The sequence below is a fragment of the Acanthochromis polyacanthus genome, chromosome 17, assembly GCF_021347895.1.
Source record: "Acanthochromis polyacanthus isolate Apoly-LR-REF ecotype Palm Island chromosome 17, KAUST_Apoly_ChrSc, whole genome shotgun sequence".
Lineage (NCBI taxonomy): Eukaryota > Metazoa > Chordata > Actinopteri > Pomacentridae > Acanthochromis > Acanthochromis polyacanthus.
Genome location: NC_067129.1, coordinates 26,896,276 through 27,181,919, shown reverse-complemented (window position 1 = coordinate 27,181,919; position 285,644 = coordinate 26,896,276). Strand labels below are relative to the sequence as shown.

The following is a 285,644-nucleotide window of genomic DNA, read 5'->3' as shown; positions in this document are numbered from 1 at the left end:
TAATATTGTAGTACAAAGCTTTAAATGGTCTAGGACCAAAATACATCAGAGACCTCCTGACTCAGTATGAACCACCCAGACCACTCAGGTCATCTGGATCAGGTCTTCTAGTAGTTCCTAGAGTATAAACCAAACACGGAGAAGCTGCATTCAGCTTCTATGCCCCATATATATGGAACAAACTCCCAGAAAACTGTAGATCAGCTGAAACTCTCAGCACATTTAAATCCATTCTGAAGACGTACCTGTTCTCAGCTGCTTTTGATTAATTTATTTTAAGTTATTTTAACTCTTATTTTATGACAGTTATTTTAAACAGCCCTTGTTTTCTGACTTCTGTTTTTGATCTTTTTACTGTTCTGACCTTTTTTTAATGAGTTCATAAATGTTTTCTTTCGTTTTTCTTTTAATAATCACCATCCTCTGTTCTTAATGTCTTTGTAAAGCACTTTGAATCGCCTCGTTGTTGAAATGTGCTATATAAATAAATTTGCCTTGCCTTGTATCTAATACTTGGGAGGCCGATAGATGACTGCGCACAGCACTGGGTCCGACCGGCCAACCTCAAATAACAACACCTCAAAGCTGGAGAAAGACGAAGGAACGGCACGCTGCCTGCATTTAAACTTATTATTAAGAACAGTGGCCGTTTTTCCTCCACAGCCCGACATCCACGGGGAGTTAAAGAAAGAGCAGCTGTCTGGGATCAGATCAACGAGGGCACTGCACTCACCATCGCTGATCCAGGTCTCTGTCACACAGAGGAAGTCCAGGCTCTGGAGGTTCAATACGCGCCAGTGAAGCCGAGAAGAGCAGGGGCGGCACGGCAGGAATCTCTCATCCAGGCAGGTGACAGGTTCCAGGAAGCACTGGGGCACGCTGAAGGAAAGCAACATCCCTCATCTTGTCCAGAAAGCGAACGACGCTGAGGACGTGATCGCCAGGTAGGCCTTGAACCTCACCTGCTGTTTACTATGGCAGTGACGCTTCCGTGGAGGAGGTAGGTTTGGTGTCCGGAGCAGGTAAGCCAGATTCCCCGTAAAGGCGGGGGCAAAGCTTTGTGGCCACCATTATTAAAATCAATCACAAATCTGACTTTATGTTGCAGTTCCAACAAGGTTTGTTGATCATACGTCAGCAGAGACTGAACCCGTCCAGTGCCAAGGACCAGAAACACAACAAATACCAACCAAACGGAGAGCAACAGGCAAGCGGCCAAAAACACCGGCGCCATCTTGAATGACACATCCTGTCCTAATCCTAAGAGCTTCAGTAGGAAAATTCATCAGACAGGATGTTTTTGTTTCTTTGGGGCTTTTTTTGGTTCTTGAAGACATTTTGAACATCTACTGAACTCTTGAACAGATACGACTACTCTCTGCCCTCGGTGATGTGTTATCGTAATAAATAAGGAGCGTACCTCGTCCCGCTGGATCTCAGCGGTGTGATCTTCCACCACCTGGTGCAGGACCACCGTCTGCTCCTGGTGGAACCTCCGAGTTCTGAGGTTCTGCTCCTCCTGCAGGTCCAGGTAGGACTGGGTCAGGTTCTGGCGGGAGGCCTGGTTCTCCTCATCGATCTGCTGCTGGATCCTCCTCTCTCGCTCCAGCTGGGCCTGACGCCTCCTCTCCTCCTCCTCTCTCCTCCTTCTCTCCTCATCCTCTCTCCTCCTCCTCCTCTCCTCCTCCTCTTTCCTCCTTCTCTCCTCCTCCTCTCTCCTCCTCCTCCTCTCCTCATCCTCTCTCCTCCTTCTCTCCTCCTCCTCTCTCCTCTTCCTCTCCTCCTCCTGTCGTTTCTTTCTCTCCTCCTCCTCCTTTTGCCGTCGCTCCTTCTCTCTCTGCTCCTCTTCCAGTCGAGCTGCAGGAGAGTGATGACAAATCTTACATCTTTCAGTTTTTCCTAACTGTGGTTCATTTTAATCTAAAGTCCTGCAGCTCTGAGGAACCAGAACATCATGAAGAAGGAGAGAGAACTCAGAGACGTCTTCTGTCAGTCGGACTCTGTTATAATCTGTTGAAGATTCAAAAGACTCTCTGTCTGTTTAATCTGTTCATCTGAGAAGAAAATGATCAAAATGTGACATAAAATACTGTCAGAAGACTGTGAGTCTTTTCAGAACTTGTAAACTATTGGTACCTGGGTCATATTGTTGTTTCTGTAGAGCTGCAGGACTTTGGATGAAAAATGAACCACAGTGAACAACAACAAAGAAACAACAACCATTAGGAGGAAAAAAAGGAATTAAGAGGAGCTAATCAGAGCAAACAGGAGCTTATAGGAGCTAATGTGAGCTAATGTTAGCTAATAGAAGCTGATAGATTGGAACAGGAACCAACAGGAGGGAACAGAAGATAAACAGAGCTAATGTGAGCTAACAGCAGATAATATGAGCTAACAAGAGTCCGTATGAAGTTACAAGAGCTAACAGGAGCTTATAGGAGCTAATGTTAGCTAATAGAAGCTAATAGATTGGAACAGGAACCAACAGGAGGGAACAGAAGGTAAACAGAGCTAATGTGAGCTAACAGAACCTCACAGGAGGATCTCACTAGAATAATTTGAAGCTATTTGGAAATACCGGTACCTAACTGAAGCTAACAGGTGTTAGCAGGAGCTAACTATGGTCACCTGTAGCTAACTAGAGCTAACTAGTCACACAAAGTCAGATTCACTGCAAAGAAGTATGTGAGACTACTGTCTGACTGATTAATCACTGATTTACTGATTAATCACTGATAAACTTATCATCACTGATTTACTGATTAATCACTGATTGATTCTGTGATTCTGGACGGATCCTCACCAAAGTTGGGGCAGCTGTCGACGACGTTGCCAGATTTGTTGTTGACCAGCTCAAACCTCTGGCGGTTGTTGCTCTCTCTCAGGCTGAATGAAAAGCCGTACCAGTTCGCTTCATATCTGAGGTCCCAGTTGCTGTGGTTTCCATACTTCAGCACCACTCTGTCATTCTTTACCTTTGTGGCTGTACATTCACGGGAGCTGTGGCCTGGCAGCCTGTTGTCGCTCTGCAGGACAGAACACAGAATAAAAACAGGATATTGTGCAGTGAAACTGTGAAACTGTGAAATTGTGACTTCCAGAACTGGGAACTCACGTCATCACACTCCAAGTTGCGGTAGTACCAGGTGTAGGGCGTCTTGTTGTGGATGGTGTGGTTGTTCCCCATGGCTCCAGATAAACAGGAAACAGCAGCTGTCAGGAGAAATCATTCATTCACTGATGAAGATGGAAAACTGTCATATTTAGAGTTTCTGTGATTCACACTAGACAGTCATAACTTTAGACATACTGTCTCATTTAATGGATTTTCTTTGCAAAAATGAAATAAAAAATACTGTAACTGAAAAAAGTATTGCTATGTTGACTAATTTAACTACAGAAATAAAAGTAATTCTAATTATATTAAGTAATGTAACTAGAGTAACTAAAGTAATTATCAGAATCAGAATCAGTTTTATTGCTAAGTAGGTTTAACACTTACAAGGAATTTTCTCTGGTGCTCTTGGTGCAAGTACAGATAAAATAAAATAAAATAGTAAGTAAAGAGATGTAAGAAATACGGATAAAATAGACAAGATATGTACAGTTACTACGCAGTAGTAATTAAAATAGTCAACAGAGCTGATTAGCAGTGGCACAGGCAGTGTTTATCAGCGATGCAGCAGAGGGGAAGAAGCTGTTCTTGTGGCGAGAGGTTTTAGTCCTGATGGACCACAGCCGCCTGCCTGAGGGGAGGGGTTCAAAAAGTTTGTGTCCAGGGTGAGAGGGGTCGGCCAAGATCTTGGCTGCACGCCTTAAAGTCCTAGAGGTGTACAGAACCTGGAGGGATGGCAGGTTACATCTGATCACCTTCTCAGCAGAGCAGATGATGCGCTGCAGTCTGCTCTTGTCCCGAGCGGTGGCTGCAGGGTACCAGACGGTGATGGAGGAGGAGAGGATGGACTCTATGATGGCCGTGTAGAAGTGCACCATCATAGTCTTTGGCAGGTTGAACTTATTCAGCTGCCTCAGGAAGTACATCCTCTGCTGTGCCTTCTTGGTTATGGAGGTGATGTTCAACTCCCACTTCAGGTCCTGGGAGATGATGGATCCCAAAAAGCAGAAAGACGCCACGGTGAGCTTGATGGGAGCGGGGGGGGGGGCTGTGTTCCTCCTGAAGTCCACCACCATCTCCACTGTCTTCTGGGCGTTGAGCTCCAGGTTGTTCCTGCTGCACCAGGTCACCAGGTTGTCTACCTCCAGTCTGTAAACAGACTCATCCCCATCACAGATGAGTCCGATGAGGGTGGTGTCATCTGCAAACTTCAGGAGTTTGACGGGCTGGTGCCTGGAGGTGCAGCTGTTGGTGTACAGGGAGAACAGCAGTGGGGAAAGAACACAGCCTTGGGGGGAGCCAGTACTGATGGTTCTGGTCATGGAGACTTGCTTCCCCAGCTTCACATGCTGCTTCCTGTCAGACAGAAAGTCTGTGATCCATCTGCAGGTGGAGGCAGGAACACTCAGCTGGAGGAGCTTGTCCTGGAGCAGGGCAGGGATGACCGTGTTAAAAGCAGAACTGAAATCTACAAACAGGATCCTGGCGTAGGTTCCTGCTGAGTCCAGGTGCTGCAGAATGAAGTGGAGAGCCAGGTTGATGGCATCATCTACAGACCTGTTGGCTCTGTAGGCGAACTGCAAGGGGTCCAGAAGAGGGTCTGTGATGGCTTTTAGGTGAGGAAGCACAAGGCGCTCAAAAGACTTCATCACGACAGAGGTCAGAGCGACAGGTCTGTGATCATTAAGTCCAGTGGGTCTTGGCTTCTTCGGGACAGGGATGATGGTGGAGGTCTTGAAACAGACTGGAACGTGGCATGTCTCCAGTGATTCATTAAAGATGTCAGTGAAGACTGGAGACAGTTGATCAGCAGTGTTTCAGGGTGGAGGGGGAGACAGAGTCAGGTCCTGCTGCTTTGGGTTCTGCTTCTTGAATAGCCTGTTACCGTCTCTCTCCTGTATAATGAGCTGAGTCTCTGGGCTGGCGGGGTTTGGAGTGTTGGATTGTGGGGGCTCTGAGCCCCTGCTGGGGTGTGGGGTATGGGGCCGGTGTGAAGAGGTGGGGGGATGGGGTCGTCAGCTGACCATTGCCTTTCAAAGCGACAGTAGAACTCGTTCAACTGGTTTGCTTGGCACAGGTCGTTGGTGGAGTGGGGGGACAATGGTTTGTAATTGGTTATTTTTTCCAAGCCTTTCCAGACAGAGGCGAAGTCGTGAACAGAGAACTGTTGTTGGAGTGTCTCTGCATACTGCCGTTTAGCAGCTCTCACTGCTTTGTCAAACTCACGCTTAGCTGCCCTGAAGCTGTCTCTGTCCCCACTTCTAAACGCCCTTTCCTTCTCCAGCCTGAGTGATCTGAGCTTTGCACTATATTAACTGATTTAACTACAGTTAGTAAATTAATTATGAGTACATTAACTAATGAAACTAGAGTTACTAAACTTAGAATTACATTAATTATTTAAATAAAGTTACTAAGTAATCACACATAAATGAATTAATGTAACTACAGTTGTTAAAGTAATTATAACCAAATTAATTAATGTAACTCCAGTTACTGAATTAATGTGACGGGCTCCATGTGCATGTCTAATTGAGGAACTAATGACGCCTGTTCTCTCCAAGGTGCTGGGATTGGCCAGGTAAAATCACAGATGTGGAGCACCTGGGCTCCACTGCAACCATATAAACTGGCTTCAAGTGACCTGTCTTGGCTCTCTCTGTTCCTGATTCCAGTCGCCTGAGCCTCATCCACCATTTTTTGGTTTCTTTTGTTAGTGCACCTGATGAAGGAAAACTGCAACACAGCAGTGGATGTAAAAATTAAAGTACGTCACAGCAAGAAGGATCAGCTGTAGACAGGCAGCACGATGTGAGAAGAACTGAGTGTAAACAGAGGAGGTGACTTGCATGACCTACTTACAAAACTGGTCAAAACTGGTCTTGGCTGGCTGTAACAGTGTGTCAGGCGAGGTCATGTAAGGACAGGAGGGGTACCTTGGGTAAACAGGTATTTGCTGAGGTGTAAAGAGAATGAAGAAACTGGTCTGGTGAGATGTCCCGTGGTAATAAAGGCTCTGATTGGTTGGGCAGTGAGACAGCAGGAGAGATTTGGCACACCTCCTGATGTATCTGCTCAACTATTGATTTTTTTAGGTACTTTCCAGGAGATCAGACACTCTGAAGAAACGAATAACTGACATAACAGTGTTGGAGCCATTATTTATGTTCATTTTGTTTCTTTATTTTTGCTATGGACTGGCCATATATTAAGTTTTGTGTTGATCTGTAGGAGGAGCTAGGGTCCTGGGGTTTTAAAAGCTCCAGGTAATCAGGCCAGGTGTGTCGGATGGAGAGCAAACAGTTTCTGACCATGCCAGCGTGGCACTGTGATAGATAATTGGTTTGTTTGTTCATTTTACAAAATTAAAGGAAATAGTTTACTTAATGGACAATGGCTAAAGGAATAAACGGATTGATATATCCAAAGAAGAACTGTGTAGAGGACATGTTTGTTGGATTTGTTTGCCTGGAGCACGCATCCAGAAGTAACATCCCCTCCGCTCCACAGCGACCTTTAAACTGGGTTAAAGGCTGCTACATTTAAAGTCAAAAACTCGCTTATAATTTATTTGCAAAGATCGTCGTTCGCCGGCAGCAACAGGCCAAATTGGATTATTTGGAGACTTGAACAATGTGGAGCAATCACGACAGCTTTTATTAACACGGATCACCGTCTGAACCTCAATATGAACCGCCACTGGGTTTCTAAGGAGCAGCTGGACCGGAGGTATGTGTAGCGCTACCCACACGTGTATGGCCATGTAAACTTTGCGCGCACATATAATGAAAGAAAATCCAATGCATTGGTACAACTTGTATTCAGAAAAACTGTGGGTGGTCTAAATGTGAATTTAGAAATATTGATAAGGTGTTTGTGATTGTGTTTGGTTCGCTATGGATTCTGATTCAGTGGTACAAAAGGAACGTAATAATGTTGATGAGTCCGCTGCAGCAGACACATGTTTTGGCCGTTTTTGCTTTTCAGTACTTTAAATTGGGATACAAGTATTAGTGGTCATTCCAATGGTAGTATTATGTACAGTCACCTCCAAAAGTATTGGAACAGCAAGTTCAATTCCTTTGTTTTTGTTGTATACTGAAGACATTTGGGTTTCAGATAAAAAGATGAATATGACACAAAAGTTCAGAATTCCAGCTTTTATTTCATGGTATTTACATCCAGATGTGTTAAACAACCCAGGACAGAGCACCTTTTCTTTGAACCCACCCACTTTTCAAGTGAGCAAAAGTATTGGTGGCATAACCCTTACTTGCAGTAACTGCATGGAGCCTGCCACCCATTGACTTCACCAGGCTGTTGCATTCTTCATTAGAAAGGCTGTTCCAGGCCTTTACTTCAGCCTCTTTCAGTTCTTGTTTGTTTCTCTGGGTTTCTCCCTTCAGTCTCCTCTTCAGGAGGTAAGTGCATGTTCTATTGGGTTAAGGTAAGGTGACTGACTTGGCCAGTCCAAGACCTTCCACTTTCCCCCCCTGATGAAGTCCTTGTTGTGTTGGCAGTGTGCTTTGGGTCATTGTCTTGTTGCATGATGAAGCTTCTCCCCATTAGTTTGGATGCATTTTTCTGTAAATTGCCAGACAAAATGGTTTTGTAGACATCAGAATTCATTCTGCTGCTCCCATCATGAGTTACATCATCAATAAAGACCAGTGAGCCTGTTCCAGAAGCAGCCATGCAAGCCCAAGCCATGACACTACCTCCACCATGTGTCACACATGAGCCTGTATGTTTTGGATCATAAGCAGATCCTTTCTTTCTCCATACTTTGGCCTTTCCATCACTTTGGTAGAGGTTAATCTTGGTCTCATCAGTCCATAAAACTTTGTTCCAAAACTTTTGTGGCTGATCTCTGTACTTCTTTGCAAAATCCAATCTGGCCTTCCGATTCTTTTTGCTGATAAGTGGTTTTCATCTTGTGGTATGGCCTCTATATTCTTCTCTCCAAGTCTTCTTCTAACAGTAGATAGTGACACTTGCAGTAGCTCTGATGGATTTTCCCTCTTCTCTCAGCTTCAGAATGGTTTGCTTTTCTCCCATAGACAGCTCTCTGGTCTTCATGTTTGTTAACAGAAAAGGCAGTTTTCACAGGTGAAACCCAAAGCAAAAAACAAGAACTATTTAATGTCTCTGCAATCGATCTAAAAAGCAACACCTGGGAAACTAGAAACATCCATCAGTCACATGTTCCAATACTTTTGCTCACTTGAAAAGTGGGTGGGTTCAAAGAAAAGGTGCTCTGTCCTGGGTTGTTTAGCGCATCTTGATGTAAAAACCATGAAATAAAAGTTGGAATTCTGAACTTTTGTGTCGTATTCATCTTTTTATCTGAAACCCAAATGTCTTCAGTATACAACAAAAACAAAGGAATTGAACTTGCTGTTCCAATACTTTTGGAGGTGACTGTATATTTTGTTCTTTTTGAAATGTTAGTTGTTAAAGGTGACTACCTTCAAAAAGTGTAATGCCCTTTTAGTGTCACAAGGTCTTGTTTAGAGCCATACCTGTAGATATCATGACATGTTGACACCCATTTACAATGCATACATGTAATTATAACATACACATACAAATTACATGTAATAACTTGAATTCAGGGAGCTCTGTAGTAGTTTATGGTTGATTAATTTAAAAATACAACAATAATGTTGAATTTTACAGTATCAGTGCAGTGGGATTAAACATGTTAAATTTAATTGTACAATGTCATGTTACAAGAAAAAGAACCTATACCTAAGTTATAACTTATGTATACTTAAGTTATACCATTACACTTTTTGAAGGTAGTCACCTTTAACAAAGAACCAAACATACATAATACTACCATTGGAATGACTACTAATACTTATATCCCAATTTAAAGTACTGAAAAGCAAAAAACCATTCTGACATTACCCATGCCATTTTGAGTAAGAATATCTCAGTAACTACAAATATAACCCTGCTGCTTTTTTGTACAGTGATAGAAGACAGATGGAACTGTCTTGTTGAAAAATTTGGGGTCTCTGGTACCTGTCCCACACTGAGATTTTTGCCACCAAAAATAGCAATTAACTCATTGGCTGCCAGCCGTTTTCAGAGCAAAGAGCCCCCGACTGCCAGAGTTTTTAAGAATTTTGACAGATTTTTCAAGATCTACAGAATATCAAGTTTTTAGACTACATAAACATTGAAACTATTGAAAGAAAGTGTAGATTCTCTTCTTTCATCAGGAAAAACAATTTGTTTCTAGGATTTTCGGTTCTAAAGTTATCGGCAGCAGAACATAGGGTAGTTTCAGCAAAAACAGCTGTTTTTGACCAAAAAACAGAGATAACGAGCTTTTTCTGCAGAGAGGCACATCAATCACTTTGATGCCAATATTTTTTGGTTTAGTGACATCCCACACAACTGAACAGTTGTTTACTTATATGAAACAACAAAAACAACTCGGAAAAAGCATTTTGAGGTCAACTTTTTAACCTTTTGTTAGCTAAATCATTTATTTACAAACAAACAACACAAGTCAACATTTTGGTTCAGAACAATACATCTTACAAAAATATAAACAAAATATTTTTAGGTGTGTGTGTGTGTGTGTGTGTGTGTGTGTTTGTTTGTGTGTGTGTGTGTGTGTGTGTGTGTGTGTGTGTGTCTGTCTGTGTGTGTCTGTGTGTCTCTGTGTATGTGTGCTCGCTCTAAACTCATCTGACTCGGCTTCGTCAGATGAGCTCAAGAGAGCGGTGGTGGCGAAACAGAAACCGAAAACTAGCGCAGCTTTGATCACCAGCGGCTGTTGGTAACGGCACTTTTTGCTGTCGCCCCACCATGGTCACGGTCTTTGTCATTCTTTTGGCCCACCGCAACACTCTCACATTCCAAAACTCCACGATTTTCACCGACAAGCTCCGCCAGACTGTCCTGCAGCCCCCCCAGTCAAAAAACATGATTGACGTCTATAGACGTCATTGGCAGCGAATGAGTTAAAAATCTCGTCCAACTTTGGGAGCTCATATTTTCCAAACTGAGGTACCTAGAAAGCTCCAGTTTGCTAAGTTATCGCACAAGTTTGTGTAGAATGGAACCCAGGGGTGTCAGAACACTTCTGTGCAGTATTTCTAGTACTTTTAAGGTCCCAAACCCCACTCATGAGTAGGTATGTCTTAATTTTGTAGCATTTTTATCAAGCCCCCACGGCCTGCAGAGTGTAGGGAAACACCTGGGGATGTTTGTGGGGCACTAGCTACATGCAGAGGCCTTGTTTACCAACTCACAGCTCTCTGGTATGTCTACAGGCTGAGAAATAACCACTTAAAGATGCACGAAACGCTGGTGAGGCATTTTATAGCCCAAATTCTGAAAATTTCAGACCCCCACAACTCAGAAACTATTTGAGCTACAGGCCTACAATTTTGCATAGAAAGTACTTTTGTGACTGTCTAATGGCATACAAATTTAGGACTAATTTGAAGATGGTGCAGCAACACCCCCAATGAATATCTGGTCTTTTCACCTGGAATGACTCTGTTAAAGGTTTTACCCCCTGCAGAAAAGGAGAGACATGACACATGGTTTAAAGCAAAATTGCGAAGTATAAATGAATTTATGGAAAATGTGAACCAATGGATTGACAATTCAGACATTCTCAAACCTGCTGAAACTAAAAATAATGAAGATTACGATGAGAATGAAGTGAAACCTAGTGACAGCATTTCCAATATTGAAACAAACACTTCTGGAACAAGATCAAGCAGAAGAAGTATCACCAGCTCAAAACTCAGCAGATCTTCCACTTCATCAGCACACATCCAGGCTCCAAGCTCGCTACAGCTTTAAAGGATAAACATTCGCTGGAGGAGCAAAGAAAGGCTGGAGCTGGATACAGAGATGGCAGCTTCTAATGCTAAACTAGCAGTGTTATCAGCTGCTAGTCACCACGATCATTCAAATGCAATGGAATCCTATTTTAAAAAGGGAAAGGTGTTAAAGGACGCTTCCACCAGTTACAACCATCATGAAAAAGGAGCAAGATTAAAGGAAACATCTACAGTTCTAAATTCTCAGACGAAAGAGTTTCAACCTACCTTTGTGGACTCATGGCAGTAACAACAATTCATGCAACAACATAAACAACATGCATACAAAGATGCACCACAAATCAATCAGGACACGTTACAAACTAAAACAGCAAGATTTGGAAAAGGAGTGAGCACACCTCACGTGGAATTAACAAATCCTAATGTCATTCAGGCTGAAGCACCTCTTCAAATAAATGATGAAACATCAGCGCTCAGCAATTTACTGCAAAGGCAAAATGAAATCTCATCGTTGCTCATACAACAGCAAACTGCTCCTTTACTTCCTCCAAGAGAAATTCCATTCTTTGACGGTGATCCTCTGCAGTACAAAACATTTGTCAGAGCATTTGAACATTGTGTCGAGAGAAACGCCAACAACAATGGAGACCGTTTGTCTTTTCTGGAGGATGTTAAATCTCTTCAAGCATATGCATTATTTCTGCATGAATGTTGTAATGCTATGGAGGACGTTCAATACATGAGAGAACTGGATATGCCAGCAAACATGAGAGCAGTGATTTTAAACCTTCCATACAAATTAAGAGAAAAATGGAGAGCTGCAGCATGTGAGATACTGGAAGGATCGAGTCGCAGGGCACAGTTTATTGACATTGTAACCTTTGTAAAACATCAAGTCAAAATTGTGTCCGACCCAATCTTTGGAGACATTCAAAACTCACAACCTGGTACAGTGAGTAAAAATGTGAACAGGATGAAATTACAGCCAAAATCAAGATTTAAAGGAAACAGTTTTGCAACCGCTGCTGCCACCATTGAAGCACCTGCATTTGAGGAATCCAGAAAGTCTGACCAAGTTCAGCAGCAAGGTGTCTCACCAAAACAAAATAGTGTTTGTGTATGTTGTGGTCAAGGACAGCCACTTCAGCAGTGTCCAAGATTGTCCAAAAAAACGTACAGGGACAAAATAAACTTTCTAAAGGAGAAAGGAGTCTGCTTTGGCTGCCTATGCACTGGGCATAGGAGCAAGGACTGGGGTAAGCGCCTGACCTGTAAGATATGCAGCCAAAACCATCCCAGTGTTCTTCATATCAGCCAAAAGGACAAAGCAAACAGCACAGACCCTCAACAATCCAAGGAACCATCACTGAGCAGTGCACTTGTTTCTCTGCAAACACATGACCATACAGGGGCCGGAAATGATGAAGGCATTCTTTCTATTTTGCCAGTTCGGATAAAGGCTAGCAAAGGAGACAAGATCATCCAAACCTATGCCTTTCTTGATCCAGGCAGTACAGCTACATTTTGGAAGGAAAGCTCAAATCAGTCTGTGCACTATGGGCTCAAGAACATCCATTTCCAGTTACAGGTGTAGTCAACATCCAGCTTCAAGAGGCCCCAGACATTCCACAGGAACATCATCTCACAGGAAAAACAAAACTCTCTTCCTCTCTTTCGCTTTGTTCGACCCTGACGATCTTAAACTACGCTAAGCGAATCTTCCTTTTTCTTTAGGCGCGCCCTGTTTGTTCTTTTTCCACTTTCCAAACTTCGCAGCTATAGAGGCTGGCACTCTATTAGCCACAACTTCTTATTCAATTTTTCTTTTTGTTCAGAATAGATATTTTTGTTCATCTCCAACAACCAGATCTACAATTTTGTTTTATTTACGATTTAATTTTGATAGGAACCAATTCGATTCTGTTCCGTCGCTTTTATCATTCCCCGCTGAAGAGTTCCAGTCTGTTCGGCCCTCACCTATACCTGACCGGCAGAAATAGAACGTGAGCCTTCAGCCTCCAAATAATTATTTTTGACAAAATCAACCCAGAAGGACGCCGGCTGTTTCAGCCCTCGCCACCGCCAGCTGACCACCAGACGAACCGGGTCAAGCCAGACCCCTAGGACACGCGAGGTTCGAAGTAGACAGGACGACGAAGCGTTGCCATAGCAGCCAAACAGCGCAGCTCCCGAGCCGACTCTCGAACTCAACGAGGGCCGTTGCACAGCAACCCGTCCCAGTCTCTGAGCTTCGTGTGATCCCTCTTCTCCAACGCAAAGTAAGACCAGCTGACGTGTGATCTAAACTAATGGTTGATGTCAAAAATAATAGCTTGATTTAATATTAATCACTCCGTTTGATCACTCACCGTCGTTCATATTCTAAATTGTTAAACTCCTCGATATTTGTTTTTCACGGTCTGATTACTCAGTGCCATAATCTCAGATTAGAAATGCAAACATAAATAATCTACACACACACACACACACACACACACCCGCACCTACACCACACACATACACCCACAGCATTTATCTATTCCATATTTGTCACTGTATTAATTCCTGTGTTTATCATTATATTGGTTAATAAATATCTTTCATTTAGACCAAAATTACAGTCTCTTTTACGTTCATGTGTGTTGACTGGGGTCAATGTTTTTCGAGGATTCTCGACATTCAGATATTAGACTGACTAACTTATCAAATTTATCAATCCATTAATAATATTTTTATTAAGATTGATTAATAATTTCCCGGTAGATTCAACTCCGGGTGGTGCCCCAATTACGGTAATAGAATATCAACGAGTGCAGACTTATTAAATTAACGTTTAATAAGGCAATATTGCTACACAGGCTAACAGGTTTGGAGATCTCAGGTCTCACTGGAAACCAGTTCTATGACTTACCTGAGGTCTACACCCAGAAGAGGATGCCTGTAAGTACAAATAATATCATAAAAGAAGAGGAACTGGCTAAGTGGCCATATTTGGATGGTGTGGATGTTCCTCGTATCCAAGCTGATGTGGAGTTATTGATAAGCACCAATGCCTCCAAAATGCTTGAACCCTGGGAAGTGATTAATAGCCATAGAAACAGACCATGAAAACCCTATTGGGGTGGGTTATAAATGGCCCCCTGCAATGCTGCCATGATGAGCGATGTGAGAGTGGCCACCCCGCTGCTACAGTCAACAGGATCTCCATAGAAAGGCTGGAGGAATGACTGAATAATCAGTACAATCATGATTTTAATGAAAACACATCAGGAGACAAAAAGGAGATGTCAAGTTCATGGAAATCATGAAAGATTCAGTGAAGCTTCAAGACGGACATTATACCTTGAGGCTTCCCTTTAAGGAAGAAGTCTCTCTGCCAAATAATTACTGTATTTGTTTGTTTATTTATTAGGATCCCCATTAGCTATACCTTTTGGTTAGCTATTCTTCCTGGGGTCCTTAAAAATTCTTGTATTTACAAAAGATCATTACAATTAACATTTATAAACATCATGACAGTTTAAAATTACATCAATATCATACAATCATACAATCATGTATTGCCAAGCAGCACATTTTTGGGTTGAAGAGGAGGTTTGAGAGAAATGAAAAGTTCCATCAGGAATACACCACCTTTCTCAGTGACATGATCAAAGAAGGATATGCTGAACGTGTGCCTGAGCATGAGTTGGTGCCATCTGATGGTAAGGTGTGGTACATCCGCACCACGGAGTCTACCATCCCAAGAAGGGAAATCTTTCTGTTGTATTTGACTGTGGAGCTGAGTTCAGAGGAAAATCTCTGAACAGTCAGCTTCTACAGGGCCCTTACCTCACCAGTTCTCTGCTAGGAGTCCTCACACGGTTCAGACAAGAACCTGTGGCTGTGATGGCTGACGTTCAGTCCATGTTCCATCAAGTCAGGGTAGCTCAAGATGATAGCAATGACCTGCGTTTCTTGTGGCGGCCTGAATGGGATTTAAAGCAAGAACTTGTAGAATATAGGATGACTGTACATCTGTTTGTGTTTTCACCCAGCTGTGCTTGCTATGCTCTACGAAAAACTGCAGAAGATAACCAGACCAGTTTCTCAGCAGAAGTCGCTGGCAGTCAATCAGAACTTTTACACGGACAACTGTCTAAAGTTTGCCATCAGAGGAAGACGCTATTGAGATGGTCCGAGATTTGACAGCCGTTTGTCAGAAGGGAGGCTTCCATCTGACAAAATGGATTAGCAACAGTCGTGGTGTACGACTATCCATTCCAGAAAAAAACAAAGATCCAAGATTTTGCATGAGTTGGATTTGGATAGAGACCAATTACCTGTGGAGAGAGCCCTTGGCCTCAGTGGTGTGTTGAAGTTCAAGTTCAAGATGGCATTCAAGGAAAAATCCCATACTAGGCGTGGGATTATATCGGTGGTCGGAAAGAAGAAAAAAAGGAAACGAAAAGGGGTATTTGGGTATTTGATTTCTTGATTTATTTTAAATTATTTATTGTCTCCATTATGTAAATATGTACTGAATTGTGTATGCCCTCCTGCCATTAACAATTAGGGGCCGGTGTGTTGGAGCCATTATTTATGTTCATTATGTTTCTTTATTTTTACTATGGACTGGCCATATTTTAAGTTTTGTGTTGATCTGTAGGAGGAGCTTGGGTCCTGGGTTTTAAAAGCTCCAGGTAATCAGGTCAGGTGTGTCGGATGGAGAGCAAACAGTTTCTGACCATGCCAGCGTGGCACTGTGATAGATAATTGGTTTGTTTGTTCTTTTTACAAAATTAAAGGAAATAGTTTACTTAATGGACAATGGCTAAAGAAATAAACGGATTGATATATCCAAAGAACTGTGTGGAGGACATGTTTGTTGGATTTGTTTGCCCAGAGCACGCATCCAGAAGTAACATCCCCTCCGCTCCACAGCGACCTTTAAACTGGGTTAAAGGCTGCTACAAATGATGTCAGACAAGTGTGTTTGTTCACAACAAAAAGAAGGACGGACCTGGGGCGTGGAAACCCCAGAGCCACAGAGAATAAAAGACAGGGCATCAGAGGGCAGAGACAGATTTACCCCGGGGTATCTCTCAGAGTGATTTGACCTGTGCTGCACAGAATAAACACTTTATTTTTGAATCTGAAGATTGCTCCAAGACTCTTCACTGTTTTTCTTTGGTGAGACTGCTGCAACTGTTATTTTTGACTAGAGATATTTTTTAGTAAATGAGGACCTAGAATAAAGACAGAAGACTTAAATTGTGAAGAAATTGTTTATACACTACAATTGGAAAAATACTCAACACACCCTTCAACACCTTGCACCACATCATTCCCACACAGCCACATACACACTACTGATTTTACAGACAAGACACGCCATGTTTGCAGTTATTCTTTGGTTTACCTGACTTTAATTTGTAATAAATGACTTGATTATTGTGGAAAGCAGACTCCTCCTGTTCTTTAGTCATGGCCATTGAGCCGGGTTATGACATTAATTATAACTATAACTAATGTAACTAATCCAAGTACAGTTACTGTAACTGTACTTAACAAACTGTAAATAATAGAATAAAATGAAAAACAGAATAAAGTGACTCACTGTGTCCAGCTGTCTCTTTGGTCCTCCTTCCTCCTTAAACTCTCAGCATCTCCTCTGGACTTCCTCCTCTTCTGATAAAGTTTCTGCCCACAGCCAATCAGAGAGCAGCACCGTGATGTCACAGCAGCTGTCAGTAGCTGCAGGAAGGAGGTTCAGGTTCATTCAGACCCATGTGGTTTAAAGGAAAGCAGCCGCTGCAGCGCATGCTTTACGAGAAGCTGCTGCAAGGATTAATGCGACTGCAGACAGGAGAAAACAAAGAACAACTAAAGACTGTGGTTGATGAAACCAACGGAAATCAGTCATTGTGAAACAGAAAACTCAGAGTTTCCTATCTCAGAGAAGATCAACTCAGAGTTTGTTAAACCTGTTTCGTGTTCTATTGTGTCATTGTCCTTTTGGATGTGGCAATGTGTTAATAAACATCCAATGTGTTTATCTATTTGTGTTTATTTTAAATGGTTGCCTTTGCTCTCTGTCTTCTACGAATGTGTGACTGAGCTCGTGTCTTTAGTCTGAAAATCTGGCCCTGGTGAATTTTTAATTGAATTGCCCTGCTCTACAGCAACTTCAAGCCTCCATCCAGCACTCCTTGTTACCACTTCTGCTCCTCCATTGTGCTGCTGCTCGACTCTCCGTTCTGGTCCCAGGTGTCCCGGTAGTCCCTCATGTCCCAGGAGTCCCTCATGTCCCAGGAGTCCCTCATGTCCCGGTAGTCCCTCATGTCCCGGTAGTCCCTCATGTCCCGGCAGTCCATCATGTCCCAGCAGTCCATCATGTCCCAGCAGTCCATCATGTCCAGGACAGGACATGAGTCCCTCATGTCCTGGTAGTCCCGGTCCACTCGGTGGTGCAGCTCACCCCGTCCTCCTCACATCTCCAAAGCTAAAAAGGGAGGAGGTCGGCACGGCCTCAGTAACACAATCACACACCCACACTCACCGGTGTGGGCCCAGGCTCAATAACTTTCCTTCACTTATCTGTTTGTGGGCGTTGTCATGGTTGACCCGTTACTCCCAATCCTGGAGGACTCCCAACGTCACATCCCGCTGTCTGTGCTGCCTGTTCGGTCCTGTCTGACCCGTTCCTTGTGCTTCCCCCTTCTCTCCCGTCCTGTTGTCCTCTCATATCCTCTGTGCTGCTCTGCCAGCTGTCAGTCATTGCTTTCATGCAGATAGAATGTAAAAAACACTAAAACCACACAAAAATGAGAATACACAACACTTCACACTTTAGAACCACAAATTATAAAAATCAAGGCATGATTGATTAACTGGCACTGTGACATAACCAGAGCACAAAGTGGATTATACCTTCCAAACAGAGGGAATCACAGACACCAAAAACGTGGTGAGGGAATTCCCCTCAACCATCAGGAACATGAACCTGCAGCTACCAGATTGGTGGCTGAAAACAGCTCAACCCCTAAAACGGATTTATCTGTGGGTCCATTCCATACAGCACCAAAGAAGGACTTCTACTGATGGCTTTACCTGCAACGCCTTGTAACACATGCTTTTGACTACAATCCCTCAGTTCATGGATTATTACTCCATCAAGGAACGTTGGAGTTATGTGACAATCGCTGTACGTTTGTCTGTGAACCTGTCTGTCAGCAACATCACTCAAAAACAGACCAACGGATTTGAATGAAATTTTCAGGGAAGGTCAGAAATGGCACAAGCACAAACTGATTAGATTTTGGCAGTGATGCAGCTTATAGTTCCAGGTCCTGACAACATTCCTGGTCATGTATTGAGAAACTGTGCTGGGGAACTCATGGATGTTTTCACTGACATTTTCAACGTCTCCCAGAGGCAGGCTGTTGTCCCCACGTGCTTCAAAACAGCCACCATCATCCCGGTACTGGAGAAGTCATCCCCCTCCTCCTTCAACGACTACCACCTGGTTGCACTCACCCCCATCCTGATGAAGTGCTTTGAACAGCTAGTCATGCACCACATCAAACCTGGACCCCTACCAGTTTGCATATCGGACCAACCACTCAACTAATGATGCAATCTCCACTGCACTGCACTCAGTCCTCACACACCTGAAAAACAAGGACTCTGATGTTAGAATGCTGTTCATAGACTTTAGTTCAGCATTCAGCACCATCATCCCCCAGCAGCTCATCCACAAACTGGACCAGCTTGGGCTCAGCACCTCACTGTGCAACTGGCTGCTGGACTTCCTGACAGGGAGACCAGAGGCAGTACAGGTCGGCAGCAAAACATCGAGCACCATCATCCTGAACACGGGGTGCCCCAGGGATGTGTGCTGAGCCCCCTGCTCTTCACCATGCTGACCCATTACTGCACACCAACACACAGCTCCGATCTTTTCATAAAGTATGTGGTGGGTCTCATCAGCAACAGGGATGAGACATTACAGGAGTGAGGTGAGCAACCTGGCCAGGTGGTGCAGCTCCAACAACCTCTCTGAATGTGGAGAAGAGAAAGGAGACCGTTGTTGATTTCAGAAGAGGACACACCCAGCATGCTCCTCAACATCAACGGGGCGGCTGTGGAGAGGGTGAGCAGCACCAAGTTCCTGGGTGTGTACGTCTCAGAAAATCTCTCCTGGACCAGAAACACATCATCACTGGTCAGGAAGGCCCAACAACGTCTCTACTTCCTGTGTAAGCTGAGAAGAGCCAGTGCCCCGGCCTCCATCATGTCCACCTTCTACAGAGGAGAGCATCCTGTCCAGCAGCATCACAGCGTGGTACGCCTCCTGCACCTCCTCCTGCACCTCCTCTTGCTGCAGGACCCTCCAGCGCGTCATGAAAGCAGCAGAAAGGATTGTCGGTGTCTCTCTCCCCTCCCTCCAGGACATCTACAGCACCCGCCTCACTCACAAAGCACTCAGCACTGGTGACCCCACACAGCCGTCCCACAACCTCTTCAGCCTGCTGCCATCAGGGAGGAGACTGAAGAGTCTGAGGACCATCCGACTGAACAACAGCTTCATCCACCAGGCTGTCAGGAAGCTCAGCTCTCTACCACCCCCTTCCCCCACATCCACAAACTGTGGTCAATAACCTCTGATCTGCACACTAACAGCACATGGACTGTTGACACTAAGTCACTTTAATGTTTTAAATGCCAATTTGCACTCTTGTCTTCCACAGACTAAATTTGTGTCTTATGTAGGTTAGGATTGTTGTTGTCTTTTTCTCTTATGTTTGATTGTATAGCTTTTAGTTCTCACGTTTTAGGGTTAGAGTGAAATGCAATTTCAGTTCTCTGTATGTGTACACATGCAGTAGAACCGACAATAAAGCAGACTTTGACTTTGACCAGTCTGGATCCACAGCTTTGTGAAGGATTTCCCATTGCCAGGTCTATAAATGGTAGTTTAAGTTTACTGAAACATGTCACTGATCTAGGATGAAGAGGATGAAACTGTCTGCTGCCTTTACAGAGGGGGATCCAGAAAGGCATACAGAGCTTTAGTGTTTTTTAGTGTTTTATTAAAGTCACAATGGATTGTATAGAAAACTACATAAAGGGATCAACAACTTTCAACAAATCCTCCAAACTAGGTGGAAAACCATCACAGAGGATTCATGTGAGCTACTGGTTCTGTTCTGATTCATTTCCAAACCTTAAAGTGGGATTCTGAAAAAACTCTGCTCATATTTAACCCTCTGGACCCTGAAACTCCCCAAATGACTCCACTGATCAGAGCCAGAAACAGTGAAAACACAAAGATTCATCAGATGTTCAGCTAAAGTTGAGATCAAAACTAGATTCCAGATGTCTCCTTTAAAAACAGTGTCTGCACCAGATCCTGTAGCACGGCTCACAAACAGTAAACAGCAGGAAGATGTCGGAAGATGCATTCTGCACGGTGAAACGTCGTTCTGGAGTTTAGTTTGTAGAGGCTGTAGAAATGTAAACAGGTTTCATCAGTTCTAGTGGAGCTCCCATTTGTTCCCCACTGATGCTCACTCCTGAGGACACCTGGAAAAAAACTAAATCCTTCCTTTTTGTCGTCTCTTTAGAATTCCTTTCATTGTACTTGCATTTACTGAAGTCCTTTCTGAGTTCTCTCTACTTCTGGTCATTGTTTTGTTGTTTCCTTAGAGTTGCAGGATTTTACATTACAGAGAAACTTCAGTTCAATTTTATTTCTATAGCATCAATTAAAATTCAGACTGTGTCAAGATGTTTTACAGAACCCACATCAAATCAAATCAAATCAAATCAAACTTTATTTATATAGCACCTTTCATCCATTTAAAATGCAACACAAAGCGCTTCACAAAATAAAAGAATAAAACAACAGAGAGGATAAAAAACATAGTATAACCAACAATATATATATATATATATATATACATATATATATATATATATACACACACACAACATACAATGTATATACACATGCGCTCACACACACACAGTCACACACACATACACACAACACGGTGCTGAGACACGGCAGGGCACTGAGGAACCATGTGGGGAAACACCTATGGGAGCCCTCCACACCTAGACGCGCCACAACCCACAGAGAGCGCCGCCACAGAGACCACCCAGACGCCGATGGGCAGGGGCAGACCCCACACTGAATGCAGAGCCGCCCCAGCCCCCCAGGCCCAGGAGGCCTCCAGGGCAACGCCCCCCGCAGGCAGACCGGGCATACATCCCAGTGTGGAGGCCTCCCATGAGGAAACACTGAAGCTAAGAACTAAAAGACTAACAAGAAAAAAAAGCAGGTATAATGCATAAAAATTAAAAGCTTTAAGAAAGTTAAAAATGTAGAGATAAAATAGACAAATAAATAAATAATAAATAGTAAATAAAAATAATAATAATAAGGTTTTAAGATCTAATACTGATCAAATGCAGAAGTGCAGAAGAGCTATAAGAATATAAGGAGTAAAAATAACATAATAGAAGAATTAAAAGTTTAAAAGAAATCAGTTAAAAGCCAAACCAAAAAGATGAGTCTTGAGCCTCCTTTTAAAAACATATGAACCCCCAGAGCAGCCCCAAGGCGACAGTGGCAGAAAAACTCCCTCTAACAGGAAGAAACGTTGAGCAGAACTCAGCTCTTTGTGTGGGAGGATCTATCTGCTGCTGGGTAAACATGTTCAAAGAAACCGACTAGGACCGTTTCTGTAGAGGCAGGAAGTGAAACAGTGCATCAGACATCAGTCCAAACCACCAGAACAAAGCATGGTTTATTGGGGAAAAGCAGACAAATGCGTTAATGATTGAAGCTGAGGACAAGGAGAATTAACAGAGCTTTGTTGTTTTCCAGCAGAGGCTCTGAGGTTCCCCTGCTGTGTTTCACTGGAGCCAGTTGTTCCTACCAACTGGAAACCTGCAGGAGAAGCGATGAAATCTGTGTCAGTGTCGTCTCCAAGACTTACAGTCTTCATGGTAACAGTGGTAAAATAACACCCCAAAACTCCTTTAAAATGATTTAAAAATCTTTAAAAACACTCAAGTTGGACACATTTTTACATTTTACATGTTTACTTTGGTGTTTTTCTTCTTCCAGCTTTTGTGCTTTCTTACTAAATGTTTCATCTAAAAATGAAACTAACCTGAGATCTCTTCATGTTGAATCAAACGCTTGCAAAGCATTTTCACGTTGCTCCTCTTCTCTGCAGAGACCTGCAGATTGAAGGGCTGCATGAGGGGGATTCAGGCCTTCCTTATGGGAGCTTCTGGCTGTTTTTACGTCTCCACCTGAAACGCTGACCGGTGCCGCTATCAGCATCATGAACTGGAATTTTAACAACAGGTGGCAGCAGCAGCAGCACAATCAGATTACAAAGATGACTGTGTTTTATTCAGGTCTGATTTGTAAATGTTCTGTCTGTGAACTTCTGCAGCAGGGTTTAACATGTTGTTTCTGAGGGTTGACAATAAAACCATGTGTGCAGCAATTTTCCACCCCAAGAAAAAGAAATGTATTTACTTAAATGATTTTAAAACGTGCTGCTTTTACCTCTTGTGGACTTGAGCAAAGTCCCGCCTACAGAAATGTCTGATTGGCTACATGCCCCAAGTAATACCCAATCAAAGACCCTGATGCTCATTCAATGGAGACAGCTCTGGAAAATGAGGGAAAATAGACCCTTTAATGACCCACGTCACGAATGACGTCACAGCTTTAGCTGGAGGCAAAAGAGGAAGCCCGCGGCCGGACAGAAAGGCGAAAGACTGAGGGACTAGGCTCTATCAACTTTTATAAAATGTCGTCCTGCTGTGTTTTTGGATGCCAGAATAGGAGGAATGACATTGGCGAACGCAAATTAAAGTTTTATAGGATTCCACCGAACAAAGACAGTTGTGGTTAAATGCACTGAGGAGAAAAGACTGGACAGAGACGATCAGCTTCAGTCAATTCCAGCCATTTTCAGTACAAAAAATCGCTAATATTCTATTTGTAAATAAAAAATATGACGAGAAATACAGGGAATATTGGACGGGCATCGCGAGGTGCATTTCCTTTAAAACGACCGATTCGTGGATTTTATACTGACTTCAGGACATGTTTTGGACAAAATAGTTTCCTGGCTTGTGTCATCTGGATGTAAAAGGTTGGATTATGGCCGTTTTTTGTGGAATATTTTTTTCTGTGTGTAATAATGAACCCGGAAATGTGAGTCGCGCTGTGTGCGTTGAAGCCGTGTATAGAGAACGGATGGATGAATATTCGTTTTTGTCGGACAAATGTGTTTTTCTCACCCGCTGTGGTAATCGCATCTGAAAGTGGTTTATACCGGCGGATTCATGAGAATCTAAGCTTTCCATCGGCGTATAATGTTTATATAATCGCGTTTGCAGCCTTCGGACATTCTTTAAATTCCTATGCTAATTAGTAGGTGTACCGCCGGTGGAACACTGAAGTTTAACGGGTTAAAAATGCTCGAGTTTGCGCTGCAAACTCCCAGCGCAAACTAAATACTCCCAGTCCTGCTTGACTTCTCGCTCAGCTTTTGCCTCCAGCATAAGCCCCGCCCACAAAAAAACGTCACAATGTTTGTAAACAAATAAAGCGTCTATGGGAGACGCCAGCGTGTCGTCATTTGCTATGGTCACGTGGTACAAGACTGCTACTGGTTGGCAAGAACCGGCAGTAACATAACGGCTTGCTACGAGAACGGTGTCGGGTTTGAAACAAATACGTAAAGTTATCGCTTTTCATGAATGAAATTGCACATGTATTTACCACAGTGGTAATAGCGTGTGTACTTGTTGGTTGTACGAAGCGTTTTGAGAAGGGATCAGGCTTGAAATTTCACCGAATACCGATGTCAGGAGAGAGAAGATGGCGGTGGCTTCAGCCATCAACAGGAAAGCAGCAGAGATCGTGTTTGTGGCTCCCACTTTTCTTCAGGTAAACTATTCAACAGTTTAGCATGTTTAGTATGTCTAACTTTGAGCTTATTTACCAAAAGATATTGATTTAGTGTCGCATCCTTCGTGTGAAGCGATCTCTCCACTTTCGGTTTGGTTCAGTGTTGTCATGTGTTACCGATCGCTTTTTAGGCGATGAAAGTGCACTAAAGTCGAATGAAGCATATTCAATAACATCTCCTTAAGCCAGCAGCCTCATATTTGTAACCACATTTGTTTCTGTATGCGTCTCGCGATCGTTTTTTAGAATTGTCCTATTTTCGATCACCAATGCTGTGGGTCTGTTACTGTTACATAGAAGCCATACTGCAGACAAAAAATACAGCAACTTCTTGACGTTTCTTTGACATCTTGTTGAAGATTAACAGAAGATATATTATTTTTAATTCATAATTATATATTTTTGGGTGGGTGAACTGCCCAGCGGTGTCAGTCCAGTAAAAATAAATGTCGGTGAAGGAAATGTCCGGCCACAATGAAGGATCGTCAACCCACCCAGTCTTCAAATTGTAGGGATCTGTCAAGGTTTTACCGTTTCCCTGATATCTCAGCTTACTCACGTATATTTGTCGGGCCTCAGGTGATAAGGATTGAGCATAATCGGACAATTTCACGAAAGGATAGTTCGCATTGCTGTCATCAGCCATTGTTCCTCACGTTCCTCTTGCCAACCAGCGCCGTAATCACGTGACTTCGTGACGTCACTCTTTGTAAACACTGGCGTCTCCCATACAGCTGCAGGTGTTGTTGTGGATGTTATAAACGATCAAGCAAACGTCCAAAACACCTCCTTCTTGCTTTCCCTCTAAATGTCACAAACAGGTTTTACTTGGTGGTGAATCCAACCAGATCTGTTGGAAGGACCGACTGATATGCAGCTGGAAGAGCCGTTCTGATAAGCAGAGAAAAAGGAAAAGGAGAATAAATGCAGTTTACCACTCATTGTTTAATCTCTCCCTCTGCACAGAAAACCCTGTTTTCAACATGAGAGGGTGTCTGAAGCAGAGAAGAAAAGTCTGCCTGAGAGGTTTCATGTGACCCACTGAGAAAGAATAAAACAAATCTGAAGCATTTTTCTTTTTGTCGTTGCATTTTTCTGAGTGAAATAAAACCGTGAATAAAATCAGGAATCCAGACCGGATCAGGATGGAGGCCTTCATATCGTGTCTGTTAAGTGGTTTGGGTTTATTTCTAGGTGTTCATCCTCAACAGTTTATCACAGGACGAGGCTTTTAATGAAGCTGTTCTGGTATTTCTAAAGGTGGTTTGTACAGGAACAACAATGGTGGAGACTCATATGACCCTGATCATTGGATCCAGACTGACTGGATCATCTGCAGACGTACAGAAGGTCTGGTTGGTTGTTTGTGTTTATAACAGATGTAGTGGAAGTTTGTTCAAAGGGGGAAAACGACGTAGGAGATCGAACAGTTAGCAAACAGTGGCTTACTTGATTTGCATCCGTTGCATGCGGTCTTGACACACTTCTCCTTCTCTTGTCCGGCTGCACTGACACACACAGGACTCCCCGTTGCCTTACCGCCCTCTTGTGGTGGTTATGAGTAACAACGCTAAACCTTAAACCCAGTTTGGTTTTTAACAAAGCATCCTTGTTTTTCCTTCCATGCACATTTTCTTTAAACACCACATCTCCTCCTCTGTAGCTTGAAACTAACAAACAATTGTCTTATTGCTTCCTTCAGAACAAATTATTTCTCAAAAAGAGACAAAACTTGCCATCTCTAAATTCCCAATTGTGGAATACTCCCACACAAGTTTTCCTTGTACAATTTGTGTGTCTTTAACCGTTGTGTAGAAATCATACACAGTCCAGAACAGGATTAATTCTCTTTGTGAGGTCCCATTATCAGTCACATTTCGCTTGGGGCTCTGAGCGTTTGGAGCTTGCAGGATTTTCCAGAGCTCTGTCAGGTTCCTCTGATGAAGTGTCTGTTCATCCACATCAGCTGCTGCGCCAGTGCTCTGTGGTTTGTCCTCTGGATGATCATAACCATCCTCAGCGTCTGTCACAGTCCGTTCAGTCGTCACCTTCTTTCTTTTTGCATCCAGCATTTGGTTCACATGTCTATTTACACATATCCCTCCATCCAGCCACTTCTCTCCTCCCCTGTAGTTCTTTAAAAGCACTGCTTGGCCTACAGAGAAAGACCTGAGTTCCTTGTTTGTATGTGACTGTCCCGGTAAATCCCTTGGAGGAAAGCCTGTGACACCTCTGCTTTAACTAGGGATAACCTGCCTCTTCAAAAACAACTCTGCTGGACTTTTCTTGGTTGTAGAGTGTGGCATGTTTCTGTAACTTATCAGGAAATTAGCAATACAATGCTGCCATGACAAGCCACCCACTGCTCTGTTCTTTGCTAAAGACTTTTTAAAGTTTAGAACCAGACGGTCAGCCAAGCCATGAGGCTGGGCGATACGCTGGAGTTGTAATGTGGTTAACTCCATTCAGCCAAAGAAATGTCTCAGATTCAGCTGAAGTAAACTGAGGTCCATGTCTGTGACTACGTCTTTTGGCAAACCATATGAGGTAAATAAGTTTCTGTACACCTCAGTAGTTTTACTGTCTGTTGTGTTCAGCATATGTACTATCTCAGGCCAGTGAGCATATGCAGCCATAACAAGTACAAACATTTGCTTATTAACCTCTGCAAAATCCAGATGTATCCTTTCCCATGGACCTGTAGCCCATTTCCATGTGTGAACCGGCGCTGTAGCTGGCATGCTACGTTGCTGCTTACACATGTCACACATAGGGTGACCATATTCTGTTTCTCTGAAAAGAGGACACACTTCCAGCTCGTGCTAGGATAAAAACTGTGATTAAGTCTTACATGTGAGATTAATGAATGGCAGTGAGCAAAAACAGCATCACAAATAAAACACTTAAACATTTAAGTAACTTAGTTTAGGACTTTTGCCCACAACTTACGAACTCTGGGAGACTCATTTGTTGTTGCCACATCAATGTTGTACACTGTTGTTTGTTAAAAGGTGAAAAGCTGGCCCAGGTACTCGTATGACAGGTTGAATACGTAGTGCGATTTAAACAGTTCATCAAACGCACCCAGTGAGCTGGTGGCTTGGCAGGGGATGAGCTGTTTGTCCACAACAATGTAGAAAGTGTCGATCCTGTTCCTGGTTCGACCAACAGCAAAGATGTATGGTTGTCTACCATCTCTTTTCTGAAGGTGTTCATCAAGGCTGCAGCATGACTAAAAACAGAAAGGAAAAAAAATAGAACATCAACATCTTACACTATCAAGTTTAACAGGTCACTAGGGTCTGTACCATTAAAGTTAAGTTGTGTGTGTGTGTGTGTGGTTTAGTCCTTTTGTTTGACTATGCATTTCAAATTGAGTCAATGCATATAATATTATGGATAACTGGATAATAAAAATACCTTGTGGAAGTGCAACATTTTGTCCACTACATCACTGGGACTTCTCTTCGTCCTCTTCCGTCCAGCTGTGGGTGGCAGCAGATGGAGAAGGAGCAGCAGAGAAGCCATGTCACTGTCCCAGGCTATCAGGAGGAAACAGAGGAGAGACGAGCCATTACTGTCACTGTGATGTCCAAAGTAACCAGCACTTCCTGTTATGGATGAAAATAAATTCTGTCTATGAGCTTACTGGTGTCATCACTCTCGGTCAGTTTCTCAGCAGCTTTTAGAAGTCGGCACAGCTCAGTTGACTGAGTCAGGTGTTTGGCCTCATTGATAACCTTGGGCCTGAAAGTTGTGTCCCACTTCTCCAGCATCTTGGAAGTTGTTTCAGCTCCAAACAGCAGACTGAAGTCTTGATTAAGCTGTTGATCATGCAAGCATATAAATACACATTTCAAAAAGGTTAGAGTATTGTACTTTCATCCAAGAAACAAAAAAGTTAACTGTAAATAAATGAACTGGGCGACTCAGCAGCCCTTTGACGTCTAAAAACCGTGGAAATGTTTTAAAGACATCTGTCGTTCTGTGTGGGTCATGCACTAAGTCTTGGCGATATTCAAAGGTCGTCTTCATCTTCTGAAACACACCTGCTTCATCACGAGAGTGAATGAGAAATGATATGGCTTCTCTGCAGGCATCTCCATCAAGCTGCTCGGGCAAAGTGGTTGACAATCTTCTGCGCTTTGGGCCTTGTGCTTGAGCCACTGTAGCTGTCTTGGCTGGTCTTTTTCCTGTATTCCTGGACATGGTCTTCAGGCGCCATGCTAAATATCCAGTGCCTTTCATCATAGAAGTGATCCTGTCAAGACATTTATAAAACATTAAAGTCTTATTCAATTTTACAAAAATGTGGTAAAAGAATTACTGAAAAGCATAATGACTTTAAAGTAGGTCTGCCATTTTCATGTGTAGTATCCTATTGACAACATTTATTCTGATTCCAAGACCAAACAACTATGAACTTTGTAGTATACTCACAGTTCAACTATTTTGTTAGATTTGGGTGGTGTCAGTTAGAAATACGGACTGTAAAATGTCAACACTACTTTGAAAGTATCTGTGATTAATCACTCATTTAAACTAAAATCCCCAAACCATTTTTAGTCAAACTGCTGTATTTTCTGGAAGTAATTCTGGTTTAACTTACATAGCCCTTTGGAGAAAAAGGATCCTTTAGTGAAGGAAAGAGTGTTATAATTCCCAGGGCATACTTCTCCTTATGTTTACGGGAAGGCATCCTCCTTTAGAAACAACATTCCACATCAGTTTATACCCCAACTGACCGTCAAACTCCAAAACATGTTACTGCTCATATGAACAGGTAAAGATCATATTCTTAAAACACAAAACCATACAGCTGAAGAGTGCTCCACTGGCTTTAATTCAATGCAATGTATTTTTACAATTCATTCTATTTCTTAATACATTGTTTACAATCTAACAATGCACTTAAAACTCACCCATGACTTTCAGAGCCAAAATGTTCACAAGCCGTCTCCGGGTGCGGTGAGTGAGTGACTTTTCTGTGTTGTACTCTGCAATGACATCCTCAGCCCCAGGTTTGTGTGGCCGGATGGTTTCTCCCTCCTAGCCACTGTGTGGCACTGTGCTATTTCAATCATCGCTGTGACAGCGGGGTGGTATCCGGCGCCGCTGCATATATATACACAGGTGGGTGGTTTCACCTCAGTCTCATGCTTTCTCTTGAGCTCTCCCCGTGGTGGTAACTGCAGCCAAGCGGGCTGGATCTGGCGTGATCAATCGGGACGCACATATCATTGGTACAGGTAATGGGCTTTTCCCCCTTCCCTTTTATGTGATGTGCAGCGCATTTAGTGACAGCCTGCTTTACTTTGTTTAGTGACGCTGGGAGACGGGTCGCTCCGTTCAGCGTGCCGTGGGTGCTTCTGTGACGACAGGGTAAGCTATGCGGTCCACATTATGTGATCTGATGTGTCAACTGGTCCCTGATTTTGTGTGGTTGCTGCAGTTTATTTGCTGCTGCTGTCGTTGGATCTCCTCCTCCTGCATTGCTTCTACGCTGCGCCACAGCTAACCGGGTATGTATCGCTCAATGAGGAAGTGATCAATGAAGTCCAGGTGATGTTATTTAATGTCAATTCTGCTTAATTGTCTACCTTTACTAGGTTGCAGCTAGACGTGTGGTTCATTGGACGTCATCGTTCCCTGGACTGGCTGCTGTTTCGGCTGCCTCGGCTGTTTCGGCTGCCTCGGCTGTCTCGGCTGTCTCGGCTGTTTCGGTTCTTTCTTTCTTTTCGCCGGCTCTTGGTTGCGGCTCTTGTTCTCGGTCTGTTTGCCGGCTCTGTGATTGGTGCCGACAACTTGCTGTGTTTGACTGTGTTGGTGTGTATTTTCCATTAGGTTTACCGCCAACGTGTGTAGAGTTACTGCATTGTACTTTTTCTGTAAAAAACCTCAGGCTATGAGGATTATCATGCCTCATATGTCACCTGTGTTTTAAAAGTTATTGTGTGGGGTGAGTGTGCGTGTGTGTTTTTACTGTGTATATTGGTCTGGTCACCAGCACTGCTAAATCAGGAGTACTAATTATTTGTTTCTTTTGTGCATGTTTGGTGAGCCTCGGCGGCAGTTTAATCCCTGGTGGTGGTTCACGGATCCCTTTTCGTTGGTGTGTTGTCACAGGTGTGATTATTTGGACCCCCTTTTTCTTCTTTTTGGTTATTTGTTTGCCTGCCGCCATGGTAAGCCAGCCTGCTCCCTTTATTGTTTAAGTTTAGTACTCCTGATTCTCTCTTTTAAACTGGTGGCTTGCTTTTTATATTTAATGCCATAATTAATAAAGAAATTGTTGTATTTTTGGAAACACGTCTCAGCCCAAGTGATTATGAACCTGTGTGCCTTCAGTGTTTAAATGGTCCTTGGTTGATCATGTTGAATTGAATGTCCCGGGGGTGAAATTCCCCTGGGTGGCGTTGTCGCAATATTTATGTGAATCCTAGCCATTTCTCTCCATTCCCCTTCCCTTAGAGCGCCCCCTCGCCACGCCACATTCTGGCGTTGTCAGCAGGATTTCACATTTAAAGGGCAGAGACGTGTTCCTCATTATGTTTTTTTTTTTTTCTTGTGGTGTTAATTTTAAGTGTACATGCAGTGGTAGAGCCGAGACAGCAGTCTTAATCCTAGGGATTTCCTTTTGTTTGTTACCTGTGAGAGGCCTTGGTACAGCTTCTTCTTCGTGGGTATGGAGGAGGAGGAGGCTCAGGGACCTAATGTCACAGCTTAAAGCGGAAAACGAACGGCTCCGGCAGCAGTGGGCTGCAGATGTCAGTGGAGCGGCTTCTTCATCTTCCGCTGCTTCAGCTAGGCAGGCTTCTGCTGCAGCTGAAGCCGCTGCTGTTACAGAGCGGCTGGTTGTTATTCCTCGGGACCGTAAATGTTCCATGTTTAATGGTAGGTCTGGTATAGAAATAACAGAGTGGATAGAGGAGATAGAAGCCTGTATGCGTACCCGCCGTCTTTCTATTGCAGATCAGGCGTTGTTTATTTTTGACCATTTAGAGGGAGAAGCAAAAGAGATTAGATTTTGGCCTAGTCGAGAGCGAGGTGATCCACCCACTGTGTTTGCCATCTTAAAGGACCTATATGGTTGTGCTCAGTCCCATGTCATTCTACAGCAGGCTTTCTTTTCTCGCCGTCAACTTGACGGTGAAACCCTGCAGGAGTTCTCCTTGGCCCTTTTGGCTTTAATGGAGCGGGTGAAGCAGTGTGTGCCGGATGGGATGCCCAATGCCGATCAGCTTCTTCGTGATCAGTTTACGGAGCATGTTCTTGACAGTGCTCTCCGTCGAGAGCTTAAACAGTTTGTGCGTGGTAAGCCTGATGCCACCCTGTTGGAGCTGCGCAGCGAGGCTATTAGGTGGGAGAGAGAGGGTCTCCCTGGGGGTGCTAGGGGGCGAAGTGTTTCTCTTCCTGCGGTTCATGGCTTCCAGTATGGGGTGCAGGGCCATCTTAACCCAGTCCAATCAGTTGCCCTGTCGAACCCTGATTGGGATGAGTTAATGGAGCTTATGAAGCAGCAACAGGAGCAGCTCAACCAGCTTACCCAAACAGTAGCATCCTTGCATGCTCCTTACTTACCAAATCGCACTTCTGGTAGTCGTCCTGTCATCTGTAGAAGGTGTCAGCAGCCAGGCCATTTTGCTTGAGATTGCAAAGCTGAGCGGTTTCCCTCTCATGGTCGTGTCAATGAGGGTGCTGGCTTGGGCTTAAACTCAGCCAAGCGCTCTAATCCCCGCTACCAGTCGGGAAACTAAAGCCCACTGAGCTGTTGAGCCACAGCTCAGTTGGGGGGTCAACAGGCTCACTGGACGGTGCAGAGGTGGGATTGATTGCTCCCTGTTCAAATATTGATGTTTCCATTGGGGGAGTTCCTGTTTCATGCTTGGTTGACACTGGTTCTATGGTGTCTACTATTACTGAAAGTTTTTTCCTTGCACAATTTGCGCTTTCGGGCCATGATCGCCTGCAGTCTTGCCACTGGTTACAGCTACGAGCTGCTAATGGATTAGCGATTCCATATCTCGGTTATTTGGAGCTGGATGTTCTTTGTGGCAAGGTGATTCCCCGTTGTGGAATCCTTGTTGTTAAAGATCCTCCTGGTGCCGTGTCTCCAGTTCCCGGGATCCTAGGGATGAATGTGATTCGTCGCTGCTACCGTGAACTTTATGGGACATTTGGTCCTTCTCTTTTTGAGTCTCCACCTGTATCACAGGCACCCGGTCCAGTGGTCATGGCTTTGGAGGAGTGTCATCAGTCAGCCACTCTGGCTCCACAGAGCACTGTTAGCACTGTGAGGGTTCGAGGTAAACATGCTGTACGTATACGTGGTGGGGTGATGCAGCTAGTACCTGTCATGAACGGTTCTCAGGCCAGGTTGCCCTGCTTGAGCCCCCTGAGGCAGGTTTGCCTGCTGGCTTATTAATCTCTCCCTGCCTAGTACGGGTTGTTCGGGGGACAGCTTATGTCCCGGTTGTCAATGTTGGGACCACAGAGATTCTTCTTTATCCAAGGACTAGTATTGGTGTTTTGAGTGTTGCTGAGGTTGTCAGTCTTCCTGCAGGTGTGACGGAGGTGAGGTCCACGGCCGCTGTTTCCTCACAGGCAGTTGCTACTCCGGTACCAGATAGGTTTGACTCCCTGGACCTGTCTGCTTTGGGTGAGCAGGAACAGGCAGAAGTGAGGTCATTGTTGCAGAAGTATCAGGCTGTCTTTTCAGTTCATGATGGAGATTTGGGTTGCACTAATCTTATCTCACATGGCATTCCATTGACTGATGATATTCCAGTCCGGCAGCGCCATCGTCGCATCCCTCCGTCAGATTATGAGGCAGTAAAGGAACATATTAACCAGCTTCTGGAGTCTCAGGTCATTAGGGAGAGCAGTAGCCCTTATGCTTCTCCAATTGTTTTGGTTAGGAAGAAGGATGGCAGTCTGCGCTTGTGTGTAGATTATCGCCTTCTTAACAGTAAGACTCGGAAGGATGCTTTCCCTCTGCCACGCATTGAGGAGAGTTTGGATGCGCTTTCAGGGGCCCGTTGGTTTTCGACCATTGATCTGGCCAGTGGTTATAATCAGGTCCCTGTTGCTGAGCAGGACAAGGCTAAAACAGCTTTCTGTACTCCCTTTGGCTTATTTGAATTCAACCGTATGCCATTTGGGTTGTGTAATGCCCCCAGCACATTCCAGCGACTGATGCAAAGGATGTTTGGCAATCAGCAGGGCCAGTCCTTGCTGCTTTATCTTGATGACATCATTGTCTTTTCATCCTCGGTTCAGCAACATCTGCAGCAGCTGGAAGTGGTTCTTGGGCGGCTCCATAGGGAAGGACTGAAAGCAAAACTTGAGAAGTGCAGGTTCTTTCAACAGGAGGTTGGATACCTGGGGCATGTTATTTCCAGTGAAGGTGTTTCCACTGACCCTGTGAAAATTGAAGCGGTTGCTAAGTGGCAGCGTCCCCGTAATGTTGCAGAGCTGCGCTCCTTTTTAGGTTTTGCCAGCTATTATTGTCGGTTTGTTGAGGGATTTGCAAAGTTGGCAGGCCCTCTTCATCAGTTAACGGTAACAGTAGGAGCCTCAAAGTCCAAGAAAGGATCAGGCCAGGCTCTGGGTGCTTCATGGACACCCCAGTGTGAGAAGAGTTTTGAGGCATTGAAGTCCAGGTTGGTCTCAGCCCCTGTGCTGGCCTATGCAGACTTCTCACAGCCGTTCATTCTGGAGATTGATGCGAGCCACAGTGGCCTGGGTGCGGTCCTATCACAGGAGACTGACACTGGTGTCAGACCTATTGCTTATGCCAGTAGAGGCCTTAGGCCTACTGAGCGTAACATGTCAAACTACAGCTCCATGAAGCTTGAGTTCCTTGCCTTAAAATGGGCTATGACGGAGAAATTTCGAGAGTATCTTCTTGGACATAAGTGCACTGTCTACACTGACAATAACCCGCTGAGTTATATTCAGTCTGCCAAACTGGGAGCTACAGAGCACCGCTGGGCTGCACAACTTGCTGCTTTCGATTTTGATACTAAATATCGTTCTGGTCGCAGCAATAAAAACGCTGATGCACTGTCAAGGCAGTGTGTGTCTGGCTCCAATATTGTTGCACAATCTTTGCCAGGCACCTCTGTTCCAGCAAGCCTGCAGGAAGCATCACATTCTGATCCAACAGTGGCAGCTACTCAGGCTGTGGTTTCCGTGTTTCCATCCCATTCTGTTACAGATATCAGTGGTTTGCAGGAGGCTGATCCTCTCCTGCGTGAGGTTCTGGTGTTTTGGCGGCGGCGGGCCCTGCCTACTCGGGATGAGAGGCAGCGGCTGTCTACACCAGGTTTGGCACTATTGCGTCAATGGGACCGTCTCGTGGAGAAGGACGGGGTCCTGTTCCGCCAAGTATTTCGTTCAGATGGCGGAGAAGAGTTTCTCCAGCTAATCTTGCCTGCAGCCCTCAAGCAGGAGCTTTTACATCAGCTTCACCAGGAACATGGCCACCAGGGCATTGAGAGGACCACTGAACTGGTCAGGCGGCGTTGTTACTGGCCTGGAATGTCCTCTGACATTAAGAAGTGGGTCCAAGAGTGTGAGCGTTGCCAAGTGGCTAAGGACTCTGCACCGGTGCCACATAGTTTTATGGGCCATTTGCTTGCTTCTCAGCCAAATGAGATCTTGGCTGTCGACTTTACACTGCTTGAGCCTTCCAGAGGTGGTTTTGAGAATGTGTTGGTCATGACTGTGTTTAGTAAGTTTGCTGTAGCTGTCCCTACACGGGATCAGCGGGCCTCTACAGTGGCCCAGGTCTTGATCCATGAGTGGTTTTATAAGTTTGGTGTTCCAAGTCGTCTTCACTCTGACCAGGGAAAGAGTTTTGAGAATTCTTTGATCCAGCAGCTTTGCTGCTTGTATGATGTAGCAAAATCTCGTACTACCCCTTACCATCCTGCGGGAAACGGTCAATGCGAGCGGTTTAATCGCACGCTTCATAACCTGTTGCGCACCCTACCAGCTTCAAGGAAGCGAGATTGGGCCTCCTGTTTGCCACAGGTGCTATTTTGTTATAACACCACACCACATCAGGCAACTGGGGAGTCTCCGTTTTATTTAATGTTTGGACAGGAACCTCGGCTTCCTGTGGACTTTCTCTTAGGTCGGGTCCAGGATCCAATACAAGGGGGAGTACAGGACTGGATGGTGGAGCATCAAGCCCGTCTTAAAGTTGCTGTGGAAGGTGCTCGTGAGAGGTTGTTGGCGGCTGCCAGCCGCCGGAAGGAGCGGCATGATCAGCGGGTCCGTGATGTCCCGTTGGTGGTGGGTCAGTTGGTCTATCTGCGGGACCATGGTGTTAGGGGCCGTCACAAGATCCATGACCTTTGGAGCTCTGTGGTGTACCAGGTTGTAAAGGCTCCTCCTCAGGACGGTGTGGTATACTCCGTTTCTCCAACAGATGATTTGTCCAAGGTGCGGAATGTGCACCGTAATATGTTGAAGGCTGTAGTTAGGCCAGAGGAATTAGTTCCTCTACAGGGTGTGTCTTCTCCCCCTCATCTGGCGGTGCTTGATAGTGACTCTTTTGAGGATAGCGAGGTGGACTTGTGTGTTGTCATCCCTGAAATAGATGCTCGACCTGTGGAGGCACCAGGCTTTCCTCATTCTGCAGACTCTCCTCTTAGAACCCCTCAACCAGAGATGAGGTCTGGTCAGGTATCATCCCCGGCACAGGGAGATCCTGTGTTATGCTCTTTTCACTCCCCTACAGACCAGCCTAGTACTAGTCGGCAGGCATTACGCCGGACTATTCGTTCCATCGCCGGTCATCACTCTAATGTTCATCTCCCTCAGCCTGCTATTCGTCAGGACGGAGCAGTTCCTGGGCATCAAGGGCCTATGGCTAATGTCCAACTGGCTGTTTTTAGGCCTTGGTGTTGATGGGTCAACTGTTCATCGTTGGGTCAACGATGCAAAAGCAGGGGGTAGATGTGGCCGGATGGTTTCTCCCTCCTAGCCACTGTGTGGCACTGTGCTATTTCAATCATCGCTGTGACAGCGGGGTGGTATCCGGCGCCGCTGCATATATATACACAGGTGGGTGGTTTCACCTCAGTCTCATGCTTTCTCTTGAGCTCTCCCCGTGGTGGTAACTGCAGCCAAGCGGGCTGGATCTGGCGTGATCAATCGGGACGCACATATCATTGGTACAGGTAATGGGCTTTTCCCCCTTCCCTTTTATGTGATGTGCAGCGCATTTAGTGACAGCCTGCTTTACTTTGTTTAGTGACGCTGGGAGACGGGTCGCTCCGTTCAGCGTGCCGTGGGTGCTTCTGTGACGACAGGGTCAGCTATGCGGTCCACATTATGTGATCTGATGTGTCAACTGGTCCCTGATTTTGTGTGGTTGCTGCAGTTTATTTGCTGCTGCTGTCGTTGGATCTCCTCCTCCTGCATTGCTTCTACGCTGCGCCACAGCTAACCGGGTATGTATCGCTCAATGAGGAAGTGATCAATGAAGTCCAGGTGATGTTATTTAATGTCAATTCTGCTTAATTGTCTACCTTTACTAGGTTGCAGCTAGACGTGTGGTTCATTGGACGTCATCGTTCCCTGGACTGGCGGCTGTCTCGGTTCTTTCTTTCTTTTCGCCGGCTCTTGGTTGCGGCTCTTGTTCTCGGTCTGTTTGCCGGCTCTGTGATTGGTGCCGACAACTTGCTGTGTTTGACTGTGTTGGTGTGTATTTTCCATTAGGTTTACCGCCAACGTGTGCAGAGTTACTGCATTGTACTTTTTCTGTAAAAAACCTCAGGCTATGAGGATTATCACGCCTCATATGTCACCTGTGTTTTAAGTTATTGTGTGGAGTGAGTGTGCGTGTGTGTTTTTACTGTGTATATTGGTCTGGTCACCAGCACTGCTAAATCAGGAGTACTAATTATCTGTTTCTTTTGTGCAGGTTTGGTGAGCCTCGGTGGCAGTTTAATCCCTGGTGGTGGTTCACGGATCCCTTTTCGTTGGTGTGTTGTCACAGGTGTGATTATTTGGACCCCCTTTTTCTTCCTTTTGGTTATTTGTTTGCCTGCCGCCATGGTAAGCCAGCCTGCTCCCTTTATTGTTTAAGTTTAGTACTCATGATTCTCTCTTTTAAACTGGTGGCTTGCTTTTTATATTTAATGCCATAATTAATAAAGAAATTGTTGTATTTTTGGAAACACGTCTCAGCCCAAGTGATTATGAACCTGTGTGCCTTCAGTGTTTAAATGGTCCTTGGTTGATCATGTTGAATTGAATGTCCCAGGGGTGAAATTCCCCTGGGTGGCGTTGTCGCAATATTTATGTGAATCCTAGCCATTTCTCCCCATTCTCCATTCCCCTTCCCTTAGAGCTCCCCCTCGCCACGCCACATTCGCAAAACAAGGCATTTTCTACCATCTATTGGGGAAATCATTAACAATATACCATCAAGATTAGGTAGGGTGACCATTTTCTGTTTCTCTGAAAAGAGGACACACTTCCAGCTCACGCGCGAATCTCCAGCGCTGGCGCTTCAGAGACGCGGCGCTGGCGCTCCACAGCGTGTGCAGTGGAAACTCTCTGATAGAAGAGAATGGGTTCTAAGTGCTGCAGTACGATTCAAGAGCGCGGTGCGGCGGTTTCACGTTATGTGGAATTTAGGGGATCAAAAACCCGGACATTTGAAGGACTTTATAAACGCCGGCCGGACAGCCTCTCAAAAGAGGACATGTGGGGGCAAAAGAGGACGTATGGTCACACAGATTCACCTCACTTTCTATGTCCTCATCAAGTGTCGGCCACCAAAAGCTTCTGGAGTCAGCCTTCATTTTCACTGTACCCCAGTGACTGTCATGTAAGTCAGATAAGAGCTTTGCTGGTATGACCACCCTGTAAACCAGAGAACAGTCCTTCCAATGTGAGCTCAATCTTTGGTTTCATGTACGGCTGGAGCACTTCCTCTGCTACACACTTTGGCCATCCTGACAAAATGTTCTGTTTCACTTTTGCCAGCACAGGGTCTCTTTGTTTTTTGTGCTATAACTTTTGCTGTGACAGGCAAACTGTCTAAATAGGATAGCCTGAACACTGGATTGGGTTTTAGAAAACTGTCAGTTGTTACCGGTAGTCTGGACAATGCATCTGAGTTTCCATGCTGTCCAGAGGGTTTGTACTGGATCTCACAGCTACATGCTGCTAAGATCAGCGACCATCTTTGCATGCTAGCTGCTGCTACGGTAGGAACACCTGTTTTAGGACCTAAGATCTTCAGTGGTGGTTTGTGGTCAGTTACTAGCATAAACTTACAACCAAACAAACATTCATGAAACTTCATCACCCCAAAAACCAAGCCTAATGCCTCCTTTTCTATCTGAGAGTAGCTTTTTTTTTGTCTTTTGTTAGCATCGTAGAGGCAAAGCTTTTGGTTTCTCAGTACCATCAGGCATCCTGTGTGACATCACTGCTCCTCCCCCCACTGGTGAAGCATCACATGCTAATAGGAGTGGTAGCTCTGGGTTGTAGTGTACAAGAACTGTTAGAGATAAGCTGCTTTTTAGCTTCCTCAGATGCTTTCTGCCATGATACAGACCACTCCCACTTAGGCGCTATCAGAGTAGAACGATGAGGTATAAACTTTCCATAGTAACTCAACAATGAGAGAAATGACTGAAGCTGAGTTGTGTTAGTAGGAACTGCTGCTGTAGCAACAGCCTCACATTTTTCTTGCATGGGATGTATTCCCTCAACAACGATGACCCAAATATGACACAATGTGCTGGAAAAAGTCACATTTTGCTTTGTTGACCTGTAGGTTATGAGTTTCCAGTCTTTTAAGCACCTGCTCCAGGTTTTTCATGGCGTTTGTGTCCTGCCCGGTGATCAGAATGTCATCTAAGTAACAAATCACACCATCAAGGCCCTGAAGAGCTTCATCCATTAGTTTCTGAATTATTGCAGGACACCATAGAGGAGTCTGTTCACTTGATAAAGCCCTTTGTGTGTATTAATGGTCGAGTATTGCTTAGAGCTCCCGTCTAACTCTACTTGTTGATAGGCTTGGGACAAATCAAGCTCAGTGAATTTCTCATCTCCTGCAAGTTTTGTGAATAGATCCTGTGGTTTTGGAGTGGGGTACTGATCTACTTCCAGAAATGGGTTGATAGACACTTTGTAATCCTCACATATCCTTACAGTCTGGTCCATCTAGAATGTTTACTGTAGGAGCTGAACATTCACTGTGGTTAACAGGCGTAATGGCTCCTTCTTCCATCTTGTTCAGCTGGGCTTCTACAGCCTCCTGAAGTGCATAAGGCACAGAACGAGGTTTACAAAACTTTGGAACGGCACCTGATGCTACATGGAGTTTAGCTTTAAACCCTTTCACCTTTCCCAGTCTGGGCTGAAACGCTTCTGGATATCCGTCACACAACTCCTCAACACTCTCAGGTACTACTCTGTTTACAGAGGACCACTCCAGCTTTAGTCTCCTGATCCAGTCTCTTCCAGTAATGCTGGACCATTACCTCGTACTACCAGCAAGTTAAGAGTGTGACTGATCCCATGGTTTTCACGTTTACAGAGATGCTCCCTTTCACACCCAGTGAGTGCTTGCTGTAGGTTTTAACACACAATTTGTAGGCACTAGTTTTATCTTCCTAAACCTGCGTTTGTACAGTTTCTCTGAAATCACAGACACAGCTGCCCCTGTGTCCACCTCCATTTGTAGACGTTTATCTTCCACCCTTACATACACATAGTAAGGTTTTTCAATCAGTACATCACTTTCAGAACCAGTGTCCTCACCTCCAGTCTCTGCTGAACACAGTTCAGCATCTTTAATGTTCCCTGTCCGATACTCTGGGGCAAAGCTCGGTGCTGAGTGAGCCTTTGCTGTCCCTGTCTTGGGTTGCTTGGTCTGGAGAGGCTGGACTTGTGACTTTGGCTGCAGTGAATGGACGTTCTCCTGCAGAGCAGCAGGTGTTTGGTGACTCTGGTCAGTGGGAGCCCTCGGTGCTGAAGCTGTTGCATCCAGATGTTCGGTCCACTTGGTCTGCTTGTCATTCCTTCCTGGCGGTCAGGAACAGCATGTCTTGGTGATGTGTCCTTTCTTTTTACATTCCACATCCTTGAAACGGCATTCATCTGGCTTATGTCCACTTCCTGAACATCTGGAACAGGGGTTTGCACTTATCTCTTTCTTTAGCGCGGATGTGATTAAATGTGATTCAAACAGTGAGGTTAAGGTTCTGTGTTGTCAGTAGTCCTGAAGATCTGCTGAGTCTCTGAAGTTAAACTGGAGAAAACAGTAAATCTGCTCTCTAATGAATAATGTTGTTTAATTCACATGTTGTAGTACGTATTCCTGTAGTGTAGACTGGAAAAATAACCTCCCAGAATATGTCTAAAGTAATGATGAACGCTACAGTTATTACATTTAAATTACAGCACAGATAAGATGGATATAAAATCCTCTCCTCTAGAGCTAAACTGACTGCAGGTCTTTCTGTCTTTCAGTGCTTTAAAACTGTATAAAACAGGAAATCTCTCCAGGGTCACTTTAAATGAAGCTCTGCTGTTGATGCTGATGCTGTGACGTCTGTCTTCATCTCAGGTGTCTCATGTTCACTGTGATGACCTTCTGAGTGAAGCTAACAGAAGGAAAACCTCGTCTGGATGTGAAGAAGGAGACTGGATGGACGGCATCCTCAGTGTGCGTTTGTTATCACATTACCTGGTTTAAAATCAGTCAGAGAATGAGCTGCATGTCTGTGACTTTAGTGAGACCTGAAGGTATGAAAATCACAACCATCACACATGCAAGTAACTTTTAATGTTTCTTTAAATGAGCATTTATGTGAGCAAAGTTCTCCCTTTCATTTCCCAAATTTTTACATGATCAAATGTGACACTTAAATACAGATACCAGCTTTACTGCTTTGTCATTTGTGGAATCATCCTGAGAGTGGTGAATATGTGCTGCATTCCATGTTTTAAATGTGAACGGGCGCTCTGAAAACGTGCATGGATAACGGCTGGTACGGCCAAGGATGCTTCAGGCTGCAGTGGTTCAGTAACACCAGAGTTCCTGCAGCTGCCACTCAGCACACTTTACACATAGACTGGTAAGAGAGAGAATCAGCAGAGACAATGAAAAACTAATGAATCTGGAAGTTACTAAATGAGATGTAATCACCTGAAGTGGACAAACTCCCCACAGAGCCTCAAAGGAGAATCTTGAACTGTATTTAATGGCAGTCCTGCTGAGAACTGGAAGACAGAAAACCACATCATGTTCCATAAAACTCTGTATTCAGCAAACTCCTATCTGTATATACACAAGAATTATACTGGCCTAATGTGTTTCTGCATCTCATTTGACACCATCTAAAGCCTTTTGGTTCCGTTTTTATTCCCTAAATGCCTGGCTTCACCAACATACGACGGTATAGAAAACTAGTACTACAAGCCCTGAAACAGCCGATTCCTCTGCTGATTAAAAAGGTAAAGAAAGAGCTGCTGTGTTAAACGCTCTTTATCCATTTCCTGCAAGAAATTCAGTGTTTCAATAATAACTAAATAAATGTTCATTAAAAATAAATCAGACAGATCCAGAGTCTCCTCAGTCACTGTGGTTATCACGTGTACTGCAAAGAACACGGACACGTTCATAAGCTGTAAACGGATGGATTCAGAACAAGACCAGCTGAAATACTGAGCTCTGTTCATGTCAGTCACACGGTTCCTACCAACCTCTGGTTCAGCAGAGCTCAGACGTTCATGACCTGCACAGAGTGTGTCTCCTCAGTAAATCACTCCGTGTTGTGACGCTGGCTAACACGGTTTGAACGGGTCATGTGACAACGGGGCAGGATGCAGTCGGCTACGTCTATCACCTGACAAAGGATAGCAGAGGAAGAAACAGACGAGCAAAGTACAGTGTTCAGAAGTGCAGCAATGCATGTTGTATCTCCTCCTCATCCTCATCCTCATCTCCATGTCACTTGTGTTTCCATCCAGGATCTCCTTGATGACATTTTCAGTCTAATTTCTTTTTCTCTCTTCTTCCTCTAGTTGTTCTGACGTATAAAAATGGGTCTATATAGTGTAACTGTTATGATTTCAGAGGAATGTTATGATAAAAATACTCAGAATGCATTTGAAGAAGGCATTTATTCATTTATGAAGTTAAATAAGTCATCAAAATAGTGTATGTTTGTATTTTCATAGCTATAATGTAGATTACGTTACAATTTGGGAGAAAAGTACGTTATAATCCTGCTGTATCATAAATAATACAGACATTTTAACATGTTTTAACTGAAATATAAACAATGGATTACTGAGTAAATATGTGTTCTTTCAATGCAGAAAATACTTATTTTAAAAATGAATAAAACAATTTAGATATTCTTACCGTTACTTTAGAAAATTAGAAATTGTTTTCTGAAAAAAAACGACGATTTCATGAGAGCAGCCATTTTGAAAAGGGTCAAAGTTCAACTTCAGCTGCCAGCAGTGCGATGATAATCCACCAGGGGGCAGAATACATGTGTAAGATTACATACAACAGGTTTTTAAGGAAACTACTGATCATGTTGATGAGATAGAGGACTCAGAAACTCGTGGATCATATATGAAACAAGCAGCTTTACACAATTAATGTGGATTCTGAGTTGATGTCATGATGAGAAATGATGAAAAGCATCACATTTCTGTGATTTATCTCAGTATTTTATACATTATAATATGGTATATATTTTTGTAAATATTCATACTTTATGTGCTAAAAATATTCAAGTAAATCACAGATGATCGAGCAGAAACTGTCTAAAAACTGTGATTTAAGATGAAATGATTCTACAAATCTACAATTCTACAGTTTCATTTAGCAGACGCTTTTGTCCAAAGCGACGTACAACACAAGCAAGAATTCAGACATAAGGAAAAACCTGTAGTAAGTTCAAAAAGAAGTGCCAACACCCCCCCCCCCCCCCCCCCTCTTTTTTTCCAACTTTGTCAGCTCTAAATAAGTGCTGGGTTTTGGACCACCTGACTTATTCTACCCCTAAGGTGGAGTCAGATTAAGTGCCTAGGTGTTCTCTGAACAATTGAGTCTTCAATCGTCTGTTAAAAGTAGAAAGGGACTCAGCAGAACACACAGAGTTTGGTCGATTGTTCCACCATTTGGGAACAACAGAGGAGAAGAGTCTGGTTAGAGATATGGAGCCGTGCTGGACTGGAAGCACCAGGCGTCTCTCACATGCAGAGCGAAGTGGGCGTGAAGGGGAGTAGACCTGGATCAGGGAATCCAGGTAGGCTGGGGCCGTTCTTGTAAATGTTTTGTAAGCCAGGAGGAGAGTTTTGAATTTGATTCTGGCTGCAACTGGAAGCCAGTGAAGGGAGATGAACAGGGGAGTGACATGAGCTCTTTTGGGCTGGTTGAAGACCAGACGTGCTTCATCATTAAATCTGTATAAAAATGAGACTCAGTCACTCGATGCTGTAAACTGATATCCTTTAACTTTTTTCATTAGCTGCTGAATCACAAAGAAACTTCTGCTCACCATCAAATGACTCAAACACTGCAGACACTAAATGGATGAACAGCTGTTTGTCCTGACTTTACAGTTAAAGTGAAGGAGCAGCTTTCATCTGTTAACACAATTTACCAAGTTTACCAGAGAAAGCTGCTGTTCTTACCTTTATGAGGAGCTTCACACGGAGACGACCTGTATCTCAACCTTCATTAAGAGGAACTGAAGCAGGAAACAGTCAGACAGGTCTAACAGGGGTAAAAATCAGGCTATTTTCCCCAAACCTTTGTCTTCCCCACACTTCTTAAGACCCTGAACTCACCAGGTCATGTGACACACCCACATGACCATGGGAGCCAATCTTGTGCCATCAGAGCATTCTGAAGCTCCCCTTGCTCCTCTCATCCTCAGCAAGGATGAGAAGCAGCTGCAGAACCAGACCATATGCTCGTTAGGGTTAGGGTTAGGGTCCTCTCTTCTTTTCTGTGTGCTCTCTTGCTATCTGAACAGGCCAGGTGCTCCTCCTTTGCCTCACCCTGCCATGCGGTCCAACCACTGATGGCGAGCTTGAACAAGGCCAGGAGCCTACGGAAGCCCGAAGCGACTCGACTCAATTCCACCATTAACGGTCTGGTAGGAGGCTTCTGCAGCCTTCCTCAAACTCTCTCACCTCCTCAATCAGCCACATTCCCCCACTCACTCTACTCTTCCTGGACATTCAGCGCTCAGCCTCCAACTACACTCTTCTCAATAACTATTCCGCTCGTATGGGACAGGTGTACCGGACCTTGGTTTTTATTTAAAACCTGGAACTGGAATGAACTGTTTCTTATTGTGCACATATGATTTTGCCGGTTTAAAAGTTTGTATGCTCTGTAAATATTGTTTTCCTTTGTCAAATCACTTTAATAATTAATGTAATATAATCTCACACAACTAATTTTCTTGTTAGTTTTTATTTACTGCACTGCTCTCCAGTAGCCGATCTAGAATCTTCTGACTGATTCCACCAGCCAGTACATTGGTAATAACACAGCACTATAACGTAACAAGCAAAAACATGCCACACAGGCTTTGGGGAAAGTTTTAGATCTTTCATTTCTCCTGTTTTCATATCATCTTATCACTTTAGTAGAATGATCTGAAATGGGGAAACTGAGATCTTCTCTGGTCTGAGCCAAGAACACAAACTCAACAGTTCTGTAGATATGAGTTCAGCATTTTGTTTGTACTGAGATCACACATCCACAATCTAAACCTTCTCACAGCTGACTCAGACTGTCACAGACGCCTACAAGGAGGAGAACACCAAAGGATTATGGGTAAATTATACAATGCCATCGTATCAGTGAAAGAAGATTTGACTGATTCAGTCAGAAAATGCTGGGAGGAGGACATGAGGGTGGAAGTTCCTGAGGAGGCTTGGCTGAAGGTCTGGAAGTCTCAGAGCTCCTCTACTAACTGTCTGAGCTGGAGGACTTGTGGTGGAGCTCACTGATGGACTTTTTAGGACACCAAAGCAGAAATGACTCAGTTAGCTGGAGGAAGTGTGGATGGATGCCAGTAGACCACTCTAAGGATTGTGGACATGTCCACATGTTAGACCTTTGTGGGAAACCCTGAGTGGTCTGCTGTCCAGGATTCTGACCATCAACATGTTCCTGCAGTGAATAGAATACAAATTTATGTGAATAAGTTAAATATTAAGGCCAGGACCTGACAACATCACATCTTCTAAAAATGTGCTGACTGGTTTAAACATTAACAGTCAGACCCTGAGATGTTGCATAAAATATCACCTGATTAATTCAGATACTGAAGTTAAAACAAACAATATTAAGTCTGCGTAGATTCTCAGTCAAACAGGTCATGGGAACCCAAAAAGCTTCAGTTTCTTCTCGGTTCTCGTCGATGTTTCACCTTCGTCTCAGAGGACTCTTCAGTTCTCACATTACCTGGATTTGTTGGGACCAGCCGACCAATCAGAGCAGACTGGGCTTTTAGGTGGGAGGGAACTAAAACAACGTTTCACACATTTAAAAAAGCTGCAGTCAATTCCAGCCATTTTCAGTACAAAAAATCGCTAATATTCTATTTGTAAATAAAAAATATGACGAGAAATACAGGGAATATTGGACGGGCATCGCGAGGTGCATTTCCTTTAAAACGACCGATTCGTGGATTTTATACCGACTTCAAGACATGTTTTGGACAAAATAGTTTACTGGCTTGTGTTGTCTGGATGTAAAAGGTTGGATTATGGCCGTTTTTTGTGGAATCTTTTCATCTGTGTGTAATAATGAACCCGGAAATGTGAGTCGCGCTGTGTACGTTGAAGCCGTGTATAGAGAACGGATGGATGAATATTCGTTTTTGTCGGACAAATGTGTTTTTCTCACCCGCTGTGGTAATCGCATCTGAAAGTGGTTTATACCGGCGGATTCATGAGAATCTAAGCTTTCCATCGGTGTATAGTGTTTGTATAATCGTGTTTGCAGCCTTCGGACATTCTTTAAATTCCTATGCAAATTAGTAGGTGTACCGCCGGCGGAACACTTAAGTTTAACGGGTTAGAAACTACAGCATGTAAAGTTACTGTAGTAGAGACAAAAACAGCAGTGTGAAGCTGAACATAAGCAGAATATGGACTCTTTAGTCAGAAGAACAGAATGCAGTCTCTGTTACAAGGAACTGCTGGGGAACATTTTATTAACATTTCATTTCCTAAAGACCATTCAAAGTAAAGATGATGTGTGTTTTACCATCAGCTTTTTATCAGCAGTGTTTGCTAAAATGTCAGCTTTAGAATTCTACAATCTACAACATATTCAGTGTGGAAACAGTAAACGGCTGTAAACTGTCTGCAGTGACTATACAGCTGCTGCTTCCTTTGTTATGGAACAACTAGCTGCAGATTTCTGGATATTTACTTCATCCTAAAGAGGTAAAACCATAGAGAAGACAACAGTAGGACTAAAAGTCCTCCAGTCTGAAGAAGTCCTAACACAGCATATTTCTGTTCTAAAACAGTCACTGCACCACCAGTGTCACTGTAAAAACAGATGTTAGAGAAGAAAATAAAGATTTGAGCAGAGTCTCTGTGAGGATGAGGTGTAGAAGCTGCACTCATGTCTTTGTGTTCTTTCTCTGGCTTTCATTCCAGTGATCCGTCTCCATCTAGTGGCAGAAACAAAAACTCTTCTTAGATTGAACCACTTCATCTTCATCTTAGCTAAATCCAGAGACAGACTTCCTGCAGACACACCTGGAACCTGTTCAACATGTCAGAAGCAGTCCAGGTTTATTTGGATCACAGAGAATAAATCAGTTTCAGAGTCAAAGTCTTTAAACAGCAGAGCTAGTCATTTAAAGGTGATGTGAGTGTCCACAGGTCAGCTCTGACAGGGATAATCATCTGTTCAGTTCAATTCAATTTTATTTATATAGCGCCAGTTACAGGTCAAAGTGTCTCAAGACGCTTTCCAGAACCCATAAGAACCCCAGAGCAGAAATAAGGAGACAGTGGCAGAAAAACTAACTTAACAGGGAAAAACTTTGAGCAGAACCCGGTTCTTTCATCTCAGCAGTGTGGGAAATGGTGTGTTTTATAATTTGCTAAGTGTGCATATTAAAGAGTCGTATTGGTTCTGAGGAACAGGAAGGTGAAGAGCATCATTACCACGGTGTGACTGTAATGAAACAAAGAAGATAAGTCCAGCTTTATTTTACTTATTACTCGTGATTGAAACCAAGGATGATCAAGACATAAAGTGATTGATAATCAAAGTACAGACAGTTTTTCATAATAAAGGTACAGATAGTTTTTGACGTAAGCTGTAATCAGTAAAGAACATGAGCGAGTTGTATGTGCAGTCTCTAATCTTGCTTTGCAGAAGCGAAGTCATTCCTACGTGAGCGATAATGACAAAACATCTGCTGTGACAGAGGAGAGCGGAACAACGCAGCATCGGAGGGGCGGCCAGCCTTGATAGATAGCTATACACACTGTTAGAGTATAAGAAGACTGGGTCAGGAACAGTTAGTCTGATTCCATCTGAACTGACTGAACACTTGTTGTTGGTTAGAGACAGAGGATTCAGGCCCAGAGCTCTGTATCACATTCAGTTTTGCAGTTTGTAATAAATACTTTTAAGAAGAAGTCTCCTGACTACTCCATCAAAAGAACTGGGCGGAAACAGCCTTACACATATTCTGTTGGCTTGGTTAATGGTAGAATCGGCTGATTTACAACAACATCTCACCTCCTTTACTGTTTTACGTCAGGTTCAGGTTTCTGAAAAGGAATGGATCAACCTCACGAAGGGCAGCTTTCAGAACTGAAACAGCATCAGGTCCCTTTCTATGAACCCGGTTGATGAGCTGCCGTGCTTTTTCTGCTCCGATCTGTGCTCTGATGACGTCCTTCTCTTCTCCACTGATAACTCTCCTGCTGCTCTCAATCAAACTAACAGGGACACGCCCCTTCTGCTGCTGTCAGTCAAACTAACAGGGACACGCCCCTCCTGCTGCTGTCAGTCAAACTAACAGGGACACGCCCCTTCTGCTGCTGTCAGTCAAACTAACAGGGACACGCCCCTCCTGCTGCTGTCAGTCAAACTAACAGGGACACGCCCCTCCTGCTGCTGTCAGTCAAACTAACAGGGACACGCCCCTCCTGCTGCTGTCAGTCAAACTAACAGGGACACGCCCCTTCTGCTGCTGTCAATCAAACTAACAGGGACACGCCCCTTCTGCTGCTGTCAGTCAAACTAACAGGGACACGCCCCTTCTGCTGCTGTCAATCAAACTAACAGGGACACGCCCCTCCTGCTGCTGTCAGTCAAACTAACAGGGACACGCCCCTCCTGCTGCTGTCAATCAAACTGACAGGAGCTTTATACCAAAAGGAAGGGAATGAAGGTGATATCAGCTGACCTTCAACAAAGTATCCCTGCAGTAGAAGAAGTCATTTGTGCTGCTGAAGGAGGGTGAAATCTTTACCTTTCAGATGAACATTACGTTTCCAGAGTTCTTTCTCCTCTTGGTCTTGGACCTTCAAAGTCAATAAATCTGGATTTGTCATCAGGAAAACTTCAAAAGTTGGGTGGAAATTGGGTCCAAAATGTGAATGAAACTTCACACGCTGAAAACCAACACACACAGATCACTATGACAGCAGAAATAAATGTTTGTCCAGTCCTCAATGACTGTGAATCAGTTTTTAATATCATTTTCTTTATAACCATGCCAGATTTCACTTACTGCCGGCTGCATTTCCAGGCCCTCCTGTTCACAGCGGACACTGTAACTGCGACCAAAGCTGAGAAAACAGTCAGCTGAGATCCTGATGTATTCTGCATTTTTCTCGTTGGGCAGCAACCTTCAACAGAAGAACACATTTATCATAGTGTGAATGATCAAATAGTCTGCTCTATTTATTCATAGATGTTATTAAAACCTTAGATGTTGTCCAAAGTTCTTACAATAAGAATTACAGAATATGTCCCTGGGATCCTACCAGAGAGAGTGGAAAGAAGAAAGAGGGTGGAAGTAGTAGTAGGTCATTGGTAACCAGTTAGGAGACACCAGGACACCAGAACAGAGGAAAGATAGCAACTGGTAGCCAGTAAAGATAGAGAAGGTTGAAGGGGCTGACAGTTCAGTTGGGTTCTGATTACAACCACAGCATGAGACACACATCTGATCACTTCACCTCTTTTACAGGGACGTTCTCCAGCAGCAGAAACACATCAAGTGTCCGAGGACCTCTGATTGGAGGCCGGAGGAACAGCACTATTTGGCCCTTTACTCAGCGTGAGAGTCGCCTTTTATCAGGATCCCAGATGAGGCCAAATCCAGAGAAGTGAGCGACCTCCACGACCACATGAGTGTCAGTGATCTGCAGCGGCTTCAAGATGCTGATTCCATCATCAGTGAAGTGGGCAACAGACAACAGGCCGTCAATACTCAGCGCTGTAGGAGCACAGAAATGTTCAACTTCAGACTGCTTCATCTCTGTCTAATTATTTTCACTTCAGATGAATCTGCTGATATTAATTTCAGAACATGCCAAGGATCTCTAATCCACCTCCATCCTGTCATTCTTCTGTCTGATGGGTGCATTTGGTACTATAGATAAACTCCATGACAATCTTGTTTTACTGTGTTTTGCTAAATGCAGCAAATTTAACAACGTACCAGAATAACACAGATCATAAGTTAGTGATTCACTGCCTAACAGCTAGAGAGCACACTGCTTACCATCCTTTGTTTCACAGTGTGGGAAGTGAAGCTGACGGACAGCATCCTCAGAACACTGGATGTTGAACAGCGGTCCTGCAGCTTCTTTACCAGTCAGTTCAAGGCGACTCTCATCCCATTGAACGATCCTGTACATCAGCTCCACCTCCTGAGTCATAACAAACACCACTCCAGTCTCAGCACACTGGAACACACCTGGGCCAGTACACCTGAACCTGCAGGACAAAAAAGGCTGAAAACCTGCAGCAAGCTTGTGGAACCTGAAATGAAAACGCTTTATTACCACTGTTCTGGTTCTACATCAGACTTCACTTAATGTTGACAGATGAGAGAAAAAAGAACAAATACTTTTTGATACTGTGTGACACTTCTCCAGGCACCTTAACCAACATCAAACCACCATCTGACACAGGGGGGTCGTCTTCTGATTCATGTCACTCAGTGTTAAAGGCTATAAAAGCCAGTCCATAGGCTCATTCTTTCACTTCCATCCACCCTACAATATTTTTATTTGTTTGCATGTTTAACAACTCCACAGCTCACAATGCACATCCATCCATCCATCCATCCATCCATCCATCCATCATTCATCCATCATCCATCCATCCATCCATCCATCCATCATCCATTCATCCATCATCCATCCATCCATCCATCATCCATCCATCATTCATCCATCATCCATCCATCCATCCATCCATCATCCATTCATCCATCCATCCATCCATCCATCATTCATCCATCATCCATCCATCCATCCATCATCCATCATCCATCCATCCATCCATCCATCATTCATCCATCATCCATCCATCCATCCATCCATCATCCATTCATCATCCATCATCCATTCATCCATCATCCATCCATCCATCCATCCATCATCCATTCATCCATCATCCAGCCATCATCCATCCTTCATCCATCCATCAATCCATCCATCATCCATTCATCATCCATCCATCCATCATCCATCCATCCATCCATCCATCCATCCATCCATCCATCCATCATTCATCCATCCATCCATCATCATCCATCCATCCATCCATCATCCATCTATCATCCATCCATCCATCCATCCATCATTCATCCATCATCCATCCATCCATCCATCCATCATCCATTCATCATCCATCATCCATTCATCCATTCATCCATCATCCATCCATCCATCCATCATCCATTCATCCATCATCCAGCCATCATCCATCCTTCATCCATCCATCAATCCATCCATCATCCATTCATCATCCATCCATCCATCATCCATCCATCCATCATCCATCCATCCATCCATCCATCATTCATCCATCCATCCATCATCATCCATCCATCCATCCATCATCCATCTATCTATCATCCATCCATCCATCCATCCATTTTCTTCCATTTTTCCGGTGTCAGGTCACGCAGGCAGCAGATGAAGCAGGTCGTTCCAGACGTTCTTCCCCCCAGCAACACTTTCCAGCTCTTCCTGGGGGATCCCAAGGTGTTCCCAGGCCAGATGAGATACATAATCCCTCCAGAAGGTTCTTGACCTACCCCGGGGTCCCCTCCCAGGTGGACATGTTCAGAAAACCTCCAATGGAAGTCTCCCTGGAGGATCTGAATCAGATGTCCAAACCACCTCCACTGGTTCCTTCAGAGATGAAGGATCAGCAGTTCTACTCTGAGCTCTCTCCAGATGTCTGATCTTCTCCTCCTATCTCTAAGGCTCAGCCCAGACACCCTACAGAGGAAGCTCATTTCAGACGCTTGTATCCATGATCTCATTCTTTGGGTCACTACCCAGAGCTCATGACCATAGGTGAGGGTTGGAACGTAGATGGATGGTAAACTGAGATCTTCTTCTTGAGGCTCTGCTCCCTCTTCACCACGACGGTTCGATAAAATGCCAGCATTACTGCTGACATCATACCAATCCACCTGTCCATCGCTCACTTTATTCTCTCATCACTCAAGTACAAGATTCCAAGGTATTTGAACTCCTTCGTTTGGGGAAGCAACTCCCCCAACCCAGAGGGAACAATCCACCAGTTTCTATCAGAGAACTATGGTCTCAGACTTGGAGGTTCTGATCCATATCCCCACTGCTTCACACTCAGCTGCAAACAGCTCCAGTGCTGCTGAAGGTCTGAGGAACCAACAGAACCACATCCTCTGCAAAAAGCAGAGATGCGATCCTGAAGTCTCCAACCTGGACACCCTCCTCACCCTAGCTGATCCTTGAGATCCATGAAGACCACAACAGGATCAGAGACAAGAGGCAGCCCTGGTGGAGTCCAACACCCCCTGGAAATGAGTCTGACTTTGGTTGTACAGGGATCAAATGGCTAGGATCAGCAAGTCTGGTGCCCCATACTCCCGCAACACCCCCAACAGAGCCCCACAGAGGACAGAGTCGTAGACCTTCTCCAGATCCACAAAACACATGTGGACTGACAGGTCGAACTCCCATGACTCCGTCAGCAGCTCTGTAAGAGTAAAGAGCTGATCCACTGTTCCACGACCAGGACGGAATGGGCATTGCTCCTCCTAGATCCGAGGTTCAACTTTCCTGGGGAGCTGAGAAGTGTGATACCCTGGTAATTAAAACACAGTCTCTGGTCCTCCTTGTTGAAGATGGGAACCACCACCCCGGTCTGCCACTCCACAGGCACTGTACCCAATACCCACGTGACACTGAAGAGGTGTGTCAGCCAGGACAGTCCAACCATGTCCAGAGCCTTCAGCATCTCAGGGTGAATCTTGTCCACACCTGGTGCCACCGAGAAGCTTCTTAACTACCTTGGTAACCTCTACCATGGATACGGACAAAGATTCTCCCGAGTCTTCAGGCTCTGCCTCCTCCGCAGAGGATTTGTTTACCAGATTCTGGAGTTCCTCAAAGTGCTCTTTCCACCACCCGACACCGTCTCCAGTATGGATAAGCAGGCTCTGATTTCCCTAACCTGGGTGAGATCCTCCAATTATAAGCACTTTATCTTCCCTGGGGTTCCCTTTCATGTACATTTGCCGTAAACTGCTTTGGTAGAATACACTGATCTTTCTCTGTGCATGAATATATCTGAATCATAATCTGAGGTGGTGGCTTTTTTTTTTTTGCTGTCATCAGGGTTTTCTGAATCACTCTTAGTCTTGTCTCTCCCCCAGGACCAATTTGCCTTGGGAGACCCTACCAGGGGCTATTGCCCCAGACAGCATAGCTCCCAAGACCACAGCGACACCTAAACCCCTCTACCACGATAAGGTGGCGATTCAATGAGGGGTATCCACATTTATCAGGTGGCTCATTACTGCTAAAACTACAGCAGCTTCTTCAAACAGAGCTTAGGCTGTAACCAGTAATATGGTTTTCAGTGTATTTCAGAAGAAAATTTTGCTAAGAGTGACAGACTGAAAGGAGCTGAAACAGTGTAAAGTGATTTCAATAAGTTTATTACCTGTATGAGATTTGTTCAGACTCTGTTTGCATTTCAGGTGTGAAGACTGATGGAATCTGGAATTCAGAAACAAACAACATGAGGTGTTTTATGACAAGTAACCAAGGTGTGTAAAGCCAACACATATTCCTGTCTGTCCACACTTTACCAAGGTGATGAATTAAATATACAGTATATGACTACAAGAAGACAAAAGTGAGAGTGAAACAGTGTTTCAAAAACATGGAGTGTAAACTGAAGTTTGATGCAGCTTAATATCAACTTATCTGCCTGGTGCTGCAGTGGAACCACATTCTAACATCAATGAAACGTAAATCTACTGAAGAATGAGTCCTTTGCACTGTTTTTCTTTTTGCTTTTCGTACAACATTTATATCCTGTTTCACTTGCTTTGTAGTTAAAGGACTTGCAATAATCAATGTGTGTCTGTAATCTGGAAGCTCTCAAACTGGAAATGGCTGATCAGACCAGAGCCACTGCTACACGACTATCTGAGCTGTTATCTGTGACCTGCTGTACGCTGAGCCCTGAAAACTGTCTGAAATATCAGTGTAAAGTCATTTTTCTCTCACCTTCATCAGCTCTGGGTCATCCTCAGAAACGTCTGGCTTTGTGTCGGCTGTGTTTGGCTCCAGTTTAACGTCAGAGACACCTGATGGAAGAACACCAACAGCATCAGAAACCTGACTGGACACATGGAAGTATCTGCTGAGGAGTTGTCTTAAACCATCATATTTATTAGGTTGTACATTAGGATACATTAGGTTCAAAGGTAAACAGTGTGGTTGCAGGTCTCCCTCTGTTATTTCAGACCAAACTCTGTCCTTAGTGAAGCCACACAGTGTGTCTGTAGGCCTGCTATCTGACTGGGTAGGTAGGGGTCTGTGGTAAGTTTGTGTCTGGGGTCCATGCTCATGATCATCCATGCTTCAGGTCTGTCTTTTCCCAGCATCCTCCACCTGTCCACCAGATGACCTCACACCCTCCCACTGAGCCCCATATCCATCCACTTTTCTTCACGTTCCCATTACATCTTCACCTGCCGACACAATGAGCCGCTAATGATCTCATCAGAGCAACAGATGTTCATGCTCTTATTCCAGTCACATATAGTTGGAAACAAAAGTTTTCGGACACTTGTAAAGACCTCGGACTGGAGTTTCCAATTATTCCTTTAATTCTTTTTTAAATGATGGAATGATTGAATCACATGAATCTTTGTCACAAAAAACAACATATTTTTGGTTCTTGCACAGGTTTATTAAAAGTTTTCTGTAAATACGACAAAATCTGCTGAATCAAAAATATGCATACAGCACCTTGAATTATCAGTGCTGATGATGTAGAAAGTTGTGTTACTTAAACTAGTCAGAAAGTCACTTGGAGCCATTTCAAAGCAGCTTCAGATCCAGAATCATCTGTTTGTCAGAATAAAGTTCATGGTCCAGGTGTGTTACTGCCACCATCAGGAAGAAAACACAAACTACCACCTGCTGCTGAGAGACCATTGGTCAGGATGGTCAAGACTCAACCAGGAACCATCAGAAAGCAGGTCTGGATGAAGGAGAAGCTGCTGGAACACAGCTGTCAGTGTCCACAGGGTTCTAGAGGATCCACGAAGAAGGAAGTTCTTCCTCTAGAAGCAGAACCTTAAAGCTCCACTCATCACATGGACAAAGAAAAGGTTCTGGAGGAAAGTTCTGAGGTCAGATGGAACAAAACTGAGCAGAAATAAGTTTGGAGGAGTGAAGGTGAGACCTTTAATCACAACAACACTATCATGCTCTGTGGAACTGGAGCTCTACACAAAGTAAATGGAATAATGAAGGAGGAGGATCACCTCCATGTTCTTCAGGAGAACCTAAAACCATCAGCAGAACGTTGATGTTGGACACAGGTGGATGTTTCAACCAGACAATGAGTCCAAACACACATCAGACGTGGTAAAGAAATGGTTCCATCAGGATAGAATGGAGGTTGTAGAATGAAGGTTCTAGACTGGTCTCACCAAAGTCCTGACTTAGACCCATCAAGAACCTGTGGACTGATGAAGAAACAAGTCTGAGTCAGAAAGACAAGTTTAGTTGATCTGGACCAATTCTGTGCAGAGGAATCAAAGATAAACCAGAATATTGAGGACGAAAACCAAAAGCACCTAAATTGATGTGAAAATGGACAATAATCGCAATATTAGCATTTCTTTATGTATATTTTGGACACAGCAGACACTGTCATATTTCCAGCGAACAATAAATCTATTTTTTTTAAAAAGAAGCTAAATACAGGACTGTTTTCTTTTTGGCAAAAACACGTGTTTCAATGATTTCATCACAGAAAATTCAGAGTTCTAGGAGTCACTGGAAACTCCAGACTATCATGACATACATGGTCTTTACAGATGTATCTAAACTTTTGTTCCAACTGGAGCTGATCACAGTTTAATCGACTGTGGTATTTTAGCTTCAGTGCTTCCATTTTTGAAAATCATGTAGTCCTGCTAAATCGTGATAAAATATGGCGTTGATCATCACAACAGAGGAGACAACACATCAGATCACTTGTTTTCTGTCTGTTTATTAAACTTTTTTACTTCACACTTAACAGTTCTGAGTACATCTTTATTACAGTTTTTCTCAGTCACTTTGGTACATTTCTCAGATCATGAAATTCAGGAAATTACTTGTTCAATCTTCACATCATTGTGTCATTTATACACATCAAAAAGCAGTTTCTCATTTCTTTGAACTAGTTGTAAATGCTTTGGTTCATCCATGAAATGATTCTGTCCAATTATCAGCTGTTTCCTCCATTATCAGCTGCTTCTGTCCTGCTGATCTAAACGTATTCTAATGGGTCTCTGTTCACCCCCACTACATTTAGGCATTAGTTCATCGCATAAGTCTTTACCGGTAAAAATGCTGAACAAGTTCTGATAATATGTTAGGATATTTCTATACATTTCCTTCAGGCTTTTATTTCCTAAATCTGTCCTGAATTGGTAAATTACTTCCAGGTGAATCTTGACTTTCTCTAACGAAGGGAAATGTGTGAAGCGTTACGGTTTTCTGAAAACACTCAAAGACACAAGAGAAGATATTCCTGATGTGGATGAGAGTTTATGTCCACCAGACGGAACGTCAGCAGGTGTAGGAAGACTGAACTGTAATTCCTACAGCTGCATGTACAGTTTCCCCTGAGGAGACTGTCCTATGTTCACATTTATACTTTAGTTTTTTCTTTGTGCTATGCAGCTGTTTTCCTTTCTGTATCACAATGATGTGGTCTGTCAACAGATTACAGCACAAACGGTAAAAGCCTAAATGTGAATCTTGTCCAGTTTCTTGCAATCAATCTACCACAAACATTAAGGTGGAACTTACAATTTAGAATAACTGTCATCAGAACTTTATCCATAGTTTACATTAGAACATCCCTCCAGAGTACACTGTTAGAATGACACCATGACTAAACATTTTAAATGCCTGATCCACACAACGACACAAGGACTGGTCATTCTGATCCCACTTGTAATGGAAAACCAATCTACATCGGATACCAAAATTAATATCCGGATATCAGGCCCGGACTGGCAATCGGGAGAGGCAGGACTTTTCCCGGTGGCCTGCCTCCTTATTGGCCTGCCTGGACAGGCCAGCCACGGACTGGCAGGCCAATGAACAAAAGTTGATCGGCTTTTTGGCAGACAGGCCAGAGACAGCAGCTAGAAGCCTTACAGAGTACACGCCCACCCTCCTGTCACTCACACAAAGCAAGTGCTCTGAGCTCTCAATCAGAAGGATAGGGATTGGTCAAAGTGACATTTTTTTAGAAGAAACGTGCCATGATTGGTTAGTTGCTTTATGACCCGCCCCTTCATAGCGAGAACGAACTGCAGAGCGGTGATATGAGAGTGAGGCCAGAGAGTGGAAGGAGAGAAGATTATGGAGCACCCTGAGAAAGCTGGCGGCAAAAAACGAGAAAAGACGAAGAGAAAAGGTGGACATGAGAGGGAGATGGAGAAGAAAAAAAGGTTGCTGGAGGAGGAAGGGACAAAGTGTTATAAAATAACACACGTTTCATCAACCCCCGCCCAGGTCCAGCAGTGTACAGTTGAAAATAAATGATGCTGCTACTTCAAGTAAGTTTACAAACTGTCGGTTCTTCTCACAAATGCATCATCAGACTTCAAAGGCCAAAATATAATAAAAAATGTCTGGCCCAAATAAGCTCCACAGGTGTCAGGTGGGTTGCAGGAAGTCTGAAAACGTTTGAGACCCCCTCTTCAGGTAGGATAGTCAGTTGACTTACAATTTTCAGTTATAAAATGAGCATTGGTGTTTGCATATACTATTAGCTATGACCAGCTGACATCTAAATGATTTGCTGACAAAATAATATATAAATAATAGGAAAAGGAAAACATTGGAAAAATTGGTGAGACTGTCTGTTTAGTAGTGTTGTAATTGCTATAACATAACTGTAAAAGGCATATTTTTGGAAGGAAAAAATTTTTTTGGTGCACAACCCTTGCGGTGGCGGAAGTGGCCTGACTGATTGGAAATCTCCCGGCCTGAATTTCTTTCCCAATCTGGCCCTGCCGGATAGTGCCGTAGCGGATGAATATTCGGATATTCAGGATATTCGGGTCCAGCCCTACATCATACAAAAAATATTTCCAATTTTAGTTACAATTCTCTGTATTTGTTTGTCCCAAGATAATGTATGATCAACAATAACTCCCAACAGTTTAACTTCTCTCACTTGTTTGATGGATTCATCATTAATGGTTAAATCAAGCTTTGGATTAGAGCACAATGCATGTTTTGTTCCAGTAACCATACTGTTGGTCTTCGACACATTCAAAACAAGTTTATTGCTATTAATCCACTCAAAGACTGACTTCATTCCCTCTCCTAAATTTGTATTTAAGTCCCTGATTGTTGGTTCTGCTAAATAAATTGTGGTATCATCGGCATACAGAACCACATGAGCTTTATTTAGTATTAAGAGAAAATCATTTGTGAAAATAGAATATAAAAGAGGCCCAAGGCAGCTTCCTTGAGGCACTCCATGTTTCACAGATTTAAGGTCTGACTCACTTCCATTAAAGCAAAACATTTGCTGTCTCTTGGCCAAGTAACTTTTGATTGTTAATAGAGCTGAAGAAGAAAATCCAAAGCATTTTAAATTTTCCAATAGTAACTTATGATCAAGAATGTCAAAAGCTGCCGGAAAGTCTAAAAAAAATGTCTCCAATCAGCTTCTTTTGTTCAAGATTATTATACCAATCGTCAACCATTTGAGTTAGGACCGTTGCTGTGGAGTATTTTTCTCTATAAGCATGCTGGAAGTCAGTAAATAAGTTATTTGAAAAGTATAACTGAATTTGAAATTTTTAGATATTGTATACTTAAAAACATTAGAAATACTATTTAAAGTAAAGAATAAAAGTCTCCCTATATGTATTCAACAATTTCTTAAATTAAGAGAAAAAATATATAATTTAAGAGCGCTGAGTGTCTTTGAAAGGGGTAAGGTGAGAACTAATGTTAAATACAGATGTGTTTAAGTTTTACTTCTCCCCACTCCCTTTCGAGCTTTTTTGTTTTTCTTTTTTGTGTGGGTTTTCTTGTGTGGGGTTTCTTTTTTCATTTTTTCTTTTTGTATTGACATGTTTGATATGTTTATGAGGTTCAAACTAATTGTATCAACACATCTTGAAATAGTAGAAAAACTGCCAAAGTACTGTTCACAACATGTATAAACTTTACCTTGTAAAATCTCGAAATAAACTCAAACTCAAACTCTCATATCTGGGTGTTAAATTATGGAACGGACTGAGTGAGGATTTGAAGCTGTGTAATTCTCTGTTGAGTTTTTAAAAAGCACTGAAAGGTAAAATAAAAGAGTACAATGTAAATGATTGATATGTGAAATAACTAAGAAGGCTAAAGTAAATTCTTGTTGTTTTTTTCCCTTTGTGTCTTCTATTTCATGTATTACTGTAACGCTCGGTGATTCTGGGGATTGTATAGGATAGGCAAAATAAGCTTCGGTTACAGAACGTGAAAAAATTATTATTGTATATACTTTTTTTCTGGAGGTTTTGGGTTTTTTGTTTGTTTCTTTTCTTTTCTTTTGCATCTTTTTTTGTGAGGAGTAGGGGATGAGGAAAGAGTAAGAGACGAAAAGGCGGGAAAGGAAAAAATTTTGGTCACTGTAATTTTTGTAACCGAAATAAACCATTCATTCATTCATTCATTCATTCATTCGTTCATTCGTTCATTCGTTCACAATCCTCTCCATTACTTTATTCAGTATTGATAATAAATTTATTGGTCGACTGTTAGATTCAGAAAACTGTGACTTGTTGTTTTTTGGTATTGATACAATTTTTGCAACTTTCCACGGCTGTGGCCGCTTATTTATGGTAAAACATAAATGAACTATGTGAGTGATCACTGGAGCAACAACAGCAACAATAGGTTTAAGCAGCCTTCCATCAAGAAAATCAACCCCTGGTGGCTTATTCTTACCAGTCATTAACATCAGCTCTACTCTAGATACAGTAACATTCTTAAAATTAAAAACACATTCTTTTCTCTCCATAACCTGATTTGTGAAACTCAGAGCTAGATCAGTGTTATTGTTCTGTACAGTACTCTTCAGCTTATCAATTTTGTTAGTAAAGTAATTATTTAAATGATTTGCAATATCTTTAGATGTAGTAAGAAAGCCACCTTCAGTTTCTAAGTAAGATGGTGTGGATTTAATTTTGCCTTTTACCAAATGATTTAAAATACTCCATAATCTTTTACTATCGTGTTTAGTTTCATGAATAGTGTTGTCATAGTACAGTTTTCTCTTTCTCCTATTTAGTTTGTAACAAAATTTCTTAATTTACAGCAGACTTGCCAATCTGATTGAATTCCTGATGATAAAGCAATCTGTTTTGCTTGCTCTCTTTCCATAATATGTCCTTTCAGTTCTTTGTCCAGCCATGCGGCATTAATAGTTCTAACTGTAAACTTTCTCACAGGTGCATGATGATCTATAACATTTGTTTAAGTTTCATCAAAAGCCCAGAGAGCGATCTCTGGATCATCAAACAACAAAACATCAGACAACTTAATATTTGAGATGTCTCTTACATACTTCTCTTGATCAACATTTTTAAAAGATCTCTTCTTAATTATTTTAGATGCTCCCTTAGGTACTTTTGTTTTTCTAACAGTTGTAATTAGATTATGGTCACTGCATCCTACAGGTACAGATAAAGCTTTGGAGCAGACTCCTGGTACGTTCAGATACAGATGATCAGTACATGTTTCTCACCCTTGTTATTTAAGCTAATTCTAGTTAGCCGATCTATTACTTGAGATAATCCTGAAACTGCACATATATCTGCTAATTTCCTTCTCATTGGACAAGACAAAGATTTCCAATCAACATTCATATCGGCCATGAACTATGGTTAGAGTACTACAAACCACCTTTCATGAAAAATTGGACAGCTCCCAATCAGAAGCTGCCATGTAGGCAGCTTCTGATTGGGAGCTGTCAAGGTGCTGTCAAGGCGGGGCCACCTGTCAAGGTGGCCCCGCCCCTTTTACCGGAAGTCCCGCCTCACTGCGCCCCCTTTTACCGGGTGTTTTTCCTGGAAGACCCTCCCTAACTGACCCCAAAGTCACGTCTAAAGTCTCTCCCTAACAGGCGTGAACTAACTGTGACGTCACCCGTTGGTTTCAACGCCGAGAAAATGAAGCCCAGATTTTGCTACTTCCTGGTCACCATTTTGGATTTTTTGGAACCAGTGACGTAAAAAGTGTCATCAAACTGACTGGACCGGAGAGCAACTATGGGCTTTTCTCTAGCTTTTCTCCTCTCTCCCCTTTCTGCATCCTCTGAACAAAATGCTACTGTCCACTATTTCTCCCTGTGACCACAAGAATCCTCTTCCTGAATAATAATAGAAAATGAAAAACAGAATAAAGTGACTCACTGTGTCCAGCTGTCTCTTTGGTCCTTCTTCCTCCTTAAACTCTCAGCGTCTCCTCTGGACTTCCTCCTCTTCTGATAAAGTTTCTGCCCACAGCCAATCAGAGAGCAGCACCGTGATGTCACAGCAGCTGTCAGTAGCTGCAGGAAGGAGGTTCAAGGTAAACAGTTCATTCAGACCCACATGCTTTAGAAGAAGCTGCTGCTGTTCAGACCAGCAGGAGTTCAGGATGTCTTCTGGTGGAAGTCTCTGATGAGGTCTCCTAGCTGGTTGCCATGGTGATGTCTGTCACTGGGAAAAGACTGGACAGCTTTTTCCTGATTGGACCAGATCTTGGTGATATCGTCAGTGAGGCTGTGATGTTGTCTTTTGACTTATCTTAACGTTTTTTTTAACCCTCCTGTTGTCCTCATTTACAGGCACCAAAAAATCCCCAAATTCAGCAAAAAAATTTCCCTAAATTCTGAAAAATTACTAAACCTTCAAGAAGAAAATTTAAACAATTCCTTAAAAGTTTTATTATTTAAAAAAATCCCCCAAAATTGGCAAGAATATATTTTCAAAAAATGAGTAAAAATCTTCCAAAAAAATCCTAAAAATATCTGAAGTGATTCCATATATATCAGTCAAACTTCTAATATTTTCTTAAGAACATTCACATCTGGATTTTGGTTGATTTTTTATGTGAATGTTCTTCAGAAACGTTTTTTTTTTTTTTACATTTCTTTTTTCCACCAAAAGATTTCCCAAAAATGTTGAAAATGTGGACATCAGAAGTTTTTTCTCCACATTTTCAAACTTTAAAACGTGTCAGTTTGACCTGCAGGATGACACGAGGGTTAAAATAAAAATAAAAAACAAATATATGACATGAAAAACTCTTACAGAAATGACAGTAAAATTTAAAAAAAAACTACGTTGTCTAAAATGTGGGGTCCACAATGCAGACACCAACTATTTCCATAAATACATGGAGGGTCAGAGTGTCAGAAGAACACCAGGTCCTGAACTGGCCTTACTATCCTTACTCCTCTATTTTAGTCTGAGAGAAGAGTCTCCTCTGAAGTGTGTCACCGTCTGGTCACAGAGACATGTTATTCTGCTGTAGTGCCTGTTTAGTGGTACTCTGATGTACGGAACCAAAGCCTCGAGCTCAATACCTGCAGACACTGAGAGCTCCGCCTCCTCTCTGGACAGGTGAGTTCACCTTTAGACTGACCACACACACACACACACACACACACACACACACACACACACACACACACACACGTTTGTACTTCTATCTTAGTGAGGACATCCATAGGCGTAATGCATTTCCTAGAGCCTTACCCTAACCTTAACTATCACAACTGATTGCCTAAACTTAATCCTTACCCTAACCCTAACCAAACCTCAATTCATACCTGTTCTCTAAAAACAAGTCTTCACCCTCAAACATGGCAGTTTCAAAGTGAGGACCGGCCAAAATGTCCTCACTTTGTAAAAATGTCCTCACTTTGATAGTTAAATGCAGAAACTGGTACTCACCATGTAGCAAGTACAAGAACACACACATATGTTTGTTTTTCTATACCGGTGGGGACATACCATTGACTCCCATTCATATCTAACTCCTAACCCTAACCTTAACCATCACCAAATCAATGCCTAACCCTAAACAAACGTTTTTGCACTTTTACATTTTTTATTAACAACAATATGGCCAAGAAAACGGTGTTGCCACCCGTGGGGACCTCATTTTAGGTCCCCACCGTAAGACAAGTCCCCACCTTTATAGCAAATAGTCAGGTCAAAGTCCCCACCGGTATAGCAGAAACAAGTACACACACACACACACACACACTTGAAAACAGGAGCATGTAGCTGCAGTCTGAGCTCTGAGCAGCAGGGGGCAGCAGCTGACTGAAGTTACACACTCCTGTTTTCAATCGTGTGTGTGTGTGTGCGTGTGTGTGTCCTTTACCTCCCATCATGCAGCTGGCCCCAGAGGATTGTGGGTAACAGCAGCGTCTTGTCCCAAGATTTATTGTAAAAGATAAAAATCAAAATACCACAGTATCTATAAATACTACAGTATTTATAAAATACTACAGTATCTATAAATACTACAGTATCTATAAATACTACAGTGTGTGTGGTTGTCGTCTATCAGGCTGGAAAAAACCATCACAGGTAAAAAAGAATGTCACTATTTTTCCCTGTATCATAAAAGTGTGTGTGAGGTGAAAGTGATGTAGTAAAAAACGCTGTAGTTCAGTCTGTAAAACTGTAAAACGTTCATGTTGTATTTAGCAAAGAACAGTCCCAGAACAGTAAAACGTGGTGGAAACAGTATTAATGTGTTCTTTGAAACGTTGTAGGAAAGTTTTCTTTGAAAGAAAATAGTCATGGACTTTGTGTTGTTTTTGTGTCTTTGTGTTGTGTTGTCCGTGTTGTGTGTATTTGTGTTGTGTGTATTAGTGTTGTGTGTGTCTTTTTGTTGTTGTGTGTCTTTGAGTATCATTGTGTTATGTGTCCTTGTGCTGTTGTGTCTTTGTGTTCTGTGGGTAGTCTTTGTGTGTCTTTGTATTGTTGTGTGTCTGTGTGTGTTTTGCGGTGCCTGGTTGTGTCACGGGGCCGTCAGCCAATCAGAGCAGAGGAAGCACTTTGTTCATGTTGAAGCTTTAATGAGTCACAAGATTTAAATAAAACGACCAGAACATAGAAAAATAAGAAAAGAACCGAAGGCAACTAGAACCCACTAGAACTTCTGTCTGCTCCTGCAGGTCACTCCTCAGCCGGAGGACTCGCATCCTCCAACACCTCCTTCTCCTCCTCACATTCCTCCTCACGTTCCTCCTCACGTTCCTCCTCACGTTCTTCCAGTCCTCCTGCTGTGGAGGAGGAGCCGTTGTCTCCGTCGTAGATGATGTCCTCAGGGTTTGGAGCTGGAGGACAGAAGTCCTCCTCTGGGAGAATCTTCTGGAAGATGGACTCGGCCTGAAGACAGCGATGGAAGAAGACCATAAGAAACAACTCACTGAGGAACACAAACCTTCTGACACACGTATGACTGAAGCAGGAACACGCATGTAAACATGTACATGCAGGAGGCGACTCAAAGGACCATCATGATGGAGAGGAGCCACCACAGCTGAAGATGATCAGAAGATCTGCTGCTTAGCTGAAGGTCCTTCTTACCTGGAGGAGCTCAGCACTGTGTTGTAGGTTCCTACTAGATGTTCCTCAGAACCACATATCAGGAACGTAGAACACAGAGCTGACATCACCGCCAGGTGATCAAAAGGTGAAGCTCCACACCTGACCTCATGGTAGCTCTACCCTACTGGTGGACCTACTGGTGGACCTGCTACTGGTGGACCTACTGGTGGACCTGCTACTGGTGGACCTACTGGTGGACCTGCTACTGGTGGACCTGTTACTGGTGGACCTGTTACCGGTGGACCTGTTACTGGTGGACCTGTTACCGGTGAACCTGTTACTGGTGGACCTGTTACCGGTGGACCTACCGGTGGACCCGTTACTGGTGGACCTACTGGTGGACCTGTTACTGGTGGACCTGTTACCGGTGAACCTGTTACTGGTGGACCTGTTACCAGTGAACCTGTTACTGGTGGACCTGTTACCGGTGAACCTGTTACTGGTGGACCTGTTACCGGTGGACCTACCGGTGGACCCGTTACTGGTGGACCTACTGGTGGACCTGTTACTGGTGGACCTGTTACCGGTGAACCTGTTACTGGTGGACCTACCGGTGGACCTGCTACTGGTGGACCTACCGGTGGACCTGCTACTGGTAGACCTACCGGTGGACCTGCTAATGGTGGACCTGCTAATGGTGGACCTGCTACCGGTGGACCTGCTACTGGTGGACCTGCTACCAATGGACCTGCTACCGGTGGACCTGTTACCGGTGGACCTGCTACTGGTGGACCTACCGGTGGACCTGCTACCGATGGACCTGTTACCAGCCTGGATGTGGACTGACCGATTATTGACAAATGAACAGCTCTACTTCAGGTCTGATGAAGCTCCTCCTGCTGACATCACAGGAAGTCAGCTCCTCCACAGAGGCTAATGCTATGCTAACAATAGCAGCTACACTAACAGGGACTCACCTGTCTGATGGCGTGATCGTGACCCAGAGCGGCGTCCGGACCAGAACAAAGGAACACGTTAGACGGGAGGTCATGACCGTCAGGCTCCGCCCCCCAGCCGTCAGCCATGTTGAAGTAGAGACACCAAAGGACGGACGGACGGCTTCCTGTAGACAGACGGCAGAAACACAGAACCTGAAGGAACCTGAAAGAACCGAAAGGAACCTGAGAGCACTCTTTGTGATTGTTTTGTGTCTCTTTGTGGTTGTTTTGTGTCTCTCTGTGGTCGTTTTGTCTCTCTTTGTGGTTGTTTAGTGTCTCTCTGTGGCTGTTTTGTCTCTCTGTGGTGGTTTTGTGTCTCTCTGTGGTCGTTTTGTGTCTCTTTGTGGTCGTTTTGTGTCTCTTTGTGGTCGTTTTGTGTCTCTCTGTGGTCGTTTTGTGTCTCTCTGTGGTCGTTTTGTGTCTCTGTGGTTGTTTTGTGTCTCTTTGTGGTTGTTTTGTGTCTCTGTGGTTGTTTTGTGTCTCTGTGGTTGTTTTGTGTCTCTGTGGTGGTTTTGTGTCTCTGTGGTGGTTTTGTGTCTCTTTGTGGTTGTTTTGTGTCTCTGTGGTTGTTTTGTGTCTCTGTGGTGGTTTTGTGTCTCTGTGGTGGTTTTGTGTCTTGTGGTGGTTTTGTGTCTCTGTGGTTGTTTTGTGTCTCTTTGTGGTCGTTTTGTGTCTCTTTGTGGTCGTTTTGTGTCTCTGTGGTCGTTTTGTGTCTCTTTGTGGTCGTTTTGTGTCTCTGTGGTTGTTTTGTGTCTCTGTGGTTGTTTTGTGTCTCTGTGGTTGTTTTGTGTCTCTTTGTGGTTGTTTTGTGTCTCTTTGTGGTTGTTTTGTGTCTCTGTGGTTGTTTTGTGTCTCTGTGGTGGTTTTGTGTCTCTTTGTGGTGGTTTTGTGTCTCTTTGTGGTTGTTTTGTGTCTCTGTGGTTGTTTTGTGTCTCTGTGGTCGTTTTGAGTCTCTGTGGTGGTTTTGTGTCTCTTTGTGGTTGTTTTGTGTCTCTTTGTGGTTGTTTTGTGTCTCTGTGGTTGTTTTGTGTCTCTTTGTGGTTGTTTTGTGTCTCTGTGGTTGTTTTGTGTCTCTCTGTGGTTGTTTTGTGTCTCTCTGTGGTTGTTTTGTGTCTCTGTAGTTGTTTTGTGTCTCTTTGTGGTTGTTTTGTGTCTCTGTGGTGGTTTTGTCTCTCTGTGGTTGTTTTGTGTCTCTCTGTGGTTGTTTTGTGTCTCTGTGGTTGTTTTGTGTCTCTCTGTGGTTGTTTTGTGTCTCTCTGTGGTTGTTTTGTGTCTCTGTAGTTGTTTTGTGTCTCTTTGTGGTTGTTTTGTGTCTCTGTGGTTGTTTTGTGTCTCTGTGGTTGTTTTGTGTCTCTCTGTGGTTGTTTTGTGTCTCTCTGTGGTTGTTTTGTGTCTCTGTGGTTGTTTTGTGTCTCTGTGGTTGTTTTGTGTCTCTTTGTGGTTGTTTTGTGTCTCTGTGGTGGTTTTGTGTCTCTCTGTGGTTGTTTTGTGTCTCTCTGTGGTTGTTTTGTGTCTCTGTGGTTGTTTTGTGTCTCTGTGGTTGTTTTGTGTCTCTTTGTGGTTGTTTTGTGTCTCTGTGGTTGTTTTGTGTCTCTTTGTGGTTGTTTTGTGTCTCTGTGGTTGTTTTGTGTCTCTGTGGTTGTTTTGTGTCTCTTTGTGGTGGTTTTGTGTCTCTTTGTGGTTGTTTTGTGTCTCTGTGGTTGTTTTGTGTCTCTGTGGTGGTTTTGTGTCTTGTGGTGGTTTTGTGTCTCTGTGGTGGTTTTGTGTCTCTGTGGTTGTTTTGTGTCTCTTTGTGGTCGTTTTGTGTCTCTGTGGTCGTTTTGTGTCTCTGTGGTCGTTTTGTGTCTCTTTGTGGTCGTTTTGTGTCTCTTTGTGGTTGTTTTGTGTCTCTTTGTGGTTGTTTTGTGTCTCTGTGGTTGTTTTGTGTCTCTTTGTGGTTGTTTTGTGTCTCTGTGGTTGTTTTGTGTCTCTTTGTGGTTGTTTTGTGTCTCTTTGTGGTTGTTTTGTGTCTCTGTGGTGGTTTTGTCTCTCTGTGGTTGTTTTGTGTCTCTCTGTGGTTGTTTTGTGTCTCTCTGTGGTTGTTTTGTGTCTCTCTGTGGTTGTTTTGTGTCTCTCTGTGGTTGTTTTGTGTCTCTGTGGTTGTTTTGTGTCTCTGTGGTGGTTTTGTCTCTCTGTGGTGGTTTTGTCTCTCTGTGGTTGTTTTGTGTCTCTGTGGTTGTTTTGTGTCTCTGTGGTTGTTTTGTGTCTCTCTGTGGTTGTTTTGTGTCTCTCTGTGGTTGTTTTGTGTCTCTCTGTAGTTGTTTTGTGTCTCTCTGTGGTTGTTTTGTGTCTCTGTAGTTGTTTTGTGTCTCTTTGTGGTTGTTTTGTGTCTCTTTGTGGTTGTTTTGTGTCTCTCTGTGGTTGTTTTGTGTCTCTGTGGTTGTTTTGTGTCTCTGTGGTTGTTTTGTGTCTCTCTGTGGTTGTTTTGTGTCTCTGTGGTTGTTTTGTGTCTCTGTGGTTGTTTTGTGTCTCTGTGGTTGTTTTGTGTCTCTGTGGTGGTTTTGTGTGTCTCTGTGGTTGTTTTGTGTCTCTGTGGTTGTTTTGTGTCTCTGTGGTTGTTTTGTGTCTCTGTGGTTGTTTTGTGTCTCTTTGTGGTTGTTTTGTGTCTCTGTGGTTGTTTTGTGTCTCTGTGGTGGTTTTGTGTCTCTTTGTGGTTGTTTTGTCTCTCTGTGGTTGTTTTGTGTCTCTGTGGTTGTTTTGTGTCTCTGTGGTGGTTTTGTGTCTCTGTGGTGGTTTTGTGTCTCTGTGGTCGTTTTGTGTCTCTTTGTGGTCGTTTTGTGTCTCTGTGGTCGTTTTGTGTCTCTGTGGTCGTTTTGTGTCTCTTTGTGGTTGTTTTGTGTCTCTGTGGTCGTTTTGAGTCTCTGTGGTGGTTTTGTGTCTCTGTGGTTGTTTTGTCTCTCTGTGGTTGTTTTGTGTCTCTCTGTGGTTGTTTTGTGTCTCTGTGGTTGTTTTGTGTCTCTGTGGTTGTTTTGTGTCTCTGTGGTGGTTTTGTGTCTCTTTGTGGTTGTTTTGTGTCTCTTTGTGGTTGTTTTGTGTCTCTGTGGTCGTTTTGAGTCTCTGTGGTGGTTTTGTGTCTCTTTGTGGTTGTTTTGTGTCTCTTTGTGGTTGTTTTGTGTCTCTGTGGTTGTTTTGTGTCTCTGTGGTTGTTTTGTGTCTCTTTGTGGTTGTTTTGTGTCTCTGTGGTTGTTTTGTGTCTCTTTGTGGTTGTTTTGTGTCTCTCTGTGGTTGTTTTGTGTCTCTGTAGTTGTTTTGTGTCTCTTTGTGGTTGTTTTGTGTCTCTGTGGTGGTTTTGTCTCTCTGTGGTTGTTTTGTGTCTCTGTGGTTGTTTTGTGTCTCTGTGGTTGTTTTGTGTCTCTGTGGTTGTTTTGTGTCTCTTTGTGGTTGTTTTGTGTCTCTGTGGTTGTTTTGTGTCTCTCTGTGGTTGTTTTGTGTCTCTCTGTAGTTGTTGTGTGTCTCTGTAGTTGTTTTGTGTCTCTTTGTGGTTGTTTTGTGTCTCTCTGTGGTTGTTTTGTGTCTCTGTGGTTGTTTTGTGTCTCTGTGGTTGTTTTGTGTCTCTCTGTGGTTGTTTTGTGTCTCTGTGGTTGTTTTGTGTCTCTTTGTGGTTGTTTTGTGTCTCTGTGGTGGTTTTGTGTCTCTCTGTGGTTGTTTTGTGTCTCTCTGTGGTTGTTTTGTGTCTCTGTGGTTGTTTTGTGTCTCTTTGTGGTTGTTTTGTGTCTCTTTGTGGTTGTTTTGTGTCTCTGTGGTGGTTTTGTGTCTCTCTGTGGTTGTTTTGTGTCTCTGTGGTTGTTTTGTGTCTCTGTGGTTGTTTTGTGTCTCTTTGTGGTTGTTTTGTGTCTCTGTGGTTGTTTTGTGTCTCTCTGTGGTTGTTTTGTGTCTCTTTGTGGTTGTTTTGTGTCTCTGTGGTCGTTTTGTGTCTCTCTGTGGTCGTTTTGTCTCTCTGTGGTCGTTTTGTCTCTCTGTGGTCGTTTTGTGTCTCTCTGTGGTCGTTTTGTCTCTCTGTGGTTGTTTTGTGTCTCTCTGTGGTTGTTTTGTGTCTCTTTGTGGTTGTTTTGTGTCTCTTTGTGGTTGTTTTGTGTCTCTGTGGTGGTTTTGTGTCTCTTTGTGGTTGTTTTGTGTCTCTCTGTGGTTGTTTTGTGTCTCTGTGGTTGTTTTGTGTCTCTGTGGTTGTTTTGTGTCTCTTTGTGGTTGTTTTGTGTCTCTGTGGTTGTTTTGTGTCTCTTTGTGGTTGTTTTGTGTCTCTGTGGTTGTTTTGTGTCTCTCTGTGGTTGTTTTGTGTCTCTGTGGTTGTTTTGTGTCTCTTTGTGGTTGTTTTGTGTCTCTTTGTGGTTGTTTTGTCTCTCTGTGGTTGTTTTGTGTCTCTCTGTGGTTGTTTTGTGTCTCTGTAGTTGTTTTGTGTCTCTTTGTGGTTGTTTTGTGTCTCTGTGGTTGTTTTGTGTCTCTCTGTGGTTGTTTTGTGTCTCTGTAGTTGTTTTGTGTCTCTTTGTGGTTGTTTTGTGTCTCTTTGTGGTTGTTTTGTGTGTCTTTGTGGTTGTTTTGTGTCTCTTTGTGGTTGTTTTGTGTCTCTTTGTGGTGGTTTTGTGTCTCTGTGGTTGTTTTGTGTCTCTGTGGTTGTTTTGTGTCTCTGTAGTTGTTTTGTGTCTCTTTGTGGTTGTTTTGTGTCTCTGTGGTTGTTTTGTGTCTCTCTGTGGTTGTTTTGTGTCTCTGTAGTTGTTTTGTGTCTCTTTGTGGTGGTTTTGTGTCTCTGTGGTTGTTTTGTGTCTCTTTGTGGTGGTTTTGTGTCTCTGTGGTTGTTTTGTGTCTCTCTGTGGTGGTTTTGTGTTGGTTTGTTTCACTGAACATAAACTGAGGACAATCAGATCATATAAACCCAGTTTTCTACAGACGGTCTGTTTCCACTGATTCTTTTTAATCTGTTATTAAAACACGTCTCATAGTTGAATGTTTTCTATCAGCTGCTCCAGCAGAACTTTTCACATTAAGCCTGTTCTACTGCAGTTTTATTTCCAACATTAACATTAATGAGAAGTTTTATTTCTTTTGCTCTTCTCTGAATAAAACTTATTCCAGTTTCACACAGACTGAAGGTTTTCATGTGATCTTTGTTCAGAGACTGAACTGTTGTCAGACTTCAGGTTTCTGGTTTTATTTCTGCTGCAGGTTTCCAGGGAGTTTCTATAAAATCCTCCAGAAAGTTCCCAAACCAACAGCAGATGTAAATGATGTGAGCACGGATCAGAAGCTCCGCCCCCTTCATCACCTGTGATGGATCTGTGCACCTGAACCATCCATCCTCAGTGTGTTCTGCTGTAATTACAACCACCGAAGAAGAAGATGAACGAGGAGACGAGCAGCAGGAGGTCAGAGAGGAGACACGGGTCTGGTTCTGGTTCTGGTGTGTATGTGTGTGTGTGTGTGTGTGTGTGTGTGTGTGTGTGCTACCTCGGTCTGGTGACTCTGGCGTGTGGAACATCCTGGTTACCACAGGTGACAGGTCCTCGTAGGCGGAGCCAACTGACTGACAGGTGAGATGGACCAGATCTGAAAACAAACAGATGGAAGTTAGTGAAGGTTTAAAATTCCATTAAGAAGACACATATTATCCATCCATCCATCCATCCATCCATCCATCCACTGCTTTATCCTCACTAGGGTCATGGGGGGTGCTGGAGTCAATCCCAGCTGACTCGGGTGAAGGCAGGGGACACCCTGGACAGGTCACCAGTCTGTCACAGGGCTACATATACAGACACACAATCACACTCACATTCACACCTACGGACAATTTAGAGTAACCAATTAACCTCAGCATGTTTTTGGACTGTGGGAGGAAGCCGGAGTACCCGGAGAAAACCCACGCATGCACAGGGAGAACATGCAAACTCCATGCAGAAAGATCCCAGGGATTGGAACCGGGGATCTTCTTGCTGCAAGGTGAAAGTGCTAACCACTACTCCACTGTGCAGCCCAAACACATATTATATTATGTTAAATTATATTACAATATTCTGTATTATACTATTTTATATTAACTATCTTATACTATATTACATTATATTAATTCTTTTTTTTAACTGTATTAATTATATTACACAATCATCTCCTTTTCAGTGGTGTGTGTCTGTGTGTCTATGTGTGTGTGTGTGTGTCTGTGTGTGTGTGTCTGTAGATGGATGGTGTTTGGGTTTGAAGCGTTCAGGTCGACTGCCTCAGTAACCAATCACAGCGCAGCATCAGGACCAAACAGTAGAAGAAGAAGATGATCTGACAGGCAGAACACACAGTGTGTGTGTGTGTGTGTGTGTGTGTCATTAATCAGTGTTTCAGTTGTGACTTCATCGGTTTCTCTTCAAGGACTTTCAGGGTTTTCAACAGCAGCTTTAGAAACTTCACCGTTAATCTCAAAATCATGTGAACACGACGAGGTTCCTGGAAATTACTAGATCTAGTTTCCATAAACGTCACACATTAAACATTTTCAGGTTTTACTTTCTATAAACTTTATAAACATGAACATCGGTAACAGAAGCAGACTGACGTGTTCCGGGGATGCAGGTCATCGTGGACGGACTCAGCTCCACCATCCGGACCGCTGGACAGCCCGCTGCTATTGGAGGGACCGTTACCACGGAGACCTGCAGAGACAGTCAGACTGCTGCTGAAGCTCAACAGGTTTAAACAGGTGTGTCCACATGTGAGACTGTTTCCATGGCAACAACTAAAGGTGTCAACAGGAACAGGGTTCTGTGTTAGAACCAGTGTTATTTCCTTTGAACATGCTCCTCTTAGACAGAATTATTAGGAAACACTCCATAAATATCCGTCGTTATGCAGACGACACCCAGTTCTACTTACCTATGGAACCAGATGGAACCAATCAGTTGGTGGAACTCCAACATGTCTGAAGGACATAAAGACCTGGATGACCTGGAACCTTCTACATTTAAATCATGACAAACTGAGGTTCTTGTATTTGAAACACTCCATCTAACCAGATAGTTCCTCTAGATGGCGCTGCCTACAGTTCTACTGCAGAGAACCCTGGAGTTCTCTCTGACCAGGATCTGTCCTTCAACATATAAACCAGTCTGTAGGACAGCTTTCTATCATCTGTCAGGAACATCTGGTCTCAGAGTGATGCTGAGGAACTCGTCCATGTATTTAGAACTTCTAGGCTGGACTGCTGTAGTTCCTGATGATCAGGAGGTCTCAATAATTCTCCTAAAAACCTCCAGCCAGAGTTCTGACAGGAACCAGGAACAGAGATCAGAGTTCTAATGTTAGCTTCTCTTCATGACTCCCTGTAAAATCCAGGACAGAATCTAAAGTCCTTCTTCTAACATCTGAACTCATACTGAGCAGCTCCATCGTACCTTAAAGACCAGGGGCCTCATTTATAAAGCTTGCGTACGCACAAAACAGGGCTAGAAAGTGGCGTACACCACTTTCTACACAAAGGTTGTGATTTATAAAAACAAACTTGGCGTGAGAATGTGCGCACCGGTGCGCCAACCTTGATTCTTGATGCTTGTTTACGCACAAAACAGGGCGTAAATCACAAACTTTGCGTAGAAAGTGGCGTACGCTGTGTTCGTTGTGATTTCTAGAAAAAACTTGGTGTGAGAATGTGCGCACCGGTGCGCCAACTTTGATGCTTGCTTAAGCACATTTTGGAGACAGAGGGAACGGCAGTGCTGGAGGGTGAAGTGGTGAACTGAAACCAGATTGATCTCAAACCTTTATTGTCATCACATATTAGACTTGTAGAGCCGGATAATCATAAACCCTCATTGTTGTAGATGTTCATATAGTGCGCCATTCGGCCGACGACTGTATTTGCAGAACTATGTTCATATATTAACAGGGGCGGATTGAACGTTATTTCATTTGGTCGTTTGACCGAAGGGCCGGTATCTGGGGCCGGTGCGGTGATCTTTATTAAATAATTTTGTTTACTGGTCACCCGGCGCCCGTATGGCTCATCGGGGAAAGCAGAAGACCCATTTGTAGGGGTGGTCTCCGACGCAGTGGCCCGGGTTCGGTTCCTGCCCGCGGCACTTTTATGCATGTCTTCTCCCTACTCTTCTCCCCATTTCCTGTCACTCTTCACTGCAACTATCGCAGTAAAAAGGCAAAAAAAAGTAAAGAATTTTGTTTATTTATCCATATGCGGCCGAATGGGATGAGCGTCCAACCATTAATCAGCCCTGTACAGGCACACATGCTTCACACCACAACCCCCCAGTGAAAATGAATTTCTCTATGTGAACCGAAAAAATGTACATTCAATCAGTTTACAAATTATTTGTACATCGGACATGATCATAACAAATTTAGTGGCAGGGTGGCCTGGATCAACACATGATTCATTCATCCTGATGCACAGCAGTGAAAAGACTGCAGGGGGCGCTGTGTGAAATGCCGTGGATCAGCAGCTTATTTATATACAGATACATTCATGAGTTACTTTGCATTGACCATTCATGGTAAAATGTGGGTGTGTTGTGGGCGGAATGTGAGGTGGATCCACCTGTGCAATCTTCCAGCTGGTGTGTGATTTATCAAGAAATTGCGTGCAGCTGTGCTTAAGCACAGTTTTATAAATCAGGGGCAAAGGGCATACGCCAATTTCGTATTATAGGCGTACGCAAACTTTAGTATGAATCCTACGCAATGTTTTATAAATGAGGCCCCTGATTGTTCCAGATCATCCATCCACACCTCCATGTAAATAAACTAAAACTACTTTCCAGCATGAAGAGAAACAGACACACAGAAGTTCCACCTCATTTTAAACAAAGTGTATTAAAACCAGATTATTATTTCAACACTGCAGGCGAATACAGAAGAAGATCTATGAAACATCACGACTCATTCAATATTTAACTCAATTAGTAAGGAGTGTGTGTCTGTGTGTTTCCTCAGTGTAGCAGGAAAAATACAACTAAACCTGAGCAGTACTTACAACTGAACAACTAGTTAACTAGTACTAACAGGAACTAACCAATGATTGAGGCTATTTGGTATTTATAATCATTAGAACAGGTGATGGTTTAGTGCTAGTTAACATGTGACGGTTTAGTGCTAGCTAACATGTGACAGTTTAGTGCTAGCTAACATGTGACAGTTTAGTGCTAGTTAACATGTGACAGTTTAGTGCTAGTTAACATGTGACGGTTTAGTGCTAGCTAATAGGTGATGGTTTAGTGCTAGCTAACATGTGACAGTTTAGTGCTAGCTAACATGTGACAGTTTAGTGCTAGTTAACATGTGACGGTTTAGTGCTAGCTAACATGTGACAGTTTAGTGCTAGCTAACATGTGACGGTTTAGTGCTAGCTAACATGTGACAGTTTAGTGCTAGCTAACATGTGACGGTTTAGTGCTAGTTAACATGTGACGGTTTAGTGCTAGCTAACAGGTGATGGTTTAGTGCTAGCTAACATGTGACGGTTTAGTGCTAGCTAATAGGTGATGGTTTAGTGCTAGCTAACAGGTGACGGTTTAGTGCTATCTAACAGGTGATGTTTAGTGCTATCTAACAGGTGATGTTTAGTGCTAGCTAAAAGGTGATGGTTTAATGCTAGGTAACACGTTATGGTTTAGTGCTAGCTAACAAGTGATGGTTTAGTGCTAGCTAACAGGTGACGGTTTAGTGCTAGCGAACAGGTGATGGTTTAGTGCTAGCTAACAGGTGACGGTTTAGTGCTAGTTAACATGTGACAGTTTAGTGCTAGTTAACAGGTGATGATTTAGTGCTAGTTAACAGGTGACGGCTTAGTGCTAGCTAACAGGTGATGTTTAGTGCTAGCTAAAAGGTGATGGTTTAATGCTAGGTAACACGTTATGGTTTAGTGCTAGCTAACAAGTGATGGTTTAGTGCTAGCTAACAGGTGACGGTTTAGTGCTAGCGAACAGGTGATGGTTTAGTGCTAGCTAACAGGTGACGGTTTAGTGCTAGTTAACAGGTGATGATTTAGTGCTAGTTAACAGGTGACGGCTTAGTGCTAGCTAACAGGTGACGGCTTAGTGCTAGCTAACAGGTGATGTTTAGTGCTAGCTAACAGGTGATGGTTTAATGCTAGGTAACAGGTTATGATTTAGTGCTAGGTAACAAGTGACGGTTTAGTCCTAGCTAACAGGTGACGGTTTAGTGCTAGCTAACAGGTGACGGTTTAGTGCTAGCTTACAGGTGACGGTTTAGTGCTAGCTAACAGGTGACGGTTTAGCGCTAGCTAACAGGTGACGGTTTAGTGCTAGCTAACAGGTGACGGTTTAGCGCTAGCTAACAGGTGACGGTTTAGCGCTAGCTAACAGGTGATGGTTTAGTGCTAGTTAACACGTGACGGTTTAGCGCTAGCTAACAGGTGACGGTTTAGTGCTAGCTAACAGGTGACGGTTTAGTGCTAGCTTACAGGTGACGGTTTAGCGCTAGCTAACAGGTGACGGTTTAGCGCTAGCTAACAGGTGATGGTTTAGTGCTAGTTAACACATGACGGTTTAGCCCTAGCTAACAGGTGATGGTTTAGTGCCAGCTAACAGGTGATGGTTTATTGCTAATTAACAAGTGAAGGTTTATTGATAGTTAACAGGTGATGGTTTATTGCCAGCTAACAGGTGATGGTTTATTGATAGTTAACAGGTGATGGTTTAGTGCTAGCTAACATGTGATTGGTTACCTGCTGCTCTGATTCGCTGGGCAGGACGGAGGAGTCGGTTATCAGGATGGCTCTGCTAACAAACCTGTAAACACACAAACAACACGGAGACCAACCAATGGGGTCACTGCAGGTAACACAGGAAACACCATACTGTTTGGTGACAGTTCCTAGGATACAACCAGGGCCTCACGGTTGCTAGGATACCAGTAAACTGTTTCCTGGTGGTTGCTAGGGCGTGTGAGGCCGCTGGTGATTGGAGGGTTCTGACCTGGGGGGCAGGGCCACCCTCTTCCTGTTCGCCGGCACGTAGCCATCCTCCAACACAACATGGCTGCAGCTGATTCGCTGTCCTCGGCTGTCAATCACTGCCTTACAGCTGGAAAAACAGGAAGTGATGTCACTGGTGAAAACACCTGAGATGGTTCAACCTGAAAGGAAGGTAAAGTTCGGTCTGAAACTGACAGAGTGAAGCATCTTCTCCAATAAACCATCTGAGAGAAAATAAGACAGCTGGAAGGTTTTTATGATATCAGAACGAGTCACATGACCTGAAGTAAAGATTAACCGCTCATATTTTAACGTCACGACTTTACCTCCTTAAATCACACAAGTGTCCAACAGCTATATGTTCTAATACAAGAACGTGCACCATTTTGTGTCTCATTTCTGTCGTTTGGTGTTTCATTTTGGTCATTTAATGTCTAGTTTTTGTCATTTTAGGTCTCGTTTTAGTCATTAAGTGTCTTGTTGTTTTATCTCTCATTTTTGTCATTTTGTGTCTCGTTTTTATTGTTTTGTGTCTAGTTTGTGTCATGTCTCGTTTTTGTCGTTTAGTGTCTTCTTTTATTCGTTTTGTGTCTTATTTGTGGCTCTGTGGCTCATTTTAGCCGTTTTGTGTCTCGCTTTTGTCGTTTTGTGTCTCATTTAAATTGTTTTATGTCTAGTTTGGGTCATGTCTCGTTTTAATCGTTTTGTGTCTCATTTGTGGCTCTGTGGCTCATTTTAGGCGTTTTGTGTCTCCACCAGAAACATTAACAGTAACTTTTAGCAACTAAAGTCAGTTTTTTTTTTTACATCTTTAATTAATGAACACTGTTATTTGATACTAACTAATCTAAATTTCACCGGTGGATTTCAGGCTTCCTGCAGCTGATTAAAGCTGATAAAGATGTAAATTAAAATCTCAGCTGTTCAAACTTCAGTCTGAACATGATGGATCCTCTGAGCTGCTCTCCAGGGTTCCTCTGCACACCCAGCAGCTCCAGGCTATTATTGGGAATAATGATGCGCTCAGAAGCTCATCCATAACCTCCAACATGCACTTAAAATATAGATAAATACATGGAGGCTGCTGTGCTGGAAGGTCACACAGACTGGAGCAGAGCTGCAGCTCCAGCAGTGTTTTAACCCAAAGACAAAATAAAAATAAAAACATACGAGTAGAAGTTAACTGAACATAAAATCAACCAGTAACTGAGGATTTTAGTTTCATTTTAAATCACCATGAACTGAATAAAAGACAAAATAAAATGAAAAATACAATCATAATGAAAGAATTAAATAATCAACAGATATTCAGTCAGTATTTAAATAACTACTAACAGAACATAATAAATGTTAAAAGGACGACTTCAGTTTGTATTTTAAGTCGCTGATAACTAAAAATCTTGTTTTTTCAACCAAACCTCAGCTCCATTTTCTGACTGGAAATTGATTAATAAACTTATTGTCAGATAAAAGGATAACTAAAATCAAAACTGTTTGAAGCAGGAAACCTGAATGCTCCTTTAAATGGACCTGTACTAGCCTCTTAGCTAATGTTAGGGGCTAAAGCTAACAGGCAAAAGCTAAAAAGCTAATGCTAGTGGCAAACACTAAGGCCATTGCTACATATTAAAGCTAACAGGCTAACATTTAGAGACAAATACTATCAAACAAATGCTAAAAGTCTAATGCTAACAGGTAAATGTTACAGGCGAAGACTAACTGACCAAAGCCAACAGGCAAAGGTTTACAGGTAAAGACTGGGTGGCCTGTGCTGAGGGGCTAATGCTAACAAGCTAATGTTACAACACGAATACTAACAGGCTAATGCTAAGAATCAAACGTTAACAGGCTAATGTTAACAGGCGAAGACTAGCTAGCCTGTGTTCAGGGGCAAATGCTAACAAGCAAATGCTACGCTGCAAATATTACCAGGCTAATGCGAAGAATCTAATGCCAACAGGTAAATGTTTACAAGCAAAGACTAACAGGCAAATGCTAACAAGCTAATGCTATGATTCAAATACTAGCAGGCTAATGCTGAGAATCTAACGCTAACACATAAATGTTTACAGGTGAAGACCAGCTGGCATGTGCTGAGAGGCTAATGTGAACAAGCTAATGCTACGATGCAAACACAAACAGTCTAATGCTAAGAATCTAATGCTAACAAATAAATGTTTACAGGTGAAGGCTAGCTAGCCTTTGCTGATGGGTTAATGCTAACATGCTATGCTAACAAAGTATGACAATGATAAAGAGGCTCATTTTATCCACAAATGCAATATTTTATCGACTGCATAAATTATTGTCCAATCACAGCTCAGGAGTCTTTGTCACGGGGTAAACAGGAAGTGTACCTGTTGGAGGGCGTGTCCAGCAGCAGGCAGAGCAGCGAGTGTCGCAGACAGTAGATTCCTCCAAACACAGCACTCATCCTGTAAGAACAGGTGAGCACATGTCAGCCCATCAGCAGCGAGCACCTGCAGTGTGCGGACACCCTGCAGAGGACACAGTCAGTGATGGACAAACAGCAGCTGCAGTGTGTGGACGCCCTGTTTAAAGAGGACTCGGGTGGACAATCAGCACCTGCAGTGTGTGGACGCCCTGCTTTAAGAGGACTCAGGATGGACAATCAGCAGCTGCAGCGTGTGGACGCCCTGCTTTAAGAGGACTCAGGATGGACAATCAGCAGCTGCAGTGTGTGGACGCCCTGTTTAAAGAGGACTCGGGTGGACAATCAGCACCTGCAGTGTGTGGACGCCCTGCTTTAAGAGGACTCAGGATGGACAATCAGCAGCTGCAGTGTGTGGACGCCCTGCTTTAAGAGGACTCAGGATGGACAATCAGCAGCTGCAGTGTGTGGACGCCCTGCTTTAAGAGGACTCAGGTGGACAATCAGCAGATGCAGTGTTAGTTATTCAGTTTCACAGCCTCTACAAGAGGTTCAACTGATTTTTCAAAAGAGGAAAGGACATCACCAACATAACTGTATTTATTTGTCCGTTTATTCCATCATTTTGTTGTGTTGTTGTCTGCTGCAGCACAATGAAGGTTTAGAATCTATCAGCCTGAAAGTGTGAAAAGAAGAAAAACATCAGATTTTCTACTTCCAGCTGCACAAAAATGAACGAAATCTGAACTTAAAACTGTGACATTTCATCATGTTTAAATGTCTCCTCATCCTGTAGATGTTCTTCTATCTCCATGTCTCCTCTCTACTCTGCTCATCATCTGTAGATGTTTCTCCATGCTGGATGGATCTCCAACTTCTAGATCCTCTGTTCACTGTTTCTGAGCCATGCTGCATTTATTTATTCATCTAGTAGCTTTGATTTCCTCTCAGTCTCGTCGTCTGTTTTTTTGTTTCGTTTTTACTCATGTTGCGTCTTGCTTTGGTCATTTTGTGTCTCATTTGTGTCATTTTGTCTCATTTTTGTTGCTTTGTGTTTCATTATTGTCATTTTGTGTTGAGTTTTGGTCGTTTTGTGTGGGTTCAGGTTATCAGGTCATAAAACATTACGACTTTAAGCTCAGATTTGGTTCTTTTCCCGAACAGAACTCAAACAAGATGAGTTCAAGCGCCGTCTGAAATATTAAAGTCTTCCTGTTCTTCTTGTTTCCACAGTTTCTGGCTGATAAATGGAGTCGCTGTGGTGATTTTTTAGAGATAACGCGACATTCAGGGCTGCCGGCAGGTTCTGGGGCTGACGGGGTTAAGAACATAATGAAATTACGACTCGCTTCATAAATCAAAGGGCTCGTTAACGAACAGCGTGGAAAAGGTCGACACACACAGCGAGGGTGTGTGTGTGTTGCTAACGTGAGGACACGCTTCTATCCACGGCAGCATTATGGAGACCTGAGGACGTTCAAGAAAGGTAAGAAACATCTGAAAAATCTACAACACAAAAAAAGATCTAAGTAACGCTGGTAAAAATTAAAGGAATTAAACTAAAAAATGTATCAAAATGAACATCCTCAAAAATAACAAAACATTTAAAAGATAACAAATAACACAAAACAAGGAAATGCCACAAAAGATATATATATATATATATATATATATTTATAAGAAGTTAATAAAATTGAAAAAAATCTGTCAAATGTCACAAAAATAGAATTAAAAAGACAAAACAGAAATAGGAGATTCCAAAAATTATCAAGAAAATGTCCACAAGATATGAATGAAATGCAAAGAAAATTAAAAAGAACAACAAAAACATGGTACAAAATGACAAAAACAAAACAAAATGACAAAAAAGAGACACAAAATGGCAAAAACTGAACACAAAATGAGAAAAACAAGACACAAAAATGTCTGACAAATATATCAATAAATTACAAAGTTGATATACTATAATATTTTGTGAAACATGTGAAGGCAACCAGAGAGAATTATTCATTAAATTATATCCAACAGCCTCAACAAACTTTACTAAAACTGCTTAATTAAAAATATTAAGTGCATAAAAAGTAATAAGACTGGAATAAAACATTCAGACATGAAGAGAAAAAACACTTTAATGTGCTTTCTGGAGGCTTTAAAACGAAGCCAAATATCCGACAGCAGGCACTCAAACGTCAATCTTTTCTGGTTTCTTTCAGACAGTAAACGGGACATCTGAGGAAACATTATCTGACATTTCAGAGAGCCAGCAGCTGATTGGTTCATCCAGAGAATAACGACAGTAATCGTTCCCTGAAAGGTGAAACATTCGACTTCAGAGATTAAAATCTGGTGAGTAGAGAATGAATGGAAGTCAATGAGAGGTCCTCAGAAGTACAACAATCTGTCAGCGTGTGTTAATTAAAAACACACACAGGTCCGTGATTAAAACCAAACAAAGCATGAACTATATGAAGGTGTGTGTCATCTGTCACATGACCTTTAGCCGTCGTCACGGTAACATGGCTGTGTGGCAGTGTTTCCCCTCCTATATGACCGACGAGGCGGGCCGCCTCGCTGGTACAGACTACCTCCTCATTACAATTTTGCCGACATTGCCGCCTCACTGGTCCGCACCAAAAAAAAAAAAAAGTAATGCTAAATATTAGAAAGCATTGACACATAAGTCCGGTATATTCGCCGCTGAAATCAACAGAATGGCAGCCTTTTCTCACCATGGGTGAAGACAGCAGACACATCCCTGTTGGTCGGTAACACTCAGTTCTCTATGACATCCCGCGAGTTCGTGTTTCAAATGTCGGTCGTGTATGTCTATGTATATCGATCATTCTAATGAAGAAACTGTCTTTAGGGCTTTCTGTCAAAGAAAGCCTAACAGAAGAGTGAAGTGCTCCACCTAGGGCTGCCACATCTGCAGGGGACTTCAACATCAATCCCCACTTATATTTGATTTGCCTCATGTAATAAAGAGAGCATGTGTTCAAATTTGGTGTTTGTATTTTTAAGAATGTTTACTTAAAGTCTTTAATTCAGCTGCCTGACACATATCACAGTGCAAAATTATGTGTTCTAACTCAAGGTTAACAACTGGTATTCTAAAGAAGTTAGTTCTGTGTTCAAAGAGGTAACAGTTTTGAAAACAGAACTAACTCCTTCAGAAAACCAGTTGTTAACCCAGAGTTGAAGTTTTCTTTCACATTTTTAAGTAAAATGAAGGTCATGGCATAACCTTTTTATTATAAATAAAAATGAAGTGGGAATTTGGTGCCTAACATGTAGTTGTTTTTAGAAAAAAGTAAAAGTCACCACTTGATTCCAGATTCAAGTCCTTTGTCATCTTTTTCAAATGTGTAATAAGAACTGATGTGGCATTTAGGAATGGCTTGTGGAAATCTGACCAGAATATAACAGACTGGACTAGTTGACATGTTTTGATCGCAAGGACAAGTGGGTTTATATTTGTCATATTTTCTCCCTATCACTGATTTTTAGAAAAGAAACATGAACATTTTATTTAATTTAGTTTTTGGAAATGGCTACAAATACAACAAAATGTGCTCCAAATTGTGCCAGAATGCCCCATTTTGCATCTTGATTTTCAAAATTTTTCCATGGGGGGGCATGCCCCCGGAACCCCCTAGTTGCTTCGCACCTGCGGCGCTCGCCGATGCCTTTGGCCCTTGCCTACACCCCACCACCTCACAGCCGTTTCAACCCAGGGGAAACACTGGCGTGGCGTCTCACCGTTAAACTGTCTACAGCCTCCAGCCTCAGAAATTAGCTAGTTTAGCTTAAGGTAGCAAGCTAACGCTGACGATAAGTATCGAAGCATTTATTTTGTAATCTGCTCCAAACTGCATTCAAAGACCTGCTAATTTAGCATCGGCTAGTTTAGCATCAGCTAATTTACTATTTGCTAGCATGCTAACACTGATGATCGATACTGAAGCGTTATTTTCTAATCTGCTCCAAACTCCATCTAAAGATCTGCTAGTTTAGCATCAGCTAGTTTAGCATCAGGTAGCAAGCTAATGCTGACGATGGGTATCGAAGCATTTATTTTGTGATCTGCTTCAAACTCCATTCAAAGATCTGCTAATTTAGAATTTGGCTAATTTAGCATCAGCTATTTTTGCATTAGCTAGTTTAGCATCAGCTAGTTTAGTATCTGCTAGCACGCTAACACTGATGATCGATACCGAAGCGTTATTTTCTAATCTGCTCCAAACTCCATCTAAAGATCTGCTAGTTTAGCATCAGGTAGTTTAGCATTAGCTAGCTTACCATCAGCTAGTATGCTAACACTGATGATCGATATCGAAGCGTTATTTTCTAATCTGCTCCAAACTCCACCTAAAGATCTGCTAATGTCACTGAAGTATTTTGTCTAAACAGCTGCAGAGAGCCCGTGAAAGGCTCTCTGCAGCGCCCCCTGGTGTGTGATGGCAGCTAATGAAGCTCTGAGCTGCTGCTGCTGGGTCTTTGAACACAGCACAGATCTATTTGGAGGCATTCAGGATCCAGAAAACTGAACAGAGTAATATCCGCCATCATCTCATATGTAAATGAGCCGAGCCCTGGGCGACACCCCCTCATTATTATTCATGACCTGCTCTGATGAGACAGCAGCGTCTCCATGACGACCGTCAACCTGTCCCTGGGGATCCACAGCAGTAATGATACTGTAGTGCTGACACTGTACTATTGATACTGCAGTACTGATACTATGGTACTGATACTGACAAATATTGTAGTGCTAATGCAGACAGGTAACAGACAGACAGGTTACAGAAGACAGGTTACAGACAGACAGGTTCTTACCTACAGAAACACTGAGGAATCTCTCCCAGTCCATAGACAGGAAACAGGAATGGTGTGTTGCCGTAGCGACCCAGGCAGCGCAGGAAGTGACGCGTGGAGGCGAGCCCCTGCTCTGTGGGTGTGTCCTCTGTCACCATGGCAATGGAGTGAAGCAGGAAGTGCTGCAGGTTGTCGCCCAGCTGCTGGTCGCGCAGAAACTCCACGTACGGCCGACCGCTGTAGGCTAGAAGGAAGGGGACAAACGAGACTTCAGTACCAACAATGCCCCGAGGAAGGTCCTGATGATGTCAGCAGGTGGACAGGCGACGTCTCACCTTGATGCTCTTCCGTCTCCTCCACACACGACGTCAGGAAACGCATCAACTTCCTCTTTTCAACCACAGACAGCTGGCGACTGGCAAACACATCAGCTCTGCTGCAGGGCACCTGCGAGACAGACAGGTAGACAGACAGACAGGTAGGTAGATAGACAGACAGGTAGGTAGATAGACAGACAGGTAGATAGACAGACAGGCAGGTAGATAGACAGATAGGTAGGTAGATAGACAGATAGGTAGGTAGATAGACAGACAGGTAGGTAGATAGACAGACAGGTAGGTAGATAGACAGAAGGGTAGGCAGGTAGACAGATAGGTAGGTAGATAGACAGACAGGTAGGTAGATAGACAGACGGGTAGGTAGGTAGACAGACTGGTAGTAGATAGACAGACAGGTGGCGACTGGCAAACACATCAGCTCTGCTGCAGGGCACCTGCGAGACAGACGGGTAGGTAGACAGGTAGGTAGACAGACAGACGGGTAGGTAGAAAGACAGATGGGTAGACAGACAGGTAGGTAGATAAACAAATGGACAGGTAAACAGATAGACAGGTGAACAGACCTGCTCCACGTTGCCGTGGCGATATGTCAGTATCCTGGTGACGTTTTTGAACTCTGCGTAGCGACTGACGTTTGATTTGATGAGCAGATCGACCAATGAGCCGCGAGAATACATGACCTGCAGAAGGGGGAGGAGTCAGTTTAGCAGCCAGTCAGACATCAGCAGGTCACAGGGAGCGATACGATTGGCTGAGAACCGTCTCTGTGACGTCTCCATGTCAACACCACAGCGGTGATGATAAGTCTTACCTGATAGTCATACCCATAGACATAATAAAGAGTAGACGCCGCTCGGGGTGCTGCGCAGCGAGAAATACGGCCGCCATCTTGGTCCGGGCACCCGCTCCACTTAGCGCTGTATGACAGCGCATTTAATCCATCTTAACTCTGAATATTAAACTGATTTTCACGCGTTTTTATTTTTTGCTGCAAACGTCATACATGTGGCTATGATACAGGACAAATAGTTCAGCGTATTTTAATATTCATAGAGGGATTAACAGTAATAGAATATTCTGACATTAAGCTCGACTGTAGACAGGTATTTTGCAAACACTGTAAACACACACACACTAATATATGTTAGAGAAGCAGATAATGGCAGTAAAGCCAATTATTTTAATAATTTGAAGAGACAACATATGATTTCGCTATATATACATATATAAACAAAATACTGACTAATGAACACATTTCTATACAAAACTATATATGTATATATATATATATGTATAATCTTTTTTGATATATCTTTTTTAATATATATGTATAAATTATATTGACAGTCGATAATATGATTTATATAATTTTCTCTGATATACTGATATTAGTACTCCAGATATAATTTATATATATTATGTTTTCTGATATATTGATTATATTGATATTCCATACATGATTTATATATGTAGTATGATTTTCTCTGATATAGAACTTTTATGTATTTTATATATATATATATATATATATATATATATATGTGAATGATGTTGATACTCCATCTATGATTTATATATATTCATTTTCTCTGATATATAACTTCTATCTATTGTTTTATATAGAAATATGTGTTCATTAGTCAGCATTTTGTTTATATATGTATATATAGCGTAGAGATAGACCGATACCGATTATCGGTGGTCAAGTCGGCCGATAACCGATATTTGAAACCGATATTTACTTGCTTTAAAAAGGAAAATATTGGTGTCAAAAGTATCATCTCAAACACTAAAACATTTTTAAGTTTCTTTATGCAAATATTTTGTGAACATAAACATCTTAACACGTCTGTAAAAATGTAAGTTTAAGAAACCAAAATAACTTAAATAACTTAAAAAGAAAGCAGAAAACTTAAATAACTTAAGTTAACTGAAAACTTGAATAACTTAGGTACATATAGGTGCTTGACCCCAAAGCAAAGAGAATAGAAACAAATGAAATTTTTACATAAGCAAGTTCAATAGTTCCAATTGCGCAGCACCAGATTATGATGCAAAAAACAAAGTTGGTCCGCATGCTCTCCAGTCGGACGACTTCTCTTGTTGTCACAGACTGTGGAGACTTCACTGAAGAGACGCTCACTTGGGACTTTAGAAGGTGGTGCACAGAAAAACTTTCTTGCGTGTTTTGCAAGTATCTTGAAGCGTCCTTCATTTCGTTTCCACCACTGGAGTGGATCTTCTTTACGCCTGTCAATGACAGGCTCCTTGAGATACAGATGTAACTCATCTTCAACAGTAGCCAGCTGGTCACCAGTGTGAGATGCCAACAGAAAAGTGAACATCTCATCGATGCGACTGCGGTAAGATATGTGTACTCTTTGTTGCTTTTTTGGGGGGGTTCATTCTCCTGTGTTTCAGTTGCTGCACACTGTTCCTCCTTGCTTGAACCCTCTGTAGCAGCATGCTCGCTCTGAGTGGTCTCTTGTGTGGACGCGTCTTCTTCTTGCAACCATCTTTTGGCTTTGCTCAAGGTGGTGGCAGAGGAAAATGCATGACTCTTATAACGAGGATCTAAGAGACAGGCCAGCACCACAATTTTGGTGTCTTTGATTTTGGAGAAGCGCTTGTCCAGACTCTCCTTCATAGTTTGCCTTAGTGTTCTAATGCCTCTTGTGTTGGGCCCTTCATCATTCTGGAAAAGCATCTTGAGCACAGTCAGGCTTGGAATTATGCACGATGCAGAGGAGTTGCTGTGGCTTACTTCCAGTGTTACTTCTTCAATTGGAAGCAGTGTTTCAATTAAATTTGAGACAAGGTCCCACTGCTCAGCTGTGAGAGCTGCAAATCCTCCATGTTCACCACTGTAGATTGTAAGAGCACGCTTTTGCTCTTGCATTCTTTGCAGCATGTGGAGCATTGAATTCCATCTTGTTGGAACAGCCTGAATTATGCTGTGCTCTGGCAAGCCAAGTTCCCCTTGAATTTTTCGCAAACGTTGTTTGGCCAGAATGGAGTGGTGAAAGTGTGTGGCACACCTCTTAAGAATTGCAATGACATCTGTAACTGCTCTTTGACTTGTCAAGCCATCATTCACCACAAGTTGCAAGGTGTGTGCTGTGCAGCTAAGGTCTGGGAGTTCACTGAGCCTCAATCCCTTCACTATATTTGCTCCACTATCTTGAAGGACAAGTGCTACACGGTCTTTGTTTATGTTCCAGTACTCAAGCACAGTAAGTGATGTTTCTTTTAGGTATTCCCCCGTGTGAGATCCATGCATTGCTCTTGTATTTAAGACAACCTGCTTTCTTGACCATCCTGCGTCAATGTAATGGCATGTCAGGCTCATTAAAGACTCAGTATTCCCAGACCAACAGTCTGTGGTGAAGGAGAGGGAGTGGCCAGCATTTTCGGGTTTAATCAGGGATTTGATCTTGTCCACGACCTTCTGGTGAACGTCTTTCAGCTTTTCAGTAAGGTAGTACTTGTCACTTTTGAGTGCGTATCTTGGCTCAGCTGCAGCCATGAGGCGTTTAAAGCCAACATCAGATACCACTGTGAATGGTTGGTTATCAGTGACTATCATCTCTAGGATAAGTTTGTCCATTAGTTTCGACCTGTCATCTGACTTGGACCACTTTCTTTGTTTGTTAAACATTTCTTCAATTGTAGGCTGAGCTGAAGTTGCCGCATCCTGATGAGTTTCAGGTTCCTGTTTCTTCTGTAATTCTTGATACAACTCGGGATGATGAGTCCTAAGATGGGACCACAGGTTTGAAGTATTTTTGGTTCTCCCTATTGTTGATCCCATGCTTACATTTTCGTTGCATTCTTTGCAGACTGCCTTTCCTGATGATGGTTGACTGTAATGCTTCCATACTGCACTTTTTGCTTTGTCCATCTGTATAAAGGTTTGAAAAAAGCAAGAGTTATGAGGGGGGCCACATTGTGATAGAGTACTTCAGTTTATTTATCATTATGTAGATTTTGTTTATTATTATTATCTAATTAGGTACATAATACATATTAACCCTTTAAGCTTCAGTCAATTCCAGCCGTTTTCAGTACAAAAAATCGCTAATATTCTATTTTTAAATAAAAAAAATTACGAAAAATACGGGGAATATTGGACGCGCATCGGGAGGTGCATTTCCTTGAAAACGACCGATTCGGGGATTTTATACCGACTTCAGGACATGTTTTGGACAAAATAGTTTACTGGCTTGTGTCATCTGGATGTAAAAGGTTGGATTATGGCCGTTTTTTGTGGAATCTTTTTTTGTGTGTGTAATAACAAACCCGGAAATGTGAGTCGCGTTGTGTGCTTTGAAGCCGTGTATAGAGAACGGATGGATGAATATTTGTTTTTGTCGGACAAATGTGTTTTTCTCACCCGCTGTGGTAATCGCATCTGAAAGTGGTTTATACCGGCGGATTCATGAGAATCTAAGCTTTCCATCGGTGTATAGTGTTTGTATAATCGCGTTTGCAGCCTTTGGACATTCTTTAAATTCCTATGCAAATTAGTAGGTGTACCGCCGGCGGTACACTGAAGCTTAAAGGGTTAAGACAGAACTAAAGTTGAATTTTACATGGTCTAACCAAATATTAAACCAGGCCTGGAAAATCAAACAAGACGATGTGGAATTAAATGTGTTATCAAATATTGTTATTGTTACAATGTATAACTAATATTTTAACAGTAACTGATAGCAGAGACCCGGCATTTCAAAACTAGGCTACTTTGCTTTTAGTTCATTACTTTAATTTGTATCTTAATTTCTACTCCTGGTTAACCCCTAGTTTTAGTCCAGCAGTACTCATGAATTACTGGTTGAGTTTTGGTTAGGTCTGATTTGGTCGTGGATTGAATAGTTTTAAAAATATCTGTGTGAAATACCTTTACTTTTTAAACTTATAAAGTAGCCTCTGAACATGCTTCTCTTTAAACCTCCAAAAACGTGGAAGTTGCCCTACAGTTTTCTTCCTGAGTGCTATCTTTTATACTTTTCACACTCCTCTGTGACTGAGCTCATGCTGAATTGTTCATCTATTGGTCACATTATTTATCACTGAGCACCGTGTTGAACTCTTAAAGGGTTAAATAAAGCAGTTTGGAGACGTTTGGGAGGAGTAAGATACAGCCTAAAATAATGTTGAATGACACCGCATGGCACTGTTGCGTTTATAAGTTTATAAGTGGAGAGGAAAAAGGACTCAGAGAGGTGCGCAGGGCCATCCTCTTTCTGCAGTAATGCGAAGCCACAGGACAAAAATGTTTCATACGACACATCTGAACTGTGGTGGCTCTAATTCAGTCCTTCGAACTGTACGGTGTCACATGTAAATACAGTCCACGGGCTCAGTTCGTGATGCGTTTGGCTTAGCTCCGTCTTATTAACAGAGAGGTGCAAAATGGTTCAACTCAGGTGAACGTGCTTGGATGTTTCGGGCATTGTTGTTGTTTATTGTTGTTTATGACATTTTGGGAGAGTTTGCTGCCTTAACTTACCGTTAGCAAACAAAGTTTCCTCGATCTGTGAAACCAGCCTCTCTCCTTTCCCGCTGTCTGCGACTCTCAGACCGAGCAGCACTCGGCAGGACCGCCCACGAATGCTGTGCCCTCAGCGGTAGCTCTGATTGGCTGTCAGCCCTCTGTGTGTGACCAATCAGATGAAGCTTTGCTCTTGGGAAGAGCCGGAGAGTGAAGAAGGGAGAGAGATAGCAGAGCGGGGCGGGGAGCACGAGGGAGCGCGGCAGGAGAAGAAAAAAAGGAGACACTGCGGCAAAAACGCCAAAATAACCCAGTTTTAAGTCATATCGGCCGATTATCTGCGTTTTGTCGATAATCGGCTAAACCCAGATATCGTTGCCGATAATCGGTCTATCTCTAATATAGCGTAATCATATATTGTCTCTTCAAATTATTAAAATAATTGACTTTAATGCCATTATCTGCTTCTCTAACATTTATTAGTGTGTGTGTGTTTACAGTGTTTGCAAAATACCTGTCTACAGTCGAGCTGAATATCAGAATATTCTATTACTGCTAATCCCGCTATGAATATTAAAATACGCTGAACTATTTGTCCTGTATCATAGCTACATGTATGACGTTTGCAGCAAAAAAATAAAAATAAAAAACGCGTGAAAATCAGTTTAATATTCAGTTAAGATAGATTAAATGCGCTGTCAAACTGCGCTGAGAGGAGCGGATGACCGGACCAAGATGGCGGCCCCACCGCTTGTCAGCCCCAATAGCGGTCGATGCAGCGTCTACTCTTTATAAATGGTCGTACCAGTCGTACCTGATACTGAGTTTGGTTAAACTGTTTTCACCCAGAGATAAAAAAGTGTTTCAGATAATTAAAGATGTCGATGACATCACACGGGACTAGACAGGTGTACCTCAGGTAACTAGAATATAAACTGGATATATTATTGACCCCAACTTGGACAGCTATTACCCCTCAGTAGTACCCCAACATGGACATCTATTACCCCTCAGTAGTACCCTAACCTGGACATCTATTACCCCTCAGTAGTACCCCAACCTGGACATCTATTACCCCTCAGTAGTACCCTAACCTGGACATCTATTACCCCTCAGTAGTACCCCAACCTGGACAGCTATTACCCCTCAGTAGTACCCTAACCTGGACAGCTATTACCCCTCAGTAGTACCCCAACCTGGACATCTATTACCCCTCAGTACTACCCTAACCTGGACATCTATTACCCCTCAGTAGTACCCCAACCTGGACATCTATTACCCCTCAGTAGTACCCTAACCTGGACATCTATTACCCCTCAGTAGTACCCCAACCTGGACAGCTATTACCCCTCAGTAGTACCCTAACCTGGACAGCTATTACCCCTCAGTAGTACCCTAACCTGGACAGCTATTACCCCTCAGTAGTACCCCAACCTGGACATCTATTACCCCTCAGTACTACCCCACCCTGGACATCTATTACCCCTCAGTAGTACCCCAACCTGGACAGCTATTACCCCTCAGTAGTACCCTAACCTGGACAGCTATTACCCCTCAGCAGAAGTATTTATAGTGAGGTATTCTAATATTGTGAGATATTCTGATACACTGAGATAGATGTGTAATGAGATGTGACAATCACAGTTAAATCTCAGATATGTTTATTTTTAGTTTGTGTCTGAATATACATCTATGTCTGAATGATGAAAAGCACTGAACCTTTTCCACCATGTTTTAATATTATGTTAAATTAATTATATTATATTTTTATATTGTCCTACATTACACTATACTATATTCTATTATATCATAGTATATTATGTTATATTATAACATACTATATTACATGATATTATATTGTATTATGCTATATTATGCTATACTATATTTTTATATTGTCCTATATTACACGATGCTATATATTATATAATATTAGATTAGACTATATTATATTACCTTATACTATATTATATTTTATATTATATTGTTATACTTTATTATATTACATTGCATTATGTATTATATTCCAATCTATTACATTATATACTATATTACATCATAATATATTATTTTACATTATATCATACTACATGACATATTAAATTAATTATATCATACTACATCATTCTGTACACAGCATAAACACAGCGTTACCTTGGAGACCAAGTCGATGTTGAACCTGCGTCCTTCCTTCACCAGCTGAGCGTAGCTGATCTTCTTCCTGGTTGGCTGCGATTGGCTGGGAGCAGCAGAGGGGCGTGGCTGATCTGCCTCTGGCTCCTCCCCCTCTATGTGGACGGCCTGTGATTGGACAGACAATAAGTGAGCATTGATGGCTGTGAGGTGATGAGCAGCAGGTGTGATGAAGTTCCTCCTCACCTGGTGGGTCCTTTCTTCATCTTTAGAGTCTGGAATCAGGAGAAAATGGCAGGAAGGGTTAAATAAAATCCACGTTCAAAAATAAAATCTGAATTTAACAACTGATCCCAAACCTGCAGATTCTGTTTCTGACGTCTCCTTCACAGCTTCTTCTTCTTCTTCTTCTGTAGTGTCTGGAGGACCTGGACTGTCTGCTTCCTCCTCCTCATCTTCTTCACTGAGAACATTAAGAACCGGAGTTTATCACGGCACCAATACACAACTACACACAACCACAAACATACGGATTGAGATACATAACTAAACACACACAGGCAAAAACATACAACAGGTGAACATGATGAGACGCTACCTGGCGTAGCAGAACACCTGCAGGTTCCTGATGGAGGCGGGGTCTGAGTTGGACAGGTAGATTAGCTCATCCCCTTCCTCCAACTGACCCGACCAATCCTGGACCTCCTCTGGTGGAGACTCCTCCTACCAACACACACACAGGTGAGTGAGGAGGCTGTACCTGTCTGGCAGGATGTGACAATAATGAACTCACCTGGTGCTGCTGGATCCAGGTGAGCAGGCCATTAAAGGTGAAGCTAGCCCAGTTAGCAGCGTAGTAGCTCCTCCTGTGAACACACAGAGCCGACCAATAATCAATACAGCAGCCGATCAGTAATCAATATGGCAGTCCATCAGTAATCAATACGGCAGCCAATCAGTAATCAATATGTCAGCAGATCAGTAATCAACACGGCAGCCGATCAGTAATCAACACGGCAGCCGATCAGTAATCAACACGGCAGCAGATCAATAATCAATACGGCAGTCCATCAGTAATCAATACGGCAGCCGATCAGTAATCAATACGGCAGCCGATCAGTAATCAATGTGGCAGCCGATCAATAATCAATACAGCAGCCAATCAATAATCAATCAGTCCATACATCAATAAACACACAGCAGCCACTGACTATCAGTAACAGCTATTGATTATCAATAACAGTCCTGGATTATCAGTAGCAGTCACTGATTATCAATAACATTCATTGATTATCGGTAGCAGCAGGAGGAGGCTCACCTGTCCAGGTGTAGAACTCTCTGTCCGACTCTGGAACAGGCTGCTGCCACCACAGACTCAGCTAGACCTGGACACAATCAATAATCAATCGTTAATAATCAATACAGGATCAATAGCAGAATGAAACAGATTTACACACAGTCTGTCAGCCAATGAGAACACGACTGACAGTCACATGACACAAACACAGGCAGTGATTTGAGGAAACGTTCAGCTTCAATAGATGAATGATTAGCTAATCAATCATCAGTTCATCAATAATCAGCTGATCCATTAGCTGATCACCTGAACAATCTCAACCAATCAGAGAACCACAACATTATAATCTCAGACCAGGAGAACCAGAACCTCAGACCGGAAGACTATAGAAGAAGGTGTAAAGCGAACAGAGCTAACGTTAGCTCCAGGCTAACGGAATGAGCAGCTGAAAAGGAAAGCTAACGGAACTAGCTTAGCATGTCGCCTCGAAGTAGCAGTTCGGAAACATCATTTATCAGTGCAGCAACTGTTAGCTCCGATTCTACCACTATGCTGATAGCAGCTGTTAGCTCCGATGCTAACACTATGCTGATAACAGCTGTTAGCTCCGATGCTAACACTACTGACAGCAGCTGAATCTCTGCTTTATGTTTCAGACTTAGGGAGCTAACACGTTAGCCTGGCCGTTAGCTACTAGCCGCTGCCCTTGGAAAACCATTGGCCGTTAGCTGCGAACTAACGTCCTGGCTAACCCCAGCGGTCCACCATTTATAGCGGATTTTAGCGGGATTCCGGGACGCTACGGACCGAGTCGGAGTCCCACCGGACCGGGAAACACCCAGACTCACGGACCGGACCAGAACAGGCGGTATAACCAGGTGGAGGCATACCTGTGCCCAGAATGACGACGTCAAATTCAGACGGCAGATCCTCAGCAGCCATGTTGTTAGCGGAGGCACCGAGTCACGTGACCCGGAGAGTTCTGCTTCCTGTTCTATCGATCAGAAATCACCATCTTCATCAGATTAATGACGTCAGAACGTTGTGCGTGTGTGTGTGTGTTTGTGTGGAACCATCTGCTATTTCTGTCTGCTCTTCAGAAGAGAACCTGGCAGAACCACAGAAGAAGAAGCTTATCAATCATCTGATGATCAGAACCGTCTGCAGCTCATCTCCAGTACTCCAGTACTTCACTGAATGTTTCCAAGTTCTACTGTTGTTTGTTCTCCATGAAGGGAAAACAAAGATCCCGAAGAACAGAGTTCCAGTTCCAGTTTCCAGTTTTCTTGTCTTTCGGACTCAGAATACATCAACTGATCACTGAGTCTGGAGGTTCTTGATGTTGGTGTAGCGTTCTCTTGGTGGAACGTTCTCGTGGTGGAACATTCTCGTGGTGGAACATTCTTGTGATGTAGTGTTCTGTTGGTGGAACATTCTGTTCATAGAATGTTCTCTTGGTGTAGCGTTCTCGTGGTGGAATGTCCTCATGGTAGAACATTCTCGTGATGTAGTGTTCTTGTGGTTGAACGTTCTTTTGGTGGAGCGTTCTCTTGGTAGAACGTTCTCGTGGTTGAATGTTCTCGTGGTTGAATGTTCTCCTGGTGTAGTGTTCTTGTGGTGGAACGTAAACATTTATTAGTTCATGTTCTTCTTCATTCTACAGATTCTGGGTGAATCTCAGGTTTCTTCCTGATGACTTTTTATCTCAGAGTTCTACTTTTTTAATCACTTAATGACTTTTTATCTCGTTTAATATCTTTTATTTATATTAATAATCCATCCATCCATTCTCTATACACCGCTTTATCCTCTCCAGGGTCATGGGGGGTGCTGGAGTCTATCCCAGCTGACTCGGTGAAGGCAGGGGACACCCTGGACAGGTCACCAGTCTGTCACAGGGCTACATATACAGACACACAATCACACTCACATTCACACCTACGGACAATTTAGAGTAACCAATTAACCTCAGCATGTTTTTGGACTGTGGGAGGAAGCCGGAGTACCCGGAGAAAACCCACGCATGCACAGGGAGAACATGCAAACTCCATGCAGAAAGATCCCAGGGATTTGAACCGGGGATCTTCTTGCTGCAAGGCGAAGGTCCTAACCACTAGCCCACTGAGCAGCACGTATATTTAATAATATAATAATAAAATGACAAATAATAACTATTGATATAATTGTTATTTTATGTTGAGTATTTTTGAGTTTTATCTCAATGAGTTACTTTATGAGTTTAATGATATGATATTTTTATTTGCCATTATTGTCGACTGCTTTCCTGCACTCAGCCTCATCTGGACCTCCCAGGCTCCTCCAGCTCCTCCTGGTCTTCTCCGGCTCCTCCTGGTCTTCTGCAGCTCCTCCTGGTCTTCTCCAGCTCCTCCTGGTCTTCTCCAGCTCCTCCTGGTCTTCTGCAGCTCCTCCTGGTCTTCTCCAGCTCCTCCTGGTCTTCTCCAGCTCCTCCTGGTCTTCTGCAGCTCCTCCTGGTCTTCTCCCGCTCCTCCTGGTCTTCTCCAGCTCCTCCTGGTCTTCTGCAGCTCCTCCTGGTCTTCTCCAGCTCCTCCTGGTCTTCTGCAGCTCCTCCTGGTCTTTGTTGCTGGTACAACAAAGTTGGAAAAAACCACAAGGTTTCCCAGAATACACAGCAGGGAAAGTCCTCATGCTTACTTTCCCTTGACCTACAGCTTAGGTACCATCCCAATGGTTAAGTGGACGACTCATAAATGAGGCAGTACGTAGTGGTCATGGGTTCAAAACCAGCTCATAGCCCTTTGCTGCACGTTCTTCTACTGTCCTGTCCCTCAATAAAAACAGAAAAAGGGCAAAAAAGTTTTAAAAAAATATGGGGTTGTTTAGTTTTTTGGTAGTTCTATGAATCACACTATTCAGCTAATAAACAAGTTTACATTGGCCAAATGAAGAATTAATAGTAGTGACGATCCACAGAACAATGTAAGTGTAGTTGGTACAATGATGAAATATGACTTAAGACAATAAACTACCAAATCGTTGAGACAATTCAAAAACTTTACTGCAAGAGGTTGCTTTGAAATTTTCAGTTTTCTCAGCTTTTTCTTTACAGTGCAGAGGGCTGTTTGTTTTATAACGTTTTGTTAAAGTTATAAGCATTTTATTTGTGCCTGTGAGGGAGCCATAGAGCTAATTTACCTTTGTGTGTTTGTGTATTTAACTTTTATTTTTAATGTTATTGTATGTTATTTATTGTTTCCCAGAACTCACAGAATACTTTACTTCCGTGTATCGGTGCACATATTCTTCAGAATAAAAGCATGTCTCGAAACACAGTGAGTAAAGGCGTATTAATGTCATGTTGCCTCACAAAAGTCTGAGCAATTCAGTCATGTATTGTAATAAGTGCTACTTGGGTAAATTAAACCTTGAAAATCTTAGGTAGGATACGAAATAGTACTTTGTGTGGATTACTGTGTGGTCCTGAAAGTGCAGCCTACGGCTCTGCAGAGAAACTTACTGGGACCAAAATGAAAGTGGAAAACTCCTCTTCTGTTAGCTCCTCCTGGTCTTCTCCAGCTCCTCCTGGTCTTCTACAGCTCCTCCTGGTCTTCTACAGCTCCTCCTGGTCTTCTACAGCTCCTCCTGGTCTTCTACAGCTCCTCCTGGTCTTCTACAGCTCCTCCTGGTCGTCTACAGCTCTTCCTGGTCTTCTCCAGCTCCTCCTGGTCTTCTCCAGCTCCTCCTGGTCTTCTACAGCTCCTCCTGGTCTTCTACAGCTCCTCCTGGTCGTCTACAGCTCTTCCTGGTCTTCTCCAGCTCCTCCTGGTCTTCTACAGCTCCTCCTGGTCTTCTCCAGCTCCTCCTGGTCTTCTATAACTCCTCCTGGTCTTCTACAGCTCCTCCTGGTCTTCTGTAGCTCCTCCTGGTCTTCTGTAGCTCCTCCTGGTCTTCTGTAGCTCCTCCTGGTCTTCTACAGCTCTTCCTGGTCTTCTACAGCTCCTCCTGGTCTTCTACAGCTCCTCCTGGTCTTCTGTAGCTCCTCCTGGTCTTCTACAGCTCCTCCTGGTCTTCTCCAGCTCCTCCTGGTCTTCTGCAGCTCCTCCTGGTCTTCTACAGCTCCTCCTGGTCTTCTGTAGCTCCTCCTGGTCTTCTACAGCTCCTCCTGGTCTTCTCCAGCTCCTCCTGGTCTTCTACAGCTCCTCCTGGTCTTCTACAGCTCCTCCTGGTCTTCTATAACTCCTCCTGGTCTTCTACAGCTCCTCCTGGTCTTCTACAGCTCCTCCTGGTCTTCTATAACTCCTCCTGGTCTTCTACAGCTCCTCCTGGTCTTCTCCAGCTCCTCCTGGTCTTCTCCAGCTCCTCCTGGTCTTCTGTAGCTCCTCCTGGTCTTCTATAACTCCTCCTGGTCTTCTACAGCTCCTCCTGGTCTTCTACAGCTCCTCCTGGTCTTCTACAGCTCCTCCTGGTCTTCTATAACTCCTCCTGGTCTTCTATAACTCCTCCTGGTCTTCTACAGCTCCTCCTGGTCTTCTCCAGCTCCTCCTGGTCTTCTCCAGCTCCTCCTGGTCTTCTATAACTCCTCCTGGTCTTCTACAGCTCCTCCTGGTCTTCTACAGCTCCTCCTGGTCTTCTTCAGCTCCTCCTGGTCTTCTACAACTCCTCCTGGTCTTCTACAGCTCCTCCTGGTCTTCTCCAGCTCCTCCTGGTCTTCTGTAGCTCCTCCTGGTCTTCTATAACTCCTCCTGGTCTTCTACAGCTCCTCCTGGTCTTCTACAGCTCCTCCTGGTCTTCTTCAGCTCCTCCCAGTAGCAGTTTTCCTTGCTGAGGGTAAGTTGTGGGAGAAGGTGCTGCTGTGATGTTGTGTTCTTTGTAGATCTAGTATTTCATGTTGTAGGTCCTGGTGCGTGTTGTTTACTGTTGTGTGTTACTTTGTTGTCGAGCTGTTTTGTGTCGTTTTGACCATTTTTATCAGTTCTATAGATGTTTTTGATTTCACTTTCTTTTTTCCACCAGCTGTCAGTAAAACCACAGCCTGTCTGTTTCCTCATAGCACAGCTCTGGTGAAACCTGCTCTTGTTTTTATGTTTAGGAGCAGAGTAACAGAGAAAAGCCACCAGAGACTGATTCATGTAAAATAATCTGCAGAGAATAAAGACTGGAGAAAAGTCCATCAGATTGTCTTCTTTGACGCTCTGGGGCTCTGGGATGTTCCCCCTGGAGACAGGACAGGGGCAATGTGAGCGACTGGGAGAAAAAGATACGTCCATGTGGAACTAATTAACTGAACTATTGTAACGTCGGCCTGTTTTCCACGGTGCACAAACTATTGCACTAGCCGTTGTGCAAGTCCGTACTTGGCAAATATGGACTACCGAGAACACGAGTATGTATCGTTAACATGCAGTAGAACACCAGTGTACTTGATCACGTCACTGCCTCGGCTCATCAACTCTGACTATTTTACCAGGCTGTGAAACATGCGGCCTGTGGTCCAAAACCGGTCAGATGGTCCGTTTCGGTCCGTGGGGTGACTTTACAAAGGATCAAAATTACAGAGAAGAGATAAACTGTAAATTGTAAATTTGTCAAACTATAAATTTCAAAGAATTTCTCGACCATGTCAAGTTGTTTGATCCTAATGTGAAATCCTAGATTGTTCAGTTCTAGATAGCTGCGACTGAATGTTTTGTGCCTTTGTAGATAAACTGGTGCTGTGCGTGTAAATGATCAACTGGGGCATGGTACTGTTGAAACTGTACTTGTTTTTATTCACAAATTTCAGGGTGATCATAAAGTTTTGTACAAAGATAGTTCATTAAATGTGAGTATTTTCAGAATGCAACTTTTGAGTTAAAACAAAGGGCAAAGGTTTGGGGTTGTGGTGATTTCAGTTATTATGCTGTGATTTTACTGGTGAATCCATCAAACTGAGCTGAATGTGGAACCTGGACGAGCAATGTCTGATTTTCATTGGTTAATTATCATAGGTTTTTTCTTATTACTTTTGTCAGATTCTAATTATTTCTGTGACCATTGTGGGCTTTTATTTCATGAACTGAGGGATACCAACAATTTTGTCTATATACAGTGTTTGCTCTACATTCATTCATTCATTCATTCATTCATTCATTCATTCATTTCAGGCTCACGACCATTTTTTTGGTTGGGAGCACAAACATTTACATAACAAAACAGTGGCAGGCCGTCATTCCTAAATCCTAGCCGCTGCTCCTTCAAATTTCTTTCTTTTGTTTTTTTTAAATCGTTGCAAATACTCCACTGCCGCATGTCTCTGCCTTCACAGCAGAGTCCTGCTCTGTGTCGGGGGTGCTCACGAGTACTAAGGTAAACTACAGATGACTATCTTGTTCGGTATCTTCTCTTTGACCCATCGGGTTAATATGACATTAGTTACTCTGTGAAAGTGACGTCACGTCCAGCATCCAGGCAGCAGGTCAGAGAGTCAGAGGAGTGTCGTCTTGGAAAATAGGACAGCGACTTACAGGAGATGGTATTAGCTTAACCCTTTAACATCCTCATCAAGAAAAAGGCAATAAAAAATATTTTTCCGTATTTCTGATCTCTTTGGGGCACAAATAACAACAATCTGTGTTTTTTTAATGAAGAGACCCAGTGGTTTTTAAAATGCTGACCTCTACCAAATCATTCAGAAAAATTATTTGACCTTCTTAATTTTTTTTTTTTTACATTTCAAATGACAGAGTTGTGTTGAGTAACTCCTTAGGCACCAGAACATGTTTTACTTCACCTTTGGAAATCACAGCACATGCTAGCTTCCTGTGAGCAGGCTAACTTGCTCTGCATGTTATTTCAAAACAGAGTGACACCTACTGGACCTTTTTTAGTATAATGTACCTCAGAGCGGTACCTAATGAGTGGTAGATTGTGGAAACAGGTGGATTTAAGTAAAACATATTTTTCCATAAGATAAAGTGAGTCAAAATGTGCTCTACCAAATGGTTGAGCAGAACGGTAAAGGGCTGAGATAACTGATAATAGATTTTACAAGTTAAACAGACATTCCCTAAATATTGATGTCCAGCTAACGTTAGGTAGCATATCGGTAGCTTCTGTTAACTGGGCCCGGTGCCAACTCAGTGTTGCTAACGTGAGTAAACTATTGATAGCATTAAGCTAATACCTGTACATCATGATGTAACTGCTGACTGTGTTTTCAGATGAGCGCGTTCAAATAGTTTTTTTTATTTTTACATTCAGCCTTTAAAAAGCTATTTTCAACTGGTCTTTCAATAAACAAGTTCTAAAAGTAAAATCTGCAGTCAAGTGTCATTTGTTTGTATATATACAAGTGATCTGACCATGGGCGTAACGGACACAGGGTACGCGTGGGACATGTCCCCTGCACTTTCCACATCTGTCCCCTCTGTCCCCCGCACTTTTTCAGCCGTTACAACCATAGATATATACAAACACTAGATGTCTCGAGACGGAGTCGGCGGCGTCGTCACTTGGCGGCCATCTTAGGACAGGGGACTGCTCTGGCGCACTGTACTGTAGTCAATGGTAAGGTGGATGATTTCCTCTCTTTAACACTCATAACTCGCTCAATTCTTGATTGATTTACAAACGGTTTAGTTTATTACAAACCTTATTAACGTGGCTATGATTCGGGCTCAATTCCGAAATCGCAGCTTTTCGTTTTGAAAAATGCGGCATAGTTGTGTGTCTTTTCTGCCTGGCTACTCACATTGAAGATGGTGTTACTCACAATCTGATTTTCAATTATTAGGTTTTCCTGAGACCAACGTTTTTTGAGAACCTAATCTTTAGGTGAAATTACATTCTTTGTGGTTGTGGTTGTATTTATTTGCTTGTTAAGAGGCTTTGATTGAGACCTTAGACTTATTGTTTGTATACATCTATGCCTGGATTAGTTAGCCTGCAGCCGAAATGCATTGTGGGTAATGTAGGCACCGGGTTCATGAAGAGAAAAGACATCATCTCTTTTTGTTGTGCATTGATTTTGGTTGAGCTTTGTTTTTATCTGTGCATTAGAAAGCTGATAGTAATAAAAAAGTGCAATGCTAAATATTAAAATTACATTTACATCCATTTATGCTGAAAAAAGCTGATATCTGTGTTCATTATTATATGAATTCAATGGTTTTAATTATTCTTATGTAAGCAGTAAAACAAGTACATCTCTGACGTTTATAACAAACCAAGCTGTTGTAAAATCGGTTGAAAATTGAGCAATCTACAGTGATTTTAAAATCCATGCTCCATTGACTTTAATGTTATGAGTGATCGAGCAGCCCTGTCCCAAGATGGCCGCCATGTGGCGACGTTGCTCCCCATAGGCTGACAGCGCTCATGAGCCATCTAGTGTTTGTATATATCTATGGTTACAACAGCTAAACCCGTTATTAGCATCCAGTAACGTGTTTTCCCGAGCCGTCTTTGAATGCACCATGAGCGCATGCTAACGCAGGTGTTCCACAGGAGACGTGCTGCTGTGCTGAGCAGTGCTGAACGTGCGTCTGGAGTAATGTTTAGCAAACCAGCCAGAGCCAGCAAGAAGCAAAAAACTTTACACAGTTCTTTCCAAACAAACCGTGTAAGTTGTGTGACCTTGTTGGATGCAAACAATATTAGACTTGTTAGCTAAATGATGACAAGGTAAAACGTGGCAATATATCAATATGTTAAGCTAGTTAATAATTTAAATGTTGTTGCCTCTGTTACATTACTGCTAATTAGTTTATTCTTGGAATAAACCCAGTCCTCTTTCATTTCTGGGCAGAAGATGTGCTCACAATTGCTCTCCATGTATTTAAGTCTTTTGGTCCCAAAAGAGGAGAGTCAGGGAGGAGAAAAAAGAATAGGCTATCTATGGTATAAATTTACAACTATTTTTTACTGCTTCTCTTTCTAATTCTATCTCAGAATTTTGATTTTCAGATTTTTTAATGATTATTTCCATAACAAAGAGCAGAGTCAGGCAGGAGATGGACCAGAGGCAGCAGTAATGTGACCATGCAGGGTCTGCAGAGGTGAAAAAATATATAAGTGGCTGAGAAAAAAATATGTATCTATGGGTTAAAGTGATTTTGAGGTTAAATTCTACTGCAATTTTTACTCTTCCTAATGCTATTTCAGAATTTTTCTTACCACATTTTTTATGTTTATTGCCATAACAGAAAGAGCAGAGTCAGGGAGGAGATGGATCAGAGGCCAGCAGCAGGGACAAGGATGTAGGGTCTTTACAGGTAAGGAGAGATTATAACTTCCTGAAAATAAGATATCTATTGCAGGGAGAAACCAGGCAGTACTGATCATTTCATGTTCAGTGTTTGGCACCTTTGGCTACTCGTCCAGTAGATGTTCAAGGGACATTGTTGCCAACTCAACTAGAGTTTGGCCACTAAAACTTTAGATTTTATAGTTTAAAGTTTTATACTTTATAGTTTAAAGAACTAGCCTAGTTGGTCCCCTGGTATTGTACTGTGGCTGTTAGGGATTATGTGGTTCTTTAGCCACTAAGGACGGTGCAATTAAATGTAAGAGAATGATAAATCTCTCTGAAAAATTTGTCCCCCTCACTTCTGAGATGGTGGTTACGCCCATGGATCTGACCTCCAGTGGTTCGGGTTCTGTTCACTTTGTGAGTTTCTTCTGGATGTCCTTCTCTAGCTGATGTTTTACTGCCAGTCATCAGTACTGATCAGCTGATTGATGTGACGCTGTGGAACCGTCAACATGTGGTTTCATGGAACGTCATGGATCCTCTAGGAAATCTGAATACTGATGCATCCGTGTGGAAAATGTAGATATTAATGTCCAGAAAGACTCCAGATCTGATGAAACACGTGAAAAACGGATGTCACAAACATCTGGCTCTTCAGACACCACTGTTCCTACAACAGACATATTATGGCAATGAAGTGACAAGAAGCTGGATATTAATACAAAGACTGTTATACTCTGAATATCACCACTACATGTGTGTTTTAGAACACCAACATGTCTAAAAGCTGATATTAAATCCATCATGAGACTGAACTCTGAGCTCTGATTGGACGTTTACTCAACCAGACTAGTTAATGAGCTTCTCCACTGAAACTTCAGCTGAATTTTAACCAATTTTCAAACATATGTGAGTCACTCCTGACAGTTTTCTGTTAGTTTTGAACCATTTTTAACTCCTTGTGTGAAATGTTTGTGTCTTCCTTAGAGACTCTGAGCTCGTCTTGGACTAAAAACCAGAGCTGACCTTCAGTTCATCAGCAGACTTCAGCAGCATGGCCCACAGTCAGTACATCAGCAGAGTTAAGGAGTCCTGAAGCTATTTATTGTTCTACTTTATCTGTCTTCCTGTTTGTATCTCTGGTCTGTTCTTCATCTGTTAATGTGAAAAGATTCCAGTAAAACACAGCTTCAGTCTGTTCAGGAGTTTCTATCTGACAGAAAACGATCCGCTGAGCTTCATGATACGACAACAAAGTCCTAAATCTATGTAGAGTTTAAAAATGAGACGTTGAGTAAGATAAAGAAGTACTGAGTAAATAAATGGAACAATCACAGGTTTTTCATTGCTTTAAACTCTTCAGATAAACTTTTATCACAATTTATTACAGCTGTGTAGGGCGTTAATTAAATCTGTTTATGGAACTACTTTTTCTGAAATCATCTGAAGCTGTTGGCCTTTTAAACCCTGATGTTTCGTTGAATCCAGTCCCAGTTTTATAGAACCCTGTTGGAAGGGTTTCCATGTTGAACATAAATACATAAAACAGATTTTCAGTGTCGTTTTCTCATGAAGTCAGAACTCAACATTCTTAAAGCTCCTGTTGGTTCCAGTCAGGGAAAAAATCCTCATCTCAGAGTGAACAGTGAGGTTTCATGTAAGTGGAACATCAGTGGACAGAAACGTGGAAGTTCAGCGATGTTCTGGTCAACTCAGAGACTCATGGAGCTCAGATGATTTAGGCTGAGAGGTTTACTGCTACCAGGAGGAGACACACCGACAGAGCAGCAGTTCTGAGGGTTCGCTCTGATCTTTGGGTTTATGTTGGGAGAAGGTTAGATTTTGATTACAGACCAACATGGAGACGACTGGTCTGCTTTATCAGAATAGACGATATCTAACCTGGACCAGAGCAGAGAGTCCTGGCAGATCTTCCTCCTACAGCATTTGTCAGCTAATAGCTACAGTCAATTACCTGAGAAAGGGGAAGAGTAGTTTTTCCTTCAAACCATCATACACCTGTTCTGTATTATTCTCTCAGGTTCTACCTTTAAAGACCAGATGTTCAGATAAATAAACCTGTTAGGATCCAGGACTGGAGACAGAACTGGAGAGAGTTTTGTCTTCAAACACTGATCCACAGATTAGAGGAAGAAAAGAACATTTAACTGTAGATTTACACATTTCACTGAACAACATATGAAGGAACTTTTCTTGGATTGATCCAGAATCTGTCAGAACCAAAGAGAACTTTGAGGAATCCAGTTTTATAATTTCTCCGTGTTTATCTGTCAAACATCATGAACTTCTTCAAAGTCAAACGATAAGGTTTTTAAAAGTTCATCATTGTGGAGTGTGTTTGTTTTCTGATATAGAAGACAAGTTAAAGTTGTCAGTTAACGTTGTTTATTCTGCCGTGTAAAGCCAGCTTGATATCCAGGACCATCACTGTTCAGAGGACAGCTCATTAAAATGTTAATCTGAAGGCGTCGTCCTTAGCCACTCCTGGCTAAAGTTTGCAGTATACAGAGTGCTTTTATGGAATGTGCTCCAATCTCATTGGTCAAAAACAGCTGGAGGGGAGCTGTAGTTTAGACTTAGCCTTCTCCTGCACAAACATGTCCTCATGATCCCTCCAATCAGATGGTGTCCTGTACTGTAAGAGTCCCTCCCTGTTATGATTCACGTCTCTATCTGTTTCATTCCCTTCATCATTTCCTGCTGACTTCTGTCATTTATTATCACAGCTTCTAGCTGAGCAGCGAGTCCAGTCATCAGAACTTTATCAGTTCTTAAACAGCAGCTTTTGTTCTAACAGGTGTGTGTGTGTGTGTGTGTGTGTGTGTGTGTGTGTGTGTGTGTGTGTGTGTGTCTGTGATTTACCATGTGTAAGTCAGTACTAAATATAATAGTAAAAATAAAACTGAACATCGTCCTCACTGCTATGGTTCTGCTATAAATTCCTACTGTCCCTGACAGCATCAGTGATGTGTTTGTAATGTTCTCCAACAGAACCAATGGAACCAAAGGAACCAGTCTTCAGGATGGTGCTGGTTGGGAGAACTGGAGCTGGGAAGAGTGCAGCAGGAAACACCATCTTAGGAAGAGAAGCCTTTGAAGACTCACTGGGTTTGTCCTCAGTGACGACAATATGTCAGAAGGAAAGGGCAGAGTTTGAAGGTAAACGTCTGGCTGTGGTCGATACTCCAGGTCTGTTTGGCAAAAAACTGAGGAGGAGGTGAAGAAAGAACTCATTCGGTGCATCTTCTTCTCTGCTCCTGGTCCTCATGTGTTCCTGGTGGTGATCGAACCAAAAAGATTCACCAAAGAAGAAGAACAAACTACTAAAATCATCCAGACGGTGTTTGGAGAAAAGTCAACAGAGTACATGATGGTCCTGTTCACCCACGGAGACCAGCTGGAGCGTAAGAAAGTCTCTACAGAAACAGTAATCAGCGGAAACAAACATGTCCGTGACTTCATCAGTCAGTGTGGTGGAGGATATCATGTCTTCAACAACGAGACGAAGGATCCCTCTCAGGTCAAAGAGCTGCTGGAGAAGATCAACACAATGGTCCAGACAAATGGAGGAAAGTGCTGCACCAACAAGATGTTAGAGAGGGCTGAGAGAGAGATTCAAGAAGAGATGGACAGACTCCTGAGAGAAAATCCAGATTTGAGGTCTGAAGAAGCAAGAAGACAGGCTGAAGGAAGCAACAAATTCATCAAGGATGTTGGAAAAATTGTTCTTCAGGCGGCTGGAATGGCTGCAGCATGTAAGAAGATTGGATCTAAAATAGGTCCAAAGGGAGAAAGAGTGGGATTTGTGGTGGGAGGACTGGTGGGAGGACTGGTGGGAGTAGTACAGTCATTAGTAGATAATAATGTTTGTGTCATCCAGTGATGATCAACATTTATCTGATCTCACTGCATTTTGTTCTTCTCTCACTATAATCATCGTCTTTCTGACAGGCTGCTGTTAGCTAGAAATTCTGTAGATCTTCAATCATCCTGATTTATCCAAACACCTGCATATTATCTGGACCAGTCCCTTCACTCTGCACCTGGTCTGTGAGGAAATCTCACAGTCAAACCATTCTGGACACTAAATGACAGTTCAAAATCTGTCTTTAAAGAATCCAAAACCTGGATATTCATGCAAAAAAGACATTTTAAACATCAAATTCTTCAAAATCTCCATATAAGGACACCAGTGTTTCAAAAATATAAATATTAGTGAATTAATGAGTCAAAATCTGGATATGAAGACACCAAAGATACCAAACTGGATGTTAAAGCTTCACAGTCATTGAAAATCTCCATATCAGGACTCCAAAGAGTCAAAATGTAGACATGAAGACATCAAACTCTTCTAAACCTGGTTATCAGGACAGCAGCCTGTGGGAAATGTTTTTATTATGAATGCACTAAATGATCTAAAATCTGGATTTATAGCTCTAAACAATGAGCTGAGTTCAGTAAAACCTCTGTCTTTTCATTGAATGTCTTCTGTTTCTGTTTAAATAATCATCGATTGACTGATTATTGATCTGTGGAGTCCAAACTCTGCAGCTGATCAACAAACTGAATAAAGTTTATTTTCTGAAGACTGAGTCTGACTGAAGCTTTATCTAACATGAAAATAAAGAAACAAACTGAGAAAGATCTGCATGAAACCTGGTTTAAGGTCTTTAGACTGTGTTCTGTGGTTCTATGTTCTGTGGTTCTATGTTCTGTTTTCTGTGGTTCTATGTTCTGTGGTTCTATGTTCTGTGGTTCTATGTTCTGTTTTCTGTGGTTCTATGTTCTATGTTCTGTGGTTCTATGTTCTATGTTCTGTGGTTCTATGTTCTGTGGTTCTATGTTCTGTTTTCTGTGGTTCTATGTTCTGTGGTTCTATGTTCTGTTTTCTGTGGTTCTATGTTTTGTGGTTCTATGTTCTGTTTTCTGTGGTTCTATGTTCTATGTTCTGTGGTTCTATGTCCTGTTTTCTGTGGTTCTATGTTCTGTGGTTCTATGTTCTGTTTTCTGTGGTTCTATGTTCTGTGGTTCTATGTTCTGCTTTCTGTGGTTCTATGTTCTGTTTTCTGTGGTTCTATGTTCTATGTTCTGTGGTTCTATGTTCTATGTTCTGTGGTTCTATGTTCTGTGGTTCTATGTTCTGCTTTCTGTGGTTCTATGTTCTATGTTCTGTGGTTCTATGTTCTGTTTTCTGTGGTTCTATGTTCTGTGGTTCTATGTTCTGTTTTCTGTGGTTCTATGTTCTGTGGTTCTATGTTCTGCTTTCTGTGGTTCTATGTTCTGTTTTCTGTGGTTCTATGTTCTATGTTCTGTGGTTCTATGTTCTGTTTTCTGTGGTTCTATGTTCTATGTTCTGTGGTTCTATGTTCTGTTTTCTGTGGTTCTATGTTCTATGTTCTGTGGTTCTATGTTCTGTTTTCTGTGGTTCTATGTTCTGTGGTTCTGTGTTCTGCTTTCTGTGATTCTTGTTCTGTGGTTCTATGTTCTCTGGTTCTGTGTTCTGTTTTCTGTGGTTCTATGTTCTATGTTCTGTGGTTCTATGTTCTGTTTTCTGTGGTTCTATGTTCTATGTTCTGTGGTTCTATGTTCTATGTTCTGTGGTTCTATGTTCTGCTTTCTGTGGTTCTATGTTCTGTTTTCTGTGGTTCTATGTTCTATGTTCTGTGGTTCTATGTTCTGTTTTCTGTGGTTCTATGTTCTGTGGTTCTATGTTCTGCTTTCTGTGGTTCTATGTTCTGTTATCTGTGGTTCTATGTTCTATGTTCTGTGGTTCTATGTTCTGTTTTCTGTGGTTCTATGTTCTGTGGTTCTGTGTTCTGCTTTCTGTGATTCTTGTTCTGTGGTTCTATGTTCTCTGGTTCTGTGTTCTGTTTTCTGTGGTTCTATGTTCTATGTTCTGTGGTTCTATGTTCTATGTTCTGTGGTTCTATGTTCTATGTTCTGTGGTTCTATGTTCTGTTTTCTGTGGTTCTATGTTCTGTGGTTCTATGTTCTGCTTTCTGTGGTTCTATGTTCTATGTTCTGTGGTTCTATGTTCTGTTTTCTGTGGTTCTATGTTCTATGTTCTGTGGTTCTATGTTCTGTTTTCTGTGGTTCTATGTTCTGTGGTTCTGTGTTCTGCTTTCTGTGATTCTTGTTCTGTGGTTCTATGTTCTCTGGTTCTGTTTTCTGTGGTTCTATGTTCTGTGGTTCTATGTTCTGTTTTCTGTGGTTCTATGTTCTGTGGTTCTGTGTTCTGCTTTCTGTGATTCTTGTTCTGTGGTTCTATGTTCTCTGGTTCTATGTTCTGTTTTCTGTGGTTCTATGTTCTGTGGTTCTATGTTCTGTGGTTCTATGTTCTGTTTTCTGTGGTTCTATGTTCTATGTTCTGTGGTTCTATGTTCTGTTTTCTGTGGTTCTATGTTCTGTGGTTCTATGTTCTGTTTTCTGTGGTTCTATGTTCTGTGGTTCTATGTTCTGTTTTCTGTGGTTCTATGTTTTGTGGTTCTATGTTCTGTTTTCTGTGGTTCTATGTTCTATGTTCTGTGGTTCTATGTTCTGTTTTCTGTGGTTCTATGTTCTGTGGTTCTATGTTCTGTTTTCTGTGGTTCTATGTTCTGTGGTTCTATGTTCTGCTTTCTGTGGTTCTATGTTCTGTTTTCTGTGGTTCTATGTTCTATGTTCTGTGGTTCTATGTTCTATGTTCTGTGGTTCTATGTTCTGTGGTTCTATGTTCTGCTTTCTGTGGTTCTATGTTCTGTTTTCTGTGGTTCTATGTTCTATGTTCTGTGGTTCTATGTTCTGTTTTCTGTGGTTCTATGTTCTATGTTCTGTGGTTCTATGTTCTGTTTTCTGTGGTTCTATGTTCTGTGGTTCTGTGTTCTGCTTTCTGTGATTCTTGTTCTGTGGTTCTATGTTCTCTGGTTCTATGTTCTGTTTTCTGTGGTTCTATGTTCTGTGGTTCTGTGTTCTGCTTTCTGTGATTCTTGTTCTGTGGTTCTATGTTCTCTGGTTCTGTGTTCTGTTTTCTGTGGTTCTATGTTCTGTGGTTCTATGTTCTATGTTCTGTGGTTCTATGTTCTGTTTTCTGTGGTTCTATGTTCTGTGGTTCTATGTTCTGCTTTCTGTGGTTCTATGTTCTATGTTCTGTGGTTCTATGTTCTGTTTTCTGTGGTTCTATGTTCTATGTTCTGTGGTTCTATGTTCTGTTTTCTGTGGTTCTATGTTCTGTGGTTCTGTGTTCTGCTTTCTGTGATTCTTGTTCTGTGGTTCTATGTTCTCTGGTTCTGTGTTCTGTTTTCTGTGGTTCTATGTTCTCTGGTTCTGTTTTCTGTGGTTCTATGTTCTCTGGTTCTGTTTTCTGTGATTCTATGTTCTGTGGTTCTATGTTCTGCTTTCTGTGATTCTTGTTCTGTGGTTCTATGTTCTCTGGTTCTGTTTTCTGTGGTTCTATGTTCTCTGGTTCTGTTTTCTGTGATTCTATGTTCTGTGGTTCTATGTTCTGCTTTCTGTGATTCTTGTTCTGTGGTTCTATGTTCTCTGGTTCTGTTTTCTGTGGTTCTATGTTCTATGTTCTGTGGTTCTATGTTCTGTTTTCTGTGGTTCTATGTTCTGTTTTCTGTGGTTCTATGTTCTGTGGTTCTGTGTTCTGTTTTCTGTGATTCTATGTTCTGTGGTTCTATGTTCTGCTTTCTGTGATTCTTGTTCTGTGGTTCTGTGTTCTCTGGTTCTGTTTTCTGTGGTTCTATGTTCTATGTTCTGTGGTTCTATGTTCTGTTTTCTGTGGTTCTATGTTCTGTGGTTCTGTGTTCTGTTTTCTGTGATTCTATGTTCTGTGGTTCTATGTTCTGCTTTCTGTGATTCTTGTTCTGTGGTTCTGTGTTCTCTGGTTCTGTTTTCTGTGGTTCTATGTTCTCTGGTTCTGTGCTTTGGATCTTTACCTTCTTCCCTCCAGAACCAGGTTCTAAGGTTCTTCCTGTGGAACGGATCTAAATGAGAGAACAGATGATTTCTGGCAGAACTTTGATGGACAGCTGTCAATCACTCACCTGTTGGATGACAGAAGCTCCGCCCACCGCCAGGTCCCGTCATCCAATAGGATGTTCGGTGCCTTCGTCTGATTGGCTGTTTGGGCCGAGAGCGGTGGAGCTGCGGAGGAGAGAGAGAGAGACGGCGGGAACCAGAGAGGATGTTCTCCGGGTGTTCTGTAGTGAACTCAGAGAACATCCACCATCTCTCCTTCTTCTTCTCCTCCTAATGGCAGGTTCCTCCACTCCGTCCACCGACCCTCTTCTCCACTCGGAACCGCCTTATAGCGCTCCAAACTCGGCCGGCTCCGCGCGGCTCCCCGCGGCTCGACTCTCCGGAGCTTTCCTGAGCGGCGGAGTCCCGGTGAGCGGTGGAGTCCCGGTGAGCGGCGGCGGCTCGTCCCCGCAGACGGAGTGCCAGATGGTGGAGGTCCACGGGCTGAAGGTGGCCTCCTTCACGGTGAACGGAGCCGAACTGATCTGCCTGCCGCAGGTGTTCGACCTGTTCCTGAAGCACCTGGTGGGGGGGCTGCACACCGTCTACACCAAGCTGAAGCGGCTGGACATCAGCCCGGTGGTCTGCACCGTGGAGCAGGTCCGCGTCCTGCGGGGGCTCGGAGCCATCCAGCCCGGAGTGAACCGCTGCAAGCTCATCTCCAGGAAGGACTTCGAGACGCTGTACCGGGACTGCACGAACGCCAGGTAAGTTCAATTAAATGGCATTAAATTAAATGACATTAAATTAAATGACATTAAATTAGGCTGAACGTGTTTTCCTTCAGCAGAAAAAGAATCAAAAGAACCAAACTATAAACTCGGACACAGATCGATTTCTCAGATTAAATAAATAAATATAAATAAATAAATATCAAAACCATTCAACTAAAAGCCTCAGAAAGTCATAAAATCATGTATTGATTATCTGATTGATTATAGCATTTAAATATTCAGTAAAACTAAATTAATCAGAAATAATTAATAAATACAATAAAAATTATGCAAAAAAGAGAAAATTAATAAAACTTGAAAGATTAAAACTCGTCATCTAAAATTAATTCAGTTCATTTATGAAAAAATCAGTTTTCCACTAAAATATCAATAATTATTCTTTATTTTATTCCCAACATGAATCTCAACACTTTAAGTCCATTTTAACGTAGATCAATAAAAACATCAAATGTCAGAATCAATCACATCACTGATTGATTAATTGATTAATTCACTGGTTATTTTGCTTTGGTGTGGAGAAATAATCCCACAAACCTTTTACTCGTGTCAGTCAGAACTTTTACTCCTCATTTTTCATTTCATTTATTTATTTTTAAAAATGGGACAGTTCATATTAATGTACGCTGACAGTCATTAAAAACTCTGAGACCATATTTTTCAACATAATTTTTATTTTGAAGCCCCAAACTGGATTTTCTTCACATGAATCATTTGTTTAGCATATTGGCATACAGAAACAAAAATCTAAAGTTTCAAGAATGATTTCAAAATAAAGAATTTCACAAAAGAAAACGGCACCTGCCAAACACAAAGTCACAACAGTCAATAGAGTATGGCCTCCATCTGCTTGGATGCAGGCAGCAATCCGTCGGCGCATGCTTTGGACCAGGCTTCTGATTGTGGGTTGGGAACAGCCCATACGCCTGGATACATCACTGTAGCTCAAAGCGGCCTCCACCATACCCAGTGCCCGGAGACGTTGTTCATGTGATAGACGCGGCATGATGCTGTTCACTGGACTAACAATGGTGGCCTTTTTTGGGCCTTTATATAGGCCTTCAGAACCCATTCTCACATTGTGCAGATACTCACTGAGTATTGCTTGGTGTGTATTTAGTTCACTCTGGTTCACTAATAATGGTGCACTTCTACACGGCCATCATAGAGTCCATCCTCTCCTCCTCCATCACCGTCTGGTACCCTGCAGCCACCGCTCGGGACAAGAACAGGCTGCAGCGCATCATCTGCTCTGCTGAGAAGGTGATCAGATGTAACCTGCCATCTCTCCAGGTTCTGTACACCTCTAGGACTTTAAGGCGTGCAGCCAAGATCTTGGCCGACCCCTCTCACCCTGGACACAAACTTTTTGAACCCCTCCCCTCAGGCAGGAGGCTGCGGTCCATCAGGACTAAAACCTCTCGCCACAAGAACAGCTTCTTCCCCTCTGCTGCATATCTGATAAACACTGCCCATCTCACTGCTAATCAGCTCTGTGGACTACATTAATTACTACTGCGTAGTAACTGTACATATCTTGTCTATTTTATCCGTATTTCTCACATCTCTTACTTACTATTTTATTGTATTTACACCAAGAGCACCATAGAAATTTCCTTGTAAGTGTAAAAACCTACTTGGCAATAAACCACATTCTGATTCTGATTTTGCAAAGTGACCAACCCATGTGCAATGAATCATGACAAAATGACGACTCATCAATATCTCAACTACCAGGGCACTAGATCATCAGTAAATCCACAATGAATCATTACAACCCCCCTACAAGTAGAATTCTGCCTACATTTCTACCTCAAACTTTCTATGGACTGTCAGTATACATTTTCATGTAAATAGAGATTGTAGCCATGCGGCATTGATTCAGTCCTTCACTGCAGATCGATCAGAACAAACTGATCAGTACTGGAACACTTTTAATTACGGGCAATAATCAGATCATTGATCAAACATTATTTTATATTGATCATTTATTAATCTTTTTTATCAATACAAACTGATTTTCTTTCATTGAATTATTGATCTGACACTCATCATTCGATCACCCTGCTGATTAATCGACCTGCTGACTGATCAACCTGCTGACTGATCGACCTGCTGACTGATCAACCTGCTGATTGATCGACCTGCTGACTGATCAACCTGCTGATTGATCGACCTGCTGACTGATCAACCTGCTGACTGATCGACCTGCTGACTGATCAACCTGCTGATTGATCGACCTGCTGACTGATCAACCTGCTGATTAATCGACCTGCTGACTGATCAACCTGCTGACTGATCGACCTGCTGACTGATCAACCTGCTGATTGATCGACCTGCTGACTGATCAACCTGCTGATTGATCGACCTGCTGACTGATCGACCTGCTGATTGATCGACCTGCTGACTAATCGACCTGCTGACTGATCGACCTGCTGATTGGTTAATCTCTGTTTCAATAAAGCTAAAACATTAAAAATTCTCTGGTTTGGTTGTAAAAACCCACAGCAATGATCTCTGGATTAATCAATAAGCTGATAATAAATATCCTTTAGGACTTATTGATTATTTTCCACTTGATCAATAAATAATATTTTGATCACATTGTTTGTGATCAGATGTCAGATTTCATGTTGGGAGGATTTTCTGTCAGGAGAAACCAAAAAGTTTCATGATTTTACTGATGACACTGCAGATATTGATTATTGATCAATATCTGCAGATTATTTTCTCCACTTCATGAAAAACGTCCTGCAGCCAGAACCTCATATTTATCATTTGAAACTGTGACGTCCAAGAAGAGAAACATGGGGAATGTTGTTTTCTGTCCTGACAAGATCCAGAATATAAACTCATCAATGAAACTGATCAAAAAACAGCTTCTTAAAATGTCTCAATAGTGTAGAAATGCCCCTACAGTGTAGATATGTCCCCGCAGTGCATAAGTGTCCCCGCAGTGCATAAGTGTCCCCGCAGTGCATAAGTGTCCCCGCAGTTTAGAAATGTCCCCACAGTGCAGAAATGTCCTCACAGTGCAGAAATGTCCCCACAGTGCAGAAATGTCCTCACCGTGCACAAATGTCCTCACCGTGCAGAAATGTCCCCACAGTGTAGAAATGTCCCCACAGTGCAGAAATGTCCTCACAGTGCAGAAATGTCCTCACCGTGCATAAGTGTCCCCGCAGTGCATAAGTGTCCCCGCAGTGCATAAGTGTCCCCGCAGTTTAGAAATGTCCTCACAGTGCAGAAATGTCCTCACAGTGCAGAAATGTCCCCACAGTGCAGAAATGTCCTCACCGTGCACAAATGTCCTCACCGTGCAGAAATGTCCCCACAGTGTACAAATGTCCTCACAGTGTAGAAATGTCCTCACAATGTAGAAATGTCCCCACAGTGCAGAAATGTCCTCACAGTGCAGAAATGTCCCCACCGTGCAGAAATGTCCCCACAGTGTAGAAATGTCCTCACAGTGTAGAAATGTCCTCACAATGTAGAAATGTCCCCACAGTGCAGAAATGTCCTCACAGTGCATAAGTGTCCCCACAGTGCATAAGTGTCCCCACGGTGTATAAGTGTCCTCACAGTGCAGAAATGTCCCCACAGTGCAGAAATGTCCCCACAGTGTAGAAATGTCCCCGTAGTGTAGAAATGTCCTCACAGTGCATAAGTGTCCCCACAGTGCAGAAATGTCTCCACAGTGTAGAAATGTCCCCATAGTGTAGAAATGTCCTCACAGTGTAGAAATGTCCTCACAGTGCAGAAATGTCCTCACCGTGCAGAAATGTCCTCACAGTGTAGAAATGTCTTCACAGTGTAGAAATGTCCTCACAGTGCATAAGTGTCCTCACAGTGTGGAAATGTCCCCACAGTGTAGAAATGTCCCCACAGTGTAGAAATGTCCCCATAGTGTAGAAATGTCCTCACAGTGCAGAAATGTCCCCACAGTGCAGAAATGTCCCCATAGTGCAGAAATGTCTCCACAGTGTAGAAATGTCCTCACAGTGCATAAGTGTCCCCACAGTGCAGAAATGTCCCCACAGTGCAGAAATGTGCAGAAATGTCCCCACAGTGCAGAAATGTCCCCACAGTGTAGAAATGTCCTCACAGTGCATAAGTGTCCCCACAGTGCAGAAATGTCTCCACAGTGCAGAAATGTCCTCACAGTGCAGAAATGTATCCACAGTGCAGAAATGTCCTCACAGTGCAGAAATGTCCTCAGTGAAGAAATGTCCCCACAGTGCAGAAATGTCCCCACAGTGCAGAAATGTCCTCACAGTGCAGAAATGTCCTCAGTGCAGAAATGTCCCCACAGTGCAGAAATGTCCCCACAGTGCAGAAATGTCCTCACAGTGCAGAAATGTATCCACAGTGCAGAAATGTCCCCACAGTGCAGAAATGTCCTCACAGTGCAGAAATGTCCTCAGTGCAGAAATGTCCCCACAGTGCAGAAATGTCTCCACAGTGCAGAAATGTCCTCACAGTGCAGAAATGTATCCACAGTGCAGAAATGTCCCCACAGTGCAGAAATGTCCTCACAGTGCAGAAATGTCCTCAGTGCAGAAATGTCCCCACAGTGCAGAAATGTCCTCACAGTGCAGAAATGTCCTCACAGTGCAGAAATGTCCTCAGTGCAGAAATGTCCTCACAGTGCAGAAATGTCCTCACAGTGCAGAAATGTCCTCAGTGCAGAAATGTCCTCACAGTGCAGAAATGTCCTCAGTGCAGAAATGTCCTCACAGTGCAGAAATGTCCTCACAGTGCAGAAATGTCCTCAGTGCAGAAATGTCCTCACAGTGTAGAAATGTCTCCACAGTGTAGAAATGTCTCCACAGTGCAGAAACTGTCCAGGATATGTCACATTAGAAAAAAAAAACACTCTTCATTTTAATGTCAGTAGGAATGTGTGTGTGTCGCCTCCAGGTGTGTGTTACTGTGTTTGATCACATGTTGGTAGATTAATGCTAAACGAGGATCACATTTTTTTTCTGATCATCATATTATGTAAATGAGCCTCAACTAATTAAACAATTAGTGTGATAGCGGTGTGTGTGTGTGTTAGCAGTGTGTGTGTGTTAGCAGTGTGTGTGTGTGTTAGCAGTGTGTGTGTGTGTGTGTGTGTGTGTTAGCGGTGTGTGTGTGTGTGTGTGTGTGTGTGTGTGTTCGCGGTGTTTGTGTGTGTTAGCAGTGTGTGTGTTAGTGGTGTGTGAGACAAGTGTTAAACGAGGACTGACAGTGAGGTTTAATGTGAACTGACTGTTTGTTAATCAGCTTTAATCTCTTTGTTGTTATGAAAATGATGATGTAGTGTGTGTGTGTGCGCCTGTGTGTATGTTTTCTGATAATGTCTTCAGGCCCGCTTCTCTCCTAACAGACTCAGATGAAAACTGTCCTAATACTACAAATACTACCATTCCTAAAGGTACTAGTAATATTAGTGATGTACAGTTCTACTAGTTCTATACTAACGTAGTATTACCTCAAGCTGTTACTAACAATCTGACATGAAAAATACTGTTTCTCAGTTTCTGGTTCGCTCAGCATTTTCACATGAAACTGGTCCCACTGGGTTAAACAGGGGCCAGTGTGTGTGTGTGCTACAAAAAAGACATCATGTCCCAGTTTAATTAAGTGTGGAGACCAACACACACACACACACACACACACACACACACACACACACTGTCTTGAGGAATTTAATTTTGTGAGTGGGGAGGGTCTTGGTGACTCGGACCTGTCAATCAAACACTGACCCCTGTGTGTGTGTGTGTGTGTGTGTGTGTGTGTGTGTGTGTGTGTTCCTGTCTAAGTGTCTCTCTGGGGACACAAGGGTCAGCTGACTTGTGAATGTCCAGGACACGTTTTAATAAGAATCCAAACACTCAGCTTTTACTTCATAGATTAAACTATCTTTGACCTGAGTTGAGCTCACATCTTCAGTATTTTAAACTGTGAAGAACGGATGCACAGATAAAACGTTTAACATTTTTGTAATACTTTCTATCATTATTAATATATTAACATACATGTGTAGTAACATAGTTTTATTAGTTATTGCTGTTTTATTTAAGTATAGAACTGTAATATTTTATTTCAGGTCTTGATATTTCATGTTTCCTGTCCTTTCAGTTCATTTTCCTGTCTTCAGTTTCGTCCGTTGTGTGTCTCTGTGTACGTCTCCTAAAGTCGTCCCCCGGGACGATCGACAACCACAGGAGAGAGAGATGAAACAGATTAATTCATGAACATGAGATTTACCTGGAACGTGAAAAGGCCAATGCTCATTAATTATTCAGCTGTTATTTAAGGTGGAATCCCTTTCAGCTCTGTTAAGGCGGTCCCGTTGTGTCCCTCTCAGCTCTCGACCAGGTCGGCCTCCCAAGAGGACTCTGGGTGTGGCCACCATGACGGACTGCTCCAGGCTCCTCCCACACAGCCTGCTAAGCCCCGCCCTGCTGTCTCAGACAGGTGAGTCTAACAGTCAGGTAACCAGAAACACGAAATATGTCAACGTCCTGTCTCTTTAAGAGTCCCTCCTCCATTGCAGCCCACTCTGCTCTGATTGGTCGGCAGACCAACAGGTGTCACATTTCACTTCCTTTTCTGGTTAAAACTAAAAACTGACACCACGTCGAAATCCCATATGCTTGCCAACTAGTCTTGTCTTTGAAAATTCAGTTGTTTCTGATGTCTGATATGTGCCAGGTCCAGGCTTCAAAGCTGATATTAATGTCATCAACCAGGAAAAGCCGAGGCCTTATGGAAATCAGGTAACCAGTATTTCTGTCCTAGTAGGCAACAGAAAAAGAAAGGTGGCTATGTCAAGACACAGAAAGAAAAAGCTCTTAAATATATTACATATTATTTGTGAACCACAAACATCTTCCGCTCACATGGCAGGCAAAACTCCTCAAACCTTAACGATGGCTCTATTAAACATTAGATCTTTAGCTGGGAAGACATTTTTAATTAATGATTTTATTATTGAGCACAATCTTGATTTTATGTTTTTAACTGAAACTTGATTAGACCAAAATAACAGTACAGCTGTTCTCATCGAGTCGACCCCTCCCAACTTCAGTTTTATCAGTGAGGCCAGGGTGCTCAAGAGAGGGGGCGGTGTTGCAATTTTATTCAAAGAATCTTTTCAATATCAGCAGTTATCCTTTGAACATTTCTCCTCGTTTGAGTACATAGCCCTTCAGCTGAAGTCCTCATCTCGAGTTGTGCTACTTAATGTTTACAGGCCTCCTAAATACTGTGCAAACTTTTTTGATCACTTTAGTGAACTGCTGTCTATGATCTGCATTGATTTTGACTGTGTAATTATTGCTGGCGACTTTAACATCCATATTGACAATCCTCAGGGCAGAGGGACTATAGATCTGTGTAACTGCTGGTTCAGCATGTAACAGAGGCCACACATGACAAAGGGCATACGTTAGACCTACTTATCTCCAAGGGTCTGAGTATTTCCAATGTTACAGTGTCTGATGTTGGTCTTTCTGATCATTCCTGTGTTTTCTTTGAGAGCACTGTCTCGGTGCAGTCAGCAACTTTCACGGAGGTAACCAAAAAACGGTGTATTACTGAAAACACCTCTGAAATATTTAACCAGGCTTTCTCTTCTACACCAGCTCTGTCTGGGGGTTCAGTCGATGAGCTGATAGGTAGTTTTAATGCTAAAATTGTAAACATTATGAATGCCATTGCTCCAACTAAGGTGAAAGTTATCTCTGGTAAGAAAAAATCTCCCTGGAGAAATGCCACACTGGTCAGAAATGGCAAAAGAGAGTGTAGGAAAGCTGAACGTAGATGGCGAAAATCAAAACTCCCGGTTCATTATGACATTTACAAAGAGAAACTGTGGACTTACAATTTACAACTTAGAAATGCAAGACAATCTTATTTGGCAGATATAATCACCAAAAACAGTCACAGTACACGAGCCTTATTTGCTACCGTGGACAGACTAACAAACCCTCGTGTGTCAGTAGCCCCTGAGCTGCATTCTACCAGGGCCTGCAACGACTTTGTATCATTCTTTATAGAGAAAATCCAAAACATTAGACAAGCAGTTAATGCCCCCACAGCAGGTTCAGGATATGTCATGTGTCAGTGTAAAACCATTTTAAACACCATGACGCAATTTAATCCTATTAATCACAAAAACCTGGAGGACATTATACATCAACTAAACTCCTCCTCCTGCTGTCTGGATATTCTGCCAACAAGGTTTCTCAAAAAAGTTTCCCAAGTACTGCTGGCAGATCTTTTATGGATTGTGAACTTGTCTCTTATGTCAGGTGTTTTTCCTCATGCTTTAAAAACTGCTGTGATTAAGCCACTTTTTAAAAAGAGCAGCCTCGACAAGTTACAAATGAATAGCTACAGACCAATCTCTAATCTCCCATTTTTAAGTAAGATCATTGAAAAAGCAGTTTTTCAACAGCTAAACAATCACTTAATAAAAAATAACAGCTTCAATGTTTTTCAGTCAGGTTTTCGACAGCACCACAGCACTGAGACGGCTCTTATTAAGGTAATTAATGACATCCGCTTAAACACAGACAGCGGCAGGATGTCGGTCCTAGTCCTGCTGGATCTGAGTGCTGCGTTTGACACAGTCGACCACAATATACTACTTAACCAACTGGAGAACTGGGTGGGACTATCCAGCACAGTACTCAACTGGTTCAAATCTTACCTAAAGAATAGGAATTACTTTGTGTCTATAGGTAACTTCACGTCTGAGCAGACAGAAATTACATGTGGAGTTCCCTAAGGTTCCATCCTGGGGCCTCTTCTGTTTAACATCTATATGCTCCCACTGGCTCAGATTATTGAAAACAATAATGTAAATTACCATAGCTGTGCAGATGACACGCAGATCTACATTACAATGTCCCCAGGAGACCATGGCCCTATACAGGTGCTGGGAAAGTGTATTGAACAGATAAATGAGTGGCTGTGTCAAAACTTTCTTCAGTTAAATAAAGACAAAACTGAGGTAATGGTTTTTGGAGCCAAGGAAGGGCGATTAAAGGTGAGCCTAGAGCTTCACTCTTTACAGTTAAAAACTGCAGACCAGGCCAGAAATCTGGGTGTGGTGATGGACTCTGAACTCAGTTTTGGAAAACACATTAAAGCAGTTACAAAGTCAGCTTACTATCACTTAAAAAATATCTCAAGAATTAAAGGGCTGATGTCTCAGCAGGACCTGGAAAAGCTAGTCCATGCATTTATTTTCAGTCGGCTTGATTACTGTAACAGTATCTTTACAGGTCTACCTAAAAAAACACTCAAACAACTGCAGCAGATTCAAAACTCTGCTGCCCGAGTCCTCACTAAAACCAAGAAAAGAGATCATATCACTCCAGTTTTAAAGTCCTTACACTGGCTTCCTGTCACTCAGAGGGTAGATTTTAAAGTCCTGCTGCTGGTCTACAAAGCTTTAAATGGTCTAGGACCAAAATACATCAGAGACCTCCTGACTCAGTATGAACCACCCAGACCACTCAGGTCATCTGGATCAGATCTTCTAGTAGTTCCTATAGTAAAAACCAAACACGGAGAAGCTGCATTCAGCTTCTATGTCCCATATATATGGAACAAACTCCCAGAAAACTGTAGATCAGCTGAAACTCTCAGCACATTTAAATCCATTCTTAAGACGTACCTGTTCTCAGCTGCTTTTGATTAAAGTATTTTAAATTACTTTAAACCTTATTTTATGAGTTACTTTTAACAATTATTTTAACTCTTATTTTGACAGTTATTTTAAACAGCCCTTGTTTTCTGACTCTTGTTTTTGATCTTTTTACTGTTATGACTTTTTTTTAATGATTTCATAAATGTTTTCTTTTGTTTTTCTTTTAATAATCATCATCCTCTGTTCTTAATGTCTTTGTAAAGCACTTTGAATCGCCTCGTTGTTGAAATGTGCTATATAAATAAATTTGCCTTGCCTTGCCTAAAAAGGTAAGCGTCTTCACATGAGTCAACAACCCTCTGAAGTTCAGCAACAACCACAACAACTACAGCAACAACTACAGCAAAAACTAAAGCAACAACTAGAACAATTACAGCAACAACTACAGCACCAACTGAAAGAACTACAGCAACAACTACAGCAACAACTGCATCTACAACTACAACAACTACAACAATTACATCAACTACAGCAACAACTATAGCAACTACAGCAACAACTACAAAAATTACAGCAACAACTACAACACTAACTACAGCAACAACTACAGCAAGAACTGCAACAACTACAACAATTACTGCAACTACAGCAACAACTACAACAACTACAGGAACAACTACAACAAAAACTAAAGCAACAACTACAACAATTACATCAACAACTACAACTACAGCACCAACTACAGCAACAACTACAGCAACAACTACAACTACAGCAAGAACTACAACAACAAACTCTAATCTAGCCAAATCGTAGCAACAATTTTGGTAAAACCTGAGCAACAACCATAGATCCATTTCCATCCAGGAGTCTAAGTCTGAACTATAAACCTGGTTTCTGTTCATTTCCTCTCTAACCAGCTGTGATCATCAGTATTATGGGATGTATCCTAGTTTGATCATCAGTATTATGGGATGTATCCTAGTGATCATCAGTATTATGGGATGTATCCTAGTGATCATCAGTATTATGGGATGTATCCTAGTTTGATCATCAGTATTATGGGATGTATCCTAGTGACCATCAGTATTATGGGATGTATCCTAGTGATCATCAGTATTATGGGATGTATCCTAGTTTGATCATCAGTATTATGGGATGTATCCTAGTGACCATCAGTATTATGGGATGTATCCTAGTGATCATCAGTATTATGGGATGTATCCTAGTTTGATCATCAGTATTATGGGATGTATCCTAGTGACCATCAGTATTATGGGATGTATCCTAGTGATCATCAGTATTATGGGATGTATCCTAGTTTGATCATCAGTATTATGGGATGTATCCTAGTGACCATCAGTATTATGGGATGTATCCTAGTGATCATCAGTATTATGGGATGTATCCTATACCATTCTGGCATTTTGACAACATTCTGACATTTGTCAGGTTTCATGTGAACAAAAGAACCACAAAAAGAACAAAAGAACTGCAAAAAGAAGAGTCACAAACACTTCTGATCTTCTGAAGCCGCTTTTCTTTAATGCGCGCACACACACACACACACACACACACACACACACACACACACACACACTCAGTGCTTGGGGTCAGACTCCAATCTGTCAGTCATTTTGACGTCGGCTAATTAAGCTGCTAATTTTAGTTCTAATCAAAATGATTCTGACAGAAAACGGCAGGAAACAGAGTCAGGGTCAAACGAAGCTTGCAGGATCCGACTGTTGTTCAGGTTGTTGATCAGGCTGTTGTAAACATTGTTGCTGTAGCTCTTCCTACAATTGTTACTAAACATTGAATCTAAGACTGTAGCTTCAGTTGTTGCTGTTATTGTTGTTATTGTAGTTGTTGCTGTTGTTGTAGGTGTAGTTGCTATTGTTGCTGTAGTTGTTGTTATTGTTCTTGCTTGTGTTGCTCCTGTAGTTGTTGCTGTTAATATTGCTGTAGTTATTGTTATTGCTGTAGTTATTATTGTTGTAGTTGTTGCTCCTGTAGTTGTTGCTATTTCTGTAGTTTTTGTTGTAGTTATTGCTGTTTTTTTGCTGTAGTTATTGTTGTAGTTGTTGCTGGTTCATGTTTTGGGTATTTGAGACATTCATATTTTGAATAAACCAAAACAGGAAGTGAAATGTGACACCTGTTTGTTTGAAGCCGACCAATCAGAGCTCAATGGGCTGCAGGGGGTGGGGGTCTCTTAAAGAGATAGGAGCCTTTTTTTCAGAAACCTGTTCCAGATAGAAGAGCAGCAGGTTCTGCAGAGATCTGACTGGAGAACATTTAGAGAATGGTTCTCCAGCACAAGCAGGTGTCTCAGAGCTGGAAAACAAAGGCGAACAGTAAAGCCTTTAATGTTTTTTAGAGTGGCATACCGAACCTTCCCCTCCATCACCTCCCTGATAGACCTGACAGCTTAATGAAAACACAGTCCAGCTTTATTAAAATCCTGGGACGTGACCGAGGTCAGAGGCAGAGATCAGACGACTCAGACGAGGATGAACTCTGCACACGTTTAATTAAATGCTAGCGACCCAGAAACAGGAGCTACAGTCCAGCTAAGACCTTTTACTGCAGGTCTGCCCCATTCTGCTCTCCTAGTTTCCTGTCTCCCGCCTCTGTCCTGTGCAACAAAGCAAAAATATTAATAACAAAATGCTGGGGAGGAATCTGAGCACTGGACGTCCTGCGGGTTTTTCCTGCGATGGTCGAACACGCTGCAGCTTCACACAGTAACAAGATGAATTTATCAAAGTGACACGCCTTTATTTCCGCCTGCATCTTTTTATTTCTGTTTATTGTGAATCGCTGGGGTGCATCTCAGCATCACGTTTTCTGAAAGCTTTCAGTAATAGACTCTGAGCTTTGACAGATTAGAGATTCTACAAAGAAAACAGTGAAGAAAGAGTGACGCTGTTTGTCCTCCCATGGAAAGAAAACAGAAACAAGCATCAAACCTACATCACCTTACACTGTGTCAGGTTTATATATATTATATTATATCAATTATATTATATTAATTATATTATATTATATTATACTACATTAAGCATATATATATATATATATATATATATATATACCGGGCTTTGCAAAAGTTCTGTTACTCGGTTTCATGATCTTTAGAGACGTTTACATGTCGGAATGAAAAATTCCATTAAATAAACTGAAAGTTCTACCTTATAGGCAGGTGTCCTTAATACAAATTTGTTCTCCGGTGAAGTTGTATCAAGATGGAAGTCAAAAGAGTTGAGATATCTGCTCTCCTTTGTGCTGACTACAACAAGTCTGAACATGTCCAAGCACCGAGGTGCTGAGGACAGGTGGTGCAAGGGCACCGACTGTCCTTCGGCACGGTGCCGAAGGACAGGTCTTCACCATTCTTGAGCCTCTCTGCGACTCTGTGGACGGTCATCCGGCTGATGTTCAGCTGTTTGGCTCTGTCATACTTGTTGTGGCCAGCATGAAGGAGAGCAGATATCTCAACTTTTTTGACTTCCATCTTTATACAACTTCACCGGAGAACAAATTTGTATTAATGACACCTGCCTATAAGGTAGAACTTTAAGTTTGTTTAATGGAATTTTTCACTCCGACATGTAAACGTCTCTAAAGATCATGAAGCCGTATAACAGCACTTTTGCAAAGCCCAGTATATATATAAATAAAAGTACATATATGTTTTTCTCAGATTGTTGCTGGTTTTAATCTTTCTGAGTCATTTAAACTTGTATTTAATAATGTTGGAAAACCAACAGTGTCTCATTTTACATAAATTAATTAGCTGTGGAACCATCAAAGATTTATAGAGAATTTAAAGATCATCTGCAGCTACTGCTGATCCTTCAGGTTATTGATCTCCAATTGATTGATCTGATATGAAGCGCTCCAGTTTCCAGGAGGAACTGCAGGAGAACAGAAACTTTGTGTATTCAGTGGAGCCGTGGGGGAGGGTCTGCTCGTTAGCAGCAGTCCCTCGTTAACAGCTTAATTAATTAGACCAGCCAATTAACAGACGACTGGCTGCAGGGAGAAAGAGGCGACCAGAGACGCTGGAGACTGTCAGGCTGCTGGGGTTATTAATTATTGATCGATCAGGGCCTGCAAAACATGTGGTGCAGATTCCTTCACCTCCTCCTGGTCCTCCTGCTGCTGTTCCTCCTCCTCTAACTCCTTCTTTACCACCTCCTGGTCCTCCTGCTGCTGTTCCTCCTCCTCTAACTCCTTCTTTACCTCCTCCTGTCTGCAGGTCTGACGGCAGCGATGACCGAGGCTCTGAAACTCCAGAAGATGAGGATGATGATGGGTTTCCATGACAACAGCGATCAACAGCGACATCACAGCGGAGTCGACTCAGAGAACGACGACACGGGTTTGTTCATGTGTCTCCTTGTCTCCTCTCTTTGTCTCTTTCTTTCTTTTTCTCATCTCCTCTCCTTGTCTCCTTATCTCCTCATCTCTTTTTCTCCTCTCCTCATCTCCTCTGCTTGTCTCTTTGTCTCCTTCTCTCATCTCCTCTCCTTGGCAGGAGGAAGTGAAGGATCATGGGAGAAGGAGCAGCTCCTCCTCTCTCCTCGTTCATCGGTTGTAGCTCCGCCTCCTTCTTGCTCGGCGTCGCTACACCTCAACGCTCTGCAGCAGCATAGCTCGCTATTGGCCAACCGTGAGTCACAGCTGTCCTCTGATTGGACATCTCTGTCAGCTCAGTGTTTTATGCGCCTCCCCTTCTGTCTCCGTCCCCTCAGGTCTGTCAGATCTCCCTTTTATGGTCATGCCACACCCCCTCCTCCACGTGGGCTTGCCTCCAGCCAGTGTTGCCATGGCAATGAACCAGATGAGTCACCTGAGCAGTCTGACAAATATGGCTGCCGTGTCACATGTCCAGACAGATGAGAGCAAGGTTAGCATTAGCAGCACTGATGCTAACATTCCTAATTACTACAGTTTTAATGACAATTGTGTTGATGTTAACCTTGAGAATGCTAATAGAGCTAATGCTAAACAGGCTACTGCTAACAGTGGCGAAGATGACAATTCTGAAGCTGATAATGTTGATACTTAGACTAAGAATGCTAACATAGCTAATGTAAGAAAGTCTACAGGTAAATGTGCTAATGATGACAGTTTTAATGCTATGCGTGCTAATTGTAGCGTTACTAATGATGGCAGTTTTAGTGTTAAGCATGCTAATGTTAGTATTGAGAATGTTAATATAGATAATCCGAGGCAGGCTACTGCTAATAGTGCTAATGATGACAATTCTGAAGCTGATAATGTTGATACTTAGACTGAGAATGCTAATAAAGCTAAGGCTAAAAATGCTAATACTAACAGCAGTAATGATGGCAATTCTGAAACTAATGATGTTGATAATGCTAACGGAGGTAATGCAAGAAAACTTGCTGGTAAATATTCTAATGATGACAGTTTTAATGCTAAGCCTGCTAATACTAGCATTGAAAATCTAATATAGATAATTCTATACAGGCTACTGCTAACAGTACTAATGCTAAGTCTCTCTTGTGTGCTCAGGAGCCTCTGACAGCAAGCCCCTCCCCCTGCCCGTCCCCCAGTGATGATGAACTCCACCCCCAGGAACCAACCAGCCAATCACCTTCCAGAGCATCTTCATCCTGCTCATTATCACCTCCTCCTCCAGCACACACACCAGAGCCGGGTGAGATCCCACACACATGACGGCTAACACGCTAAGTTTACATCAGTCATACCTGTGAAATTATTTACCTTATAAGGACTGAATGTCCCCCAAATGAGTCCCCACAGTGTCATGTTTAGACACAGTGATGTCGCCACAGTGTGACATTTAGATACAATGTCCCCACAGTGTCAATTATACAGGAACACACATGGTGAAGCACATTGGTGATGTTTTCATCTCCGTCCACAGATGGAGAAAGAATGGAGCCAGAAAACAGTAAAGAAGCACCAAAAGCAAAAAGTAAGAGAGAGAGAGAGAGAGTGTGTGTGGTTCTGAGGACAGCAGATGGTCCATGAACTGCACCGTGTCCTCAAGCATCTGTACTCTATTTTATTTATTAAACACTAAAACACGTGACTCTGGTTTAATGGTTATATAGTTTTATGGTTTAATAGTTTTTTTTTTCTTTTTCTTTTTTTTGTCTGCAAGTCCGCTCAAAAATGACACCAACCAGCCATGGCGTCATTACTTAAGCTTCATGCAATTTTTTTCTTCTTTGTGACTGTGACCATCACCTGCCCTCATGGCAAATTAACCTATCATGTTTATTTCAAGCTGTTTCCTACATTATGCCATTGAGGGCTGTGCACACCCAAGTGAAACATAAAACAAACACAGGACAGACAGAAAGGTGAGGCATAGACAGTGTTCTAAGAGAAAAGGTGCATTTTAGTTGTTTGTGCTCTTTAATTCACACCTTTAAACCAGTTACAAATCTAAAACCCTTCACAAACACCAGATACGACAAAGTCCCAACTGGATCAATCATGAAGATGTCAGGAGACCACAAGAAGGATAGATAGAGCAGAGTGAGATCCACAGGCACTAACCCAGCAACCTCCACTGACTCAGCGACCGGAGGAACAAACTCTATTGAGTTTTGGTAGGTGCCGGTGTGGTGGGTCTGGCATGCATGAAAACCTCCACCAAAAGGAGGGAGCTGTCTCCTCCAGCCCAAGGAGGTCCACACAGCCCCCCGCAGGAGCAACCGAGCGGAGAGCCAGCCCAGGAGCCCAGAGCGACCCCCACCGACACAGCCACAGCCCCAAGGCCTGCGCAGCAGAACGGGCCATAGCAGACCCCCACGGCACCCCACCGGCCCACAGCCCCACTTCCCCCACACCACCCGCCCCCCATCCTCCCCCACCCTCCTCCACAACCCGACTCCCCCCGCCCCCCAGCCCCTAAGCCCCCCCACCCCCGTCCTACACCCGCTCTCCCATCCCTGACAGCAACTGGGTTCCTAACGGAAGACAATCATTAGTTACACAATGCCAACGTACATAAGCAGCAACATACCGGGCTTTGCAAAAGTTCTGTTACACTCGGTTTCATGATCTTTAGAGACGTTTACATGTCAGAGTGAAAAATTCCATTAAATAAACCGAAAGTTCTACCTTATAGGCAGGTGTCCTTGATACAAATTTGTTCTCCGGTGAAGTTGTATCAAGATGGAAGTCAAAAGAGTTGAGATATCTGCTCTCCTTCATGCTGGCCACAACAAGTCTGACAGAGCCAAGCAGCTGAACATCAGCCGGATGACCGTCCACAGAGTCGCGGAGAGGCTGAAGAATGGTGAAGATCTTTCAGTGATCTTTCAAGAATGGTGAAGACCTGAAAGATCTTCACCATTCTTTATTCTCTCCGTGACTCTGTGGACGGTCATCCGGCTGATGTTCAGCACAAAGGAGAGCAGATATCTCAACTCTTTTGACTTCCATCTTGATACAACTTCACCGGAGAAAAAATTTGTATTAAGGACACCTGCCTATAAGGTAGAACTGTCAGTTTATTTAATGGAATTTTTCACTCCGACATGTAAACGTCTCTAAAGATCATGAAACCGTGTAACAGAACTTTTGCAAAGCCCGGTATATTGGGGTGATGTGGTGGCTCTCGCTAACAGGCAGAGTCAGGTTACCAGGTTTAAGTTAAGAGAGTTAACATACGGTGACCATGTTTGTATAAAATTTAACAACTGATTTTTATTTGAAGCAGAGATTTTCTCCATTGAAATGTGATTTATTAGGAGGTTCAACCAGAGATTAATGTTCAGAGATTGCTTATTTTTCCAGTTAACAAGGATTGTTTTTTGGCAATGGCGAGGGCTACAAGTAAGGATTGAGATTGTTTGTGTGGTAGGTCCGTTGTTGTTAAGTCGCCGAGTAGACACAGACTTGGAGATAGAGGAATCCTGCAGTTTAAGATTGCAGAAAGCTTTTCTGAGACGTTGGTCCAGAAATTTTTAACGGGGGTGCACAGCCATAGAGCATGAAAATAAGTGTCAGCAGTGTTCTGGGAGCACTGGAGACAGATGTCGGAGTCGGAGAATCCCATTTTGTTCATCATATATTGAGTAATATGTGTTCTATGGAGGATTTTGTATTGGATGAGTTGTAAGTTTGTGTGTTTTGTCATTTTAAATGCATTATCGCAAATTTGAGTCCAGAAGTCTGGTTCCAGAGATATAGATAGATCTAACTCCCATTTAGAGATGGGTAAATGTATTGTATCAGTGCTTAAGAGTAACTTATATATTTTAGAGAGGGTTTTAGTTGTTGTCGGAGAAAGCTTTATGATTGCTTCAGCTAATGCCGGCGGCTGGAGCGTGCCTTGAAGTGTTGGGATTCTTTTCTTAATAATATTTTTAACTTGTAGATAATGTAAAAAGTTCCCATTTTTTATTTTGTATTTTTGAAGCAAGTTTGTATATGACATGAACGTATTATCTGAGAAGAGGTGGTGGAGATGTGTGATTCCATTCTGCTCCCAAACAGCTAAATGGAGCGGCTGATTGTTAACTTGAAAATCAGGGTTGTACCAAATGGGAGAAAACTTACAGGGCTCCAATTTGGAGTTTGTAATTTCTAATGCCTTCCACCAAGCGGTCAAGGTGGAGGTTTAATAGTTTTATGGTTTTATGTTTTTATGGTTTTCTGATTTTATACTTTATGGTTTTGTGGTTTCATAGTTTTATATTTTATGGTCCTTATACTTCAGTTTGAGACATTTTAGGAACAGATGAACCAATCAGGAAACAGAAGTGATTAAGAAAACAACCAGAAGGTTTTCTAAATGTTCAGGAAGAAACAGAAGCTAGCTCTACATCTGATTGGTCCTTACTCTGTTACCTGCAGATGACAGCCTGTTGCCCCTCCCCCTCTTCAAACCGACCTATGAGAAGCTGGCTCTCACCTCTCAGCCGCTGTCAATCAGCCACACAAACACCTTTGCTCCGTTCCTATTGGCTGAGGGCCTGTCGTCCATGGAGACGCTGCTGACCAACATCCAGGTGAGAGACGGTGACGATAGCGAGACGTTAATTACAGCTCCACAGGTGGTGACGGTCTACCTGTGTGTCCTCAGGGGCTCCTGAAGGTGGCGCTGGAGAGCGTTCGCTGTCAGGACCAGCAGAACCAGCTGGAGAGGAAGGAGCTGAAGCTGGAGCTGGACCGAGAACGAGACGCAAGACAGACACTGCAGAGACACCTGAGCTCCGAGCTGCTCAGCAGAGGTGAGACGGGTGAGACAGACAGGCAGGTGTCTGTGTTCTGGCTGGAGGTGAGACAGGTGTCTGTCTGTGTGTCTCAGCGTCCATCCAGAGGAGGCTGAAGAAGGAGAAGAAGGCAAAGAGGAAGCTGCAGGAGATGTTGGACTTTGAGTCGAGAAGGAGGCAGCAGGTGGAGCGACTGAAGGACTGCAGCTCAGGTAGTAATCCTCCTCTATAAAGTAATCCTCTAATTACACAATAATCTTATAATTATAGAGTAATCCTCTTATTATAAAGTAATCCTTTCATCTATAAAGTAATACTCTAATTATAAAGTAATCCTTTCATGATAAAGTAATACTCTAATTATAAAGTAATCTTTTCATTATAAAGTAATAGTCTAATTATAAAGTAATCTTTTCATCTATAAAGTAATCCTCTTATTATAAAATAATCCTCATTTATAAAGTAATCCTCATATATAAAGTAATCCTCTTATAAAATAATCTTCATTTATAAAGTAATCCTAATTTATAAAGTAATCATCTAATTATGAAATAATCCTCATTTATAAAATAATCCTCATTTATAATGTAATCCTCATCTAAAAAGTAATCCTCTAATTATAAAATAATCCTCATCTAAAAAGTAATCCTCTAATTATAAAGTAATCCTTTCATTATAAAGTAATCATTATAAAATAATCCTCTCATAAAGTAATCCTGTCATTTACATTAACACTGTAAAGCTAACACAGCGACACTAACGCAATGACGCTAACGTGGCTAACATGTTTTCTTGTGTTGGTTTTCAGATGCAGCAACTCCTGAAAGTGAACTGGAGAACAAACAGCAGAACGGTAACAGAACCACAAACACTCGTGTTCCACCAGTTTACTGACAGAAGCCATGTTTGTTTCAGTTCCAGTGTGCACGTTTTCACATGCACAGTTTTGCTGATCATGTTAGCATTCATTTCAGAGTTTAGCTTCCAGCCCTGGTTCTGTTCCAGACTTCAGCTCAAACTGTGTGAAACTATTTTAAAGTCATCCCACTTTTATTATCTCATCATTTATTTATTTACAAAAATGTGAAAAACAGGAAGAAGTTGCTGCTTTTTGTTTGTTCCCCACAAATGTTTTTTTTTCTGTTTGTCTGCAGAGAACCGAGTATTTAACAAAACTCCTCTGCTATTCTGAGACACCTGGACACACCTGTAGGACATCTGGACACACCCATGGGACACCTGGACACACCTGTAGGACACCTGGACACACCTGTAGGACACCTGGACACACCTGTGGGACACCTGGACAAACCTGTGGGACACCTGGACAAACCTGTGGGACACTTGGACACACCTGTGGGAGACCTATACACACCTGTAGAATATCTGGACACACCTGTGGGACACCTAGACACACCTGTAGGACATCTGGACACACCTGTAGGACATCTGGACACACCTGTATTACACCTGAACACACCTGTGGGACACCTGGACAAACCTGTGGGACACCTGGACACACCTGTAGGACACCTGGACACACCTGTGGGACACCTGGACACACCTGTATTACACCTGGACACACCTGTAGGACACCTAGACACACCTGTAGGACACCTGGACACACCTGTAGGACACCTGGACACACCTGTAGGACAGAGGAAACCAATGGAGACACTGAAGGACTCAAAAAGTTACCCCTCCCCCAACACATGTACGGGGCGGAACTCCGCTGAAGGAGTGGGGCTGTAAAATTAAAGGTGGAGTCACACCGGAGCACTTTTCATGAACATTCGATCACTGTTTCTTCACGGAAAAAATTTAGCGTTTGAAAGCTTCATCTGAAGTAGTACTGTTACTACATAAAGTACTACTGTTACTACAAAAATTACTACTGTTACTACATGCAGTACTACTGTTACTACATAAAGTACTACTGTTACTACACAGGATACTCCTGGTACTACATGCAGTACTGTTTCTGATGACATTAGTTTTCTGATTTGTTGTTTTTATTTACTCTAACTGTGATGTCGTTGATGTTATTTTTGTTGTTGTTGACTTTGTGTGTAAATGTAAACACTGAGCTACAAACTGATCACTATGATTGATTCGTGAGTCTGTATCAGGATCCCGGTTCTCCTCAGAACCAGAACTTTAGAACTTCGTGAGCTGGTTGTTGATTTTCTGCTGAAAAGTTTCTGATCAGATCGATGGATCACCCGTCTGCCTCCTGCAGCATGATTGGCTGATTGACCGATGAGTCAAATCTCTTATAGGTCGAGTTAAAGTTGAGTCATGTGACCCAAGTTCCATCCTCTGATTGGCTCCTGTGACAGATGACTTTGATCAGCTCTGAGACATTATTGATCTGTAAGACTTTCAAACACAATAAACTGATCAATAAATCATATCAAAATTCATGTCTCCTTCCTTCACACTGAGCATGTGCAGCAGAACAGGTAAATTCTACCATCAACATGGTACTTTGTCGTCATCCATCCATCCGTCCTTCCATCTTCTTCCTCTTATCCAGGGTCGGGTCATGGAGGCAGCAGATGAAGCAGGTCATTCCAGATGTTCCTCCTCCCAGCAACACTTTCCAGCTCTTCCTGGAGGATCCTGAGGTGTTCCCAGGCCAGATGAGATACATAATCCCTCCAGAGGGTTCTGGGTCTACCCCGGGGTCTCCTCCCAGGAGGACGTGTTCAGAAAACATCTAAAGGAAGTCTCCCTGGAGGATCAGAATCCAAACCACCTCCACTGGTTCCTTTAGAGGTGAAGGATCAGCAGCTCTACTCTGAGCTCCCTCCAGATGTCTGATCTTCTTCTCCTATCTCTAAGGCTGAGCCCAGACACCCTACAGAGGAAGCTCATTTCAGATGCTTGTATCCATGATCTCATTCTTTGGGTCACTACCCAGAGCTCATGACCAAAGGTGAGGGTTGGAACATAGATGCATGGTAAATCGAGAGCTTCGCTTTATGGTTCAGCTCCCTCTTCACCACGACGGTTCAGTACAATGCCAGCATTACTGCTGACGCCGCACTAATCCACCTGTCCATCTCCCACTCCATTTTCCCATCACTTGTGAACAAGATCACGACATACTTGAGCTCCTTCGCTTGGGGAAGCAACTCCTAACCTAACCTTCTGTTGTCATGGTAACCTAAGACGTTAACTCACCTGGAACTACCTGATGATGACATCATGTGAGACTTCATCTGCCAGTCAGCTGCTGTCTTGATGTCACTGGCCAATGGAACACAGCGACTGGAAGCAACATTTCTGATTTGTGAGGACGTTTCAGTGGTGACGTCCCAGCAGAGCAGTGGTACATGAGGGTCCCCACATGGACAGGAGGCCAGAATCTGTGTGTGTCAGAGAGATGGATGCAGGTGTGAATTGTGTTGTGACATTAACCTGCTGTGCTTTAGCCCATTTTACACATTGTTAGCATGTTAGCACACACACACCTAGTTCCCATGGTGACCCAGTTCAGTAAATGAATAATGATTTCTACCATTTTTAAAACACAGATATGTTGCGCATTTGCTAATTATGTCAAGAATTTCTTAGAAAGATTTCTGTGATATATTATGGTAAATATGAATAATAAACGATGAAGAAAAACCAGCAGGTGTGAAACATTTAACACTTTCAGAAGTAGCTTCAGGAAACCTTCTCAACCTGATAAGATAAGATAGACTTTATTGATCTCACAAAGGAGAAATTTAACGTTACAGGGCTCTTGGAAACAAAAAACAGAGGAGTGCAAAAGTCACCAAAGTGCAAGAACAAGATAATAAATATTGCACATAATAACAATTACACAGTAGTGTTCTACAGTCTGATGGCAGTGGGGATGAAGGACCTGCGGTAGCGCTCCTTCTTGCACTGAGGGTGTCTGAGTCTCGTGCTAAAGGAGCTGCTCAGCTCCACTACAGTCCGGTGCAGTGGGTGGGAGCTGTTGTCCATGATGGATGAGAGCTTGGTCAACATCCTCCTCTCACCCACATCCATCACAGAGTCCAGTGGGCAGCCCAGGACAGAGCTGGCCCTCTTGATGCCACATAAATAAAACTGACCTGAAATCAACAGAAACTGATAAAGATCTGATCTGTCTGCAGATCAGTAATCCAGGTCTGAGTGTATATATAGAAGATTGATCCGGATCGTTGGAGGCAGACTTGAGGATGTTCAGTTTTTATTTTTCAGCTTCATGCTGCTTCAGAAAGATAAGGAGGACAAACTGAGTTTAAACTTCATCAGAATGTGAGATTCTAAAAACAGAAACAGTGGAACCTGGCCTTTGATGTTCGTCCAGCTGAAGCTGCTGGTGGGCGGAGCTGTGAGACCTCGTTAACATCTCGTTAGTGAAGCTGTCCGTCAGCACACACACACACACACACACACACATGGTAATTAACAGACACTCGTCGATGGTAATTAGCGGATTAAAACGTCCAGTTGTCCAAACACTTTAACGTAAACAACAACAACAACAAACAAAGAGCTCGATCTCTTAATGAGCTGCTGCGTCTTAACGAGCTTAACGACTCATGGAGCCCTAACGAGATCAACACTCAGTACAAACCTACTGAAACACACTAACACAGAGAAACACCAACACAAAGAAACACAAACACAAACACAAAGAAACACACGAAAAACAAAGAAACACAAACACAAAGAAACACAAACACAAACACAAAAAAACACACCAACACAAAAACACAAACACAAAAAAATACACAAACACAAAGAAACACAGCAACACAGACTGCCTGCAGGTTAATTCAGCTGAATTCTGGAAACAAACAACACTTTGATTTGTTTTGTGTCTAAAATCTGAACTTTGATCCAGTTTGTAAAATTAAAGTCAGAAAATGAGATCAGACGAAGTTTTGCTGCTGCAGGATCAAAACTTCCTCTGAAACTGGAAACCAGTAAAACCAGTGAAAACACACAACAACCATCAGACATCAGCAGAAGAAGCAGGTGGTTCCAGGCGTTCCTCTGCTCAGCTGGAGGATCCCCAGGCGTTCCCAGGCCAGATGAGATACATAATCTAAGCAGACATGCTGGAAGATGACCAAAGGATGTCTCCAAGGACGACCAGAAGTCTGAACCTCCGGAAGGAGCAGCGTCTCCTCTGAGCGCCTCTCATGTCTGAGGATGAGTCCATCCGTCCTCCAGAGGACCCTGTAGGTGATCTGGTTGTTCTGGTCTCAGAGATCATGACCACAGATGAAGGATGGACAAAGGCTGGCTGGTAAATGGACAGCTTCACCTTCAGGCTCAGCGTCTCTTCCTCACTAAGTTCTACTACGAGACCTTCATTACACGACACCGAGTCTCCGTCCACAAACAGGACTAGACACCAGAGACCAGAGACTAGAGGCCAGAGAGACTAGAGACCAGAGAGCAGAGATTAGAGACCAGAGACTAAAGACCAGAGAGACTAGAGACCAGACAGCAGAGACCAGACACTAGAGATTAGAGACCAGAGACTAGACACTAGAAACCAGAGACTAAAGACCAGAGACCAGATACCAGAGACTAGAGATTAGAGACCAGAGACTAAAGACCAGAGACCAGATACCAGAGACTAGAGATTAGAGACCAGAGACTAAAGACCAGAGACCAGATACCAGACACTAGAGATTAGAGACCAGAGACTAAAGACAGGAGGGACTAGAGAACAGAGGCCAGAGACCAGAGACTAAAGACCAGACACCAGAGACCAGACACTGGAGATTAGAGACCACAGACTCAAGACCAGAGGGACTAGAGACCAGAGACTAGAGACCAGAGACTAGAGACTAAAGAACAGAGAACGGAGGCTAGAGACCAGAGACCAACACCCACCAGAATGAAAGGAAACACTTTGGTTGTACAAGGACCGAATGGCTCACTACATGGACCTCGGTACCCCAAAGTCCTGCAGAACCTCTCACCATTAGAACCCCTCATTAGAACCCCTCACCAGTAGAACCCTTTACTATAGATGGATTTGGAGCCAACATCACTCTTACGTCACACTCAAGTGACTACGCATGACGGCTGCAAAAAGCGTCGTGTTTACCGCGGAAAGAAGACCGAACATGTCTTGTTGTGCTGTTGGTTGCACAAATCGTTTTGATAAAAACCATAAAACGCGCACATTTTACAGAATTCCAAGTACTCGTACCCCTTTTAAGGCAAACAGGAGACGTCTATGGTTGCAAGCCATCCGAAGGACCAACTGGAACGAGCAGCAGATCAGCAATGCCAGAATATGCAATGATCACTTCATATCAGGTAGCTAACTTGGCCTTCACTAACAATAAGTATCCGCATGGCTAAGTTATAAAACCATAATCAATTATATTTTATCAAGCTTGTGGGAGCATGTTAACTATGTACAATATGCACATGTTCTCTTTGTTGACACCTGTTGCTAATGCTAACATGCTAAATGTTTGAGATGATGTAGGTTTGGTCAGTAACATCAGTCATCTGAGTGCGTTGTTTATTTTGTACAGGAGAAGCATCTGATGACATCAATAATCCTGACTTTGTCCCGTCTATCTTTTCTTATTCATCCCAGTCAGACAAGGAAGGCGATGCCAAATTGGAGCGGTAAATATTCTGATTTTCTTGTGTTGCTTCTCTGATATAACTGTATGTTAACACTTAGTGTGATCATTAGAAAAATAAATAGGAAGGTGACGTTTTAATGTATTTGAAATAACTGGTTAATGAAATAACATTACTGTACATCTCTGAATGAACCTCATGGAAACGTGAAAGTCAGATTTGAAATGATAAAGTAATCCTGTGCCTAAAAGTAGCTGCCTTCTTTGCAGTTGATTACTCTCTTCTGTGCATTTCAGATATAAGAGAAAAAGACGAAGAGATGAAGCCTCCAGAAGATGTCCACACAATGATCAATCTACACCCATTTCCCCAGCAAATGACAGTGGAATGGACCCTGATCAATCTACGCCCACTCCACCTGTGAATGACTGTGAAATGGAGCCAAATGCTGATCTTTGTAATGGTATGAACTCTGAACACTCTTCATAACCAAAACAGTATCATCATTAAGAAAAAAAAGTAAATCAAAACTATGTGCCTTTCTTTTTTGTTTTTAATGTTAATATGATCATCGTTTTAGACTGGTTACTTAATAACATTTATCAGGCTGCCCTAATTGTTTATCAAAGTCTGAATTATCTCCAGGAAGGCAATTATGAATTAGATTTGGGGAAAAAAATAGTGACATATGTTTTCTTCTTATTAATTTTACAGAAGCTACAGTCCCAAAGGCCGACCATGAGGACCTCAAACAGAAATACCACCAACTGAATATGGAGTGTGACAACTGAGAGCTGAGAATGAAGAAATCAAAGCAAAGCTCAAAAGCAGACACTTTTCTGTTGCTTCTGTCAAGTCTAAAGCAGCACAGGTGCTCTTTTCAGTTGGGTCCTGCTAGCCATAAAAGACAATGTAGAACTTTTACGTTGTGCTTTGACCCTGGAGGACCATCTGCTTGTAGTCCTCATGAAACTGAGATTGGGGCTTACCAATAAGGATGTTGCAATCAGATTTAATGTACTGGAATGTGAAATATCAAACATTTTAAGGAAGTGGCTCCCTTTTATGGCACAAACTCTGAAACCGTTAATCAAGTGGCCAAGAAAGCAAGCCTTATTAAAGAACATGCCAGAATGTTTCAAACCTAAATACCAGCGTTGCAGGTGCATAACTGATTGTACTGAAATTTTCATGAACAGACCCACAAATCTAACAGCCAGAGCCCAAACATATTCAAATTATAAGAGCCATAACAGTGAAGTGTTTGGTTGGCATGTCGCCTGCTGGAGCCGTTACATTTCTGACGTGTGTCTGACAAACAACTTACAGCTGAGTCCGGGTTTTATGACCACTTAGAAATAAATGATGAGATACTGGCAGAGCGTGGTTTCACCATAAGGGATGAGCTTGCATTGAGAGGAGCCACGCTGAGAATCCCACACTTTACCAAAGGGAAAAAGCAGCTGTCTGCTCAACAAGTGGAAACATCACGGCGTTTGTCTCATGTTAGGATACACACTGAGAGTGACTGGTGGATGGGGAACATTCAGAATTGTAACTCCTGTTGTCCCGCTCTCACAGGTTGACCTGCTGGATGACGTTGTAATCGTGTGTGCAGCATTAACAAACATTTGTAAATGTGTTGTTCCAAGTAAATGAACTACAGGATTTGTGGAGTAAACAACACTCAAGTGTGATATTGTGGCAAACACATTATTCATGAACTAACTAATGTTGGTGATATTCATGTCATTGTAAGCTTTCCTCTATGTAAACTATAAATGGTAAGTGCAGTAAATTGTAAACGATGGCCAACATTTGGAGAACAAATTTATTGACACATCATGCCTGAATGTTTTTTTTTTAATGAATTTTTATGGCATCTAACTTAACAGGTATATAACAAACAGGCACTCAGTAACCAGTGAAAAGTAAAAGTACAGGCATCAAATTAAAATTTCACTGTTTTCAATACTTTCTACTTCACCACATTTACTTTGAATATTATTAATGTGGTAAGAAAGTCTTCATAAAATGTACCTAAGTGTAAGTTCTTTGTATCTGTGCTTTTACTTTACTTTCCACCACTCCCAATAAGACTGACAGTCAGTTATTCAGATATGTTTTTATTTCTTACTGTTTTATATGTTGAACCTCAGTGCAAACTTTCAATAGTTAAACAGGAACTGGTCCTATAAATAAAGCTTGTTTAAGTGCATACTCCAGCTCTTTTCACTTACACTTACACAATACCATTGTTTCACCTTTCTTTTTACCTTTGCACATTCATAGTGGAAATGCTTATTGCACTTTGCACAGGTAATGATCTTTCCAAATCCTGGTCTGTCACAGTGAGGGCAGACCGTCGGTGCTTGTTGTTGCTGGTCCATGCTGCGTGTTAACAGCTCAGGCAGAATATTTTGTTTAAAGAACTGTTCAGTAATAGGGAGGGCTGTGGAAAGGAATGGATCATCTCTGGCAACACGAGTGATGATTAGATCTTGCTGTTTCCACATCACAAAGTCGCAGTACTGTACCTCACATACAGACATGTCAAGTTGTACTTGATGGTAGTACTTGTGGTTCTTTTTGAGACAGAATGATTGGTCTAAGCAAAAGTCTTTGGGCACTTGATCTCTACAGTTCCTCTGCCGCAGCAACCACAGTTCACCACTCCATCTGGTGATGCTCCAACACGTGGATGGTCTGGATGGACAACTGGAGTTCAACGTTAAAGTTGTGATGATGTGCTTTCATTGCCTCAGCATAACATTTTCTTACAGTGCATTCATTGTTTCTTCCCCCCTTTATTGCATTTACATAAGTCTTTGCTGTCATATTGCTTCATCTGTTTGAGTAAGTAGGTTTTAGCTGTTTCACTTTTAACAGGACAAACACGATACAGGGTGGTGCTAGTAATAATCTGAGTTTGGGCTTGTTTTTTAGTAAATGATTCAAGGTTTGCACACTTGACCTGTGTTATCTCCCTTCTAAGCCTGGAAAATATAGCCTCACTTTTTTCTAGTAATTCAGCTGAGGAGAGGCCTCTCAGATTTGCATCATACAGAGCTGCCAGTGGCTCCAATGGGTCTTCATTGTCTTTGTCTGAATCTGATGCGGTGTCTGTGTCACTGCAGTCCAGGTCAGTGAGAACAGCTGCTTTGGGTTCCAGAAGTTTCAGCTTCTTCATGTGTCACCTCTGAAATCAGACAGAAGAGAAGGTACACCCCAGTGAAACCAAACGTTACCAGAGGAGTACTACCACATCAATAATACACTATTATTTTATTATTTTGATCATAGAAATGTGATATTTTTAGCAACTATTTGAAGCCCTTCTGAAAGTTCTTCCTCCTGGTGATGGCTGCACTAATTTATGGCCATGATAAACTTCATACCTTTGACATTGTTGTTGATCTCGTGGTGTTTTCTTCTCACAGGTAGCAGTAAGCCACTTCGGTCTTTTGACACAGATTTCACTCAGTCTGGCTGCCTTTACCTCTTTTCTGGAGGCCAGAAGCCATTGGTTGGTCCCTGATGTAAAAGCCACTTCAGTCTTTCCATATCTGACCCACAACTCAACCTTAAGCATTAGAGCTGCTGTGTGCCTACAGCATGAGCCCAAACTGAGGAAGAAGAAACACAGGAACAAACAAAAACAAACTGATTAGAACAATAATAAAGAGAGAAAGCATTATGCCACTTTGCACCACTGTAGCAATGATCATACAAATGTTTTCAATAATGAAAGAGACTGAGTGACAGAGGTGGGCTGAGTAGTAAAAATACTGACTTCAGTAAGAGGAGTGGTACTTAGAAATTACTTTACTGAAGTAGAAGTAAACAGTAGCAACCTAAAATATTATTCAGAGTATAAAAAGCCCTGAAAGGAAAATTTACATTTCACATTTGTACTGTGAGTAATGAGCCTGTGATTGAGTTTACATTTTTAATTTATAAATCAGTGGGGTTAAGAAGAATGTTATGAGGAAAACAAAACATGGTATAAAATAAATAAGTAAAATGTTTTATTGTGACAATAAATAACAAAAAAATACTTATTTTGAAGATTGTGGTGCGAAGAAAAACACAAACATGACCTGCCTAATCTGTAAAATTTAGCTTTAGCCACAACATATTTATTGACAGTAAACATTTTGAAGTAAGAGTACAAACACTTCAGTGTAATATTATAGACTAGATGTAAAAAGCACCGTATGGTAAAGCAACTCTGAGTATTTTCCTCAACAATTAACTCAAGTATATAACAATTTACTAGTAGCAACTACCCAGCTCTGCTCTCAAAGTGATAAGTTAGCAGATAACGTCTGTGTTATCAGAGTATTCAGTACTACCTACCCAGCCATGCAGGTGCAGTTCACGGTTAGAATGCTGTTGTTCTTTTTGTTTACAGTCACCCACACCTTGTACATCTCTGTCCTCTTTCCTGGTCTTTGACTTGGTAGCACCTCTGTTTTCAGAGCCACAAAGTTTTCTAGGTTGTAGTCATGTAATAAAATATCCTGCACATGGCTGTCCATTACATAGCTGTATGCATCCAGTGTTTGGTAGGATTTCAGGCTTTCCTGGGAATAGAGACTCGGAGTCTCGATCAGGTAAGAATGGATGTCTGCCCACTGAAGTTTGGGCCATTTTTTTTCGTCATTTATCCAGGCAGCAGGCCGTTAAGGCGTATACCGCTTACTAATGTCAATTTAGCTGAATAACTTACTTTATCACTTGGCGATAAACTGTTGTAGTATGCTGACAACATCGCTAGCTAACATTAAAACCGCTAACGCGACTGAAAACTGTTGACAGCCGACCTGCAGCCGTGATGCGCGCGCATCCTCTCGTGTTTGTAAACAACAAATCCCTCCATTAGAACCCCTCACCATTAGAACCCATCACTATCAGACCTCACCATTAGAACCCCTCACCATTAGAACCCATCACTATCAGACCTCATCATTAGAACCCCTCACCATTAGAACCCTTTACCATTAGAACCCATCACCATTTTTCCAAGTCCACAGAACATGAGGACGAGTAGGTGGACGTTCTCCGACCTCCTCAGGAGCTCTGCTGGGTTACGAGCTGATCCAGAGTTCCACAGCCAGGACAGAACCCACACACAGGGTTCCCTGAACCAGATTTTCATTTAACAGTGACAGCAAAGATCTATTCTATTCTTTTTGTAGCCCAGTGAAACCAGTTACAAACCAGTGAGACAAACTGGGATGTGACACTTTTATTGGTGAGTTTTCAGACTGATTAATAACACGGGAGAACATCAGCTAATCAGTAACAGATAATCAATAACATGCTGCTTTACTGGTTAATTCTGAGTTTAAAGTTTCCAAACAGATTCAACACATGAAGCTGATCAGCAATCAATACTGATTATTGATCAGGAGGGAGGGAAGGAAGAACAGGAAGTCTTCAGTATTTCGGTCTCTTCACGTCGACCCTGAAAAATAAAAACACGTTTAGTTTGTTTACAGTTTGTTTACAGATTGTTTAGTTTGTTTACAGCTTGTTTAGTTTGTTTACAGTTTGTTTACAGATTGTTTAGTTTGTTTACAGCTTGTTTACAGCTTGTTTACAGCTTGTTTAGTTTGTTTACAGCTTGTTTAGTTTGTTTAGTTAATTTACAGCTTGTTTAGTTAATTTACAGCTTGTTTACAGCTTGATTAGTTTGTTTACAGCTTGTTTACAGCTTGTTTACAGCTTGTTTAGTTTGTTTACAGCTTGATTAGTTTGTTTACAGCTTGATTAGTTTGTTTACAGCTTGTTTAGTGTGTTTACAGCTTGTTTAGTTTGTTTACAGCTTGTTTAGTGTGTTTACAGCTTGTTTACAGCTTGTTTAGTTTGTTTACAGCTTGTTTACAGCTTTAGTTTGTTTACAGCTTGTGTAGTTTATTTACAGCTTGTTTACAGCTTGTTTAGTTTGTTTACAGCTTGTTTACAGCTTTAGTTTGTTTACAGCTTGTGTAGTTTGTTTACAGCTTGTTTAGTTTGTTTACAGCTTGTTTACAGCTTGTTTAGTTTGTTTACAGCTTGTTTAGTTTGTTTACAGTTTGTTTACAGCTTGATTAGTTTGTTTACAGCTTGTTTACAGCTTGTTTAGTTTGTTTACAGCTTGATTAGTTTGTTTACAGCTTGTTTACAGCTTGTTTAGTTTGTTTACAGCTTGTTTAGTTTGTTTACAGCTTGTTTACAGCTTTAGTTTGTTTACAGCTTGTGTAGTTTGTTTACAGCTTGTTTACAGCTTGTTTAGTTTGCTTACAGCTTGTTTACAGCTTGTGTAGTTTGTTTACAGCTTGTTTACAGCTTGTTTAGTTTGTTTACAGCTTGTTTACAGCTTGTTTAGTTTGTTTACAGCTTGTTTAGTTTGTTTAGTTAATTTACAGCTTTAGTTTGTTTACAGTTTGTTTACAGCTTGATTAGTTTGTTTACAGCTTGTTTACAGCTTGTTTAGTTTGTTTACAGCTTGATTAGTTTGTTTACAGCTTGATTACAGCTTGTTTAGTTTGTTTACAGCTTGTTTAGTTTGTTTACAGCTTGTTAAGTTTGTTTACATATTGTTTACAGCTTGTTTAGTTTGTTTACAGCTTGTTTAGTTTGTTTACAGCTTGATTAGTTTGTTTAGTTTCTTTACAGATTGTTTACAGCTTGTTTAGTTTGTTTACAGCTTGTTTAGTTTGTTTACAGATTGTTTACAGCTTGTTTAGTTTGTTTACAGATTGTTTACAGCTTGATTAGTTCTACAGTGTTGTGCATTTACCATTTATCGTTTGTTTATTGTTGATTATTTACTGTTTACTCCATTTACAGTTTAACATTTAGTTTGTTTACCATTTCCAGTGTGTTTGTTTACAGTTCAAGCTGTTTGTTTATTGTTTACTGTTTACTCAGCATCAGTCTAATGAGGTAATAAAAGGAACATTCACCCGTCAGCCTCCATCTTCTTCCTCTTCTCGATGATCTGAAACAGACGACACACAGCTCTGTTTATGTTGTGTTTCTGTCATCTGTGTTATTGATTGTGTTGTGTTGTGTTTATGTTGTTCATGTTTGTGTCTCACAGCGCTGATCTTCTTCCACTGCCGGTCCAGCTCTGCCTTCTCATTGGTCTCTTTGAAGCGTCGAGTCTTTCTGCCCTCAGACATCTTTATACCGTACTGGAAGGCAGCTCTGAGGACACACAACAAAACAACACAATAACACACAACAAAACAACAACAACACAATAACACACAAGAACACAATAACACACAACAACAACACAATAACACACAACAAAACAACAACACACAACAAAACAACACAATAACACACAACAAAACCACAACACAACAACAACAACACAATAACACAACAACAACAACAAAATAACACAACTACAACAACACAATAACACACAACAAAACAACAACACAACAAAACAACACAATAACACACAACACACAACAAAACACAACAACAACACAATAACACAACAACAACACAGTCACACGATAACACAACTACAACAACAACAACACAATAACACACAACAAAACAACAACAACACAATAATACAACAACAACAACACAGTAACACACAACAAAACAACATGATAACACAACAAAACAACAACACAATAACACAACAACAACAAAACAACACAGTAACACAATAACACAACAACAACACAATAACACACAACAAAACAACAACACAACAAAAACACAATAACACAACAACAACAACGAAACAACAACACAATTACACAACTACAACAACACAATAACACAACTACAACAACACAATAACACACAACAAAACAACACCATGACACAACACAACAACAACACAACAACAACACAACACAATAACACAACTACTACAACAACACAATAACACAACAACAACAAAACAACACAGTAACACAACACAACAACAACACAATAACACACAACAAAACAACAACACAACAAAAACACAATAACACAACAACAACAACGAAACAACAACACAATTACACAACTACAACACAATAACACAACTACAACACAATAACAGACAACAAAACAACACCATGACACAACACAACAACAACAACAACACAACAACACAACAACAACAAAACAACACAATAACACAACTACAACAACAACACAATAACACAACAACAACAAAACAACACAGTAACACAATAACACAACAAAACAATAACACACACCAAAACAACAACACAATAACACACAACAAAACAACAACACAATAACACAACAACAACAACGAAACAACAACACAATAATACAACTACAATACAACACATAACAAAACAACAACACAACAACAACACAATAACACAACAACAACAACACAATAACACACAACAAAACAACAACACAACACACAACAAAACAACACAATAACACACAACAAAACAAATACACAGCAACACAACACACAACAAAACAACAAAATAACACAATAACACAACACAGTAACAATAACACAACTACAACAACAACACAATAACACACAACAAAACAACACAACACAACAAAACAATAACACACAACAAAACAACACAGTAACACAACAACAACAACACAATAACACACACCAAAACAACACAATAACACACAACAAAACAACAACACAATAACACACAACAAAACAACACAACACACAACAACAACAAGACCACAGTAACACAACACAACACACAACAAAAACAATACAATAACACACAACAAAACAACAACACAATAACACACAACAACAGCAAATCAACAACACAGTAACACAATAACACACAACAAAACAACAACACAATAACACAACAACAACACAATAACACAACACAGTAACACAATAACACAACTACAACAACACAATAACAACAATAACAACACAGTAACACAATAACACACAACAACAAAACAACAATACAGTAACACAATAACACAACTACAACAACACAACTACAACAACACAATAACACACAACAATAAAACAACTACAACACAATAACACACTACAAAACAACAACAACACAATAACACAACACAATAACACACAACAACAACACAATAACAACAACACAGTAACACAACAAAACAACACAATAACACACAAAAACAACACAGTAACACACAGTATGATGAGGTGGACCTACTTGGGCAGGGCCTCCTTGTTGTTCATGTAATCAGAGTACTCCTCCTGAGTATCAAAGTCCCAGCGGCCCAGAGGACCCTTCTTATTACCCTGACAGACACACACAGGTACAAAGTGTTAGCAGGTCAGGGTTCACATCACATCAGTGGTGCATGCTGGGAGCTGTAGTCACCTGATCCATCTTACTGTAGTCCACTTCCTCATCACTGTCCACGGCCAGGTCATCCATCCTGAACACACACATTAGTACACAATACTACATGATAATACACACTAACACACAATAATACACATTAACCCTTTAGGCGCCACAGTTTTTTCAATAAAATACTCAGTTTTATCTCCCTTTTTCAGGAGGTTGTAATGTGAAAATGATTAGGGACGAAGGCAAACTGTAAATGAGAAAAATCATCAGTATGATCCATAGTTTGTGATGGAGTAAACTCACTCATCTAATTTGCATATTATGACATCACCAGGCTGCAGACACATGGATCACATAACTTCACAGATGTTTATCGATGAAGATGGCGTTGTTGGAGTGCTTCAGTGTGTGCCATCTTTCACCCTAAGGCTCCACACTGACTGACCTGAACTTCAGGACAGCAAGGAAAGCTCCTTGAGTGGACCACTGATGACTGAAAAACATGGAATAATCATACTGATTATGGGATGCACTTTTAACAGTCTATCATGACCTGGCAGAGCCCTCTTCATCATATTTACTTACATTATCATTATTTACATTATTATTTAGTGCATGAAAGAAATGATGACCTCCAATCTGTTTGTAGACATCAGTGTACCAGAGCCAGGTGTGGAAGCTGGCCAAAACCCTTCCCAATAAAGACGTTTCCACAAGCCCCATGCACAAATGAAGGGACATGACAGCTTTCATTGCATGGACAGTAACATCGTAGCTTTAGTTCTTCCCTCTCTAACAACTGGAGGGCATTTCTGTTTGGTTCACTTGTCATGAGGCTCCAGGATTCACCATCCAAAAACAGAGAGAGGAAATCAATGGGCTCAGAATGTGTCAGATCCCCGTCTCCACGATACCAACAGGCTCATCACAATGTCTGGTCCACCTATGAAACTCTTCCTCATCAAACAAACCCAGCCATCATCATCGTCATTTACGGTGGGGCCCTAAACGCCTCTGCAGCCTCCACCGTTATTATCAGTTCATTTTCTCCCACGTCTGATGCTTTGTCTGAGGTTTTTTCTATCCTTGTTACCCCCTCACCATTAGCAGTGTTTTGACCACCCTTGCCACATCCCTTCCTGCCACCCCCCACCCCCCACCATGTCCCCTCCTACCACCCCACCACCGCATCTCACATTTCCACGAAAAAAAAGTCACTACAGATCCCATCCAGACTTACGGAGCGGAATATAAATGGAAATGTTTCTTCACTGTCATACTAAAATAAACCACAGCATTTAGCCTCTAGTACAAAAACATATTTTGGGTGTTTTATACTCACTTTTTGGTCTCTTCCACAACGTTATTCCTCTCTCCTACAACGTTGATTACAATTACATGGAAACTGGGAAATATGCAAATTAGGCGATGACGTCATTTAGCGACTTCTAGCGACTTCTAGGACATCCAACAGCGACTTTCCTTACTGAGGAGTTGGCAACACTGCGCGGCGCTCAGAGACGAAAACAAGAATGGTGAATGCTCAAAGATCACATTTACCTACGAATATTTCAGCCAGAGACCGGGCAAAGCAGGACCCAGATTTACTGCACGGAAGTGGGGGGAACTTTTTTGCATCCTGTGCAACATCGTTCTGGAGCACTGAAGAAAATGAACCGTGTTGCAGCACTTCTCCACGACGAAGCACAGCAAAAGGTTTGCTGAACACAAAGGACTCAAACAACAACTTAGTGGTTGCCTAGTAACAGGATGTAGAAGAATCACCTTTTTTCCCAGTTCTTACATATTTCGCATCTTTTTGCATATTTCACAAATATTCGCATACTTTGCAACTTTCCACAATTTCCCCGCATAAAATGTCATAAAAACCTGCATATTTATTCACATGATCAAGGATTTTAGCCCGCGTTTTTCTGGAGGGTCTAATATGTGCAGCTATGGCTTGTTATGTTCTGCAATGTTTCACCTTTGGCGCTTAAAGGGTTAACACACGTTAACACACAATAACACACATAAATACACACAAACGAAGATCAGAAACACAGAATACAACAACTGTATTGGTGGTGTGTAGTAGTAGTTGTGTATCTTACGTAGCAGGATAACACTCTGCGTAGGAGTTGGATCCTCCAAAGAAATCTCCCAGCTGCTCCTTACTGGAATCTCTCCTCTGAGACCCAGTTTATACTGGTTAAGGACCAGTACTGATACACAGTAGTACTACAGGAACACACAGTAGTACTGCAATAATACACAGTACTACTACACTGTGATGCAGTAAAAGCACGCACTGCCTCATACGTGAAGCCCCGCCCCCTGCTAGTAGTGACCAATAGGAATGAAGGATATGGCTCCTGGCTCTGCCATTGGCTGCCTGCTGCTCCTGCAAACTTCTCATTGATCATCTTGATCTGCTCTCTGACTGACCCAGGACCTGATAGATTATTGATGAGATATTATTGATCAGACGCGACTGATCAGTTAGTATTGATCAGATGTTATTGATCAGTTAGTATAAATCAATTGTAATTGATCAGATGCTACTGATCAGTTAGTATTGATCAGTTTCATTCTGATAAACAGATGAAGACATTTACCTGAATCCACCTCCAACACCTGAAAACACACAGAGAGGAACAGTCAGCAACACGACACACCTGTCTCTGTCTCCCCCTCCATCTCCCCCTCCGTCTCTGTCTCCCCCTCCATCTCCCCTCCGTCTCGGTCTCCCCCACGGTCTCCCCATCTCCCCCTCGTCTCCCCCTCGGTCTCCCCATCTCCCCCTCGGTCTCCCCATCTCCCCCTCGGTCTCCCCATCTCCCCCTCCGTCTCCCCCTCGGTCTCCCCATCTCCCCTCCGTCTCCCCCTCGGTCTCCCCCATCTCCCCCTCCGTCTCCCCCTCGTCTCCCCATCTCCCCCTCGGTCTCCCCATCTCCCCCTCGGTCTCCCCCTCGGTCTCCCCGTCTCCCCTCCGTCTCCCCCTCGGTCTCCCCGTCTCCCCCTCGGTCTCCCCCTCGGTCTCCCCCTCGGTCTCCCCGTCTCCCCCTCCGTCTCCCCTCCGTCTCCCCGTCTCCCCTCCGTCTACCCGTCTCCCCCTCCCCCCTCCATCTACCCGTCTCCCCCTCCGTCTACCCGTCTCCCCCTCCGTCTACCCGTCTCCCCCTCCGTCTCCCCTCCCCCCCTCCGTCTCCCCGTCTCCCCCTCCGTCTACCCGTCTCCCCTCCCCCCTCCGTCTACCCGTCTCCCCCTCCGTCTACCCGTCTCCCCCTCCCCCCTCCGTCGACCCGTCTCCCCCTCCGTCTACCCGTCTCCCCCTCCCCCCCTCCGTCTACCCGTCTCCCCCTCCCCCCCCTCCGTCGACCCGTCTCCCCCTCCGTCTCCCCCTCCCCCTCCGTCTCCCCGTCTCCCCCTCCGTCTCCCCGTCTCCCCCTCCGTCTCCCCTCCGTCTACCCGTCTCCCCCTCCGTCGACCCGTCTCCCCCTCCGTCTACCCGTCTCCCCCTCCCCCCCTCCGTCGACCCGTCTCCCCCTCCGTCGACCCCGTCTCCCCCTCCGTCTACCCGTCTCCCCCTCCGTCTCCCCTCCGTCTACCCGTCTCCCCCTCCCCCCCCTCCGTCGACCCGTCTCCCCCTCCGTCGACCCTTCTCCCCCTCAGTCTCCCCCTCCGTCTACCCTTCTCCCCCTCCGTCTACCCGTCTCCCCCTCCGTCTACCCGTCTCCCCCTCCGTCTCCCCCTCCCCCCCTCCGTCTACCCGTTCCCCCTCCGTCGACCGTCTCCCCCTCAGTCTCCCCTCCGTCTACCCGTCTCCCCTCCGTCTACCCGTCTCCCCCTCCCCCCCTCCGTCTACCCGTCTCCCCCTCCGTCTACCCGTCTCCCCTCCCCCCCTCCGTCGACCCGTCTCCCCCCTCAGTCTCCCCTTCCGTCTACCCGTCTCCCCCTCCGTCTACCCGTCTCCCCCTCCGTCTACCCGTCTCCCCCTCCCCCCCTCCGTCTACCCGTCTCCCCCTCCGTCTACCCGTCTCCCCCTCCCCCCTCCGTCTACCCGTCTCCCCCTCCGTCTACCCGTCTCCCCCTCCGTCGACCCGTCTCCCCCTCAGTCTCCCCTCCGTCTACCCTTCTCCCCCTCCGTCTACCCTTCTCCCCCTCCGTCTACCCGTCTCACCTGGTGTTCGTCTCCTCGTGGTTTCTCGAAGTAACTGTGTCTGCGGCTCTTAGCCTCGTCCTCTCGGTCTCCCCCTCGGTCTCCCCCCTCGGTCTCCCCTCGGTCTCCCCCTCGGTCTCCCCCTCGGTCCCGGTGTCGGTCTTTGTCTCGTGTCGGTCTGGAGGCGTTGGATGGGATGTAGTCTCCGATGTCGTCGAAGATGCTGAAACACCAACAGAAAAAGTCTGTGCTTTCTGTCTGAGGTGAAGCTGTTTGTTGTTGTTGTTGTTGTTGTTGTTGTTTACTGACCTCAGATCAGCCTCAGGAAGCCCGTTTATCATCCAGCTTACCTGAAACACACAATAACACACACACAGACAGCAGCAGAAACAGCTGAGATGAATCCAACAGAACTCTAACTGCATGAAGATTACTGGTCAGGATATTCAGGCTTCTAACTGATGATCAGATGTTCTGATGCCCCTCCTACCCGCACAGGTGACCACTGCACAGGTAATCCTCATGAGGTTCTACCAGTAAACTAAACGCAGAATAAGACCCAACCGTAGAAAGAACGTGACCCGGACCGACCGGTTCCACACATGTCTGTCTGTCTGACTGGTTCCACACCTGTCTGTCTGTCTGACCGGTTCCACACCTGTCTGTCTGTCTGACCGGTTCCACACCTGTCTGTCTGCCTGACCGGTTCCACACTCTGTCTGTCTGCCTGACCGGTTCCACACTGTCTGTCTGCCTGACCGGTTCCACACCTGTCTGTCTGTCTGACCGGTTCCACACCTGTCTGTCTGTCTGATCGGTTCCACACCTGTCTGTCTGCCTGACCGGTTCCACACCTGTCTGTCTGCCTGACCGGTTCCACACCTGTCTGTCTGTCCTGACCGGTTCCACACCTGTCTGTCTGTCTGACCGGTTCCACACCTGTCTGTCTGCCTGACCGCGTTCTCACACCTGTCTGTCTGTCTGACCGGTTCCACACCTGTCTGTCTGTCTGACCGGTTCCACACCTGTCTGTCTGCCTGACCGGTTCCACACCTGTCTGTCTGTCTGACCGGTTCCACAACACTGTCTGTCTGTCTGACGCGGTTCCACCACATGGTCTGTGCGTGTTCTGACCGGTTCACACCTGTCTGTCTGTCTGACCGGTTCACACCCTGTCTGTCTGTCTGGACCGGTTCCACACCTGTCTGTGCCTGTCTGTGCTGACCGTTGCCACACATGTCTGTCTGTCTGTCTGACCCGGTTCCACACATGTCTGTCTGTCTGTCTGACTGGTTTCCACACCTGTCTGTCTGTCTGGACTGGTTCCACACGTCTGTCTGTCTGACCGGTTCCACACCTTCTGTCCTGTCTGACTGGTTCCACACCTGTCTGTCCTGTCTGACTGGTTCCACACATGTCTGTCTGTCTGACTGGTTCCACACATGTCTGTCTGTCTGACCGGTTCCACACCTGTCTGTCTGTCTGACCGGTTCCACACATGTCTGTCTGTCTGACCGGTTCCACACATGTCTGTCTGTCTGACCGGTTCCACACATGTCTGTCTGTCTGACCGCGGTTCCACACATGTCTGTCTGTCTGACCGGTTCCACACATGTCTGTCTGTCTGAGCCGGTTCCACACCTGTCTGTCTGTCTGACTGGTTCCACACCTGTCTGTCTGTCTGGAATGGTTCCACACCTGTCTGTCTGTCTGACTGGTTCCACACCTGTCTGTCTGTCTGACCGGTTCCACACATGTCTGTCTGTCTGACCGGTTCCACACCTGTCTGTCTGTCTGACCGGTTCCACACCTTGTCTGTCTGTCTGACCGGTTCCAACACCTGTCTGTCTGTCTGACCGGTCACACCTGTCTGTCTGTCTGACTGGTTCCACACGTCTGTCTGTCTGACTGGTTCCACACCTGTCTGTCTGTCTGACCGGTTCCACACATGTCTGTCTGTCTGACTGGTTCCACACATGTCTGTCTGTCTGTCTGACTGGTTCCACCACATGTCTGTCTGTCTGACTGGTTCCACACCTGTCTGTCTGTCTGACTGGTTCCACACCTGTCTGTCTGTCTGACCGGTTCCACACCTGGTCTGTCCCTGCTGGACCGGTTCCACACCTGTCTGTCTGTCTGACCGGTTCCACACTGTCTGTCTGTCTGACTGGTTCCACACCTGTCTGCTGTTCCACACCTGTCTGTCTGTTACCGGTTCCACACCTGTCTGTCTGTCTGACCGGTTCCACACATATCTGTCTGTCTGGACCGGTTCCACACCTGTCTGTCTGTCTGACTGGTTCCACACATGTCTGTCTGTCTGTCTGACCGGTTCCACACCTGTCTGTCTGTCTGACCGGTTCCACACATGTCTGTCTGTCTGACCGGTTCCACACATGTCTGTCTGTCTGGACCGGTTCCACACCTGTCTGTCTGTCTGACTGGTTCCACACCTTTCTGTCTGTCTGACTGGTTCCACACATGTCTGTCTGTCTGACCGGTTCCACACCTGTCTGTCTGTCTGACCGGTTCCACACATGTCTGTCTGTCTGACTGGTTCCACACCTGTCTGTCTGTCTGACCGGTTCCACACATGTCTGTCTGTCTGACCGGTTCCACACCTGTCTGTCTGTCTGACTGGTTCCACACATGTCTGTCTGTCTGACTGGTTCCACACCTGTCTGTCTGTCTGACCGGTTCCACACGTCTGTCTGTCTGACTGGTTCCACACCTGTCTGTCTGTCTGACCGGTTCCACACATGTCTGTCTGTCTGACCGGTTCCACACATGTCTGTCTGTCTGACCGGTTCCACACCTGTCTGTCTGTCTGACCGGTTCCACACATGTCTGTCTGTCTGACCGGTTCCACACATGTCTGTCTGTCTGACCGGTTCCACACATATCTGTCTGTCTGACCGGTTCCACACCTGTCTGTCTGTCTGACCGGTTCCACACCTTTCTGTCTGTCTGACTGGTTCCACACCTGTCTGTCTGTCTGACTGGTTCCACACCTGTCTGTCTGTCTGACTGGTTCCACACCTGTCTGTCTGTCTGACCGGTTCCACACCTGTCTGTCTGTCTGACCGGTTCCACACCTGTCTGTCTGTCTGTCTGACTGGTTCCACCACCTTTCTGTCTGTCTGACTGGTTCCACACATGTCTGTCTGTCTGACCGGTTCCACACCTGTCTGTCTGTCTGGACTGGTTCCACACCTGTCTGTCTGTCTGACTGGTTCATACATGTCTGTCTGTCTGTCTGACTGGTTCCACACCTTTCTGTCTGTCTGACTGGTTCCACACATGTCTGTCTGTCTGACCGGTTCCACACATGTCTGTCTGTCTGACCGGTTCCACACCTGTCTGTCTGTCTGACTGGTTCCACACATGTCTGTCTGTCTGACCGGTTCCACACCTTTCTGTCTGTCTGACTGGTTCCACACCTGTCTGTCTGTCTGACCGGTTACCACACATGTCTGTCTGTCTGACTGGTTCCACACCTGTCTGTCTGTCTGACCGGTTCCACACATATCTGTCTGTCTGACCGGTTTCCACACCTGTCTGTCTGTCTGACTGGTTCCACACATGTCTGTCTGTCTGTCTGACCGGTTCCACACCTGTCTGTCTGTCTGACCGGTTCCACACATGTCTGTCTGTCTGACCGGTTCCACACCTGTCTGTCTGTCTGACCGGTTCCACACCTTTCTGTCTGTCTGACTGGTTTCCACACATGTCTGTCTGTCTGACCGGTTTCCACACCTGTCTGTCTGTCTGACCGGTTCACACATGTCTGTCTGTCTGACTGGTTCCACACCTGTCTGTCTGTCTGACCGGTTCCACACATGTCTGTCTGTCTGACCGGTTCACACCTGTCTGTCTGTCTGGACTGGTTCCACACATGTCTGTCTGTCTGACTGGTTCCACACCTGTCTGTCTGTCTGACCGGTTCCACACGTCTGTCTGTCTGACTGGTTCCACACCTGTCTGTCTGTCTGACCGTTCCACACATGTCTGTCTGTCTGACCGGTTCCAACCATGTCTGTCTGTCTGACCGGTTCCACACCTGTCTGTCTGTCTGACCGGTTACCACACATGTCTGTCTGTCTGACCGTTCCACACATGTCTGTCTGTCTGACCGGTTCCACACATATCTGTCTGTCTGACCGGTTCCACACCTGTCTGTCTGTCTGACCGGTTCCACACCTTTCTGTCTGTCTGACTGGTTCCACACCTGTCTGTCTGTCTGACTGGTTCCACACCTGTCTGTCTGTCTGACTGGTTCCACACCTGTCTGTCTGTCTGACCGGTTCCACACCTGTCTGTCTGTCTGACCGGTTCCCACACCTGTCTGTCTGTCTGTCTGACTGGTTCCACACCTTTCTGTCTGTCTGACTGGTTCCACACATGTCTGTCTGTCTGACCGGTTCCACACCTGTCTGTCTGTCTGACTGGTTCCACACCTGTCTGTCTGTCTGACTGGTTCCATACATGTCTGTCTGTCTGTCTGACTGGTTCCACACCTTTCTGTCTGTCTGACTGGTTCCACACATGTCTGTCTGTCTGACCGGTTCCACACATGTCTGTCTGTCTGACCGGTTCCACACCTGTCTGTCTGTCTGACTGGTTCCACACATGTCTGTCTGTCTGACCGGTTCCACACCTTTCTGTCTGTCTGACTGGTTCCACACCTGTCTGTCTGGTTTCTCCACTCATGAAGTCATTTTTCATGAGTCTAAGTTCTGATTCCAGTGTCTTCAGTAAAACACCAGACAGACTTGTGGTTCTACAGAGGACAGAACGTAACAGAACATCATGAGGTTCTCCTCCTCAAAGGTTAAAACACACCTTTGTCCTTCTTCTTGATCTTCTTGTGACGTGTCCCCTGTCTCAGGTAGGACAAAATCTGAGTCAGCTTAGAGATCACGATGTCGTTGGTGGTCAGAGTGGTCTGGGCCTGGCAGAGAGACAGACAGGTGGAGAGACAGACAGGTGGAGAGACAGACAGGTAATCCATAAGTATATCAGTCAGACATGTTTCTTTTTATCTACTGGAACCTGCCACATTAAAAGGAGCCCAGACCAGCAGCATGAGGCTGGTGTTGGTGTCCACCCTGGACAGTCTGACAGCAAACATCCACACCTGAACTGTGTCACCGTGTCTGACTGCAGGACGTCAACACCGCTGGACGTCTGGACTCAGTTTGAGAGATTCAGCTCCTCACAGATGGAGGGCCACATGTCTACAGGGTTCTAAACAGTCCAGGAGCTCAGAGAGACTGCTGGACCAGGAAGGGAGGCTAAACCAGTGTGTTATACTGGGACAGAACGGTTATACTGGGACAGAACGTCATACTGGGACAGAATGTTATACTGGGACAGAACGTCATACTGGGACAGAACGTTATACTGGGGACAGAACGTCATACTGGGACAGACGGTTATACTGGGACAGAACGTCATACTGGGACAGTGTGGTATACTGGGACAGAACGTCATACTGGGACAGAACGTCATACTGGGACAGAACGTCATACTGGGACAGAACGTCATACTGGGACAGAACGGTATACTGGGACAGTGTGGTATACTGGGACAGAACGTCATACTGGGACAGAACGTTATACTGGGAACAGAACGTTATACTGGACAGAACGGTATACTGGGACAGAACGTCATACTGGGACAGAACGTTATACTGGGACAGAACGTTATACTGGGACAGAACGGTTACTGGGACAGAACGTCATACTGGGACAGAACGGTATACTGGGACAGAACGGTATACTGGGACAGAACGTCATAACTGGGACAGTGTGGTATACTGGGACAGAACGTCATACTGGGACAGAACGTCATACTGGGACAGAACGTCATACTGGACAGAACGGTATACTGGGACAGAACGTTATACTGGGACAGAACGGTATACTGGGACAGAACGTCATACTGGGACAGAACGTCATACTGGGACAGAACGTTATACTGGGACAGACGTTATACTGGACAGTGTGGTATACTGGGACAGAACGGTATACTGGGACAGAACGTTATACTGGGACAGAACGTTATACTGGGACAGAACGTTATACTGGACAGAACGGTATACTGGGACAGAACGTTATACTGGGACAGAACGGTATACTGGGACAGAACGTCATACTGGGACAGAACGGTATACTGGGACAGAACGGTATACTGGACAGAACGTTATACTGGGACAGTGTGGTATACTGGGACAGAACGGTATACTGGGACAGAACGTTATACTGGGACAGAACGGTTTATACTGGGACAGAACGGTATACTGGAACAGAACGTTATACTGGGACAGAACGTTATACTGGGACAGAACGGTATACTGGGACAGAACGGTATACTGGGACAGAACGGTATACTGGGACAGAACGTCATACTGGGACAGAATGTTATACTGGGACAGAATGTTATACTGGGACAGAACGGTATACTGGGACAGAACGTCATACTGGGACAGAACGGTATACTGGGACAGAACGGTATACTGGGACAGAACGTTATACTGGGACAGTGTGGTATACTGGGACAGAACGGTATACTGGGACAGAACGTTATACTGGGACAGAACGTATACTGGGACAGAACGTATACTGGGACAGAACGTTATACTGGGACAGAACGTTATACTGGGACAGAACGGTATACTGGGACAGAACGGTATACTGGGACAGAACGGTATACTGGGACAGAACGTCATACTGGGACAGAACAGTATACTGGGACAGAACGTATACTGGGACAGAACGTATACTGGGACAGAACGTCATACTGGGACAGTGTGGTATACTGGGACAGAACGTTATACTGGGACAGAACGTTATACTGGGACAGAACGTCATACTGGGACAGAACGTTATACTGGACAGAATGTTATACTGGGACAGAACGGTATACTGGGACAGAACGTTATACTGGGACAGAACATCATACTGGGACAGAACGTTATACTGGGACAGAATGTTATACTGGGACAGAACGGTATACTGGGACAGAACGTTATACTGGGACAGAACGTTATACTGGGACAGAACGGTATACTGGGACAGAACGGTATACTGGGACAGAACGTTATACTAGGACAGTGTGGTATACTGGGACAGAACGGTATACTGGGACAGAACGTTATACTACAGAACGTTATACTGGACAGAATGTTATACTGGGACAGAACGGTATACTAGGACAGTGTGGTATACTGGGACAGAACGTTATACTGGGACAGAACGTTATACTGGGACAGAACGTCATACTGGGACAGAACGTCATACTGGGACAGAACGTTATACTGGACAGTGTGGTATACTGGGACAGAATGTTATACTGGGACAGAACGGTATACTGGGACAGAACGTCATACTGGGACAGAACGTTATACTGGGACAGAACGTCATACTGGGACAGAACGTTATACTGGGACAGAACGTTATACTGGACAGAATGTTATACTGGGACAGAACGGTATACTGGGACAGAACGTTATACTGGGACAGAACGTTATACTGGGACAGAACGTCATACTGGGACAGAATTATACTGGGACAGAACGTTATACTGGGACAGAACGTCATACTGGGACAGAACGTCATACTGGGACAGAACGTCATACTGGGACAGAGTTATCTGGGAACGGTATACTGGGACAGAACGGTATACTGGGACAGAACGTCATACTGGGACAGAACGGTATACTGGGACAGAACGGTATACTGGGACAGAACGTCATACTGGGACAGAACGGTATACTGGGACAGAACGTCATACTGGGACAGTGTGTATACTGGGACAGAACGTCATACTGGGACAGAACGTTATACTGGGACAGAACGTTATACTGGGACAGAACGGTATACTGGGACAGAACGTCATACTGGGACAGAACGTTATACTGGGACAGAACGTTATACTGGGACAGAACGTATACTGGGACAGAACGGTATACTGGGACAGACGTTATACTGGGACAGAACGTATACTGGGACAGAACGGTATACTGGGACAGAACGTATACTGGGACAGAACGTCATACTGGGACAGTGTGGTATACTGGGACAGAACGTCATACTGGGACAGAACGTCATACTGGGACAGAACGTCATACTGGGACAGTGTGGTATACTGGGACAGAACGTCATACTGGGACAGAACGTATACTGGGACAGAACGTCATACTGGGACAGAACGGTATACTGGGACAGAACGTTATACTGGGACAGAACGTATACTGGGACAGAACGTCATACTGGGACAGAACGTATACTGGGACAGAACGTTATACTGGGACAGAACGTTATACTGGGACAGTGTGTATACTGGGACAGAACGGTATACTGGGACAGAACGTTATACTGGGACAGAACGTTATACTGGGACAGAACGGTATACTGGGACAGAACGTTATACTGGGACAGAACGGTATACTGGGACAGAACGTCATACTGGGACAGAACGGTATACTGGGACAGAACGGTATACTGGGACAGAACGTTATACTGGGACAGTGTGGTATACTGGGACAGAACGTATACTGGGACAGAACGTTATACTGGGACAGAACGTTATACTGGGACAGAACGTATACTGGGACAGAACGTTATACTGGGACAGAACGTTATACTGGGACAGAACGTATACTGGGACAGAACGTCATACTGGGACAGAACGGTATACTGGGACAGAACGTCATACTGGGACAGAACGTCATACTGGACAGTGTGGTATACTGGACAGAACGTTATACTGGGACAGAACGGTTACTGGGACAGATATAACTGGGACAGAGACGTCATACTGGGACAGAAGGTATACTGGGACAGAACGGTATACTGGGACAGAACGGTATACTGGGACAGAACGTCATACTGGGACAGTGGGTATACTGGGACAGAACGTTATACTGGGACAGAACGTGTTACTGGGACAGAACGTCATACTGGACAGAACTTATACTGGGACAGAATGTTATACTGGGACAGAACGGTATACTGGGACAGTGTGTATACTGGGACGACGTTATACTGGGACAGAACGTCATACTGGGACAGACGTTATACTGGGACAGATGTTATACTGGGCAGAACGGTATTGGGACAGAACGTTATACTGGGACAGAACGTTATACTGGACAGAACGGTATACTGGGACAGAACGGTATACTGGGACAGAATGTTATATCTGGGACAGAACGGTATACTGGGACAGAACGTTATACTGGGACAGAACGGTATACTGGGACAGAACGTTATACTGGGACAGAACGGTATACTGGGACAGAACGTTATACTATTAACAGAACGTTATACTAGGACAGAATGTTATACTGGGACAGAACGGTATACTGGGACAGAACGTCATACTGGGACAGAACGTCATACTGGGACAGAAGTCATACAGAACGTTATACTGGACAGAACGTATACTAGGAGTGTGGTATACTGGGACAGAATGTTATACTGGGACAGAACGGTATACTGGGACAGAACGTTATACTATTACAGAACGTTATACTAGGACAGAATGTATACTGGGACAGAACGGTATACTAGGACAGTGTGGTATACTGGGACAGAACGTTATACTGGGACAGAACGTTATACTGGGACAGAACGTCATACTGGGACAGAACGTCATACTGGGACAGAACGTTATACTAGGACAGTGTGGTATACTGGACAGAATGTTATACTGGGACAGAATGTTATACTGGACAGAACGGTATACTGGGACAGAACGTCATACTGGGACAGAACGTTATACTGGGACAGAACGTTATACTGGACAGAAGTCATACTGGGACAGAACGTTATACTGGGACAGAACGTTATATAGGACAGAATGTTATGGGACAGAACGGTATACTGGGACAGAACGGTATACTGGGACAGAACGTTATACTGGGACAGAAAGTTATACTGGGACAGAACGTCATACTGGGACAGAATGTTATACTGGGACAGAACGTTATACTGGGACAGAACGTTATACTGGGACAGAACGTCATACTGGGACAGAACGTCATACTGGACAGAACGGTATACTGGGACAGAACGGTATACTGGGACAGAACGTCATACTGGGACAGAACGGTATACTGGGACAGAACGGTACTGGGACAGAACGTCATACTGGGACAGAACGGTATACTGGGACAGAACGTCATACTGGGACAGTGTGGTATACTGGGACAGAACGTCATACTGGGACAGAACGTTATACTGGACAGAATATACTGGGACAGAACGTCATACTGGGACAGAACGGTATACTGGGACAGAACGTTATACTGGGACAGAACGTTATACTGGTACAGAACGTCATACTGGGACAGAACGTCATACTGGGACAGAACGTTATACTGGGACAGAACGTTATACTGGGACAGAACGTCATACTGGGACAGAATGTTATACTGGGACAGAACGTCATACTGGGACAGAACGTCATACTGGGACAGAACGTCATACTGGACAGAATGTTATACTGGGACAGAACGTTATACTGGGACAGAACGTTATACTGGGACAGAATGTTATACTGGGACAGAACGTTATACTGGGACAGAACGTTATACTGGGACAGAACGTCATACTGGGACAGAACGGTATACTGGGACAGAACGGTATACTGGGACAGAACGGTTACTGGGACAGAACGGTATACTGGGACAGAATGTTATACTGGGACAGAACGTCATACTGGGACAGAATGTTATACTGGGACAGAACGTTATACTGGGACAGAACGTTATACTGGGACAGAATGTTATACTGGGACAGAACGTTATACTGGGACAGAACGTCATACTGGGACAGAACGGTATAGTGGGACAGAACGTCATACTGGGACAGAACGTTATACTGGGACAGAACGGTATACTGGGACAGAACGTCATACTGGGACAGAACGGTATACTGGGACAGAACGTCATACTGGGACAGAACGTCATACTGGGACAGAACGGTATACTGGGAGAGAACGTTATACTGGGACAGTACGTCATACTGGGACAGAACGTCATACTGGGACAGAACGTCATACTGGGACAGAACGGTATACTGGGACAGAATGTTATACTGGGACAGAACGGTATACTGGGACAGAACGGTATACTGGGACAGAACGTCATACTGGACAGAACGTCATACTGGGACAGAACGTCATACTGGGACAGTGTGGTATACTGGGACAGAACGTTATACTGGGACAGAACGGTATACTGGGACAGAACGTCATACTGGGACAGAACGTTATACTGGGACAGAATGTTATACTGGGACAGAACGTCATACTGGGACAGAACGGTATACTGGGACAGAACGTCATACTGGACAGAATGTTATACTGGACAGAATGTTATACTGGGACAGAACGTTATACTGGGACAGAACGTTATACTGGGACAGTGTGGTATACTGGGACAGAACGGTATACTGGGACAGAACGTCATACTGGGACAGAACGTCATACTGGGACAGAATGTTATACTGGGACAGTGTGGTATACTGGGACAGAACGGTATACTGAGACAGAACGTCATACTGGGACAGAACGGTATACTGGGACAGAACGTCATACTGGGACAGAACGTTATACTGGGACAGAATGTTATACTGGACAGAACGTCATACTGGGACAGAACGGTATACTGGGACAGAACGTCATACTGGGACAGAACGTTATACTGGGACAGAATGTATACTGGGACAGAACGTTATACTGGGACAGAACGTTATACTGGGACAGTGTGGTATACTGGGACAGAACGGTATACTGGGACAGAACGGTATACTGGGACAGAACGGTATACTGGGACAGAACGTATACTGGGACAGAATGTTATACTGGGACAGAACATACTGGGACAGAACGTTATACTGGGACAGAACGTTATTATGGGACAGAACGCGTATACTGAGACAGAACGTATACTGGGACAGAGCGGTTACTGAACGTCATACTGGGACAGAACGTCATACTGGGACAGAACGTATACTGGGACAGAATGTTATACTGGGACAGAATGTTATACTGGGACAGAACGTTATACTGGGACAGAATGTTATACTGGGACAGAATGTTATACTGGGACAGAACGTTATACTGGGACAGAACGTTATACTGGGACAGAATGTTATACTGGACAGAACGTTACTGGGACAGAATGTTATACTGGGACAGAACGTTATACTGGGACAGAAGGGACAGAACGTATACTGGACAGAAAGGTATACTGGGACAGAACGTTATACTGGGACAGAATGTTATACTGGGACAGAATGTTATACTGGGACAGAATGTTACTGGGACAGAACGTTATACTGGGACAGAATGTTATACTGGGACAGAACGGGAACGGTATACTGGGACAGAACGTCATACTGGTAGACAGCTCACCTCCATACACAGTCTGCGCTGCGGATCAGGGTCGTGGGGATGTCGGTGTCGGTGAACTCGTCGTCCAGGTCGACCACGTAGGCCATCCTACCGGGCAGGAACAGTTCGTTCCTCTCTGACAGCCCAGACCTGAACACTGTTCTGTAGATGTTCCGACCTGACAGGAGAACAGAGCTGGGTTCTAAAGCACAGATTTCATTCCTACGTGTTTTCCTCTAATTATGACCTTTAGTCTGTAGTTATTCCACTTCTCTCTGAAAGCCTTCCAACTTTTAGCTGAAATATTCCATTTTTTCCTCAACCCACAAGGTATTGTAGAACAATGTGTGACGGGACATATAGAACTATGTGGAGAGGACTAATAGGCAATAATATAATGAACAACAGTAACAACACAGCAACAATAAACATATTCTATTAACAAGACAACAACAGAACTTTCCAGGTGTAATTCAGCGACCTGATCTGGACTCACCAAGACGAGTTTTAAACTCAATTTCTCCTCGGCTCCACGTTCCTTCCTGACAGACAGTCAGACAGGTTACGTCAGACAGACAGGTTACAGTCAGACAGGTTACAGTCAGACAGACAGGTTACAGTCAGACAGACAGGTTACAGACAGACAGACAGGTTACAGTCAGACAGGTTACAGTCAGACAGACAGGTACAGTCAGACAGACAGGTTACAGTCAGGCAGACAGGTTACAGTCAGACAGGTTACAGTCAGACAGACAGGTTACAGGTCAGACAGGTTACAGTCAGACAGACAGGTTCAGGTCAACATGTTACAGACAGAACAGACAGGTTACAGTCAGACAGGTACAGTTAAGTCAGACAGGTTTACAGTCAGACAGCAGTTTACAGTCAACAGACCCCAGTTTAGAGTCAGACATGTGTGGTTACTGTCAGAACTGACAGGTCAGACAGTTCAGTATTGCAGTCAGACAGTGCTACAGTCGAGGACAGACCAGTTGTCAGTCAGACAGGTTGCAGTCAGACAGGTTTGCAGTCAGACAGGTATTGCAGTCGGACAGGATGCAGTCGGACAGACAGTTACAGTTCAGAGCAGGTTACAGTCAGACAGCGGTTACAGACAGGTTGTGGCAGTACAGAGAGGTACAGTCAGACAGGTTGCCAGTCAGATCAGGACACGTGTGCAGTCAGACAGACAGGTTGGCAGTCATGACAGGTTACATGTCAGTACAGTGTACAGAGTCAGACAGACAGGTTGCAGTCAGACAGACAGGTTGCAGTCAGACAGGTTGCAGTCGGACAGACAGGTTACAGTCAGACAGGTTGTAGTCAGACAGGTTGCAGTCAGACAGGTTGCAGTCAGACAGGTTGCAGTCGGACAGACAGGTTACAGTCAGACAGGTTACAGTCAGACAGGTTGCAGTCGGACAGACAGGTTACAGTCAGACAGGTTACAGTCAGACAGGTTGCAGTCAGTCAGACAGGTTGCAGTCAGACAGGTTACAGTCAGACAGACAGGTTACAGTCAGACAGACAGGTTACAGTCAGACAGGCAGGTTACAGACAGGTTACAGACAGACAGGTTACAGTCAGACAGGTTACAGATGGACTGGTTACAGTCAGACAGGCAGGCAGGTTACAGTCAGACAGGTTACAGACAGGCAGGTTACAGTCAGACAAACAGGTTACAGTCAGACAGACAGGTTACAGTCAGACGGACAGATTACAGCCAGACGGGACAGATTACAGTCGGGCAGGCATCAGACAGACAGATGGACAGGTTACAGACAGACAAACATGTTACAGTCAGACAGGTTACAGTCAGACGGACAGGTTACAGTCAGACGGACAGGTTACAGTCAGACAGCAGGCAGTTACAGTCAGACGGGACAGTTATAGTTCAGACGGACAGGTTACAGTCAGACGGACAGGTTACAGTCAGACAGGCAGGCAGGTTACAGTCAGACGGACAGGTTACAGCCAGACGGACAGATTACAGTCGGCAGGCATCAGACAGACAGATGGACAGGTTACAGACAGACAAACATGTTACAGTCAGACAGGTTACAGTCAGACGGACAGGTTACAGTCAGACGCGACAGGTTACAGTCAGACAGGCAGGCAGGTTACAGTCAGACGGACAGGTTATAGTAGACGGACAGGTTACAGTCAGACGGACAGGTTACAGTCAGACAGGCAGGCAGGTTACAGTCAGACGGACAGGTTACAGTCAGACGGACAGTTACAGCCGGACAGGATACAGTCGACAGACGGACAGACAGATTACAGTCAGGTTACAGACAGACAGACAGGTTACAGTTGGACAGACAGGTTACAGTCAGACAGATTACAGTCAGGTTACAGTCAAACAGGTTACAGTCAGACAGATGGACAGACAGGTTAAAGACAGACAGGTTACAGTCAGACAGATGGACAGACAGGTTAAAGACAGACAGGTTACAGTCAGACAGACAGGTTATAGACAGACAGGTTACAGTCAGACAGGTAACTGACTTCACATCACAACCAGCTGATTAACAGAAGCTGCTCATACTTGGCCTCCTTCTGGACTTTCTCCATCATGTCTTCTTCTTCTTTCTCCTTACTGGTGATTTCAGCTCTCACCTGTCAGACGGGTATGAGAGCAGGAGAACAGGTAAACATGAGAACAGGAGAACAGGTAAACATGAGCACAGGTAAACAGGTGAACATGAGAACAGGAGAACAGGTGAGTCTATAGAAAGCAGCAGTAGATCTCCAACATGTTCTCAGCCGCTGACCTTCTGCAGCAGAGCGAAGTCCAGACCTTTCACCAAGTGAGTGTGCTCCATGTCACCTCCAAGAACTTGGACTCCTTGGATGAGCTGCCGACCTTCTCTTGCTGCAGACTTATTCCCTGAAGAAACAGGAGCACAGGAGAACCTTAGAAGAGGTTCACAACATCTGGAGAACCTCAGAAACAGGTTCTCAATATCTTGGAGAACCTCAGAACAGCTGCAGAACGTCTGGGAGAGCCTCAGAACATCTGGAGAACCTCAGAACAGGTTCAGAACATCTGGAGAACCTCAGAACAGGTTCCAGAACAGCTGGGAGAGCCTCAGAACAGCTTCAGAACATCTTGGTGAAGTTCCACCCGATACAGAATAACAAAATAATATACATCTACACTGCCACTGTACTGTTAGCATTAGCAGTGTTGGCACTGGGTAGCAGTATTAGCATCAAAAGTGTTAACACTGTTAGAAGTATTAGCGTTAGTAGTGTTATCACTGTTGGCAGCATTAGCATTAGCAGTGTTAGCAGCAGCAGTACTAGCACTGCAATATTAGTGATAGCAATGTTACCACATTTAGCATTTAGTGTTGGCACGTTAGCAGTGTCTGTTATCCGAGTTAGCAAGCTAGTGTTAGTCAGCACTGTAGGCAGTGTCTGTGTTTTCAGAGTCATCAGGCTAGCTTTATCAGCTAGCACTAGCAGCACCAGCATTATCAGGCAGCGTTAGCAGACTCACTCAAAGCGGTGGGGCTGCTGCCCCAGTATTAGCAGCTACTTAGTAGCGAGTATAGCATTTAGCAGACTCACGCCTCAGCGGTGGGTTCTACTGCCAGTATTAGCAGCTAGTTAGCATAGCAGACTCACGCCTTGGCAATGGGGCCTACTGCCCAGTATTATGGCTAGTTAGCTGCTAGTTAGTGTTAGCAGACTCACGCTCGGCGGTGGGCCTACTGCCCGGTATTAGTGGCTAGTTAGCAGATAGTTGCGTTAGTAGACTCACGCCTCGGCAGTGGGGCCGACTGTCCAGTTTTAGCAGCTAGTTAGCCTCTAGTTAGCGTTAGCAGACTCATGCCTCAGCGGTGGGGCCTGCTGCCCGGTATTAACAGCTAGTTAGCGTTAGGCAGACTCACGCCTCGGCAGTGGGGCCCTACTGTCCAGTATTAGCAGCTAGTTAGCCTCTAGTTAGCGTTAGCAGACTCACGCCTCAGCAGTGGGGCCTACTGCCCCATCCCCATTAGCAGCTGGTTAGCAGCTAGTTAGCGTTAGCAGACTCATGCCTCAGCAGAGGGCCTACTGCCCATCCCCATTAGCAGCTGGTTAGCAGCTAGTTAGCGTTAGCAGACTCACGCCTCGGCGGGTGGGCCTACTGCCCGGTAGTTGGCCGTGGTGCTGATCAGCTCCGTCTCTTCGTAGTCCTTGTTGACTCCGTCCCGACGCTCTCTGGCTCGGTCTCGGTATTTCTCGGCCAGCTCTCGCTCTCGCTCCATCTCCTGCTGACGTAGCTTAGCATAGTAGCTGCAACACAACCATATAAACAATGCGACAGGTGAGGGTAACCATAGGTAACCAGCTGATGCTCCTCATGTCATCTGTGTTGCGTGTAGCAACGGGCGTTGATATGACACCAGGTGACCAATAAACTCACCTCTTCTTCTTCCTCCTCCGGGCTGCAGGTCCTCGTTCCTCGTTGTAGTCCCTCGGCATTCTGGGAGATCAGAGATCTGGGTTATGGATTGGCTCAGATAGCAGACAGACTGTTTAATTTCCTGTTACTCACTCATGATTGTCGGGACTTGGAGGTGGGAGCCGAAGACGGCGCCGCCCTCGGCGTCATCAGCAGCTTCCTGAAGTCGTCATTGGTCAGTTTGGACCTGAACACAACAGCAGAGTGATCAATATCTAGTATTGATCAAGCAGGAATCAGGTACTGATCAGAAGGAACAGGTATTGATCAGGTTAAATGAGGACTCACTGGGCAGCAGCTCTGTGGTCGTCCACCTCGTGGCCCTCAGGGGCCAAAGGTTGGAGTAGCTCTCAGCTGAAAGACAAACAGGAGATCAGACGGACAGCAGGGGGCGTTGCTACGACAACCTGAAGTTCTCCAACAGGTTCATCGTGTTCTAAGTTCCTTTATGAGGAAGTTCTGTTTCAGCTCCTCTGATGGGAACATTTGACATGAAACATCTGGATGTGACCAGAAAAACAGCTGGATTCATATTTAATGAGAATATTACTGACAGCAGCTGGAGGACATCCGATCAACAGGAACAGTTTATTTCAGAACTTCTCATTCAAACAAACAGCTGTTAATTTGTCCTTTTTCTTTACGTTCACTGACTTCCAGCTGCTCAGTTATTTCCACTGTGGACAATTATTTGATTGTTATTATTTTTTTCTGGATGGATCGATCAGCTGTTTGCTCTCTAAACGTAGGAAAGTGTTGATCTTCAGTCACAGAGGAGAAGAAACCAGATAAAGAAGATGAAATCACAGAGTTTAGACCGGTTTTACTTAAAAAATGACTCAGAAGAGATGAATAATAATAATAATTTAAATCGGTTAATGTCTGCAGCTCATGTCCTGCTGTTTACAGTAAAATTGTCTACATCCCTTGTTTCTTGGACAATTCAGTCCTGCCGATGGGTGAACAGAAGCTCTGATCTGATTATTAATCTGTTATTAATATTTCTGAGCTTCGTGTTTCCGTCGATGACAAAAACAAATTTTAGACCAGCGACTACACAACGGAGTCTGGTGGACGAGAACTAAGCTGTGAGAAGCCTTTAAACCTTTACATTAGGTTGTTAAAAAACACCACCGGGGCCTATTTACTAGAATTATTGATCTTTCCTCGTACAATAATGTGTTTATGACCGTCAGGATGGACACCATCTGTTAGCTACACGACTGTTAGCATTGCTAATGAAGCTAACGACTTACTTCAGGCATCTTCGCGAAGGTTCTGCTCTCTGCTCGGCCTGAAGCTGTTCTGGTCCGCCGGGAGGAGACGCTCAGAGCTGGACTTTATATTTATATCTGGTTTACCGATAGTTAGCTGCTGATTAGCTGCTGGTTGGCTTCCCCTTGTTGTCGTATTTGTGTTCGGTTGAGCTTCTTCTTCTTCTTCTGCAGCTGCAGCTCAGAACTCCGACAGCGCCTCCTGCGGGAGGCGCAGCGTAGCACCTCCTCCTCTCTTTGTTTCTTCTTTCTACTCACATCATCAGATTCACTCCCTTCTTACATGAGTTCACTATTTTTTGGACATTTACATCCTTTCATCAGACCCCATCTCTACTTTAAGGATTAAATCTCTATAGTTTGATCCAGAATGTTGTGTTGTGTGACAGACGGACCTTTAAAACCATTTAATACCGTTTAAAACCATTTTAAAACCATTTACTACCGTTTAATACCATTTAAAACTGTTTAATACAGTTTAAAACCATTTAAAACCATTTACTACCGTTTAATCCATTTAAAACTGTTTAATACCGTTTAAAACCCTTTAAAACCATTTAATACCGTTTAAAACCATTTAAAACCATTTAATACCATTTAAAACCGTTTAATACCGTTTAATACAGTTTAAAGGCGTTTAAAAGTGTTTAATACCGTTTAAAAAGGTTTAATACCGTTTAAAACCATTATTAGTGTCTGCTGGATGGTACCGATGTTGTTTTGTGGCGTTTTTGTCATTTTATTTCTTGCTTTTGTTATTTTTTTGTCTCATTTTGTAATTTTTGAAACCTTCTGTTCTGTTTTGTCTTGCTTTGTCATTTCTCATTTTTGTTGTCTGACTTGTCATTTGTCTCTTATTTGCTGTTTTGTTTCTTGTTTTTGTTGTTTCTGTCTCATTTTTGTAATAATTTGTCTATTTTTTGTCTGCCTTGTCGTTTGTCTCACTTTTGACATTTTTGTCTAATTTTTGCAATATTTTGTCTGATTTTTTGTCTCATTTTTTAGATTTTGTGCATCATTTTGGTAAGACTTTTCTTATTTTTGAAATATTTTGTTCAGTTTCTTTTGTTTTGTCTTGTTTTTTGTAAAAAAATTTTTGTCATTTATGTCTCATTTTGTAATATTTATGTGCAGATCTCTGGGTTCCTTTTGGGTACAGCAGCTTTAATATATAATCTTAATAAAATCACGTATAAATAACTCATGAACGGTCTTGTTTCTGTTCTTGCTGATCGTTTAAACCCACCTTATTGAACCAGATCTGTCTTTGTTTACTGTCAGATAAAATACTTTTGTTTCCTGTGAAGTGGCAGAAAAACCAGAGAATTAAATATTATGTGAAGCTGATAAAGGCTACAGAAACCAGCCTGTCCTCAAGAACTTCTCCTTCATAGTTGAGTTTTAGAGGAAAACAGTTGAAATAAAAACCCCTGATGGGTTTGATCAGGTGTTTGTCCCTCTGCTGCCCCCTGCAGGTCCACAGAGTCCCTGCTAAAGGTTCTCCAGGACCAGCTGGAGGTTCTGCTGCTTCATTCATCAGCAGAAATACAGAAAAACAGATAAAAATTTAAAAAAAAACTTCAATGGTCGCTTTAAAGCCAGCTAACACCTCATCATTTCCACTCAAACACGGCAGAAACAGATAGTAACCCAACAAAACTCCCTTAAATACCTTTAAAGTTTTCCTCATGGAAACCCAGTAAAGCTCCCAGAAAATACAGTGACAACCCAGTAAATTACCACTAAATTACTTACCCTAAGGCTTAAAGGCAAAGCCCTTAAATAACCAGCACTGGGCCTTTAAACCGCTGAAAAGAAACACATAACCAGCAAGAACCGGTTTAAAACACCTTAAATTCCCAGTAAAACTTCACTAACAGCTAAAAACAGAACTGAACGACATCAAGAATATTCAGGTTTATTCACATCAACACATTTACAGGAAAAATAAACAACACAGAATTCAGGAGAATCGATCCTGGACCGGACCACTTTCACCGGGGAGGGGGGTTTGGACCGGACCACTTTCACCGGGGAGGGGGGTTTGGACCGGACCACTTTCACCGGGGAGGGGGGTTTGGACCGGACCACTTCCATCTGACGTTAAGGTTTGGACTGAGCCAGAGTCTGCAGAGCCTGTCCCACCTGATCAGCTGACATGTTTCCACGGAGACGCTGGTCTCTTTACCGAACTCTGATGGAAAACAAACAGCTTCATCAATACTGCATCAATAGTGGATCAATAATGGATTAGTAACAGGATCAATAGTGGATCAACAAAATAATTATTAATGGATCATTAATGGATCAATAACAGGATCAATAAATGGACCAGGACTGACCGTAGCGGGCCCACAGTCTCGCCTGGACTCCAGAACATTCCCGGACCAGGATGGGGAAGTCTGGGTTGGACTTCTTCAGGGTCACATAGTTCTGCTCCACGAAGTCCCTGAAACACACAGCAGCCAATCAGCAGCCGCAGGGGGCGGTGCTAAGCTCACCAACGGCCAATAGAAACGGTCTGCTGAACAGAAGCTCCTCCTACCGACCAATCGGCTGTCAGGAAATGTTTCATTGATTTTAAAGCATCGATGGTTTAATCCTGAAACAGGAAGTGATTCTTCAAAATAAAACCATTATTTCACAATAAAACGGTTTGAGCAGCTGAAAGAATAAAACTCAAACCGTCAAGACGGCCGTATAATAACCTACGAGACTGAGTAATAAATAATAATAATACTTTATAATAATAATAATAAAACAATAATTTACAATAATTATGAACGATAAATAACAACAATAATAAATAATTAATAAGGAGTTCCTGAAGTTGAAGTGCAGACCTTTTTATTTGAAAGAGGAAATAACCCCAGTGTTTGTAACTGCCGTGTATATTCATCCACGAGCTAATGCTAACGCAGCTACAAGCTAATGCTAACATAGCTAAGAGTAGGCAGCAGAATAAACACCCAGAGGGCTTCTGGAGACGTTAATCACACCAACTTAAGACTGTCGTCCCCAGATTCTACAAGGATGTTGACATTCAAACCAGGAAGGACAGAACACCAGACCAGGACTACACCAGACCAGGACTACACCAGACCAGACCAGACCAGACCAGGACTACACCAGACCAGGACTACACCAGACCAGGACTACACCAGACCAGGTCAACACCTGACCAGGTCAACACCTCACCAGGACTACACCAGACCAGGACTACACCAGACCAGGTCAACACCTCACCAGGACTACACCTCACCAGGACTACACCAGACCAGGACTACACCAGACCAGGACTACACCAGACCAGACCAGACCAGGACTACACCAGACCAGGTCTACACCAGACCAGGTCTACACCTCACCAGGACTACACCAGACCAGACCTACACCTCACCAGGACTACACCAGACCAGACCTACACCAGACCAGGTCTACACCTCACCAGGACTACACCAGACCAGACCTACACCAGACCAGGTCTACACCTCACCAGGACTAGACCAGACCAGGACTACACCAGACCAGGTCTACACCTCACCAGGACTACACCAGACCAGACCAGACCAGACCAGGACTAGACCAGACCAGGTCTACACCTCACCAGGACTAGACCAGACCAGACCAGACCAGGACTACACCAGACCAGGTCTACACCTCACCAGGACTACACCAGACCAGACCAGGACAGGACTACACCAGACCAGGTCTACACCTCACCAGGACTAGACCAGACCAGACCTACACCAGACCAGGTCTTACACCTCACCAGGACTACACCAGACCAGACCTACACCTCACCAGGACTACACCAGACCAGACCTACACCAGACCAGGTCTACACCTCACCAGGACTACACCTCACCAGGACTACACCAGACCAGACCAGGACTACACCAGACCAGGTCTACACCTCACCAGGTCTACACCAGACCAGGACTACACCTCACCAGGACTAGACCAGACCAGACCAGGACTAGACCAGACCAGGTCTACACCTCACCAGGACTAGACCAGACCAGGTCTACACCTCACCAGGACTACACCAGACCAGGACTACACCAGACCAGGACTACACCAGACCAGGACTACACCTCACCAGGACTAGACCAGACCAGACCAGGACTAGACCAGACCAGGACTAGACCAGACCAGGTCTACACCTCACCAGGACTAGACCAGACAAGGTCTATACCAGACCAGGTCTGCACCAACATCTCTGGGGCCTACAGAGGTCCACTCCCCCACCTGGACACTCAGACCATCTGTCTCTGTTCCTGACTCCAGCTAAAAGCCCCTCATCTGAAGGTCTAAGCCCAGGACCAGTCAGAGCAGAGCTGGACAGAGGAGGACACACTGAAGACACCCTATAGGAGCTCTTTGAAGACCCAGACGTTGAGCTCCACACCTCCTCTGTACTATCAGACATCAGTTTCTGCATGGATAACAGAACATCAAGGAAACAGGTGAGAACATTCCCAACCAAAACCCTGGTTTAGGGCCAATAACAGAGCAGCTAACCTGTCCTAAATGCTTTGCCATCACAGGGTTGAATGTCTACTTGGAGCCCTGACAACGGGGATCATGAAATGTATGGAGTTCTGGTGTTGCACCAGGTCCAGGCCCACATCTCACCTGGTTTTGATCAACATCAGTTCACCTACAGGTCCAACAGATCCACAGACAATGCTTCTCCATCGCTCTTCACCCTGAAAACCTCTACAGACACCATGATGCTGTTTGTTGACTTCAGCTCAGCATTTTCCTCCATCAGACTGCAGACACTAAACCTGGAACCTCAAGAACTTCCTGACTACCAGACCCCAGCATGTTGGACACAGTGGACAGCTTCTCCCCGTCAGAAGGACAGTCACACCTAGCTGCTCAGAGACGCTGCCCAACAGAATGTCATTACTGTACCTCTGCAATGACAATAAAGCCTCTTCATCTAAGTTTAAAAACATCTCAGAAGTTTCTAAAGTCTGATGAACAATGACGGAATTTACCTCACTGATGACGTACCAAAGCTACACATCACCTATCCGACAGGTGCTCATTATGCTAAGCTAACTGTCCGCTAACATTAGAGGAGGAACTGGTCTCTGACACCACGGTCACTCTGGGGTTAGCAGTTAGCCGATAGCATAGACTGTATAATAAAGAGTCTATGGCGGTTAGCCATTAGCATAGACGGGACAATAAAGAGTCTATGGCGGTTAGCCATTAGCATAGACTGTATAATAAAGAGTCTATGGCGGTTATCCATTAGCATAGACGGGACAATAAAGAGTCTATGGCGGTTAGCCATTAGCATAGACGGGATAATAAAGAGTCTATGGCGGTTAGCCATTAGCATAGACGGGACAATAAAGAGTCTATGGCGGTTAGCCATTAGCATAGACGGGACAATAAAGAGTCTATGGCGGTTAGCCATTAGCATAGACGGGATAATAAAGAGTCTATGGCTGTTAGCATAGACTTCATAATGAAGAGTCTATGCCGTTAGCCGATAGCTGTTAGCCGTCCGGTCAGCGTCTCTGACTCGGACTAACTCTCTATGTGAAACCCGCCGCCGGTTCCCGCCTCCTGCGGCCGGCTCGAAGCTCACCTGGCCCCCTTGCTGGCCGCGGAGGTCTGGCAGAGGTGCAGGCGGAGCTCCCGAAGGTTTCTCCCCAGACTGGAGCCCAGACTTCTCACCGCGGCAGACATCTTAGCTCTCTGAAGGACACAGAGGTAAACCCAGAGTGTGGTCTGTCAGGCAGTAGACCGGGGATATTTCACCCTCAGCGCGTCCTCACAGGATTCTATTCTATTCTATTCTATTTACACACTGCTAATAATAATATAAAACATTGTATGAAACAAAGCTGTTGAACACCGATATTAAAATAAATCAACAGTTTTATGAATGAATTCCTGCTGAACGATGAGTTAATTCTCTTCAGTTTTCTGTTTAACAACTGATTAAAGATATCGATTGATGTTCAGTGACGTCATTCAGGCGATCAGTCAAAATCTATTATCAGAGAAAACAGAATTCTGATCGGAGCTGCTGGAAACAAACAAACTAAACTAACAAAACAAACAAAAACTCTGATTTCGGTTTGAATGATTTTTCAGACCTGCATGTGTTTCTGACATCAGCAGAGGGCGCCGTCAGACCTAATATCACCAGTCTGACCAGTGGAACCAGCAGAACCAGTGGAACCAGCAGAACCAGCAGAACCAGTGCCCCTCAGGTCCTGGTTCCAGTTGTTCCAGTTTGTGATTTCCGGATGTTTCTGATGTTTCCAGAAGATTCTGTCTGAACACGACAGAATCTTTTTTGAAAGAATCCTGTGAATCCTCCAGAACCTCTATAACCTCCAGAACCTCCAGAACCTCCAGGACCTCCAGAACGTCTGGGATCAGCCTGCAGACGTGAGACTGGATGAAGCAGCACAGCGACCGGAGCTCTTTGGTGAGCTGCAGACAGTGGAAGCAGGAACCTTCACAGTGGCTCTGAGGTCCATGATGATTTTCCTTTGTTTTTCTTCTGATGGTTCTTCTCCTGTTCCATGTTTGTGAGCTGCTAATTATTCTGAGATCTTCATCTAACTGACTTCATTTTGTGTTAATGAGATTCTGAGGGTTCAAGTTCATGTGGTTGGTTTCATCTGTGGGCTCAGCAGTTTGTTCTCATCATGTTCTCATTATATTTTCGTTATTATATTCTCATCATGTTCACTTTATGTTCTCATTATGTTCTTGATTAATATAATTGGGAGGATGTTGATCAGCCAATCAGCATCCTCCCAGTTGTCTCGAAGGTTGCTGAAAAATGGATAGCAAATCAGCTTTCAGACATCTTGACAAAGATGTCTGAAGGCGCCATATCGTGATTTAAATCTTACGTGTCTCATAGAACACCATGTGTAACAGTTGACAGTGTTAAATCCTTCTATCTCTGCTGCCATGCTGGAGTACCTCAGGGCTCTATCCTAGGTCCTTTCTTATTTTATTTTATTTTATTTTATTTTATTTTATTTATTTTCCTGATATATCAGTGATCTCTCAGATGTTTGTCCGGGGCTTAATGTATTAATATATGTGGATGATGCGGTGATCTTCACTGAGGGAAATGATGCAGTGACAATTGCTGTGAACCTATACAATGCCTTGTCAAAGATATAAGACTGGTTAAGACTGAATTGTCTCATGCTTAACACACAAAAAAATGTTTTTATGATGTTCACCAAAAAACCAGTGAAACAGATCACTGAAAAATCTGACTGTGGGAGGCTCCCCAAGCGACCAGTGACACGAAGCAGATCCTCTGTGTTCTTAGATGGGGAAGAATTGGAGATGGTAACTCACTTTAAGTATTGTGGGGTTGTAGTGGACTCCAACTTCAATTTTAAGAAACGCATCAAAAAGGTTGCCAATATAATTACATTTAACTTACAAAATTTTAAACAGATTCGTAACAACAGAAGCCACTAAATCCTACCTCCACTGCAGGATCCTCTCTCATATTGAATACTGCTTTACAACCTGGTTGTTTGCTATTGTCACTGCTCTAAAACCTATTGAACAGCTCTACAAAAAGCCATTAAGGTGTTTGACAAAAAGCCACAGTTCTTTCATTATTGTGCAATCTTAAAGAAATATCAATTTCTAAGCTTTGAGATTTTTAAATCATTTAAAAGTGCCTGTTGCCCCACTGCCCCTGGGGGATTTGATCAAAAAGAAAATTGGTATTGGTAGTACGAGGTCAGCCACAAGGGTAGACTGTGAGGTCAAATTTAGGAAGTCCGCCTTTGTACAGAATGCATTATCTATTAAAAGTTGCGCGAACTGAAATATTTTACCTACAGCAATCAGAGAAAGCTCCACTTTTGTCAGTTTTAAGAAACAGCGTAAGACTTGGTTGATTGACAATCATAAATGTGAACATTAAGGAACCCAGGCACTTTAAATTCAGACACTTTAAAATCAGATTTAAAAAACAAAACAAAGAAACTGATTTTTAACTATACGCACTTTGCAACAGTCTATGCCTTGAAAGCACTTTTCTAAAATAGTAGCACTTTAGGGTAGGTTTAACCCAATCAGCGTTAATTGTTGTCTTTGTTTTTCTATATTGTCTTTTATACGACTGTAATGCTGTATTTTAATTGATCTTTTTTCTTCTTTTATGGGTGGGACAACGGATAAAAATTAGCCTTGTGCTAAACCTGACGAAACTATCATGAGACGTATGTTCATTAATATGCACTTTCCCGTCCAAATAAACAAATAAAATAATGTTCTCATCATGTTCTCCTTATGTTCAATTTTGTTCTCCTTATGTTCTCATCAGGATACAGGTTACCATGGCTACCATGATAACCTGTTTCCTGGTGAATCCAGGACACAGGGAGGAGAGGAGCTCTCAGGTCAGCTGAATGTTGGAGAGCTTGTTAAATGGATTTCATGTTTAAATGTCAGAAATACAGAGAAGGAGGAAAGACAGCAGAGGTCAGGGAGTCGGAGCAGAAACAGCTGCTCCAGATGTTGGTGAGTCACAGCCACAGCTGGATGAAGTTTTTCTTTATTCACAAACTGGAATATTTGGTACAAACATGAAAACCAGTGAAACTGAGCTGCAGCTTTCTGTCTACATGGCTGTAAATCAGGAAGCAGCTTCGGTCTGTCTGTTAGCGCAGTTCATTAGCATAGCGTGAGAAGCTGTCATGCGTAGCGGTGAGTGACGGGAAACCTGCAGCGTCAGTGTTTCCCTGCGGTCCGACTAGCGCTCATCCTGCTCGGCCTCCTCAGCAGCTCCTGACGTCGCTTCTCGTTGAGGAGCTGCTGGATGCGTTTGTTCTGCGTTCTTTCACGGAAAGGCGGCATCTGCGGCACAAAGTAGTTCTGCTGCCCCCTGGTGGTGTCGCTGTCCAGCCCCACGATGCGGTACGGAACCTCATCCACAGAGTTTTTGTCCTTCTTCGAGAGCGGGAAGAACGACGCCGAATCGGTGTCTAACGATGTGATGTTACTGTGGAGGCTCCGCCCCCCTGATGATGTGGAGGGGATGATGTCATCAGACCCTGCTGTTTGGTTCCCACCATCCACAGTTACCATGGGAACCGTAGCAGGAGGAACTGTGGTCAATTTCCTCTGGAAAAAATGTAGTGAAACTGTTTTTCTGGGACGCCTTGTAGTTGTCATAGTACTAGCAGTGGTAGTAGCAGCGGTAGTGGTACTAGTAGTAGTAGTAGTGGTACTAGTAGTAGTGGTGGTAGTTGTAGTACTCAGACTGACGTGTGGACTCTCAGAGGGGAGCGATGGATCCTCGTAGGACGAGTACTCCTTGTAGTCGTCGTAGTCCACGTAGATGAAGTCAGTACTGGTCCTGCTGGCAAGGGGCGGAGTCACTGTGAAGCTGGGAGGCGGCGTGCTGATGATGTCACTGATGATGTAGCTGCTGTCAGACCAGGTGGATGCTGATGTCATCATCTGTGTGGTCAAACTCCACGAGCTGAGAGAGAGAAACAAATACTCAGTCAGATGGAGGATATTCAGCAGAGTGAAACACTTTAGCTCCTCCAGACGGTTAAACAGCTTTCATTTGTTTTTGGTTCAGTTTTTACGTTTATTCAGTTTATCCATATTTATCGTCTGTCATGTCTGACCTGATGCTGTCTGTTGGCAGGGTCATGCTGCTGGAGCTGCTGGAGCTGCTGGAGTTGCTGGAGTTGCTGGAGTTGTTCTCGCTGCAGGACTTGCAACACATCTGCTGGTATCCGGCGATGGAGCAGTACCGACTCAGAACCTCCATCAGACAAAACACAGAGCGGTCACCACGGCAACGCTGTCCTGGAGACAAAGCAGGTGAGCAATGAGTCCAGAGGATGAGGAAGATGAAGGTGATGAATACTGAGGTGATGAAGATGAAGGTGATGAAGATGGAGGTGATGAAGATGGAGGTGATGAAGATGAAGGTGATGAAGAGCAGCAGTGAGGCTTTACTGGAGGAGATCTTGGCAGAGGGAAAGTCTGGGTTGGACCTGGACAGCCACTGGATGATGGCGTTCTTCTGATCGCCTGCAGGGGGAGACACACAGTCACAAACAGAAACCACATCTCCCAGAATCCCCCTCTTTCCTTCAGAACACTGACACCTCATTGGCCATTGCGTACCGGTGCAGGGCGGGGCTTGGCAGGAGCGAGCTGTCATTGGTGGAGGATCACTGCAGTTTGAGGCGGATCCCTGAGGACCGGAGCAGGCGACCTGCCGCTCCTGAGTGCCATTCCCACAGGAGACCGAACACTGCAACAGAAACCATCAATCGATCAGGTATTGATCACACAGAGCTCCGCCTACTGCAACAGAAACCATCAAACGATCAGGTATTGATCACACAGAGCTCCGCCTACTGCAACAGAAACCATCAAACGATCAGGTATTGATCACATAGAGCTCCGCCTACAGCTGACGGCAGTGGTCGTACCGGGGTCCAGGGCCCCACCCTCCAGGCGGCGGGGCAGGGGAAACGGTTGCAGGGCTGTTTGGCATCTGGCCGATCGTCACCGCAGAGGTTGCTGTTTACGGAGCGCTGCTGCCCCCCGCTGGACACCTGCTGACAGCTCACCCAGCGGCGCTGCCATCCGGTCTGTCCACAGGAGGCACTGCAGGGCTGCCAGTCCCCAGTGAGCCAGCTGAGGAGACAAGGAGTTAGACCACCATGAGGTCATTTGGAGCTACTGTGGAGACCAGCAGTTACTGTGGGACCGTGGAGACATGCAGTGTGTTACCGTGGAGACGTGCAATGTGTTACTGTGGAGACATGCAGTGTGTTACTGTGGAGACATGCAGTGTGTTAAGGTGGAGACATGCAGTGTGTTCCCATGGAGATATGCAGTGTGTTATTGTGACGCAGTGTGTTACTGTGGTGCAGTGTGTTACTGTGGTGCAGAGTGTTATTGTGGTGCAGTGTGTTGATGTGGTGCAGTGTGTTATTGTGGTGCAGTGTGTTGATGTGGTGCAGTGTGTTACTGTGGTGCAGTGTGTTACTGTGGTGCAGAGTGTTATTGTGGTGCAGTGTGTTGATGTGGTGCAGTGTGTTACTGTGGTGCAGAGTGTTATTGTGGTGCAGTGTGTTGATGTGGTGCAGTGTGTTACTGTGGTGCAGAGTGTTATTGTGGTGCAGTGTGTTGATGTGGCGCAGTGTGTTATTGTGGTGCAGTGTGTTGATGTGGTGCAGTGTGTTACTGTGGTGCAGTGTGTTGATGTGGTGCAGTGTGTTGATGTGGTGCAGTGTGTTACTGTGGTGCAGAGTGTTATTGTGGTGCAGTGTGTTGATGTGGTGCAGTGTGTTACTGTGGTGCAGAGTGTTATTGTGGTGCAGTGTGTTACTGTGGTGCAGTGTGTTACTGTGGTGCAGAGTGTTATTGTGGTGCAGTGTGTTACTGTGGTGCAGTGTGTTACTGTGGTGCAGAGTGTTATTGTGGTGCAGAGTGTTGATGTGGTGCAGTGTGTTATTGTGGTGCAGTGTGTTGATGTGGTGCAGTGTGTTACTGTGGTGCAGTGTGTTATTGTGGTGCAGTGTGTTACTGTGGTGCAGTGTGTTACTGTGGTGCAGTGTGTTATTGTGGTGCAGTGTGTTGATGTGGTGCAGTGTGTTATTGTGGTGCAGTGTGTTGATGTGGTGCAGTGTGTTACTGTGGTGCAGTGTGTTATTGTGGTGCAGTGTGTTACTGTGGTGCAGTGTGTTACTGTGGTGCAGAGTGTTATTGTGGTGCAGTGTGTTACTGTGGTGCAGTGTGTTACTGTGGTGCAGTGTGTTATTGTGGTGCAGAGTGTTATTGTGGTGCAGTGTGTTATTGTGGTGCAGTGTGTTACTGTGGTGCAGTGTGTTATTGTGGTGCAGAGTGTTATTGTGGTGCAGTGTGTTACTGTGGTGCAGTGTGTTGATGTGGTGCAGTGTGTTATTGTGGTGCAGTGTGTTGATGTGGTGCAGTGTGTTACTGTGGTGCAGTGTGTTATTGTGGTGCAGTGTGTTACTGTGGTGCAGTGTGTTACTGTGGTGCAGAGTGTTATTGTGGTGCAGTGTGTTATTGTGGTGCAGTGTGTTATTGTGGTGCAGTGTGTTACTGTGGTGCAGTGTGTTATTGTGGTGCAGTGTGTTGATGTGGTGCAGTGTGTTACTGTGGTGCAGTGTGTTACTGTGGTGCAGTGTGTTACTGTGGTGCAGTGTGTTACTGTGGTGCAGTGTGTTATTGTGGTGCAGTGTGTTGATGTGGTGCAGTGTGTTATTGTGGTGCAGTGTGTTGATGTGGTGCAGTGTGTTACTGTGGTGCAGTGTGTTATTGTGGTGCAGTGTGTTACTGTGGTGCAGTGTGTTACTGTGGTGCAGAGTGTTATTGTGGTGCAGAGTGTTATTGTGGTGCAGTGTGTTACTGTGGTGCAGTGTGTTATTGTGGTGCAGAGTGTTATTGTGGTGCAGTGTGTTATTGTGGTGCAGTGTGTTACTGTGGTGCAGTGTGTTATTGTGGTGCAGAGTGTTATTGTGGTGCAGTGTGTTACTGTGGTGCAGTGTGTTGATGTGGTGCAGTGTGTTATTGTGGTGCAGTGTGTTGATGTGGTGCAGTGTGTTACTGTGGTGCAGTGTGTTATTGTGGTGCAGTGTGTTACTGTGGTGCAGTGTGTTACTGTGGTGCAGAGTGTTATTGTGGTGCAGTGTGTTATTGTGGTGCAGTGTGTTATTGTGGTGCAGTGTGTTACTGTGGTGCAGTGTGTTATTGTGGTGCAGAGTGTTATTGTGGTGCAGTGTGTTATTGTGGTGCAGTGTGTTACTGTGGTGCAGTGTGTTACTGTGGTGCAGTATGTTATTGTGGTGCAGAGTGTTATTGTGGTGCAGTGTGTTACTGTGGTGCAGTGTGTTGATGTGGTGCAGTGTGTTATTGTGGTGCAGTGTGTTGATGTGGTGCAGTGTGTTATTGTGGTGCAGTGTGTTGATGTGGTGCAGTGTGTTACTGTGGTGCAGTGTGTTACTGTGGTGCAGTGTGTTACTGTGGTGCAGTGTGTTACTGTGGTGCAATGTGTTACTGTGGTGCATCAACGTGTTGTGTGTCTACTTGTTACCGTGGTGACCGGCACTCCTCGGTGTTACAACTGCGGCTGATTGCTCTCGGTTTGCTGATGTTGGAGCAGAACGTCCTCTGAACCATTTTCCCGTCCGCCTTCCTCCTGCAGCCGAACCTGGTATACTGTTTTCCTGGAAACCAGACATCATCCTTAGCGATGTAAAGGCGTTTCCCTGGTAACCAGCGAGCAGGCGTGCCTACCTCCTCCGCAGGGTTTGGAGCAGTGCGACCATCTCTTCAGCGCCCACTCGTAGAACACGGCGTCCTCCTGCACCAGGTTGGACTCCAGAGACGAGCACAGGCGGTCCTGGATGATGTACTTGTAGGACACTGTCACCTTGGAGTCGCCGTGGGAACGAACCTGTAGGACAGAACAGTCTGTTAGCGTTGGCTCAGACTCCAAGAGGAAGCACCGTCTCCATGGTGATGGACCGACCATGAGCAGTACGGAGTACTTCAGCGGCCCGGCGGTCTGCAGCGACTCCTGCTCCTCTGAGTTCCTGTACTCCCAGGCCACGCCCTTCTCAATCACTGCGCGGGACTCTGGGAGCTCATGTTGGTCGTTGAGGAACAGGTTCCCCGTCTCCAGGTTCTTCACGGCTGCAGCACAAATACAACAGTTTTAGAAGAAGACCAGAAGCTCCCAGCCGCTAACAGCCTCCCTCCTCTTACCCAGGATGTGAGGCGTCCCTCTGAACTCCTGGATCAGCAGGTGGCGCGCTCCTTTAGGGACCTCCAGGATCTTCAGGTACCCTGAGGAGCAACAACAGTCAACCAATCAATCATCAATCAATCAATCAATCAGTCAACCAATCACTCAATCAGTCAACCAATCAATCTATCAATTAACCACCCAAAACACAGGGGCTCAGTCAACGTGGTCTGGTTCAGTTCTGGTTCTGGTTCAGTCCAGTCCTGGTTCTGGTCACCTTGCTTCTTGGTGCTCCGGGTGAAGTTCCCTTTGATGATCTTGCAGCTGGAGTTATCTCCTCCACAGACTCCACATCGATCCTCCTGCTGGTCCGACGCTATCAGACCGTCACAGCCGACATGCTGCAGGAGACAGGAGACAAGGAGACAGGAGACAAGGAGGCAGGAGACAAGAAGACAGGAGACAAGAGACAAGGTGACAAGGAGAAAGGAGACAAGGAGGCAGGAGACAAGGAGACAGGAGACAAGGAGGCAGGAGACAGGAGACAAGGAGACAGGAGACAGGAGACAAGAGACAAGGTGACAAGGAGACAAGGAGACAAGGAGACAGGAGACAAGGAGACAGGAGACAAGGAGGCAGGATGCAAAGAGACAGGAGACAAGAGACAAGGTGACAGGAGACAAGGAGACAGGAGACAAGGAGACAGGAGACAAGGAGGCAGGAGACAAGGAGACAGGAGACAAGGAGACAGGATACAAGAAGACAGGAGACAAGAGACAAGGTGACAAGGAGACAAGGAGACAAGGAGGCAGGAGACAAGGAGACAGCAGACAAGGAGGCAGGAGACAAGGAGGCAGCAGACAAGGAGACAAGGAGGCAGGAGACAAGGAGGCAGTAGACAAGAAGACAAGGAGACAGGAGACAAGAAGACAGGAGACAAGGAGACAAGGAGACAAGGAGACAAGGAGACAGGAGACGAGGAGGCAGGAGACAAGGAGACAGGAGACAAGGAGGCAGGAGACAAGGAGACAGCAGACAAGGAGGCAGGAGACAAGGAGGCAGTAGACAAGAAGACAAGGAGACAGGAGACAAGAAGACAGGAGACAAGGAGACAAGGAGACAAGGAGGCAGGAGACAAGGAGACAGCAGGCAAGGAGACAAGGAGGCAGGAGACAAGGAGACAGCAGACAAGGAGACAAGGAGGCAGGAGACAAGGAGGCAGTAGACAAGAAGACAAGGAGACAGGAGACAAGAAGACAGGAGACAAGGAGACAAGGAGACAGGAGACGAGGAGGCAGGAGACAAGGAGACGAGGAGGCAGGAGACAAGGAGACAAGGAGACAGGAGACAAGGAAACAAGGAGACAAGGAGACAAGTAGGCAGGAGACAAGGATACAGTAGACAAGGAGACAAGGAGACAGGAGACAAGGAGAGAAAGAGGAAGGAGGCAGGAGACAAGGAGACAAGGAGGCAGGAGACAAGGAGAGAAAGAGGCAGGAGACAAGGAGACAGGAGACATGAACACAAGGAGACAGGAGGCAAGGGGGCAAGGAGACAAAGTGATTCGCAGTGTAAATTGTAGGAAACGTAATAATTTTGTGAAATACCTTCTCCAAAATGTGACTAAAACAAGAAACAAAAACACAACATGGACACACATAAACACAACATGGACACACAGAAACACAGGAGACACAATAAAGACCTCACACTCTCCTCGGACGCACACGCTGAAGGCGTCATCGTAGGAACACGGCGTCCCATCATGCACCATTCTGTTCATGGAAACCACTGCTGCTGTCTCCCGGGAACGACAGAACAGACGACAACGCTGGTCCGCTGCAGACACACAACACATTACTGCAGACACACAACACGTTACTGTAGACAAACAACACGTTACTGTAGACACACAACACGTTACTGTAGACAAACAACACGTTACTGTAGACACACAACACGTTACTGTAGACACACAACAGGTTACTGTAAACACAAAACATGTTACTGCAGACACACAACACATTACTGTAGACACACAACATGTTACTGTAGACAAACAACACGTTACTGTAGACACACAACACGTTACTGTAGACAAACAACACGTTACTGTAGACATACAACAGGTTACTGTAGACAAACAACACGTTACTGTAGACACACAACACGTTACTGTAGACAAACAACACGTTACTGTAGACATACAACAGGTTACTGTAGACACACAACACGTTACTGTAGACAAACAACACGTTACTGTAGACATACAACAGGTTACTGTAGACACACAACAGGTTACTGTAAACACAAAACATGTTACTGCAGACACACAACACGTTACTGTAGACACACAACATATTACTGTTGAAAGGTAAGCAACACGTTACTGTAGACACACAACACGTTACTGTAGACACACAACAGGTTACTGTAGACACACAACACGTTACTGTAGACACACAACAGGTTACTGTAGACACACAACACGTTACTGTAGACACACAACACGTTACTGTAGACACACAACACGTTACTGTAGACAAACAACATGTTACTGTAGACACACAACACGTTACTGTAGACACACAACACGTTACTGTAGACACACAACAGGTTACTGTAGACACACAACACGTTACTGTAGACACACAACAGGTTACTGTAGACACACAACACGCTACTGTAGACACACAACACGTTACTGTAGACACACAACACGTTACTGTAGACAAACAAAACGTTACTGTAGACACACAACATGTTACTGTAGACACACAACACGTTACTGTAGACACACAACATGTTACTGTAGACACACAACAGGTTACTGCAGACACACAACAGGTTACTGTAGACACACAACACGTTACTGAAGACACACAACACGTTACTGTAGACACACAACAGGTTACTGTAGACACACAACACGTTACTGTAGACAAACAAAACGTTACTGTAGACACACAACACGTTACTGTAGACACACAACACGTTACTGTAGACACACAACAGGTTACTGTAAACACAAAACATGTTACTGCAGACACACAACACGTTACTGTAGACACACAACAGGTTACTGTAAACACAAAACATGTTACTGCAGACACACAACACATTACTGTAGACAAACAACACGTTACTGTAGACACACAACATGTTACTGTAGACACACAACAGGTTACTGCAGACACACAACAGGTTACTGTAGACACACAACACGTTACTGAAGACACACAACACGTTACTGTAGACACACAACAGGTTACTGTAGACACACAACAGGTTACTGTAGACACACAACAGGTTACTGCAGACACACAACAGGTTACTGTAGACACACAACACGTTACTGCAGACACACAACACGTTACTGTAGACAAACAACACGTTACTGTAGACACACAACACATTAATGTAGACACACATGTTCCTGTAGAGACACAACACGTTACTGTAGACACACAACACGTTACTGTAGACACACAACAACAAGGTCAGTGTTGTTTATTCTATCTAAACCAACACTCTGGAATGAGGTGGAACGTCTTCCAGAACCTGAAACAGAAGTCCAGTTAGTTCTTCCTGAAGCTCTGAGAGTCACCATGACCTGAGAACCTACACAGAGGTTTAAGGTGGAACAGTTAAGGTGGAATGTTCAGGGTTGATATTGCAGTCCAGTGAATCTCTGCTGGGTGTTACAGTTTTTCTCAATTGGTTTGGCTCATTTCTCGAAACCGAGATGGCATTCTCAAAATAACCACTGGGCATTTTCACACAATGGATTGGACATTTTTCATTCCTTTAAGCAAATTTTAAATGTTTCAGTACAGTTCTGCAAATGATTAAACACAATCTCCTACGGTTTGTACAAATACCGTGTGAATATATGTCAGTGATCTGAGCTGACTGTCACTTCTCAGTCAAACTGTCATACCCTTCAAAACATGTTAGCATTATTTCGATGTTTAAGTCGTCACAATCAAAACAATTTATTCAATTCCCAAAATATGTCAGGAACACCCTGAATTACTGTAGATCACTTCAACCTATTTTGCTGAGTTGATTACGGCAGTTGACTGTCAGGTGAAACAAGATCTGGACTGATGAAGGGGTGGCCACGGATCTCAGATGGCCAATCAGACACTGTGTTCTGGTACATGACAGGTGCTATGCATGAGTATGAACGAGTCAAACAAATGTGTGTATATATATGTATATATATATATATGTGTGTGTGTGTGTGTGTGTGTGTGTGTGTGTGTGTGTGTGTGTGTGAAGTCTCATCAGAATCTGCTCAATATTTGAACATGGACGCACCCGGCCAGTTTCAAGAAAGAGGAAGAAGAAGAAGAAGAAGAAGAGGAGCTATAAGAATGCGTGGTGGTGGAATACGAGGAAGAGGCCGAGGTGCACACAGACACCAAGCTGTCCCTGATGAAATTCGGGCTCCTCTTGTTGACCATGTAATCAGCCATGGCCTAACAGTGGCAGAGGCAGGTCAAAGAGTGCAGCCTAATGTGCCCCGCTCCACAGTTTCGTCTATCATCCAAACCTTTCACAGGGAAAACAGGTATGTGAACAATGATGCTGTGCTCTAACAGGACATTGTGAGTAATGTAGGCAAGTTTGTACAAATTTTTGAGAGTGTTATGGGTGGGTGTGGTAGTAGCTGAGCTACTGTATATAAACACTAAATAGTACATTTACATTAGAAACTCATTACTTCAGATCTGGTAATATTGTGTTATTTTGTCAAGGATTGCACGACTTCCTTATTTGGTGGCAGAGGACATCTTCTGAATCAGCAACAGGAGGATGAGATCTGCAGTATAGTGATGGCAGATAACGCTATCACGGTGAGAGACATCCGTACTAAATCCTAGAGGACAATAACATTTTTCAGAACATCAATGCCATCAGCATCTCAACAATAGACAGAGTTTTAAAAAAGCATAAGATGAGCATGAAGCAACTTTACAGGGTTCCATTTGAGAGGAACTCTGACAGAGTGATAGAACTTCGCTACGAGTATGTAAGTAAGTACGTGGTGTGCATGGTTGTCTCATCATCTGTTTGACTGAAAAGTTGTAATTCTCAGTTTTCTAAGATTCAGTTTTTACCTGATCACTGAGTACTGAGTACTTACTGAGAAAACAAGACAAAGAAATGATAGATATGCTGACTGTAATACCACTATTAGAATCCTTCTTTGTTTTTGTTTTTTTACTGTAATGAATGTCTAAACATTTACAAAAGGCAAAGGAGCTGTAATTAGTGGCTCCTGAAGATAAATGGGAGTATTTCCCATGATGAGATGGGAATGCATAGTGGTCATAGTGCCTCACAGTACCTCTATCAACTAGTGTTGGTACCACTGTTGTAACGGATAGAGCTGCTGGAGGGAAACATGGAGCATTCCTTTGCAATTTGATGTATGTGCTGTCTGATTTTCTGTATAACATATAACTAATGACATGCTTTGTTCATTATATTGCAGAGAATAATGGCTTTGGAAGGGAACCAGGCTCCTCACAGCCTTGTGTTTGTGGATGAGGCTGGGTTCAGTCTAGCCAAGGGACGAAGACGTGGCCGGAATATTATCGGCCACCGGGCCACAGTTGATGTCCCAGGCCAGCGTGGGGGCAATATAACTATGTGTGCTACCATTTCTGAGAATGGTGTGGAAAGTCACATCCCCAGCCTTGGCCCATACAGTACAGAAACACTCCTGGCATTCTTGGATCATCTCGACTTAGAACTAATTCCTGAAAATGAGAGAGGGTTGGTTGGGCCTAACTTCCCAAAATTTGTTATTGTGTGGGATAACGTAAACTTCCACCGTGGCCAGCGTATCAGAGACTGGTTCACTGCACGGCCCAGAATGCTGATGGTGTTCTACCGCCTTACTCACCATTCCTGAATCCAACTGAGGAGTTTTTTTCAGCTTGGAGGTGGAAGGTATACGAGTTTGGAGCTCAGAACCAGAGGACCCTGCTACAAGCAATGGATGCCGCTTGTGATGATGTCACCGCAGACCAATAGTGGATGGTTTCGGCATGCACGTCCATTCTTCCCCCGTTGCATTGCAAGGGAGAGGATAAGGTGTGATGTGGATGAGAATATGTGGCCAGACCAACAGGAGGGAAATGACGAGGATGAGGGAGAATGAGGGGGTGAAGTGCAAAGTGGAGGGTAACTCCAGCGTGACTTTCTGTTTCTGTTTTGTGTTTAAAAAGTTTATTCACAGTATGTTGAGCTGTATAAACTGCTTTACTTCAACATGATGTACAGCATTCATTTCAGTTGTGAATATATAAATAGTGTCTTTCTCATTAGCTTTGCAAGCGTTTTGGGTGTGAAACTGCATTTTGTTGAGATCAAATTTGCTTGTAAGTAGATAAAACAGAGTTTTGAAATTTGTGTGAGCTGTTTTGCAAAAGTTGATTTGGTTTTGAGAAATGTGTCAAAGCAATTGAGAAACTGTAAGAATAAACTTCCCATGGCTGTGCAAGTGCCATGTGTGTGTCAGAACTTAAAGACTACTCATGTTTTGTCTTATTGAGGTTTTTTCTTTACACCATTGTACTGTTAGACATGGGGGATATTTGATGTTCCTCTGCCACAGTGACCAAACTTCTAAACGCTTTGACGAGCAGTGCTCACACAACGCTACAGGGACTTTGCATTTTGAGGGCACTGACCATTTGTATGAAAAAAATGTTTAGTTTTGAAGCATGAGTGAATTGTTTTCATAGAGATATGACCTTTAGCTGGTGATCCATGGAGTTGTGCTAAGTCATCCATTTTGCCAAATGAACCTATGATTTTGAGAACGTACTTTCTGTTGCAAGAAATGTGCAGAAGGTATTAAGAAAAAATGTGTCATTTTGGTGCCACTGACTGTTTACACGAGAGGAGTATTTGGTTTTGAGGCATGGATGAAGTGTTTTGAGAGAGATATGGCATTTTGCTGGTAATCCATGGTGTTGTGCAGAACCACAGAAAGTATTTTGCAAAATGCACCTAGAGTTTTGAGAATGTCATCTCGGTTTCGAGAAATGAGCCAAACCAATTGAGAAAAACTGTAAAGCATTAAAGAACCTTCAGGTTCCCTCCAGCAGATTCCTGTCTGATGACTTCAACACGTGGACACACACACGCCTGTCTTCATGGCTCTCTGAGGACCATCAGTTACATCATGCATTCACAGGACTCTGACAGTAACCTGGACCTGGTTCTAACAGTAACTTGGACCTGGTTCTAACAGGAAGCTGGACCTGGTTCTAACAGGAACCTGGTTCTAATAGGAACCTGGATCTAACAGGAACCTGGACCTGGTTCAAACAGGAACCTGGACCTGGTTCTAACAGGAACCTGACAGCTATACGGGACACGTTTCCACTCAACAGGTTTCAGTTTGTGTGTCGTCATGGTTATAGCAGCAGGAATGTTTGGATGGTCTGGACCAGAACAATGGGTTCTGCTGCTCTGTACAAACAGAGAGTTCACAGGGTTCTTGTTTTCTCTGACGGGTCTAAAGAGAACGTTTAGTTTTTAATGACTCAGAGGTTGTTGACCTGCAGCTGCAGAAACTCTGAGGATTTGGCTGTTAAGAGAAACACGACGTCATCTAAGAGCTGCACAGTTTTTAACCCCGAACAAGAAACTCTAAGATGATCAGAACACAGAACATCTGGAAACTACAGCATCTACTGGTGACTGTGAGGCGTTTAAGGAACATCTGGAAACTGTAGCATCTACTGGTAACTGTGAGGCATTTAGGGAACATCTGTAGCATCTTTAAAATGTTGAACAAACACAGGGTCTCTGAGTGTTTACAGTCAGGATGTTTGTGTTTATTTACAGTCAGGATGTTTGTGTTTATTTACACTCAGGATGTTTGTGTTTACTTACAGTCAAGATGTTTGTGTTTAGTTACAGTCAAGATGTTTGTGTTTACTTACAGTCAAGATGTTTGTTTGTGTTTACTTACAGACAGGATGTTTGTGTTTATTTACAGTCAGGATGTTTGTGTTTATTTACAGTCAGGATGTTTGTGTTTACTTACAGTCAAGATGTTTCTGTTTAGTTACAGTCAAGATGTTTGTGTTTACTTACAGTCAGGATGTTTGTTTGTTTGTATTTACTTCAAATCAAATCAACTTTATTTATATGACACTTTTCATACAATAGAGAAACACAAAGTGCACTTACAGTCAGGATGTTTGTTTGTGTTTACTTACACTCAGGATGTTTGTGTTTACTTACAGTCAGGATGTTTGTGTTTACTTACAGTCAGGATGTTTGTTTGTTTGTGTTTACTTAAAGTCAGGATGCTTGTGTTTACTTACAGTCAGGATTTGTGTTTGTTTGTGTTTACTTACAGTCAGGATGTTTGTATTTACTTACAGTCAGGATGTTTGGTTGTTTGTGATCACTTACAATCAGGATGTTTGTATTTACTTACAGTCAGGATGTTTGTTTGTTTGTGATTACTTACAATCAGGATGTTTGTTTGTTTGTGATTACTTACAATCAGGATGTTTGTATTTACTTACAGTCAAGATCTTTGTGTTTACTTGCAGTCAGGATGTTTGTTTGTGTTTACTTACAGTCAGGATGTTTGTTTGTTTGTGTTTACTTACAGTCAGGATGTTCGTATGGCACCCAGTGATGTTTCCTTCCTTCATGTTCAAAAAATGGATTCCAGACTTTACACTGATCCTCCCTGAAACACAAACATCACAGAGGAGGGGCAGATAGCAGAGGGAGCAGCAGGAACACTGACCTGAAGTCTATGGAAGGGGGTGGGGGGTGGGGGGGCAGCTAACAGAGGGAACAGCAGGAACACTGACCTGAAGTCTATGGAGGGGGACGGGGGTGGGGTGGGGGGGCAGCTGACAGAGAGAACAGCAGGAACACTGATCTGAAGTCTGTGGGGGGGGCAGATAATAGAGGGAACAGCAGGAACACTGACCTGAAGTCTGTCAGGGGGGGGCAGTCCTCTCTGCTGCACAGCTGGAACTCGTAGCTGTTCCCGAAGCAAGTGCGCCCCCCGTTGGCTGGACTGCGAACAACACATGTTAGTCTCTCTCTGATTGGCGGGGCCATTGCGTGACATCACAGGCGACCGACACGTCACTCACGGTGGGTTGTCACAGCGCCGGGTCCGGAACCTGACTCCGCCCCCGCAGGTCCTTGAGCAAGCGGCGTACGAGCTCCACGCCCCCCAGCCGCCATCTTGTCTCAGCATGTTGGGCGTCAGCTTCATGCAGTAGCCTTTGAAGCAGTGCTGCAGCGACAGTTACCATGGAGACAGGCATTAGCGTAGCTGAGTAGCATGGAGACCAAACATCAAACTGCAGATTTAATTACCGATGATTCTTCCACCAGAGTTAGTTCTGGAGTTACTCAGGGTTCTGTGTTAGAACCAGTGTTATTTACTTTGAACATGCTCCCCTTAGACAGAATTATTAGGAAACACTCCATAAATATCCGTCGTTATGCAGATGATACCCAGTTCTATTTACCTATGGAACCAGATGGAACCAATCAGTTGGTGGAACTCCAACATGTCTGAAGGACATAAAGACCTGGATGACCTGGAACCTTCTACATTTAAATCATGACAAACTGAGGTTCTTGTATTTGAAACACTGCATCTAACCAGATAGTTCCTCTAGATGGCGCTGCCTACAGTTCTACTGTAGAGAACCCTGGAGTTCTCTCTGACCATGATCTGTCCTTCAACATATAAACCAGTCTGTAGGACAACTTTCTATCATTTGTCAGGAACACGTGGTCTCAGAGTGATGCTGAGGAACTCGTCCATGTATTTAGAACTTCGAGGCTGGACTGCTGTAGTTCCTGATGATCAGGAGGTCCCAGTAATTCTCCTGAAATCCTCCAGCCAGAGTTCTGACAGGAACCAGGAACAGAGAACAGAGTTCTCCTGTTAGCTTCTCTTCATGGCTCCCTGTAAAATCCAGGATAGAATCTAAAGTCCTTCTGGTAACATCTGAACACTTAATGAGCAGCTCCTTTGTATCTTAAAGACATGATTATTCCATATCGTCCTGACAGAACCCTTCCCTCTCAGACTGCAGCTTTACTGCTGGTTCCAGAGGTTCCAGAAGCAGAACCTTCAGTTATCAGCTCCTGTGGGAGGAGTTTGTTCTCCCACTGTTGTTGCTCAAAGGAAACTCTGGTTCTGATGATTGTCTGTGTAAAGTTTGTCAAATCTTCACCTAAAGTTCTGAAGAACCTTGAGAGAACACATGTGGTGCTAAATAAACAAGACTAAACTATGGTGAAGAACCATCCTCACCTTCCCCGGTCCACATTTGGTTCCGTCGAGTGGCGGACCTTTCTTGGTCTTGCAGAAGAACGGGTTGATGTAGTCGCTGCACCACAGCTGCTTACAGGGTTCCAGGGTGGTGTACTGCAGAGGAACAAGAAAGGTTCTGAGAAGGTCCAAGTTTTAGAAGACATGATCCTAAGCTCCAGAACCAAAAAAAAACAACTTTAAAGTGTCAGTTACAAACTTAGAGAGTGCAGCCCTCTAATGTCACCTCAAGGTCAACTCATTCTGAAGTGTGTCCCTCACAGTAATCAGATTACTTCCAGCAGTAGAGTACTGTCTCTGGTATCAGATTACAAATTACCAGTTGAGGTTCTGTATTAAATTTAGGCTCCACAGCAGGAACGCCATGAACCTAAATTGAGTCCATGTTTCCCAAGGATCTTCCTTCATATCTTCTTCCATCTTCAGGCTGGGACTCATCTGGTCAGCCAGGATTCTGGTTCCTCCTCAGACCTTCATGCTGCGTCTAGAAATGTCTTCAACACCTTCTGATCTCATGCAGTCCCAGATCATCACACTCCCACCCACGTACTTCACTGTCAGGACCATGCATCCACTATGGTAGTCCTGGTCAGGTTCTCACCAAACATCTGGACTCCATCTGAGCCCAACTCATTGATCTTCATCTGACCAAAGAATGTTCTCCAGCATCCATCAGGCTTCTTCTCATGTTCTTCACCTGGAAGTTTAGTTGTGAGCAGCAGCCAGGTTTAGTTCTGGTCCTCCGTCCATAGAGGTTGATGTTCTGAAGGTTCCTTCACACTGTCTGAGCTTCACACTAACTCTGGTTTCCATGAAGAACCCCTGAACCAAGTCTGAAGCAGCTGATGTCTGTTTTTACAGCTGGATGGAGAAAGTAGTTCACTGTCTGTGGAGTCATTTTAGGAGCTCTGATTAGTGGAACTGTGACTCCTTCTAGACCTCCTGATTAGTGGAACTATGACTCCTTCTAGACCTCCTGATTAGTGGTACTGTAACTCCTTCTAGACCTCCTGATTAGTGGTACTATGACCTCCTTCTAGACCTCCTGATTAGTCAAACTATGACTCCTTCTAGACCTCCTGATTAGTGGGACTATGACTCCTTCTAGACCTCCTGATCAGTGGGACTATGACTCCTTCTAGACCTCCTGATTAGTGGTACTATGACCTCCTTCTAGAACTCCTGATTAGTGGAACTATGACTCCTTCTAGACCTCCTGATTAGTGGTACTATGACTCCTTCTACACCTCCTGATTAACGGGACTATGACTCCTTCTACACCTCCTGATTAACGGGACTATGACTCCTTCTAGACCTCCTGATTAGTGGAACTATGACTCCTTCTGGACCTCCTGATTAGTGGTACTATGACTCCTTCTACACCTCCTGATTAACGGGAATATGACTCTGTGGCGACGGGCGTGGGAGAGCTCAGCTGCAGGGGAGAGAGGTGTGGAGGGGAGCATGGAAGCAGCGTCAAGGTAATTGGCACAGGTGATGGTAATTGGCTGACCTAATTATCCCTGCAGTAGCAGCCGGAGCGGAGGATAAAAGCCGGGCGGACAGAGAAGAAGAGGAGGAATGAAAGGAGCAGCCGAGAGACAGCGGAGACTGCGTAATCCGTGAGACAGCGGAGGCTGCGTGGACTGAGTGACAGCGGAGGCTGCGTACCGGACTGTGGTATACATTGAATCGTGAAGTAATAAACATTATTTCCCCGACAACCCTGGGCGTGTGCGTATTGAGTGGACCCACGGATAGCGAACCTGTCACAGACTCCTTCTAGACCTCCTGATTAGTTGAACTATGACTCCTTCTAGACCTCCTGATTAGTGGTACTATGACTCCTTCTACACCTCCTGATTAACGGGACTATGACTCCTTCTAGACCTCCTGATCAGTGGAACTATGACTCCTTCTAGACCTCCTGATTGGTGGTACTATGACTCCTTCTAGACCTCCTGATTAGTGGTACTATGACCTCCTTCTGAACCTCCTGATTAGTTGAACTATGACTCCTTCTAGACCTCCTGATTAGTGGTACTATGACCTCCTTCTAGACCTCCTGATTAGTCAAACTATGACTCCTTCTAGACCTCCTGATTAGTTGAACTATGACTCCTTCTAGACCTCCTGATTAGTGGTACTATGACTCCTTCTACACCTCCTGATTAACGGGACTATGACTCCTTCTACACCTCCTGATTAACGGGACTATGACTCCTTCTAGACCTCCTGATTAGTGGTACTATGACTCCTTCTAGACCTCCTGATTAGTGGTACTATGACCTCCTTCTGAACCTCCTGATTAGTTGAACTATGACTCCTTCTAGACCTCCTGATTAGTGGTACTATGACCTCCTTCTAGACCTCCTGATTAGTCAAACTATGACTCCTTCTAGACCTCCTGATCAGTGGGACTATGACTCCTTCTAGACCTCCTGATTAGTGGTACTACGACCTCCTTCTAGACCTCCTGATTAGTGGAACTATGACTCCTTCTAGACCTCCTGATCAGTGGGACTATGACTCCTTCTAGACCTCCTGATTAGTGGTACTATGACCTCCTTCTAGAACTCCTGATTAGTGGTACTATGACTCCTTCTTGACCTCCTGATTAACGGTAGTATGACTCCTTCTAGACCTCCTGATCAGTGGAACTATGACTCCTTCTAGATCTCCTGATTGGTGGTACTATGACTCCTTCTAGACCTCCTGATTAGTGCTGACTCTGTGCTTCACTGTTTTTTTGTTGCTCACTGACCTTCCTGGATCCTTTTCCATTGTTTTAACAGTTCTAGGTTTTATTCCTGGTTGTTGGTCAGAGGAAGTCATCTATTGTTCTACTGAGGAGTAATCTGATTACTGTCTGACTACAATCAGTTGACAGAAATGATTTTTTTGCTGCTGTAAACTGTAACTCAGCTGCAGACTGGAGATAGAAACTGAGGAGTGGCCACACCCAAACATGTTCTCAATGACGCGTCCAGATCCAACATCTGGAGAGCACGTTAATGTCTCTGGAGGACGATGAACAGAAACCATCAGCTGGCTCCAGACGCTCCAACATTTCTCTTGGATGACAGCAGCTCTGTTCCTTCTGGATCACATTACTCTGAGCTTCAGCAGGATTTATTTCCACTCAGTGGTTTCTGCTGCACTCAGAGTTCAGACAGTCTGAGGGGTTCTACTGGTTCAGCTCATTTAGTTAAAGGAAGGCAGACAGACAGACAGACAGACAGACAGACAGGCAGACAGGCAGACAGGCAGACAGACTGACAGACAGACAGGCAGACAGACCGACAGACATGGAGACAGACAGACAGACAGGCAGGCAGGCAGGTAGACAGACAGACTGACAGGCAGACAGGCAGACAGGCAGACAGACAGACAGACTGACAGGCAGACAGGCAGACAGACAGACAGACAGACAGACAGACAGACAGGCAGACAGGCAGACAGACAGACAGGCAGACAGGCAGACAGACTGACAGACATGGAGACAGACAGACAGACAGGCAGGCAGGCAGGTAGACAGACAGACTGACAGGCAGACAGGCAGACAGGCAGACAGACAGACAGACAGACAGACAGACAGACAGACAGACAGACAGGCAGACAGACAGACTGACAGACATGGAGACAGACAGACAGACAGGCAGGCAGGCAGGTAGACAGACAGACTGACAGGCAGACAGGCAGACAGACAGACAGACAGACAGACAGGCAGGCAGGCAGGTAGACAGACAGACTGACAGACTGACAGACAGACAAGTTGCAGAAAGACAGACAGACAGACAGACAGACAGACAGGTGGACCTACTGCAGTACACAGACTGTATCCGGGTCCAAAGTCGAACACACACTGCTGGTCCATGGAGTACTGGAAACCCGGCAGTTGAGGCTGAACCGGCCACTCGTGGTTGAACGGGTCGTCACGGAGACAGTCGTAGGAGCTGCAGACAGATGTTTTCTTGTTATTACAGATGTTGACTTACAGCTGACTACAGTAGTACCGGAAGTACTCACGGCAGGTACTGGTGCAGCTCCCTCCAGCTGCATCTTGACCAGTGGAACCGGTGGAACGTGGCCTGGACTCGAGGAGACATGATGCTGCCCATCGGCACATCATCGGCACAGTCGTTGGCCTCACCATCATGCTGCATCCCCAGCCTGAGGACGGACGGACGGACGGTGAGGACACAGGACAGGAAAGTACTGACTCCAGAGTACACTCTTGAGTACTGTTTTTATGAAGTAAAACTACGAGTAAATGTGTATTTGTGGTGTTTTATGGAGTAAAACTACCAGTAAATGTGTATTTGTGGTGTTTTATGGAGTAAAACTACCAGTAAATGTGTATCTGTGGTGTTTTTATGAAGTAAAACTACCAGTAAATGTGTATTTGTGGTGTTTCTATGAAGTAAAACTACCAGTAAATGTGTATTTGTGGTGTTTTTATGAAGTAAAACTACCGGTAAATGTGTATTTGTGGTGTTTCTATGAAGTAAAACTACCAGTAAATGTGTATTTGTGGTGTTTTATAAAGTAAAACTACCAGTAAATGTGTATTTGTGGGTTTTTTTATGAAGTAAAACTACCAGTAAATGTGTATTTGTGGTGTTTTATGAAGAAAAACTACCAGTAAATGTGTATTTGTGGTGTTTTTATAAAGTAAAACTACCAGTAAATGTGTATTTGTGGTGTTTTATGAAGTAAAACTACCAGTAAATGTGTATTTGTGGTGTTTTTATAAAGTAAAACTACCAGTAAATGTGTATTTGTGGTGTTTTATGAAGTAAAACTACCAGTAAATGTGTATTTGTGGTGTTTTTATAAAGTAAAACTACCAGTAAATGTGTATTTGTGTTTTTTTATGAAGAAAAACTACCAGTAAATGTGTATTTGTGGTGTTTTATGAAGTAAAACTACCAGTAAATGTGTATTTGTGTTTTTTTATGAAGTAAAACTACCAGTAAATGTGTATTTGTGGTGTTTCTGTGAAGTAAAACTACCAGTAAATGTGTATTTGTGGTGTTTTATGGAGTAAAACTACCAGTAAATGTGTATCTGTGGTGTTTTTATGAAGTAAAACTACCAGTAAATGTGTATTTGTGGTGTTTCTATGAAGTAAAACTACCAGTAAATGTGTATTTGTGGTGTTTCTATGAAGTAAAACTACCAGTAAATGTGTATTTGTGGTGTTTTTATGAAGTAAAACTACCAGTAAATGTGTATTTGTGGTGTTTTATGAAGTAAAACTACCAGTAAATGTGTATTTGTGGTGTTTTATGGAGTAAAACTACCAGTAAATGTGTATTTGTGGTGTTTTATGGAGTAAAACTACCAGTAAATGTGTATTTGTGGTGTTTGTGTGTCTCACACGTGTCCGGTTTCATGTGCAGCGACGAAGGCTGAAGAAAATCCGTCCTCATAGACCAGAACACAGCTGCGATGTAAATGACACATCCCAGTAACCGGAGCGTAACCTGAGAGAGAAGGCAGGTCATCAATACACACCGATCAGAAGGGTAGTGATCAATAAACACCGTTCAGTAGTGATCAATACTCATCGATCAGTAGAATAGTGATCAATACATGCTGATCAGTAGAGTAGTGATCAATACACACCGATCAATAGGGTAGTGATCAATACACACAATCAGTATAGTAGTGATCAATAAACACCGATCAATAGAGTAGTGACCAATAAACACCGATCAATAGAGTAGTGATCAATACACACCGTTCAGTAGTGATCAATACACATCGATCAGTAGAGCCGTAATCAATACACATCGATCAGTAGAGCAGTGATCAATACACATCGATCAGTAGAGCAGTGATCAATACACATCGATCAGTAGAGCAGTGATCAATACACATCGATCAGTAGAGTAGTGATCAATACACATCGATGAGTAGAGTTGAGCTAGTAATTAATGCATCTATGGGTTATACCAACTATAGTACTATGTGTGGTACTATCAATAGTAGTCGTACTTTCAGGAGTAATACAGCCAGTAATAATAATAAATGAGAGGCAGTACTATGACCAGTACTATGAGCACTACTATGAGTATTACTATGAGTGTACTGAGCAGTACCATATGCAGTACTATCTGTAGTACTATATGCAGTAATATATGCAGTACTATCTGTAGTACTATATGCAGTACTCTCTGCAGAACTATCTGTAGTACTATATGCAGTACTACATGCAGTACTATCTGTAATACCATCTGATGTAATATCTGTAGTACTCTATGCAGTACTATCTGTAGTACTATATGTAGTACTCTGTGCAGTACTATCTACAGTAATCTATGCAGTACTATCTGTAGTACTATATGCAGTAGTATCTGTAGTACTAAATGTAGTAGTGTCAATAGTACTATATGCAGTACTATCTGTAGTACTATATGCAGTACTCTATGCAGTACCATCTATAGTAATCTATGCAGTACTATCTGTAGTACTATATGCAGTACTCTGTGCAGTACTATCTATAGTACTATATGCATTAGTCTATGCAGTATTATCTGTAGTACTATAGACAGTACTCTGTACAGTACTGTCTATAGTACTATATGCAGTACTCTGTGCAGTACTATCTTAAGTACTACATGCAGTAGTATCTGTAGTACTAAATGTAGTAGTGTCAATAGTACTATATGCAGTACTATCTGTAGTACTATATGCAGTACTCTATGCAGTACTATCTATAGTAATCTATGCAGTACTCTATGCAGTACTATCTATAGTACTATATGCATTAGTCTATGCAGTACTCTGTACAGTACTGTCTATAGTACTATATGCAGTACTCTGTGCAGTACTATCTTAAGTACTACATGCAGTAGTATCTGTAGTACTAAATGTAGTAGTGTCAATAGTACTATATGCAGTACTATCTATAGTACTATATGCAGTACTCTATACAGTACTGTCTACAGTACTCTATGCAGTACTATCTATAGTACTATATGCAGTACTCTATACAGTACTGTCTACAGTACTATATGCAGTACTGTCTATAGTGCTATATGGAGTACTCTATACAGTATTATCTGTAGTACTCTATGCAATATTATCTGTAGTACTCTATGCAGTACTGTCTATAGTATTCTATACAGTATTATATGTAGTACTCTATGCAGTATTATCTGTAGTACTCTATGCAGTATTATCTGTAGTACTCTATGCAGTACTGTCTATAGTATTCTATGCAGTATTATCTGTAGTACTCTATGCAGTATTATCTGTAGTACTCTATGCAGTATTATCTGTAGTACTCCATGCAGTACTGTCTATAGTACTCTATGCAGTATTATCTGTAGTACTCTATGCAGTATTATCAGTAGTACTCTATGCAGTATTATCTGTAGTACTCCATGCAGTACTGTCTATAGTATTCTATGCAGTATTATCTGTAGTACTCTATGCAGTATTATCTGTAGTACTCTATGCAGTATTATCTGTAGTACTCCATGCAGTACTGTCTATAGTATTCTATACAGTATTATCTGTAGTACTCTATGCAGTATTATCAGTAGTACTCTATGCAGTACTGTCTATAGTATTCTATGCAGTATTATCTGTAGTACTCTATGCAGTATTATCAGTAGTACTCTATGCAGTACTGTCTATAGTATTCTATACAGTATTATCTGTAGTACTCTATGCAGTATTATCTGTAGTACTCCATGCAGTACTGTCTATAGTACTCTATGCAGTATTATCTGTAGTACTCTATGCAGTACTGTCTATAGTATTCTATACAGTATTATCTGTAGTACTCTATGCAGTATTATCAGTAGTACTCTATGCAGTACTGTCTATAGTATTCTATGCAGTATTATCTGTAGTACTCTATGCAGTATTATCTGTAGTACTCTATGCAGTACTGTCTATAGTACTCTATGCAGTATTATCTGTAGTACTCTATGCAGTATTATCTGTAGTACTCTATACAGTACTATCTATAGTGCTAAATGCAGTACTCTATACAGTATTATCTGTAGTACTCTATGCAGTACTGTATGCAGTATTATCTGTAGTACTCTATGCAGTACTCTATGCAGTATTATCTATAGTGCTATATGCAGTACTCTATGCAGTACTATCTATAGTGCTATATGCAGTACTCTATGCAGTATTATCTGTAGTATTCTATGCAGTACTCTATGCAGTATTATCTGTAGTGCTATATGCAGTACTCTATGCAGTATTATCTATAGTGCTATATGCAGTACTGTATGCAGTATTATCTGTAGTACTCTACCCAGTACTGTCTACGGTACCTTGCATCCCAGACGGACCGAACTCCTGCCTGCTCAGGTACACCGTGTGGTCGTGCTGCTCGGCGTGGCTCTGCTCTCTCTGCTGCAGGTAGGACCATCCACAGACGTTCTCCAGGCTCTTCTGAGGGTTCCCCACCGAGATCAGCTCCTGGGACTGGACCAGCAGAACACCAGAACCCCTCAGAACACCAGAACCCCTCAGAACACCAGAACACCTCAGAACATCTCACAGCTTAAAGAACACAGAACCTACTGTAACAATGACAACAGCACAAACAGAACAAAGAACGTTCTGGACTTTGGTCTGTGACTGAAACACCAAAGAGAACTCAGAAGAACGTGGAACCATGATTACTGCGTACCTTGGTTGGAGACAGCATGATGATCCGGACCAGGACCACGTTCATGTTGGCGCCCAGAGAGTGATCCTGGTAGATCTCATTCACCTAGAACACAGACGGAGAACTCTCACCTGATTTATGAGACCGTCACCGTGGAAACTGGTTCCAGGTGCACCGATAAACCAGGGGCCCCATCCTGGAACTCAAAGGTGAGGCGCCACAATAAAACCCCACGGAGAGGTTCTACTGAGCTACGATCAGTGAGGAACACCAGGAGGAACCTCAAAGTCCTCAACAGCACTGTTCACTGTGATAGAACTGTTTATGAATCTGTCCTGATTATTAACACGTTCAATATTAATAATCTGATTATTAACACGTTAAATATCAATAATCTGATTATTAACACGTTAAATATCAATAATCTGATTATTAACACGTTAAATATCAATAATCTGATTATTAACCCGTTAAATATCAATAATCTGATTATTAACACGTTAAATATCAATAATCTGATTATTAACCCGTTAAATATCAATAATCTGATTATTAACACGTTAAATATCAATAATCTGATTATTAACACGTTAAATATCAATAATCTGATTATTAACACGTTAAATATCAATAATCTGATTATTAACACATTAAATATCAATAATCTGATTATTAACCCGTTAAAGGATCAAAATAATAATTGAATGATTTTAATCTCCACCTACTATGTTCATCAGGGTCAGCAGGTACTTCTGGATGTGTTCTCTGCCGTGGAACAGGAGAACCGAGTAATCCACCGCTAGCAGCACCTGAGGAGAACATTGGAGAACATGAAGGTAAACGGACCACAGTTCCTCTACCTGTAGGACAAACACATGAGGAGAACATCAGAGAACATGAAGGTCAACACTCACCTCTATGTTGAAGAGCTCCGCCTCCTCGATGTAGCGTCGGCGGCGAGTTGAGCCGAATCCGACCGAGACCGGGTTCTGGTGGAGGTTCAGAGAACCCAAGAGAGAACCTGCAGACAGAAAACAGGCATCAGGCTGAAGGTGTTCCACATGGTGGGAAGTTTGGACCAGTTAGCTGATCCCACTGGTTCCACTGGTTCTCCTGGTTCCATTGGTTCCACTGGTTCTATTGGTTCTATTAATTCCACTGGTTCCACTGGTTCCACTGGTTCCACTGGTTCTATTGGTTCTATTAATTCCATTGGTTCCACTGGTTCTAATGGTTCTATTGGTTCTCCTGGTTCAACTTGTTCCACTGGTTCTCCTGGGTCCACTTGTTCTCCTGGTTCCACTGGTTTTATTGGTTCCACTGGTTCTATTGGTTCCACTGGTTCTATTTGTTCTCCTGGTTCTACTGGTTCCATTGGTTCCACTGGTTTCACTGGTTCTATTGGTTCTCCTGGTTCCAGCGGTTCTCCATGGACCGTCCTCATGTTTGGAGTTCTAGAGCAGCTTTAGAATGACGTCAGTTCTTTCATTTGTAAACGTTCTCATCATCACCGTGGAACAAACATGTTCCGTGAGCAGAATGAGACGCAGCTTTAACATTTATTTTTAGGTTCTGCTGCGTTCCAGACATTCCTGTGGAACGAGGAGCACGTTGAGATGTTCCAGAGCAGAACGTGGTCCAGTCAGCTGGACAGGAAGCTCCATCCAGATGTGGCCAGCAGCTGCTTCACACAGACACAGAATGGTTCTTAGTAGAACAATCATCATGTACTTCATGTTCTCCTCCGGTTCCTGATGGAGAACGATGGTTTCACTGGATCTCTGGACCCACGCCTGAAACTTCTCCTGCTGCTGTTTCCTGACTTTGATCCCCACACAGAAATGTTCTCAGTGAGGTTCTGATCTCAGTGAAGTTCTCGTCTCCAGAACTCTGTAAGCTCGGTTGATCTGAGGTCAGAATCTGAACTGAGAGTCGCAGAAAAACCCAAAAACATCTGAAACCTCCAGAGCTGTGAAACTGCCACGTCTCAGCTGTGAGTGTGTGTGTGTGTGTGTGTGTGTGTGTGTGTGTGTGTGTGTGTGTGTGTGTGTGTGTGTGTGTGTGTGTGTAAAGCTGCCAAGTTTCCTTGATTGTTTCCACCGTTTTCTCTTTCTTGTTTCTGCAGCAAAAAGCTAGAGAAACTCAGATCTGATTCAACACAACACAAAAACACAACAACACAACATGACAACAACACAACAACACAACATGGAAACAACACAACATGACAATACAACATGACAACGACACAACAACACATGAAAATAACACAACATGACAACACGACAACAACAGAAGATGACAACGACACAACATGGAAACAACACAACATGACAACACAACATGACAATGACACAACACAACATGACAACAACACAACAACACAACATGGAAATAACACAACATGACAACAATACAACATGACAACAACACAACATGACAACACAACATGACGACACAACAACACAACATGGAAACAACAACACAACAACACAACATGGAAACAACAAAACATGACAACGACACAACACAACATGACAACAACACAACAACACAACATGGAAACAACACAACATGACAATACAACATGACAACGACACAACACAACATGAAAATAACACAAGATGGCAACACGATAACAACAGAAGATGACAACGACACAACATGACGACACAACACAACATGACAACAACACAACATGAAAACAGCACATGACAACAACACAGCAACACAACATCACAACAACACAACATGATAACAGCACATGACAACAACACAGCAACACAACATGACAAAAACACAACATGACAACAACACAACATGACAACAGCACATGACAACAACGCAACAACATAACATGACAACAAGACAACAAAAAATTACAACACAACATGACAAAACACAACATGACAACAACACAACATGAAAACAATACAAGAACACAACATGACAACACAACATGACAACAACACAACACAATATGACAACAACACAACATGACAACAATGCAACAGGACAACATGACGACAACACAACAACACAATGTGACAACACAACATGACAAGAACACAATAACACAACATGACAAGAACACAACAAGACATCAACACAACATGACACCATGACAGCACAACATGACAACACAACAACACATTATGACAACATCTCAACATGACAACATGACAACAACACAACATGACAACAATTCAACATGACAACACAACGTGACAAAAAACAACAACACAACATGACAACACAACAACACAACATGACATGACAACATGACAAAAACACAATAACACAACATGACAACATGACAACAACACAACATGACAACAACACAACATGACAACACAACATGACAAAAACACAAAAACACAACAACACAACATGACAACATGACATCACAACAACACAACATGACAACACAACACGACAAAAACACAACAACACAGCATGGCAACACAACAACACAACATGACATGACAACATGACAAAAACACAATAACACAACATGATAATCTGACAACAACACAACATGACAACAACACAACAACACATTATGACATCTCAACATGACATGACAACAACACAACATGACAACATGACAACACAACATGACAAAAACACAACAACACAGCCTGACAACAACACAACATGACAAGAACACAAGACAACGACACAACATGACAACATGGCAACAACACAACATGACAACATGACAACAACACAACATGACAACACAACATGACAACATGACAACAACACAACATGACAACATGACAACACATGACAAAAACACAACAACACAGCATGACAACACAACAACACAACATGACATGACAACATGACAAAAACACAATAACACAACATGACAACATGACAACAACACAACATGACAACAACACAACATGACGACACAACACAACAACACAAAATGAGAACAACACAACATGACAACAACACAACAACACAACAACACAACATGACAACATGACAACTTTACAAAAACACAATAAAACAACATGGCAACAACACAACATGACAACACAACATGACAACATTACAACAACACAACATGACAACAACACAACCACACAATATGACAACACAACATGAAAACAACACAACATGACAGCAACCCAACATGACAAAAACACAGCAACACAACAGGACAACAACACAACATGTGAAATGTTGAACAAACATTGAACAAATGTTGTGCAAACGAGTAATCATTCTGTAAACGTTGAACAAACTTTGAAAAAACATTTAAATGTTGTGGAAATGTTGTGTAAACATTGTGTAAATGTTGAACAAATGTGTAAACATTGAACAAATGTGTAAATATTGTGTAAACAGTGTGTAAACTTTCTAAACGTTCTCTCAGAAACCTGGTGGTTTCTCACCTCTGACAACATCATCAGTTTGATTGACAGCTGACTGTTTGCTGATGATGGCTGACGAACGATAAATGATGTGCCGTCGCCCTGCATCACCTCCTCCTCTTCCTCCTCCTTCATCGTCTTCTCCTCTTCCTCCTCCTTCATCATCTCCTCCTCTTCCTCCTCCTGGCCTCCACTGATCCAGCGGTTCGATGAAAAACTCCTCCTCCCTTGTCCGGATCAATCCGGCCTGAGAGACACGAGAAAACTTAAAATATACTGTAAATATACCATAAACCTACTGAAATAAACTGCAAATATACTGAAAACACACTGCTATAAATTAGGATCATTTTAAATATGAGTCAGCATTATTATTGATAGTAGTCAGCAATATTTTACATGTGAGTTAGCATTATTACAGATATAAGTCAGCATTATTTCAAATATGAGTCAGCATTATCATTGATATGAGTCAGCATTATTTTAAATGTGAGTCGGCATTATTTTAAATATGAGTCAGAATTATAAATATGAGTCAGAACTATTATAAATATGAATCAGCATTATTTTAAATATGAGTCAGTATTGCTATAGATGTCAGTCAGTATTCTTTTATATAAGAGCCAACATTGCAATAGATATGAGTCAACAATATTTAAATATGAGTTAGCATTATTCCAGAGTGAATACAGTTTGAGTTGGTAGTTTTTAAGAGACCATAGATGCTATGAAAAGATTACCCAGCATTTTGTAAAGCACGAGTCGGCATTTTTACGTGTATGTGATAATGCAGCAGTTTAAATTGTAGCTGCAGACGTTAGTGTGTCTGTTCCTGTTATTGAGGATCTAATCAGTGTTTCTGTCAGAACAGCTTCGTCAGCAGCAGGAAAATATTCTCTGGTCTGTTTCTTTTGAACGCCTCTCATCTTTCCTCCACATCTGGCTTCACTCAGCGGCTCAGCCCACGCTGCAGCCAGAGGAGCCGGTCGGAGGGAAAGTCGCCTCAGTCCGTCACGTTTTACAGGCCTCAAATCATCTCAGTTTCTCTTCTTCTGACTTTAAACCTCAAACTAAATTTAGATTTTATTTCTTAAAAAAGCTCCATGAGACACTTTTATGGCTGTTTATCTCCTGCAGAAGGTTCTTCGTCCCGTCAGAGCATCTCTCAGGATGTTATTTGCAGCTTTCTGCTTCTGTTTGATGCTCTGAGAGTAAAACACATGGAAATGCTAACAGCTGTTCAAACATCTGCATCCAGCTGCAGCCTCCTCGCTCAGAGGCATCGTGGAGTTCGGACATTTATGAAAAGAGGTGGAGGAGTTTAAAACCCGACCATGATGCAAACATGTGAAGCAGCTACAGTAAACACAGACCTCATGCCAGAAAGATTCCAAGATTTTCATCTTTCCTCCTGCAGTAGCTCTGGTTGTTTACATCCTTCACCCACAGAGTGGAGCAAGAAGAGCTTCCAAAACCTCATCTGGCAGCTAGCTCCCTACATGTCTCATCTGGCCTGGTAACACCATGGATCCTGAGGCATTACCAGGCCAGATGAGATATTTAGGGAGCACAGAGGAGGATCTTCCACAACCTCCTACATATCCCAACTGGTTCAGGACAGGTGAGACATGTAGGAATCTGGTTCAGGATCTCCTCTGTAACTTCCAACATATATCATCTGACCTAAGCCAGATTGAGCTGCTCTTTCAGATCGACAGGATCCAGCTGTGGTCGTTCAACATCTGTTTGAGGCCAAATGAGATATGTAGGAAGCTGCAGAGGAGGAACCAGATGGATCCCGGCATCGATCTGTGTGTTTTCCAGCTGGTCCCACTAAAGCAGCTTAACATGAAACATTTTTGTCTGGACTGGACCAGAACCTTTTTCTGGGTGACCCAGCATTGGCCCACGGACCGCGGCTTTAGAACCTAAGAACACCTGTTGACTGAACCCGCGTCATGGGACACCTACCAGTCCATCACAGTTGCTGATGGCAACAGACGTGTCCTCCATGTCGGACACCGTTCCTGTGTAGAAGCAGTCAGTGTCTCCTATTGGCTGAGAGTGGAGGCGTCCTGACTCCTCCCACTCCATGGTGGCTGCGGGGGCAACGAGGCGAGCATTGGGCTGCAGCCGCAGGTGAAGCTGCTGACCGAACACCGTCACGTTGTAGAAAAGCTCCTCCTCCCTGTGGCTCCGCCCCCTCCACCTGGGGCCAGACAGTGGAGGCGGAGCCTGTTGTGATTGGTCCATATAAATCCAGTTGTTGGAACCAGTGTTCTCAGGGAAGGGGGCGTGTCTTCTGCGGCGGCCTGCATGGTGGGCGGAGTCTGACAGCAAACGCCCTTCTGAGTCCGTCCTAATTGGACGAATAACAGCAAATTCTGACAGAACCTGATGGAGAGAATCTGAAAGAGAAAGAGACGCAGTAAACACCTGGAACCAGGTCAGACCCTAAAATTCAAGTCTGGACTCTGAGACTAAACCTCGACCCTTAAACCAAGTCCAGACCCTGGAACCAGGTCAGACCCTGAAACCAGGTCCAAATATTAAAACCAAGTCCAGACACAAAAACAAAGAAAAGATCCGGAAACCAGGTCTAGACCTTAAAATCAGAAGTTTAAACAAAGTCCAGATCCTAAAACAAGAAGAAGACCCTGAAAGCAAGTTAAACATTAAAACCACCTACAGACCCTGAAACCAAGTCCAGACACTGAAACCAAGTAGAAACCTAGTCCAGATTAAGTCCACACCCTGAAACAAAGTAAAGACCCTCAAACCTAGTCCAGATGTTGAAACCAGATCAGACATTAAAACCATATCCACACTCTAAAAACAAAGTAAAGACCCTGAAACCAGGTCCAGATCCTGAAACCAAGTTTGGACCTCCAAACCAAGTCCAGACCTGACTAAAACCAATTTGAGAGCCTCAGACCAAGTCCAAACCTTGAAACCAAGCCCCGACCCAAAAATTCAAGTCTGGACTCTGAGACTAAATCAAGACCCTGATATCAAAACTTGATGCTGAAGCCAAGCCTGGACAACAAAACCAAGTCCAAACCCTGGAACAACATCTGGATCCTGGAACAACATCTGGATCCTGGAATAACATCTGGATCCTGGAACAACATCTGGATCCTGGAACAACATCTGGATCCTGGAACAACATCTGGACCTTCAAATGAAGTCTAGACCTTGAAACCAAGTTACAGTGAAGTGGCAGTTTGTGCAGTAAAATAGATTTATGTTGGACAACAGCAGCAGTATTAACAGCAGTAGCAGTAGTATTTACAGTAACAGTAGCAGTATTACTAGTGAAGCAGTAGTTGTATTTGTAGTAGTAATATTAGCCGTATCAGCATTAGCATTATTAGATATCAGTATTAACAGCAATATTAGCAGCAGTACCAGCAGTAGCATTTGCAGTAGTTAAAACAATAGTACTAGCTGTAGTAGTAGTAGTAGTAGTAGTAGTAGTAGTAGAGACGGTAGTGTTGGTAGTAGCAGCATTAGTAGTAGTAGTAGTAGTAGTATTATAGACAGTAACAGTAATTCTCACCTGAACTGTCGGTGATGTAAACCGAATGTAAACCGTTGATCTGCAGCAGAAACACAACAAACAATAATCCAAAATGACAATCCTCCATCCTGACAGACAGATAGACAGTCTGAGAGTGAGACAGACTGAGAGTGAGACAGACTGAGAGTGAGACAGACTGAGAGTGAGACAGACTGAGACGACCAAAGCTGCTGAACTGACGCAAAGTGAAGAAAACACTGGAACAGACTCTTCTCCACTCTGTCATTGTCTCCTCCCTCTGAATGACTGCAGTACTACAGTACTACAATAGTGTAGTACTACAGTACTACAGTACTACAATAACACAGTGCTACAGTGCTACAATAATACAGTACTACAGTACTGCAGTACTAATATAACCAACTGTAGCAGCAGTAACAGCACATTTGAGTGTGTATCTACCTGCTGTTGATGGGTTTAAACTATAACAGAATAAAGTGTTATGTTTTCCTGCAGCTCCACCTGCTGGTCACCAGCTGCAGTTACAGTAGGAGCATTTCCTGTTTAATGAGATATGTTACTTTTAAAGATCATTTCCATCCAGCAGAATCCATGAACAAAACACAAATCATTTCAGTTTTTAGCAGGAAAAGTTTATGTGTATAAAGTTAACAAAATGCTGCTGGACTAAATCACATGTTGCTGTTTTAAAACTTCTAAAGCCCTATTTGCACGGGATTAGTATTACCTGGGGACCTCTGGTGATTTGTAATAATTGCGGAGGAGGTCAGTGATCTTAATCCCATTGGAATGCTCCATGTCGGTAATTAGTAAAGTAATAATTCCCCCGCAAATTCCCTGCTATATTTCGCCAAACACCGACGTCCTGGGATAAAACTAGTCCTGCGAATGTGCATTGGGGAGTATTTAGTTGTTTATTTATTGCGCGTCATTTTCTACATCTTTCTTGGTTGAATTATGGAGGCTGCGGTGGAAATTATTGACAGCATTTTAGGAGCAAATGCAGGAGTAGGCCGATACACAACAGGCCTGTGGAGCATTTGCAGAAACGGCAAAATTAGATCCACCAGAAGAGGGAAATTTTGGAGGATATTGAGGTACATGGCACGTAGCAGCATGCGTTAAGCATATCTATCAACAGGCTGAATCCAAACGCCCTGACGGCCCATTATCCCGACAACACTGCCCGTTGTTCTCAAGTCACGTTGCTGCTTTGACATGTTTACTGTTGCCATGGCGACTACATACCACGTTAGAAGAGGTCATTTTAACCCGAACCACAAGCTTTCCATGAACCTAACCTAGTGGTTTTTGTCCCTAAACTCAAATAAACAATAACAATAGTGCTGTTACAACATAGGTTTTTAATTTATTTAAAGTGTCTGTATTTTTTTTCCAAGTAGCGGCCGACCACTTTAAATCAGTAAAGTACTAATCTGGCAGCAGTAAAGTACTAATCTAGCAGCAGTAAAGTACTAATCCAGCAGCAGTAAAGTACTAAACCAGCAGCAGTAAAGTACTGATCTAACAGCTGTAAAGTACTAATCTAGCAGCTGTAAAGTACTAAACTAGCAGCTGTAAAGTACTAATCTAGTAGCTGTAAAGTACTAATCTAGCAGCTGTAAAGTACTAATCTAGTAGCTGTAAAGTACTAATCTAGCAGCAGTAAAGTACTGATCTAACAGCTGTAAAGTACTAATCTAGTAGCTGTAAAGTACTAAACTAGCAGCTGTAAAGTACTAATCTAGTAGCTGTAAAGTACTAATCTAGCAGCTGTAAAGTACTAATCTAGTAGCTGTAAAGTACTAAACTAGCAGCTGTAAAGTACTAATCTAGTAGCTGTAAAGTACTAATCTAGCAGCTGTAAAGTACTAATCTAGCAGCTGTAAAGTACTAAACCAGCAGCAGTAAAGTACTAATCCAGCAGCAGTAAAGTACTAATCTAGCAGCAGTAAAGTACTAAACTAGCAGCAGTAAAGTACTAATCTAGCAGCAGTAAAGTACTAAACTAGCAGCAGTAAAGTACTAAACTAGCAGCAGTAAAGTACTAATCTAGCAGCAGTAAAGTACTAAACTAGCAGCTGTAAAGTACTAAACTAGCAGCAGTAAAGTACTAATCTAGCAGCAGTAAAGTACTAAACTAGCAGCAGTAAAGTACTAATCTAACAGCTGTAAAGTACTAAACCAGCAGCAGTAAAGTACTAATCTAGCAGCTGTAAAATACTAAACTAGCAGCTGTAAAGTACTAAACTAGCAGCTGTAAAGTACTAATCTAGCAGCTGTAAAGTACTAATCTGGCAGCTGTAAAGTACTAATCTAGCAGCTGTAAAATACTAAACTAGCAGCTGTAAAGTACTAATCTAGCAGCTGTAAAATACTAAACTAGCAGCTGTAACGTACTAATCTAGCAGCTGTAACGTACTAAACTAGCAGCTAACTTCATCAGAACTTAACCAGAACTTAACCTGGACTTTACCAAAACTTTACCAGACCTTCATCTGTTAAAGATCTTCTCTGAGTCCCGTGAGATTCACCGTCTCCCTCCTAGCTGCTAATTGCGGAAATGAGAAGTTTCTTTTCAGCCGTGATTCAGTTTGTTTCTCTGCCAGACGTCTGCCAAGTTTCAGTCCATCCCATAATTCTCTCTGTCAGCCAGCTGTCATCAGCTGGAGTTAACAGACTCGCTTCACTTCATGTATTCTATGAATATTCAGCAGCTTTAGCGTGGAAGTGTGTTGAATGAGATGCAGAGAATAAATATTATGAACAAGTGAACAACAAACCTGATCTTATGGAAGTAAAGATATATTTGGTGTCCACTGGAGGGAGTCACTGAGCTGATCTCAGTTCAGCTCCTCACTGATGTCGACTGGAACTGAAGAGTCATCAGTGACCTGGATGTCAGAGGTCAGCTGACAGGAAGTTGAGCTTCTGTCGCTTCACATCAGGGTGGATTGAATCAAAAAGCATCTAAATCCTGAATACAAACTGACAAAGTATCGATAACTCTGATATTAACCATAAAAGTGTATAAACATGGATATGATGAAACCCGTAGAACTACAGAAACACACAAAAACACTGATACATGGTGAAATACTGGAGAAATACTACTGATCTGTCAGATATTCAGACTGTCAGGCTGAAAATTCTCTATGTGTTATTTTAAAATTTCTCACATTAGGTTCTTAGTTCTGCTGCTGATGTTCTTGTAACTAATACTGCAATTTCAATACAGCCTCTAGAACTGATAGACATGAACCTTCACTGGATTTACAACGTCAACCCAAGAACTTAGTGATTTAGTGCCACTATGACTCCTTCTATGCCTCCTGATCAGTGGAACTATGACTCCTTCTAGACCTCCTGATTAGTGGAACTATGACTCCTTCTAGACCTCCTGATTAGTGGAACTACGACTCCTTCTAGACCTCCTGATCAGTGGAACTATGACTCCTTCTAGACCTCCTGATTAGTGGAACTATGACTCCTTCTAGACCTCCTGATTAGTGGAACTATGACTCCTTCTAGACCTCCTGATTAGTGGAACTATGACTCCTTCTATGCCTCCTGATCAGTGCTGCTTTACTGGTTTTCTACTTCCATTTTAAATCTAGTTTCAGAGCGTTTGTTTCTGCTGCTCTGCTGAGAAGTAATCTGATTACTGAGCAGAATGTTTCAGCGACTCCTCACAGGGCTGCACTGTTGTGTCTGAAAGTGTGTCGGCCTTTAAACAGTTCTAGTCATTTATCGGAAGGCAGCATCGTGGTCTGAAACCTCAGCCCACTTTCAGCCACTCAGCAGCTGTTTCCTCCTCAGGCTGAAGTCTGAAGGTGGAGCTCAGAGTCCTGCAGACCAGTCCAGTCATGGTGACCGGCGTCTGGATGGTGTTTCTACTGATGGCTGAAGGTCAGTTTGTGGATTAACGCTTCTTCTGAGACACATGTAGACAATCTGTAAACAATCTGTCAATTTCCTGTCTGACGTGCTGTGGTCAGGTCCAGGAACCACAGCTGCAGGAATCAGACGTGTTGAAGGAACGTAAAGACTAGAACAGAGAAACAGAAGGAAGATCAAACTGAGGAAAAAGTTTCAGTAAAAATATTCAGAATCCTCAGATTTGGTTTGGTGAAAAGCAAACAGGAAAGTGTTGGTTTACAGGAAGTGAGTGTAGCAGCAGACCTGAGGTTTTCTCCAGAGATGTGAAGCTAAAACGGAAGCTGTTCTCGGGTCTGGGTTCTGGATGGTTCAGCAGCAGCAGATCACAACGTGTTCTGGTTTTACAGACCGCCAGCAGTTTTCAGATAAATCAAGAACTAGTTTTAAATGTTGTTTTACACTCAGGTTGCTTTAGACTGGATGTATGTTGACCTTTTCTAGTTGTTCTGAACTCATTTCACTTCCGACGGTTTGAAGCTACTTTGGTCCATGTTTCAGCTGAACTAATCCTAGGGTCAGTTGCGTCGCTTACATGAGACCTTTAATTCCTCTTTAATTCAGAATTTAAGTTAATTCCGCTTCAAAATCTCCTTGTAAACACTTAATTCTGAATTAAAAAGCTAATTCCAAATAAATTTAATTCCAAATAAACTAATTCCAGTGTAAGTTCTGTTCATGTATACAGTTAATTCCACTTTAGTTAATTCCAGTCATTCTGCGCATGCTTGGCTCCTCACTTAGCGACGTACACGTTCTGCGACCTTACTGGCGCAACAGAAGTAGTATGCCTTTGTCGAGTTGCTGTTTCAAAACGACAATAAAAAGCAAAGGGAAAAGCGTGCTTATTAGTTGTTCCTCAGTGTTCTTGGTTAAAAGAAATGTGGCGGCAAATGGAGTTTGTTTTCTTCCAGTAAACAGGGACACATCACGTCCACTCCCTGTCCAATCAGAATCCTTTCCAACAGCCAAACGTTAAAGCGGAATTAAGGAAGGGGAATAAACATGTGGTCCATGTAAACCTTAATTCGGAATTAGTATTTCCATGTAAACGCGAAGCACAAAACTTTAATTCCGAATGAGTTAATTCCAAATTAATAATTCAAATTTAAAAATCTTCATGTAAATGTGGCCAGTGAAAAAGGAACAGAAGTCACAGTTGGATGTTTTAAACAGCTTTTGTCATTTTGTGCTTTATGAGTCGTCCTGAAAAGGTTCCGGTTTTCTTGCTCCATGTTTGAATTGTTTTGGACAGACTTTGGACAGTGAATTAATATTTTTCTGCTCAATCTCACCTGGTTGTGGGGGCTTGTTGTGAACCTCTGGCTCCAGCTGTGTCTTCAGAGATCATCACAGTATCAGCCAGCGGCGGTGGAGACGCCCTGCTGAAGTCTGGTCTGCTGATGCATGGTCAGGAGGACATCCGGTGGACTCATCGTCATCTGCTGCTCACAAAGAACCGAACCTCACCGTGTCTTCAAGGACGCTGTGAGCTGTGTAGTGACGGATCGCTGAAGTTCAGCCGAGTTCAGACCGGAGACGCAGGAAACTACACCCTGGAGGTGTTTGATGAAGGAGGGAAGCTGAAGCATAGGAAGGACTTCCTGCTGCAGGTGGAGGGTGAGTCTGCGATTATAGAGACTGACACCAAAAGAAAAACAACAACAAACAAACACAAACAAACAACAACCAACAAACAACAACCAACCAACAAACACCAACAAACATCAACCAACAAACACCAACCAACAAACACCAACAAACACCAACCAACAAACACCAACAAACACCAACAAACACCAACCAACAAACACCAACAAACACCAACCAACAAACACCAACAAACACCAACCAACAAACACCAACAAACACCAACCAACACCAACAAACACCAACAAACACCAACCAACAAACACCAACCAACAAACACCAACAAACACCAACAAACACCAACCAACAAACACCAACAAACACCAACCAACAAACACCAACAAACACCAACAAACATCAACCAACAAACACCAACAAACACCAACCAACAAACACCAACCAACAAACACCAACCAACAAACACCAACCAACACCAACAAACACCAACAAACACCAACCAACAAACACCAACAAACACCAACAAACACCAACCAACAAACACCAACAAACACCAACCAACAAACACCAACAAACACCAACAAACATCAACCAACACCAACCAACAAACACCAACAAACACCAACCAACAAACACCAACCAACAAACACCAACAAACACCAACCAACACCAGCAACACCAACCAACACCAACAAACACCAACCAACAAACACCAACCAACAAACACCAACAAACACAACCAACAAACACCAACCAACAAACACCAACAAACACCAACAAACACCAACCAACAAACACCAACCAACAAACACCAACCAACAAACACCAACAAACACCAACCAACCAACACCAACCAACACCAACAAACACCAACCAACACCAACCAACACCAACAAACACCAACCAACAAACACCAACCAACAAACACCAACCAACACCAACCAACAAACACCAACCAACAAACACCAACAAACACCAACAAACACCAACCAACAAACACCAACCAACAAACACCAACCAACAAACACCAACAAACACCAACCAACAAACACCAACCAACACCAACCAACACCAACAAACACCAACCAACACCAACAAACACCAACCAACAAACACCAACAAACACCAACCAACAAACACCAACAAACATCAACCAACAAACACCAACAAACACCAACCAACACCAACAAACACCAACCAACAAACACCAACCAACAAATACCAAGAAACACCCACCAACAAACACCAACCAACACCAACATACACCAACAAACATCAACCAACAGACACCAACCAACAAACACCAACCAACAAACAGCAACAAACCCCAACCAGCAAACACCGACAGACACCAACCAACCAACAAACACCAGCAAACATCAACCAACAAACACCAACAAACACCAACAAACAAACACCAACAAACACTAACAAACACCAACAAATATCAACCAACCAACACCAACCAACAAACACCGACAAACACCAACCAACAGACACCAACCAACATCAACCAACAAACACCAACCATCCAACCAACACCAACCTACATAAACCAACCAACACCAAACAATAAACATCAACCAACAAACACCAACCAACAGACACCAACCAACATCAACCAACAAACACCAACCATCCAACCAACACCAACCAACACCAACCTACATACACCAACCAACACCAAACAATAAACATCAACCAACAAACACCAACCAACACCAACCAACACCAACCAAAAAACACCAATTAAAAAACATAAATGATGCAAACTGCTGTCACCACCAATGGATGTTTAATGATAGCCGATGTTTACCGATACCAGATGTTTAACGGATGTTGAACGGCAAGGGATATCTAAAGGTAACGGATGTTTAACAGATGTTTAACAGTAACAGATGTTTAACGGACCGATTCTAAAGCAGCATCAACAGACACCGTTCCTCACGTTTGGTTAATCTAAGGTCTGTTGTTTCTTCTGCTTTGGTGTCCAGATCCACATGAAATGTTTAAGATCGAAAATGAACTCAAATAGATTTAAATCTTCATTTACTTTTTATCTAAACAGTTTCACTAAAACCATGTTTTATCCAGAGCAGCTGTAAAAGACTGAATCTTCTTCCAAACTCTGAGCTGCTGTTGAGACTTTCAGACAATCTTCAGGCTGTTTTTCTGTTCAGCCTCTGAGTTTCAAACCTGCACCAGATATTTGTGTCTGCAGCGTTTATTTTGGTGTTTGAGGCTCTGAATGTGAACAGAGAAAAACTCCACCATGGCCTCATTTCAGCAGGTACCTGAAGACCAGCTTCAGAAGTCCAACTGGCGTCAGATTTGACCTCAACATTTCCGGATTTGTCTTGTTTTGTGTCTTCTTTAGGCAGTCTGTTTTGTCTCCTCATAATGTAGATAGTCAACTACTTTCACTATTTTCAGCTTTCTGAGTCACATTTTGGCTCTTTGATGTCTTTTCTTGTAGTTTTTGGTCACATTTTGACCATTTTATCTCCTCATCCTGTAGATGTTCTTCTATCTCCATGTTTCCTCTCTACTCTGCTCATCATCAGTAGATGTTTCTCCATCCTGGATGGATCTTCAACAACCAGATCCTCTGTTCTCTGTTTCTGCTGCATATATTTTATTCTTTCTGAGGAAACACTGCCTGCAGTTCAACCTGAAACTCTCTGAATGCTGAGTGGGTCCTGGAGAACCAGAACCTTCCTGCTCCTGGTTCTGGTTCTCCTGTTCAGAGAGGCTCCAATGAGACATGTGGAACCAAGGGATGATTCTGAGCTCAGGTTTAATGATGATGATGCGTTCAAGGACCATCAGGAAGTTGACTCAGGTGATGTTTAAATCAGCTGCTGTGTCTGCAGATGTGAGCAGCAGCAGTGTTGGGAGTTTGACCTTCATCTTCTGCCTCCTCCCGTCCTTCCTGCTGCTGCTCCTCATCGCCATCTTCATCCTGAGGAGGAGGAGCAGTCAGAGGATCACCATCACAGGTACAGCAGCCAATCAGAGGCACCCTGACACCTGGTTTCAGTAACTGACAGTCTGCTCACCTGCTTCAGGTCCCAAGGAGGAGAACATCTATGAGGATATGCATGGTCGCCGTGGCAACAAGGAGGAGAACGTCTATGCCATGATGCATGGTCGCTGTGGCAACAAGGAGGAGAACGTCTATGCCATGATGCATGGTCGCTGTGGCAAAAGGAGGAGGAGGAGCAGGAGGCGACAAAGCAGGAGAAAGAGGCGGAGTCCCTCTATGGTAACAGCACCAACACATGCAGCAAAATAACAGTGATGCCAACAATTATGCTAACGATGATGCCAATAACGATGCTAACAGTGATGCTAACAGTGATGATAACAACGATGCTAACAGTGATGCTAACAGTGGTGCCAACAATTATGCTAACGATGATGCCAATAACGATGCTAACAATGATGCTAACAATGATGCCAACAATGATGCCAACAATGATGCCCACAACGATGCTAACAATGATGCTAACAGTGATGCTAACAGTGATGATAACAACGATGCTAACAGTGATGCTAACAGTGATGCTAACAATGATGCTAACAAGATGCTAATAGGTCAGTTCTCTCAGTTCCCTGTCGTCCTCCTGGATGCATGGAAACACCAATCACAGTGGAGGACGAGGACATCTATGTGTGACGACCAATTAGAGCTGATGTCATCCAGCACCTGGATCAACTGATCTTCATCTGACCTCCAGAGCTCCTCCAGGTTCCTCCTCATCTTCGTTTGACCTCCAGAGCTCCTCCAGGTTCCTCCTCATCTTCGTTTGACCTCCAGAGCTCCTTCAGGTTCCTCCTCATCTTCGTCTGACCTCCAGAGCTCCTTCAGGTTCCTCCTCATCTTCATTTGACCTCCAGAGCTCCTTCAGGTTCCTCCTCATCTTCATTTGACCTCCAGAGCTCCTCCAGGTTCCTCCTCATCTTCATTTGACCTCCAGAGCTCCTTCAGGTTCCTCCTCATCTTCGTCTGACCTCCAGAGCTCCTTCAGGTTCTTCCAGCTCTTCTCCTGAACTCTGTGAAATTTAACCTTCATATTCCAGAATCACTTCTATCAGTTTTATCCTCACATTTAATCCTGAATCTGTTTGAACAACATCTGAGGAACCATTAAAGATAAAACCTGAAACTTTCTGTTATTTATCATTATTGATCCAGAATCAGTTATTGATCCAGAATCAGTTATTGATCCAGAAGAATGTCAGAATGGCCTCCATCTTGCTCAGTGTCTGTCTCTCCACCTCATCCTCCAATGTGTTCAATCTGATTCCAACCACAGAGCAGCTTTTATAATCAGTTTGTTCAGACGCCTTGCATCCTTCTGTTTTATACTGCCTCCCAGCAGACTGCAGCATAAAACAGGACACTTGCTACCACAGACTGATAAAACATCTGCAGCATCTTACTGCACGTCTAGTGATCAAAGTTTTCTGAGGCAATAAAGTCGGCTCTGGCCCTTTTTGTAGATGAAGTCTACGTTTGTAGACCAGTCCAACTTATTATCAAGGTGGACACCTAAATATTCATATGATGTCACCACCTCCATGTCCACAAGTGTTCACTGGCTGAAGAGGGGGTTTGGATCTGTGAAAATCTATGATCATTTCCTTTGTCTTTGAGGCGTTGAGTAGCAGCAGTTTTTGTGACTCCAGTCACTGAAGGCACTTATCAGATCTCTGTATTCAGCTTCATGTCCATTTCTGATACATGCCACCATAGCAGTGTCATCAGAGTATTTCATGTGCCTCTTACTAAGGAGTGGCTTCCGTCTGACTCTACCATACAGGCCTGATTGGTGGATTGTCCTTCTGCAGGGTTTCCCCTGGGTTGAAATGGCTGAGAGGTGGTGGGTTGCCTCCAGACAATCCTGTCTCTGAGGTCTGCAGACAGTTCCTTTGTCTTCATGCTTGGTGCTTTGACATGCACTGTCAGCTGTGGGACCTTATACAGACAGGTGTGTTTCCAGATCAGGTCCAACCAGCTGAAGTTACCACAGCTGGACTCCAGTGAAGCTGCAGAAACATCTGAAGGATGATCAGTGGAAGCTCAAGTTGGAGCTTCACAGCAAAGACTGTGAATACATGTGATTTCTCAGAGTTTCATTTTTAATAAATCTGCAGCAGTTTCAAAAGAACTGTTTTCACATTTTCATTACGGGGTGTTGTGAGTAGAATTTTGAGGGAAAATGAATTTAATTCATTTTGGAATAAGGCTGTAACATAAGAAAGGTGGAAGAAATGAAGCGCTGTGAATACTTTCTGGATGCTCTGTATTGTAGTAACCAGCTGATCAGTGTGAACGTCTTCTAGAACATAAAATCCGTCTAGTTAACATCTTCATCTTACACTAAAGATCTCCAGACTCTACGAGACGTTTGAAGAATCTCTGATCCACATCTTTTAGAACCAAACATCTCATTGGTTCCTCCAAACGTTCTCTTCTTTTAGAACCTTCACGGACATGTTTCACTGTTTTACCGTCGCTTCTTTTCAGCCAATCAGATGTGGAGGAACTTGTCACCATGGTAACCCAGAAAATGGAGGAAACGTGTTGTTAAATGTTTTTATTTGAATCCAGAACCACATATTTGGGTTCCAAACTTTAATCAAGCTTCTGACATGTAAAAGAAACGCTGATGTTTCCCCAAACCGACCTACAGAGAATCAAAAACACCAAATGCAGCCGGATGGTTCCAATAATCCACGTAGAAAACCCTGAAACATCAGCAGTGTGTAAATGTTCTTGTCCTGAGACCAAATCTATCAAAAATTAGGAATAAAAGAATGTTTAAAATATTTTAAATACCAAAAATGTCTAGAGATTCCCTAAAATCCCTTTTTTCTCTCCTCCACCCCTCTGATGACCAAACTGGATCTCTGATAGAAACAGAATCCAATTTAAATCTGCTTTTATTGCTTTTATTTTTTCATTCATGTTTCTGTAATTATGAGAACATTTTTTAATCAACTTAATGTTAGCACACCCTGTAGATGAGCATTTAGTGGTTTCCTGTCTGTTTTTGTCATTTTGTGTCTCATTTTGTCATTTTTTGTCGTTTTGTGTGTTGTTTTTTTGCATTTTTGTCTCGTTTTTCTCATTGATGTGATTTTTGTCGTTTGCTTCTTGTTTCTGTTCTTTTGTGTCTCGCTTTAGTGGTGTTGTCGTTTTTTGTCTTGTTTTTGTATTTTTTGTCGTTTTGTATCCTGTTTTAGTGGTTTTATGTCTCGTTTGTCATTTTGTGTGTCATTTTTGTGGTTTTGTGTCTTGTTTTGTCATATTGTGTCTCGTTTTTGTCGTTTTCTGTCTTGTTTTTGTCGTTTCCATCCTCCATCAGTGTTCCTACAGAATGTGTAGATCAAAGCTATGTCCTCTCTTCTATTTTCCATCTTTTCATCCATTGTCAGTCTTGATTGAATGTCTCTCTCTACCTCATATTATCAGGATCAGACTCATTCTTTGGACTGTTTTCCATCAGTGGTCAGAAGTAACAGCTAGCTAAATATCTAGCTTCTACTGCTGAGAAAAAGATCACATTAGCATGGATTAGAGTAGGGTTAGCAACAACACAGAAACATGGAATAAAAATGAGACAATCAGTACCTATTATTGATCAATATGGAGCAGAAAGCTGAAGGCTGATTTTCTAACATGTCCTCCAGTTCTGAGACAGGAAGTGGGCGTGAACCTCTCTGGTGTTCTATGAGTCTATGTTTGGTGTGACTGACTTCCTGTCCAACGATGCCACAGAACAGAAACACCGAGTGTCACCACGGCAACCAGACACCAACATAGCAAGTTTAGCGTGTGTCGACTAAAATACAGATTGGAGCTTCAGCAGAACAAATGTTAGCATGTTGTTGCACAAAACAGGGCCAGCAAGGGGCGGAGCCAGCACGGGCAGAGCCAGCACGGGGGCGGAGCAAGCAGGGGCGGAGCCACACTCAGTGAGAAAAAGCAACTACCTGCAGAGATTCATTCCAGCACCAATAAACCCTTCATCCTTAAAGTCAACAATCATTTTAAAAACACAGAAACTTCAGAAACATTCAGATGAGCTGAGTTTGTTCTTCATCAGAAGGTAGTCATCTCCTCTTCCTCCTCTTCACCATCCTCATCCTCTACCACCAGCGTCTGCACAGATCAGACAAACCAGGTAAGAACCAGTAAGAGCTAAGCAGAAGCTCTGAGACAGGTGTGGAACAGGCGTGGGACAGGTGAGAGACAGGTGTGGGACAGATGTGAGACAGGCCTGGGACAGATGTGAGACAGGCGTGAGACAGGTGAGAGACAGGCGTGGAACAGGTGAGAGACAGGTGTGGGACAGGTGAGAGACAGGTGTGGGACAGGTGAGAGACAGGCGTGGGACAGTTGTGAGACAGGCGTGGGACAGATGTGAGACAGGCGTGGGACAGATGTGAGAGACAGGCGTGGGACAGGTGAGAGACAGGCGTGGGACAGTTGTGAGACAGGCGTGGGACAGATGTGAGACAGGCGTGGGACATTTGTGAGACAGGCGTGGGACAGTTGTGAGACAGGCGTGGGACAGTTGTGAGACAGGCGTGGGACAGGTGAGAGACAGGCGTGGGACAGGTGAGAGACAGGCGTGGGACAGGTGAGAGACAGGTGTGGGACAGGTGAGAGACAGGCCTGGGACAGGCGTGGGACAGGCGAGAGACAAATGTGAGACAGGCGTGGGACAGTTGTGAGACAGGCGTGGGACAGTTGTGAGACAGGCGTGGGACAGTTGTGAGACAAGCGTGGGACAGATGTGAGAGACAGGCGTGGGACAGGTGAGAGACAGGCGTGGGACAGGTGAGAGACAGGCGTGGGACAGGTGAGAGACAGGTGTGGGACAGGCGTGGGACAGGCGTGGGACAGGTGAGAGACAGGCGTGGGACAGGTGAGAGACAGGTGTGGGACAGGCGTGGACAGGCGTGGGACAGGTGAGAGACAGGCGTGGGACAGGTGAGAGACAGGTGTGGGACAGGCGTGGGACAGGCGAGAGACAGATGTGGGACAGGTGAGAGACAGGCGTGGGACAGGCGAGAGACAGGCGTGGGACAGGCGTGGGACAGGCGAGAGACAGGTGTGGGACATTTGTGAGACAGGCGTGGGACAGTTGTGAGACAGGCGTGGGACAGGTGAGAGACAGGCGTGGGACAGGTGAGAGACAGGCGTGGGACAGGTGAGAGACAGGTGTGGGACAGGCGTGGGACAGGCGAGAGACAGGTGTGGGACAGGCGTGGGACAGGTGAGAGACAGGCGTGGGACAGTTGTGAGACAGGCGTGGGACAGTTGTGAGACAGGCGTGGGACAGGTGAGAGACAGGCGTGGGACAGGTGAGAGACAGGCGTGGGACAGGCGAGAGACAGGCGTGGGACAGGCGTGGGACAGGCGAGAGACAGGCGTGGGACAGTTGTGAGACAGGCGTGGGACAGTTGTGAGACAGGCGTGGGACAGATGTGAGAGACAGGTGTGGGACAGGTGAGAGACAGGCGTGGGACAGGCGTGGGATAGGCGAGAGACAGGTGTGGGACAGGTGTGGGACAGGCGTGAGACAGGCGTGGGACAGGCGTGGGACAGGCGTGAGACAGGCGTGGGACAGGTGAGAGACAGGCGTGGGACAGGTGAGAGACAGGCGTGGGACAGGTGAGAGACAGGTGTGGGACAGGTGAGAGACAGGCGTGGGACAGGCGTGGGACAGGCGAGAGACAGGTGTGGGACAGGTGTGGGACAGGCGTGAGACAGGCGTGGGACAGGCGTGGGACAGGCGTGAGACAGGCGTGGGACAGGTGTGGGACAGGCGTGAGACAGGCGTGGGACAGGCGTGGGACAGGCGTGAGACAGGCGTGGGACAGGTGTGGGACAGGTGAGAGACAGGCGTGGGACAGGTGAGAGACAGGCGTGGGACAGGTGAGAGACAGGTGTGGGACAGGTGAGAGACAGGTGTGGGACAGGCGTGGGACAGGCGAGAGACAGGCGTGGGACAGGTGTGGGACAGGCGTGAGACAGGCGTGGGACAGGCGTGGGACAGGCGTGAGACAGGCGTGGGACAGGTGTGGGACAGGTGAGAGACAGGCGTGGGACAGGTGAGAGACAGGCGTGGGACAGGCGTGGGACAGGCGAGAGACAGGCGTGGGACAGGTGTGGGACAGGCGTGAGACAGGTGAGAGACAGGTGTGGGACAGGTGAGAGACAGGCGTGGGACAGGTGAGAGACAGGTGTGGGACAGGTGAGAGACAGGCGTGGGACAGGTGAGAGACAGGCGTGGGACATTTGTGAGACAGGCGTGGGACAGGTGAGAGACAGGTGTGGGACAGGTGAGAGACAGGCGTGGGACAGGTGAGAGACAGGCGTGGGACATTTGTGAGACAGGCGTGGGACAGGTGAGAGACAGGTGTGGGACAGGTGAGAGACAGGTGTGGGACAGGTGAGAGACAGGCGTGGGACAGGTGAGAGACAGGTGTGGGACAGGTGAGAGACAGGCGTGGGACAGGTGAGAGACAGGCGTGGGACATTTGTGAGACAGGCGTGGGACAGGTGAGAGACAGGTGTGGGACAGGTGAGAGACAGGCGTGGGACAGGCGAGAGACAGGCGTGGGACAGGTGTGGGACAGGTGAGAGACAGGCGTGGGACAGGTGAGAGACAGGCGTGGGACAGGTGAGAGACAGGTGTGGGACAGGTGAGAGACAGGCGTGGGACAGGTGAGAGACAGGCGTGGGACATTTGTGAGACAGGCGTGGGACAGTTGTGAGACAGGCGTGGGACAGTTGTGAGACAGGCGTGGGACAGGCGAGAGACAGGCGTGGGACATTTGTGAGACAGGCGTGGGACAGTTGTGAGACAGGCGTGGGACAGTTGTGAGACAGGCGTGGGACAGTTGTGAGACAGGCGTGGGACAGATGTGAGAGACAGGCGTGGGACAGTTGTGAGACAGGCGTGGGACAGGTGAGAGACAGGCGTGGGACAGGTGAGAGACAGGTGTGGGACAGGTGAGAGACAGGCGTGGGACAGGTGAGAGACAGGCGTGGGACAGGCGTGGGACAGGCGAGAGACAGGTGTGGGACAGGTGTAGGACAGGTGTGGGACAGGCGTGAGACAGGCGTGGGACAGGCGTGGGACAGGCGAGAGACAGATGTGAGACAGGTGTGGGACAGGTGAGAGACAGGCGTGGGACAGGTGAGAGACAGGCGTGGGACAGGTGAGAGACAGGTGTGGGACAGGTGAGAGACAGGCGTGTGACAGGTGAGAGACAGGCGTGGGACAGGTGAGAGACAGGTGTGAGACAGGTGAGGTGTGAGACAGGTACTGACCAGGAAGAGCAGTGTGTGGTGGATGATGAACTCTTTGGTGAGTCTGATCAGATCCTGGTTCAGGTCCTGGAACAGAGACGGAACCAGAACCACGGCCAGATTATGAGCCGACATCTTGTTCACCTGAGAGAACACCTGGACCCTGGAGAGGAACAGGAAGTACAACCTCAGTCACTGTGTGTGTATTAATGTGTGTGCATTAATTTGTGTGTTAGTGTGCGTGTATTAATGTGTGTTAGTGTGTGTTACATGTAGAAGTGTCCAAACAGGGCGTTCAGTGATGCTCTGTTGTCATCAGGTAGTTGCCGTAGTAACCGTCTGTATCTTTTAAACCGGCAGCGTTCATCTGGAATCACTGAGAGACAAGAGAACAGTCAGACGCAATAGTACTGCAGTACTACCAGTACCACTGCAGTATTACCTGTACTACAGACTGTGGATTTGTACTACAGACCGTGTACTTGTACTACAGACCATGTACTTGTACTACAGATCATGTACTTGTACTACAGATCATGTACTTGTACTACAGATCGTGTGTTTGTAGTACAGACCGTGTACTTGTACTACAGACCGTGTACTTGTACTACAGATCATGTACTTGTACTACAGATCGTGTGCTTGTACTACAGACCGTGTACTTGTACTACAGACCATGTACTTGTACTACAGACCGTGTACTTGTACTACAGGCCGTGTACTTGTACTACAGATCATGTGCTTGTACTACAGACCGTGTACTTGTACTACAGACTGTGTACTTGTACTACAGACCGTGTACTTGTACTACAGACCGTGTACTTGTACTACAGACCGTGTACTTGTACTACAGGCCGTGTACTTGTACTACAGATCGTGTACTTGTACTACAGATCATGTACTTGTACTACAGACCGTGTACTTGTACTACAGGCCGTGTACTTGTACTACAGATCATGTACTTGTACTACAGACCGTGTGCTTGTACTACAGATCATGTACTTGTACTACAGATCGTGTACTTGTACTACAGATCGTGTACTTGTACTACAGACCGTGTACTTGTACTACAGGCCGTGTACTTGTACTACAGATCGTGTACTTGTACTACAGATCGTGTGCTTGTACTACAGATCGTGTGCTTGTACTACAGACCGTGTACTTGTACTACAGACCGTGTACTTGTACTACAGATCATGTACTTGTACTACAGACCGTGTACTTGTACTACAGACCATGTACTTGTACTACAGATCGTGTACTTGTACTACAGATCATGTACTTGTACTACAGATCATGTACTTGTACTACAGATCGTGTGCTTGTACTACAGACCGTGTACTTGTACTACAGGCCGTGTACTTGTACTACAGACCGTGTGCTTGTACTACAGATCATGTACTTGTACTACAGATCGTGTACTTGTACTACAGATCATGTACTTGTACTACAGATCGTGTACTTGTACTACAGACCGTGTACTTGTACTACAGGCCGTGTACTTGTACTACAGATCGTGTACTTGTACTACAGATCGTGTGCTTGTACTACAGATCGTGTGCTTGTACTACAGACCGTGTACTTGTACTACAGACTGTGTACTTGTACTACAGATCATGTACTTGTACTACAGACCGTGTACTTGTACTACAGACCATGTACTTGTACTACAGGCCGTGTACTTGTACTACAGATCGTGTACTTGTACTACAGATCATGTACTTGTACTACAGATCATGTACTTGTACTACAGATCGTGTGCTTGTACTACAGACCGTGTACTTGTACTACAGGCCGTGTACTTGTACTACAGACCGTGTGCTTGTACTACAGATCATGTACTTGTACTACAGATCGTGTACTTGTACTACAGATCATGTACTTGTACTACAGATCGTGTACTTGTACTACAGACCGTGTACTTGTACTACAGGCCGTGTACTTGTACTACAGGCCGTGTACTTGTACTACAGATCGTGTACTTGTACTAAAGATCGTGTGCTTGTACTACAGATCATGTGCTTGTACTACAGACCGTGTACTTGTACTACAGACTGTGTACTTGTACTACAGATCATGTACTTGTACTACAGACCGTGTACTTGTACTGCAGACCATGTACTTGTACTACAGATCGTGTACTTGTACTACAGATCATGTGCTTGTACTACAGACCGTGTACTTGTACTACAGACCGTGTACTTGTACTACAGATCATGTACTTGTACTACAATCATGTACTTGTACTACAGATCGTGTGCTTGTACTACAGACCGTGTACTTGTACTACAGACCATGTACTTGTACTACAGATCGTGTACTTGTACTACAGATCATGTGCTTGTACTACAGACCGTGTACTTGTACTACAGATCGTGTACTTGTACTACAGATCATGTACTTGTACTACAATCATGTACTTGTACTACAGATCGTGTGCTTGTACTACAGATCATGTGCTTGTACTACAGACCGTGTACTTGTACTACAGACCGTGTACTTGTACTACAGGCCGTGTACTTGTACTACAGATCGTGTACTTGTACTACAGATCATGTACTTGTACTACAGATCGTGTGCTTGTACTACAGACCGTGTACTTGTACTACAGGCCGTGTACTTGTACTACAGACCGTGTGCTTGTACTACAGATCATGTACTTGTACTACAGATCGTGTACTTGTACTACAGATCATGTACTTGTACTACAGATCGTGTACTTGTACTACAGACCGTGTACTTGTACTACAGGCCGTGTACTTGTACTACAGGCCGTGTACTTGTACTACAGATCGTGTACTTGTACTAAAGATCGTGTGCTTGTACTACAGATCATGTGCTTGTACTACAGACCGTGTACTTGTACTACAGACTGTGTACTTGTACTACAGATCATGTACTTGTACTACAGACCGTGTACTTGTACTGCAGACCATGTACTTGTACTACAGATCGTGTACTTGTACTACAGATCATGTGCTTGTACTACAGACCGTGTACTTGTACTACAGACCGTGTACTTGTACTACAGATCATGTACTTGTACTACAATCATGTACTTGTACTACAGATCGTGTGCTTGTACTACAGACCGTGTACTTGTACTACAGACCATGTACTTGTACTACAGATCGTGTACTTGTACTACAGATCATGTGCTTGTACTACAGACCGTGTACTTGTACTACAGATCGTGTACTTGTACTACAGATCATGTACTTGTACTACAATCATGTACTTGTACTACAGATCGTGTGCTTGTACTACAGATCATGTGCTTGTACTACAGACCGTGTACTTGTACTACAGACCGTGTACTTGTACTACAGGCCGTGTACTTGTACTACAGATCGTGTACTTGTACTACAGATCGTGTGCTTGTACTACAGATCATGTGCTTGTACTACAGACCGTGTACTTGTACTACAGACTGTGTACTTGTACTACAGATCATGTACTTGTACTACAGATCGTGTGCTTGTACTACAGACCGTGTACTTGTACTACAGGCCGTGTACTTGTACTACAGATCGTGTACTTGTACTACAGATCATGTACTTGTACTACAGACCGTGTGCTTGTACTACAGACCGTGTACTTGTACTACAGATCGTGTGCTTGTACTACAGATTGTGTACTTGTACTACAGATCATGTACTTGTACTACAGACCGTGTACTTGTACTACAGATCGTGTACTTGTACTACAGACCGTGTACTTGTACTACAGATCGTGTGCTTGTACTACAGATCATGTACTTGTACTACAGATCATGTACTTTTACTACAGATCGTGTGCTTGTACTACAGATCATGTACTTGTACTACAGATCGTGTGCTTGTACTACAGATCATGTACTTGTACTACAGACCGTGTACTTGTACTACAGATCGTGTGCTTGTACTACAGATCATGTACTTTTACTACAGATCATGTACTTGTACTACAGACCGTGTACTTGTACTACAGACCGTGTACTTGTACTACAGACCGTGTACATGTACTACAGGCCGTGTACTTGTACTACAGATCATGTACTTGTACTACAGATCATGTACTTGTACTACATACCGTGTACTTGTACTACAGACCGTGTACTTGTACTACAGGCCGTGTACTTGTACTACAGGCCGTGTAGTTGTACTACAGATCGTGTGCTTGTACTACAGATCGTGTACTTGTACTACAGATCGTGTGCTTGTACTACAGATCATGTATTTGTACTACAGACCGTGTACTTGTACTACAGACCGTGTACTTGTACTACAGGCCGTGTACTTGTACTACAGATCGTGTGCTTGTACTACAGATCATGTGCTTGTACTACAGACCGTGTACTTGTACTACAGACCGTGTACTTGTACTACAGACCGTGTGCTTGTACTACAGGCCGTGTACTTGTACTACAGATCATGTGCTTGTACTACAGACCGTGTACTTGTACTACAGATCGTGTGCTTGTACTACAGATCATGTGCTTGTACTACAGACCGTGTACTTGTACTACAGACTGTGTACTTGTACTACCTGCGGCCTGCAGCCACTGCTCTCGGTGTCCATCGGGGATCAGACTCTCCCGTTGGCGGACATACTGTTTGAGGGCGGAGCCAGCGTCCAACACACCCTGTTCATCTCCCTCCAGAGGGGCAGAGTTCGGTGATGTCATCAGGGCCTCCACCAATCGGTTGACTTTGGTGGCGAGACCACAGCGACGGTAGACGCCCTCCACCTTAAGGCCTGAGAGACAAACGTTAATGACAAACTGGAAAAACCACACCTGAACCGAACGTTGGACTGAAAAACAAACAAAAACAACCAAAAAAAAAAAAATATTTAAAGAGCAAAGAGCAAAATGAACGAGAGCATTTTAAAACTAACGGCTAAAACAAATATAAAATAAGATTCATGTTATAAAACTGGGTTCGAAAGGAGCTGAGCTGTACGGTGGATATAAACAGCTGTATGAGTTATGAGTTTCTGTGTGTTTAATGTTGGGAAATGTTTATTTGTTATGCTCATGTATGTTGATGTATGTCTTTGCCTGCTCTGGGACTGCAGGTGGAAATTAGCATTCGTGCTATAACCTGGCATAACGCATCTCTCCCTTCGGGGTTAATGTTTATTTGTGCAATGTCCCATGGATCAAATAAATAAAAGAAAGAAAGAAAGACGGTGGATATAAAGAGCTGTACGGTGGATATAAACAGCTGTGTGGTGGATATAAACAGCTGTGTGGTGGATTTAAACGATGGGTTAAAAGAGTGCATAAAGTTGTACTAGACTTCAGGTGATGTTTGAGTTGAGCAGATCTGGAACATCTGGATGGATTTGGATGTTTTTGCATCTCTGAGTGAGAACTGGACATTACTCTAGAATAACTCTGGATATTAACACCTGGAAACATCAGAAACCTGGAAATGAAAGTTCACGGTCCGACAGAACATTTAGGAACAAACCGACTACCAGCAGTGGTCCATTTAATTAAACTGCTTTGCTAGTCGTTGTTTCCACAGCAACAGCCTGCCTCACAGTGATTGGTTGTTCACGAACTCTGCTGACCGTAGGCGGTGATGTGGGAGATGCAGCGCTCCACGGCCGCCGGCACCGAACCTCTCGCCCCCACGTCTATCATCGGGTACAGCATCTGGCGAGCTGAGCCCTGATTGGCCACAGCAGGGTGGGGTGGAGCTGAGCCCTGATTGGCCACAGCAGGGTGGGGTGGAGCTGAGCCCTGATTGGCCAGAGCTCTCTGCAGGTGGCTGAACCAGGAGCGACAGCTGTGCTGCTCCTTGAAGCGAAAGGCCACGCTCCTAGTGGGAAAAACGACAGCAGTTCACCTGCGGCATGCTCAGCCAATCAGAGGCCAGGAGCTGACTGATCTGTAACGTCTTTCTCACCTGTCCGTGGTCGCCATGGTGATGATGTTTTCAGATGGATTCATCTCTGGAAGAAGAGGGAAAGTAATCATCCACTGTGTAAATTCAAACACAGCAACAGAAACGTTTTAGATCCTTCAGTCAGAAACGATTTTCTTTGTTTTCTTTTCTGTGGGATCTCATTGGGAGGATATATACATATGTAAATATATATTATTCATATATATAATATATATTTCAGTAACTTCCTGGCTGTGACGTCTCAGACAGAACTTAGAGAACTTTCTGTTCCTGCAGGTGGCGCTCAGCAGCAATGCTTCAGGTGAGGCTGGTTATAATTTATGTTACCGTGGTGACTGAGCGTGCTCAGTTCCATCCTCAGCGGCTGCTGCGAGCGTCTCTGGACCGGGTGGACGCTGACTCCGTCCTCCCACAGCAACAACCAGGCATCTGGCTGGCTCGAGGCTCCGCCCACTTCAACCACACATACTTTACTGATGGCACAGGCCCCGCCCACTTCTGCATAAGACACCCCCCTGGGAGAATCACCTGTAAGGAAGAACTCATGTGAAGTCAGTGGTCTGTCACAGAAAGCTGTACTTACTGTAACCATGGAAACGTCAGGACCTGTCAGACAGGTGTACCTTCAGGATGTGGACCAAGTGAGTCTGCAGAGCCTCTTTGTCATCGGCATTGCAGATCAGCTGACCGCTCAGTGTCACCATCTCAAACTGATGAGTCGGTCTGAAACAGAATTACATCAGTTAGTAGAAATAAACCTCAGTGTGGGTCAGAGGATCAAAAAACATCTCAACTTCTGTCTGTGAGCAGCTGCAGTACTGAAGAACCTCCAGCAGAGGGAGCTGTAATAATAAAGAACCGAGAGTGCCTGTACAACCAGAGTGGCGACAACTGGGGATTTGACGCCATTTTGTTTCCATTCACTCAATATGGGACGTGTAGCGCGAGGTGCACATTCACGAAAACTAGCCATTTATGGATTGCTTACTGATTTCAAGACATGTTTTGGACAAAATATTTTACTGGCTTGTTTTGTCTGGATGTCCAAGGTTGGATTATGACTGTTTTTTGTGGAATATTTTCATCTGTGACTAGTTTTGAGCCTTCAAAGGTGAGTTGTGCTGTTTACGTTATTTGCTGTTTGTTGGACAAATGTGTTTACATTACCCGCTGTGGTAATCACATCTGAAAGTGGTTTATACCGGCGGATTCATGAGAATCTAAGCTTTCCATGGGTGTATAATGTTTCTATCATCAAGTTTGCAGCTTCGGTCAATTTAGTAAAATACATTTGCACATACGGGCCGCTGAAGTTTAACGGGTGCATCTCCATGCATGAAAATGGTCAAAGTCAAAATAACCACATCTGCCTAAAATCACATCAAACTTTTCTATCTGTCATTCACCCATACATCATAACATGAAAGCACATACATGGGACTAACCTGGCATAAAAACCATGATGAAGTCGGTTTCCATCCCACTCTCCGGACTTTATTTTCCCACAGTTTCATTCTTTCAGTATTACTGGGAAATCTAAACATGTGGAATCCCTTCTCCGATCGATTTGTGCACCCAAAGGCACAACAGCCCGTCATTTTTCAGGTATTTAAGAAGCGAAAAAGGACCTAGAATTACTCTCTGCGGTATAAACAACGTTAACAGGAAAACCCAGCGTTCATGAATTGGAAACAAAATGGCACCATAGATCACGTGACCAAAATTTTTTGGACCCGTCATGTCGCCACTCTGGTTATACAGGCACTCTAAAAGAACCTCTAGCAGGGGGAACGATAATAATAAAGAGCTTCAAGCAGGGGGAGCTGGAATAATAAAGAACCTCCAGCAGGGGGAGCTGTAATAATAAAGAACCTCCAGCAGAGGGAACTGTAATAACAATGAACCTCCAGCAGGGGGAGCTGTAATAATAAAGAACCTCCAGCAGAGGGAACTGTAATAACAATGAACCTCCAGCAGGGGGAGCTGTAATAATAAAGAACCTCCAGCAGAGGGAACTGTAATAACAATGAACCTCCAGCAGGGGGAGCTGTAATAATAAAGAACCTCCAGCAGAGGGAACTGTAATAACAATGAACCTCCAGCAGGGGGAGCTGTAATAATAAAGAACCTCCAACAGGGGGCGCTGTAGTACAGTGTGGAAACGGAAAACCTAAACTTTAAACTGTGATCAGAACTAGTTTCTGATTCTGTTTCTGACAAAGAACTTCATTTTAGTCATCAACAGTATTACTAGTCTTAATTAGCAGTATCAGGAGTATTTATCCCCCCATCGAATCGCCACCTTATCGCGGTGAAGGGGCTTGAGTGTCTCGGTGATCCTGGGAGCTATGTTGTCCAGGGCATAAGCCCCTAGTAGGATCTCCCAAGGCAAACTGATCCTGGGTGAGAGACCAGACTAAGAGCGATTCAGAAGACCACGATGAAAACAAGACTTGGTAAAGTCGCTACCTCGCCCGGGTTAGGGAAACCGGGGCCTTTCTCTGGAGCCAGGCCTGGGAGGGAGCTCGTACAGGAGCGTCTGGTGGCCGAGCCTTGGGGTCCCGTGGGGCTCGGTTGGGCACAGCCCGAAGAAGTAACACGGGGCCACCGCCCAGTAGGCCCACCACCTGCAGGGCAGGAAGTCGGGGTCGGGTGCTATGTACACCGCGCAGTAGGCAGGAGCGGGCGCCTGGGCGTGCCGCCCCCTGGTGGTGTAGACTAACTCTGGGGACGTGGAATGTCATCTCACTGGCGGGGAAGGAACATCAGCTGGTGTGGGAGGTGGAGCGATACCGACTAGATATAGTTGGGCTGACCTCCACGCACAGTAAGGGTTCTGGAACCAGAATCCTGGAGAGGGGTTGGACTCTCTCCTACTCCGGAGTTGCCCAAAGTGAGAGGCACCAGGCGGGTGTGGGGATACTCACAAGCCCCTGGCTGAACGCCTCTTTGTTGCAGTTCTCCCCGGAGAACGAGAGGGTCGCCTCTCTGCGACTTCATATTGCAGAGGGGAAAACTCTGACTGTTGTCTGTGCGTATGCACCGAACAGCGGTTCGGAGTATTCGGCCTTCTTGGAGTCTCTGGGTGGTGTCCTGGAAGGGGTACCGCACGGGATTCCATAGTTCTCCTGGGAGACTTCAACGCTCACGTGGGCAACGATGGAGAAACCTGGAGGGGGGTGATTGGGAGGAACGGCCTGCCTTATCTAAACCTGAGTGGTGTTTTGTTATTGGACTTCTGTGCTAGTCATGGATTGTCCATAACAAACACCATGTTCGAGCATAAGGTTGCTCATAAGTGTATTTGGTACCAGAGCACCTTAGGCCAAAGGCCCATGATCGACTTTATAGTCGTATCGTCAGACCTGCGGCCGTATGTTTTGGACACTCAGGTGAAGAGAGGTTCAGAGCTGTCAACTGGTCACCACCTGGTGGTGAGTTGGATCCGATGGCAGGGAAGACTGCCGGACAGACCTGGTAAACCCAAACGTGTAGTGGAGTTTCTCCTGCATCCCGGGGGAGGTTGGGGACATGGATTCTGAGTGGTCCATGTTCAAAGCCTCCATTGCAGAAGCAGCTGCTAGGCGCTGTGGTGTGAAGGTCACTGGTGCCTGTCGCGGCGGCAATCCAAAGACCTGCTGATGGACACCAGCAGTGAGGGAGGCCGTCAGGCTGAGAAAAGAGACTTTTCGAGCCTGGTTGGCTCGGGGGTCTCCCGAAGCAGCTGACAGGTACCGGCTGGCCAAAAGGGCAGCAGCTGTGGTGGTTGTGGAAGCTAAAACTCGGGTGTGGGAGGAGTTCGGCGAGGCCATGGAGAAGGACTTTCGGTCGGCCTTGGGGAAGTTCTGGCAAACCGTTTGACACCTCAGGAAGGGGAGGCAGGGCTTTGTTCAGGCTGTGTACGGTCGGGGTGGAGAACTGTTGACCCGTACTGGGGATATCGTCGAGTGGTGGAAAGAGCACTTTGAGGAACTCCTGAACCTGGTAAACACGTCTTCTATGGAAGAGGCAGAGGCTGAAGACTCCGGGGGATCTTCGTCCATGTCCGTGGCAGAAATCGCCGAGGTAGTTAAGAAACTCCTCGGTGGCAAGGTGCCAGGTGTGGACGAGATTCGCCCTGAGATGCTGAAGGCTCTGGACATTGTTGGACTGTCTTGGTTGACACGGCTATACAATGTCGCGTGGGCATCGGGTACAGTACCTGTGGAGTGGCAGACCGGGGTGGTGGTCCCTATTTTCAAAAAGGGGGACCGGAGAGTGTGTGCCAACTATCATGGTATCACACTTCTCAGCCTCCCCGGGAAAGTTTACTCTAGGGAGCTGGAAGGGAGGATCCGACCGATAGTTGAACCTCGGATTCAGGAGGAGCAATGCGGATTCCGTCCCGGTCGTGGAACAGCGGACCAGCTCTTTACCCTTGCAGAGCTGCTGAGGGGGTCAGGGGAGTATGACCTGCCAGTCTACATGTGTTTTATGGATCTGGAGAAGGCCTATGACTGTGTCCCCCTAGGGGCTTTGTGGGGGGCACTGCAGGAGTATGGGGTCCCGGGCTCATTGCTACGAGCCGTTCGGTCCCTGTACGACCAAAGTGAGAGCTGTGTCAGCATACTCGGCACTAAGTCAGACACGTTTCCGGTGGGTGTTGGACTCCGCCAGGGCTGCTCTTGTCTCCAATCCTGTTTGTGGTTTTCATGGACAGGATTTCAAGGCGCAGTCGTGGTGGGGAGGGTTTTCGGTTTGGGAGCCTCAGGATTGCATCTCTGCTTTTTGCGGATGATGTGGTTTTGTTGGCGTCCTCAGACCGTGACCTCCGGCACACACTGGAGCGGTTTGCAGCCGAGTGTGAAGCGGCAGGGATGCGGATCAGCACCTTCAAGTCCGAGGCCATGGTTCTCTGCCGGAAACCGGTGGATTGCTCCCGCCGGGTTGGTGAGGATTTGCTTCCCCAGGCAACGGAGTTTAAGTATCTCGGGATCTTGTTCACGAGTGATGGGAAAATGGACCGAGAGATGGACAGGCGAATTGGTGCAGCGTCAACAGTAATGCGGGCGTTGTACCGAACCGACGTGGTGAAGAGAGAGCTGAGCCGTAAGGCGAAGCTCTCAATTTACCAGTCCATCTACGTTCCAACCCTCACCTATGGTCATGAGCTTTGGGTAGTGACCGAAAGAACAAGATCGCGGATACAAGCGGTCGAAATGAGCTTCCTCCGTAGGGTGGCTGGGCTCAGCCTTAGAGATAGGGTGAGGGGCTCAGACATCCGGAGGGAGCTCGGAGTAGAGCTGCTGCTCCTTCGCATCAAAAGGAGCCAGTTGAGGTGGTTTGGCCATCTGATTCGGATGCCTCCAGGGAGACTTCCTTTGGAGGTTTTCAGAGCACGTCCATCTGGGAGGAGACCCCGGGGCAGACCCAGAACTCTCTGGAGGGATTATATATCTCGTCTGGCCTGGGAACGCCTTGGGATCCCTCCGGAAGAGCTGGAAAGCGTTGCAAGGAGGAGGGACGTCTGGAACGACCTGCTTCGCCTGCTGCCTCCACGACCCGGCTCCGGATAAGCGGAAGAGAATGGATGGATGGAGGAGTATTTATTTGTAGTATTAGAAGTATTTCTTAGCAGTATTAGGTGTATTTATGAATGGTATTCCATGTATTAATTAGTAGTATTATGTGTATTAATAAGTACTACCAGTAGTATTTATTTGTAGTATTATCTGTATTCATTAGTGGTACCAGAAATATTCATTAGTAGTATTAGTAGTATTCATTAGTAGTATTTGTCGTATGAGTACTGCATGTACCCATCTCTGAGTAACTCTGATAGAACCTCTCTCAGTAGTATTTATTAGTAGCACTGTAGTACTAGTAGTATTAGTACTGCATATACCCATCTCTGAGGAACACTGATAGAACCTCTCTCAGTAGTATTTATGAGTAGTACTGTAGTACTAGTAGTATTACTACTGTGTTTACCCGTCACTGAGGAACACTGATAGAACTTCTCTCAGGTCCAGAACGTCGCAGGCTGCTGAGTCGTTCTCCAGAGAGAACAGGAAGCGGTCATCTTCCAGTTTACCGTGAAGCTCCTCCTCCTCCTCACCTGCACAGGTGACACCAGAAACAACACATGACCCAGAAACCCCAGAGTCCATCTGTTTACCTGGCTGCATGTCAGGGGTATTACCTGAGGGGGCGGAGCCAAGTCTCCCTTTGGCTGACTGGGGCAGATGAGGTGGAACCTCTGGAACAGAACCAGGTGAGTTAGACGCAGTTACCTGTGTGTGTGTTGCCTGTGTGTGTGTGTTACCTGTGTACTCGTTGAGTCGCAGCAGCTCCGTTTGCATTGCCTGATTGGCTCTCTCTGCCAGCAGGATGGGGGAGGGGCTCTGTGGATCTGATGGACTCACCTGTGCACAGGTGACATGCAGGTAACGTACAGGTAACATGTCTGAGTGATGGAGCAGCAGCAGGACGTTAATGAGTCTAAAGTGGATGTCAAACCTTTGCTCCGGAGCAGATCAGAGACATCGTCTCCTCGATGTTGTCGCTGCAGACCACCTGACGGAGACGCTGGAAAGCAAACACAGCGTGGAGGGTTCTCCAAGTGAGATGGACAGGTAGTAGACAGGTAGCAGACAGGTAGTGGATAGGTAACAAGGATTCAGTCCATACACCTGGACTATGCAGGTAAACTAATTGGTTTCACAGAAGCTGAACTACCTGCTCCATCATTGAGGGGGACGACGTCAGAGCGTGGACGAGTCTGTAGCGCCCCCTGCTGTATTTATCCTGGATGAACTGGGACCGCTCCTCGTCCGTCGACTCTGGATGCAGCTGGTCCACCGCCGGCACCACAGGAGCCCATACCTGATTGGCCAACTGGTTACCATAGGTAACAAACAGCTGGAACAGACACAAGACCACACCGGTTCTGGTTGAGTGTACGTCGCACACGTTTTGGCTGCCGCTGCTCTCCAGTGTTGTTGTCTGCTCATGTAAAGCGACCTTGGGTTTGTGAAAGGTGCTATATAAATTGAACTTATTTATTATTATTACCTGTATGAATGGTTCAGTCCACCCATCAACTGTATGCGTGGTTCAGTCCCCGTCCTCACCTGTATGAGTGGTTCAGTCCACCAATCAACTGTATAAGTGGTTCAGTCCCTCTCCTCACCTGTATGAGTGGTTCGGTCCAGACCTTGTTGTCCATCTTCAGACTGCGTACCTTCGACAGGTTGCTGCCCAGAGCTCGATGCTGACCTGAGAACAAATGTTTTAAGCATTCTGCTGTAAGACCTATTAGCATTGTTAGCGTTCTGCATTTAAAACTATTAGTATTGCTAGCATTCTGCATTCAGTTCTATTAGCATTCTGTATTTAAACCTATTAGCATTGCTAGCATTTTGCATTCAGTTCTATTAGCACTATTATCATTCGCCATACAAATCTCTTAGCATTGTTAGCATTCTGCATTTAAACCTATTAGCATTGTGAGCATTCTGCATTTAAATTTATTAGCATTGTTAGCATTCTGCATTCAGGCCTATTAGCAAATTAGCATTCTCCATACAAACCTATTAGCATCCATTATTATTCTGCATTCAGACCTATTAGCATATTAACAAACTAACAGAAAAACCAATCAGACATGAGGGCATGGGGCCACCTGGATATCCATTGGCTACCTGCACAGTCCTGACAGATGACCAGCAGCAGGTTGACCGATGCCCACTCAGGATTGGCCGCTGCACAGTCTCCACAAACTTTGTTGCAGGGGTTTTCCCAGAGGCGCAGCGCCACCTGGCTGCAGGACAAAGCGCTGCGAATGGTCGAGGACAGGCTGTCCAACCAGACGGACAATTCTTTCGATGAATCAACAGACAGGCTGCAGGGGGTGGGGTTAAAATCACGATGTAGAGACAACAAGGAAGAGTGTTGGACTGTACAAATGTGATGGACAGTTAGTGAGACGGGTAGTGAGACAGGTGGTGAGAAAAGTGGTGGGACAGGTGGTGAGACAAGCGGTGAGACAGGTGGTGAGACAGGTGGTGAGACAGGTGGTGAGACAGAATTTAGACAGGTGGTGAGACAGGTGGTGAGACAACCGGTGAGACAGATGATGAGACAGAATTTAGATAGGTGGTGATACAGGTAGTGAGACAGGTGGTGAGACAACCGTTGAGACAAATGGTGAGACAGAATTTAGATAGGTGGTGAGACAGGTGGTGAGACAGGTGGTGAGACAACTGGTGAGACAGATGGTGAGACAGAATTTCGATAGGTGGTGAGACAGAATTTAGATAGGTGGTGAGACAGAATTTAGATAGATGGTGAGACAGAATTTAGACAGGTGGTGAGACAGGCGGTTAGACAGGTGGTGAGACAGAATTTAGACAAGTGGTGAGACAGGTGGTGAGACAAGCGGTGAGACAGATGGTGAGACAGGTGGTGAGACAGGTGGTGCGACAGAATTTAGAAAGGTGGTGAGACAGGTGGTGAGACAGATGATGAGACAGAATTTAGACATGTGATGAAACAGGTGGTGAGACAGAATTTAGATAGGTGGTGAGACAAGCGGTGAGACAGGTGGTCAGACAAGTGGTGAGACAGAGTTTAGACAGATGGTGAGACAGGTGGTGAGACAGAATTTAGATAGGTGGTGAGACAGGTGGTGAGACAGAATTTAGACAGGTGGTGAGACAAGCGGTGAGACAGGTGGTGAGACAGAATTTAGACAGGTGGTGAGACAAGCGGTGAGACAGGTGGTGAGACAGGTGGTGCGACAGAATTTAGAAAGGTGGTGAGACAGGTAGTGAGACAGAATTTAGACAGATGGTGAGACAGGTGGTGAGACAGAATTTAGACAGATGGTGAGACAGGTGGTGAGACAGAATTTAGATAGGTGGTGAGACAGGTGGTGAGACAGAATTTAGACAGGTGGTGGGACAAGCGGTGAGACAGGTGGTGAGACAGGTGGTGCGACAGAATTTAGAAAGGTGGTGAGACAGGTGGTGAGACAGAATTTAGACAGGTGGTGAGACAGGATGTGAGACAGGTGGTGAGACAGAATTTAGACAGGTGGTGAGACAGGTGGTGAGACAGGTGGGGAGACAGGTGTTTAGACAGGTGGTGAAACAGGTGGTGAGACAGGTGTGCACCTGAAGCTCCGGTACGGGGTGATGAGGCTGAACGAGTGCTTCCCGGTGGATTTAACTGTGGCCAGGTTCAGGGGGACGGAGAAGGAGGCGATGCCCAGCTGGAAGCCCTCCTTGTTGGGGTAGATCCAGAGGTTGTGGCCCCAGAGGGCGGCATAGGCACGGCTCCGCGGGTCCTTGATGGTGATTGGCCCATGCAGCTCAGTGGGGGTGGGGCTTGGCTGGCCCCGTGTTGCCAGCAGAGATGTGATCCAACCATCCTGGACCTCTGAAAGACAACAAAACAGGAGTCCAGTAGAGTCCAGAAAAGTCCATGAGAGTCCAGTGGTGTCCGTACAAGTCTAGTAAAATTCAGAGTCTAAAAGAGTCCAGTCGAGTTAATAGAGTTCGTAGAGTCCATAAGAGTCCAGTAGAGTCCAGTATCTTACCGTCATTATGAGCCATGAAGTCATAATGTTTCTTCCTGAAGTAAACTGAGAATCTGCCTTTGTCCTGTTTCTTCACGTTGGTGATGCTGGACACATGAAACAGGACCTCACTGAATCTGTCCTGATCAACAAAACAAACACACCCATCAGTCTGGTGACAGACGGACAGACAGACAGACAGACAGACAGACAGACAGAAAGACGGAAAGACAGACGGACGGACGGACGGACAGACAGGTATATGCAGGGAGACAGGTGAGACATGTCCACTTACTGTGCGTTTTTTCCACAGAGACATCAGCTGTCCGTCCAGCGTTGCCCATAAAACACTGTGTCTACCAGACAAAGACAGAAGATTTGTTTACGTCTCTGAAGCTGTCTGTCCTCCATCTGTCCATGTTCCCCAGCATGTGGACACCATCAGCTGTCCTGGAGTTCTTCAGGGTTCAGACCTATCTCACTCATGACTCTCTACCAGTGTCAGTCAGGTCACAGTGAGATAGACCCATGTCTCCATGAAACCACAGCACTGACGGACTGCTTCTGGATTCGTCTGTCCAGCTCATAAAACTTGATTTATTTAAACAACTAAATCAGAAGGAAGATATTTGAACCTGTGTTCTACCTGAAGCCCTTCCAGATGTCCAGCCAGCTGGCTCGGACCACTGCACTCTGAGGACCAGAACTTCCACTGACCCCCTTCTTCCTGGACACCCGGATGGTGGCCGCCCTGCAGGACAACACAAACACCCTTCAGCCTCAACAGCAGGAGGACATGGACTCCGGCTCAAAGCTCACAGCCTCTTCAGGTTTACCTTGGGATCTTCCGCTTCACAGATTTTCCTGATTGGTCAGCTGTGCGAGGAGGGGGTGGGGCTGGTCGTTTGGGGACGGGCCGACCTGAATCATTGGACGAGACACTGCAAAACAAATGAGCACTATGTGAGCACTGCTGCTTTCAGCACCGACAGTAGTACTGCTGCAGATACACACTTGATGGTATTTGTAGAGGCAGGATCTTCTTCCGTTAGTCCTTCAGGTCCAGAGGGGGCAGGGCTTACTCCAGGTTCTTCCTCTTCATTGGATGACTCGGTGTCTGCTTCCTCTTGGCTCGTCCAACAGCCCAACAAAGTGACATACGGGTTTTCTTCTTTGGTGTGAGAAGGTGGAGTCAAACCTGGGATCAGAACCAAGAGACCAGAATCAATTTTAGTAATGGAGGGAAGAGATCAGCAGGACAAAGATGGAGCATCAAGACAAAGACAGACCACCAAGACAAAAATGGACCAGCAGGACAACGATGGACCAACCAGACAAAGATGTATCACAAGGACAAACATGAACGACCAAGACAAATGAACAGATGGACCATTAGGACACAGACAACAACAGAACAAAGATGGACAACAAAGACAAGAATGGACCACCAAGAAAAAACTGGACCACCAGAACAAAGATGGACCAACAAGACAAGGACAAAACAGCAAAACAAAGATGGACCACTAGGACAAAGACAGACCATCAAGACAATAATGAACCACCAGGACAAAACTGGACCAGCAGGACAAAGATGGACCAACCAGACAGAGATGTATCACAAGGACAAACATGGATCAACAGGACAACGATGGACCAGAAAACAAAGACAGACCAGCAGGGCAAATACAGGCCAAAGGGACAAAGATGGGCCACCAAGACGAAGACAGACAAAAAGATGAAGACGGACCACCAGGACAAGGACTGACCACAGATGACCAGACAAAGATGAACCAACAAAGCAAAGATCAGCATGGCAAAGATGGACCACCAAGACAAGTATGGACCACCAGGACAAAAGAACAAAGATGGACCAGCAGGACAAAGACAGATTACCAGGACAAAGCTTAGCAGGACACAGTCGTCCATCACCTTCCTCTGCTTCCTGTCTGGACTCTGTAGGACCCTGGACTGGAGGTAAAACCACGTCTGCAGTTGGATCTAAAGCTGATGTCACCAGCTGAGACAGGAGTCCAACATCTGGACAGGATCCAACACAGAGACACATGATATGTTAGTACACACACACACACACACACACACACACACACACACACACACACACACACACACACACACACTGACTGGTTGGTTAATTTTCTGGTTGACCAGTTGCTAGGTGCTGTACCTGTGTGAGCGTCTCCACCAGTCTTCGGGAGTGAGGGGGGGTGGAGCTTATCCTCTAGGAGGGGTGGGGCTGAGGGGGCGGAGCTAATAGCAGGGTTAGCCAAGCCATTAACAATCCCCGCTAAACTGGGTATGCTAGCTAGCGAGCTAACAATGCTGTCTAAGCTAGCAGTACCTTTGGTATCTGCAGGTAAAGAGGGGTTAGCCACAACGCTAGCAGCTTCAGCTAAGCCAGGAATGTTGGTGGCGATGCTGTCAGCCATGCTCTCTAAGGATGGCGGGGCTGAGGGGGCGGAAGTTCCGATTGCTGAGGGGGTGGAGCTTCCGATGGTTGAGGCGATCCCAGCCAATGAAGGAATGCTGATGGCAATGATGTCAGCAACACCGGCCAGAGTTGGGAAGACGGGACCAGGACCACCAGGAGGAGGAGGAGCATCTTCATCTGAGGTGTGAAGGAAAAATGATTCACTTTCTGACACTGAGGGGGTCCTAGTTCATGACATCCTTAAAGCTGGTTTGTCTGCCAACTGCAGACTGTCTAAACCAAGTGTAGGTACCAAGTCACCCCAGATGACTCCACAGGATGTCATCCTTGACCCATGGTTCTCCTAAATTCAGGATGTAAACATGTTTGTGCTCTCCCTGTCCCTAATATGGCCCTGAGACAGACAGATGCTTGCTAGAGATAACATAGGAGTGAAAGACAAGTGTTTGTAAGGAAAGCACAGTTCTGTTATTGTCCAGATGGCTCCTGAACAGACAAACCTGTCACCATATTTGGATTGTGACCTAAACATGGCATACCTTCCACCTGTATATAAACCAAGGCCAGACAGACTCCTTAGATGTGATGCTGCTCACATGACTGTTACTGTCTTATCACTTCTCCTGATCAGGAACCCTTATTCTCAACATTAACCATCTGAGTCTCCAGAGTGTGTCTGAGTTTGCCTTCTGATTCTTCCTTCGACATCGCAGAATTCCCGAACACGAGGTCATAGTGACATTATCATCAGACATCCCCTGATAGGCTAAGACACTTGTCAATCAAGCACAGCTCCGTTTACAGTCAGTCCTGTAAAATTAGAGGCTTCTACAGCAGCGAGGTCATCTGTGAATCATTTACCTGCTGACAGGTGGAATCTGTTCGTACTTTGAGCTGAGATTAGATCAGCAGCCGTCAGCAGACAGACTGGTTGGAGCTGATCACCAGTCTGTCTTCCTGAACAAACTGGTTTGACTTCACACGGCGGCAGCAGATGAGCTAAAAATAGCTTCTAGTTGTGTGAAGGCTGCAGTGGAACACGCTAGTCCTCAGGTCTGAACCAGGAGAGACTCTAATGTTCACATCTTCTGTCCTGAGATGTCATTGGAAAGTTTGAATGTCAGGATGTAAACTGTGCTCTGATTGGCTGCCTCTTTCACCAACAGACTCAGTAAAACCTGTTTTCAGATTTAGCTGCTGAGGACTGACAGAGGTCTGAAAAACCACAAACATGGAGCTGAAGGTTTGTCAGGGTTTCTTCCTGTGGTCCTGCAGTGGATCTGATGAATGTTGGACTACAGGTAATCTGTTATGATCCTGCTGCAGCTCCTGCCCTTCTTCCTCCTTTTTTCCTTTTCCCCATTATTGCTTATCTGTGTGTATTTTGGCTTGTTTTTCTCTGGCTCCCTCTGTCTGTCATCTCTCCCTCCTGTCTCTTTCTCACAGTCACTCACCCTCTGGCTCTACCTGCACTCTACCAGCTGATTACTGCATTGAGTGTCAGCTGCAGTAATCACTGAACACCACTCACCTGTTCCCCTCCTCACCTCAGCTATATAAGCTCTGTTCTTTCTCTCAGTTGGATCATAGACTCACATGTAGTCATGGATTCAGTTCCCCCACCAAAACCTACCACCTCTGGACTGTGTCAGTTTATGGACACATCTGCTTCCCCCCTTTGTGGATCCCCCCCTCTTTGACTCTGTTGTGCTCCGGTATGTCTTGTTTGCTTCCCTGGTTGTAGCTTCCTTTTGTGCGAGAACCTCTCCTTAGATCTGTTTGGTCAATGCTGTTTGGTTTATAGATCTTGGTTTCAGTATTTCTGGTGTTATTGTTGGCAAGTTTAGTTTGTAGGATTTTCATAGTTTTGGTTTGGTTCCTTACCACTAGTTCTGTTCTCCGTAATGTCTTAGTTTTGGGGTTAATAAATCCCTTTCAATTATCCTTGTGTTTGCCAGTTGATGTGAGTCTGCGCTTGGGTTCCCCAACCACCATCCGTAACATAATCTCACTGAACACACCTAGAGGTCCGACCAATCACAGCCCGCCACACAGCTAGGTGGGACGATGTGATTCAAGTTCTTCATTAAAAACTATAATTTGATCCAAACTGTGACTCAGACCTGCTGATGACATCACTCCTTGTCATCATGACATCACTCCTAAGAGCGTCACGTGACCGTTACCATCATGACATCATAAACTCCTGACAGCTGGAGACATCTAAAGATGTTCAATGACCTCACCTGATGTCACTATGGTGGTCACATGACTGTGTGTGTGTGTGCGTGTACCTGTGTTCAGGTGAGTTCCGTTAGTAAACTCTGCCCGTAGATTTCCTCCAATCCCATCTCTGGAACAGAGTTGATTGTTGTCATCAGCATCCAATCATTGATCAATACGTCGGTCTAAAGGTGAACTCACCTGTCCAGAGAGGAGGTGGAGCGCTGACTGTCCCGCAGGTATCGAGCTCGAGGCTTTGGGACGGGGGGAGGAGCCATCTGGCAGAGAGGTGGAGCATGTTAGTGATCAGCTACCAATCAGGAGGCGTCATCATCTCCTAGCAACCAAAGATCTTCAATCGATCTGATTGGATGCTGCTGACTGAAGAATCGTTCTGATCGATTCATGATCAATAACTGATGTCAGTGATAAGGAACGATCACAGTGATGCACAACACGACAACACAACAACACGAAAACACAACAACATATTAACAACAATGCAAGCAAACAAGTCAGCAAGACAACACAACAACATAACAACACAACGACAGCACAACAACATAATGACACAACAATGACAACACAACAACACAACGACAACACAAACAAAGCTACCGTACTTTCAGGATTATACGCCTCTACTTTTTCTCACACTTTGAGTCCTGCAGCTGAAATAATGAAGCGTTAATTTATAGACTTTACGGCTAACGAGTTTCATGCCATCAATACGTTCAGCCTCGTCACATCAGACCAATGAAACTGTTCCAATTAAATAAAACACACAAAACTCTTCAGATCAGTCATTTTGTTCTTCATGCACACACCGTCACCATAGAAACACATGAATGAATGCATATGATGCAGTTTTAAAGGTAAAGACATCAATCTGCCTGTGAAGAAGGAAATAGAGCTGCTGTTAGCTTAGTATCAATGGATCCATGGAGAGACATTGGAGAGGCAGCGTTAACGACTTGTTTTATGCTTGTCGCATCCATGAGATCTGTGTGGATGAATTACGTCATTTTAGCCACGCCCCCTCACACTGCCCTTCTCTAGAGGAACAGCATGTCGTTCACCTCCAAATGTGGAATTAAAACTAACTGCTGAAATGCAACTATTTTCTAAAATGGCATGCTGTAAGTGGTGTAACCGATGGCAACTTCTTCTACTCCAGCTTAGTTCCAGAGTAGACTAGGTAGACATGTGTTTATGATACACTGCTCCCTGCTGTTTGGGAGCAGACACCACATGGAGTATAAAGTCACACACATTTTCTCCAGCAGAATTACAAGCATCTCATTCGTGTGCCAGAACTGCCATGTTACTGTCATGTTACTGTTGTGTTACTGCCGTGTTACTGTCATGTTACTGTCATGTTACTGTCATGTTACTGCCGTGTTACTGCCGTGTTACTGCCGTGTTACTGCTGTGTTACTGCCATGTTACTGTCATGTTACTGTCGTGTTACTGCCATGTTACTGCCATATTACTGCTGTGTTACTGCCGTGTTACTGTCATGTTACTGTCATGTTACTGCCGTGTTACTGTTGTGTTACTGCCATGTTACTGCTGTGTTACTGCCGTGTTACTGTCGTGTTACTGTTGTGTTACTGCCATGTTACTGTTGTGTTACTGCCATGTTACTGCTGTGTTACTGCCATGTTACTGCCATGTTACTGCCGTGTTACTGTCATGTTACTGCCATGTTACTGCTGTGTTACTGCCATGTTACTGCTGTGTTACTGCCATGTTACTGACGTGTTACTGCCATGTTACTGTCATGTTACTGCCATGTTACTGCTGTGTTACTGCCATGTTACTGTCATGTTACTGCCATGTTACTGCTGTGTTACTGCCGTGTTACTGTCGTGTTACTGTTGTGTTACTGCCATGTTACTGTTGTGTTACTGCCATGTTACTGCTGTGTTACTGCCATGTTACTGCCATGTTACTGCCGTGTTACTGTCATGTTACTGCCATGTTACTGCTGTGTTACTGCCATGTTACTGCTGTGTTACTGCCATGTTACTGACGTGTTACTGCCATGTTACTGTCATGTTACTGCCATGTTACTGCTGTGTTACTGCCATGTTACTGTCATGTTACTGCCGTGTTACTGTTGTGTTACTGCCATGTTACTGCTGTGTTACTGTCATGTTACTGCCATGTTACTGCTGTGTTACTGCCATGTTACTGTCATGTTACTGCCGTGTTACTGTTGTGTTACTGCCATGTTATTGCTGTGTTACTGCCATGTTACTGCCGTGTTACTGCCGTGTTATTGTTGTGTTACTGCCGTGTTACTGCTGTGTTACTGCCATGTTACTGTCATGTTACTGCCATGTTACTGTCATGTTACTGCCATGTTACCGCCATGTTACTGCTATGTTACTGCCATGTTACTGTTGTGTTACTGCCATGTTACTGCTGTGTTACTGTCATGTTACTGCTGTGTTACTGCCATGTTACTGTCGTGTTACTGTCGTGTTACTGTGTCTGTTGTGTTACTGTTACTGTCGTGTTACTGTTGTGTTACTGCTGTGTTACTGTTATTTTACTTTTTCTGTTGTGTTACTGTTGTGTTACTGTTACTGCTGTGTTACTGTCATGTTACTATCATGTTACTCCATGTTACAGGAACTGTTTGGAAAAAAGAATTTATGTAATTAATAGTTTAAAAAATCTTTCTGTGTAAATATCTCACATTGTGGTAAACAAAACAACAAAACAAACACAAACAACCAGAAATAACACAACTTACAATTACAAAATGACAAAAATAGCACAAAGACACAACAACAGAAACACAATCGGACTAAAACAACTGAAAACAACATGAATAACAAACAACACACACAAATAAACAAAGCAATGCGACAACACAAACAACAGTAAACTAAAACAATAAAACAAATACAAACAACACAAACAGCAAACAAGACAAAAGATAAAAATAACAACACAAACACACACAAACAGAAATAAACAAAACAACACAAACAGTAAACTAAAACGACAAAACAAATACAAACAACCAAAAACAATACAAACAAAAACAAGACAAAAGATAAAAATAACACAAACACCCGAACAGAAGTAAACAAAACACAACAACACAAACAACTAAAACAACACAAATAACTAATACAAAATTACAAATGAAAGCAACACAAAACACAAAGAACAGAAACACAATTAGACAAAAACAACAAACATCAACACAAACAACAAACAACAGAAACAAACATCAACACAAACAACAGAAACGAACAACAAACAACACAAAAAACAGAAAAAACATCTACACAAACAACAAACACAATCTGTCGTCTTACCTCTCGGTCAACTCCTCAGAGTCAGTTCCAACACCTGAGATACCTGTTGTTTACCCTTTGTTTACCTGTTGTTTACTGTTCTATACCTGTTATTTACCTGTTTCCTACCTGTCTACCTGTCTACCTGTCCCGTGTCGGTGTGTGTCTGTTTCACTTGTTGCTGTTTCGTCGTCACTCTTAAACTCTGTGTGACTGCTGCCGTTTCTGTGTCTCTGTGAGGACCTGAAGCAGTGTGTGTGTGTGCATGTGTGTGTGCGTGTGTGTGCGTGTGTCTGTGTGTGTCTGTGCTTGCCCGTGTTTGTGTGTGTGTGTGTGTGTGTGTGTGGTCAGACTCTGTTTTGCTTTCAAAATCAGCGCTAAAATCCCACTAAGACGTTAAAAGTTCCTGATTGTCTCTGATTTTTTTTACAGTAAAACTCACCTGATGCAGGAATGTAGGTGTGTCTGTGTGTGTGTGTTTGTGTTTGTCTCTCTGTGTGTGTGTGTGTGTGTGTGTGTGTGTGTGTGTGTGTGTGTGTGTGTGTGTGTGTGTGTGTGTGTGTGCTGAGGGCGTGCTTTCAAACCAGAAACTTTATTGTCCCAAACAGAAACAACAATGGTAACAGGAAACGCGGCTCAGAAACCAGAGATCTGATGAAGCACAGACACAGCAGGACAAATTAAACAGATGCTGTTAGTGAAACTTCTGATGTTCACAGTTTCAACATTTTTGGGGAACTTTTTGAACATTTTTTGTTGGAAAAAAGAATGCTGGGGTAGGCAGTGCTGGGGCAGCTGGGGCAGGCAGTGCTGGGGCAGCTGGGGCAGCTGAGGCAGGCAGTGCTGGGGCAGCTGGGGCAGGCAGTGCTGGGGCAGCTGGGGCAGGCAGTGCTGGGGCAGCTGGGGCAGGCAGTGCTGGGGCAGCTGGGGCAGCTGGGGCAGGCAGTGCTGGGGCAGCCAACGGGTGTCAGTGAGTCCACCTCCCACAGACTTTAGATTTAGTTGTACATAGTTTTCCTTCTTGCCCTCCATTGCAGCAGAGGACCACCACAGCTTGTTCTCTGCACATTGTAAATGGTTTAGATTTTGCTGCAGACTAATGAATTATTTTGTGACTTATGTGATTTCATCATTACTTTACATTGTACCATCAACACTGGCACACCCCAGGGCTGTGTGCTGAGCCCCCTCCTGTTCACCCTGCTCACGTATGACTGCTCTGCAAAACATCCGAGCTGCCATATAGTGAAGTTCGCGGATGACAGCAGTGGTGGGATGCATCACAAACAACGATGAGTCCCACTACAGAGAGGAGGTAGAATTGCTGGTTGGCTGGTGCAGAGACAACAACCTCTGCATCAACGTTAAGAAGACCAAGGAGATGGTGGTGGATTTCCGCAGAGCCAGACGTCCCCCCGTCCCCTGCACATCGACGGCGCTGATGTAGAGGCGGTCTCCACCTACAGATACCTGGGAGTACACCTGTCTGAGGACCTCACCTGGAGCCACAACACCTCCCAGCTGATTAAGAAGGCCCACCAGCGCCTCTACTTCCTCAGGAAGCTGCGGCGTGCCGGTCTGGAAGGCCCAGTCCTGAAGAGCTTCTACCGAGGGGCGGTGGAGAGCATCCTCAGCACTGGCATCACTGTGTGGCATGGCAGCTGCATGGCCACAGAAAGGAAGGCTCTGCAGAGGGTGGTGAAAGTGGCTCAGAGGACTGTATGAGGCAGTCTACCCACCACCACTGACATTTACACCAACAGATGCAGGAGGAGGACCACCTCCATCCTGAAGGACCTCACCCACCCTGCACACAAACACATCTGGACCACAACCACAAGACTGAGAAACAGCTTCTTCCCCGAAGCTGTCAGGCTGCTGAACAGGTCTCTGTAGACTCTGTTTTCATATCATCACCACCTCTCCCTGCAAATACACATGCATGCACACATCCCCACATACACACACAAGCATACACACATGTACACACACAAACAGGCACACATTCATACACACACTGCACTACTGCACGAGGCTCTTTATTTATTCACTGCACATATATTTATGTTGTAGGTTGTATATATTAGTGCCTTTTATACTTATATTGTCTTTTATGAAAGTGTTTTATATTGTCTTATGGCTGAAACCGGGACCAGGGTCCAATTTCGTATTGTTTCATGTGCAAATGTGGAATGATATGACAATAAAGAACCTTTGACCTTTGATTTTGTCTGTTCAAACACTGGTGGGAAAAGAGTCACAGGTGTGTGTGCTGCTAGCATCTGCATTCCCTAATAATGAGTTTAGGTTTAATGGGATTCAACATGTTTTAACTCAATTCAGTCCAGTTTAGTTTTATTTGTATAGCGCCAACTACAGTCAAATTGTATCAAGATGCTTTCCAGAACCCAGATGAACCCCCAGAGCAGAAATAAGGAGAAAGTGGACAGAAAAACACCCTTTAACAGGAAGAAACCTGGAACAGAACCTGGATCTTTATGTGAGGGAACATCTGCTGCTGGAAGGAGGTAGAGAGGAAGAGAAGAGGTAGAGGTGGAATAAGGAACATAAAACACACAGGTGTATACATGTATGATCAGACAGATGATACAAGCTAACAGTGAAATGTTTTTAAAGTTTACTGTTCTGGTGTACACAGCTCTGACATTTATGGTTCATAATCCCACTGAAAGAAATACTGTAAGAACGATACTGATTTATAAACTGGAATATTCTTAAAACAGCTATTTGAACGTTTGGACATTTAATTTCTCATGAAATCTCGCTAACCGTCAGAAACAAACGATGGCGTGGACACATCTGCAGAAGGTTCAAAGTTTATTGTCAGGATTACATTCAGCAAAATAACAGCAGTACAGAGACCAAAAAACAGAAGAAGAAGAAGAAAAACGTTTCACCGACAAGTCCTAGATCAGAGTAGAGTACAGTAGACTACAGTAGAGTACAATAAAGTAGTAAAACACCAAACCAGTCAGAGGAGCCCACACAGTCTTTAGTTCTTTATTTTCTCCTGTCTGCAGTCACATTAATCCCAGCAGCAGCTTCTTCTAAAGCATGTGCTGCAGCAGCTGCTTTCCTTTAAACCACGTGGGTCTGAATGAACTGTTTACCTTGAACCTCCTTCCTGCAGCTACTGACAGCTGCTGTGACATCACGGTGCTGCTCTCTGATTGGCTGTGGGCAGAAACTTTATCAGAAGAGGAGGAAGTCCAGAGGAGATGCTGAGAGTTTAAGGAGGAAGGAGGACCAAAGAGACAGCTGGACACAGTGAGTCACTTTATTCTGTTTTTCACTTTATTCTATTATTCAGTCACTTTATTCTAATCTGAACAATTTGACTTTTAACATTCTGAAATTGTATGGATTTTACTGCAGTTTTAAGTGGAAATATTGTCCTGTTTACCTAAAGACATTTAATCTGTAGGTACTTCAGGTAAAACATGCTGGTGTAAGTGTTTACACTGTGTGTAATCATTATGAAAGTGGCATTTTTGTGGATATTTTAAAAACTAAGTTAACAGTCATCTTGAAATTTGTTAAGAAGTCAGATAGTGAATATATTTCTTCATATGTGTGGTTAATATTATGCTTTTCAATGTGTTGTAGGTTTTATTTTCAAATTAATGCAAAATCTGCAGACAAGAGTGTGCCAGATTATTATGCAAGTTGGTGATTAGAGCATATAATTTATGAAGAATTAAATGTAGGCACCTTTTAAGCGTTTTATTGATTGAAAACATTTTCTACACTTCTATTCAAGTTTAAACAAAAACAACAGTTCCTTTACAATTGTGTACAAAATTAAAACCTTTACTGTCTTTGTTTGGGGTTTGTTTGAGGGTTTGTTTGTGCAGTTGCTGCTGCTTCCTCCACAGCATCATCCTCGAAGGGGTCTGGATCATCCTCACTGTCCTCCAGCACTCGTGGTGGGTTGTCTAGCGCCAGCCTTTTAAATGCTGAGCTAGTTCTGGTCACGGAATGACTCCCTTTTCTCGCAGTGACCATCGTGCCGTGGACATTCTCCACACAATATGGAGCTGGGTTATAGGGCATGTCCAGTTTGTTGCGCCGGTCCTGTCGCAACAGCACTAAATCTCCTTCCTGGATGTTGTGTTCCATAGCACGTCGTCTTATGTCCGCATAAAGCTTCTGTTTGCGACGCGCTTCTTGGTGGCGCATCTCCTTTTCTCCATTCTCGGCCTTGTCAGACGCTTCGGGGATGGAGGGGAGCTTGATTTTAACCATCCGACCCGTCAGCGCTATAACCGGACTAACGCCTGTGCTGGGATGTGGTGTGACTCTGTAATCCGCAAGGAATCGATAGATTTCCCGGATAAAGTCTTTACCCTCTGAGCTTGCAATACGAGCTACTTTGCCGATACATTTCATGAATCGCTCGACCAGTCCATTTGCTTCAGGCCACCTGGGCGTAACCTTTTGATGCTTCACACCTTTCTCTACACAGAAATGAGCAAATTCAACACTGCGGAACGGCGGGCCGTTGTCACTTTTCAAGATGTCTGGAACACCGTGTTCGGCAAAAATTTTCTCCAGAGCCCTGATCGTCTCTGACGCAGATGTGCTCCGAACGACCTCGCAGCATGGATAGCATGATCGCTCATCGATGACGACCAGGATCATATCGCCTGAGGGAAATGGGCCGCAGAAATCCGCAGCGACATTCTGCCACGGGTTCTTTGGCAGCTCTGACATCTGCAGTGGATCTCTCCGGTACTCGGTGTCGACTGCTTGGCACGGGATACAGTTAGCAATTTTCCTCTCCATTTGCTTGTCGATGCCCGGGAACCAAACTTTACTCCGGAGTAGTTGCTTGCTTCGGACAATCCCCAGATGTGACTCGTGGCATATGTCCAATACTCGTGGCTGTAACTTTTTGGGGATTAAAATCCTGTTGCCACGAACAATAACATTATGCGCGATGCTGAGCTCGGGGAATACTTTGGCATATTTGTTCAGGTCTGGTGTGGACTTTACACGAGCGTGATGACCCTCAGTGATGCACAGTTTCAGTTGTTGCATCTCCTCATCCTCTGCTGTAGCCTGTTGGATCTCCTGTAAATCCAGAGCTCGGGGTACAGTGTCTTGAACTAACACTCTGACAACCTCTTCTCTGTACTGGCTGTCCTTTTCCTCCTTCTTGCTGGCTGGCAATGCATGACGAGAAAGATAATCAGCAATGTTCTTATGCCCAGCTTGATATTCCAGCGCAAAATCAAATTGCTGGAGGTATGTGAGCCAGCGCTCGATTCTCATTGGTGGGCGGCTATGTGGGTTGTTGAACATTGGCAACAGTGGCTGATGATCGGTTATCACCGTAAACCTGCTGCCAATTAGATGTAGGTAACACCTTTCACACGCCCATCTCACTGCTAGCGCTTCCCGCTCCATCTGGGAATAGCGCTTCTCCACGTCAGTGAGACTTCTGCTGTGGCAGGCCACAGCCTTCCACCCGCTTGGTTTCTTCTGGGCAAGCACCAATCCGAGGCCATTTGGTCCTGCGTCCACAAACAGTTTTGTCTCCAGACCGACCTCATAAAATCCCAGAGTAAACTCTTCCGACAAACTTTGTTTCAGCCGGTTGAACGCCGTCTCATGTGCTTCCTCCCACATCCATTCAGAAGCACTCTTTGTGAGCTCCCGTAGCGGCGCAGTGATTTCTGAATAGTGGGGTATGTACTGTGAGGAGTACTGAGCCATGCCCAGTAAAGATTTCACCTCTGTGACTGACTCGGGTCTTCTCATGCCTTGTATAGCTTCGACTTTAGATGGTGCTGGGCTTGTTCCTCCGTTTCTGAACATGACACCAAAAAACTCAATCTCTGGGGCAGCAACGACACATTTATGTGGGCTTAGCGTCAGCCCACATTCCTGCATTCTTTCCAGGAACTTCATGAGTCTGCGATCATGTTCCTGCCTGTCTTGTCCATGTACGATGAAGTCATCCCTGATGTGGACAACTCCGTCCAGCCCCTGGATGGTGTCATCCATCGCTTTGTCGAAAATGTCCTGTGCCGATATAGTGCCATAGTTCAGTCTCTTGTAACGCAATCTGCCTCTTGTGCCATAGAATGTGGTGAGGTGTCTGCTATTTTCCTCCAGGGTTAGCTGGTGGTATGCTTCGTTCATATCCAGTTTACTGAACAGCCGTGAACCAGCCAGCTTTATCTTAACGTCCTCGACGGTCAATGCCTCCGTGATTGGACGCTTAACTGCAGTGTTTGGCACTCTCATGTTTGAACAGTACCGGACCTGACCCGGCTTGTGTGGTTTTGGCACGACAACTGGATTGGTGCACCATGTTGTTGGCACCTGATCTGGGACCTTCTCCAGAACGTCTGCTTCCAACAGCCGATCTTCCTCTTCCATTACCTTTTTCTCCAGGTTGCATGGAATTTTCCTGGGCTTCTGGGCAACAGGAGGTATGGTCCCATCCACAATGAAAGATGCTTGTATTGACTTATGTTGTCCCAAACCGGTAAACACTGCAGGAAATAGCCGAATAACCAGGTCTTTGGTCAGTGGTGATCCTGAAGAAAGCAAATTGGTGACGTGCAGGACACCTAACTTGACAGCCGTCTCCAAGCTGAGAATTGGACGAGATCTGGAGATTCCCTCAACCACCAGAAACTCGGCTTGACACTCTGCTTTTGTTGACATGGACTTTACTGTTGCTCTGAACTTGCCAGATAGTTTGAGTGGTGTGTGACTGGCAAAGCCAAACAGCTTGGTGGTTACTGGAGTCAATGGTGCTGGACCTCCGTATTTGCAGATGTTTTTATATTGTTGTGAGTCCATGACATTTGCAGTTGAACAGGAATCAGCATCCACCTGTCCCTTGACACCATTTATGAATACAGTAGTGGTTGGTCGGATGTTCACGTCGTTCTGCCGAAGACTGAATGTAAACTGTTCCTCTTCATCCCTATATTCCTCTGCTGTCACGTGATGCACTTTGCTTTTCTGTTTTTCATTTTGGGTCTTTTTCTTTCTGCAGACCTTTGCAAAATGTCCTGTTTTCTTACAGAAATTACATTGTTTTCCGGAGGCGGGGCACTTGCTTCGGTCCTGGCCATGTGACCCACCACAGAATGTGCATGTTTTTCTGAGTTGAGAGTCTCCGTGAGGCGATTGTGAAGCTTGTGCTTTATTTTCTTGCTTTCTCCACCTTCTATCGTTTGGCCCTGGTTTGCGCTGTTCATAAACACGTTTTACTTCCTCGCCTCTATTTTCCATCTTTTTGGCCTGCCGCTCAACATCTTCTTTGTTAGCAGCCATTTTGAGAAGTTGGGCCAAGGTGAAGCTTTTCAACATGGCTTCACGACGGAGTGCTTTATCATTCATGGACTGAAGTATTTTTGTCCGGATCATATCATCTTCATCTGTGAATTGACATTTTGCAGCTTGTTTCTTTAACTGTATATAATACTCTGCCATTGGCCTGTCATCTTGTTTCATACTGTCAAACTGGGATCGTGCACTGTCTTTATTTGCCATTCTGCTGAAATGTTCTTGGACTTTGTACACCGCCTTGTGGTATGAGCACGTGATATCTAGCGTCTCACCCAGATGGGCTGGTATGGTGAACGCACCTGCGGGGTCTGGTATTGTATCCAGGATCAGTTCAACTTCGTCACCCCCATACATGTACAGCGCATCGAGCTTGTCTGTGGCTTCTGACACACGGAAGAATCTGATTTTTCGCCCGAATTGGCGCAACCACCGGTCCCACAACAAGGCAGTTTCATCTGGATCATTCACCGAGCGGAATGGCGGAATGTTGAGGTCAAACCGCGCCAGCTGTGCGCCGATTTCGCCGGTATTTGCGTTGTTTTCATCACCCATGACTCATGCAAGAGTTCGGAAAATCCTCGTCGCCAATATAGTGTTCTGCCTTCTAATGAACTGCCAGGCGAAACATCCTTTTGGAGCATTTATTACCGGAGCTTGGAACACCAACATCATTAGCAACCGTAGCCACATAACAACATACATATCATCCCCGGCTTCCGGGGTCCACGCCTTAATATCATCCGGCTCACCTCGTAACGTTATTTTAACACCGAGACATTTCGAATAGACAACTTAGATTTTGGACATTACAGGACCAACAAGTTCATCATCAACAACGGCAGCCCAGAACATAACACCTCCACCACCTTGCTGACGTCGCAGTCGAGTTGGAGCTGCATGGCCACTTGAAATCCAACCACATGCCCACCAATCTGGTCCATCGAGGGTTGCCTCATCAGTGAATATGACTTTGGACGAGTCAGCTTTCATGTATTGCTTAGCCCATTCCAATCGTTTTTCCCCATGTATTTTCTTCAGCGGAGGTCTTGTCTTTGCCTTTTGGACCTTTGCCACTCGTCTTAGCATCCTACATCGAGTAGACCTGGGTACATCATCGAGGCCCAATGCTTCAACAATCTCCTTACTAGTAGCTAAGGGTCTTTTAGCAACCTCTCGTTTCATTCGGGATAGTTCTCAGCTTGATAATGTGCTACAAGCTTTTTCTGCTCTGGGTTTTCTCCCATCTTGACTGCTTTGGACATAACTTTTTACGGTTCACTGATCATGCTGCAATTTCTTGGCTATATCATTTGGAGATTCCCCCTTGCTCAGACTCTTGACAATTCAACTCTTTTCCTCTTTGGTCAGGTCATTTTTCTTGCTCATGGTCAAAGGTGAATAGGATTTGCATAACAATGTGGCACACTTATATAGGCATGATCCACAATAAAGGATATTCGAAAGCCTTGTACATTCAAACTACAAAGGTTTTGTGAAAGCACAAGGCCTTAATTACATCATACCAAAACTCTGTTTTTTTTCTGAAGAGCAGCCTTCTAGATTTTGAAGAAAAGATCACTTGCACAATAATTTGGCACTCAGTGTAAGTTACTGTAGTGTTTTTAAGCTATTTTCTTATTTCACTGTGAAGCTCTTTGGTCACCCTCTGGACTTTTGTAAAGGATTGTAGAAACAAACTTTGATTGATTGAATACATTTACTGAAGTTAAATTAGTTAATACAGTTCGAGGAGTTAAATCAGTAAATACAGTAGTGGAAAACAGTTTTCACTCCATACATTTGTGAAATACTGCATTAAGATCACTCTTAGGTCTTCAAGTATAATTTATTTTAGTCTAGTCACAGCCAAAATACTAAACACATCCTAAATAATTCATTGAAAACTTCAAACTGATTGGTTCCATGAATATTCACCAGAGATGAATTGAGTCATTTTGGTTCCAATGGTCCACCAATGAAAGTTTTTCTTTTTATTCAAAGACACAGTTTTTGTTGCCGTGCTTCATGTTGAAATAAAGCAGAACATTTGAAACATTGAAACATTTGTGTGTGTGTGTATATATATGTGTATGTATGTACATATATATACTTATATATACATATATATATGTGTGTATATATAGGTATACACACGTGGACAAAATTGTTGGTACCCCTCAGTTAAAGAAGGAAAACCCACAATTCTCACTGAAATCACTTGAAACTCACAAAAGTAACAATAAATAAAAATTTATTGAAAATTAAATAATCAAAATCAGCCATCACTTTTGAATTGTTGATTAACATAATTATTTAAAAAAAACAAACTAATGAAATAGGGCTGGACAAAAATGATGGTACCCATAACTTAATATTTTGTTGCACAACCTTTTGAGGCAATCACTGCAATTAAACGATTTCTGTATTTGTCAATGAGCGTTCTGCAGCTGTCAACAGGTATTTTGGCCCACTCCTCATGAGCAAACAGCTCCAGTTGTCTCAGGTTTGATGGGTGTCTTCTCCAAATGGCATGTTTCAGCTCCTTCCACATATGTTCAATGGGATTCAGATCTGGGCTCATAGAAGGCCACTTTAGAATAGTCCAACGCTTTTCTCTCAGCCATTCTTGGGTGTTTTTGGCTGTGTGTTTTGGATGGTTGTCCTGTTGGAAGACCCATGACCTGCGACTGAGACCAAGCTTTCTGACACTAGGCAGCACATTTCTCTCCAGAATGCCTTGATTGTCAGGGCTCCCTCCTCACCCCCGTCCTTCCCACCTGACATCCCCGAATACCCCTTTTCCCATCTGCTTCTCTCCCCCTCTCCTGTTTTCTCTGCCCTGCCGGTCTCTCATCCACTCCTCTGCCCTGCCTGTCCCTCATCCGCTCCTCTGCCCTGCCTGTCTCTCATCCACTCCTCTGCCCTGCCTGTCTCATCTGCTCCTCTGTCCTGTCTATCTTTCATCTGCTCCTCTGTCCTGTCTTTCCCCTACAGCTCGGTGCCTGAGTGGAGTCTAGCTTCTCCAGCTGACTCCACTCAGGCAATCAACTATCTCCACGTCTCCCGGGCAGCTGACAATCATCTCACTAACGACTCACCTCTGCAATAAAGACCGGCTCAGCCTTCCACTCCCTGCGAGAGTATTGAACAAGAACCATGCAGTTCGGTTTGCGCTCTAGCCTTCAGCATTTTTCTGTTTGAGTTTCTGCCGTGTTTCTTGACTTTGTTTTTCCCTGCTTTTGTTCAGTTCGGCTGCCCGGGAACCCCCACTACTGCCTGGAACCCCCACTCCTGCCTGGAACCCCCACTCCTGCCTGGAACCCCCACTCCTGCCTGGAGCCCCCACTCCTGCCTGGAACCCCCACTCCTGCCTGGAACCCCCACTCCTGCCTGGAACCCCCACTCCTGCCTGGAACCCCCACTCCTGCCTGGAACCCCCACTCCTGCCTGGACCCCCACTCCTGCCCGGAACTCCCCGCTCCTACACCCTGGTTTTCCCCCACCTAGCCACCATTCTCACCCCCAAATAATAAACCCCTAGCATTCAGCCAGCCCTGGTAGTGTGGTTTTCTGCTCTGGTCCACCAGCTCAGCTCGTGACAGAATACTCTCGCCACAAACGGACCCAGAGAGCCCACTACTGGGGTTGGACCAATCCTCTCCCTTCACAGCCCTCGCCGTTCCCGTAATTGGAATCCCTCTGCTCTGCTCCTCGTCTGGTCACCGTCAGTCCTGTGAGTAACCCTTCTTTTGTTAAAATCTAGTCAAGCCCAGTACACCCCCCTGTTAATTTTGTTGGAGCCCCCTGTTCAGTCCCAGCCACCATGTCATTAAATGACTCCTCCTCTCCCTTCTGGGGAACCCGTTGGGCAGTAAAAATGCCGTCCAAGAGGCACCATGGTTCCCTGGGTTCGGCCTTAGCGAGACCGCACTCCGGCCCTCCGTCTCCAGTCCACACGGGAGCCATCTTTCCGACCTCTGCTCCCCAGAACCGGACCCCGACCTCTGCTCCCCAGAACCGGACCCCGACCTCTGCTCCCCAGAACCGGACCCCGACCTCTGCTCCCCAGAACCGGACCCCGACCTCTGCTCCCCAGAACCGGACCCCGACCTCAGTGCCACCAGCCCCGGACCCAGTCCACACCCCGACCCACGTCCAAGACACGCCCTGGGTCTTCTCCTCCTGCGATGAGTACAGTGTTTATTTTAACGCGCTGTACGATTTGTGGGAGGAATGGAGGGAAGACCCAAAGGACTCGAGCATAACCCTGGGTCGCAAGCTAGCAGGACAGCGACCCGGGTTAGCCGACCTTCTTCCCGACTACATTCGTGAACTCTTGAATACTCCTCTGTCTGACCCGCCTGCTGGCTCTCCGCCGCCTATGGAGCCGCCTGTCAAACGGCTTGGCCGACAAAGACGCAAGGCCAGGAGGCGCCATGGCCCCCCGGCTCCCGTTCTGGCCCAGGAGGAGTTCCCGGCTCCGCCTCCAGTCCCCGCGGTGGTCGACGCACCGCCTCCAGTCCCCGCGGTGGTCGACGCACCGCCTCCAGTCCCCGCGGTGGTCGACGCACCGCCTCCAGTCCCCGCGGTGGTCGACGCACCGCCTCCAGTCCCCGCGGTGGTCGACGCACCGCCTCCAGTCCCCGCGGTGGTCGACGCACGCCTCCAGTCCCCGCGGTGGTCGACGCACCGCCTCCTGTTCCCGCGGTGGTCGACGCACCGCCTCCTGTTCCGCCCCCGGAGGGGCTCCAGTCCCCGGCTCCCGGCTCCGCCCCCGGAGGGGCTCCCGGCTCCGCCCCCGGAGGGCTCCAGTCCCCGGCTCCTGCTCCGCCCCCGGAGGGGCTCCAGTCCCCGGCTCCTGCTCCGCCCCCGGAGGGGCTCCCGGCTCCGCCCCCAGTTCCCGCGGAGGTTGACGACGCTCCGCCCCCAGTTCCCGCGGAGGTTGACGACGCTCCGCCCCCGCTCCCTGAGGAGGCCGTCGACGCCCCGCCTCCGCTCCTTGGAACCTCGGCAACCTTAAAAGGGACTAAGGTCTTCCCTGAGTCCAGGAAGAGGCTTTGTGCCTCCCATCCTGCGCCGCCCCCGGAGGGGCCCCTGGATCCTGCGCCGCCCCGGAGGGGCCCCTGGATCCTGCGCCGCTGCGCCGCCCCCGGAGGGGCCCCTGGATCCTGCACCGCCCTCGGAGGGGCCCCTGGCCCAGTGTTCGGTCCTGCCCCCGGAGGACCCATCGGACCCGGCTCTGCCCCCAGTCCGGCCCCCGGGCCGTCCGCCGGAGCGGCCCCTCTGCCCCCAGTCCGGCCCCCGGGCCGTCCGCCGGAGCGGCCCCTCTGCCCCCAGTCCGGCCCCCGGGCCGTCCGCCGGAGCGGCCCCTCTGCCCCCAGTCCGGCCCCCGGGCCGTCCGCCGGAGCGGCCCCTCTGCCCCCAGTCCGGCCCCCGGGCCGTCCGCCGGAGCGGCCCCGCCTGTCTGTCCGGTCCCTACCTGCCCAGTCCCTGGGCCGTCCGCCGGAGCGGCCCCGCCTGTCTGTCCGGTCCCTACCTGCCCAGTCCCTGGGCCGTCCGCCGGAGCGGCCCCGCCTGTCTGTCCGGTCCCTACCTGCCCAGTCCCTGGGCCGTCCGCCGGAGCGGCCCCGCCTGTCTGTCCGGTCCCTACCTGCCCAGTCCCTGGGCCGTCCGCCGGAGCGGCCCCGCCTGTCTGTCCGGACCCCAGCCCGTCCTCGGAGGAGGACCCTCCGGCGAGTCCAGCTTCGGCCGGCCCCGCCTCCAGTCCTCCCTCTGAAGCGTGCCCTCCGTCCTGTTCTATCTCAACCCGTCCCGCCTTCTGGCCGTCCACCGGAACGGACCCTCCGGCTTGCCCAGCCTCGACCGGGCCGCCCACCGGAACGGACTCTCCGTCCTGTCCATCCACGGCCAGCCCGACCCCCGGGCCGCCCACCGGAGCGGACCCTCCGGCCCACTCATCCCCAGCCAGTCCGGCCTCCGGAGCGGACCCTCCGGCCCACTCATCCCCAGCCAGTCCGGCCCACGGTCCGTCCTCCGGAGCGGACCCTCTGCCCTATCCATCCTCTGCCAGTTGAGCCTTCGGGCCGACCCCCAGAGCTACTGCCCTGCTAGTTCGGTCCAGCCCTTCCCTTCACTCGGTCCGGCCCTTCCCTTCGCTCAGTTCGGTCCGGCCCTTCCCTTCGCTCAGTTCGGTCCGGCCCTTCCCTTCGCTCAGTTCGGTCCGGCCCTTCCCTTCGCTCAGTTCGGTCCGGCCCTTCCCTTCGCTCAGTTCGGTCCGGCCCTTCCCTTCGCTCAGTTCGGTCCTGCCCTCAGTTCAGTCCTGCCCAGTCCCAATCCTGCCCCAGTCCAGTTTCCCCTTTGGGCCCGTCCAGTTTCCCCTTTGGGCCCGTCCAGTTTCCCCTTTGGGCCCGTCCAGTTTCCCCTTTGGGCCCTTCCAGTTTCCCCTGTGGGCCCTTCCAGTTTCCCCTGTGGGCCCTTCCAGTTTCCCCTGTGGGCCCTTCCAGTTTCCCCTGTGGGCCCTTCCAGTTTCCCCTGTGGGCCCTTCCAGTTTCCCCTGTGGGCCCTTCCAGTTTCCCCTGTGGGCCCTTCCAGTTTCCCCTGTGGGCCCTTCCAGTTTCCCCTGTGGGCCCTTCCAGTTTCCCCTGTGGGCCCTTCCAGTTTCCCCTGTGGGCCCTTCCAGTTTCCCCTGTGGGCCCTTCTAGTTTCCCCTGTGGGGCTCCTGGCTGCCCTTGGTAGCCGTGGGTTCTCGCCCCGGCTGGCTCCGGAGGGCGCCAGGAGGCGCCCATTGAGGGGGGGTACTGTCAGGGCTCCCTCCTCACCCCCGTCCTTCCCACCTGACATCCCCGAATACCCCTTTTCCCATCTGCTTCTCTCCCCCTCTCCTGTTTTCTCTGCCCTGCCGGTCTCTCATCCGCTCCTCTGCCCTGCCTGTCTTTCATCCGCTCCTCTGCCCTGCCTGTCTTTCATCTGCTCCTCTGTCCTGTCTATCTTTCATCTGCTCCTCTGTCCTGTCTATCTTTCATCTGCTCCTCTGTCCTGTCTTTCCCCTACAGCTCGGTGCCTGAGTGGAGTCTAGCTTCTCCAGCTGACTCCACTCAGGCAATCAACTATCTCCACGTCTCCCGGGCAGCTGACAATCATCTCACTAACGACTCACCTCTGCAATAAAGACCGGCTCAGCCTTCCACTCCCTGCGAGAGTATTGAACAAGAACCATGCAGTTCGGTTTGCGGTCTAGCCTTCAGCATTTTTCTGTTTGAGTTTCTGCCGTGTTTCTTGACTTTGTTTTTCCCTGCTTTTGTTCAGTTCGGCTGCCCGGGAACCCCCACTCCTGCCCGGGAACCCCACTCCTGCCCGGGAACCCCCACTCCTGCCCGGAACTCCCCGCTCCTACACCCTGGTTTTCCCCCCACCTAGCCACCATTCTCACCCCCAAATAATAAACCCCTAGCATTCAGCCAGCCCTGGTAGTGTGGTTTTCTGCTCTGGTCCACCAGCTCAGCTCGTGACATTGATAGTCTTCAGATTTCATCGTACCTTGCACACTTTCAAGACACCCTGTGCCAGATGCAGCAAAGCAGCCCCAAAACATTACTGAGCCTCCTCCATGTTTCACCGTAGGGACAGTGTTCTTTTCTTCGTATGCTTGGTTTTTGAGTCTATGAACATAGAGTTGATGTGCCTTACCAAAAAGCTCCAGTTTGGTCTCATCTGTCCAAAGGACATTCTCCCAGAAGCTTTGTGGCTTGTCAACATGCATTTTTGCAAATTCCAGTCTGGCTTTTTTTATGAGTTTTTTTCAGCAGTGGTGTCCTCCTTGGTCGTCTCCCATGAAGTCCACTTTGGCTCAAACAACGACGAATGGTGCCATCTGACACTGATGTACCTTGGCCTTGGAGTTCACCTTTAATTTCTTTGGAGGTTGCTCTGGGCTCTTTGGATACAATTCCAACGATCCGTCTCTTCAATTTGTCATCAATTTTCCTCTTGCGGCCACGTCCAGGGAGGTTGGCTACTGTCCCGTGGGTCTTGAACTTCTGAATAATATGAGACACTGTTGTCACAGGAACTTCAAGCTGTTTAGAGATGGTCTTATAGCCTTTACCTTTAAGATGTTTGTCTATCATTTTTTTTCGGATGTCCTGGGACAATTCTCTCCTTCGCTTTCTGTTGTCCATGTTCAGTGTGGTACACACCTTTTCACCAAACAGCAGGGTGACTACTTGTCTCCCTTTAAATAGGCAGACTGACTGATTATGAGTTTGGAAACACCTGTGATGTCAATTAAATGACACACCTGAGTTAATCATGTCACTCTGGTCAAATAGTTTTCAATCTTTTACAGAGGTACCATCATTTTTTGTCCAGCCCTATTTCATTAGTTTGTTTTTTAAAATAATTATGTTAATCAACAATTCAAAAGTGATGGCTGATTTTGATTATTTAATTTTCAACAAATTTTTATTTATTGTTACTTTTGTGAGTTTCAAGTGATTTCAGTGAGAATTGTGGGTTTTTCCTTCTTTAACTGAGGGGGTACCAACAATTTTGTCCACGTGTGTATGTGCTCCAGCAGCACAAGAACATAATTAGCATAGACAAAAGATCCTCGGCTTTATAGGCTACAAATAGACACTTGAGCCCATAGTCACCCTCGTTTATGTTTTCCATAATGCCCTAAGCTGTAATATTACACAAAACAGTGTATATTGCTCTACGTACATGGGAATCTTTAATGAGAAGTGTTTTGAAAAAGACAAATGCTAATGCTTCACTTGTCCAAATAAAAAGAACCAGAAAAGCACTCAGAGCGCGCAGTACTCCTTCAAGGCTGTTCATTCCCCCACATGGCATTGTCAGAAATGTAGCGTTTTTTATATAAATGCAGCATTTGTTTATTAACTAATAATTTATTTCATTAAATATGCAGCGGGCGGCATGAATTGATGCAGCCAACTGACAATGCGTTTGCTTGTTGTCATAGTTACAGCGACGCCGTGCCGGCCGCTATCGCTATGGGAAATGTTTAACAATCTGTGGATCCAGACAATAAGCCGCATTACTGGCAAAATCTAATGAGGAGGTCCTTGTGTCATTTCTGACCTTCCCTGAACATTTCATCCATATCCGTTATTGCCTTTTTGAGTAGTGTTGCCAACAGCCGGATTCACAGAAGGACAAACGTACGCCGATCGTCACATAACTCCACCGCGTTCCTTGGCGGAGTAATTATAAATTCTCAATATACTCTTGATACGGTTACTGGCAGAATATAAATGTGTGCTTCACAGGCATACAAAGTCCCGGTGGGGCTCATCCATCCATTAATTTTCTTCTGCTTATCCGGAGTCGGGTCGGCTGCAGACCTCCACTGTGAGAGCGACCTCACAGTGGAGGTCTGCAGCCAGGGTAGCTCCTCACCCTGTCTCCAAGGCTGAGCCCAGCCTGCCTGCGGAGGAAACTCATTTCGGCCGCTTGTATTCGCTGTAGGGTGGGACTCATGCGTAACATAAAAGGAAAACACAGAACAAAAACGACAAAACAGAAGTTTAATATATAAATAAAAACGATATATAATATAGACAAGGGATTAATAGATTTTATGTTCTATTATTAACTAATTAATGCATTAGCACGAAAATCAATTCCACCGGAAGTCCCTACACGATTTTATTTCGATTTTATTTTGTAATGCATCCCGTGCATTTCCCGTCCTGACAGTGGAGGCCATAGACATATATACGTAGACGCCTCATTGACTGCGGCTGCCCACTGGAGCGATGTGCCTGCAGCGCCGCCATCTTGGACCGGGGCCAGCCGAGGCAGCGGTGCATAGAAATCTATGGAGGAGAGAGGTACTGCTGAATCTAAAAGTGGAATTATTCGCCGAATTTTGAACCGATTGCCAAACTGTTTGATTTTTAGAAACGTCACACATGTAGCTACTATACAAGGTGCTCGGATATTTTTTTACAATGCAGGTTTTGCCATAGATATATAGATAGATACTGCTATTATTACTACTGTTAATAATAATTATTATTATTACTACTACTCTTAATATTATATCAATTATTACTATTATTACTGCTATTATTACTATTATTTTATCATTATTATTACTGTTATTATTACTATTATATCACGTGTATAAATCACGTTCTTTGGGAAAGCTTAAACATGTGAGAAAAGTAGCCAGAGATAAAGAACTGTCTCCAACAAAAATAGTTCCATCATAAATCAGGGCTATTATTAGATCAATCAGATGCTGTATTCTAACCCACCAATTACTGCAGTAAGTTGCTAGGAACGCTAGATTCATAACATCGAATTTTAAACAAAAAATTGTCTCAGATCAGTTATTTCACCGGTAAGCAGCTGTGTAATACACAGGATGATGTAGAGAGCTGGTTAGATCATGGGTAGTAGAAGCCAGACACGGAGCTGAGGGGTTCTATCCGTCTTCTCGGCGTTTATTTCACTCTAGCTATGACAACCTGCTAACAATATATTATTCCTTACATACATCTTACATGTGAAAAGTAATCCCACATGCTCTTGTTTCCTTACAGCGCTCATTAGAGCATCCATAGGATGAACAGAAGTCCAGCATCTAAGTGTTGAGTGGCAAAACCAGCATTGTAAAAAAATATCCGAGCACCTTGTATAGTAGCTACACGTGTGACGTTTCTAAAAATCAAACCGTTTGGCAATCGGTTCAAAATTCGGCGAATAATTCCACTTTTAGATTCAGCAGTACCTCTCTCCTCCATAGACTTCTATGCACCACTGCCTCGGCTGGCCCCGGTCCAAGATGGCGGCGCTGTAAGCACGTCTCTCGACAGCCTATGAGGCGTCTACGTATATATGTCTATGGTGGAGGCATCCTGAGAGTGGAGCCTGCACCGGAAGCGACCTCACAGTGGAGGTCTGCAGCCAGATGCTTTTGGCACAGCCCTGCCTGCCTGCTTTATTTCTATAGACCTTTTTCCGAAACGTCATCATCGAACGTCACTGCCGGTCACCGGCCCTAGCAACGCGATTCCGCCATTTTAAGAGGGGTATGCTTTGCCTTGACGACCATTACTTTCCCACGTTTCCCTCCTGATTTGAACGACCAAAAGCAGATATGCCCAAAACCTGCGCTGTTTTTGGCTGTAGTTCTCAGTCATGGAGCAACAAGGACATTTCCTTTTACAGGATTCCGACTGAAAAGGGCCAGAAAAGGAGTTTATGGCTCACAGCATTGAGGCGGATTAACAATAATAGAACCACATGGAGCCCACAGTCAAAATGGTCCTATGTTTGCAGTCAGCATTTCTTCAATGGTATGTTGTGTTTCATGAAATTATTAACCCTTAACTGATTTTCTGAAATTATTAATTAATAAGCTTACCCCGTTGCGCTTCAGTGTCCCGCCCGCGGTACACTTTGAAATCTGCATAAGCAATTTGCTAAATGTCTGAAACTGCAAACATGATTATACAAACACTATACGCCGATGGAAAGCTTAGATTCTCATGAATCCGCCGGTATAAACCACTTTCAGATGTGATTACCACAGCGGGGTAATATAAACACACTTGTCCGACAAAAACGAATATTCATCCATCCGTTCTCTGTACACGGCTTCAACGCACACAGCGCGACTCACATTTCTGGGCTCATTATTACACACAGATGAAAATATTCCACAAAAAACGGCCATAATCCAACCTTGGACATCCAGACGAAACAAGCCAGTAAACTATTTTGTCCAAAACATGTCCTGAAGTCGGTATATAATCCACGAATAGGTCGTTTTCAAGGAAATGCACCTCGCGATGCCGCGTCCAATATTCCCTGTATTTCTCGTCATATTTTTTTGTACTAAAAGTGGCTGGAATTGACTGCAGTTTATGATGTCTATAATTATCTGAAATGTTGAGGGCTAGCTACTTAGCTTAGGCTAGTGCTAGCTGTGCTTCCCACAAAAAGTCAGGGGTCTTTCTACTCACACTGCTATTTTTAAACCTTCTCTCCTCCCTTTCGTTCTGCTAACTACTATGCTGTAATCAGCAGCATTGTCCTCATTATTGTTAGCACCTCATACCCTTGGGCCTAGGATGGGTAGAGCTCATTACAGGTATCTGACTCTTAGTTTTGATAATGCACATCTAATTAATATACATACACTACTTCCACTTGAAATTAAAAGGTGTAATGGCTCACCCCGTTAGCTTAACATTAGCTTAGCATAGCGGAGCTGGTGTAGCCATATCTTACAAGGCATTTATCATTCTGACATTGACCTGTATGCACAAAAACGTATAAATATAAGCATACCTCAAAGAAAACGTATGAGTCCAGGCTTTTATAAGTCTTCATCTTCTCCATTGTGTGGATGCCTGGGCTGTTGATAAGGTACTCGTAAATGGAGTGCCAATGAAGATCTGGACACTAGTAGGGTCGTTTTCCCATGAAACCAGAGGAATTTGGTACGGACATGACTGCAAACCAACCAGTTCTATTTTTTCTTTATACCGTAGCTTGGCTTTTGGCTCAAGATTTCCGAAATAATCACCAGACGTTTTTCTCCGGGTCAAAACCACGTGGTTTTGGCGGTCAAATCATGGTTGCTAATGACTTTGTTGCCCCCTCTTAAAATGGCGGCGTGCGTTGCTAAGGAAGGTATGGTCACGTGTCCCCGACTCTGACGTCACTGCGAAAAGGTCTATAGCGCCATCTACGGGTCAAATTATCTCTAGACGCTTTTCAGAACCCACATGAACCCCCAGAGCAGAAATAAGGAGACAGTGAAAAGAAAAACTCCCTTTAACAGGAAGAACCTGGAACAGAACCTGGATCTTTATGTGAGGGAACATCTGCTGCTGGAAGGAGGTAGAGAGGAACAGAAGAGGTAGAGGAGGAGGAACAAGGAACATAGAACAGACAGGTGGATCCATGTATGATCAGATAGATGATTCATACAAAGTAGAAGCTAACATTTAAACTGATTCATAGTTTCCTGTTCTGGTGTACAGCTCTGGCATTAAATCTAATACATATATAGCTGGTAGTAAAATGCAACCAGTATGTAGAAGAGCAGATCAAGTATAGTGAGGGTGATGCAGAGTAGACTGGTGGAAATGAGCAGCTGGAAGCAGAGGGCTGGAGGAAGGTCAGCAGCAGCATCCCACAGTGGACATGATGGAGACTGGACCAGTTGGTGGAACATCAACCACAGATCTGAAGCATCCAGCTCTGGGACCAGGGACACTCGGAGAAAGGACACAGGGACAAACAGAGTTAGTGCAATGCAATAACAGTATATATATTAAATCTAAAGGTAGATGGAGAAGGGCTCAGTGCATCCAGAGAGGTCTCCCAGTAGTCTAGGCCTATAGCAGCAGAACTAGGGTACGTCCAAGAGGAAGCCAGTTGTGCAAAAGTCTGTCCTCTTGAAGCATTGACAGAGTTTCTTCTCCAAGTCTGAGAGGGCTAGGCTCACATCTTCTTGAGGGTCTGATGGATTTTGAGATGAACATGCAGATAGGGGCGTTTTTGACACCTCCCCTGCTCTTCATCATTAAACAAAATGACTTGGGTTAAAGTGCTAGCTGGTCCATACCTGTGGAGATGTCTCTGTGGACAGTCCACTGTGGAAATGTTGTGTCTGGACATCTTTAGTGAATGGAAGCAACACAGTGTTGGACTTGGACTCCTGAAGTGTTCTCACTGATGCAGCTGGTATCATTTCATTCCATCTGGTTTCATCAACTCTGTAAGTATCTTTTGTAGCTCTGTGGTCTCTCTGTACATCAGCACGGCTTCCAAAGAGCAGTGAAGTCTTTGCCAGGATGTGACCAGTTTTCAGAGCAGGACTTGGACACGTGTAGACACTGGTTTCTTCATCAAAACCACTTGTTGCACTGTTTGCGCATACTGCATGACATCTGCAGGTTTGATGTGGTCTTCATGGTTTTCCTTGAGGATACCAGAAGCCTTCCGAGCTCTCTCAGTTTCTTCTGAATGTATTCATGTTTGCCAACATCGTATCCCAGCCGGGTATAGACGCTGACCATCCTCCAGGATACAGACATCAGACTTAACTTCAAAACACACCTCATCTGGAAACAAACTGTTAAAGAGCTTCCAAAGTTCTGTGCTGACACCAAGTGATGGAGATACAACAAATGCAGAGAGGGCTTCTGTGAGACCCCAGGCTTGAATTTGCAGATCTTCATGTGCCACCAGAGGAGCTTCTCTGTGAAAAAGCCTCAGCAGTATGCACCATGCAGGACATTCTGTGCTTGAGCATCCTGTTTTGGTTGCTTTGAGGAACAAGATTTCCAACACCAGCACTGAAGACCTTGACACTGAGGAAAGACTCCCAAAGAAAGGGTTCCCAACCAGAATCTCCAGGGAGGTCCCCAAGTGTCTCCCTGGAGATATTTTTTTCTAGTGAGGAAAATAAGAAATTTTTCTATGCTCTTAGTGACCTGTATTGGGACTGGTGGGGGGATCCAAGAGATACTCTGGTTAATCAGGGCCAAGATTGGCTGCCCAGAAACCTGGGCTGTTTAACCACCTTCCCGACTACTTCAGGGATTTTTTAAACACTCCTATACCACACATCACCCTTCCTTTCCCCAAACCTCACCAAATCTGTCTCCAGCCTGATAGCTCACCTGTCCCTGACTCCCCATTAGCCACAGAACCCGCCGTCAGAAAATCAGGTCACCGTAGACACGGCTACAGAAGACACCGTAACTCCCCTTCTCCTGATTTGGAGAAGCCTTGTGTCACCTCCTCTGCAGTGCTGGAGGGGCCCCGTGCTACCGAGCCTGCAGCTTCGGAGGAGCTCTGTGCTGCCTCATTTTTTGAGCGAGTCGATGCTGACACTATCCCTGAGCAGGTTGACACCACCTCACTCCCTGCCGAGGAGAGGCCCCGTGCCGCCTCACTCCCTGCTGAAAAAGGGTCCCGTGATGCCCTTCTCCCTGCTGAGGGGGGGTTCCGAGCTGCCTTACTTTCTGTTGGGGAGAGGCCCCGAGCCGCTTCACTCTTGGTTAAGGAGAGGCCCCACACCGTCTCCCTCTCTCCTGTTCCTGTGGGGGCTATTGCCCGACACCTGTCCATATGGGGACCATCGTCCTGTCTTCTGTTCCCGTGTGGCCCATTGTCCCATCTCTGGTTGATGTGGAACCCATCGGCCCACCTTCTGTCTCTGTGGGGCCCATCAGCCCGCCTTCTGTCTCTGTGGGGCCCATCGGCCCGTCTTCTGTCTCTGTGGGGCCCATCGGCCCGCCTTCTGTCTCTGTGGGGCCCATCGGCCCGCCTTCTGTCTCTGTGGGCCCATCGGCCCGTCTTCTGTCTCTGTGGGGCCCATCGGCCCGTCTTCGGCCCTCGCGGGCCCTATAGCCTTTCCCGCAGCCTTGGAGGAGATCAACACTTCCTTCACTGTAGCGCTAGAGGGGCTAAAGGCTCTCGCTGCAGCTCTAAAGGAGCAAAGGGCTCTCACTGCAGCTCTAAAAGAGCAACAGGCTCTCGCCGCAGCTCTGAAGGAGCAACAGGCTCCCGCCGCGGCTCTGAAGGAGGCATTCCGCCGCCTCTGTGTCTTTGCCGAGGTGTCCCGCCTCCTCCGTGTCTTTGCCGAGGCGTCCTGCCTCCTCCGTGTCATTGTCGAGGCGTTCTGCCTTTCCCGTGACCTCAGTGAGGCGCTCCACCTTCCCCGCGGCCTCGGTGAGGCGTTCCGCCTCATCTACGGTCTTGTTTGGGTGTTTTGCCTATTCCACGGCAGCCTTGAGGGGGGAAAGTCCCTCCTCAGCATCCTTAAGGAGGCGTAGCACCTCCCTCTGAGTCCTGAAGAGGCATAACTCCTCCTCGGCAGCCTTGGAGGGACATAGCTCCTCCTCGGCAGCCTTGAGGGGACATAGAGCCTCCCCCCAACACCTGCCGAGACCGTGTGCCACTTTAACATCAAGTGGTCCTCCTGCAGTGGCCACTTCAACACCCTGTGGTTCCCCTGCAGGAGTGGTCTCCCCTGTCCTGTCCCTCCAGGTTTTTTGTTCCTCCTCTCCCTCTTGTCCCTCCTGTCCATTCTGTTCCTTTTGCCCCTCCAGGCCATCCAGTTCAGTCAGTCCCTCCAGTTCAGTCAGTCCCTCCTGTTCAGTCAGTCCCTCCCGTCCAGTCAGTCCCTTCTCACCCTCCAGTCCATTCAGTCCGACTCAAGTCCAGTTCAGTTTTAGCCCCAGAGGGGCTGCTGGTTCCAGTTCTGCCCCCGGAGGGGCTGTTGGTTCCAGTTCCGCCCCTGGATGGGCTTCCGACTCCAGTCCTGCCCCCGGAGGGGCCTCCAACTCCAGTCCTGTCCCCGGAGGGGCCTCCGACTCTGGCCCCACTTCAAACCCCGGAGGGGTCCCGCCATCGCCTGTTTCCAGCCCGGCCTCCAGAAGGTTCCCGTCACGCCATCTGCCGGTTCCCAACCCGACCCCTGGAGAATTCCCGTGGGGTCAGCTGACGGCCCCCAGACCTTTTCCTCTTGGGATATAATTTGTATTGTTTTGATTTTGAACTCGTGTTTTGGCGTGTCTCAGTGCTGTCCCAGACTGCTCTGGACATTTTGTGTTTGGCCCTCCGGCCTGACCCCCTCCGCCCACCCGACTGGTGTATATTTTGGTTTCCAGCCCTCCGTCCAGGTCCCTCCGCCCACCCGACCTCTGTTTGGGTTTAGCTTTTTGTTCGTGCGCCAGGAGGCACACGTTAAAGGGGAGGTACTGTCATGATCCTCCTGCTCCGGTGAGCTGGCTCAATCAGCCAAATGAGGAACGTCTGTGCAGAGAACACAGATGGCAAGAATCGACAATCACTGCAGTATATAAGCCAGCCTTTCTACACAGTTCACTGCCGGTTCATTGCTCCATGCTTCACCTGCCATGCCACACCACGCAACTCGCTGCAACCTGCTCTCCGTTCTCCTGCACACCGTTTACTGGACTCTATCTTCCCCTTTGGACTGTTTCCTGTTTTCCCTGCCCTCGCCACGTCTCTCTATCTGCTCAGCCTGTTTAGCCATCTTGCTGCTCGTCAGAACTATGGACAATTCTCTGGACCTCATGTGAGTCTTTTCTTCCCGTATTTTAGTTTAGTTTTTGTTATTAGTTACCTCGGCCTTCAGGTCCGCCCTTGGTTCAGTTTAGTTTCTGTTCTCCTCCCCATGGTTTCCTCTTGTCACAGCTATTAAGATTTTTCTGTTAATTTATTCCTGTTGTCATTAAATCATTATTTAATTTCACCCACCTGTCTGTGTCTGCTGCTTGGGTTCACACCTCAAATTCATGACACCCTCTTACAAAGGCTACGCTAGCATCACTTCCCTTCTGCTAAACAGGTGAATTCACAAATCACATTTGGTTTTTCAATTTCAATGTGATGCTAAGCCTTCCTACCAACTGCTTCCAGTGACGATCAAAGTTCCTTAGTTTATCTGAATTTATTCTTTCATTTATTCATTGTTTGTTTGTAGTATTAATTAATAAATGTTTGTGTGTAATTATTATCGGATGTCAGTATTTCTTCATTTTGGGAACTGGAGGCCAATGAATTCTCAGATAACACACTGATCATTTTTTTTTCCATTAAAGAGATTGAGTCTACTTTGCTAGTTGTCTCAGAAAAGCTGAGGATGGAGCCCTGAAATTAACAAGTGCGATTTTAATCATAAAGTTGAGTTTCTACCATTAGGTGTGTTGCAGAAACACATTTTAATTTGCAGTGTTTGGTGTAGCGCATGACGCTAATTTCTGCAACATTTTTACTACATAACTGATGCTGTGGAGCTACATCTCCATGGCAACTGATGCTGTGGAGCTGCATCTCCATGGAAACCAATGCTGTGGAGTCGGATCTCCATGGTAACCAATGCTGTGGAGTCGGATCTCCATGGTAGCTGATGCTGTGGACCAGTCCTGGTCCAGATCAGGTTGTGTTCAGTTGTTTGTTCATTAAGTCTTTCCTGACAACATTTTAAGAACAATGCAGATTCTTAGCTGATGAAAAATGTTTTATCTGTTAACCTGTTAACTTTTCCTTTCAGCTTTTCCCTTCAGGGGTCACCACAGCGAATCAATTGCCTCCATTTAACCCTGTCTGCTGCATCTTCTTCTCTCACACCAACTACCTTCATGTCCTCTTTAACCACATCCATAAACCTCCTCTTTGGTCTTCTTCTAGGCCTCCTGCCTGGCAGTGGGAAACTCAGCATCCTTCTACCAATATATTCACTCTCTCTCCTCTGGACATGTCTGAACCATCTCAGTCTGGCCTCTCTGACTTTATCTCCAAAGCCTCTAACATGTGCTGTCCCTCTGATGTACTCATTCCTGATCCTATCCATCCTGGTCACTCCCAAAGAGAACCTCAGCATCTTCAGTTCTGCTACCTCCAGCTCTGCCTCCTGTCTTTTCCTCAGGGACACTGTCTCCAGACCAAACAACATGGCTGGTCTCACCACAGTTTTGTAAACCTTTCCTTTCATTTTAGCTGAAACTCTTCTATCACACATCACACCTGACACTTTTCTCCAGTCGTTCCAGCCTGCCTGTACACGCTTCTTCACCTCTTTTCCACACTCTCCATTGCTCTGGACTGTTGACCCTAAGTACTTAAAATCCTCCACCTTCTTGATCTCTTCTCCCTGTAACCTCACTCTTCCACTTGGGTCCCTCTCATTCACACACAGATACTCCGTTTTGCTGTGGCTAACCTTCATTCCTCTCCTTTCCAGGGCAAACCTCCACGCCTCTAGCTTCTCCTCCACCTGTTCCCTGCTCTCACTACAGATCACAATGTCATCTGCAAACATCATAGTCCATGGAGACTCCTGTCTAACCTCGTCTGTCATCCTGTCCATCACCATAGCAAACAAGAAGGGGCTCAGAGCTGATCCCTGATGTACTCCCACCTCCACCTTGAACTCCTCTGTCACTCCTACAGCACACCTCACCACTGTCTTACAGTCCTCATACATGTCCTGCACCACTCTAACATACTTCTCTGCCACTCCAGACTTCCTCATACAAAACCACAGTTCCTCTCTGGGCACCCTGTCAGAAGCTTTCTCCAGATCTACAAAGACACAATGCAGCTCCTTCTGACCTTCTCTGTACTTCTCTATCAACATCCTCAAAGCAAATATTGCATCTGTTGTACTCTTTCTTGGCATGAAACCATACTGCTGCTCACAGATGTTCACCTCTGCCCTTAGTCTAGCTTCAACTACTCTTTCCCATAGCTTCATCGTGTGGCTCATCAGCTTTATTCCTCTGTAGTTGCCACAACTCTGCACATCTCCCTTGTTCTTAAAGATGGGCACCAGCACACTTCTCCTCCATTCCTCGGGCATCTTCTCACGATCTAAGACCCTGTTGAACAACCCAGTCAGAAACTCTACTGCTACCTCTCAGAGACACTTCCATACCTCCACAGGTATATCATCAGGACCAAGTGCCTTTCCACTCTTCATCCTCTTCAATGCCCTCCTCACTTCATCCTTACTAATCTTTGCTACTTCCTGCTCCACAACAGTCACCTCTTCTACTCTTCGTTCTCTCTCATTTTCCTCATTCATCAACTCTTCAAAGTACTCTTTCCATCTTCCCATCACACTATTGGCACCTGACAACACACTTCCATCCTTATCCTTTATCACCCTAACCTGCTGCACGTCCTTCCCATCTCTGTCTCTCTGCCTTGCCAACCTACACAGATCAGTCTCTCCCTCCTTACTGTCCAACCTAGCATACAAGTCATCGTAAGCCCCTTGTTTGGCCTTTGCCACCTCTACTTTCACCTTACGCTGCATCTCCCTGTACTCCTGTCTACTCTCTTCAGTCCTCTCAGTGTCCCACTTCTTCTTAGATAACCTCTTTCTCTGGATCCACTCCTGCACCTCCTCATTCCACCACCAAGTCTCCTTATCGCCTTTCCTTCCAGATGACACACCAAGTACTCTCTGACCTGTCTCCCTGATCACATTTGCTGTAGTTGTCCAGTCACCTGGAAGCACCTCCTGACCATCCAAAGCCTGTCTCAACTCTTTCCTGAAAGTCATACAACACTCTTCCTTTTTCAGCTTCCACCATTTGGTCCTCTGCTCTGCCTTTGCCCTCTTCATCTCCTTCACCACCAGGGTCATCCTACACACCACCATCCCATGCTGTCTGGCTACACTCTCACCTACCACTACTTTGCAGTCACTGATCTCCTTCAGATTACACCGTCTACACAACATGTAGTCTACCTGTGTGCTCCTATCTCCACTCTTATAGGTCACCCTATGTTCCTGCCTCTTCTGGAAGAAAGTATTCACTACAGCCATTTCCATCCTTTTTGCAAAGTCAACCACCATCTGTCCTTCTGCGTTCCTCTCCTGGATACCAAACCTGCCCATGACCTCCTCATCATCTCTGTTTCCTGCACCAACATGTCCATTGAAGTCTGCACCAATGACAACTCTCTCATTTCTAGGGATGCTCTGCATCACTTCATCGAGGTCCAACCAGAATTTCTGCTTCTCCTTCAGCTCACATCCTACCTGTGGAGCATACCCACTAACAACATTGAACATCACACCTTCAATTTCTAGCTTCAGGCTCATCACTCGATCTGACACTACTTTTTACCTCCAGGACATTCCTAACAAACTCCTCCTTCAAGATAACTCCTACTCCATTTCTCTTCCTATCTACACCATGATAGAACAACTTGAACCCTGCTCCTAAACTTCTAGCTTTACTACCTTTCCACCTAGTCTCCTGGACACACAGTATGTCCACCTTCCTCCTCTGCATCATGTCAACCAGCTCTCTACCTTTTCCTGTCATAGTTACAACAATCAAAGTCCCTACTCTCAGTCCTAGACTCTTGCTGTTCCTCTTCTCTCTCTTCCTACGAACACACCTTCCTCCCCTCCTTCTTCGACCAACAGTAGTCCATTTTCCACCGGCACCCTGTAGGTCGTTGTTAACCCGGGCCTCGACTGATCCGGTATGGAAGTCATACAATTGATTTGCATGTTTGATTTGGCCAAAGTTTTATGTCGGATGCCCTTCCTGCCACAACCCTCTGTATTTATCCGGGCTTGGGACCGGCACAATAAGACACTGGCTTGTGTCCCCTTGCGGCTACATTCACACTCTAAACTACAGCAGTCATCCTAAACTACAGCATTCACTCGAAACTACAGCATTCACTCTAAACTACACCATTCATCCTAAACTACAGCGTTCACTCTAAACTACAGCATTCATCCTAAACTACAGCATTCATCCTAAACTACAGCATTCATCCTAAACTACAGCATTCACTCTAAACTACAGCGTTCACTCTAAACTACAGCGTTCACTCTAAACTACAGCGTTCACTCTAAACTACAGCGTTCACTTTAAACTACAGCATTCATCCTAAACTACAGCGTTCACTCTAAACTACAGCGTTCACTCTAAACTACAGCATTCACTCTAAACTACAGCGTTCACTTTAAACTACAGCATTCATCCTAAACTACAGCGTTCACTCTAAACAACAGCCTTCACTCTAAACTACAGCCTTCACTCTAAACTACAGCGTTCACTTTAAACTACAGCATTCACTCTAAACTACAGCCTTCACTTTAAACTACAGCGTTCACTCCTAAACTACAGCGTTCACTCTAAACTACAGCGTTCACTTTAAACTACAGCGTTCACTTTAAACTACAGCGTTCACTCTAAACTACAGCCTTCACTTTAAACTACAGCCTTCACTTTAAACTACAGCCTTCACTTTAAACTACAGCGTTCACTCTAAACTACAGCCTTCACTCTAAACTACAGTGTTCACTCTAAACTACAGCGTTCACTCTAAACTACAGCATTCATCCTAAACTACAGCGTTCACTCTGAACTACAGCCTTCACTCTAAACTACAGCCTTCACTCTAAACTACAGCGTTCACTTTAAACTACAGCGTTCACTCTAAACTACAGCCTTCACTTTAAACTACAGCGTTCACTCTAAACTACAGCGTTCACTTTAAACTACAGCGTTCACTTTAAACTACAGCGTTCACTTTAAACTACAGCGTTCACTCTAAACTACAGCCTTCACTTTAAACTACAGCCTTCACTTTAAACTACAGCGTTCACTCTAAACTACAGCGTTCACTCTAAACTACAGCCTTCACTCTAAACTACAGTGTCACTCTAAACGTCACAGCATTCATCCTAAACTACAGCGTTCACTCTGAACTACAGCCTTCACTCTAAACTACAGCCTTCACTCTAAACGTACAGCGTTCACTTTAAACTACAGCGTTCACTCTAAACTACAGCCTTCACTCTAAACTACAGCGTTCACTTTAAACTACAGCGTTCACTCTAAACTACAGCGTTCACTCTAAACTACAGCCTTCACTCTAACTACAGCATTCACTCTAAACTACAGCATTGCATTCACTCTAAACTACAGCATTAACTCTAAACTACAGCCTTCACTTTAAACTACAGCCTTCACTTTAAACTACAGCCTTCACTCTAAACTACAGCCTTCACTCTAAACTGCAGCGTTGACTCTAAACTACAGCATTCACTCTAAACTACAGCATTCACTTTAAACTACAGCATTCATCCTAAACTACAGCGTTCACTTTAAACTACAGCATTCATCCTAAACTACAGCGTTCACTCTAAACTACAGCGTTCACCCTAAACTACAGCATTCACTCTAAACTACAGCCTTCACTCTAAACTACAGCGTTCACTCTAAACTACAGCCTTCACTCTAAACTACAGCCTTCACTCTAAACTACAGCATTCACTCTAAACTACAGCGTTCACTTTAAACTACAGCATTCATCCTAAACTACAGCGTTCACTCTAAACTACAGCCTTCACTCTAAACTACAGCGTTCACTTTAAACTACAGCGTTCACTTTAAACTACAGCATTCATCCTACAATCCTGTACAGCTCCAGTCTTGTTTAAACTTTACATGTCTGATCAGAGTCTGGTCCTGATGAATTCTATAGACCTGTTTACAGTCACAGCGCCACCTGGTGGACGGACAGAAAGTGTTCCATAGCTAACCTGTAGATGCTCCAATCTGTCTAAAACTCTACATGTCTGATCAGAGTCTGGTCCTCATCACATCTATCAGCCTAAACAGACTCTCAGTCACAGCGCCACCTGGTGGACATGCTGGGATTCACTGAGCAGAGAGGATGTGAGGATCCAGCTTTAAGTTGATATTATCATTATTATTACTGTCATTATTTATCATGATTTAATCTAATATGACAGCCTGCACTGAATTCTCCATCTGTTTCCCAGTTGGATCATAAATCGGTGAAATCAGGTTTGTTCATGTTCTGCTGCTGCAGTCACATTAATCTCAGCAGCAGCTTCTTCTAAAGCATGTGCTGCAGCAGCTGCTTTCCTTTAAACCACGTGGGTCTGAATGAACTGTTTACCTTGAACCTCCTTCCTGCAGCTACTGACAGCTGCTGTGACATCACGGTGCTGCTCTCTGATTGGCTGTGGGCAGAAACTTTATCAGAAGAGGAGGAAGTCCAGAGGAGATGCTGAGAGTTTAAGGAGGAAGAAGGACCAAAGAGACAGCTGGACACAGTGAGTCACTTTATTCTGTTTTTCACTTTATTCTATTATTCAGTCACTTTATTCCAGTATTCAGTCAGTTTATTCCGTTATTCAGTCAGTTTATTCCGTTATTCAGTCAGTTTATTCTAATATTCAGTCAGTTTCTTCTAATATTCAGTCACTTTGTTCCATTATTCAGTCAGGGAGTCTGTCAGGTCGTGACTCAGGACATCGATGACAAGCGTAAAGACAGAATTTTTTTTTCAGGCAGTTTCCTGTTGTAATCCTGTTGCGACTACAACAGGAAACGGGAAGCTGCATAAAGATGACTAGACTCACTGGAGACCCTTAAGGGTTCAGAGGAACTTTAGTCACCAGACTCAAGTTAAAAAACCAGGAATTTATCCCTGTGGCTTTGTTCAAAAACATCCATTCAGCGTGTTCGATACCAACATATGGAGTCTGTAATTTTTTAGATTTTTTACTGCATAAAGTTTTTAACTAACATCAATTCTTCTCATACATATAAAATATTCATTTAATGTTCTAACCCTTCCAATACCAGGTTGTTTGTATAATGCGCTTGTTGAAAAACAACCTCAAAACTGACCATTATGTATATTCTCAGTGCCACCGGTTTGTCGTGTTTTATTCATCGCACAGTCTGTGATATGTAACTGACTAATAGCAGCACTGATTATGATGAATTATTATTTTGGAGCAGAGAGAGAAAATTACATAAAACTCACACTCAAAAATGGCCACCCCCTGTTTGCATTCTCAAAATGCTTTAAAATTAAAATTAAATTAAAAACTACTTTCATCAGCTTAATTTTTTAAAATTTGCATCAGTTCTTACTATGAAAACCAAAATTTCATTCAAATTCTGGATTCTAATCCTTTAAATGCCTTTTAGATCATATAATGCCAAAGATCAAAAAGGAGAGAAACGCATAAAATCACATTTTTTAACCAAACAATACATGCTACCTGGTTTATTTTTTAACCATAATTGTAGCTAAACGTATGTCAATAATGAACAGTGTCAATCATTTTTATGGATCATTATTTTTTGTGCAGTGACAAACAAAGAACAAAAACTCCTACTCAGCATGTTTGTGTCCAAAAATGGCCACCCCCCGTTTTCACAATATGCTGTAAAAAATACCACATATTAACATTATTTTCTACTCTCAACAGTTAAGTTTTAAAATTAGAATCAGTCCTGACCATAAAATCCAAAATTTAATTCAGCTTTAGAATTTTAACCCTTTAAATTTGATTTGAGAAATAAAGCACAGGACTTGTTTACTTTGAACAACAACATGGACTTTGATAGAGAACAAGAGAACTAAAGCAGGGTGTGTGTGTGTGTGTGTGTGTGTGTGTGTGTGTGTGTGTGTGTGTGTGTGTGTGTGTGTGTGTGTGTGTGTGTGTGTGTGTGTGTGTGTGTGTGTGTGTGTGTGTGTGTGTGTGTGTGTGTGTGTGTGTGTGTGTGTGTGTGTGTGTTTAACGGCAGCAGGAAGTGCAAACCACAATAGAGTGGTCTTTGCAGACACACTTTCCACAGCTGGAGCACGTGGATGCTGTTCTTCTTCTGAAGCTGCACAGTTCACACCTTCTCCTCATTTTGCTGGTGGCCTGTGGTCACGATCTGATTCGGACTGCTGTATCCCAGCAACAATGGTAGCAATGGCTTTTGAGCGTGGAGGACAAGAACATCTTGCAGTTTCTAGAGACACCAGCATGTGGCCCAGCTCTTCCAGGAACACTCTCCATTGGTAGGTTTTAGAGGACTCCCACTCAGGATGGACTGATTTCCACAGGACAAAGGCATTGTATACCGAGATATCCAGGAGTTTTTAGAAGAGAGCTAGTGGCCAGCGGCTGGTTTTCCTGTCCGACAACTGTAGGTGCCAACAATCTTGTCTGTGTGTGTGGTATTTTCTATCAAAAGAACAAAGTTACAGGTGCTTTCAACGTGTGCATCAAAGTCACGTTTGCCTGGGACACTCAACGCTCAAAAAACTGCATCAGCAGAAATTCCCTGCAAGCTGGATCTAAGATGCAACAATTGATTTCTCTCTTTCAAATATATTTTTGTGCTGCAATTTCATACACAGACACAATTTTCAATATCTGACATCCTTAAGATCACACCTATGTCAAAATGGTGTCATTCATTTACTCCATTGGAGGGCAGTAAGCCATCATATGCCCCCTATTGGAAACAAAGAATATTACATGAAATTGCTCCTTTGGCCAAAAATAGACAAATGACACAATCTGGTAGAAAACATTAAAAACTACAATTTTGAAGTGTTGAGTTAGGAATTAAATCAGTTTTACCTAACTTGTATGATTCAGTACTGTGAATAACAAGGAATGGAAAAATGTAGTTTGAATGGGTTTCAATTTACCAAAAATGGCCACGATAGAGCCAAGTGTTACAATTGTAAGAATACAGTATATTTTTTATATATTTAAAGAGCTGAAGTTGAAAATTAAAAGATCTGATAAGAATCCAGACCCTAGGGAAATTTCATTCCATTTGCATTAATGGAGCTGAAATGGTCAAAAAAAAAAGAAAGCAAAGTGGACATAAATGGTCTGCCATAGAGCCCAGAGGACAAGAACAACCCCAAACAAGGAACAAGGAAAGTTAACGGACATCAACAGATCAACGAGCTGATGAAACTTCAGCACAAAGGAATCTCAACAATAGATGTGAAAACCCTGAAATAAAAGACTCACTCTAACGGGGAGGACCCGAGCACCACTGCTTGCAGGTTTAATCAGTATTATTAAAGCTAAAATCTGAAATATTGACTGTTATTTGGACAGTAGATGCAATAATGTGAGTCTGAAGGCAGACATGATGGATAAAGTCAGAGACAAACAGACTCCTGATCAGCTCCTTCATCAACATGTGAATGTGTAGAAATAAAGGACAGAGTGAGGCTGTGGTCAGAGAGGAGGAGCTTTATCATTACTTCATCTCAGTGCGGCGCTGGACACGGCTGACCACCAGATGCTACTGGACAGACTTTAAAACTAGATGAAACTCTCTGCTGCAGTCCTAAACTGGCTTCAGTCCTGTTTAAATGAGAGGGACCATTTTGTGTCTGTAGGTAATTACACATCTGAGTGGATGGTATGTGGAGTACCTCAGGGATCCATTCTGGGGCCTCTGCTGTTCAACATCTACATGCTCCCTTTGGGTCAGATAATGGAAAATAACTAAATAAATTACCATAGCTATGCAGATGGTACACAGATTTGCATCCGCATATCACCAGGAGGAATCACAGTCCCATACAAACACTGAGTAGACGCATCAAACAAGTCAATGATTGAATTTTCTTCAATTAAACAAAGAAAAAACTGCAATACTTGTTTGTGGAGCAAAGAGAGAAAGGATAAAGGTTGCTCAGCCTCAATCTCTTACAATGAAATGTACAAACCAAGCCAGAAACCTTGGTGTAGTCATCGACTCAGCAGCAACATTAAGACAATCACTAAATCAGCCTGGTATCACCTGAAGATTAGATCAAGGTTTCAAGGACTGATGTCTCAGCAGGATCTAGACAGACTGGTCCATGCATTCATCTTCAGCAGACTAGACTACTGTAACGGTGTCTTTACAGGACTCCCTAATAGTCCATCAGACTGCAGCTCCTTCAGAATGCTGATGCTCCAGTCCTAACATCACATCAGTCCAGTTCTTAGATCTCTGCTGGATTCCTGTCTGCCAGAGAACAGGTTTTAAATCCTGCTGGTGGTTCATAGAGCACTGAATGCTTTAGGTCCAGTATGTATTCAGGTCCTGGTCTGCTCCCAGTCCCTAGAGGTAGAACTGGTGTATTTCTATAAACTGTATTTCTCATTTGTCTTTTCTGTATTTTATTATATTTGTCATTTTCATTGTGCTCTGTCATGCTTGTCTGAATGGTTCCGATGTTTTCATGTTTTCATGTAAAGCACACTGAGTTTCCCTCATGTATGAAATGTTCTATACAGATAAAGCTGCCTCGCCTTTCTTAGTCCTCAGCTGTTTCCAGGAAGCTGCTGCAGCTTCATCATGTCTCATATTAACGTCATCTAAAGGTGCAGCAGCTGATCTTTGCTCTTTGTGTCTCAGAGTGACGGCAGCCTGCAGACACAGAGGAGGATTTTCTCTCAGACCAGGTGCAGGTCAAGGACTACAGATGGAAATTAGCATGATGCTAAATCTGGTGCAGCCATCTTTTTAATGTAACTGCACGCTGTCCTTTTTCAAATAAACTTGAAAGAAAGAAAGAAAGCAGAGAGCTGCCGAGGAAGAAGTTACAGTAAGTAAATGGAACTTTGATTCTGTGTGAATGTGTGTGAATGGGTGAATGTGATCTATCATGTAAAGCGCTTTGGGTACCTTGCAGGTATAGTAAAGCGCTATATAAATACAGACCATTTACCATTCTCTTTAAGACAGAAAATTATTCACATGAAGGAAAATCTTGTTCATCAAACAAAACAACTCGACAGTAAAGCTGAAGTTCCTCCATGAGCTCAGATCCTGCTTGGTAGTCCAGACCTCGAGAAAATTGTAATTTATTTCATATTAAAATCAAGTAAACCTTTTTTAATTTTTTTTCCATTTATTTATTTTTGACAATAATGCATCGACTTAAACAATGAGGTCATCAGGGTTGAAATGTGGAACATCAGGAACATTTGAAACCAATCACATGGAATAAAAATTATCTGGTTTAATGACATTCAGAATCCTAGGAGTCCAGCAGCAGGATACGGTGGTCTGTCTGAAAAAAACTGGTCCTCAAAAATGTTCAGATCTGAGACTCGTCTGGATTCTGTCCTCAGGAGTTTACATCATTCCTGGACTCACTAATATCTGTGGAGAGATGAACAGTAAACACAGTTTACAACTACAGTTATATTCATTTACTTAATGAAGCATGTACCATATGTGCATATTTTAGAAAGCAGGACATATATTTGTTCATGTTTTAATAACATTCATACATCAATGACACAAAAAGATTTGCAGCAGAACATTTTATGGACACACAGCTCTATAAATTATAATGACTGATTTGAGCAGAACAAATAAAAACACATTTTTTACATGACAAACTTGATGGTGCAGTACTGGATCCTCTGGTTGTCCCTCTGGTTGTCCCTTTTTATTTGGGTCAAATCAGGACCAGTGTCTCTTTCTAGCCTCCAAACAGAGGACATCTGGAGAGACATCCATCTCATTTAACAACGTCAGCCGTCCATTGTTAGCCTGGGGGACGGTGTTCATTACTTTACTCACCAAATGTATTTTTATTAAACTGTAACAGAAAGACTGAAGTTCTTGGTGAACATCATCACACCATCCTGATGTTTGATCCATCTTTGTTTCAGTAAGTTTAGCAGTGACTCAGTAACACAGTGAGTCCAGACATTTACAGACTTGATTTCCTCATCGGAGTGGGGAACATCAGCAACATCAGCAACATTAGCAACATCAGGAACATCAGCAACATCAGCAACGTCAGCAACGTCAGCAACGTCAGCAACATCAGGACCATCAGGACCATCAGGACCGTCAGGACCGTCAGCAGCGTCAGCAGCGTCAGCAACGTCAGCATCGTCAGCATCGTCAGCATCGTCAGGAACATCAGGAATATCAGGAACACCGTCATGTTTGCAACAAATTCCTTTATGAGGTGAAGTCGTTTGGTTTACCTGGTGTGTGTCTTTGGAAATAAGAAACCAGCTCCTCCTTCGTACAACATTTGTAGCAACCCTGAATCCCATCAAACGCTGCCAGTCTGTCCGCCATGCAGACCGTCTGTCCGCCATGCAGACCCTCTGTCCGCCATGCAGACAGTCTGTCCGCCATGCAGACCGTCTGTCCGCCATCCAGACCGTCTGTCCGCCATGCAGACAGTCTGTCCGCCATGCAGACAGTCTGTCCGCCATGCAGACAGTCTGTCCGCCATGCAGACCGTCTGTCCGCCATCCAGACAGTCTGTCCGCCATCCAGACAGTCTGTCCACATCCAGACAGTCTGTCCCATCCAGACAGTCTGTCCGCCATGCAGACAGTCTGTCCGCCATGCAGACAGTCTGTCCGCCATGCAGACCGTCTGTCCGCCATGCAGACCGTCTGTCCGCCATGCAGACCGTCTGTCCGCCATGCAGACCGTCTGTCCACCATACAGACCGTCTGTCCACCATACAGACCGTCTGTCCACCATACAGACCGTCTGTCCACCATACAGACAGGTGGGTCTGTCGCTTTAATTCCTCCGTAGAGCGACTGTAGTTTGGGTTTCTCATATCATCGCTATAAAGTGATCAGTTTATTATTCAGTCAGCACAGCATCCAGAGACATTTGGACAGGAGCACTGCCCCCTATAGGCCGCTGTGTAGAAACACTACTGTGTCCGTATAAAAGGACACAGTAGAAATGTTATCAGAAGAATCCTCACAGAAATTTAAAACTTGAAGAATGAATTGTATGTGGAGTCCATCAGAGACATTTATTGCAGTAATGAGCTGTTTAGTAGCAGTCAGTGTTTGGTCTGGACTCTGAACAGGCTCAGTATAAAACTATAAAACCCTGATATGAGGCTCTGATCCTGGACCAGACAGATAATCATCAACCTGAAGGACATTCTGGTTCATTAAATAAACTGAATTGACAAAACCGATAGAAATCAGGATGAAATATTCCTGGGAATCCAAAGAACTGAGCTGAAATAAGAGGAGAATAGAAAAGTCAGGAGTCAAACTGGTGCAGATCCTGAGGAAGTAGATTAATATTAGACATGATGCTGAAGCTGCACACATTTCCAATAACACTCATATTATTGTTCACCTTTAACCCTGTACAGCCGTTTGTGTTATATTAGATCCACGAGTTTCTGAGTCCTCTATA

The 285,644-nt window shown here is 44.4% G+C and overlaps 12 protein-coding genes and 6 long non-coding RNA genes across 78 annotated transcripts; 9 read left to right on the top strand and 9 right to left on the bottom strand.

Moving 5' to 3' along the window:
• Positions 1-8,805: 8,805 nt before the first annotated feature.
• Positions 8,806-16,966, top strand: LOC127530551 (uncharacterized). The gene is made up of 2 exons (XM_051937606.1): positions 8,806-12,517; positions 13,788-16,966. Exons 1-2 carry the CDS (start codon positions 11,228-11,230, stop codon positions 13,833-13,835), a joined length of 1,338 nt encoding a protein of 445 aa, XP_051793566.1. The 5' UTR covers positions 8,806-11,227; the 3' UTR covers positions 13,836-16,966.
• Positions 16,967-28,916: 11,950 nt separating this feature from the next.
• On the top strand, positions 28,917-32,332 carry LOC127530552 (uncharacterized). Of its 3 annotated transcripts, XM_051937609.1 has the most exons (4): positions 28,917-29,166; positions 29,241-29,299; positions 29,370-29,439; positions 29,527-32,332. In XM_051937609.1, the coding sequence occupies exon 4, from the start codon at positions 30,466-30,468 to the stop codon at positions 31,564-31,566; it is 1,101 nt and encodes a 366-aa protein (XP_051793569.1). In that variant the 5' UTR covers positions 28,917-29,166; positions 29,241-29,299; positions 29,370-29,439; positions 29,527-30,465; the 3' UTR covers positions 31,567-32,332. The 3 variants fall into 3 exon arrangements, with proteins under 3 accessions (XP_051793569.1, XP_051793567.1, XP_051793568.1); XM_051937607.1 differs by having other exon boundaries at positions 28,920-29,166; positions 29,241-29,439; XM_051937608.1 differs by lacking the exon at positions 28,917-29,166 and having other exon boundaries at positions 29,173-29,439.
• Positions 32,333-63,800: 31,468 nt separating this feature from the next.
• chm (CHM Rab escort protein) lies at positions 63,801-93,756 on the bottom strand. 2 transcript variants are annotated; one of them, XM_022213659.2, is made up of 17 exons: positions 93,617-93,756; positions 92,748-92,814; positions 92,223-92,295; positions 92,028-92,152; positions 91,789-91,892; positions 91,676-91,704; positions 91,451-91,597; positions 84,366-84,482; positions 83,800-83,911; positions 83,486-83,708; positions 78,615-78,692; positions 76,259-76,366; positions 76,009-76,072; positions 71,869-71,965; positions 70,773-70,871; positions 65,274-65,419; positions 63,801-64,134 (listed from the first exon to the last, which is right to left on the bottom strand). In XM_022213659.2, the coding sequence occupies exons 1-17, from the start codon at positions 93,666-93,668 to the stop codon at positions 63,922-63,924; spliced, it is 1,854 nt and encodes a 617-aa protein (XP_022069351.1). In that variant the 5' UTR covers positions 93,669-93,756; the 3' UTR covers positions 63,801-63,921. The 2 variants fall into 2 exon arrangements, with proteins under 2 accessions (XP_022069351.1, XP_022069352.1); XM_022213660.2 differs by having other exon boundaries at positions 91,451-91,704.
• LOC127530553 (uncharacterized) lies at positions 74,376-75,326 on the top strand. The gene is made up of 4 exons (XR_007937126.1): positions 74,376-74,475; positions 74,526-74,725; positions 74,826-74,998; positions 75,223-75,326. It is a non-coding gene; the product is annotated as an uncharacterized LOC127530553 (long non-coding RNA).
• LOC127530549 (zinc finger BED domain-containing protein 4-like) lies at positions 84,765-91,442 on the bottom strand. 50 transcript variants are annotated; one of them, XM_051937601.1, is made up of 5 exons: positions 90,731-91,442; positions 90,561-90,628; positions 90,459-90,492; positions 89,315-90,356; positions 84,765-87,703 (listed from the first exon to the last, which is right to left on the bottom strand). In XM_051937601.1, the coding sequence occupies exon 5, from the start codon at positions 87,701-87,703 to the stop codon at positions 85,724-85,726; it is 1,980 nt and encodes a 659-aa protein (XP_051793561.1). In that variant the 5' UTR covers positions 89,315-90,356; positions 90,459-90,492; positions 90,561-90,628; positions 90,731-91,442; the 3' UTR covers positions 84,765-85,723. The 50 variants fall into 50 exon arrangements, with proteins under 50 accessions (XP_051793561.1, XP_051793551.1, XP_051793550.1 ...); XM_051937591.1 differs by adding an exon at positions 90,527-90,560 and having other exon boundaries at positions 90,595-90,811; XM_051937590.1 differs by lacking the exon at positions 90,459-90,492 and adding exons at positions 90,391-90,458; positions 90,527-90,560 and having other exon boundaries at positions 90,595-90,811.
• An 11,198-nt stretch (positions 93,757-104,954) lies between the features above and the next one.
• LOC110964815 (GTPase IMAP family member 9-like) lies at positions 104,955-106,484 on the top strand. Its single transcript, XM_051937516.1, is given in 2 exon segments — positions 104,955-105,155; positions 105,158-106,484. Coding segments are annotated over 2 exon segments (858 nt in total). The 5' UTR covers positions 104,955-104,978; the 3' UTR covers positions 105,839-106,484.
• Positions 106,485-110,076: 3,592 nt separating this feature from the next.
• On the top strand, positions 110,077-131,989 carry LOC110970487 (dachshund homolog 2-like). The gene is made up of 12 exons (XM_051937717.1): positions 110,077-110,663; positions 117,043-117,152; positions 124,601-124,723; positions 124,880-125,014; positions 125,097-125,251; positions 125,884-126,028; positions 126,260-126,310; positions 129,208-129,362; positions 129,437-129,584; positions 129,662-129,778; positions 130,375-130,419; positions 130,721-131,989. The coding sequence occupies exons 1-12, from the start codon at positions 110,191-110,193 to the stop codon at positions 130,756-130,758; spliced, it is 1,695 nt and encodes a 564-aa protein (XP_051793677.1). The 5' UTR covers positions 110,077-110,190; the 3' UTR covers positions 130,759-131,989.
• A 9,395-nt stretch (positions 131,990-141,384) lies between these two features.
• ik (IK cytokine) lies at positions 141,385-169,856 on the bottom strand. The gene is given in 22 exon segments (XM_051937923.1): positions 141,385-141,618; positions 143,102-143,136; positions 143,237-143,345; positions 145,325-145,413; positions 145,496-145,553; positions 147,583-147,670; positions 147,840-147,923; positions 148,087-148,105; positions 149,652-149,853; positions 149,940-149,956; positions 149,958-149,980; positions 154,473-154,664; positions 161,606-161,634; positions 162,054-162,210; positions 162,529-162,560; positions 164,566-164,651; positions 164,807-164,922; positions 166,141-166,316; positions 166,447-166,512; positions 166,586-166,672; positions 166,774-166,835; positions 169,758-169,856. Coding segments are annotated over 22 exon segments (1,854 nt in total). The 3' UTR covers positions 141,385-141,590.
• LOC127530528 (uncharacterized) lies at positions 152,048-153,953 on the bottom strand. The gene is made up of 3 exons (XR_007937109.1): positions 153,887-153,953; positions 152,959-153,070; positions 152,048-152,725 (listed from the first exon to the last, which is right to left on the bottom strand). It is a non-coding gene; the product is annotated as an uncharacterized LOC127530528 (long non-coding RNA).
• On the top strand, positions 162,558-164,102 carry LOC127530527 (uncharacterized). 4 transcript variants are annotated; one of them, XR_007937106.1, is made up of 5 exons: positions 162,558-162,593; positions 162,627-162,683; positions 162,736-162,788; positions 163,281-163,729; positions 163,981-164,102. It is a non-coding gene; the product is annotated as an uncharacterized LOC127530527 (long non-coding RNA). The 4 variants fall into 4 exon arrangements; XR_007937105.1 differs by lacking the exon at positions 162,736-162,788 and having other exon boundaries at positions 162,575-162,717; XR_007937108.1 differs by having other exon boundaries at positions 162,575-162,788; positions 163,364-163,729.
• ndufa2 (NADH:ubiquinone oxidoreductase subunit A2) lies at positions 169,662-173,545 on the bottom strand. Its single transcript, XM_051937716.1, is given in 4 exon segments — positions 169,662-169,924; positions 169,927-169,953; positions 170,102-170,208; positions 173,371-173,545. Coding segments are annotated over 4 exon segments (297 nt in total). The 5' UTR covers positions 173,472-173,545; the 3' UTR covers positions 169,662-169,862.
• Positions 170,752-172,000, top strand: LOC127530582 (uncharacterized). 4 transcript variants are annotated; one of them, XR_007937160.1, is made up of 5 exons: positions 170,752-171,098; positions 171,243-171,517; positions 171,599-171,683; positions 171,716-171,784; positions 171,828-172,000. It is a non-coding gene; the product is annotated as an uncharacterized LOC127530582 (long non-coding RNA). The 4 variants fall into 4 exon arrangements; XR_007937162.1 differs by lacking the exon at positions 171,716-171,784 and having other exon boundaries at positions 171,817-172,000; XR_007937159.1 differs by lacking the exons at positions 171,599-171,683; positions 171,716-171,784 and having other exon boundaries at positions 171,785-171,867.
• A 2,773-nt stretch (positions 173,546-176,318) lies between the features above and the next one.
• LOC110970486 (A disintegrin and metalloproteinase with thrombospondin motifs 2-like) lies at positions 176,319-208,787 on the bottom strand. The gene is made up of 25 exons (XM_051937889.1): positions 208,467-208,787; positions 206,879-207,315; positions 204,929-205,154; positions 201,434-201,540; positions 201,245-201,328; positions 200,541-200,624; positions 200,179-200,332; positions 197,259-197,364; positions 195,905-196,048; positions 195,699-195,831; positions 191,858-191,971; positions 190,677-190,822; positions 190,508-190,597; positions 190,176-190,258; positions 183,230-183,363; positions 181,802-181,925; positions 181,545-181,625; positions 181,309-181,472; positions 181,074-181,233; positions 180,871-181,003; positions 178,238-178,445; positions 177,927-178,056; positions 177,756-177,830; positions 177,419-177,602; positions 176,319-177,264 (listed from the first exon to the last, which is right to left on the bottom strand). Exons 1-25 carry the CDS (start codon positions 208,711-208,713, stop codon positions 176,511-176,513), a joined length of 4,302 nt encoding a protein of 1,433 aa, XP_051793849.1. The 5' UTR covers positions 208,714-208,787; the 3' UTR covers positions 176,319-176,510.
• LOC127530637 (uncharacterized) lies at positions 183,389-184,595 on the top strand. 3 transcript variants are annotated; one of them, XR_007937283.1, is made up of 3 exons: positions 183,389-183,443; positions 183,801-184,014; positions 184,372-184,595. It is a non-coding gene; the product is annotated as an uncharacterized LOC127530637 (long non-coding RNA). The 3 variants fall into 3 exon arrangements; XR_007937282.1 differs by lacking the exon at positions 183,389-183,443 and adding an exon at positions 183,449-183,506; XR_007937284.1 differs by lacking the exon at positions 183,389-183,443 and adding an exon at positions 183,654-183,695.
• LOC127530640 (uncharacterized) lies at positions 193,231-194,540 on the bottom strand. The gene is made up of 3 exons (XR_007937291.1): positions 194,475-194,540; positions 194,063-194,164; positions 193,231-193,925 (listed from the first exon to the last, which is right to left on the bottom strand). It is a non-coding gene; the product is annotated as an uncharacterized LOC127530640 (long non-coding RNA).
• A 3,386-nt stretch (positions 208,788-212,173) lies between the features above and the next one.
• On the top strand, positions 212,174-218,230 carry LOC110971706 (uncharacterized). The gene is made up of 5 exons (XM_022222101.2): positions 212,174-212,357; positions 213,717-214,004; positions 216,866-216,991; positions 217,061-217,257; positions 217,604-218,230. The coding sequence occupies exons 1-5, from the start codon at positions 212,315-212,317 to the stop codon at positions 217,712-217,714; spliced, it is 765 nt and encodes a 254-aa protein (XP_022077793.2). The 5' UTR covers positions 212,174-212,314; the 3' UTR covers positions 217,715-218,230.
• Positions 218,231-219,580: 1,350 nt separating this feature from the next.
• LOC110971941 (arf-GAP with Rho-GAP domain, ANK repeat and PH domain-containing protein 1) lies at positions 219,581-248,552 on the bottom strand. The gene is made up of 26 exons (XM_051937896.1): positions 247,792-248,552; positions 244,655-244,731; positions 244,525-244,583; positions 241,967-242,407; positions 241,711-241,818; positions 240,796-240,979; positions 240,618-240,722; positions 240,428-240,532; positions 240,077-240,137; positions 239,803-239,923; positions 239,378-239,642; positions 237,905-238,104; positions 237,394-237,479; positions 236,940-237,122; positions 236,721-236,789; positions 236,527-236,626; positions 236,404-236,460; positions 236,193-236,319; positions 230,846-230,945; positions 230,550-230,763; positions 230,223-230,268; positions 229,885-230,135; positions 228,853-229,062; positions 224,596-224,701; positions 224,347-224,488; positions 219,581-221,163 (listed from the first exon to the last, which is right to left on the bottom strand). Exons 2-26 carry the CDS (start codon positions 244,729-244,731, stop codon positions 221,104-221,106), a joined length of 3,477 nt encoding a protein of 1,158 aa, XP_051793856.1. The 5' UTR covers positions 247,792-248,552; the 3' UTR covers positions 219,581-221,103.
• A 25,988-nt stretch (positions 248,553-274,540) lies between these two features.
• On the bottom strand, positions 274,541-275,621 carry LOC127530633 (uncharacterized). The gene has a single exon (XM_051937894.1). The coding sequence runs from the start codon at positions 275,618-275,620 to the stop codon at positions 274,541-274,543; it is 1,080 nt and encodes a 359-aa protein (XP_051793854.1). The 5' UTR covers position 275,621.
• Positions 275,622-285,644: the final 10,023 nt, after the last annotated feature.

Coding starts and splice junctions, on each gene's coding strand:
- LOC127530551 (XM_051937606.1), top strand. CDS start 11,228: ATGCAACAACATAAACAACATGCATACAAAGATGCACCACAAATCAAT. Junction 12,518..13,787: donor ACATCCATTTCCAGTTACAG/GTGTAGTCAACA, acceptor ATTGCTACACAG/GCTAACAGGTTTGGAGATCT.
- LOC127530552 (XM_051937609.1), top strand. CDS start 30,466: ATGTTTTTTTTTTTTTCTTGTGGTGTTAATTTTAAGTGTACATGCAGT.
- LOC127530549 (XM_051937550.1), bottom strand. CDS start 87,703: ATGGACAAAGCAAAAAGTGCAGTATGGAAGCATTACAGTCAACCATCA.
- chm (XM_022213660.2), bottom strand. CDS start 93,668: ATGGCTGCTGAGGATCTGCCGTCTGAATTTGACGTCGTCATTCTGGGC. Junction 92,153..92,222: donor CCTGGATCCAGCAGCACCAG/GTGAGTTCATTA, acceptor GTGTGTTGGTAG/GAGGAGTCTCCACCAGAGGA. Junction 84,483..91,450: donor ACATCGACTTGGTCTCCAAG/GTAACGCTGTGT, acceptor CCCCTTCTGCAG/GTCATGTATTCTCGCGGCTC.
- LOC110970487 (XM_051937717.1), top strand. CDS start 110,191: ATGGCAGGTTCCTCCACTCCGTCCACCGACCCTCTTCTCCACTCGGAA. Junction 110,664..117,042: donor CGGGACTGCACGAACGCCAG/GTAAGTTCAATT, acceptor TGTCCCTCTCAG/CTCTCGACCAGGTCGGCCTC. Junction 125,252..125,883: donor TCCAGACAGATGAGAGCAAG/GTTAGCATTAGC, acceptor TTGTGTGCTCAG/GAGCCTCTGACAGCAAGCCC.
- LOC110970486 (XM_051937889.1), bottom strand. CDS start 208,713: ATGACAGAGTGGAGAAGAGTCTGTTCCAGTGTTTTCTTCACTTTGCGT. Junction 190,823..191,857: donor CCAAATGTGGACCGGGGAAG/GTGAGGATGGTT, acceptor CTGTCGCTGCAG/CACTGCTTCAAAGGCTACTG. Junction 190,598..190,676: donor CGGCGCTGTGACAACCCACC/GTGAGTGACGTG, acceptor TGTTGTTCGCAG/TCCAGCCAACGGGGGGCGCA.
- LOC110971706 (XM_022222101.2), top strand. CDS start 212,315: ATGGTGACCGGCGTCTGGATGGTGTTTCTACTGATGGCTGAAG. Junction 216,992..217,060: donor TCAGAGGATCACCATCACAG/GTACAGCAGCCA, acceptor CACCTGCTTCAG/GTCCCAAGGAGGAGAACATC. Junction 217,258..217,603: donor AGAGGCGGAGTCCCTCTATG/GTAACAGCACCA, acceptor CAGTTCTCTCAG/TTCCCTGTCGTCCTCCTGGA.
- LOC110971941 (XM_051937896.1), bottom strand. CDS start 244,731: ATGGCTCCTCCCCCCGTCCCAAAGCCTCGAGCTCGATACCTGCGGGAC. Junction 242,408..244,524: donor CGGAACTCACCTGAACACAG/GTACACGCACAC, acceptor TTCACACCTCAG/ATGAAGATGCTCCTCCTCCT. Junction 240,723..240,795: donor GCCTCTACAAATACCATCAA/GTGTGTATCTGC, acceptor TTTGTTTTGCAG/TGTCTCGTCCAATGATTCAG.
- LOC127530633 (XM_051937894.1), bottom strand. CDS start 275,620: ATGCAGAGCATCCCTAGAAATGAGAGAGTTGTCATTGGTGCAGACTTC.